Source organism: Podarcis vaucheri, assembly GCF_965113315.1.
Source record: "Podarcis vaucheri genome assembly, chromosome: 5".
In the NCBI taxonomy this organism is placed as follows: Eukaryota; Metazoa; Chordata; class Lepidosauria; order Squamata; family Lacertidae; genus Podarcis; species Podarcis vaucheri.
In genome coordinates this window covers 70,848,544-71,091,620 of record NC_138763.1, presented here as the reverse complement: position 1 = coordinate 71,091,620, position 243,077 = coordinate 70,848,544, and the positions used below count along the sequence as shown (strand labels likewise).

At 42.7% G+C, this 243,077-nt stretch overlaps 4 protein-coding genes and 1 long non-coding RNA gene across 14 annotated transcripts; 3 read left to right on the top strand and 2 right to left on the bottom strand.

Moving 5' to 3' along the window:
* Positions 1–53,062: 53,062 nt before the first annotated feature.
* Positions 53,063–142,966, top strand: MCU (mitochondrial calcium uniporter). 2 transcript variants are annotated; one of them, XM_082222203.1, is made up of 8 exons: positions 53,063–53,286; positions 125,914–125,983; positions 128,615–128,785; positions 130,203–130,307; positions 136,176–136,336; positions 137,796–137,999; positions 138,972–139,088; positions 141,000–142,966. In XM_082222203.1, exons 1-8 carry the CDS (start codon positions 53,134–53,136, stop codon positions 141,120–141,122), a joined length of 1,104 nt encoding a protein of 367 aa, XP_082078329.1. In that variant the 5' UTR covers positions 53,063–53,133; the 3' UTR covers positions 141,123–142,966. The 2 variants fall into 2 exon arrangements, with proteins under 2 accessions (XP_082078329.1, XP_082078330.1); XM_082222204.1 differs by having other exon boundaries at positions 53,066–53,286; positions 140,996–142,966.
* A 6,949-nt stretch (positions 142,967–149,915) lies between these two features.
* OIT3 (oncoprotein induced transcript 3) lies at positions 149,916–182,819 on the top strand. Of its 2 annotated transcripts, none has more exons than XM_082222086.1 (9): positions 149,916–150,177; positions 154,302–154,676; positions 157,588–157,698; positions 161,230–161,352; positions 163,720–163,842; positions 168,290–168,450; positions 170,882–171,297; positions 178,279–178,378; positions 180,271–182,819. In XM_082222086.1, exons 1-9 carry the CDS (start codon positions 150,108–150,110, stop codon positions 180,445–180,447), a joined length of 1,656 nt encoding a protein of 551 aa, XP_082078212.1. In that variant the 5' UTR covers positions 149,916–150,107; the 3' UTR covers positions 180,448–182,819. The 2 variants fall into 2 exon arrangements, with proteins under 2 accessions (XP_082078212.1, XP_082078213.1); XM_082222087.1 differs by lacking the exon at positions 149,916–150,177 and adding an exon at positions 152,083–152,115.
* Positions 174,123–193,936, bottom strand: PLA2G12B (phospholipase A2 group XIIB). Of its 5 annotated transcripts, none has more exons than XM_082222231.1 (5): positions 193,578–193,936; positions 189,284–189,372; positions 186,865–187,030; positions 183,491–183,610; positions 174,123–175,662 (listed from the first exon to the last, which is right to left on the bottom strand). In XM_082222231.1, the coding sequence occupies exons 1-4, from the start codon at positions 193,813–193,815 to the stop codon at positions 183,492–183,494; spliced, it is 612 nt and encodes a 203-aa protein (XP_082078357.1). In that variant the 5' UTR covers positions 193,816–193,936; the 3' UTR covers positions 174,123–175,662; position 183,491. The 5 variants fall into 5 exon arrangements, with proteins under 5 accessions (XP_082078357.1, XP_082078356.1, XP_082078358.1 ...); XM_082222230.1 differs by lacking the exon at positions 174,123–175,662 and adding an exon at positions 178,875–179,953; XM_082222232.1 differs by lacking the exon at positions 174,123–175,662 and adding an exon at positions 180,479–180,648.
* A 9,102-nt stretch (positions 193,937–203,038) lies between these two features.
* LOC309532217 lies at positions 203,039–207,478 on the top strand. Its single transcript, XR_014219662.1, has 2 exons — positions 203,039–205,286; positions 205,507–207,478. It is a non-coding gene; the product is annotated as an uncharacterized lncRNA (long non-coding RNA).
* Positions 207,479–207,600: 122 nt separating this feature from the next.
* Positions 207,601–238,250, bottom strand: P4HA1 (prolyl 4-hydroxylase subunit alpha 1). Of its 4 annotated transcripts, none has more exons than XM_082222062.1 (15): positions 237,982–238,250; positions 233,419–233,540; positions 231,832–231,928; positions 231,159–231,310; positions 229,795–229,932; positions 227,594–227,836; positions 224,917–225,125; positions 224,599–224,775; positions 222,418–222,488; positions 215,296–215,395; positions 213,893–213,946; positions 211,000–211,065; positions 210,120–210,188; positions 209,148–209,244; positions 207,601–208,683 (listed from the first exon to the last, which is right to left on the bottom strand). In XM_082222062.1, exons 1-15 carry the CDS (start codon positions 238,233–238,235, stop codon positions 208,613–208,615), a joined length of 1,920 nt encoding a protein of 639 aa, XP_082078188.1. In that variant the 5' UTR covers positions 238,236–238,250; the 3' UTR covers positions 207,601–208,612. The 4 variants fall into 4 exon arrangements, with proteins under 4 accessions (XP_082078188.1, XP_082078190.1, XP_082078189.1 ...); XM_082222064.1 differs by lacking the exon at positions 213,893–213,946 and adding an exon at positions 213,777–213,834 and having other exon boundaries at positions 211,000–211,061; XM_082222063.1 differs by lacking the exon at positions 222,418–222,488 and adding an exon at positions 221,006–221,076.
* Between the last annotated feature and the right edge of the window lie 4,827 nt (positions 238,251–243,077).

Sequence of the window (243,077 nt, the reverse complement as noted above, 5' to 3'; positions counted from 1 at the left end):
TACTTTTTGATAGATAAGAATAGAAGAACCAAAAAGTACCCCAAAATTTGGCACAAAATACTCTTTAAATGTTAATTTTTTGGGTGCAGTGAAAATTTTATGTTATAACTTTAACATCTCCATGTAGTAAACAGATATATTTTCAGCACTGCCACAAATTAATAATCCCCATGACACCTAGGAGATGGAAAGCCATGACGGTGAGATAGATTTCAAACTTGTACTGTATATCATTATAATATGCATGTGCTTTTAATGTTCCTACCTAAAAAGTATTAAATTGAGCTTTAGAATGTTTTCAAATCTTTCACATATGTGGTGTTTCAGTTTTGAACTCTTCACAATAATTTGATCCAAAACACACTTAACTAAAGGAAATAAAGGTCACATTGATATAACTGGAAATTATAAATAAACTAAGAATCATGGCCAAAATCTGCCTAACCCAAAATGTTTCTCTCTTCTACATAGCAGGCTGCTCAGTCCATACCAGTCCAACATCCCCATTTTCTAGATATGAATGCTATTTGTTAAAACAAAATGAATCAATTCTTTTAAGCAGATATTGAATCATGATGGCAGCCTTCAAAATGCCATTATAAATAGTATAGATTGTGGACTAATCTCTCCAGGAAAATCCAGAATCCTCCTCTGCTTACAGTTTCATGCAGCTAAGAACTTTCTGTTCCAGCAGACTTTTCATTTCTGATGTCTGCTCTGTCATATTTGTATTGCTTGTGTGATCTGTTTATATTTTGCTTTCATAGTTGTAATGCTCTATTTTTATTGATTTAAATCTGTTAATAACTTGGTATATAACATAGAAAGCTGTGCTATAAATACAGAAAACTGGAATTATTGTTAAAAGGATAGACCTTGAATACATCACATTGAAAAAGAAAATGGGAATTTTAATGAAGTTAACAAAGTCTTTAATCCAGTGTACATGGAATCACATATAACCAGACAGACAAGGCAAAAAAATTATTAATGGGGTGAGAATTCTATCATTTGTTTTCCACCGGAGCATGAAATTAACATTGCTTACCTTTCATTGTTGTTGTTTATAGAAAGACTAATGATCACCATACAAAGACTTTTGTAACCAAATGGTTCATTTACTAAGCAAGCAACAAGAAAATATAAGGGAAATGAATTTCCGTAGATATTTAGAATATTGCTTTATATGTCATTTGAAAAATCTGTTGAAGGAATGACATGAGGATACTTGAAGAAAAAAATAAGGTAGCATATTAGTTAAAGTGCATTTTGCTTCAACCCAGTTAAAATGACCCCATCCACTATTTCTCCCCTCTTCCAAAAAGCAAATCTGCTCTAAAAATCCACAAAAGAACATTTTACTGAAAGTCATATCTGGAGAACCTCAATGAAGGTTATTTTCTTCTTTTATTTTTTAGCCATAGCCAACAGCTGGTGTTTCTGCTGCAATGCCATTTTATCTAAGAATTAGTATACTAGCTCCTTCTTCCACATATTTGGGAATGGGAGGAGAGATGGGCAAAAAGGTGAGTTGGTTTGTTTGTTGTTGCATTTTTTAATAAAAGCATCTAAGATTATAAACCCAGGTAGACTGGTAGGAGATCTGGTCTACTTTACGGCAAAAATGTTTGTACTGTCACCACATTTTATAATTAGGTTATATTAGGTTATGTAAAAGTCTTTTCATAGCAACTATTCGGAGTTAAAATGATATAACACAGTCACTGAAAGCTATCCCACTAGTCAGCTTTGAAAGCGAAGTGTAAACTTCATTGTGCAGGGCCAACCCCTACACTGGATCAGAGGACATTTGGCCGTGGGGGCTGTTAAAATAGACTTCTAATGAAAATCCCTCCGTTCCTTCAGCAACTATCCTTGTATGCTTTAGCTATGAAGCATTCTACTCTGCAGCAAAATACATGAGGTAATAAATTATACATAAACACAGCTTCTTCCTGGTACATATGGCTCAGAGAGAGCACCTGTCCCTGTGTGTTACTGCAAAAAGCACAGGTGCTGGAGCTTATAAAAACAGGAAGCTAAAAATAGTGCATTTTCCCCCACCCTAATTTTTGTCTATAATAAGCCTAACTTTCTCTTACTAGCTAGGGCATAAAACCAGATTAAGGGTTTGATGAAGTAGACTTCTTCTTTGGAGTAAATGGTTTGCTTTCAAGTACGCGTTTCATGACTTTGCAATTGCAAAGTATTAATTTTTCTTAAGCACTTTACTCTTCAGTTCACTGTAACATGAAATAAGGTACAATTTACATATTTCACCAGTTTTAGTGTAAATAGATGCAGGGGGTTTGCCTTCATCAGGGTGAGAAACCTCAAGCCCTAAGGGGCTAAATGCAACCCTGAAGACCTTTCTGTGTGATCCTAGCCAAACTTAGGCCATAGCTAGCTCTGCTTCAGATCATCCCAAGGTACTTTTGCCTGGCAAAAATGGGTCCTTGAACTATGATCTTGCCTCCTCTTTACCTGGATGTGGGGTGGAGGAATGTGGGTAGAGGATGGAGAAACCTTTCCCTTAGGTAAGACTCTTAGGCTATAATTTCCTAAGCACTATGGGTAGAGTTTTTACAGCGCAATCACCGCACTGCTATCGGTCCACTTCCAGTATACCCAGTGGGCTTACTCCTCAGGAAGTGGGTGTTTGACTCCAGCCTCAGGTTGTGATTTTAAAGACTGTGACTTAAAAGTCCCAATGATTTTTAAGTGGATCTCCCAGCATTCCAATAGACCTTCTAGGCAATAGTTCTTAGAACTGGGATGTTAGTAAACTACCCAAACCCATGGATTCAAGTTACAAGAAAGGAGATTTCTTGGAGGTTTTTGAGCAGAGGTTGGATGGTCATCTGCCATGGATGCTTTAGTTGAGATTCCTGCTTTGCAGGGGGTTGAACTAGATCCCTTGAGGTCTCTTCCAGCTCCTCAATTCTATTATTGATGGCCCAAGTCATTTCAAGTCTGATCAGCGTTCCTCTGGCTAGCCCCTGTTCCTTTAGCAGGGATTTGATATGTAAATATAAGCAGTTGAAGCTTTTCATGACATCAGGTCTATAACATGAACAAGGAACATGTGACCCTCCATCTGTTGTTGGACTATAACTCCTATCAGCCCCAAGCCAGCATGGCCAGGGATGATGGGAGTTGTAGTCCAACAACTTCTGGAAGGTCACAGATTCCCCATACCTTATTTTCACAGGACTGCAGTGTGAGTTATTATGAGAGCAAGAGCACAGACCTGCACATCTGTGCTCAGATGTAAATACCACTAAGTTCAATGTGACTTACACTCAGGTAAGCAGCTAAAGGATCACAGCTTGATAGTGCAATCAGATGCATGCTTACTCAAAAGTAAGGCCTGTTGAGCTTAATGGTACTTTTGTTGTTTAGTCGTTTAGTCGTGTCCGACTCTTCGTGACCCCATGGACCAGAGCACGCCAGGCACTCCTGTCTTCCACTGCCTCCCGCAGTTTGGTCAAACTCATGCTGGTAGCTTTGAGAACACTATCCAACCATCTCGTCCTCTGTTGTCCCCAACTCCCGTGTAAATGTGCATATAATTTAATGTGGTGGCTGGTGCCTTCTTTCACCAAATAAGTGGGAAGCACATTTCCTCTACATGTGATCAAACTGACTGAAAAGAATCTGGGATACAGGTAGAAGCAGCTACAGAAGCAGATGCAATGGCAGCAAAGGTAAACAGGTGAGAATGAGGTGTCCCTGTGGCATCAGCAGCAAGAGCAAGCAAAGGATGTCTTTTGTGCACCACCTTTACGCCTGGAGCTTGGGACAGTTGTTCCGTATGCCCAAGGGCAGAGAACCCCTACCAGCACTGCTGTATTATTTTCAAAACCATGAAACATAATTAGCCCAAGAGGCTGTGTTAGTTCTTGTTTTTTTATTTTAATGGTGGTTTCCTTTTGTTTGAGACAATGAGACTATTATTTTATGCTCTGGGATACATTTTGATACAGCCTTTCAGTACTGAGTATACATACTACTCCCTTGGATACAATTGTCGCACAAAAGCCGCTCTTTAAAAGTCCTTTGAACTGTTGTATGAATTTATGAATTTAGAACAAAGGTAATGGTACCTAAGAAGAATTTCAAAAGAATATTGAGTGACTAAAGAACTGTAGGACAAATCTGACTATACTGCCTCCCAGGGAGTGATTCAGATGTAGAAGAAAACAAATAGGGCAAACTGACATGCTTCCTTGTGCTAAATATTTAGGTAACACTGTGGGCCTATTGCAGGCATAGCCAACGTGGTGCCCTCTATATGTGTTTGGACTACAGCTTCCATCAGTCCTAAACCATCACATCCAACTGTCATGGATGATGGTAGCTGCAGTTTAGCAACATCTGGCAGGCACAGTGTTGTCTATCCCAGGCCTACACCTTCGTTTATTTCAACAATTTATAATTCTCACAGTATGGTGAATTACCTTGGAGGCAAGATTTGGAATTGATTTTTCTCACCTTGTACAACTATACAGCTGAGACACATTCCTGAGAATATTTATGTAACCACTAAAGTTCTGCTAGATTCCGTTCCTAAATAGTATCACACATATATCATCCCAATTTTGATTGCACTTTTTGAGTAGGTTCAAGCCACATTTTATTGTTAACCTGTGCTGCTGTCTGAAATCCGGATAGGTGTAATCACAGGACCAATTTAGGGAGGGGACTTTTGCTTGCTTGGATGGAAATCCTATCTGCCGGTCTGGAAGTCCTTTTCCCTAATTCCAAGTTTTTGGTAGGTGGGGTATAGTCAGTTCAGTAACAGGCTTCGCTCTTTTCCTTATTGGTTCCCATATTCATACCTGGGCTGGTGCTCCCATTAGACAAAGTGAGAAGGGCCACTTCAGGAAGCAAGCTGTGATTATCATAAAAGAACAGATTATTGCTATATACCAAATGAAATCATATCTTTCCCTGCAGCCCAGGACCTGCTGTCTTTTTGGGACTCTGCTGTGGTGTTCAGAAGCTGATGCCATGATTTGCTAGCAGTTCTAGCAAGTTGATCCAACCCAGATTTTATTGAGTACTCAAGCTCTCTCTTTATTTAGTACTCAAACTTTCTCTCTCCTCCCACCCTCCTGCTTCAGCTTCTGCCTCGGATTCTGGACTTCTCTCTGCCACAGACTCTCCCAGCTCACTAAGCCCTGTTACCCTTCAGCTTCTGACACCTCCCTCCTCTTCTCCCTCTGACAGCGCACCACCAATCTCTGGGCCCTGAGCCTTCTTCCCTTGGGGTTTCCCCAGCTGGTCCCCCCCACCATTCCTCTGCATCCAGCAAGTCCATAGACATCTTTGGGCTAAACATATCCCTCAGCAGCAATGAGTGGGAATGGTCTGTATCCTCTAAGGAAGTGTCCTAACAAAGTGATGCTAACAAGGGCATCTGGCAAGTTTAACTGGATATTTATCTAAGAAAGGCTCAGAAGCCCCATATTTCAGCCCACCTGTGGGATGCAGCCTACGGAGCCTCGGTCATCATTGCCTTTCGTGAGATAAAGATTGATGCATGTAACCATGTTTAAGAGCCTGAAAGGCATGGAGCGGCTGGGAGCATTGTGACACTTTTGTTTGCCTGTGTAGATATTATGCGGCTCATCAGTTTATATGGTGAACAACTGTTTACGGTCTCGTTTTATGCATGGCACGCATTATTTTACTTTTCAACATCCCTGGCCTCATAAACAAGGCCTGCTTTTTCCTCTCTCCTTCATCCCATCCCCCCCCCCCCCGCTAAAGCAAATCTAGCATCTTTAAAGATCACTGGATAGCATTGCAGTAGCAGTCGATTCTAGATTGATTTTAAGTACAGTATACTGTATTTTGTTTCTGTTCTTTTGAATCTTGTTCTGATCTAAATAGATTTGTTTGGGCTCAATTTGCAGCCATTCCATAAAGAAATCACATGATGACCATCAGAAAAGCAACAACTTTTAACCACTTTATGTTGGATTAATACAGTAAAATAATCCCCGAGGATTTACTTGGATCTCATGGATAGTGTAAAGAAAGCTGCAGTTTGGTGAAAAATCTATCACCATGACTTTATTTGGAGTAGAGGTGTTTCTGCAAACCCTATACTGTATGAGTTTTGAAAGACAAGCATACTGGTAATAACCGAAGTCTTACCTATTTGACTGATCAGTTATCAACAATCCTCTATCAGCCTTCCCTTGATTTTTAGCTCAATATTTGATGTACCCTGTCATTTCTGGGGGGTTTTAAATTCTTTTCTCCCTTGGATTTCTGTATTATTCTCCATTTTAAGGCTCTATTTCTGAACGTTGGAACTCTCTGCAATCAACTCTGTTCACTGTACTCTGTTTGGTGCCTGCTAAAAACATTCTTGTTTAGACAAGCCTACTCAGATGCTTAGAAAGCTGAGGTAATTTCAATCTGCTTTAGTATGTTAACTTTAGTACGTTTTAAAGTAGGGTCGATTGCTTTTCTTGCTTTTCTCATTTTATCTTTTTGTAAACCATTTTTGAGGGGTTTTTTTGCAATAAAACAGTGCATAAATTTTATGAAATAAATAAAACAAAGTCATCCTGGAGTGATGACTTCCTGGGGATACTTATCCGCCCTGCCCCCCCCCTGAGGTTTCCTCTGGTCTGGACAGGGGTGGGGGAGTTTGAAGCCAGAAGACATTCTAGCCTTCGTTTCCAAGCACAATTCAAAGTGTTGTCCTAAACCCTAAATGGCCTTGGCCCAGTATACCTGAAGGAGCGTCTCCATCCCTATCATTCAACCTGGACACTGAGGTCCAGCTCCCAGGGCCTTCTGGCAGTTCTCTCACTTTGAGAAGCGAAGTTACAGGGAACAAGGCAGAGGGCCTTTTCGGTAGTGACGCCCGCCCTGTGGAACAACCTCCCATCAGATGTCAATGAAATAAACAACTACCTGACTTTTAGAAGACATCTGAAGGCAGCCCTGTTTAGGGAAGTTTTTAATGACTGATGTTTTAATGTATTTTTAATCTTTTGTTGGGAGCCTAACAAGTGTCTTGCCAAATGCAAGGTGGTTCTTTTAATGAGATTCAGAAGCAATACAAACACGAGTGAGTGAGATTAAAGATTTTATTCTAAACAGCAAGTGTTATATACATTACCAAGCAAGGACTTCGATTTGCCACTGGGAAGTCCTCAAGAAGCAGTGAAGTGACACCCCCAGGCAGTCTTCATATTTTGCACAACCTTCTGGCCATCAGTTTGTGCATGAGCTTCTACAAACTATACCCCCCAAACCATCTGATTTATAGATAGCTAACCTGTATGGTTTGCCTTACTGCCTACGTGCTACTAGCTACGTACAGATTATTCATTAGCCACTCTGTTCTGCACCAAAGAAGGTCAGAAGTTACCCATCACTATCGCTTCTTCCTTCCACCAGGTTACATTAAAGGCTGCTCTCAGCCATCAAAGCACTTTAACAAGAAATAGAGATGGGAATTAAACAGAGGCAGGAAGAGGGCAACCAAGTGAGATCGCCAAACTCCTCGAAATACAAATATCTTCTGGATAGGTTGCCCATACAACAAGCCAGAGCTTGAAGAACCAAAGCCAGGACTGCCGCAAGGAAATTTTCCTGAGTGCCTCTCACACTACCATGCCTGCCCAGTGCTTCAGGGAGCATGCTAGGCAGCAAATAGGAAAAGAAGCATGTGTCTGCAAACCAGGGGATGGACCATTAAGAATTTCCGCCCTTCAAGCAAGGGGGCAGAGGCTCAGAAGTCCACTATTTATGGTCAGTCTTTATCTAAGGAGGTTGCTCACTAGGAGATGACTTATGGGTACCAGACGGGTCGGTGCAGCAGGTTCACCAGGTCCCCCGCAATGACCATTGTCCTTGGTTCTCAGTGCTGCTGATGCAACAGTTCCATAGAATGCCACCAGGGAGACTCAGGGTTCAAATTCCTGTTCAGCCATGTGATCTTGGACTAGTTACTCGCAGACCAAAACTACCTTATATGGTTTATTTATTTTTATTTATTTCATAATTTTTATATAATGCTTGATTGTAGATTGAGGGTTCAAGGCAGTTATTTTTAGCACCACCTGATAGGGTGTTCTGCATTTACTCAGGAGTAATCCCCACTAAATTCAGTGAACGTTCCTTCCTAATGCTTGTTTTTGGTATGTTGCCTCACTTGAGCTAAAATCCTACCCAAACTTGCTTGGGAGTAAATGCTATTGAACTCAGTGGGATTTACTTCTGAGCAAATGTGCATACAATAAGGTTGTCACAGTGATTTTCAATTTCTTTCCCCCTCTGTTTTTTTTTAATTTCACTCCCGCCAGTTTCATTTAATTTTCTTGATCTATATTTAGGAAGGGAATTTGAGATTACAAAAGACTTTTCATCTGAGCTCATTTTCCGTAATAAAATCTGATTGGAAGTGCTTTTGATAATGCTGAATAAGGCTTTTAAAAATATATAATCTTCAAAACCATGGAATAAATGCTTTGTAGTTGAGCCCAAAACCCAGTTATGATATAATGCTTGTGTTAAAGCCAATTTAATTTTCATGACTCCAATGTCACTAAATAGGTTTAAATTTAAGCTTTCGTTGAGAACAGATCTTTCCAAATTGTGCAGTGCACCAAAAATGATGATTATGATGATAATAATTATAATAATATAACAAAATGTTAAAAGGTTTAAACATAATGTTAATACCAACTAGAGTGAGTTTAGATTGGCACAATATTTCCATTTAAATCCTCCACAAGTTATTTTACCCCACAGGGCAAAGCATACAAATACGACATGATTACCTGTATATTTTGCACTATAGAGCACAAAGCCTTAGGAGATATTCCCACAAATGTCTATTTCTATTTTCGAAAGTAGGAAACAATAAAACTGAACGTTACAAGATGAAATAAAGCAAGGTTAGGCACAACATAGAGAATTCCCCCCTTGAGAGGTAGTGGTCTTTCCTGAAGGTGAATAAGAAGGTCCTGACATATTGCCATCATCATAGAAACACAAGCATTTATACCAACTTAGAATCATAGAGTTGGAAGGGGACCCTCAGGGTCATCTAGTCCACCCCCTGCAATGCAGGCATCTCAACTAAAAGCATCAATGAATGGTGGTCATCCAACCTCTGCTTTAAAACCTCCAACGAAGGATAGGTCACCACCTCTCGTGGGAGTCTGTTTCACTGTTGAATAGCTCTTACTGTCAGAAAGTGTTTTTTCCATATGTTTAGTCGAAATCTCCTTTCTTGTAACTTGAAGCCATTGGTTCGAGTCCTACCCTACAGAGCTGGGTATCCTTCTATATCCTTCCAAGATGAGTCCTGCTGTGTAGCAGGACAAATGCCCTGCACAGCCATGTTTACAAAAGATATGAATGGGAACCAAACAGAGTCAAATGCATCAGGATTGGCTTTGTCCTCAGTATATACAGTGGTACCTCGGGTTACAGACGCTTCAGGTTACATACGCTTCAGGTTACAGACTCTGCTAACCCAGAAATAGTGCTTCAGGTTAAAAACTTTGCTTCAGGATGAGAACAGAAATCATGCTCCAGCGGTGTGGCGGCAGCAGGAGGCCCCATTAGCTAAAGTGGTGCTTCAGGTTAAGAACAGTTTCAGGTTAAGAACGGACCTCCGGAACAAATTAAGTACTTAACCTGAGGTACCACTGTATATATATATTATGTGTTAGTTTTCCAGCCAATGTAATGCACCATACTTGAGAATAGCAGCTGGAAATCTCCATTCTGAATGGGGAATTATAAATTCCTTGTACAGTTTCCCCTCCCAACACATCTGAAAATATAGATGCCAGTAAAGGTTTTTTTAGCTTGACCCATGATCATTGCTATTCCTCCCTCATACATTAAACATAATAGAAACACCACCACCTGACCCTACTCCTATCCATCTTCCCTCTCTCCACCCCCTTTCTTTTTTCTTTTTTCTTTTCTTCTCCCCCTAATGCCTCAACAAATGAAACGGATTTGTAAAAATGTTACATGAAGAAGAAAAAAATACGAGGCACTACACTTCTGTAAAACAAGAAAATCCTGAATAATATATATATATATGCTTTCGTAGATTTTCGTAGATGTGGTTGATTGGTGACGGCGTTCTGTGTGCCTCTGGTTCTGGTGTCGGTTTTTGTGGGGAGGGCTAATTTCCAGATGTCTGGCAGGCGGGACGTGTCGTCACGCTTGTTCATGTTGTGAGGGTGTTTCTCTATCTCGATGGCTTCCATGATTATTCTCTTGTGGTGATGTTCCATCAACCGCACCAGACCCAAACCCAGACCCTCTCCACAGACATATTACAGACTCCATCCAGTAGCCAAACTATAGTGGCACCTCCGGATGCTGCACCCCCCTGCAATCCCTACACAGATCTGGCGGGCACTAGGCACAAAATCACAGCTCGCCCCTATACACGAAGCCAAGCCAGAGCACAACTAAATGCAGCACAGCCATCTTCTCAGAAAAACTCTTCACAAGCTCAAGAGGTCAAGACACGAAAGCTTTAGCAACTAATCTACACTTAATGACCCACCCAGTGGTATTCAGAATATCCCTCATGAAATCACCCAAGATATCCCTCAAGTAATTAAGGAACAAAAGAAGAAAAGGCACACTAATCTAGGAACTTCCTCTCTGCCCAGAACGTTGGAGGCTATACACCACACCCCTCAACAGTATTTATAGGAACTCAAACACCAGACTCTGCTCTGTTCCAGTAACAAGAAGCCGAAAGCACCAGCCTGAAGATGACGAGTGAGACCTCGTCGAAACGTCGCACAGACACCCCGACTCTTACACGGGAAGACACCCGAAGACACCAAAACCTACATTCCTGTACCCGTGAAAATCTACGAAAGCATATATATATATATATATATATATATATATATATATATATATATATACTTGATTCCAGAACCCCGCAACCAAAGGACAGAACCAAAAGTGTATGTCACAAGCTGCAGGACCTCCAGCAGGTAGAATTCAATGTGTTGTGTATACCACTCAATTTGACAGGTGTCATATGCTACCAGTGTGGTGTAGTGGTTAAGAGCGGTAGTCACGTAATCTGGATAACCGGGTTCGCGTCTCCGCTCCTCCACATGCAGCTGCTGAGTGACCTTGGGCCAGTCACACTTCTCTGAAGTCTCTCAGCCCCACTCACCTCACCGAGTGTTTGTTGTGGGGGAGGAAGGGAAAGGAGATTGTTAGCCGCTTTGAGACTCCTGAAGGGGAGTGAAAGGCGGGATATCAAATCCAAACTCCTCCTCTTCTTCTTCTTCTTCTTCTTCTTCTTCTTCTTCTTCTTCTTCTTCTTCAGTATGCTAACTTGCATGCACAATTCTTTATGGAAACAAGCAGCATTCACCCCCATATTCTCTCCCGCTCTGAATCATCTATCGCAACACCTAGACCCACCTCTGAGGCTGCTTTCATTCCTTGACAGGTGCCATGGTGCATTTCAATTTCGGTGCTGCAAATCAGTCCTTCAGTCAGCTTGCTGTAGGCATTCAGACTCAGAAAGCAAGAGAAACACAAATTCCAACTATGCCGTGCAGAGCCCCTGACAGACTTTGAACCTGAAGCACCTGGATCCAATTTACTCTATGCAGTAAAGGGTAGCTATCTTTTCATCTGTGAGTGGCTTGCTTATTCTTCAAACTCCCATCTTCTTCCCATTCCCTCCATTTTACAAAGTCCTTTTCCCCTTCAAATTCTTGGTCATCCAGGAAAGGACCATCACCTCCTGCTGAGCATCGTATGAAATGAAGATCCAAATGACAAAGTCCCAGGTGAGATTAAACCCCATCTCCTAGTGCCACATTACTGAACTACCTGTTACACACCACCACCTCTCCATACAACTGCTATTAACCCTGGGAAGCTGCATTGTACTGAGTCAGACCAGCTAGCTCATGAGCTGAACCTGTGTCTTCTGAATGCAGGCAACATGCCCAACGACTGAGCTACAGCCCTTCTTCTAAGCTACAACACACAAGAAGTCCCACTCACCCATATCTCATGTCATGTTGACTTTGCTCCTTAGATGCTCATGTAAACACTGATATCTGACGCAACAAGATTAGGAACATTGTGACACGAAACAGCAATAAAATCAAATATTTATTTGAAAAAAGAGCCTGACCCCAGGATATTATTTCACAGCAGGCGTTCAGCCCAAGAACATATATGACATAATACCAACAAAAGCAATCTGTGTGCAGAATAATATCCTTCTCCACTAAAGAATGCTTCTTCTTCTTTATTAAATTTATAACCCACCCCCTTTCATCTGAAGATCACAGGGTGGTTTACAGTGGCAGAAGAATTTGGACATTTAGAGTTCAAATAATTGTCCAGTCACTAATCTTTTCAGTGGAAGTTGATCTCATGAACACCTTGACCCAAAACTCTGTGAAATCGAACAATGGAATATTTCCCACCAGCCTGGGCAGTTTTAAAAGGGATTAGACAAATCCATGGATGAGAACACTATCAATGGCTGCCAGTCATGATGGCTGTATATTACCTTCAGGATGAAAGGCAATATGGCCTCTGAACACCAGCTACTGGGGAGACTGTTGCACTCACGCCCTGTTTATGAGTTCCCCATGGGCATTTGGTTAGCCACAGTGATGACAGGATGCTGGACTAGATGGGCCTTTGGCCTGATCCAGCAGGACTCCTCTTATGTTCCCAGAATGCTCCTTAATTTATGCAGAACATTTTATGTCATTGGAATGATGGGGGGTGGTGGAATCTTCTTGAATCTGGAGTTCTATGTGCACTGTGCACATTTACAGTTGCAAGATCTATGTCAAACATTTTTATCTGGGCCATACTTTCAGAATAAAAATTGGCCAGATATTTTATTGATAAGAAATGCATTGGAAAACAAAAAGAAACAACTCTCATATGATCCTGGGACATCAAGAAAGTTTAAAACAATGCAGCTACATTATAACATGAATCGTTCCCACAATATAATTATAAACAAGCCTCTTACATACATCCCTTAAGTATATATACAAACTCAATGAGAGGGGTGAGCTTGCTTTTGCCAGGTAATCTCATTTATATTAGGTCAAATTTGAGACAAACAAACTTTCATGTCCTCATCAACACAAAGAAACCTTTCTCTTTTCTACCTTCCATATTTCTGAAAAGAGTTGAAAATCCCTGTTCATCACACAATACTGTATGTTATGGAAAATGGTAGAAGAGTAATCAATGCTCTTGGAGATTATTTTGGTACTCAGTGTGGCTTAATGATCAATCCCTCTTCCCAGGGAACTCTGGAAATGGTAGCTCTGGGAGGCGAATAGAGATTTTCTAACACCTCTCAGCACCCTTAATAAACCACAGTCCTTTAAAATATAGCGCAGGTGGGACCATTTGCTGAGGCCATCAAAAGATTTTTTTTAAAACAACCTGTATAACTATTAGTACAGCATCCATTAATTGGGAGGTGTTGGGTGAAACTTTTTTTCATGGTTAGCAACTGTTTTTCCGATTGTTTCGTGATTGGGATTTGTGATTGAAATATCCCACAGTACGCTGTTAAAAAAGCATTTGTTTCAAATCAAAGTGCAGTATATGTTTTATTGCTGTAGAAAAAGAAGGTGAGCAGCCTTCAAGAAAGTATCGTAAGTAGAATACACACACAACATTCCACTTCAAAAGCTGCTGTACCTTATTTTGTCTGTCTGCTACCTACTTTCTCTCCAGCCTTTTGATTCATTTTTCCTTTTGATTCATTTTTAAAAATTGCAAGCCTGTGGAAGGACGTAGAATTTTTTTATTTATTCAGTTTTTTAAAAAAATCTTTAGTGCACCTGATACATATTAGGCGTTTTATAATTATGATAAATATTGTACATTAAGAAATGATCAGTGGGGAGTCAGCTAGGGTGAAAGCAATTTGAAGCAGGGAAATGGCAGGCAGCAAAGGGTTAACTACCCTCCCTTACTTCTCTGCACCAGGTTGCCCCTTCCCAAGCTGCTTTTCCCTGTGAAAAGCTGCCTTTTGGAGCATCTGCATGCAATGTGTTGGTCCGCACTCTCATTGATCTCTGTTGTGTGTGTATAATTATGCACTGGATTGTGGCCAATGTCTTGTCAATCTTCCTGCAAATGGCAGTGCCAATTAACAACTGTAACTCTATGATCCTGAAGCAATAAATCAAAAGCTGCATCAATCCATTGAGGTGTTTTGCTGTTAAGTCATCCCCCCGCCCCCCCGGCAGGAAAGCTAAAGTAAAGGAAGTGTTTGTGTCTTGGCTGAGGTCACATAAGAAGGCAGAGATGGGGAATGGAGTGAAATGTAGGACTTCTTAGATGCCAGGCATCTGCTCTAACCATAAGTCAAGCACAAGACCTGGGCACTGAAAGCAGGCAGCCGCTGGAATAGAAAGAATGCTTATTAAAGGAGGCAGCGCACACATTTTCTGCTCCAGTGCTGCTTTGACAGCCCATCTCTCATTACAGTTATCACAGGCCTTCTCTCAATTTCTCTCCCTCCTCTTAAAGTCCCTGAATATGCGCCAGTTAAAAAGGAGAGCAGTCTAGAGGTGGAGAAATCAGTTGATTTCAAGAGCTCTTATATGCACTACCAGAATCTTGATCCGTATACGCTCAGAGTCGTTCCTGTGCAGTGAGCTCAATAGAATAATTAGCAGAGTTCTCTGCAGTTTCACTGACAGCCTGGGACACTCATAAGGCAAGAAGGCTATGGCGTTAAAATGGTAGCATTTTAATTCCGCCTGGCATGTTTAATCCTCACACAAGGTGCATCTGCAAGATTTTAGGGAGTTTCAACTGAGTGCAACAAGTAGGCACACAGACAGGATTGGGACTGATACCGCTTCAGCAAAGCAGGGATGAGCAGTCTGCAGCCTAACTGAGGAGTGAGGAATCTGTGGCCCTCTTGATGCTGCAAGATACACAATCCCTGACCATTACATACCCACCAACTGCTCTGTTTTAAGTGGAAGAAGAAGAAGAGGAGGAGGAGTTTGGATTTGATATCCAGCTTTATCACTACCCGAAGGAGTCTCAAAGCGGCTAAAATTCTCCTTTCCCTTCCTCCCCCACAACAAACACTCTGTGAGGTGAGTGGGGCTGAGAGACTTCAGAGAAGTGTGACTGGCCCAAGGTCACCCAGCAGCTGCATGTGGAGGAGCGGAGACATGAACCCGGTTCACCAGATTACGAGTCCACCGCTCTTAACCACTACACCACACTGGCTCTCACAATCCCGGCTTCTATTTAATTCCCAGATGGCCTGTTTTTTGGTCTGGCACTCTGGCACGACCCTCTGACTAGCCAAACATGCAAGTGCCATGCTCTCTCGCCCCTGCTCTTGCCACACTTTGGGGGAGAAGAGAGCGCCACAGACAAGTGATTCGCCTAGGAGTGACGCATGTCCCAATTTCAGGTTAGAAAAAGTTGGATGGTATGCCATTAATAATTCAAACTGGGGCTGATGAGATATTTTGAGTCCCCACCCCAAAATAGGGCCTAATTTCTAGGGACAGCCTAAGACATTTGGGCACCTGAGGCAAACCTCCTTCTTTCCCTTGGTATTAAAAAAAGGATGCAGCTAGAGACTTTTTAACTTCAACTCTCCATGTAAGTAATGGTCAGGCGTCCTATCAAAGCCATCCAGGAGAAAGGAAGACCAAGGTGAGAAATGGGGTTCCTATAGTTCACAGGATCTCAGGTAGTTTCTAGGCCTGTTTTCACATTTTACACTCAACACTATCACTTTGGCTGCATATACACCTTACATTTAAAGCACCTTCCCACCCAAAGAATCCCGAGAACTGTACTTTTTAAAAGGTGTTGGGAATTCTAGCTCTTTGAGGAGTGAACTACAGTTCCCACCTGCCTTTGGAGTAAAGCCATGTTGTTGGACCTGTTCCATATCTGCTATTTGGTCCCCGGAGCACAGATTCACACAAAGTGGCAAACGTCCTTGCAGGTTATAACAGGGTTTATTTGAAATGCATATGCAAAGCAAAGGTGCAGCGCAATAAGCTTGCAATCTGTACACCCAATTCTGAGCGTGCCAGCTTTTTATACAATACCACCTGATTTCTTCTAAGCCACCTGATTTCTGGGAAATCGAAAGTTATAGTAAGTTTCTATATCCTTACATGGGCATACCCCTGTAATGGCCCCACCACACCACAGCAGCGTGTATTCCTGAGTCTGCTTATCTCTTTACAACCTTGAATAATAAACATTTGAGAAGCCCATCAATGCCAGCCTTGTTCTCCTGAGGGACCTCTCCTTTCTCAAAAAGGCCAGGGTTTTTTTTTTTTTTGGGGGGTGCTTATGGCCCTACAATGTGCATTAATGTATGGTGTGCATTCAAAGAGCTTTTCACAATGAGACTTTCACCCAAAGCAGAGCCTCAAAATGGCTAGCTTCCTAGTCTGTAGCTTGCATAATGTGCTTTATTAATATAGTTCTTGGTTTTTTAAATCTGCAAACCGTAGTTTCTTCTGCTACCTAACAGCTTGATAGAGACACTCCTGAGGGGAAAGTGTGATTTATATGTACACAACCCCCGATAGATTGAAAAGTGTTTCCAGAACATGTGTGGAAATATCAAAATTATAAACAATACAATTGTCTGCTAAATGAAGGAGACATCTGAGTTTAAATATTGCCAAAGAGCAGTGCTGAGGCTCTTTAGAGAATCAAGGCCTCACTAATAAAATGTTATTTTCAATGTAGTGAGATTAATGGAGTTGGCATTTTTAGACAATTTGAAACATAATAACTTGTCATGAAATCTAGACTTTGTATCTATAAAATTACAAGTGGTTAAATATCTCTCTGTTTGCTTCAGCAGTTATTGGATTACTGCACTAATATGCTTGACTTTGCAATAAAAGTTTTATATACCCAGCAACCAGTGCAATCCTAATGTTGCAGTGGTGGAAGCAGAATGCACGTCCGATCTGCATGCATTAGGAAAGCCCTTCAACATGCAACTTAATATGTCTTGGACCAGCAGCCATAGGTAACGCAGGCTGTTCTTTCCAAGTACAGTACACTTTAGAAGGCCACATAGGGACAATTATCCAGCAGGCCTCTTTCTTCACCCCACATTCCCTCACACAAAACAACTATGTGCAGGGGATAGAAATGTACCGGGTTCCATAGCCAACGTAGGCCCAGATGGTCAGCTTTCATTAAAAAAAGAGACAAGTCTATAGTACTCCAAGAAAGAAAGTTACAAAGTAAAATGTGAGCCCCCCCCCGAATTTTTTGTGAGATAAATCAACCCAGCTGTTTTAGCCAATGAGTGAAGTCAGAGCTGTGATGAATGAGTGAGTCCCCTCCACTACACTTTGCTTTTCTGGCTCATGGTTCCTGCTCCTTGCAATCTCTGTTTCAGTTATTTTCCGCGTATTCTACTACATAGCAAGTGTGGCTGGGTGTTAAAGACTCTCACGGTATACTTGTCTACTCACAAGTAAGCCTCTTTGTGTTCAGTGGACATCTGAAGGCAGCCCTGTTTAGGGAAGCTTTTAATGTTTGATGTATTAGAGTACTTTAATATTTTTCTTTGGAAGCCACCCAGAGTGGCTGGGGAAGCCCAGCCAGGTGGGCGGGGTACAAATAAATTATTATTATTATTATTATTATTATTATTATTATTATTATTATTATTATTATTATTATATTTCTCCCAGGGTAAATGGGCACAGGATTGAACCAGAGGTGTTCTTTGAGGAAAGGTTTACGGTGAAGAGAGGCCATTGTACACTTGGTAGTAAGTTGACTTGAATAACACTGGCACCTAATTGCACAATAATCATACCAGATGAAGATTGGTTGAAGCCTTGGAGGTGTACTAATTTGGGTTTGCTGAGACAGAGCACAAAACATGCCCCTTTACAAACACTTGGGTTAATGGAAGCAAAATCTCCTGCTTATAATACAAGCAATAAATCCTCTTCTGCAGCCATTTTATCCCTCTTTCTGTATCTTCACAATAGCTGTGTGAGGTAAGTTCAGGTGACATTTTGTCATTTGCCCAAGGCAGGAAGTAAGCGAAATATTGATGAGTTATGTGAGTTCAAAATGTGAAAAGCGTACATTTTCAGAGTACCTCTTTGTATAAAGGTTGGCAAACTGGTTTTTGTTTGCTATAACAAATGCAATGCAGCAATTATAGGATGGAGGATGGGGAGGTGGAAATGTCTGCTTTCCTGGCTGTCTTATTTCTAGTGTCTTACCGCCTCTTTCTGCTAATATAGATTACACTATATGTATTAATTTTTTAATATATATCAAGTTGCCCATTGTTGCTGCTCTTTTTATGGCATGGAGTTGTGGAATGGTGGACTGGAGAGGAAAGTTCGTTCTGTGCTTCAAAACTGGAGTGTTGCTTCTTTGAATGTTGTCCCATCCCCTAATAATAATAATAATAATAATAATAATAATAATAATAATTTATTTATTTACATCCCGCACTCCCCAGCCAAAGCCGGGCTCAGAGCGGCTAACAACAATAAAAATAGCACAGTTTACATAAAATCACAGTCAATTAATTGAGTGTGAAATACAGTGAAATACAGCAGTGGTTGGGTGGTTCATTGTAGCAGCAATATTCAGAGAGGGGTGATTTGTTGCTTTCCCAGCCATGGGGGGAATGTGGGGTTATTTGGGGTGGGATGTTGCTGCTGGTGTAAACATTTAAATGGGTTGTTGTTATTCAAAGACCTCAAAGTGGAGTACAAGGGTCTCTCCCCATTTCCATTTCATCCTCACAACAGGCTGGTGAGTGATGTAGCTTAGGCTAAAACACAGAGACTGACCTAAGGTCATCAAGCCAGCTTCAGGGCTGAAGGGGAATTTAAAATCTGTTTTTTCTCAATAATGGAAAAAAAGCTGAGGTTATTAAAGTATTAATAAATAACAAATGAATACAGTGCTTGCATCTTAATTATTAAAATCTTGAATTTATCCAAGCCTGAGCGTCTGAACAGAACTGCTGTAAGTCTGTCCAAAATACTGCATGTGTCCAAAACAAAATACTGCACCATTAGGGCCGCCATGTTTCTAGAATTAAAATTCAGGACACAAACGTTGTTGAGCTTTTTCTGAGGAAATTAAACACTTAGTTGTTTAGGACATGAAACTCAAAGCTTTTTTTAGGCAATCAACATCAATTTTTCAAAATCCCCCCCCCCCGGCACTATTTTTGCCGGATAAATCCAGGACATATCCAGGAAATCCTGTTGACACCCCATAGGCTGCTGCAGAATTGCTCAGAGACTATTATTTGACCGGGTCAACCAGAAAAACAGGCAGCCAATGTTTTCAAGCCTGAAAAAGTAGTAAATGGTCAAAGTTAGCTAGGGTCACTGTATCCCGAATGTGCAACAGGTTCTGCTTCTGACCTTCCATGGCTTTCTCTTCAGGAGAAACAGGCAGCGGTGCAGCTAGAAACAGCACCTTCTTTGTATGCAGATAGTCCCACAGCATCTCCAGGTGGAGCTGGGAATATCCCTTGTCTGAAATGTTGGGGAGCTACCACCAGTGTCTATGGTCCTGTGCTAGATAGTCTGAAGCAGTGGCGTAGCGTGGGGGGTGCAGGGGGGGCCAGGCGCACCGGGCGCAACATCTGGGGGTTAGGGTTAGGGGCGCAAATCCACGGGTTAGGGGGCGCAAATCCACGGGTTAGGGGGGCACAAATCCACGGGTTAGGGGGAGCAAATTACTTGCCTTGCCCCGGGTGCCGACAACCCACGCTACGCCACTGGTCTGAAGGAAGACTGATTGGACTTACAAGGAGCCTCCTTTAGATATGTGCATCAATTGAGTTGTGAAGCACACAAATGAAGTTTCTATTCTCCCCACTCATGCTTTATATGCAACTGCACCTCCATTCCTGACATGTTAGAACAAACAAACCAAAAACAGCTTACCAACCTAACTAAACTAAACTAACTATATACATTTATGTTCACACCAAAATTATAAAGGAGAAAGGTAAGGATTTGGCTGTTTCTTCAGAGCAGAGGCAGCAAACTCTTACAAGCAGTAGGAACTATGCTAATTGTTGTGAATAAAGCCCCCAATTTGAAGGTTCCTGGATTTCCAACACCTGAAAGCATTCCAGTATTTTGTTGCTCCTTTTTAGGAATAGAGGGGCTTTTAAGGTTTACCTTAGCTTTGTTGCTCTTCCTGTATTTTAAAGCAAAATGTTTTCCCATACTTTGGTTTTGTGGGTAGAGGTCAAGGAAATCTCTCTTGCAGTTTGGACAGCTAAGCAACCAGGAAGAAAAAAACACCAGCTTGGCTAATTTATTTGCTTTTGAGTTAGCTGCCAGAAAACCAGAGGGTGAGGCTTTTCATTCACCCTTGGCTGTATTTTTTTTTATCTGTGTACATTAAATGAATACATGGCTTTGTGTTGACTTCCACACCCAGCTCTGACCAGACTGGGTTGCTGGGTTGGGGTTTCTGGCACTGCCATTCTAGCCCCAGAAGTCCCTCCCCACCAGCTGCCAAGGTTTTATTTTACATCTTCAGTTGGAAACACTATGGGCTCCTGGTCTGACAAAGCCTGAATTTCTTTTGGAAGGACTATACACTCTACAAAATATCAGTCACAATAATCAAACCCAAAAGCTACCAATAGCTTTTTAATATAAACCCTATTTGTATGTTCAAGAGAATATGGGGGTAGGGCTTAAATTGTGTTGTGCATAAGGGGAATGGATATGTAAATATTACCCTGAACATTCCCTTCCCTGTCCAATCCAGTTCTGACCTTCCTATACTGAGTTAGTAGATTTGAAGGAGGCTTCTAAATTAAGATTGCCAGATGTTTTTCAATAAATCCAGGGAACCCTTTTCAACTTCAATTGATTTTGTATGGGGACTGATTTGTAAATCCAGGGACTGTCCCCGGGAAACGGGGATGTCTGGTAACCTTATTCTAAGCGGATTCAACTAAAGAAGCCTCCTTGTGGATTGGGACTTTTAAGCGCACTCAACCTCACGAAGAGAGATTCATGATTAATCCCCACTATTGCTGCTTTTGAGAAGCTTTGTTTGAAATCTGAGCCAGAGAAGAATTTGGGGAGTAATGGAACTCAAACAGTAATGCAACTGAGAATAATGACTTTGACATATTCACGATCCAAGCCAGTCAAGAAAATAATTTTAGTAATAAATTGTGCATTAAAATACAATGAATGCACACTGAGTTATCTTTAATATGTATTTTTGAAGGTCCCCAAAACTATTGTGTGTTAATTTTTGTGTGTCTCCCCAAACGACAATATCTTTGCTGACCACGTTTAGGCTTTAATGTCCCCTATTACTTTCAATAAAATATCAGAATCCACAATGGGTTGAGGATAAGAGGAAAATGCTTCATCAACAGAAACTGTCTAAATCCGAATGATGGGGTTATTTGGTGGCAAGCTCACAGTATTATGTATTTATAATGCACCGTTTAGTTTTTAGACACCTTGGAATCGGGATGGGGGGATAGTTAAATATTCATTAAACAATGAATTCTGAAATCCTATTACTGAGTGAAGCTTGTGTGCCTATTTTCAGATTTAACACCACACTCTTACCTCCATCTCAATTGACTTTTGTGTGGGCTGCCTACGAAGAAAGGGCATGCAGTGTTAAAGCAGATAAAATGGGAACATCATGGAAGAGTTTGCAGATAAACCAGTCCCTTTGAGAATAAATCCAAAGCACATACCCACAGCTCGTAACACCACTAGAATAATATTTATATTTAATTTTATTTCTTGTTTGCTCTTCAACAGATTCTTCTCCCCTTTGACTCATGTGAATTTTAGCCTACATTTCTAAAAGCTGTTATTTAGGTTGTTGTTGGCAATGGAGGAGTGCACCTTTGGGGGTGAAGTCAAGCTGCTAGAAGGTTGTAGAGCCTATTGTGGCTGCAGACTGATGCGGAAGAGATGGGTTTTGTTGCAGCCGGGGCACATGAAGGTGTCTGGTTGTGCTGCTGCAGATGCACCATAGTGTTTCTTCTCTTTGCACTCCTCCCAGTGGTCTTGCACCTTATTTAGGTACAAGAAATCATTCATTCATTTTATTCATAAATTTAAAAATTCAAGAATATGCGGCCATTTAGAAAATGAGCATGTGTACAGGCTTTCATACAGACACTTGCATATGTATACACATAGGCGCCGACTCCATGGGGCCTGAGGGGGCCCGAGCCCCCTCAAAAATTCGTTTGGGGGGCTCCGCCCCCCCAATAATCTCGGGCGCCCCTCCAGCAGAGCGCCACCGCCACCCCTCCCCCAGCCCAAAATGCACAGGGTCGGGCTGCATGCCTCCTGCACTCCCTCCCGAGCAAAAGCTCCACCCAATTTCCTTCGGAGCTGATTAATAGGCGCAGCACGCTCTCCCCTATTCGCTCACGAGGAGGCGGCACCACTTTATCTGCATATTCATGAGCTTATTTATTATTCATGAGCTTTCGCGGGCTCCCCCAATATTTTTTATAAGTCGGCGCCCCTGTGTATACAGACATCCCTTATGAGTGTTCAGTGTAACACGTGAATAGCCCCTTTATGAAATAGTAAGATACTCAATACTTTTCCATTTCCCCCCAGTTCACTGATTTCCTTAAATCAGCTAACAGATGTTTGATTTAATCAGAAATGAGCCCAGCTGGGTTCAATGGCATTTTCTCAGAAATAAGTTATCTTAGAGCAGGTATCCCCAAACTCGGCCCTCCAACTGTTTTGGGACTACAACTCCCATGATCCCTAGCTAACATGTCCAGCTGTCAGGGATGATGGGAATTGTAGTCCCAAAACAGCTGGAGGGCCAAGTTTGGGGGTGCCTGTCTTAAAGCAAGAGTTTTAGTTCAGTTAGTGATTGTCTGAAATCCCATACCACGTACCTGGGAGTAGGCCCTGCTAAACTCAGTGGACCTTACCTTCAAGCAGGCATGTCTATGAAGCACTTTTCAGTCCAGTCATGTGTATGCTTACTCAGGGCCAAACTAGAGGACAGAACACGTTGAAATGTGTGAATACATTTCCCATATGTGGTTTGTTTTAAAAAGGTAGGAAGGGGTGTGCAGAACATGTGGAGAGGGATTTAACTCCCCCCCCCCAAAAAACACACCCATAGCGCTGTCCTGATGAAAATGCCCCCCGTCCAATACCCAAAGCTCTATTATCCCAGGAAAGAAGCTGCCATTGGTACTAATAATTAATTGTTTCCTAAATATGAATAATAAAACGAGGAACAACAAATATAATCTTTCTCTTCAGAATGACAGTGTCTCTAAAGGTTAATCAGCTGGTGCTTCTTTTGTTCCCTTAATAAACCTTTTTTTTCTGAACTGACACTATAGAATAGGGATTATCTAACTAAGCATTTCAAACTCCATTAAAATCACCTCTAAGGACAATTTCACCCTGACAAAACAATCCTATGCATGTCCTCTTGGAAGGAAGCCCCACTGAGTTCAATGGGTGTTATTCCCAGGTAAAGGTGTATAGATTGCAGCTAAGTGTAGCAATTCCGCCCCCCCCCCCACAGCAAAGACTTCAGGTTTCCTGTGTCCTTGACCCTATTGTTTTACTTTACTATTTAAAAACTATTTTATTCCTAAGAAAAAGTAGTAGTTCAAATTATTTATGAATTGTAACATAATATGGCAGAGATATTACAAAATGTCCAGGAGTGGGGTTTTTAGGTGTGGTAGTGGGGTATTCATATAGGGTGATAGCCAAAGTTAGTCATACACTGAAATCAGTGTGCTTAAGTAACAAGTTCATTCACTTTAGCAGGTATATTCTGATTATGAATTACTTGGGTAACACCTATAGATAAGACTGCCTCCATGTATTAAGGTCAATTGTTTTAAGTAATTAGTAATTGGTAGCAGTTTTAACTTTAGGCAACTTTTTATACAGGCAAGTCCACTTGTACTGGCATCTGTTGTCCCAGGGCCACCAGGACTCACCAGTCTTTTGCTGGCACCCGGTCCTTTTGAGTAGCCTTAACCCACACCAGGAGGCTCCAATCAGGCTGGCCTCAGATGCTTTCAAGGGGAACGCAAGACTGATAAGAGGTTGCCTGCAGAGTTCTGTTTCATGCAACAGATGGACCACATGAGGTACAAATTCCTGAAATCAAGTAGATGGGGGAGCTATGAGTAGCTGTCCTTGGCTCAATTCTTTGGGCACATGCAGTGGGCCTGTTGTATTGTTCTTCAGTGGTGAAGGAAAAGAACATGTTACCAAGAAGGGTCAATAAGTCACCAAGAAGTGAAGATACCATGGTGACAGCTTTGGCATAAAAATCAAAATAGAACAGAACAGCATGTCCTTGGAAAAGCATCCCTGGTGATAATTAGAAGATATGCTGGGGAAAGATTTGGGTTCATTGCGCTGCCCTCTGCTGCGAAATCCTAGGTGGGAAATATCTACCAGATCTGCAATATCAAGGGTATTTTTAGTACCGTGTGAATGTTTGAGCAAACAGGGTCTTTAGTACAAAACTGTGAGGAGAGCTGAGACCGTCCATCAAACGGGAACATAAGCTCAGCATTTGAGTCTAAGCATGCACATTTCTAAATGTTACCAAGTGACTTAGCTGGGGGAAAAACAAGGTGGGGGAGTGGGACTGGAAAATATAGCTTGAAATGCTCAACAAGTAACAATTTTGTCTGGCTGCATGGAACATAACACAGCCTGAAAAGATAGGGCTTTCCGAGAGAACAAGGGAGTGTTCGTATTTTTCAATAATAGCTGCAATAGATCGAAGAGGCAACATACAAGAGATGTTTATAAAATTAAGCAAAACATGGAAAAAGTGGATGGAGAAAAGGTTTTCTCCCTCTCTTATAGCACTAGAACTCATGGACTTTCAATGAAGCTGAATGTCGGAAGATTCAGGCCAGGTAGAAGAAAACATTTCTTCGCAGAATTCGCTCCCACAGGAGACAGGCAACTTGGGTGTCTTTCAAAGACGATTGGACAAATTCATGGAGGAGAGGGCTGTTGATGGCTACTAACCATGATGCCTATGCTGGGCCTCCATAGTCAGAGGCAGTAATGCTTTTGATTACAGTGGTGCCCCGCAAGACGAATGCCTCGCAAGACGAAAAACTCGCTAGACGAAAGAGTTTTCTGTTTTTTAGTTGCTTCGCAAGACAAAAACGTCTTGCAAGTTTGTTTCCTTTTTCTTAACACCGTTAATACAGTTGCGACTTGACTTCGAGGAGCAACTCATAGAACGCAGTGTACATAGTAGCCTTTTTTGAGGTTTTTAAAGACTTTGGTGATTTTTGAAGTTTTCCAAAACTTCTTTTGCAGCCATTTGGTAAGTTAAGCTTTTAAAACTTTTTTGGGGGGGTTTGGATTTTGGGTTGGGGTGTTTGGAATTCAAGGACTTGGTGTTGGGGAGGGGTTTGCAAGAATCTGGAAGCTTGTGTGTTTTTTTCTGCGTTTTTATGATTTTTTGTGACCATTGGGACACTCTGCTGTTTTTTTTTTTTTTTTAAATCTGGATTTAAATTTCTGTGTGCTGGGTGGCTGGGGGAAAAGTTGGGGAGGGGTTTGCAAGAATCTGGAAGCTTGTGTGTTTTTTTCTGGCATGGAGAGGCTGCCAGTTCTGATGTTTCTGCAGCTGAAGACTTTGCAGCGGAGTTCCTGGAGGTTGTGAAGACAGAGGGCTACGTTCCATAGCAGTGCTTCAACTGCGACGAGACTGGGCTGTTTTGGAAGAAGATGCCCAAAAGGACTTTCATCACACAGGAGGAGGCCAAGTTGCCTGGCCACAAGCCCATGAAGGACCGTCTGACCCTGCTCTTCTGTGCCAACACAAGCGGTGACCTGAAGATCAAGCCCCTGCTGGTGTACCACTCGGAGAACCCACGGGCCTTCAAGAAACACAAGGTCAACAAGGAGCGGCTGAGTGTCATGTGGCGATCCAACAGTAAGGCTTGGGTCACACGTGTGCTGTTTGTGGACTGGGTCAATCATGCTTTTGGCCCTGCTGTCAAACAGTACCTGCTGGACAACGACCTGCCGCTGAAGGCTTTGCTTCTGATGGACAATGCTCCTGCTCATCCTAAAGGCCTTGAGGAGGACTTGTTGGAGGAGTTCAGCTTCATCAGCATCATGTTCCTGCCGCCTAACACCATGCCACTGCTCTAGCTGATGGATCAGCAGCTCATCGCCAATTTCAAAAAACTCTACACCAAGGAGCTTTTCAGGCGATGCTTCGAGGTGGCTGATTGCACCACCATCACCCTGTGGGAATTCTGGAAGGACCACTTCGACATCGTCACCTGCTTGAAGATGATCACCACGGCCTGGAACGGGATCAGCCAGAGAAATTTGAATTGCGCTTGGCGCAGCCTGTGGCCGGACTGTGTGGCACCAAGTGACTCTGATGCACCAGAGTCAACAGTGGTGCAGGACATTGTTGCCTTGGGGAGGACCATGGGCCTGGAGGTCACAGAGGAGGACATCAGTGAGCTGGTGGAGGAGCACGATCACGAGCTGACCACCCAGGAGCTGGTCGAACTGCAGGCAGAGGCTGCGCAGGAGCAGGCCTCGCTGGAAGAGGAGGAAGCAACTGAGGAACGGCTGTCCTCCAAAGAACTGAGGGACAGTATGTGTGACTTTAAAGAGCACTTAATAAACTCTTGTTGTACCAAATTTGGCTTTGTTTGGACTTTTTTTGACCATAGGAACGCATTAATTGATTTTCAATGCATTCCTATGGGAATTCGTGATTCGCAAGACGAAAAATTCGCTAGACGAAAAAACTTGCGGAATGAATTAATTTCGTCTTGCGAGGCACCACTGTACTAGCTACTGGAAGCCACGGGATGGGAGAGTGCTCTTGAGCTTGGGGGTTTCCTGCAGTGATCTGGTTAGTCACTGTAGGAACGGGATTCTGGACCAGATGGACCAACAGACTCTTCTTATGTTCTTAAACTTAGAGAACCAAAACCAATAGTTTTCCACTCCTAGTGCCTGCACACAGAAAAGCAGAGCAACAAGGACTTTCTGGCTTATGGGGTACCTTGATGACTCAGTGTTTATCAGCATTGCATATTGGCTGGGAGAGGGAGGAGAGACCTCAAAATCACCCTGATTCACCTCTTTATTTGGCCCACACGCAGAGCTGATACATGCCTCCAATACACACTGATGCTTTTGAATCCACATTAAGGATAGATAGGGTATATTCTGGCTCTCCTATGATCTACCTCCATAGTCAGCAAGGATGTTGGACTAGATGGGCTATTGGCCAGACCCAGCATTTCTCATCTTATGTTCGTTCCTATAAAAAAGAGGAAAATAAAATGAAAGCTAAATTGGCCTTGCCAGGGACAGTGCAGATAGTTCTGCAGTTGCAAGAAATGGCGGTTGGTGGTGAAAAGTGAAGAACGCCTTGGATTCTGGCAGCACAGGAGGAAACATGACATTCACTGACAAAAAGACACATTAAAAAAAAATCTATTTAGCTTCCCACTGAACTTCCAGAATTTGGAAAATGATAGAATGGATGGTTCAATATGCTTGGAAGCACTGTGCTCAGTCATTATTAATTAGGATCCTAATTGCTGAGCTGTTGGTGTCTTTCACACAATTGGAGTCATCTATCTTTTCACAGCAGTCAGAAGGCAGATTAAAGCTGATGCCCTGATTTACTATTATTATTATGGTTTTTTAGAAAGAAAAGACAAGAAAAGAAAATCCTTGTAAAGTTGTAAGTGCTTTGTGTGGGAGGGAACCTAATGGCAGTTCTATAATCTGTGCTGTGATATATTACTCTTACAATATTTAGGGCATGTAAAGACATGGATATTATGAAAAGAAGTTTCTGGGAGGCAGGGGAAATAAGATTTTGTGGGGTTTTTTGGATGGGGTTGGGAAAACAAAAGACATCTATAATGTCATGACATATCTGTTGGAATACACAGATACCCATACATACATTCCTCTTCATTTTTGGAGGGCGAAAAGTGCATCCTATAGAGCGAAAAATACAGTACATACATACACTGCAGCAGAGTGCAGAAATACATTGTCTGTCAAACAGAAGCCATTGGCGAGTACAAGCTTACATGGGGGACACGCAGGGGTACGCATACCCCTAGACATTTTGTGAATCTTTGTACTTTTGTCCATTTGCTGTATTTATTTTTCCCAATTTGAACTATAAAATGGTGGTTTTCTTGGGTCAAAATGAGATTACCCCCATTTTTTAATAGAAAAAAAGCACTGGATATAAATATCTAATCTCCCATCAAATATCTTATATCCGCCACCCAGTACTTTTACTAACGCCTGTTACTATAGAAATCTGCTCTGAAGTTATTTTAACTGCCTAGGAAACAGGCACCATTGAAGCCTCTGAGAAGAGCAATCCAGCTGCTTCATTTTGCAGTAGCCCTCCTCTTTTCACTGTGCATGTGTCTTGTTGCCATGCATGAGATGCTTGAATTAGAGGTTTTTAGCCCCCTGCCGTTTCCTCTCTTAGCGCCTTTGGTGGGTTTTTTGCATTGGAAACGGATGGTGAGCACGACGAAGGAATAGAGCTCTAAGTAATCTCTGGCGGCTTGTGCTTTATGTCCTTACATAGTTCCTGCTAGTTGCCATTGTAATTCATTTTTCCACAGAATTTTAATGAAAAGATAACGATCCTATAAGCAGCTGGCTTTCCCACCTTCCTCCCAAGTCATTTTTTTTGCACACTGTGTTGAATACAAACCCTCCCACGGATACTCTTCTGTTGCTATTCGGGTTGCTAATAAACACTGGTCTGTTCCTTCTCTTCAAGCCTGGCCATTCTTGGGCGGGAGCAACAATTCTCTCACTGTCGTTTCAAAATGGCAGCAGCTGTGTCACTTACGACCTGCCGAAGTTAAAAGCAGCTCCTGGCCCAGTGAATCAGCGGGAGCTGCCTCCTGCACCAGCAGGTTTTTGATACCTGTTTACAGGGTGTGTGTTTAAAAGGTGTAGAGAGAATGGAGCAAAAACATCCGGCGTGTTCTCCACAGGCCAGAAAGGATAAACTGGTTTAACTAGAAGACTACATTCACTGTCAAACTATTTGGTTTGGTAGGGCAGTAAAGTAATTGGAACTCCTCTCAAATAGAAGTCTATAAGAGAGGTGAGGAATCCATGACCTTTCTGATGTTGCCAGGCTACAGATTCTATCATCCTTGGCAATTAGTCATGCTGGCCGAGGAGAGCTGGTATTCAACACTGTCTGGAGGGCCACAGTCTCTCCACCTCTTATGTAAGCCCTTGGCAGGTGTTCCATGCTTGTACACAGATAGGGTCACTTCCGACATCAAAATGAACGTGATTTGGAGAGGGTTGAGTCCCATTGTACTAGTGGAATACAGCACAAGGCTTCCCACTGATATGAGACTCTCCTCACACACCCTCCCCAGATCTGTCTGGAGGGTTGAAAGAACGCCCCAAACACCACACGGAGCAAGTTGGGGAGATTGTTCCATTTGGACATCAGCATTTCAGCTGGCCTGATGAAACGGTCTCTTTTAGCGCTACCACAAATAAGTTGTCAGTTGAGCAGAGAAGGAAATGACCTGTCCTGTTTTTCATAATCTGTACTAGTAGCTGCCAGGACTTTTGTAAAGTTGCTTCCAGACAACCTTGCTATTTATTGAGCGTTCATCGTGATTTGTTTGCGAGATTAGGCAACCTAGGCCATGGGTAGGCAAACTAAGGCCTAGGGGCCGGATCCAGCCCAATCGCCTTCTCAATCCGGCCCATGGACGGTCTGGGAATCAGCGTGTTGTTACATGAGTAGAATGTATGCTTTTATTTCAAATGCATCTCTGGGTTATTTGTGGGGCTTAGGAATTCATTCCCCCCCCAAAATATAGTCCGCCTCCCCAAGGTCTGAGGGACAGTGGACCGGCCCCCTCCTGAAAATGTTTGCTGACCCCTGACCTAGGCTATTTATTGGGCATTCATTTTGATTTGTTTGCCAGGAGTTTAGATGATACATCAAGCAGATGTTACCCCGTATTTTCCAGTGCACTTCCTACCAGAATTTGTGAAACCAAGAGGGAACAATCCTGCAAGTCTGTGTGATATGCGTAAGGAAAAAAAACCACCTGCTTTACAAAGAATATTGTGAAAAGAGGGTCAAGCATGACTTTGAGCAGGAAATAGTCTAGAAATGCATGGGCCCCAGGATAAGATGTGTTACAGTCCATTCTCTTGACCATTACTTCCATTTATGTGCTGCAATTAATTTTTTTTTTTACGCAGAAGCATTAAATACAGACTCTTTCTCATTGCAGTGACTCTTGGCTGCGCTCCAGGAACACAGATATAAACGGCTTCTTGACAAATGTTTGCTTCAGGTTTACAACCATGTTTTCCCTAGTAACGTCCACGCAACAGAACAGAAGGGTGTGATTCCACTTTGTGTGAACACACCCACCTCCCTGTTTAGACAGTTGCTGTGGAAAGAGAGAAAGGGTTGTGTGCTGCTTTGGGCCTGAGCTACCAAGGTTGCTGCTCACTTCTGTAGTTGGCAGCTGCTGTTTTGCAGAGACAGACAGAGGAACTAGCCTTATACGGAGTCAGTCCATTGGTCAATCTAGCTAACTATCATCTACACTGACTAGCAGCACTCTCCAGGGTTTCAGGCAGGGAACAGTCCCGGCTCTTCCGGAAAATGCCAAAAGTGGAACCTGTGGCCTTCTACTACCACGACTTCTCTGAGTAGAAAGGACCAATATGCTATTGAAAAGAGAAGAAGTCTCATTTCTGTGCCAGGTTTATAAGGGTAATTTGAAGCCTGTTGGCAACAATGAACATAAAGGCCACAGAAAAGCCTAGCCAGGAAGTAAATTTGGTGTGATTGAACAGGTATAAGGGAGAGAAGGAGGTGGCCAGGCAAGGACAGACCCTCCAAGTGTCCGTATTTTCCAGGGATGCCCCTCATTTGGAGAAGCCATCCTGGTTTCTGATTTCATCCTGGAATGTCCTACTTTTCCTTAAAGGTAAAGGGACCCCTGACCATTAGGTCCAGTCGTGGCCCACTCTGGGGTTGCGGCGCTCGTCTCACTTTATTGGCCAAGGGAGCCGGCGTACAGCTTCCAGGTCATGTGGCCAGCATGACTAAGCCGCTTCTGGAGAACCAGAGCAGCGCACGGAAACGCCCTTTACCTTCCCGCCGGAGCAGTACCTATTTCCTCCAACCTGCCCTACCAACTGGTCCCCCACCCTCATAAAGGTTCCTAGTGGCAACAGAAACATTAGCCTGGAAACTTTATGTGGGGCAAAAGTGGTTGTTTGGGTTGGAGTGAGGTGGATGAGGAAAGCAGTGGGCCCAGAAAAGATGACGGGTCTTCCAGCGATCACCTCTAATCATGTCTCCCTGGCCACCCATTGCTAAGGAGGAATAATAATCATATAATAATCATGGCTCTGAAAACACGCCGTGAAGCAGAGTTGCTTTCTGCCCTGGGCAGCTTGTAAGGATTATGCAAAGGTTTGGGTGGAATATCATATTACACACTAGAGTCACGAGCCGATCTGCATCTGTGATCCAGACTGATAATTCGTGGCTGATAAGTCTAATTTTAGCTTCGCTCTCCATAACAAAATCACTGTAAGACATTCTTTGTGCTTGCTTCAGTCTCTTTCCCCACCCCAAGACATGATTAAATTATGTGTTGACAATTTCACCACTTGAAACCAAAGTTTGATATGACTGCTTCTTTTTAAAAGAAGCGGCTGTCACATTCTTTTGATAAAATTTGCTTAAAAGACTTATGAAGACATGGTTCGCTTCCTAGGGTCCCAGGCCTTAAACATACAGAACTTAAGTTTGTACTGTCCTTATGACAAACCCGACATGCAGAGATGGTTAATAAAAGGCAGGTAACACCCAGAAACATCTGGGGATATGCCCATGAATTCGTAATGGATGTTAAGGAATGATTTTGTGCAGAAATGCCCACCCCGTTGAGATCCAGTTTTTAGATACTTTTGAGAGTAACCCAGACGTGGAACTAAGTGTGTGACTACAGAGCATTCTTCCCCATTTTATCTATGGGGAATTTCAGATTTCCTTCTGCAGCTACTTGCAGCGCTCGGAGAATGAGGTGGCATGTAACAATATGTTAATTTTAATTTCTTTCAGTTTCTCATTTTTCTACTCTTAAGTTCTGTTCTCCTCATTTCCACATCTATTTGCACCTTTTTTGGAAGGTGGGGGGTCAACATTTTTAGTGTAATTCTGCCTTGTGTACACATTTCACAAAGCAATTTCCCCTAATATAGTGCACTTGTGCGTCACTGGTCACTAACATATGCATTTACCATAGTAGTGTACTTTTCTGTGTGTAAGACTAGGTTTTTTTACTTTAAAATAAGGTTAAAATTCTGGGGGCATCTTATACACGGATAGTGCATATACCCATTTTCTAAATTTGGTGTCCCCAAAAGTAGGGGGCGACTTATACATGGGGGCATCTTATACATTGAAAAATACGGTATTTTGCACACATTACTTTGCTAGAGAACTGCATTCCAAAATTCGCAGAAGTGCAACTTTTGAAAGACGGCTGTGTTTCAGTTCACATTTTGTTTCTGAAAGTGCAAATTAGGTAGCAAAGTGCAAAGTTCATAGGAATTCTCCTCCCCAACCTTACCCTTGGGCTGAGCATGCACTGGTTAGGGTGATTGTTCCATTGACATAGCTGTGACATGTCACCAGCTGCAGTGCAATGTGAGGATAAGATTACTCTGCCCAGAAGTTGTTTTAAACAATGGTAGAAATTCTATCCTAACAGAGACATGAAGTCTGAGATAGATAAATACTGAGATCACCATAGGTCGCAGTCACGTATCTGAAAAGCTCCCAATGGGTCTTTGTCTTTCCCTTACAAATTACGAATGTGTAGAGAGGGCCCAATTATCCACAGATCACACCACTCATACTTGCTCATGCATATGAATGTCTCCATAGAGGCAGGATACTGAAAGTATCTGTCAGTACTCAGAGATCCTCAGCTTCAAAACTCACTCACACAGCATGAGCCCTTAGTCCTCAGCAAACAGAGGTCAGCTATTAACTCCAGCCCTCACTTCCATTTGAAAGCTCTGCACTCTCAGTTCCTTCCTTCAGATAGAACTTCAGACAAACCCAGGATAGCACAATGGCAGATTTCAGGGCCCGGAAGTTTATCTATTTATTTATTTTTTTAAAAAATTCCTACTAGTCTACCTAATCAGGCATCCAAGGCAGCTGACACTGACACCTAATAAACATAAGGCTATTGCTAAAAAGCATAGGTGACTTTTGAAGGTTTGAGGGGCAGGGTGGTAGTTGAAAATGTCTGCTCCTCCCCCTCCCCCTCAGGCTTTAGATGCTGCTGCTGCGGTTTCAGTGCCTAGCCTTTGTAAGTTGAAACTGTTTGCCCTAGAGTGGGCAAATGCCAAAGGGAAAAGGCCTTCTGTACCTTTAATAGTTGTGTAGAAGAGGAAATTTTAGCAGGTGCAGTTTGAGGGATAGTCAGTGCCGGATTTACAACTAAACAAGCTAAACAATGGGTGGTACTGTGATCTAAACCACTGAGCCTCTTGGGCATGCCGATCAGAAGGTCGGTGGTTCAAATCCCCACGACGGCGTGAGCTCCCGTTGCTTGGTCCCTGCTCCTGTCAACCTAGCAGTTCGAAAGCACGTCAAAGTGCAAGTAGATAAATAGGTACTGCTCTGGCGGGAAGGTAAACGGTGTTTCCGTGCGCTGCTCTGGTTCACCAGAAATGGCTTAGTCATGGTGGCCACATGACCTGGAAGCTGTATGCTGGCTCCCTCAGCCAGTAAATTGAGATGAGCGCCACAACCCTAGAGTTGTCTGCGACTGGACCTAACGGTCAGGGGTCCCTTTATCTTTACCTTTACCATTACTTGAATAAGAACTTATATTATCTGCTTTGTACTATGAGAACAAACAGTGCTATTGGATAATTAAAGAGTTTTATTTCACTGCTAATTGCCACAAATAGTGAAGTAAATGGCTTGTCGTCCGTACCCCCGCCACCAAATGAACTGCATACTTAAGAACTCTGTTCTGAAAGGCAATACTTTGATTTATTTGTCCCATCGTAGCACATGTTGAATGGGAGGCGTAGATGTGAATGCAAAGAGCACGGAAACAGCAGAAAGGTGTATGTCAAGGAAAAAGGAAACCTCCTTAGGTGTGGGATGAGGAGAGAGAAAGGGGGATGGGGAAAGAAAAAGGAAAGAAAACGAGATTCTCCAACCAAGCCTGCAATGTCTTCTTTGCAGGAGTGGGCATTTGGAGAGGATCCCAAACTGGACCTAGAGAGAGTAAGCATGCGGTTGTGTTTGTGTGTGTGTGTGTTGCACATTGCGCAGGAAGCAGAAGCAGCAAAGGATGACAGCATACCCTCCAACATTTCTCCAATGAAAATAGGGACGTCCTATTCCATATTGAAATATACTCAGAGTCGAGAGTGGATTTCATGCTCTTTATTCAGCTCATAGTGGTGGGGAGGAATGGAAGTCCCCCCACAATATCTGCTTTATATACATTATTTACACAATGGGCTGCATGCGATTGGCTAATTCCGGGATTCTCCTGTAGGCCAATCAGGTTGTGGATTCACTTCCACCTGGAGCTGGATTGGGTGGCTCCTGCGGACCAATCATGCTGCTGCATTGTTCTAGGACCAATCAGACTGCTGCATTCTGAATCCTATTGTTCTAGGACCAATCAGACTGCTGCATTTTGGATCCTATTGTTCTAGGACCAATCAGACTGCTGCATTTTGGATCCTATTCAACTCAGTACATAACACATATCCACCAACTTTTCTCCAGAGAAAATAGGGACATCCTAAGGAAAAGCAGGACATTCCGGGATCAAGTCAGAGACCAGGACAGCTTCCGTAAATCTGGGACTGTCCTGGGAAAATAGGGACACTTGGAGGGTCTGTGACAGAAAAGGGGGAAAGGTAAAAAAAGCACAGCAAAACTTCACTAATCTGCCCGGCAGCTGCACTCTCTATTCCTCTCTCTTTCCCACCCTACTGAAAGCCAGGAAGACCTCCCTTGCTTTCTCCCTCTCTCTTCCCTTTCCTGCCTGGAGTCCTGCCTGCATCCAGCAACTCCCAACTCTGTATTAAATCTATATTGCAAACATGGCTCCAACAAAGAGCAGGTCCCTCTGTCCTCCTGCCAATAACCCAAGGGTTCTTTCAGGGGTAATGGTGCATATCTAAAGCCATGCTATGCTCAAATGGCCCATGTTTCTTTTAGAAAAATCCTTTAGGGGATGCTACATCTAGATGGCTGCAGCCAACGGAGCAAACACGGAGCTTGCATCGTTGCTGTCGAGGCAATAAGGGAAGGCGGCAGAGCGGGGTGGCGAACAGTATGTTGAGGTAGTGAAAAGTGTGCTATTAAATACATAGATAGATAGACAAACAAACAAATACCGTATTGGCCTGAATATAAGCCGCACCCTAATATAAGCTGCACCTTTAAAATTGGAGGGGGGGGGAGAGAGAGAAAAAGAAACAATACCCGAATATAAGCTGCTCCCTTCCTCGCTGCTTCTGGCTGCATACTGGGGGGGGGGCATGCTGCGTTGCCTTCGGCTTTTCCCCTTCCTCGCTCTCTCCCTTCCCGGCCTTGGGAGAGAAGATGGGAAGCTACCCAGAGTGGCTGGGGAAGCCCAGCCAGATGGGCGGGGTATAAATAATAAATTATTATTATTATACACACGGGGTGGGCAACACTTTGCCATGCTCCTGCCGCTGTTGGCCCTGTGCCCCTGGCTGCATACCACAAGGTCACGAATATAAGCCACACTTTAACTTTTCACAGTTGGAATTTGGGGGGAAAGTGAGGCCTTATGTTCAGGCCAATACGGTATCTTGTTTGAATTAGGCCAGAGAACAGATTTGGACTGCATCCCAAGTATCAACAACTTGTTACAATATCAACTTGGTGACCATAGATACATTTTGTGACAATATATCATTGACTTGTGTTGAAAGATAAGGTTGTGTTATCTTGCAGGATACAGCGAAATAATCCCTGTTCGATGGAGATTGATGTTTGTGGGGATGTGGAAGGAACTTGATTAGGATTAGAACCTTCCAAAATACCATTAGAACTTGAACTTGTTGAGTGATTTGTTGCCAATAATATTTGTTGTCAATTTTTTACTGTCCTAATGATCTGCAAATATGCTTCCCCCTAGGATTCTGCCAGTTCTAATTATAACTACATTGGTTAAGACTCATTAGGTACATGACTGTTATTTTTATTAAGTGTTTAAAAATATATATATAGACATTTCTGTAGTCTCTGGGAATGGGATTCTTGCAGATGTTTTGCATTTGAATCCTCCCTTCAGTGTACTGATAGGTAGATTTCAAATGCATCCATGTATTTTATGGTGCATCTGCTGTTTCCTCATTATTCTTTTTTCCTGAGCAATCATTGCAGAGCCACAAACAAACAACTCTACACTTTGGCAGAGGGGTATTTGCAGAACAATAAAAGCAGAAAGGGATAACGCCATCTGTTTCTGTAGAGATGTATGAGCATTTATACTTTGAGAGAGGAAAAGCAAATTGTGGCATCATTTATGTGCTTTGATTTATTCCACAAGAGAAGGACAAAAGTGTTAAGGTTGGTCCATTAAGAGATGGGGGTGGGCAGAACACTCATTTGTATGCACCCCAAAAGCACTGAATCAAATTTTTCAATGAAATTATTTTATACATTTTTTTGATAGCATCATATGAATTTTTTATATCTTGTGTGTCTGTATATAGAAATAATGTAAGAATGTCGTCACCCAGTCCCCACTGGAGGATTTGTAGTGCCTCATCACAATCTTGGGTTTGCATGGTTGGGGCAAAAGTGAAGACAGGTTGCATAGCAGCAGAGGCTATGGCATGGGAATGAGAAGTGTGTGTGGGGGGGGAAAGTGGTGGTTTGAAACAATGCCATAAGTTTGAATACAGCAATGATGGAGGAAACTGACATGAGTTTTAAATGACAGCAGAGCTTTGATTAAAGCAAGAATGTAGGCATAATGAAAGGAAAAAGTGGCAATTTAAAACAATGGGACAGGTTTGGAAAGGCTCTGTTGTGTTAGCTTTTTGGTGTTACCTTCTTTATTGTACCCATCTCTGCTATTTCTGCTTGTTAAAATGGTGATTTGTTTTTTTAAAACAACAACAACAACAACCCAGCAACGCCTCAGTGTTTCTCCACTTACTCAAACCTCTGCTATTGTTTAAAAACCACATTTTCCCTCTCAGCATCACAGTATTACTCCACGCCCATTTTATTCAAACTTCTAAGGTACTCCTGACTGTTAGGTGCAGTCGCAGACGACTCTGGGGTTGCAGCGCTCATATCACCGTTGAGAGCCTGATGGATTCCAAAGATATGATGGGGAGGAGAGCTATTTCAGCTCGGTCGTACAGCAAGCCCTTGGCTCTGAGCGGGAAGCCCTAGGCTCTGTGGTTTAGACCACAGCGCCACCCACGTCAACACCAGCCACTGACACAGCAACCAATAACACACCCAATAGCCGCTGACAGCCGTGGCAGCAACCAATCTAACGTCCACCTTATGCACTATCTCTGTATAAGATGACCCCCACTTTTTAGAATTATTTTTGAAGAAAAAAACCTACTCTTATACACGGAAAAGTTTGGTAGACCCCTTAAGCCGGCCTATACTTGCTCTAGGGTTGTTTTTTTTTGCAAGAAAGTGAGGGAACAGAAATGGGGAAAGTGATGTTGCACTCATGTGATGGCTTTGCATAGGCATCTGGGTGGCCACCACGAGAGAAGAACAGTGGACCAGATAGGCATTTTGCCTGATCCTGATAGGCTCTTCTTATATGGTCTCATGATCTTGGGAAGCCAGTGTAACAGCTCATCTGAATGGTAAGGATGATTGGCTTTGAGGTCAGAGTTTGACATCAAGGACTATGGCTGCCAGAGCTTTTTCCTGCTCCCCTGCTCTGGCTCTCTGCTTGCAAGCCTTTAACAGCAGACCGACACATACGAGGCTTGTCCAACCGCTTATCAACACACCGGGGGGAAATGTCTCTTGCTAATCTTCTGTATGTCAGGCAAGTTGTTTAAGGCATTGAAACTGGGTCATAAGAGAAAGGCTATTCTCAGTCAGACCAGAAGCAGCTCAAGACATTTGCTGGCTGAGGTGGAGATATCTTCACCACCTGCCCCTCATTCCATGTAGAGAAGTGAACTAGACCAGAAGTTGAAGCTTACTCCAACACTGGCAATGGGAGAGACTCCATGACAGCTGGTGCATGTCAGTGTGTCCTCTAGCTAGGGGAGGGGAAGGTTTTTGACTGAGTTCGCATTTAAAGGTGAACCTACCTAATTCACATGGGACGCGGGTGGCACTGTGGGTTAAACCACAGAGCCTAGGACTTGCCAATCAGAAGGTCGGTGGTTCGAATCCCCACAATGGGGTGAGCTCCCATTGCTCGGTCCCTGCTCCTGCCAACCTAGCAGTTCAAAAACACATCAAAGTCCAAGTAGATAAATAGGTACCTCTCCGGCAGGAAGGTAAACGGTGTTTCTGTGCGCAGCTCTGGTTTGCCAGAAGCGGCTTTGTCATGCTGGCCACATGACCCAGAAGCTGTACACCGGTTCCCTTGGCCAATAAAGCGAGATGAGCGCCGCAACTCCAGAGTCGGCCATGACTGGACCTAATGGTCAGGGGTCCCTTTACCTTTTACCTAATTCACATTTTCCAAAATGATGTGCAAACCAAAAACCAGCTGCCATTTGAAATTTGCGCTTCTCTTAATTTTGCAGTGCAGTTCTCCAGCCAAGAAATGTGTACAAAATGCCTATGCTAGGGTAAATTGCGCATTAGAAAATGCACTTATGGGTGAATATGACATAGAAAAATGCATCATATTAGGCAAAAATGAATACAAAAATGTATACACTAGGAGAAAGACAAACTAAAATGTTGATGAATATTCATGATGACATTTTTTTAAAATGAAAAACTGATGTTGGAAATAAGACTGGAAAAAATGAGAAACTAAGAGGAACCAATATGGACAGATTTGCCCAAATCCTACTTCCAATACCTTGCCATTACTCCCTGCTGCTTCCACCAGCCCACCAACACACACTACCAGAGGTAGAAGCCTGAGGTAGCAGTTTGGGGAATGAGGGACCTTCAAACTTTCATCTTCTTGGCCTGATTTTTTATAATCTGAAGTCATTCTTTGGGGCTAAGGGTCATAGCATGATTACCCTAGAAACATGAGATCATAGCAATACAAGGCAGTACTTCTTTTGTGGTTCTAAAACTTGGTTTGAGACTGCTGTATATGTTGCCTCTAAGCCTGAAAGCAGGGAAGCCAGAAGTCTGACTGATGGATTTAGAGAAGGCAAAAAAGATCGTGGTGGTGGTATATGACTCATCAAATTGGCCTCGTTCTTATCCCCTTTCTCCAGCAGGGAGCCATAGAACAGATGGCAAAGGCAGAGGAAGTGAATAAAAGCAGATAGTGATTAAGCTTTTTAAAAAATGCAATAAATAAATACTTTCCATATTAACAGCAGCTAAATGTGTCACAAACTCTTCCTGCAACTGGGGGGCAATCTGGGGCTATGGACATCCATGGGATGTAGCTCCTTTCTTCTGTTGTTTTTGCAAGTACAAATGTGGCATTAAACATTTCTTGAAACAGTACATAATCACATTTGGATGGAGGTGATGGTTGTGTACATCCATTAGGGAAAGAGTAGGCTTTTATAGCTAATGACAGCAATCCACCACACCTCTCATGATGAACATGCCCATTCATGTTTCTGCCTGACCTTTCCATGAATGACTCTTAAGGTGTCTCACCACAACATGTGAAACAGTCGGCGAGTTGGAAATAAATAAAAAGCGTGGAATAGTCAGCATAAGAACAAACTCATCAGCGATCAAAAAACCTTGACAAAATACAATTAAGTCATCCCAAAGCCAAGTTCTGGCCATGCACCAGAAAGAGCAGGGGTCGGCAAACTTTTTCAGGTGGGGGCTGGTCCACTGTCCCTCAAACCTCATGGGGGGGGCAGACAATATTTTGAAGAAAAAAATGAATGAATTCTTATGCCCCACAAATAACCCAGAGATACATTTTAAATAAAAGCACACATTCTACTTATGTAAAAACACCAGGCAGGCCCCACAAGTCACCTAGAGATGCATTTTAAATAAAAACACACACTCTACTCATGTAAAAACACGCTGATTCCCAGACCGTCTGCGGGCCAGATTTAGAAGGCGATTGGGCTGGATCCGGCCCCCGGGCCTTAGTTTGCCTACCCATGAGAAAGAACATGCGACACAATTTGCGCTTTTATGCAATCTCACTTTCTTTCTTTCTTGCTTTTTTATATCATTTTTATTTATTTTTCCTTGCTTGTTACATAACCAAGAAAAATAATACAAAAAACAATACCGGAAAAGGGTACAACTTAGGAGGGGGAGGAAAAAGAAAAAGAAATAAAACTTACACAATCTGTTATTAAGATGAAAAGTATGACATAAATTTGTGATTGCAATTTCATGTTACAATAAAAATAAAAATCTCATTATCTTTTATACCTGACCTCCCATTTATTCCTTAATTCTTTTTACATATCTTTACTGCCATACCATAATACTATTTTTTGTGTTAATATTTTCACAGCTTATAAATATTTATGTTTATATAAGCAATTGCTAAAAACTACTGGGATGACTCAAAACCTCACCTCACTTTCAATACTATTTGTGCCTGCACATACTGCTTCCTTACCATTTGTTGCATGTCCTGTAACTTCCTCATGAAATCCTGCAACTTTTTATGCAACAGATATTCCAGGTGTTGTTGGGTTCTTTTAAACAGCAACAACAACCTTATTTTGTTGAGCTGTAGTGCAGCACTTCCCCTCCAGCCAGCGCTAACACCGAGGAAGCATTTGCAGAACACCTAATCCCCGCGATGGGGTGAGCTCCCATTGCTCGGTCCCTGCTCCTGCCAACCTAGCAGTTCGAAAGCACGTCAAAGTGCAAGTAGATAAATAGGTACCGCTCTGGCGGGAAGGTAAACAGCGTTTCCGTGTGCTGCTCTGGTTCACCAGAAGTGGCTTAGTCATGCTGGCCACTGTTGGAGGTTCCGTACGACCGAGCTGAAATAATCAAAAGGATTTTCCTTGTTGAACCAAGTTCAACTGCATTCCGAATTCAAATGCAGTGCTGGAGGTGGGAGTATTGAATAAACGGGATGGTTTGGTTGGGAGAACGAAGGGTGCAGGAGAGTTTACTTCCAGCTAGGCCAAACAACACCTGTTGAAAGAATTCAGGTTGCTTTAGGCCTCCCTAAAAAGAAGTGGGGTAGCTTTCAGCACAGTTCAGCTGACGGGCATGCACACATCCTGACGCCATTTGCTATGCAATGTCTCCTTAGAACCATCACAAAAGACAGATTCAGACTACAGCTGACCTTGTGATCCCAAGCCTTGTATTCCATCGACAGGGTTCCAGATCATTCACCACTCCATTGTTACCCTAATAAACCTTTCAGCCCCCATTGCTGTATTAGAAAATCTCCCTTAATGGAACGTGTTACTGGTGTCAGTTTTGGCAGCTTAATTTCCCATGATGTGCTCACGCAGTTGTCCTAATGCATTGAGTACAGTCGTAAAGAAACGGTTCGGCTCTTTATTCACGTCGTACTTTTCCTGCATGGGACTCTACGGATGTATACTTGTCTCCCAGTTCTGTTGCTGCTGTCAAATCCATCCTTCTGCGTGCTCTTCTGAGCCCTGGATTCCCTAACAATTGGTGAATCAGCTTACGTTTTGTTGTGAGGAAAATAAGACATCATTTAAAGTTTTGATTTTCTGTGAATTTGGCTGCGCCCTGCAGGAAGTGATACCACAGGAGTCCACAGACATAGCTGGAGGCAAAATAACCAGTTCCTGCGCCACAAGGCTCTGCTTTTGAGTGACTCTAATAAGGTATTAGGAAGCAGAACTAAACTCCAGTTTGCAGGTGCTTTTGGTTTTGTTTTAAACTGAATCAAGTATAATAATAATAATAATAATAATAATAATAATAATGTGAAAATATGTGCTGAGAAGATAACATGTTTTGTAAGCTACACACAAGTAGGCTTGCTATTCTGAGGCTGTCTTTGTGATAACGTTTCCCATCAAGGGTTCCAACTTGAATAAATTAGGGGGGGCAGGTAAGCCCTGCCCCACATCATTGATTGCATGATGGGGTGCACCCACACTATTTTAATAGCAATCACCTGGTCTCCTCAAATATTTTATTTCAAGGCAACAGCCCCTAGGAGTTGACTCCTATGGCTCCCGTTGTGAAAACTGTGCCCACTGAGCTCTCTTAAAGAGAGTTTGATTTTACCATGGAAAAGGGATCAGTGGCAATCCTGTCTATGGATAAAGAAATTCAATAAAAAAAACCTTTCTATACTGCAAAAGTGTTAGCGACACTGTTGAGAGTGCCCTGCTCTGCTCCTTCTAGATGATCGCTGCACTTCAAATGGAGTGGGAATGGAGATATCCAGCAAGGCGCGAGACTTAATTATTGAGGCGAAGCCTCAATGTCACTGGCACTTCAAAACGAGGAGAGAGGAAAAAATACTGGTAGGAAGAGACTTCTAAATATTCCGCAAACCACAACAGACTTTAAATACTGTGGGGTGTGTGAGAGTTTCAAATGAAATTGCTGAATCTCTGTTTAACCTTTGTCTTTCTCCGCTGAGGCAAACATGAAAGGGAATCAGCAGTTTTTGCCTTCACTTAAAATAATGCTGCAAATCATTTTAATTCTGATCTTCACTTTACCACCTTTCCGTTCACCTGGATGCCTACTGAGAATAGGATTTTAATAGTCCTGTCCTTCTATAAATTAGATAGATGTCATACTAGATTTACATACCAGACTGCTGATCAGCGTCTGCATAGCAGAGTTAAGAGAACTCTTACTTTTTGTAGGAGTGTAATGCTATGGCTATACTGTTCACGTTGGAGAACATGGCAGGGATCCAGAATGACAAGTTGTTCTGTTCCCCCGACTCACACACGTACTCATTATTAAAGAGTATAACCTGGTGCATATCAGTGTACCTCCTGATCCAGCAAGAGTGATCTCTTAAGCAGACCCAGGCATGGGCCACTCTTTTGGATCCGGTGCTCACATTTATTTCTCCTCCTCCTGAATGGCATCCTGTACAGATAACCTCCCCTCCCTTGGCCTAATGTGCATGTTCAGAAACACACAAGAATGGACAGGACCATGATCAGTTATCTAGTCATCAACAAGTCACAGTGAAGTCTAAGCCAGATAGCTGCATTACTAGCCATTGTTGGTGGGTTTGAAAATAAATAAATACAACTGTCATTCTGCCAAATGTGTAGATGAAACTCAAGGTGCCCAACCAGACTAATTTGAAATTAAACTTATGTGAAGAGTGATTTTATGTCCACAATAACATTAGGCTGTGTTCCTACAGCAAGAGAGAAACCCAGCAGAAATATAAAATAAAAACCAATTCTGCAGTAATAGGTTGTGGTTTTTTTTTAGTGGTCTAAATATTTTCACAGCTGGTTCCTTATTTCTGATGGGGATTTGGGATGTATCGTGTGTTCTTATCATCAAGGTTTATGGATTTGACCCTGTTTAGGGGTCACTTGTTTTTGAACTGTTCACAAGATTGCAGGCTATTCCTTCAAGCTCCTCTCTCTTGACTTTCCCAAAGGAAGGATATAAGAGCATTTTAGCCTTGATTCAATTTACTCCCTCCTGTGCCTGTAGGAACAGTTTGCTGCACCAAAGGACATAGTTGCTGGCACCAGAATGCCAGCTGCTGCTTTTGGCCTAAATTCTATCCCTGAAAGACACAACTCTTGAAGGTGTCCATCATTACACTATTAACAGCTAGATTGACTAACCTTTGTTATCTGTTGGTTAGATTAACCAAGGCTTCAGTTCCAAGCACCTTGATCTCAACACATTTATTTGGTAGCAAATCCTCTTCATTTCCTAGAGGAAGCAAGCTTCCACTAAAAGAGTTGGAAGTAAATTACAAGTACAACTGAAATAAATAGGACTTGTTTCTATACAAGGAGCCCTGTTGGATCAGACACGAACTCCCTCTCGCCCAGTATTCTGTTTCCTGCGGTGGCCAATCGCACGCATCAAAGAAGGCCATGAATGGTATGGTACATAATTCCTTTATATTAACAATAGTTACCTGTCAGACTTGGTATCTGTCCGTCTTTCAGGTGCCCAAACACTTGTTGCTTTTGCTGGCTCACCTTTGGACGATGAAAGAAAGAAAGAAAAACAAGTATTTCTTAGGCATACTTATTTGTCCTGAGCACACCCAGCCTAAGGAGGACAAATGGTTGGCCGTTTAATTCTTTATTGACAAAGCAAGAACTCACAGTAGTTCCTGAGGTGCACTAAACACACACACACACTTCTGGTAGCTAAGTAGCTGGCACCCCCTCAAGCTGGAGCAAGGGTGTGGCTACACCAAAAACTTAAGTCCATGCTCTGATGGCAAGAGCACAAGCAACCTGCAACTTCTCCTACATGTAGGTTGTTGCTGTGCCTGCCTCTTCAAACCCCTCCTGGTCCTAGGAGGCAGTGGGGATGGAGGGAGGCTGCCACCTGCCTCCCTCCTGTACCACCTTTCCCTCCGCTCTTGGGGTGCATCCTGTCCTTCCTCCATCTCCATCTCTTCCCTGTGTCCTGTACCTCCTCCCCCTTAGAGGACAGTAGGCGACTGATGGCCTTGTACTATCTGGGCTGGCCAGGTAGAAAGGGCATGATGAGTGGCACTTGCTGAAATTTCCCCTTCTTTCCACAAATATTCAAGGTACAGGATCCTGGGCATCCTACTGATGTCTGATGGTGTCTTCACCTGTCTCCCTCCTCCTGCTGCTTCTTAAAAGGGATTTACAGACTTTCGCAAGTCATTCTCCAATTGAAAGCCACGGCAATCAAGAAATGGTTTAAGTATGTGTTTCTGTGTCTGAAAATAAAGCCAGTGTACTAAGCTTTGCTGCCCCACTGGAAAGTACAGAGATACCTCGGGTTACAGACGCTTCAGGTTACAGATGCTTCAGGTTACAGACTCTGCTAACCCAGAAATAGTTCCTTGGGTTAAGAACTTTGCTTCAGGATGAGAACAGAAATTGCGTGGCAGCGGTGCGGCGGCAGTGGGAGGCCCCATTAGCTAAAGTGGTGCTTCAGGTTAAGAACAGGTTCAGGTTAAGAACGGACCTCCAGAACAAATTAAGTTCTTAACCCGAGGTACCACTGTAATGTTGAGTCAGTATTTTCAAGAGGCAAAAACTGTTCAGAGACAGACATGTAATAATCCCTTTCATATTTTTTTTTAGCCACAGGGATGATCGTAGGTAGGCGCACTCCTTTTGCTTGAAAGTACAATATGAGAAGGAGCGATGATGCTGTTTCAGGAATAGTTTACCTAGACACTGCATGCTAGAAAAGCTTGATAAAGATATATAGGAATGCGAGCAACAATTCAGGAGACAATAAACACTTTGGAAGCCAAATAACATTCAGGCGGCACTCGTTAATCAGAGGCTGATGCAAAGCAAAAGAAGAAGAATAGTTTATATTCTTTTTGCACTCCTACAGCAGTTACAGCTCTCTTTGTCTTAATCTGTAGTAGGATACAATCAAGATGACAAATGTTTATGTGATTGTTCTATATGATCTTTATCATTATTTCCATTTATTGGTTACTACAAAAGTTAAAAAGACACTTCCTGGCTCTGTCTTTTTTCAATGCTGTAGCAAATTTTGTTGGGTGAACACAGGAGCTAGAAGTGGTGACCCCTGGGAGTGGTAGAGCAGAAGGCAAATAAGAGCAGCAATGGGTGGATACAGAGCCAGTGACAAGCAGAGTCACCTGCCGACATGTTGTGATCATAAGGGAAGTGAAGCACTGCCTGAGGGGTGGGGCTGTGGCCCATTTGCCCAAATGGGTTTGATGATGCTATTGGTCCCTATAAAAGCTTGCTCATTGGTCTGATCCACAGAACTTGATTTGTTGTTGCTAACTATGGACCACCTTCAGGTTGCTCCCTCTCTGGGTTTCCCCCCCAACTTCCCATCAGCTTCATTCCTGGGCTTGTCAGCCAGAGATGCTGAAGCGATCTCAGGTAGACATTACACTGCACCAACCATCCAATATATATGCCAGTGTTTTTTGATAGCATGCTTGCCAGTGCTTTTAGGTAAGAAAGCCTTCTATGCTGCAAAGTATCTTACCAAGTGGATGGAAGCACAGAGAGGGATTACAGTATATTGTGAACCGCCCTAAGACCTGCGGGTAAAGGGTGGTATATAAATTTATATAAATAATAATAATAATGCTTTCCAGAACACATGACCAACTCCAAAACATACTAGCAAATTCTCCCTGAAGCAGAGATGGCTGAGGTCCTACCTTTTGTGTCTCGCAAAAGCAGGAAGTGAGTATTTCCTCCATTTTACAAGAAACCCTCCATGCAAAATGAACACTGCAATTCATCCTCATCAGGAAACCAATCATCTGGACTTCTCATTAAAAGCAGGGGGAAGGCATAAACCCAGCTGCTTCTCAGCCAAATATTTTATTTCATTCACAGCCATATTAGTACATGTGGGAACTGCTTGTACGTACACTGTTATGTACTGAGTTGGATTTCATACACGTTTCCTTTTCCTTTTTTTAAAATTAATTACTTTAATGTATCAACTCTGGGGTGAATTCCAAAAATAAAACGGATGTCCATGTTTCCAGATTGCATCATTTTTTGTTTTTTAAAAACTGCTGCAACCTAAAATGAGAAAGAATACCCTTCTAAGAAAAGTCAGCCAAATGAAAAGCCTTTCAAGGAATTGTTATGCACTTCAGATCACCCACCTAGCCTGCACACAGGGAGTGCTATACAAATATGGCACTGGTAAGGAAACTGAGGCCCTCCAAGCCTCTCTCTCTCTGTCAGCCCAGGAGGCTTTTCTGAATGGCTCTGCATTCAGCAGAAAAAGGGACAGATCAAAGAGGATAAAAGTGCTGTAAATCCTCTTGGCTCCATATCTGAGGCCTATGGGGAGACAGGACTACTGCAGAGAAGACCCAAGATCCTGAAGATGCATTTAATAAAATAATAATTATTTTTTATAAGGATTGCAATCTTAGCGATCGTGCTACGTTTAAGGTCTTTTTTTTTTTTTAATAAGAGGTTCTTAAAAAAAAAGCTAGCATGCTTTGCTTACTGCTCCTATAACCTGCTTGATTTTACAAACGATTGCCTAATTTTAGGTAGCAGTGGGTAGGATAGAGAAACGAATGCACTAAAGTGCTCTTAAATTTTCACGAGGACTTTTTGAAAAAATGGCAAACTGATGTGGAAATGTTTAGAACTGAAGGTTTGAAAAATAATAAAAAGAGAAACAGAAAGCGCCTATTTCACTCATCCCTAACTGCCTATCACATGCTGTTTTGTGATAATGGCAATCTTATAAAAATGTCCCCAAAAATTGAGGGTTGGCGGGGAGATAACTGCTTTGCAGTGTGTTTGGTTGTTTCGACAGTCAAGTGGTATATACATTTTAATTACATAAATCAATGAATGAAATAAATGAATTGTAATGACTCAACCTGGAAAATACCTCTCTGCTTACACATTGCAGTTGCTTGTCAAGCCCATACTGTGCTTGCGTACGGTAACTTATTCCTGCGAAACTTGAGTACAGGTATAATTTTGAAACTTCCCCTGAGCGCTTGCTTATTTATTGCACTTCCTCTTCCTCGGAATGAGCTTCTACTTCTGCAAATTCCATCTTCTAACCAACAAACCGCCTGGTTTCTGGAGGGCTTTTCATTGCGACTCTTTGTTTTCCGCTCATACCGCTGGTGACCCCATGCTCACACCCTTAGGCTTTGCAGTGCATTTATCTATTTCCTCTGTGCTGCAACCGCCTCCCAGCATGAGGTGCAACTGAGTCACTAAATTTGATGCACCAAGTAAGAAGTGACCCAGAATGCACCTCTGGCAGTGCAGCAGGAACAGCTTATAACAAAATTATGCTTCTTTAAGAGAGTTGCAATTACTGCAATTCTTGCACAGATGTTCCCCCCAAGTGGTCCCTGCAGCTGTTTGTGCATAGGACAGTCTTCCTCCACCAGGTATTTTGGACTACAACTCCCATCGGCCCCAGTCAGTATGGGGGAAAGAAATAGCATAAAGATGTGAGGGGCATGAGGTTTGTGCAAACCGCCTGCACACAACCTCTCTGTTGCTTTCCCTTAATACACAGTTTGAGTCCCCTCATACAGTGGTTCTCAAAAAGTGCAGTAGGCTTCTCTTGAAGTCCACTGTAGATTTCATACGTAGCTGCAAGCTAACTGGGTGCAAGGATCTCAGTATGCTTTGATGAGTTTGGCAGAACGGGTGGCAAAGTTTAAAACATTGGTTTAAAAGAAATGTATTAATGGGAAGACCCCATTAGCAGTGGTTAACATTCCATGACCAGGTCTTTAGCAGTTCCTGAATTACCTTTGGGGAATGAAATTCTAACCCAGCACCCCAGAAGGGATGTCCCATTAACACAAGGGGCCTGAGGGGAGGAAGAAAGCATGCACATTTCTTCATCTCAGGTAGAAAGCTGGAGAAGCAAGGACATCCCAAGTGCCAGAAAGCCTCAGGTTTGAAGTTAGGATCTACTCTTATGATGCTAAGAAGGTAACTGCTGCTTCCACAGGGGAAACAGACTTTTTACCCATTCTCCTTCTCCCGGAAAACCGAAGCACAAGCTATTTTCCTGATCCTTGTTTCTTTCTCAGGCTACAGAATAGTAACCAGCAGATGGAAAGCTGAATGCGCCCATAAGGCACAGCAGGATTTCTTCTAGGGTTTGTGTGGCTTTTAAAGGGCTGAATTACTCTAGCACAGGGGTAGTCAACGTAAGGCCCATGGTCCGAATGCAGCCCAATCGCCTTCTCGTCCGACCCATGGATGGTCCAGGAATCAGCGTGTTTTTGCATGAGTAGAATGTGTGCTTTTATTTAAAATGCATCTCTGGGTTATTTGTGGGGCATAGGGATTGGTTAATCCCCCCCCCAATATAGTCTGGCCCCCCACAGGGTCTGAGGGACGGTGGACTGGCCCACACTGAAAAAGGTTGCTGACTCCTGCTCTAACAGAAAGCTATTAGGGGCCACATTCCCGTAGGGGGTTGGGTTAGACGGTTTCCTATCAGAACAAATGCAAATATTTAATTCTTATAAACACCACTAAAATTTTATATTCCATTTTCTCCATTGATTCTTTCTCCATCTTCTTTGGTGTGTGGTCTAAACCACTGAGCCTCTTGGGCTTGTCAATTGGAAGGTCAGCGGTTAAAATCCCTGCGACAGAGTGAGCTCCTGTTGTTCTGTCCCAGCTCCCAGCAACCTAGCAGTTCAAAAGCATGCTAGTGCAAGCAGATAAATAGGTACCACTGGGGCAGGAAGGTAAACGGCATTTCCATGTGCTCTGGCTTCCATCACGGTGTTCCTTTGTGCCACAAACGGTTTAGTCATGCTGGCCACATGACTCAGAAAGCCGTCTGTGGACAAATGCCGGCTCCCTTGGCCTGAAAGCGAGATGAGCGCCGCAACCCCATAATCACTTTTGACTGGACTTTACCGTCCAGGAGTCCTTTACCTTTTTATCCCTCCCAGCTGCGCAAGAGGTGAACTCAGTAATCCCAGCAGAAGGAATTTTTAAAAGGTAAATGTAGGCAAGCCTTGGCTTGCAGCTTGTTAAAGCCCCAAACTTCAAAATAAGCAACTGTTTCTGTAAAACTGCAAGTATACAGTTGCAAAATGCATCCCCATTCATTGTTACATATTTGCAAGGAACACATATCTGTTGATACACAGTTACCCCTCTGCTTTGATTTTCTTGCACAAGGTACAAAAAGACCGGGAATGAGAATTTTATTCCAGAGTTGAAATACTTTATTCATATCCATTGCTATTATGGATTTTAAATTATTTTTTAATGCAGGGTTTTTATTTTTAATTGATGTTATTGCATGCTTATGACTGGGTTTTATGTTTACTCCTATATCTGTCTGCGTGGAGGTAAGTCATATTGAGCTAAATAGAGCTTAGGCCCACATAAGTGGATAGAGGATCACAGTTAAATTGTTGTTTGCCACATATTTTTAAAAGCCTCCAGGGTAGGGCTGACTATAAATTGAAATAAAAAGTTCAAAAAGAACTGAGAATAAACAGAGGATCTTCCTAGTGTTTCCCCCCAATGTCAATCAATCAATCAATGTTATAAAACCAGTGTTATAGAAATATTGCTGGAAGTATTCCCTTATGTGGGATAATTTTAGTAATAATGATAACAACAATAATTTTTACCCTGCTCATGTGGCTGGGTTGCCCCAGATACTCAGGGCAGCTTCCAACAGGTATAAAAACATAATAAAACAGCAAACATTAAAAACTTTCTGATACAGAGCTGTCTTCAGGTATTTATGCAAAGTTGTATAGTTGTTTGTCTCTTTGTTTATCTTTTTGACATCTGATGGGAGGGTGTTCTACAGGGCGGGTGCAACTACAGAAAAGGCCCTCTTGTCTGGTTCCCTGTAGCTTCACTTCTTGCAGTGAGGAACCTAGGGTTGCCATATTTAAAAAAGTAAAAACCAGGACACCCTGAAAGGTTCCCCCCTTACAAAAACGCCAAAAAACCCACAATTTTTTTATTGACTTGCTTAAGATCCAGGACAAAGTGCCACCTTTCGGAAATTTTCCCCAGACGTCAATTCCGCCTTTGAAATCCCAGTAATGTTTGGACGTATGTCAGCACTTGGAAACCGCCAGAAGGCCTTTAGAGTTGGATTTCAGTGTCCAGGCTGAAAAATGAGGGTGGAAATGTTCACTCAAGTAGACTTGTATTATCTAAAGGCTTAGGGCACAAAGCAACATCTCCAGGTGTCATTTTTTTTATTTTATATAATAATTCCTCCAAGTTGCTCAAAGTGGAGCACACAATTTTCTCCCACTCCATTTTACCTTCACAACCACCCTGTGAGGTAGGTTAGGCTGAAAGGTTACCCAGTGAACATGACACAGCTGAGCAGGGATTTGTACTCTGGTACTCCTAGGCCCTAGTCTGACCTTCTCACCATTACACCACATTGGTTCTCAGCATCAGGAACAGTGTTTTGAGTAGGGATAGTCTGCATGATGCCTGAGTCCCTTTTACTTTCTGGGGTCCTGGATCCAGCTAGGGTTAAAATCTAATGTGGGATTCCATTGTTGTACTGGTCAGGCAAGCTTATTTGTGAAATGTTGGCTATAGTTACTTCCATCAGTATAAGAGAAGTAGTGCTCTGGGTGAGAGCTGAGCCAAAGGCAGGCAGCAACTAGAGAGACAGAGTCATGCTTGATTCCAAGACTGTGACTCTGGGGGAAGCAAGTGCTAATGCTAAGAGCCTCTCAATTTTAGGCTCCTTAGTTTGCACATATGTGTAATATGTGCGTGTGTGAGTAAGTAAACAAACCATATGTCATAAAGACACCACAGTCTCTGCCATCCCACATTCCAAGGAAACCAGACCCTGGGCACATGCCTGGAATCCCTCACCTCTCAGAGTTTGGAATGGCATGCAGCAATATTTACATTTACGATCCTGGCCAAGTCAGTGGTGGCTAAGTCAATTGCCCTATGGCTGACTCAGTAAACAGTGACTTGCGCAGCAGGCCTGTTCTGTGAACTGACAAATGGACTAACGTTCTTATTCACCACACTTCTTGTCTACTTCTTCTAGAAGCCAAATTCCACAATGGCAGCCGCAAATTCTATTGCCACGAGGGGGTCAGTCCCATTGAACTCAATGGCCGGCAGTAAAATTGCACACTTTGATTAGAACCCATCTCTTAATCTGAAATTGAACAGGCATCACCCCAGCTCCTCCCTGCCAGATTCTAGATATTCTTAAGAGCTGCACTGTGTTAGGCTTCCCTTTTCTTGATTTTGCAGCTCATATGCAGAATTCTGGGAGACTGTGGACTTCAACTCCGTGGCGGCTCCTTTATATCTCTCACGAGGGGAGGTCCCCTCGGGGCAGAGCAACGCCTTTTCATTCTGCCGCCTGCCAACAAGCCTCCCTGCCTCCACAACCTCCAGGGATGGACGTGGCTCCCCTGCTCCTCCCGCCCTTGGCTGCTCGGAACTCTTCCGAGGAGAAAAGCGTGGGCGACACCTTCGAGGGAGCCAGGGAGCGGATCCGGCAAAACGAAGCATCTCGCGCATTCTGCACCAAAAGGGCGAGACCGAAATGCCTTCATGAGCAGCCTGACGTCGTTTGGGACAAAGTACAATCTCAGGCGGCAGGCTTCTTTCTGACTGCATTTACGCATTTGATCTTCGCGTTTGCCAAGCGCTTTCCCCAATAGCCAGGCATCGAACAGCAGCCAAGGGCGCAAGCTTCACCCCGTCTACTCAGAAGTAATTCCTACTGAATTCAATGGAGGGGGGGGGAGTTCAGGACTGCAGCCTAAACCCTTGAGGACTCGAGGCTGGGATCGCAACACCCACTTTTTACGCGTCTCCACAGGGCACCCCTAGGCGCGCCTCTGAATAAGTCGCCCGGTTCGCGCTCTCCCTCCCTGTTTCTCCCGCCCCTGCACCTCCTCCGTTGACGGACAGCTCCCGAGGCGCCTCGTCCCGCCCTCCCTTCCCAGCTCCTCGGCGGCGATTGGCGGCGGGCTTGGCCGGGGATTGACACGCCGTGCCCGCGCCCTCCAGCGAGGGCGGAGCCGCGCGATTGGCTGGTTCCGTGTGTGTGTGTGTATGCGCGCGCGCGCGCACGCGGGGAGTGGCGGCGGCGGCGGCGGCGGGGACTCTTCCCCGCCCCCTTCCAGCAACCCCGCAGCGCTGCCTGCCGGAGAGCGGGGCGGCTTCCAGTTGAGAGATGGCGGCCACCGCGGGCAGATCGCTGCTGCTCCTCCTCCTCTCGAGGACCCCCGGCGGAGGAGGAGCGGCGGCGGCGCTGACAGCCGCCGGCTGCTTCCCGGGGCTGGGGAGGCACCGTCAGCAGCAACAGCAGCAGCAGCGGCACCGGACGGTGAGTGTCCCCCTCCGGGCGGAGGCCGGGAGCGGGACGGCGGGACAGGTATTGCCAGGGCGAGCCAGGAGGAAGGGACTCCGCTGCCCTTCCTGCGAGGCGCTTGGGGGGTTGGGGGACGCGGGACGTGCCCGGTGCCGCCGCCGCCGCCGCCCGTCGGAGCCTCCTGGCTCTCCCCTCCTCCCGGGCAGCCCAGCCCTTTCCAGGGTCCGCCCCGCCGGCGGAGGGACCGCCCGCCCGGGAGCAAGGGAGGGCGACCCCTTCCTCCCTCCTCCCCGTTGGGTTTCCCTGGGCGCTTTCGTGCCTCTCCTGCTCCTCCTCAGCAGCGGCGCCTCGGACAGATCAATGCACCTCGCGCGGCTGGCTGGCTGGCTGGCTGGCAAGGGAGAGCGAGAAGGCGCTGCAGGCTGCGGCGTGCAGGGGCAAAGAGGCGGAGGAGGGAGACGCCGGCGCTGCTCCTGATGCAGCAGCAGCAGCAGGGACTTGGAGGAGTCTTTGCTTGCTTGCTTGCTTGCTCCCCCCTCTCCTTCCCTCCCCCTCTTCTCTATCCACCCCGGTGCTGCACCCCCTTTTTATCTTAGCACACCAGCCGTGCCCCTCCTTACGCGGGCCCGTCTTAACTTGATGACAGGCTGAAAAGGGGGTGGTGGTGGTTCACAAGTTGCTCGCGAAGGAGCGTTTTTGGATGGGGGGGGGAGGACATTGGCTTGGTTCCAATTTTTCATTCCAAAGGGACAGGGTCAGGAAGCCTGCTGGGCGATTTCCTTCTTAATTCACCCCTTCGTTCCAGGAAGGAAAAGTCAATGGGGAAATGGCACAGGGGTCTTTCCGCCTCCCTCCCTCTTCAGGCTTCTTAGAGCGACAGTATGTCGTGGCTGCATTCCAACCAGTGATTCCTCCCAGTTGTAGGAAGTCTTCTGTCCCCCTGCCCTTTCTCCTGAGAAAGTTATCTGTTAAGCTGAATCAATGCAGAACCAGGCTGAGCTGAATGCAAATCGCTGTGCAGCAGCGCTCCGTTGTCTGAGGCTTTTTGCCTGTAATGTTCCCGTTGTCGAATTACTGGAGTGCATTGGTCTGTCAGGATGGGTGAACTCAGGACTGGGATGGAATCCAGCTGATCTGAAAGTTCAGTTACCTCTGGCAGCAGGGAATCTGCACATGGCAGCCAAGAGTTCACAAGCGAAACTGTAAAGATGATACAAAGGTTGCATGTTTGTGTGTTGGCCTGTTGCTGAACTTTTGTGGAGTACTTCCCCATGGCTACTATGGAAGCTTTGGCGTCTTCCTAGTTAAGCCCCACTTCCTGGTCTTATGGTTGCATTCAATTAAACTATGTAGTGTGGATCGTATTTCAGCGTGTCTAGGGAAATTCAGTCAATGTAGACTTTTATGTAATGATAAATGTCAGAGCTGCTATGTTGCTCCCTCCACCCAAAGCTCTTTAAAGGATTCTCTGCAGCAGCCTGTTAGGAAGTCCTTGCTCTCCTGTGATCTAAAAGGCCAGCCAGCGTTTTAATTAAGTTGCTCAAATAAAACTGATGAAATGTACACTATAGAAGCAATTTTGATGGAACTAGAGAAGGCACAAGGCCCCATGTATGCGGTTCATCCAGATTTTACTACGCTATATTCTTTTGTTCTGTCAGGTTCATAAGCACTTTGTGTTGGTTTAACACTGAGTACAGGGAAATGACTTTCAACCACATATGCCAGAATAAGTTTGATATAGCCTACCATAATAGCTTTTTGTTTTGCAACAGTGAAACAGGTCAAAGCCGCTATGCAGAAATGAAATTTTCAACAAGATAGTAAATGGTAAAGTGGCTAGTAACGAAAACTTACTCACATCGAGTGATCTTAGTAATTTTCCCCCTTCAAAAGTTGTAAAACTTTGCAAATCTGGTATACCAAGATCTCAGGTAAATAGGTTCCTTGTTCTACTTGACATTTAATGCTTTTATATCTCATAACTTTTACTTTTTGCGACCTGCGGTTTTGGCATGTTAGGCCAAATGCAGAAGAATAAGTCATTCTAATGAAACAGGTGTCTTATTCAGGATCTGCTAGACTTCATTACTTTAGCTAAATGTTGATAACAGAATCTAACAGAAATATAGTGTTAGGCTTAAGTATAAAAAAGCTTCAAAAAGTAAACTATTGTGTTGTGTCCCCCCCCCCCCAATCTTAATGATATCGAAGGGAGAGATTTATTGATGTATTAATAGGTCACTGATCACAGTCAACCAATGGATCATCTTTGTTACTGGACTGTGTTGCTGGGAAATCATATTGCTTTTGATGAACATGGCTGCATGGGTTATTTACTGCTGGTGTAACAATAAAATCAGAAATGCATTCGAAACACAAAACAGCTTATTTCAATGCTCTTCTTTTCAGATTATTTTGTTTCATTTTCTCCATGTCACACTCAATCATTCTCAAGCCATAAAGTCTACATGATGTTTGAGAAAAACAGGCCAGTTGTGTCCACTTTGTTTCAAGGTTATATTAATTTTTTTCCATTGAGCAATCATCCTGTGTATGCAGTAGATGGCACTCTGCATTGTGCTGGTGGTTTGTACGAGACCAGGATAGTCTCTGACGACTTGGCTATTCTAGTATGCAGTGGGAAGGAATGCTGAAGTTGATCGACCTGTATCTGGCAGGTAGCTCATGGATCTCTATGGCCTCTATGGTCAGGTGGAAGAGCCTCCTCTAGTTGACCTGGCAGAGTACAGATTTTTAATCAGGTTGGGAAAGCCAGAGATAGGCAGCTGGGTCCTGTTTGTACTACTGATGACAGAAACCAGTATGCTCTCAAAAGCATTTGGTTATATGGGTTTGACCCTGTGAGTGAGATGGCTTGCCACTTGCTATCGACTTGGAGGGACAACTGTAAAGCCAGTGAACTTTACTTATTTATCCTCTTTCTAATGAGCAGCAGTCTGAGCTCTGGATAGGCAGATTTCTCATACGCATGCCTGCTCGTTCTTGAGCTCCTGCCCATCTTCTGCGTGCTGTTTTTTGCACTGCGTAAGGTATCCTTTTTTTATCCATATGGTTAAGGAATGTGGTTTCTGTAATGAATGATAAACAAATTGAGGGAACACCATGTGACTTCTTGGGAACTGGAAGAATTCCTTCAGTGCCTCTGCTTTCTGCAAACCATGCAAAACTAGTGCATCTGTTGTCAGCCTTGGAGTATAGAACTCCAACACGCTGCCTGTGTATGTAAGGGGTGGACTTTCTCCTTGCCCTGGCTTAGCACAACATCGAGGCTATGGTGTAGCTGCCCTGTAAACCTCAACTAGGCTAGCAGATGCATACTGGGATTTGCAGTTCACCAGGGAAATATCACCTCCTGGTGGATGGATTAAAGAGTACATAGTGATAACATTTGTCACAGTAGTGTGGCAACTGTTACAACTGACCAAAATGTCACAAAACAGGCAGCAAGTCCAAAGGTAGGCGTTACACAATTGCAGTAGTTCTCAAACTCTGCCCCCCCCCCGGGCCACTCTTTCAGAATAAAAAGCAACAAAAACACACCAAGGTTTTGGGTGATAACAATGGAAAACAAAACAAAAAACAATTCCTAGCAGGGCTTCATCTATAACATAGAACACAGCTATTTTATAATAAAACAATGCAGCTACATAAGAACAGGAATCATTCATCACAATATAATTATAAACAAGCCTCTTACATATGTACCTTAAGCATGTATACAAACTCAATGAGAGGTATAAGCTTTAAGTATCACTTGTCGCTCTAGCTCTGATTTTGCAAATAGAAAAATGTTTTTGATGGGCATGGTGTATTATACTATACTATACTAAAATGTCTCTTTTGATTGTCCTGGAATCTTCCTGCCGCACTTACCATCCTTTCCTGCCGCACCCTTTGAAAAACCACTGCAAAATTGTGACTGTTTGATTGAATCCATTTTTCTCCTTGGTATTTGTGCTCAAATAGATTCTGCGTCTATAGTTATAACTAAGGAAGCATATTCTCTGACAGTCCCCTGATTAGATCCATAGCTCCTTAGCTTCATTCAGAAAGTCTGCTGCATCGTGAATCTTCAGATCATGCCTGTGGGACATATTCAAAGTAAATCTTTGAAAACAGTACTTAACAAGGCCTAGTTAAAGAGCAGATTAAAAAAAAAACCAAAAAAACCAGACAGGCATATAGCATTCCTTTCCACACACAAAAAGATAAGATTTTTTATCTGAGAAGCACAGTCAAGGCTATGAAAAATGGGGGAAGGGTACATTCTGGGACGAGCTCTGCTATGTCCCCAGGTGAACTTTTGAATCTGCTCTAGGGTTAGTGATTTCACTCAAACTGAGCTGTAATTCCTAGTTTTCAAGTAAACTTGTGGAGATTTTCCAGTGTGGTGTAGTGGTTAAGAGCGGTGGACTCGGAATCTGGGGAACCGGGTTCGCTTCCCTCCTCCTCCACATGCAGCTGCTGGGTGACCTTGGGCCAGTCACACTTCTCTGAAGTCTCTCAGCCCCACTCACCTCACAGGGTGTTTGTTCTGGGGGAGGAAGGGAAAGGAGAATGTGAGCCGCTTTGAGACTCCTTCAGGTAGTGATAAAGCAGGATATCAAATCCAAACTCCTCTTCTTCTTCTACGCAAATAAGGGAAATGTGTGTGTGGTTTTGGGGGGAGCATTTTGCTATGGTGAATGATAAATGCGTTCCTGTCTGTTTTGCTGCATGCTGACCCAGCCCTTGCCAACCGGGTGCCCTCTAGATGCTGTTGGACTAAAACTCTCATCAATCAGTGTTAGAAACTCAGATATATAAGCCTGGTGCCAAATGGCTCCTTAAAACAAGGTCACAGTTTCCAAAGCGGAATGACTTGTTGCCATTTTGGGACAAGGCTGCTCTAAAGTCTTTATTTTTTCAAATGATGGGACTGACTGTGATTGATTATCAGCTGAACATCTGGCTAGTTCAGATGACACCCTTGAGCTAGGTGAAGAACCTTGAGAACTTAAAGAAGAAAAGTCACTTGATCCAGGGACAGTCCACATATATATTGGCCTGTCGCTACAGGATGTGGTGTTTAGTGTGTGAAAACAGTCAAGATCCAGTGATCCCCAGGTATTCACCTCCAGATGGTGGAGATGTCAGGCATTCTGGCATCTGGTTTACAGCCAGGTGCAAAAGGCACCTGGCTAGTTTTGAACGCTGCCCATCATCGCCAGCAAGCACAGCAAGCTGCTGTTGATTGGGGTTGATAGTAGCAATAATACAACTGGAGGGTGCTGGGTTGCTGAACACTGGACTAATGGAAAATAACTCACCTGCTAATTCAAAGGATGCTTATCTTAACCCATATTTCTTCTATGGACACAAATTCTATAAGAGCAGAATGGGGGCTGTCAAAACTACACGTAAGCAAAATCCATACATTTGTAGTCAACTGTGTGGCTTGAAGATTTGTGACTGTGCATATGCAGCTGCTATTTGTTATTGTCTGCTCGTATAACATATACACTTTTTACATTGGCTTTACCTGACTGACTGGTGAAGCTTTTCTAGATTTTCATTGAGTTCACCCCCCCCATTTGTAATTAAGGATTGTTTTCCTGCACGTGCATATTGATGGGGAGCTGGGATACAGGGAAGAAACAGCTGGCTGCTTTTTTGTGGAAAACTCAAAAAACAGAACCTGTAAATGAGACGCTTTGATTGGCTGAAAGCAGCGGGCACTGTGAAAAGTTATAATGGAACAACTTGGTGTAGTTAAAGGAGGGGGACATGAGAAACATAGATCTAAACAGAGGCTTGCAGCTCCTTTAAGAAATCTATTAAGGCATATCTTTCAGTGGACTGCAGTCAAGTTCTTCAGATGTTTGAAGCATTATCCTTCATTGGCAGGTGTAGAGATATGGAGGAAAAATTGTAAACAGTGAGGTCAGAGGGAGACGACATGCCCCCCCCCAAAAAAAAGGAAAAAAAGCAGATGGACAATTAAGTTAAAGTCTAAATGTACTTAAAATGTATCAACCAAATCTCACCTGTGATGAGGCTCTGTTACTTCTGTCCTATGCTACAAATTTATGTTTGCCAGCCATTCGTCTGACCCTTCATCTGCCTTGACAGCTTTAACTCATTTTGGTTTCTTTTTTACACAGTTAAACATGCCTTACTTAATAACATCTTGAACTTGGCTTCCTCACTTAACTTGTTCCACCCTTCATGTCCCTCCACCCATGGCAACAACCATCTGCTTGTGGTAGAGTGTGCTCAGAGCTTTGTGCACATAGCCTGCTGTTGCATTTGACATTTTGCAGAATGAGGCAAGAAGATATCAAACAACTCTTTGTTTGGTGGGGATCCTTCCTTTTCCTTTCACCCCCCCCCCCGCCCCCTGCCACACTTGCTTCAGAGGTGAATCTGACAGAAATTAGCAATTACATCTGGAAAGTGGTTAGCGTTCTCAAGAATCTGGTGGGTCAGAGGACCACAAGTCTCATTACACATGCAAGAGAGATGCCTGGGTGAGAGGCAGTAGTTTCTCTGGTGCTGTATCAGGGTTTTTTTGAGGCTCCACATGGCACTTCCTGACTCACTTCCACTTATTCCTGCCCTGTTTGTTGGAAATATGTGTGTGTGCTTTATGGGAATAATGTCTGCTTCAGAAATAACTATGAGTGAGAGAAGCCAAGCCAAGGCAAGGCTATTTCAGACGTATGTTTCCCCACACGAGAGCTGCTTACAAATGTTATTGCTCTGAGGAGCAGGGTGCTACATTCCTTAATAATCAGTACAATTTGAGGGCATAGTGTAGTAGTAGTAGTAGTAACACTTGGGTGATATTGGGAAATGAGTGAAGAGTGTGGGCAGGGAAACTATTTTAAATGCTTTCAAGTAACAGCCACTGCTCTTTTTAACAAAATGAACATTTCAAAGTTGAGGTCACCTGGGTGAACCAAGTGCCTAGGATTTTTCCAGTCCTTGTCTAGATGATATTGATGAAACACAGTCACAACAAAACACAAGCATCTTCTAGGTATGCTGCCACATATATGAAATAATGCATATTGTTTAAAAAACAAAAATCATACAACTGGATGCCTCACTCACTGCTAGGTGGTTTTATCTAATGCTAGTAAATATTAGCACCAACACTTTGTTACTTATCAGGATTTTGTAGCCCATGTGGTCATTCTCCTTGTGCAATAGACCTCTATTTGCCCAATGGAACACCCCCTCCTTTGCATCCCCTCTCACCTTCGAAACCTGTTCCAGAGGTGGGAAATCCTTGGAGTCAATTTTGGGGGTGCACAGGGAGAAGAGAGGAAGAAGAAGCATGAGTGGAACACTCTATCTGTGTGTGGTGTTGGATACAACCTTGAATCAAACCAATTAATTAAAAAAAGACAAAGAACCCTAAATACTGAATTACTTATTTATTCTTGGGATGTCTAAAAACTGAATCTCTTCCCAAGCTATTTTGGATCCAATTTTCTTTTTGTTTTGCCCTGGCATGACTAAGGATTAGGCAAATGTATTGCAAATGGAAACTTAAGCATCCCTGACCATCCATAATGGCAGCATTCAACACACAAACAAGTTAAAAGCAATCTCTCTGGAAAGTCTCTGTGGGCCTCATAAGCTCAGCTGTAATGCCCTATAATGGATCACCGTGAACTTGCTGTTGTCGAAATGCTAAGGTGGAATTGTTGAGTAGAGTTCACAGATAATAAACACAAAATCATAGAATTGTAAAGAAGTATTGAGACTTATTTTGGATGGTCCATTGCTTTAACGTAAGTTCCCAAGGCATCTCATTTGGCAAATATGCTGGTCCCTGGTGGTATGGAACTTCAAGGCAAGGCTTTGTTAAGGCTGTCTGGATGGCTGTTCATGCTGCCATGTGGTTGCAACTGCTCTGCAGCAGAAGGTAACTGTTCAATGAGGAACTAAAGGGTTCTGGACAACATAGTCTAACAGCATTTTGGTCACATTGCAGATGCTAATGTTGTAATTTCACCAGCAATGGTACCTATGCAAAACTGATTTCTAGAGAGGCGTGGTATTGCTGATATGCAACTGGTAATCAGAATAACACAATTATTTTAGTGTTGATTTAACTTTACAACCCACCTGTAGGAAAAGAAATACCTTTATACCTATTGAGCGCAAGGCTTTTGGTTATTAAAATGCAGACAACTCAATGGTATTGATAGAATAAACTTTGTGGCAGTTCCTGGAGAACAAACTTCCTAATGTGTTAATATATGGCATATTGGAATTATCAGGTGCAGTATCAAGAAAGCTTGAATCTTGAAGAACACTTTACAAAATGAAACAGAAGTATTCAGCTAGTTAGCAATTATGGCAAAGCCAAATTGTCCCTATCCTTCAATAGTATGATTTATCCAAAGTGTCATTTCCAAGTCCGGCTTCTGTTCCTGAAGTATGTTTTCAGCTTAATAGCAATAATACATTACTTCTATTTAATAAAGTATTGGACTGTGAACTCGCCAACTGATCCTTTTATAATTCTTGGCAGGAAAAGACAGAATGCTCCTATCAGACTGCTCTTGGAGTTGAAGTCCAAGAACTTATTCCATGCTCTAGCATTCTTAATGTCCATATTGATCCTTGATATATGACCCTTGTTATGTATTCTGATTTTAAGGTGGAGCTGTTTTCATAGTACATGTAAAAATGTCATGTACTACCTGCTGCTCTTGTGAACTTCTTTTGAAACATGTTCGTTGACTGCCAGATGTGGTGTAGTGGTTAAGAGCAGTAGTCTTGTAATCTGGTGAACCAGGTTCGCGTCTCCGCTCCTCCACATGCAGCTGCTGGGTGACCTTGGGCCAGTCACACTTCTCTGAAGTCTCTCAGCCCCACTCACCTCACAGACTGTTTGTTGTGGGGGAGGAAGGGAAAGGAGAATGTTACCTGCTTTGAGACTCCTTCGGGTAGTGATAAAACGGGATATCAAATCCAAACTCTTCTTCTTCAGATTACTTTTTATGTCCAATTCAAAGTGCTGGCCTTTTTAAAGCCATAAATGGTTTTGAGTAACTCGGAAAGCATCTTAATGAAGCTTGAGGGCTCTGAACTTTTCTTCTTTTTTAATGTGACTTCAGCTGTTAAATTAAGCAACTGTTTGCTTGTGTTCTTCAGTTGATTCTTCTTTCTAGCTGATTTACAACCTCAAAACCATGCCAAGAATCAGAATTTTTTTTTAAATTAGGTAGCCTAATTGAGATTATTTTTGTTGTATGAACAGTATTGTTAATAGAAGAAGAAGAAGAGTTTGGATTTGATATCCCGCCTTTCACTCCCCTTCAGGAGTCTCAAAGCGGCTAACATTCTCCTTTCCCTTCCTCCCCCACAACAAACACTCTGTGAGGTGAGTGGGGCTGAGAGACTTCAGAGAAGTGTGACTGGCCCAAGGTCACCCAGCAGCTGCATGTGGAGGAGCGGGGAAGCGAACCCGGTTACCCAGATTACGTTGACTACCGCTCTTAACCACTACACCACACTGGCTCTCTAGCTTTTGCAACTCACTTAGAGTTCTTCTGCATGAGTGTTAAGAGCAAATAATTGTCTGTTGTGGAGCTAATATTTAAAGAAAAAATGGTATTATGTTTTTAAGAGCCTTCTAGGACAGGGTTTCCCAAAGTTGGGTCTCTATCTGTTTTGGGGCTACAACTCCCATCATCCCTATCTTGCAGGACCAGTGGTCAGGGATGGTGGGAATTGTAATCCGAAAACAGCTGGACACCCAAGTTTGGGAAACCGTGTTCTAGGATCTAAGACAGGACACTCTACGTTTGTCCTCTTGTCCTTGAGCCAGTTTTCACACTATTCTGATTGGCCACCTGATAGAGAAAATAAAAATGACTGTATTGAGGAACTAGAACTTTTGGCTTTCTTACCAGAAAATTTGCATATGAAAATAGAAGTTTTGAAAATGGTGATATGCTGGGTTGAGTACCAAGCATCTTGATCAGGTAATAGATCTGTTGCTGGACTCTAGAACTTAATGTTGTTGTTTAGTCGTTTAGTCGTGTCCGACTCTTTGTGACTCCATGGACCAGAGCACGCCAGGCACTCCTGTCTTCCACTCCCTCCCACAGTTTGGTCAAACTCATGCTGGTAGCTTCGAGAACACTGTCCAACCATCTTGTCCTCTGTCGTCCCCTTCTCCGTGTGCCCTCCATCTTTCCCAACATCAGGGTCTTTTCCAGGGAGTCTTCTCTTCTCATGAGGTGGCCAAAGTATTGGAGCCTCAGCTTCACGATCTGTCCTTCCAGTGAGCACTCAGGGCTGATTTCCATAAGAATGGAGAGGTTTGATCTTCTTGCAGTCCATGGGACTCTCAAGAGTCTCCTCCAGCACCATAATTCAAAAGCATCAATTCTTCGGCGATCAGCCTTCTTTATGGTCCAGCTCTCACTTCCATACATCACTAAGAACTTAATGTGAGAGTGGGTAAAAATGGGAAAGAGCCCCCCACCCCGGGAATACTTCAGATCAGCAGTTTTCCCTTTTCTAATTTCTGAATATTTTGGAACAGTTAGTTTCACGATCTTAACGATGTCCAATAAATTCACTTTCTGATTACAATAATGACATTCCTCATATCTGTTCTTGGTCTCCCCCTTTCTTTCATTCCTTAGTATTTCATTAAGTGTACAGTTGAAGCTGGTCTATTCTTATTCTTCAATCTCATTTCTTGCTTGCTGATAGGTTTGGTCCCCACCCAGGCAAAATGCCTCCGCAGATGAGAGTTTTAAATTGATAATGAGTTGACTTCCCTTAATGACAAGCTTTTAAGAAACAATGACAGCAGAGGTATAGCAGGCTTTGTTTCTTGAGATTTACCTCTCAGTTAGTGTTGGAGAGCCAGCCAAAAGTTATGTAGTTATAAATCAAACCACAGGAGTTGAAGAATTGTTGGCTGTCAATAACAGAGAATGGATGCATAAAACACTATCCAAAATGATTGATCATGGTAACATTTTAAAGGTAATTTCCACAAAAACTTATTTCTAGGCATTTGGCAGAACTGAACTGCTTATGTAAAGCAAGTTATATAAATGTAATATAAATTAACATCAAGCAAATAATATAAATTAATCTAATTTAGTTGGCTGCATGCTGCTTACTTGAACAGACTCTGCTTTCAGAGAATATGCAGAGTTCCGTGCAGAAGAAAGGGTTTGAGAGAGAGCATATTTGAACTCCTGATTATACATTTCTAGGAAGACAAAACTGGAGTCTCATGTATTTATGGGAACCTGAGACCAGGAGAAGCTGGTCCTTTAGTGGAGACAGATAGTTGTTTGGAATGATGTTGGTAGTCTCTGGACAGTCAGAAGCTTGTATTGTATCTTAGTTCCAGCTTCATAACTTCTCTGCACTTACAGGGCAAAAGAGCTAATCAGTTCTGGTCAGGTAGTCTATGTGGAAGAAAGACTTAACTTGAGGATGAATATTCAGGAACAACACAGTAGACAGCTGTCCATTCAGGGTTCAGTCACTCAGGGTCCAGACACTCTAAAACAGATTATAGAGGTTGCACAACCAGAACCATATCTCGGCTTCTTATTCTGCTTTTGAAACTGACATTAGCCCATGTTTCCCTGGTTCAGATGTTATGGGGAACTCTGCCCTACTGAAAATCAGGGTCTTGGCACCAAAGCTAAGCACATGGCAAGATGGGTCCACTCATCCACAGCTTCATAAACTATGGGTGGTTTCCAAGCTAAGTCAATAAAGTTCAGGCCCCGTGGATTTAAATGGGATCTTAAGTTTAACTTAATTTGAAGCCAGCACAAAATTAGAACTCAAATCTTAAAACTTCAAGCTGATTTCTACCAGCCAGAATCTTTTTGTGAATGCATCAAAATGTTTTTTTTTAGCAAGTTAAAAGGTATAGAATTCTCCCTGCAAAAGGTCTGCCATCAGTTTGTTGCTGTGCTACAACTCCCATAATGCCCAACCATTTTAGTAAATGGTCAGGGATGATGGAAGTTGTAGTAGTTCAACATCTGGGAACCCAAGGTTGAAGAACGCTGAGTAATACATTCAAATTTTGTAAGACCACCTACAATGCACAGCTAATTCTGAAGAAAGCAGCCCTCCAATTGAAAGCTAACCAGTAGCTTCATAATACAAATCACAATGGGTAGAGCTTTGTTGATTTAATTGTGTAAATAACCTTTATCTTTTTATGCACAATGATCCTCTTGGATTTGGGTGCTGCGAAGGCAAGCATTAAACTGTTTCAAAGCAATCCATATCTGTGTAAAGATTTTACGTTGCCAAAATCAGCACAAATTGGAAAATAGAAGTGTTAGAAATACATCTCTGAATTAAAACATTAGTATGGATTAGCATTGCTTTCTACTGAAAAGTCGTTGTTGCTTTGAATGACTAGCTTGCCAGGGGAAAGACTGCTGCACTGATTGGCAGTCCTTGAGCTACTGTTATACATCTTCTAAAAATGCCGAAGCTGCAAAAGGAATGATGTTAAGGAAGCTCTTCAGGGTTTTGAGCTGAAAAAAGGGTGAAATAAAAGCTAGGCTATACAGTAATGTTTGGACATCCTCAGTGCTTTCCTGCTTTGGAGTGAATGTTGCCATTTCAGGTTGGGGTTACAAATGTAATTAACTTAATTGGATGTTGGATTAGATTGATCTAAGATGAAGCTGGCTCAGCAATAGTTTGACTTGTTAATGGAAAAATCTGAGGGCTCCCTTGGACAAAAAGTAAAGACACCAACCAGGATAACTTGGAGCAAAACAGCAGCCTGTAGGCTTGGCCTTTATTGAACTGTTGCAACAGGGTATTCCCTTCACTTGCAAGAGAGAGGAAAGACCCAGAAAGATGGTGTGCAAGACCTTATAAAAACTTTTGAAATTCCCCTCCTCTAGGTCAAGCCCACCCCCAGAAACATCATGCATACATTACAGAAAGGAGGGGTTGACATCATGCATACATTACAGAAGGGGTTGACATCATGCATACATTACAGAAAGGAGGGGTTGAGGGAGGAGTTGTGGTGGTAACCTGAGTGTCCTGTCACCTGGCTGGTTCCTCCTTTCCCCCTCCCCATGAGTACTTTCCAGGTGACAAAGGGGAGTTTGCAGTTTCCTGCCCCCAGAGGGAAAATCTGATTATTGTCCTTTGTTTCAGTCTGTGCTGAATCCACTCCCATATGCAAGTTCTTTGTCTTTTTGATTGTCTTCTGTCTGGGATTATCAGGACTGACATAGCAACTGGGCAGGGCTCCTGTGGATGTGCTGGTATGCTGAAGGGATTATGGCTGACCAGAACCAAGCCACCCCCCCTCTTTGATAGTCCTTGTCACATGGAGTAAAATAAAATGGAACAGTGCAAATCCGATGTATGGTTGATTTTCTATGAATTTATAACAGAAATGTGGTGTATGTAGTGTGTGAGTGTGAGTGTGTGTGAAGTTTGTGCAAACAGAATGATTGGGGTGGGGGGTTCCTGCTACAGACTTACTTGGCAAGTTGTAGCCAAAAAGCATTTCTTCATCCTTATGTTAAGAAGCTTGGAGCGGCAATATCCAGCACCAGTCGGCAGAAGATCAGTGTCAGGGAAAAGAAAAAGAAAAACATAGATAATGGAGCTGAAAGAGAATGAGAATCAAAACTTATTTGGATTAATTCCTTTTAAATTACAAGTAGAACTTATTTCTGTTAAGTTTGTTCTATACAGTGTATTTTAGGAGAGACTATTACTCTGTCATGAAGAACATGTTTTGCATGCTTAAGGTCCCTACATTAATCTATGGCCTCTCAATTTCAGTGATTTTGGGTAGTGGGGCTGTTCAAATCTGCACCTGGTTGCAGTTGGAGCAAGCAGTGACTGATCAATCTGACTCTGTATAAGCTAGTTAATACATTTAAGTGTAAAAGGAACAAAAGCTTCATTGGGTAACAATCAGTTGCTTGCCAAAGCAATCTATAAGAAATACACTAAAAAGACTTCTACAAACCTAGACAGTTTTTGAAGCAAGTTACTCAGATTCCCTGGAGGATGTGGGTGGTGCTGTGGGTTAAACCACAGAGCCTAGGACTTGCTGATCAGAAGGTCAGCGGTTCGAATCCCTGCAGCGGTTCGAATCCCTGCAACGGGGTGAGCTCCCGTTGCTCAGTCTCTGCTCCTGCCAACCTAGCAGTTCGAAATCATGAAGTGCAAGTAGATAAATAGGTACTGCTCCAGCGGGAAGGTAAACGGTGTTACTGTGCGCTGCTCTGGTTCGCCAGAAGCAGCTTAGTCATGCTGGCCACATGACCCGGAAGCTGTACACCGGCTCCCTCGGCCAGTAAAGCGAGATGAGTGCCGCAACCCCAGAGTCAGCCACAACTGGACCTAATGGTCAGGGGTCCCTTTACCTTTACCTTACTCAAATTCCCAAGTTTCAGCTAGTAATGATCTCATTGTTGAACAACGCATGCACTGGGAACTACTTTCTTTAAGAAGTGATACGGAACGGGGGGGGGGGCAATGTCTTCTTCACTACAATATATTTGCTCAATTTCTCTAGGACTCCATCACCCCTCCCCTGTCCTCCATAATCTCTCAAGTAATACTGTCAAAATCCTGTTACAATGTATCCACTCTGTTTTTGCTTTTGCTCTCTAGTACAGAGTGGCTTAGAAATCACTGAAATCTTCAAAAATTGATATAAAATCAGCCGTGGTTCTGATCTGCTCGTTCTCGGTGCCATTCAACTCAGTTCCCCTTGGACTCCATGATGCTATCCCCACTTCCATAATCCCCGAAGCGGCAGGTCACGTACACAGGAACTTCTTAATCCTGTCAGATAGTCTTGCAAAATCCTTCCTTCGGGCAATATTAGGTGGCAGACGATGCATATCTCTGACCCATTGTCTTGCCACCACCGGTACTCAATAAATGTGTATCTATGTATATTTCCCGCTCCGCATATCCCCCCTCCCTCATCCGAAAATGCTAATTAATGTAATCCCACCTTTTCATAATGTATTCATGACGTGTAAAGTATATTCATGATGTAACTTGTGAAACCCAACCTTCCCATAATGTATTCGTGACGTTTCATGCACTGTATTCTGGGATATGGAGGGAAATCTCAAAAGTTCATGTCACCCCTTTCTGGCTGTTCAATCTCGCCTTGAACCTGTTGCGCAATAAACTTGGACCTTCTGCAGTTGCTCCTGTGTCCGGCTGAGCTCATTTTCTTCCGCAGGGACCCACGGACTTAGTCCGATGAGCTGGGTGGCAGAGTAACCCCGCACCCAGATTTTAGCCGTAACAAGAAGATTCCTGTAGATTCTTCTCCTTAAGGAAAGCTGTATCCTTCTATCCTTTCACAGATAACCTTGGTCCAATCACCATCTCTCTATCTCAAACAACTGTGAGGAGAAAAACAGGAGGGTGGGAAGAATGTGTAATGTTCTAAGCTTATTGCAGGAAAGGTGGGATATAATCTCATAAATAAAAATCATTATTCCTGACCATCGTACAAAATTGGGGCCTATCCCTGCTGTCTTTTCCAGCTCCAGGGCTGAAGCTGCAAAGTGAGGGTAGAAGGTTGCCCCCCTGGCTTTGCTGGTCTTTATCTTCACATCTCTCCTCCCTGACATGAGAAGGGGAGCTGAGGGTTGTGTTCTAGCACTGGGCTGTTAGAAGGAAAGATTGATGCTTGGTTTTCGTGCTGGGTTGTACAGTGCTTGGAGGTTCCTCTGCAGTCCCCAGCCGGGGCCATAGCCTTTCCAAAGAGATTCCCTATAGTGCACTTTGTTTCCAAGCACAGTCCAGCTGTGGGATGATCCCCAGACACACACACACACACACACACACACACACACACACAGCTCCAAGCTGCAGTGAAAGACTGGGGATCCTCTCACCATGCTTGTCAGAAGGGGGAAGGAAGACTTGAGTGGAATAATGGACTCCTGATGAAAGCTGTCCTGGCTCCCACCCAACACATGACGGCACTGGCAGAGACTCTTGCTTGGAACGAAGGATGGCTTTATTGGAACAAAGCAACAGCACAGACTCGGTAGCAGGTAGAGAGCTATTGCAGCCTAAAACTCTTACCAGGCGAAGGGGCAGCAGGGCACAATGGGCTGAGAGTAAGAGCCAGAGTTCCTGAGTTCAAGAGCAGGGCAAGAAATTCAGGACCACACAGGAGCTATTAATTTCTTCCAATGGATTTCTCTGCCTTCTTGCCAGCTGAGCTTCTGAAGTTGTAGTGTACTCGCTCACAGGATTTCTGTGCCATGCAGGAATGTGGAGCTTGCAGGTGTTCACTACGTCTAGGTAGGTTCTTCAGAGGCACCTCCTTGTCCTGGGAGTCAAGGCTGAGCTTGTCTCCCCCTTCTGATTCCTGTTTTTCCCCCCAAGCCATAGGTTGGCATCTTCCCCAGACTCCCAAGATGTGCTCCCCCAGGAGGAGAAGGGAAAGCCAGAGAATCCAAGCTGGAGCCTGATGGCATCTTGGGGCGCACAATAAAAGCAGCCTTTGCTAGCAATATCATGTGAAACATTTTGTAAGGGTTTTGCTTCCCTGGTAAGTCTTGTAAAGCTCACATTCATTTCATTGGGGTTTGCACAACTTAACTTGCTGGTGGACAGTATCCTATATTTCTTGTTGATGATAAATTTTCAGATACTCAATTCCCTCAATTCAGATACTCATTCATCGTATAAAATGGTTGAAAAATAATGAAGGAAAATAAAGGTTTTGTGTACTGCAGTTAATACTTTTCCTCCTGTACTGGGGTTTTTCTTAATGAAATTTAACTCTTGCCAAGGTAGCTTCAGCTTTAGCTACATCTTGTTGCATGCAAGCACAACAGTATAGAACTCAATTCTTCTTGACATTTCATGTTCTGAATTCCTTGGGATCAAGAATGCAAACATACTCTGGAGCATCTTGAAAATTGGATTTTTCAGTTTAAGCGTTATGGCTGTCGTGAAGCAGAAACATAGGTTACATACAATGTACACACAGATACAAACACACACATTTGGCAAGCATGCACCCATGCGTAAAACTTCTAACAGCTTTTCCATAAAAGGGACAAAGCTAAAAAACCTTATTGTGCATAGGTTCATTTGAATTGCAGCAGACAACAATTATTCCAGACTGACTAAAACACTTAATGTACTGCTCAAAATGTTAAGGGTGATGAAGCATATTGTCTCCAAGGAATCAAAGAACTAATGATTTGTTAAGACTGTTCCTCTTCCATAACTGATGTGAATAATTCAAAATATTATTATTTTAACTACTTGATAGAAGTTGGCTTTCTTAGCAAATTTGTTTCTGTTAAAGCCCAATAGCAGTTAGTGTTTCATGCTGTCAATGCGTTGGAGATTGTATCAAAAGTATTATGGCTTTGGCATTGGTCAGTAAATTTCTGATACTGGCAGTAATTGTGGTACCACCTAGCCTTCTGGGTAGCCACATCATTTTACTATGGGATGGCCACACTGTTGCCTGGAGATAGCAGGTCAGATGATATGATGTCAGTTCTGTGCCATCTTTACTAGTAACCAAGTTATTTCTTGCTCAGTTCAGGATGCTTGGTTTGACCTTGCAAGTTCTCATCTAGGGACGCCAACTCCCTTAGGTAGCACAGCCAATGGTTAGGGCTGATGACCACTGTAGCCCAACACCACATGTCCTTCATTTCAGCCCTAAACTGTCTGAAAATAGGATATATGGAGAATCTTTCTTCCATACAAACCCATCCAGGAACTCTGCTTAGCTTCTGAAATTTTTCTTTTTCCCACCATCCAAATATCTGCCAGTGGAATAACTCTATTCTGGTGACAGTAACTGTTTTAATACTTAATTTTAAATTGTTGCAACCCACTCTGGGTCCTGCTGGTGAAGAGTGCATAATAAATGCAATATTATTAATTTAATATTTTATATTAATAGTAAAGAGGGTATTTTCAGTTGTGGCACCCAGGTTTTGGAATGATCTCACTAGTAATGTGTTTTTTGCCTTTTAAAAAACCTGACACTTAAGACACTCCAATAGTGGGATAGTTTTATTATTTCTGTCTGCTCTGTGTTTTAATTACCTGCTTTTTATAGTTATGCAGTTTTTATTGTTGTTGAAAGCTGACTTCTTTTTGCTTGCAGAGAAAATCAGCATATATGTTATAGGCAAATGAGCCTAAAACTGTTTATGTTGAAACAGTGCAGCTTGTTAGCATTCTCTCCCTCTGCACTTCCCGTAGGAAGGGCATAAACAGGGTTTCCCAAACGTGGGGCTCCAGTTGTTTTTGGACTACAACTCACATCATCCTTAGCTAGCAGGACCAGTGGTCAGGGATGATGGGAACTGTAGTCCAAAAACAGCTGGAGACCTACGTTTGGGAAACACTGGAAAAGACTTCCTACTCCATATTGTCATGGAACAGTCATCATGCTGTTGCTTAAAAACTTTTAAGCTTGTAACACTTCTTCATATACTCAAGACAAATAGTTAAAAGGTCTACTAATATTAAAAGTGGCGTTTCTGTAGTAATAACATTTAAATTCTTTGTATAGATAGATCGTTAAATCTTCAATGTAGATTAATAGCAATACCCAAAGTTAATTTAATATATTGGCATGTTTTCAAAGTGTTTTGCATCAAACCAAAAGCTATTGGAGCTTTCTAAACAAAGAGCTACAAAGAGTGTGCCCACTCAATCGCTTTGATTAACAGAATTTGCACTGCCACCGGTGCTACATAATAGCAGTTGCACATTTGTAAGAATTCAATCACTTAGCTACACTTAGGAACTCCTTGCCTATTGATATCAAGCAGGCACCTTTGCTTTATTCTTTTTGGTGCCTGCTGAAAACATTCCTGTTTCGGCAAGCCTACCCAGACGCTGGTGGGAATTTTAATCTGCTTTTAGTATTTTAAATTTTAGTATGTTTTAAAGTATTGCAATTTTTTCTTGAATTTATTGTTTTATCTTTTTGTAAACCACTTTGATGTGCGTGTTCTGAAGTCAAGCGGTGTATAAATTTTATTAAATAAATGCGTGTATAGGTATTTATTTTTCTAACAAGGGGAGGTCCAAGTATTCCCATGCAACATCTGCCCATAATGCCCCACCTCAGGCAAGAAATGCAAATGGTTTCATCCATTTACTTGTAATGCGAATCAGTGGTGGGTTGTTTTTTTAATGTTTTCAGAAGAATCAGATTATAAACAGCAAAGTAGATTGAACATGTCTGCCCAAACTATTTTAAGCATGGGTAGTGGAAAGGGTATTGTGGAATAAATTTAATTCAGATGTTACGGTATATCTCAAATCTTCCTTGTTTGTAGGTGTAGGCTGGGGATCTAATTAATGTTAAAGGAAGATTCATTCTTTCCAGATCGAAACCTTTGGCCCAGTAACTACAGATAAAAAACATATATACAAAAACACTTGTAGTGATGATAAAATACCTTGTTATCAGGGCTTCAGATGCATTGATACTGGTTCCAGAGTCCAATAGCAGGAAATGCTAACAATCATTTTCAGACACTATCATTTACTGACAGATTTCTTATACTTTGCCAATAGAGATGATCTCAGTAGACGAGGAACTAAATGCCGGCCCAAATTCAAATAATGTGAGGGAACCTCTGAAACTGATGATGAGAACTCAACAACGTGGTTTATTAAATACTTGAAGCGAAAGCGAGTATAAATCATGGCAAGGAACTCTTTAACCTGAACTTTACTTTCCTGTTCACCCTGAATATCTGAAAAGTAGCAATGTGGGCACTTCAAAATAAGCAGGCAAACGGAAACATTGTATGATTTTATAACTTGTAGTCCAGTTTTATAAGACTGTATCCTGTGAAAAACAAGAACTTCCTTGTTACAGTGTCCAGGCAGTTCTCTACAGAGCAGTCAGTTGGGCAGTGTGGGATTAATTCTACAACTGAATACAGTGGTACCTTGTTTTTAAAATGCCTTGGTATTCAAACGCCTTGGTTCCCAAATGCCGAAAACCCAGAAGTAAGTGTTCAGGTTTTCGAATTTTTTCGGAAACCGAACATGCGATGTGGCTGTCGACTATTGTTTCCGGGGCACTTGCACCAATCAGAAGCTGCGCCTTGGTTTTCAAACATTTCGGAAGTCAAACGGACTGCTAACAGACTGCATCTGCTAACCACCCATGAAACATCTATTATCATGTCAGGAACAGCTCAAGTGCTTGTCCTTGTCCTCTCCTCTCCTCTCAGATCTCGCCAAGCTGGCCACAACCCCAAATGGGATTCACTAATTTTGCTCAAGATCACAAACAGAAGACAACAGTTCCCTGTTTCTTGTTGAAGAAATGTAACTTTTTACCATATGATTTTCTGCTGCATATGCTGGATTAGTTCAATAGGTAGAAGGGATGAGAACTTTGAGTAGAGAAGGTTTTGATGCTCATTGTATGGATTGTTGCATGGATTTTGTAAATGGTTAGTCTGGGCCCCTTCAGTCTGGGCTCTTGTGTGTTCTCACTTGCTGCCTGAATAAAGCATATTATTCTTACTTCTGGGGACAATTTCCCCTGCCTGGAACTGTTTGCCTAATTATATCTATGGCAGCTCTTCCCACCTCTTCCATTGCTACTTGGAAAACATCTGCTTTCTAGTTGCTTTTTCTATTCTCAGCTTATCGTTCTGCTTTTTTTCATTGTGAGCTATGTTTTTTATCAGTGAACTGAGGAAATAATGAAATTACCTATCTGAAGGTCAAATATTAACCATTCTGGATAATATCCATCATTGTGGGTGTGTGGAAGACAAGCTTGTACAAGGGCTATGTCCCTCCCTCAAAGCTCCCAGTACCCCCCCCATCAATTCCAGAGAGTCAGGGGGACTTAACATTGTGCAATGACAGTTGTTTGGGATTCCAAGGGGAGAAGGATCACTTGAAATAGGGAAGAAGAAGATGAAGAAGAGTTTGGATTTGATATCCTGCTTTATCACTACCCTGAGGAGTCTCAAAGCGGCTAACATTCTCCTCTCCCTTCCTCCCCCACAACAAACACTCTGTGAGGTGAGTGGGGCTGAGAGACTTCAGAGAAGTGTGACTGGCCCAAGGTCACCCAGCAGCTGCATGTGGAGGAGTGGAGACGCGAACCCGGTTCCCCAGATTACGAGTCCACCGCTCTTAACCACTACACCACACTGGCTCTCAGAAAAACTCTGTGCTGCTGAGCACAATAACTCTCAACCTGACTTTGAGAGTCCTTCTCCTACAATCCAATGCAATGCTTTATTAGTTTTCAGGAAAAACAATCATCCATAGAAGCAAAAGAGGAATACATAACTCTAGCAGTAAATAAACCCTGGGTTGTGCTTCATTCTCTCAATTAGTGTTAATGCATATCTGGAGGTCACCAGTCAGGTTCTTTGTATCTGTATAATTGAGAAAACTGACCCAAAGAGCACAAAGGTGGTCTGCTGTAATTACTCCAATGAACTCGAGGGTCAATTTTTCCATTAAGGCCAAGTTTCAAGCTTACTGGTGCCAGGCTAGCATTAAACCTGCTTTCAGAATTTTCCGGTATGTGGCAGTGGTAAGTTTGGTCCCTGGAAGCAGAAATGTAATGAGTTCTTTATGTAGTAAATTCGTTGTGGAACCATCATAGATAGAGAGAAGAGCAAGCTTGGGATCCAGTGGAATAGTTTGTCCCACAATGTTGTTAAGTCTCCTAACCCACTGAAGATTATTTTCAGGCGGTACAGAGGCCTTCAAGGGGAGAGAGAAAGGTTGGTTGTGCAAGTTTGTATTTGACTTGGGCACTCTGCTTTTATTGCAAGTGAACTTTGCTTAGTTTCATGAAATGAATATTTAAGGATATCCACCATGTTCTTAGGAAGGGTGCTTAATTTTCAAGTTTCACTCAGTTTTATGATGTGTCAGCCAACCTTCTTAAACTGGTGCTGATTGTTGTGTGAAGAAAGAAATAAGGTAACCAAATGGGTAGTAAAGATAATGGACTGACTTTTTGGCTTCTAAAATGCATAACCCGGTGCTGCCTGCAGTTGCTTTCTATTTAGAGTCTTGAATTTTGGCTGTACCATTGGAGCGGTGTCCCTTTTTAATTACATTGTACAGGAAGAGACTAAAAATCCAGTGAAAAGAGCAGTGTCTGCTTGAAATCGGGTTAACTAATATAGCTTTCTTTGGTGGCTGTCCAAGCATTACAGTATTTACTATATTAGGACTGCTTCTGTTCCAAATGCTGTTTACTTTTTAGGTTTGGCCATTATTGGTTCAATGGAGTCGGTCACTAGGAGATGTTATGTAAACTCGGAGGAGAGTTTCCTGAAAGCAAACGAATAAGATGGTTATTTTGTAAAACCAGTCTCTGTGAAGCACAGTAATCCTAACTGCTGGCAAGTGATAACTGGTACACTATTCCCTAGATACTCAAACAAATAGGAGTTTCCTTTGTTTTATTCTGCAGATGCCTGCCTTGATTTAAAGGTTCGGGGAAACAGCCAAATTTAGAAAAATAATGTTTTCCCCATAGCTTTTCTAATGATCTTGTGCAAAAATTTACCCATCCATGTCCCTTTTTGAAAGGTATGCACATTTAATACCAGTTGGCAATCCACCGCTCATTTACATCAGCCAGTGATAGATTTTTCTGTGTTGTTCTATTTATCAAGGCAGCTTACATGGATTCCCTGCACTCCTTTTATCCTCACAACAATTCTGTTAGGGTAGTTTATATTACCTTATTTTATTGAAAATATTTTAGATGCGTACAAAAAACAACACGCAGTTCACATATGCATCCATGATTATACAGCAAGCTCTAGAATGCCTGAGCTTTTAAAATTTATCGGTTTATTGGATTTGTATTCCTCCAAAAACTTGCAATATTATAGATAGTGTCTCTCCTCCTCTAAGCCGAAGGATAGCAATTGGCCCAAGGTCACCCAGTGTGCTTCATGGGTTAGTTAGGGTTTAACCCCCTGTTTCCCCAATCCTGTGGCCTGCAAGGAGCCATACTTTGGTGGATTGTGTTGGGCGACTCCTTGTCATCTCGTATTAGAATTTTGCCCCTGACATACATGATCCTCACACAGAACCTTGGCATGGTAAACTGCTAAACAGGTGAATCCTGAGATAGCAACTTCAGCTTCACTTTCTCTCCTGGATTTGCTTTGTTGTCCTTTGGACCCCAGGGTTTCACCATAACATTCAAGATGGCTTTCAACAGATGCTGAGGTGCTATTTCATTAATCTTAACTTGTCAAGGTTACTGGGCGATAAATGCGCACAGATGGCTCTTGCGAAATAACCTGGGTTATAACAAGTTTGTTCTTATGAGCGTAAATGCTCCTATAGATAGTTGTTAGGTGGAATAGAAGTGTTAAGGGTGCAAGTGGGTTTCAATATGAGCATGAAGTCTTGAGGGAAATCTTTCCTGCAAAATGGGCAATTTATCCTTTTCCATCCTTCCTCTTAGTATGTCATTTGTGTTAATGCAGAAACTGGGCTTCAGTGAAGCCAGATTTGCAAATAGAGCTTTCTGTGAGAGAGTCACATTTATTTGAATCTGAAGTAAAACCAAATTTAAAGAGATGAAATCTCATAATATATTATTGAATAGTATTTACTGAGATGACAGAAGGTATCAAGGATGTGCAAAATGCTGCAAAATGTCTCATTTTAGTTCTAACCGCATTGGTTTACAACTGACAAAGTTACGAAAGAGAAGAAAAGTCAACTTCTGGTAGTATATGTGTATTGATGTCGCCCCCTGGTTCTAAGCTCTCAGTTTTGGCAGGAAAAAACAAAAGCTTTAATTCAAATATAGACATTACAAACCCAATGAAAAGCTCAACCTAGAATACATTTCACTCTACCCACTTCACCCTAGGCAAAGTGAATTCAATCAGAGACTTGGCAAAATGTTTCTTCATCAGCTCTATTCATTAACACAGAATAGCAACATGAGCTAAAATATTTGGAAATATGGAACTTGAGTAAATGTATCTGGATAATAATGATATGGACTGCTCTTTAGATTGTCCCCTTCACTTTCTCTAGAGAACTAAACAAATATGCAATCAGTTCTGTCCATGTGGCTTATTGCATATTTCAGAGGAGTCCATTTCTGTTAGGTGTATGTTGGTTGCCTTGCTCATAAAGGTTTCTCTGATAAGCATCTGCATAACTTTGGTTGTTTTGTTGTTGTTGTTGGGGGCTGTGTTCTTTGTGTTTTTATCTTTGGAAGAGGTGTAGCCGGTGGTCCTGTTTTGGGGGAAGGTAATGGTGAGCATCAGCAGTTTTCTGTGAAATGGGTATTTTGTGGTACTCGTGGCAGTTTCTTATGTTTTCCAATGTCCTTCCAGGCTGGAAGAGGCTGAGGATGCCTGTAGTAATCAATCCACCGACTAACTGTGGTTTTGAGAAAAAAATCGTGATAAAATTGCATCTGTCGTTTCGAAGCCCACAAAAATTGGCTACTTGTGGACAATCCCAAAATGGTGATCACCAGGATCCTGCCATTCCTCTAAATCAGACATGGCCAAACTTGGCCCAGATGTTTTGGGACTACAATTCCCATCATCCCTGACCACTGGTCCTGTTAGCTAGGGATGATGGGAGTTGTAGTTCCAAAACAGCTGGAGGGCCAAGCTTGGCCATGCCTGCTCTAAAGGATATGAAGTTCTTTCCTTTACTCTGGGTTTCAATTTATAGATGCAGTACAAGGTCAATGATAGTCTCCTGTTCCCCAATAAATCTCTATAAGCTTTGATCTGAAGAGGGTGGTAGTGATAGTTGCCACAATTGTGCTGGGTTTTTGAGGTTGTCTGAAGTATAGCACCTCTGCTGGAGCTTCTTTTTTTTGTTATGCATCCCAGAAATGCAGATGATGAAGAGAAGGCCTGGAGAAGGGAAATGGGGATTGTCTCTTTAGCTGTGCTGTGGTAGCCAATATTGGCCTATTGGTGAGAGGACACTTCTGTGGCTGGCTTCCATGCAGTTCCTTTGATCAGAGCTAGGTAGTAGCACACAGGCTTCATCCCTCCTAATATCTTTCAGGACATCAACTGAAGACCTACTGAGTTCTGTCTCTTTTGTAATGGTATTCTAAAGTACTTAGCTGCATTCCCACAAATGGCTGAGAGGCACTGGTGGTCTTGCTGTCCCCTGAGACTTCCAGGTATCTCCCCACTCCTTCCTCAAGTGCCACATGTGATTTCTTTTTGTTTAATTTTTTATTTTACTAAGCCCAAGTTTTCAGGTTATGTAAGAAGATTTGCAAGTGTAGGGAATGAAATGTTTACAAGGTATTAAATGTGCTTTTGCCAAAACATGCTGCTGTACATACCAATCCTGTACAACTATAAAGGCTTAAAGTAGAATGTTGTACCCTTCTGGCTTTATTTGAAACTTAACTCAGCTCAAAAAAGTGTCTCTTAAAATCTCAAGCCAACAATTAGCTCATGGTGATAGCATCCCTTAGGCTGCCCCTTACTGCCATTTTTAACAAGATAATAATCCTTTTGGTTCTGAGAACTGGTTTTCCCTGTTGATGCCTTGCACTGCAGTTGTGCAGACGGGCCTGAGTATACAGTCAATTGGTAGCTATTCTTCCACTGTCCTCACTTGAATTTAGGGATCTCGAGAGGCTTCCACATTGATAACTGAAGATGTCCTGGTTTGGAGAGGCTTTCTTCTGCAGAATCAACACTAAATGGAAGTCATTGGAAGAACGAAGTGATTCAGATTCAAGCACAATTTACGTAACCAGCAATCTTTGTTGGGGGGCAGGAGGAAGGAATTCTTCCTACTTATTTCCAATAGCTTTCATGATCTATTAGATGAAAGTCTTGTTCTTCTACTCCCCTATAAAGGGGTGCAAATCCTAAAGCCTATTATTCATCACCAGGGGTGCCAACTTGAGCGAAATATTTTTTTTTGGGGGGGGCAAGTAAGCCCTGCTCTGCAGAATCGAACACAAGACATGGTGTATGCACTGGGCAGTCCAGTCAGATGGACAGGGTACACATAATAAAGTTATTATTATGATTTTATTGGCAATGCCCATCAACTTTGTGGGTGTTCAGGCCCCTCGAATATTTTATGGGGTGTGTGCCACAGAGACCTTGACCCCTAGGAGCTGGCTCCTATGTTCCTCTTGCTTCTCTGCTTGTCCTCTTCTTTTGTTTCATCATCCCTTCATCCCTTCATCCACTTGTTCTTCATGGTGCAAAGAGAGGCAAGTGACTCAGAGAATGGTTTCTTCGATTTTTGTTAGCAGACTAACAAAAACAATTTTATTATTTATATGCCACCCATTCAACTGTGTTTCTCCAGCCACTCTGAGCGGCTCCCACTGGTTCTAAGTGGCTGTTTTATGCTTTATTTTCCGGCCACTTAGGGGCCAGCATTTTAGGGTTACTATTCATAAAGCTTCAGATGTTTCACATGAGTAATATTATGATTCTACAGACTCAATTACATCCTTAATTTGAACCATTAATCTTAAACTCTGTGCCTCCCTTTTATTTCAGAGAAAATAAATACAAGGAAGTAAAACAAGTCTTCAACGGTGTGATATCTTTTGTATAGATTACTGTAGGTAATATTGATTTTGGGTGAAAATACATCTATTTGTATTTTCCATGTGCTTGCTAGGAAGCCGCTAATGACTTCTTAGGGAATTCATCCAATAAAGTCAATGTTTCTTAGCTTCTGAAAGGGCACTTTGCTGTTCCCTGCTTTGGGTCTCAAGTCTTTCTCTGTGTTCCATATCTTAGTTGTCTATGTTTATTCCAAGACAGAACAGAAGTATTACTAATAGAGAAATAGTATTTCTGATATTTCCTGGCAAATTGTTTTGGGCTTTCTGATTTCTCTTCTTGATAGAATTCCCACCCCCCTCCTTGTATTTCCAACTTGTCTGCCAAACAGGTAGTAAAATAAGAACAGGAAAAGTTTTTAAAATGTCAATGCAGCAATTGGCTTTCTCTTCCTTGAATTTTTTTTTTTTTTTACTATTTCATGGTTATGTGGGACGCATGTTTCTTCTGTGTAACTTCTGTTGCTCTTAGACTGATTTTTAATTTGAAAAACATTTGTGTCCTGACTTTCTGTGCCTTTTAAAATATGCAAACTTTCCCTCAAGTTACTCGCCCAAGTGGCAAGAACTGTGGAAAATCCAGATCAACAATAAGCTTTGTGGATTGAAATCAGTACTTCCAGTAAGTTAAAATGTGTCATTAAAGTGGGGAACACAAAGTTCAGGTTTGGACACAATGCCTATCCATTGGTTTCTATTGTGAGCAGTAAGGTCCTACTCATGTTCATGTTTCGTAGCATTCCATTTACTATTAAAAATGCCGTTCCTGGAGTGTCCACCATTCTCAAATGTGTTTGCCATGCCTTTTTGTGTACCAAGTTCCCTGCTCTACCCTTAGGCCAGTTCTGGGTAATGCTGTTGATTTACAAGCTTTATTCAGGTTGTTGAGCTCTATTGGCTAGCTGTCTTCTTAAAGCTGTTTGAATTATTGGTAACAAATCAGTGATGAACTAATTATCCTACATTTGCAACAAGGGTAGAGTGCAATGCACTTTGGCCTAGCTGCTCCTGTGCCATAAAATTGAATATACCTACCTGCTTGCCTTCTGAAGAGGCTCACATCCTCAAAGTGGCCTGCGTGCTACATAAAACAGTAAGCAGCAAGTAGGGGGTGTTGCTTATCCCTCAAAATGAAACCGAGAGAATTAAAGAGGACATGGAAGGCATGCGATTGACAAGTCACCTGCCTGCTGGTGCTTTTGGTGTGCATGCACTTTCAGAGATGTTGTGGGACTAGATTACAAGAAACTGGCTCGTGCTAGGTCTCTGTGTTAAGGGGGCTTAGCAGTGCTTTTTTCCTGGGGGAAAAGGGGGAAGAACTCACCACAAAGTTTGTTTGTTCATTGCGGGCCCAGTCACAGCGCCACCCCACCCCACCCTGGGCAGTGGCTAAATGTAAGAGATAATTAATATACAGGTGGATTTTTGGCTCGGGCATTGGCTGTATATCCATTCCAGCCCCCCCCCCAGACATTTTTTTAAAATTTAATTTTTAAAAAGGCAAGTTCCCCTGAGTTCCTGCTAAAAAAAACCCCCAAATCCTGGGGCATAGTATGCTGCAGCAAGCATGTAGCACTTCAAAAACCAGCTAGTTAAGGCCCACAGAACTTGGGACACACAACTAGGACTCTAAGCTGCTGAATGCTGCAGTTTAAGTCACTTCACCTAGAGCTTGCTGCATGGCTTAGGCTGAAAAATACATGACTGGTGTTTTGGTGGACCCTGGTCAAGTCCAGCCCTTCCAGTGAAGACTCAGACCACCTAAAGCTAGGAGACCCTGCAGAGCAAACAGAGTCCTCCAAATCTGACCTTAGAGCCCAGAGGGAGAACTCATAACGATGGTCTCCAGAGGTTGGCCTGGAACAAGCCTTGAGGTGACTCCCCAGTTCACATGTAGCAGAGGAACTACCCTCCAAGTCAGAGAAGGAAGCTGAACTGCTTTCCAGCCACAGAAAGTGTAGTTTCTAGAGTCCAGGCCAGGGTGGCTGTGAGTGAAGGAACACAGGCTTTGGCATAAGGCTTTGGCTCCGGAGGCTTCGCGTTGCTTTCGCTGAAGCCTGGAGGGCGAGAGGGGTCAGGCAGCTATCCGCAAGCCTTCGGAGTGCAGCAGGAGTTCCTCCCGCGCTCCGGAGGCTTGCGGATAGCAGCCTGAAGCCCGGGGAGCGCAGTGCCAACTCCCGTTGCACTCCCCGGGTTTCAGGCAGCTATCTGCAATCCTTTGGAGTACCCCCCCCCCAGCCCCACAAGCTCCGGGAGCAAAGGACCTGTTTAGCCCCGTGGCTAAAAACGAAGCCAAGACAGTGAGCGGGATGGAACCCGCTCGCTATCTTGGCTTCTTTCCTCTTTGGGGCTGGGGGGGGAAAAATAATTTTTTTCTTTATCCCCCCCCCTAAAAACTAGGTGCGCCCTATAGTCCGGTGCGCCCTATGGAGCGAAAAATAAGGTATGTGAGACCTTAGTTGAGGTCTGGTAGCTGCTGGAACAACACATCTTTCAGCTTCCAGGCTCTTATGAGCCATCTTTACCTGTTCTGCCTCATCTTCATCTCCCATGCTGCCAATCTCTGGATGTCTACTTAAAAACCCTGCCTCTTGCACTATGCTTGCTTCTGGACTGCTTTTTTGACCTCAGCTACAGCTAGACCTGGCTACCTAAGTAATATTCACAATAACATATAATCTGCTTCATAATGGTGTGCATTTTGATAGGTTTAAATGAAGAAATGAACTGATTGTGGCAAAGAATTGAATTAGAAATCTGTGGAAATGAATACAGCAGACCTTAAAAATGCTCTTCTCTTTTAAAAAACAAAAAGAAACTGGTGACATTTATATTCAAGTGCTAGGTACTGCATTTGAGAGGACTGGATCATTCTTGGACTGCAATTGAAGACCATTTTACACACTGAAGCTTTTTTTAAAATAGACCATGTCTTTATTTGTCTAATGAAACATATTAATGGCTATAAAACTACTGAAGCTGTTTAACTAGCAGTTTTTTAAAAATAAATAAATTCAGAATAGTTATTTTACTTAATGGTTCTGATGAATCAGTCTCTTAAAACAGGCAACTAAAAAAATCTGAGATACATTATTTGTACATTTCTGTTCACTAAAATATGTAGTGGTATTGGGGAATATATTCCACTTGGTGGGTAGAGGTTTCTGGCCAATTTACCATTCCCTTTTACTTTTTATGAGTTTCCCAATAGCTTTTCTTTCACCTTCTGTGAATTCTACAAGCATTGCCTGACATAAGAGTCTGATAATATTTCTTTTTGATTTAAAGGAAGAACAGTATCATTCAAAACCATCGCTGCATCCTATTGTTGCCTGAAAATAATTCATATCTCCAACTCAGTCTGATGTCTATGAAACACCTGCCACCATATTTGTGTCTCATGGCACATTGTCTGAATGTGAATGACTCTGCACACAATATACAGGGTGTGTGTTTTTTGCTTTGTGAAGGCAAGTTGCATTTGTTCCCCAAAGAAGTTCTTTAAGCTATTTGTCATGGCTAATAGATTTAAAAGCTGCTTTCAGGCAACCTGTTAGGATCTTGCAGATGGGGAACTGAAGCAGAGAGCAAATGCGCTGTTGACCAAGTTTATATATGAACTAGGGCTGAATTTAATGGCTGCCCATTTTCATTGACACCCCCTTCCTGTTCACAAATTGGACTAGCTGTTTCAGTGGTTCTGAACCCCTTGCAGTTTGAGAGATATAGTTTATGTTTGCCAAAGTGGTGGCTGCTACTTGCTACGCATCCTGACCCACCCCCATAACAATTTAAAATGACTTTGTTTTGCCTGCAGCAGCAGAATGGAGCTCTGGCCACTGTTACCATATTTCCTCTCCTAATTCCTAAAGCATTTTGGAGAGAAAGCTGCAGCTACCATCCTAGTAGGCATTCCATTCTACACAAATAGTACAAACTGTTGTTGAATTCCCACCCCCAAAGGTGAACCAGGAGTTTGCTGCCACTGTAATTTGAGCCCAGATGTTTGAAATCGCATGCAGTTTTGTTTCCCACTTATATCTCTGTACTGAAACACATTTGCTATACTTTTGCTACATTCATTTAACCTTTCCACCTTCTCTCGTCTTCACTTTCCCATCCTGGTTGAGATTAGGTAATGTGGTTTGAAATATGCATGTATTCTACCAATCTTTTGGCCTTGTGACTGAGGCAATATGGCTCCTAACCAGTGTTAGAAACTGGGATAGAAAAGCCAGGAGCCAAATGGCTCCTGGGACCTGGGTTGTGGGCGCCAAAACACAATGCCTAGTCGCCATTGGGAAGGGGGGAGATCGGCAACACTTTTTATTCTTTCAATAAGCATGAACTAATACGCAGTTCACATAGGTGACACATTGTTAATACCACATTTTAAACAGAAATTATTAATACATGCTTAATTTGGTGTTTACAGTAAAAATATTGGTACCATACTTCAGTTTTCAAAACACTCTACTCTTTATTCTGAAACTCCTTAACATATACTTTGAGGCAGAAAGGAAATGCATTTCAGTAATCCTAGAGTGTCAGCCAGGTGCAGAAAATGGCACCCAGACTTTTTGAAGTGCTCGCAAATATGCCTGGCGCCCTGCTAATTTCGAACCCTGCTCCTAATATGTTAACATTTTTTGTATGGTGGTGGCGGTTTCTTCTTTTGTGGCATGGGGTAGTCTTGAATATTTTTCTGAAAAGTGGGGTATATATATATACCGTATTTTTCGCACTATTGGACGCACCGGTCCATAGGACGCACCTAGATTTGGGGGGGGGGGAATAAAGGCAAAAAAAATTATTCCCCCCCCGCCAGGCGTGGGGCTGGGGTGGGGGAAGCCTGAGCTTCCCCCTCCCCCAGAACGGGACCCAGAGCCATGCCGAAGCTGCGTGCAGCTTTGGCATCGCTCTGGGAGCTTGCGGGGCTGGGGGAGGAGGAAGCCCTCCGCCAGCCTCCAAACCATGTCGGGAGACAGCGGGATGGCGCGCTGCGCCTCTCCCGCTGTCCCCCGAGTTTGCGGGGCTGGGCCAGCCTTCTAACCAAGTCGGGGCACAGCAGGAAGGGCACGCTGCGCCCCTGCCGCTGTCTCCCGAGTTTGCGGGGCTGGCGACGGGGAGGAGCAGGCTTCTCCTCCCGCCAGCCTTCTAGCCAAGTCGGGGGACAGCGGCAAAGGCGCGCTGCGCCCCTGCCGCTGTCTCCCGAGTTTGCGGGGCTGGCGACTGGGAGGAGCAGGCTTCTTCCCCCGCCAGCCTTCTAGCCAAGTCGGGGGACAGCGGGAAGGGCACGCTGCGCCTCTCCCGCTGTCCCCCGAGCTTGTGGGGCTGGCGGTGGGGCTCTCCTGAAGCCTGGAGAGCGAGAGGGGTCGGTGCGCACTGACCCCTCTCGCTCTCCAGGTTTCAGCGAAAGCCTGCATTCGCCCCATAGGACGCACACACATTTCCCCTTCATTTTTGGAGGGGAAAAAGTGCGTCCTATAGTGCGAAAAATACGGTATATATAAAAGTCAAATCATGCATGGGCATAGCCATGGCAAGCAGGGGGGCAGCTGCCTCCTCCCCAGATCAAGTAAATAAATAAAAACTTAACTAGCTGACCATGTGTGTCACAGATGGCTTGGTTCTGCCCCTCCAACACAAATTCTCGAGAGGCGAAACAGAATGTGCCACCCCTGCCCAGACCTATTACACTTTCTCTAATCTGTTATTAAATATATAGTCTACGGCAAGGCAGCAGGACACTATACAGTGGTACCTGGGGTTAAGAACTTAATTCGTTCTGGAGGTTTGCTCTTAAACTGAAACTGTTCTTAACCTGAAGCACCACTTTAGCTAATGGGGCCTCCTTCTGCCGCTGCACTGCCGCTGCACGATTTCTCTTCTCATCCTGAAGCAAAGTTCTTAACCCAAGGTAACATTTCTGGGTTAGCAGAGTCTGTAACCTCAAGTGTATGTAACCTGAGGTACCACTGTATTAAAAGGACATCTGAATGATTGCTATGCGTAGAGGGATGCATGTGCTTTAAACAGCGACAGTGTACATAAAATGCTCCAATGGCACATTGTAGTGAGTCCAGAAATGTCCACAGAAGATATCTAAATGCAAAGAAGGCCAGCTCTCAGAAGATATCTCTTTACACCAGGAAACCCACATTCAGCTGCCAAGCATTCAGTTTGGTGAACGGTTTCTTTAATATAAGCAATGTCAGGGGAGAGCTGCGCACATGACTTTGCTGGAAATGCTCCAAGCCTCTCAGTACTGAAAAGGACTGCAGAACTGCCTTATGTTTCTAGGGCAGAGTGTGGGAGTTCCCTGCACCAAAAAGGTAGTTCCCAGGCATCCTGGGGAGAGGACGGAAGGAAAACAATATTTTAAAATAATGGTGTGCGCTGCACATTCTGACTCGCGTTAAGCATGGCTGAAATATGCGCCGAGGGAGGAGTTCTGTGAGTCAGGGGAGTGGGGATTCCAGCCGCTGCCGTGCTCCCCCTCTGCTTTGCCTGCTTAGTATGCAGAGGGAGTGTTGCCATCCAGCACAGAGTATCTCCCTGTCTCTCATACATCACACACTCAGCAAAGCAAGCAGCAGTGGATGCGGAGAACCCTGGCAGTACAACTGCTAGTGCTTTGCTCATAACCTTGGTGCTCCTCCTGCAAGGTTACCGGCTGTATTGACCGAAAGCTACAACTTTATTTCCATTATGAGATCCCTTATCATCATCATTATTTTTGCCTTCAAGCTTGTCATCCTCTCTATAAAAGGAGATAGTTTATTAAGAGTAACAGTAAAATATACATGTGGTATGCAGGCAAAATATCAGATCTGATAGAGGCTTCCTGCTACTGGTTACTTTCTTTTCTTTTTTAAAAAAAACAACCCCCAAGATATTAGAGTCATAAGAGGCTGCTGCTATGTAATATATTATAGAAATAGATTTTTTAAAGCTCACTCACAATTTGAATATGAAATGGGGTCCACGATGTACATTAGTTTATTAGGAAGTTCATTACCAGCATTTTTTTCATTGGCACTATTGTTGCAGAGATATTCTCCCAACTATATTCGGAAGGCTATTTTTTATTCTTATAAACATGCTGTTTTGCTTGACCTTGCATGTTTACTCTGGTCCAGAAATATATCTTCTCATCTTTCAAAACAGCTTGTTGCCTTGTACACACGGTTTTATGCTAGAAGTAGGCAACAGAAAAGTCATGGTCTGTATCTAGTCTACCAAAACATTTTCATGGTAATGAACCTTGCTTTTTTGTTTGAGCAGTTCCTAAAGTAGTTCAGCAATTCAGTTCAAACTAGTTGAACTGACCAGAGTCTTGTTGAAGCAATATATTGTGTTTAGATGATACCAAATACTAAATTGTTCTCCAAATAAATTGGTGCTTCAGAACAAATTTAGTAATGTGGACCAGATTGACCTGACACTCTAGAAAAGAGATGGGAAAATGAACTCTAAGTTTCAGAAATCCCTTCATAAATGTGGGTGTTTGCAGGAAAACTGTCTATTTCCTTCATATCATCTAAAGCAGTGTTTCCCAACCGGTGTTCCGCGGCACACTAGTGTGCCGCAAGATGTTGCCTGGTGTGCCGTGAGATGTTGCCTGGAGGGAGGCGGGCGAAAAGGAAACGTGGGTTAAAGCGGCGCCGCCGCCTCCCACTCACTTTCCTGCTCTGGCTTCCCTAACAGTTTTCCGAGTTGCGTCACTGGATCCAGCCCCCTTTTCCACAGGTGACACGGGGCTGGAGGGAGGGAAAGAGGGCTTTACGTCACGCACAAAGGCAGCCTCCTAGAAGCGCTCTGGGCTGGCGCCGTTTTGCCGAAGGCGCCGGAGGACCCCCACCCTCAGCTCCTTCAGAAAGGAAGCCCCGCCCCTCGGCTCCCTACACCGCCAGGCAGCTCAGCTGACTGACGAGGACGTTCTGCGGCGGCGGCCGCCGCACAACCACCGCAGTTGCTGGCAGCGTCCGCAGTGCAATAAGTAACAGCGCCTGGTGCTGCCAACTCTTTCTCTCTCTCTCCCGCCCCCCCGCCCCAAGCTCTCGCGTGCCCCGCGTCAACATCGCCGCGTGCAGCTTCCCGAGCTCGAGGCCAGCCGCTGCACGCACGCACCGGCTCGTCATCGGCTCCGGTTGTTGCCTTTCTCCGCCGAGGTCGGTGGACCCCGAGCCTAGGCTTCCTTCCCGCACCCCGCTTTCCGAAGACCGCACACCAGTTGGGCCAGTACATATTCCCCTCCCGTGACTGGAGCGGAATAGCCCTTGCTGCCTCCTCCCCCCCACCCCCAAAGCTTGGAGGTTCCCCGGCAAGGGGGAGGGAAAAAAATTGAAACTTACACTTTCGTGCGTCCCTCCCGGCGTGACGCTGCGCGCTGACGTCACGGGGCTGTAATGGTGGTGTGCCTCGAGATTTTTTTCATCAAACAAGTGTGCGTTTGCCCAAAAAAGGTTGGGAAACACTGATCTAAAGCTAAACGGTGGGATCTATAGGAGATAAGCCTCCTGAACGGGGGGGGGGGGGGAGAGAGAGAGAGAAGCCTCCTGAAAACTATATTTTCCTCAGGGGACTAAGTTTGGAGAAGAGATGATCGATCTTTTCTCATGCTGGCCAGTGACATTTCATTGCTTCCTGCAAGTTCCTGCATGAAATGAAACTGGTGACTTCCACTTCTCTCACAAACATGCAGTTTTGCTTGCTTAGTCACCTGAATACCAAACGTCATCTGAGAACTGAACTCAAATTTCCTCAGCTGTAACTAATGCTATTCCAACTTGTCAAGCTCAGAAACCAAATCTGATGGCACATACCTCTCCTTCCCTCCCCATTTTAAGGAAACATTTAAGAATAATAACTTCCGTTTCTTAAATATTTGTCACATGGTGTTTACATTTCCTAATTCCTATACTTAGCGTCATTAGCGTAAACCTGTTCATCTTTTCTGTTTGCTGTTTGGGGGATAGAATAATACCCATCCAGCATTTTGCTATTCAGTTGTTTAAGAGATAATTTGATGTGTCTCACCATCCTCTTTTCGAAGTGCTCCGAGGCAGAAATGAGTAATAGTCTCAAATTATTATAGGAATAACAACACAGAAGATTTTATCCCTTCTTAAAGGCCTTGCTGGTGAGGCTGCAAATTAGCATTCTGCTGCCTACAAGTTTAGATCTATAGATCACAAAGGAACATTTCTGCGACTCATCTTAGAATGGAATTGCTCATTCCTAGCAAGCTATTAGGTATATTACTTTGGCTACAGTAGGCAGATGTGGCTCCTTTGTTCCAGGTGCAGGTTCCAGTAGGCTTCTCTTCCTTTAGGATGGAGAACTGCTGAAGCATGAAGCTTCTGCCTTTATCTGCAGTTCTGTCACATTACCCTTCCTTCTTCAGAAAAAAATAAAACTTGCCTTTTCTTAAAGCTGTAGTGAGAGACTCTGTGTAACCATCAGTCATGCTCTGGTGCCCTAGTGGGTATGGCTGCTGCAGCGTCAAAGGTAGTGTTCAAATGGATTAGGACTGTGCAAGATGAGGCATTCACTCGAAATCTATGCTGCATCCTTTTATGGTCCATTCTCTCTTGACCGAGTGTATTTAAAGAATAAACCTATTTAGAAAGTGATGTGTATGCTGCAGTCTGCCGAAACAGGCTTTCAACAAAAAGTTTACAGCCAGCAGCATCACTAGAACCTGTTAAATACAGCAATTACTATGGATTTGCTTTTGTTGTGCTGTTGAGAGTAAATAGGTGTGCATTTTGCTAGGTCTGGTGTGTTTGAGTAGGTGTCCGCATGCTGATGTGCTTTTGCAACTTGATCAGCGGGAGTTACTATAATGAAAGAATCCAGTTAGCAGGTGGGGAAAAAATAGCAGTGTTCCTTTTAAAGTTGCTAAGCCATTCATGTATTCCTAGATGTGAAAGTATGCAATTCTGCAGTTTGTTCCTCTGGAAGCTGGTACATTAGCACACGGCTGCAAGTAAGACTAGCAGGCGTAAGTGATTTGATAAATTATGCACAAGTAGCAAGAAATGTGGCATTTGCAGAGCTTCTCCATCACTCCTTTCCCCAAGCACAGAAAGGGCATTTGAATGAAAGCAAGGAGTAGATGCATTTGCAGCTGGCATGGAACATTATTTCTTTTAGGACCTGGTCTGGTCTGGATAAAAGTAATAGCTTACATCGAGAACTTGTGAGTCCTGCAAATATTAGGAAGTGATAGGCCACAGTGATAGATCTGGATGTTGTAAGAGTGAGAGAGGTCAACGTTTTGCAGCTGAAAGTGGGGAAGTGGAGTCAGGAAACTGCAAGCTAAGTGTCAACAAGTAAACCGTGACAAGCTTACCCTGCCAGATAAAATCTTGGTTTAGGGGAACCAGCAAAAAGTCATTCATTTTCCCAGGTTCTGTTCTCCATGCAGAAGAAAAACTGAAATCATGTCTGCAAATTTTGCATAAATCTGCTCATCATGGAGGAGGGTAAAGAAACTGTGCAAGGTGTTAAATCTCTGCCCCCTGGTGAGTGAAAAAACTGCTGAGTCTCCATTTAGTTTAAAAGATCCCACCAGAGATTGACTGAGAACTTCAATTTTTTTCTTTTGGTATAAGGGCTAAAAGCTGCTTTAAAACCAAAATGTTGCAGTTGGTAAAAGTGCAATTATTCTGAGGTTATGAGATGGTTCATACGACTTCCTTTTTCTGTATTTACTACAAAACTGTCTACAACAATTAACACTCCATTTCAGTAATGATCCTTCTGACACTGGCAGCTACCGGATTCTACTGATCTGTTAAAACTGCTTCTTTCTTTATAATGGTGTTCTGCTGCTCTTTTCTGTTTCCTTTTCCTCCTTTGGTACATCTGCCCAAGTGCTGCATTTAAAACTGCTCAGATTTCATGTGACTCTCAAATCACTGTTCAGCTGACGTGTGTGCACACTTCTTGACTTTTGGGTGTATGATAGCAGTGAAGAAAGTCTGCCTTTAATTGTTCTTTTGCATGTCATATACAGTGCAAACACAATGCAGTTCTATAAAGGAGGAGAGGAGAGGAACTTTTACAAATAGTATGTGTCGTCTTACTGGCTTCATGTGTGAATTGATAAAATATTGCAACCCTAATCAGAGTACCATTTTCACCCTTTCAACAACTTGTAAAGTTGGTCATTTCAATAGTGTGCCCACTGAATGGGACTATGCGATGCTTTTCTCAAAGACACATTTTGAGCAGCAGTTGACACTGTCTGCGATACGTTTCTGGAGCCTGCTGTTTGGTGGGCATAATTAGTGACTGTCTGATAATGTCTGTGTAAAACCACCTTTAATGAAATTTAAAACAAATGTGGACATTCTCTACCATCAGCAAAGGCAATATATTTTAAGTAACTTTTATGTTGCTTTTCGAACTCCAAAGTGGCTCACAATCAGACTGCAACAGAGCTCTGTTTCATGGAATGAGATGTTCATGGCCATCAGTATAGAACGGTGTCCTAGCATATGACAGGACTTGAAATACATGCCTTCCTGGATAACCTTATCCTGCTGTTCCTTGAATACATCCCAGAGAAAGAACTTCTTGGTACTTCATTGGGTAATTTCTCACTGTAAAGCAGCGGACGTGATGGATGGAGTGTTACAGTCAACACAGCAAATACACTGGCAGATAGCCACTGGAGCAAACAGTTCAGGAGCTATGCTAGTGTAGTGCCAAAAAAATCTTTATCTTTCAAATTGCTCCCCCAGCAGGGAGGTGAAGTGTTTAAAGCTTTAGACTTCCTTTTGGACGGCAAGTTCAGTGTGATAGGTTGGGTTATGTTTCATCAGATGCAGGGGCTATACAAAACAGCAGTATTTATGCTTATAGAAACTCAGTTCCCAAATTACTAAACGTGTAACGTAGCTGGTTTGTGGCATGCATGTACTACGAGTGAACTTGGAGTGCAAGCAATTTGCCCTCCTCACAAGAGGCAGTTAAAAACTGACCACCTGCAAGTCCACACGACCCTGAGAGACCCTTAATTGCTAATCCTGTGTGGCCTCACTCACTGCTATGTAGCCTTAACTCATATGCAGTGTACTGAAGACCCAGTAGCTAAGGAGTGGAGAGGCGAGATGCAAAAAATAGGTCAGGTGTGTGTGCTGTACCAGGCTTCCAGAAGAGTAAAGCAGTATGAGGGAGCTACATTTCTTCCTTACTTTTCCCAAGTCTATGTGAAGAAGTGGGGGGAAGCTTTTCTTCTTGCTAAAATTCTGGAACTAAAGGAAGTGCTCATGATCTTATCTCACTCCATGCTGAGCTTTTCTAAGAAGCCCAAAGCAACATGAGTGTCTCTTGCTGCACCTGCCTTCAACAAAGACCTGAAAGTTAGGTTACAGATAGGTAGCCGTGTTGGTCTGCCATAGTCAAAATAAAAAAATTCCTTCCAGTAGCACCTTAAAGACCAACTAAGTTAGTTCTTGGTATGAGCTTTCGTGTGCATGCACACTTCTTCATACCAAGAACTAACTTAGTTGGTCTTTAAGGTGCTACTGGAAGGAATTTTTTTATTCTGAAAGTTAGGGGCAGTCTTTCCTCCCCACATTCCAAGCTCCACATTCTCTGCAGTTAGAGGTGTTTGGCAAGATAACATTTATTTCAGCACAGTCCTGTCCCATTGTTCTTTATAAGTACACCTTGTGTGAAAGGAATTGAGGCCTGGAGATTGAGCTTTGGATATAGCCACTTCCGGCTTGCCCAGGAGGTAGGGTTGCGGGCTTCACGCCCACCCCACGTGAGCGGGGGCTGGTCGCAGCCCCCGCGAGAGCAGGGGAATCCCGGCCGGGCCTGGCCCCCCCAGCCAGCCAATCAGCTGGCTGAGGAGGGCGTGGCCTGTCCTATTTAGGGCCGGCGCAGAGGGGGCTCACCCTCTTTTCGCTGGCTAGCCCTCACGTTTTCCCACCCTCCCTCCCTTTAAGTAGGCTTTAGGTAGGTCTTTGACTTTGCTATGGACTTCGGTCTGTCACCGCAAGGGGCATGGTAGGAATTTTTCCCAATTGGCAATTTCTAGCCTTTTGGTTTTTCGCCTACCTCGTAGCAACTCGTCACAACTTCTCGGCATTGGCGGTAGGCATTGGTAAGAAGGGGTTAAGAGGATGGGGGGGAGGAACGCCATCACCTCCCCCCATTGAGCGAAGGGTGGTCCGTTAAAGGACTCCGGGGGGCGTGGCCCTGTCCGAAGCCTATGGAGGTGAGGGCCAAAGGCACGCCCCAGAGCGGTGACCCAGAGGAGCTCCTAGTCGACATGCCTCGGCAGGAGACTCCCCCGATATAGTGTTAACCCTTCCCCGTGTCTCCAGCAAATGGGCTGGAGCCGGATAGTCGTTAGGACCAGTGCCTAAGCCAATGCCTCTCATTCCTGAATTCAATAAAGTTGTGGCCTAATTCGCCCAATTAACCTTAAATTATGGTGTCTCATGTCTTTATTTATCCTGGTGGGGGGCGGGAACTCGCCACGCAAAGCCTTGATTCTTTTCTTCATTGGCTTGTAAGAGGCCAATGTTTGTTCATTGGCTTGTAAGAGGCCAGGCTAGTGTTTAAAAGCTTGGAAGCTACTTGGGGCGCTCACCTCTTCAGTTTCAACTCAGCACTTGACCTAGCATATGCTTTCTGTGCTTATAATTAATGCCACTATTTTGCCATTTTGGTAAATAATCCATTTAAATTGCACTAAGACATGTTCAAAGCAGAAAGCATTGTGGGGGGAACCTGGTGCTTTTCTACAAGCAGCTTTTGCACAATTCTTTATTTTACACTGCAGATAGTTTTTTTTTTTTAAAAAAAAAAAACCAAACCCAACGCTGCAGCTTTTACGGGGCAACATTCACCCGTTTCTGTATTTGCGGATTATTACCTAGAGCTCTCTGAATAAGGTCACTGCTTTGTAGTTTGTTAAAATGGAAGCTTTATGAATGAAATCTGAGGAATGAGTCATGCCTTGAAAGAGACTTCGCTAGTAATTGGAATGCAAGCCCACTCACCCTGTGTTTGTGTTGCTTATTTTTGTCATTGCTGCGGCGGAGGTGGTGTGGGCACCAGACTGAATACAAACCTCCCATTGAACCTGTTTTTCTCGCAAGATAGAAATCATGCAAGTCTAAGCATTAATGGGATTCCTGACTGCTTGCTTATTTATAGTGCTCCATCCAAGCCCTGTTACTAAATAGTCACTCATCAATCTTTTTTTCAAAAGAGCAGTTGGAATAGTTGTGACATAAGCTGTCCTGCTCTGCTTCTCCCTATTTTCCAACACATCTTCTTGCATCCTGCAGGTGTCTTTGTTGTGCAATTGGTTAGTGTATTTTTTAGCTACTAGTCAGAAGGTTGATGGTTCAAGTCCACCTTGGCCGTGGTTGGTTTCATTTCATTCTGTTATCCATTATAATGACCCCTCATTTTATGTGTTTAGACTTTGTGGGGGAGGGAAGGAGTACAGCTTCATCATACATGTGGCCAACTAGGCAAGGAGATGGAGGCACTAAGAAATAAAAGCACTGCGACAAAGGAGAGCCAGAGTCCCGACATGATGGCTACAAAGGAAAACAAGAATTGGATGGTGAAAATCTGGTACAAATTGGAGACTGAAGAATGGAGAGATCTCTATATGTGGAGATCCGAAGACCTAAGGATTATAAATTTGATTAAGGTGAAAGCTAGAGCTTTGGGGACATTTGGACTTGAAAGGAGCAAGAAACAAGATTTGGGCTCCACTTTTAAGTATGGTGGTCTGGCTGGAGGAAACATTGTCCCCATTGGGTCAGAGCATCTCCGAGATCTGGTGTTTAATATTAAGGACTATCAAAAAAACCGGCAGAGAGGAACTGAGAGACAATTAAGGGCCTCGGACGTGAGATCTCCAGGCTGATAGCAGATTAAGACTGATGGACATTTGTTGGGGATTGAAACCGGGAAAGGGGATGGGGTGGGGTTTGGGGATCCAAAGGGTATTGTCAGAACTGCCCTAGGTCCCTGCTCACAAAGGACCAACGCCACTTCGTTGTTATATACAAAAGTCTTTATTGAAGTTCAGTTTGTCTTTCACATCAGTAGCGTGCAGCTCTACGTCTGAAACTCTAGACCGCTGAAGCTCCGTCTGAGTCTCCGCCCCCTGTACACCAGTTTAAGACTCTATCCTTGCTCCACCTCTTCCTTTGCTCTTTGCGCCGCTGGGTCCTCCTGTCAGCTGGCGTCTCCCCCTTTCTAGACTCTTCTGACGCTGAGTCCCCTGAGTCTTCCCCCTGCCTCCGGCGGGCTTTAGGACCTGGTTCCTCATCCGGGCTTTCTGCTGTCCTGCACGCCTGTACATTTGAACTTGGCGCGCGCGCCCAGCCGCCAACCTTTCTCCTGACCGTTTCACTGCTCCTGTCACTGCTTCCCCCTTCAGGGAGGCTAGCTGGACCTGACCTCCCCCCCATTCCCCCACTCTCCGACAGAGGCGTGGCCAGTTCCGACTCATCTTCTCTCCCTGCTGGAGGAGATGCTGCCCCTGATACCTGCGACTCTTCCCCCCCACTATGCTCTGGTGGGGAAGCTGGTCCTGATTTCCAGCTGCTGCTTTGGGAGTCCCCGCTGGCCCCCCGTTCTTGGTGTGTCCTCCCTGGGACCCCCCTTGCCCTGACCATTGGCGCCTCCTTCTGGGAATCTTCCGATTCGCTTGAGAAGCTCATGGAATCTCTCGGGTCACTGCCATACTCCCCTACGCTGCCCTCCGATTCTTCCCCTTCGCTCTCCATTTCCTCTCTCCCCTGTGCCTCTGCTCCTGAGCCCCTGACAGGTGTATAATTATAATTTGTCTTTTTCTTTTTATTCTGGTTTGTTATCAGTATGAAAAGTGGGGAATTCGTGGAAGGGAATTTGGGTCGACTTTAGAAAAAAGGATTTAAGAATGAGTACTGAGGTATAAATTTTGATGTTTATAAGGTAAAATTGGTTTTTTAAAATGAATTATATATAAAAAGGTTAAAAATTGGGGGTAAGAACTTGTTGAATTTACAATTTGAATTGGAATATAAGAAGGGGAAGTGTGGGGAAGTCAGGGAAATATGTTATAGAAAATAAGGACTGTAAAATGTATATGTTTTTAATTTTTCTTTTTCTTTTTTCTTTTTGGCTTTTTAAAATGGAAAATTCTCAATAAATATCTATTAAAAAAAAAGAAATAAATAAAAGCACTGCAAGTGCAGCAATTTAAAGTGCCCGATTCTCCCCACCTCCTGTCACTTGCATCATCCCTGTGCTGGAGGCAAATTACTCCTCTATGAAGCCCCAACTGCCCAAGAAGCAGAGCAAGCCACCATGGTAATGATGGCTCCTTCACCTTTTCAAAGCAGATCGTCAAGGAGGGGTCCTTGATTTTGCTTTTTCAAGAATCTTGCCACAACCACCTCCACCCCTTTTCTTTCCCCTCCTTTGTATCTTCCTTCTGCTCTAGGCACTTGAAGGGTGTCCATTTTGCGCAAGAGGGCTCTTGCTTTGCCTCAGTTGCCTTCCACTCAGGCCAAGCAGACTAGGCTGGAATCTACACAAATATAAAAAAAACGTTCTGAAAAAGCTTTTTTTAAAAAAGTGTTTTAAAAAATACATTGAATTTTCTAAATAAAAAAATTCCTTCCAGTAGCACCTTAAAGACCAACTAAGTTAGTTCTTGGTATGAGCTTTCGTGTGCATGCACACTTCTTCAGATACACTGAAACAGAAGTTGCCAGATCCTTCTATATAGTGAGAAGGTGGGGAGGGGTGTTACTCAGAAGGGTGGTGGGAATGGGAGATAGGCAGATAGCTGAGAGAGCCTGTTGACGACTCTTAACGACTGTAATAGGTCTTACAGGAAAAGGCAAGGGGTGAGAAGGTGAGAAATGGTTTAGTCATGTATAGTGAGATAAGAATCCAATGTCTTTGTTCAGACCAGGTCTCTCCATGGTTTTGAGTTTGGTAATGAGTTGTAATTCAGCAGCTTCTCTTTCCAGTCTATTTCTGAAATTCCTTTGTAGTAAAACAGCTACTTTGAGATCTTGTATAGAATGTCCTGGGAGATTGAAGTGTTCTCCTACTGGTTTCTCTGTTTTGTGATTCTTGATGTCAGATTTATGTCCGTTTATTCTTTGGCGTAAGGTTTGGCCTGTTTGTCCAATATAGAGAGCTGAAGGACACTGTTGGCATTTGATGGCATACACAATGTTAGACGATGAGCAATTAAATAGTCCCGAGATGGTATGTGTGATGTTGTTGGGGCCAGTAATGGTGTTGTCCGGGTGTATGTGGCAGCAAAGTTGGCATCTGGGTTTATTGCAGGCTCTGGTGCCAGTGTCTGTGTTAAGTCTGGCTGTAGTATTATTGTGGGTTAGGAGTTGTTTAAGATTGGGTGGTTGTCTGTAGGCAATGAAAGGTCTTCCTCCCAGAGCTTGAGAAAGAGAACTGTCATTGTCCAGGAGAGGTTGTAGATCTCTTGGACCTTGCCACCAAACTCTGCCAATTTGTCCTTACCCACAACAACTTCAAATTCGGTGATGACCTGTTCCTTCAGATCAGCGGCACAGCAATGGGCACCCGCATGGCCCCACAGTATGCCAACATCTTCATGGCAGATTTAGAACAACGTTTCCTGAACTCCTACCCACTCAAACCTCTCTTGTACCTGCGATACATTGACGATATTTTTATCATCTGGACACATGGTCAACAGACCCTGGACACCTTTCACCAGAAATTTAATTATTTTCACCCCACAATCAACCTTACAATGAATCAATCTATGCAAGAAATACATTTTTTGGACACTACTATAAAAATACAGGATGGGCGCATAGACACCACCTTATACCGCAAATCAACTGACCGACAAACATATCTACATGCCTCTAGCTACCATCCCAAACATACCAAACAGTCCATTGTATATAGCCAGGCACTACGTTACAGCCGCATCTGTTCCAATTCTACAGACAGAGACTCTCACCTAAGAGATCTACAGCAAACCTTCTCAGAACTAAAATACCCAGCAGATGAAGTTAGACAACAGATCAACAGAGCCAGACTGATACCCAGAGAGAACTTGCTGCAAGACAGACCCAAAAAAGAAAATAACAGAACACCTCTAGTCATCACATACAGCTCCCAAGTTAAAACAGTACAACGCATCATCAGAGATCTACAACCTCTCCTGGACAATGACAGTTCTCTTTCTCAAGCTCTGGGAGGAAGACCTTTCATTGCCTACAGACAACCACCCAATCTTAAACAACTCCTAACCCACAATAATACTACAGCCAGACTTAACACAGACACTGGCACCAGAGCCTGCAATAAACCCAGATGCCAACTTTGCTGCCACATACACCCGGACAACACCATTACTGGCCCCAACAACATCACACATACCATCTCGGGACTATTTAATTGCTCATCGTCTAACATTGTGTATGCCATCAAATGCCAACAGTGTCCTTCAGCTCTCTATATTGGACAAACAGGCCAAACCTTACGCCAAAGAATAAACGGACATAAATCTGACATCAAGAATCACAAAACAGAGAAACCAGTAGGAGAACACTTCAATCTCCCAGGACATTCTATACAAGATCTCAAAGTAGCTGTTTTACTACAAAGGAATTTCAGAAATAGACTAGAAAGAGAAGCTGCTGAATTACAACTCATTACCAAACTTAAAACCATGGAAAGACCTGGTCTGAACAAAGACATTGGATTCTTATCTCACTATACATGACTAAACCATTTCTCACCTTCTCACCCCTTGCCTTTTCCTGTAAGACCTATTACAGTCGTTAAGAGTCGTCAACAGGCTCTCTCAGCTATCTGCCTATCTCCCATTCCCACCACCCTTCTGAGTAACACCCCTCCCCACCTTCTCACTATATAGAAGGATCTGGCAACTTCTGTTTCAGTGTATCTGAAGAAGTGTGCATGCACACGAAAGCTCATACCAAGAACTAACTTAGTTGGTCTTTAAGGTGCTACTGGAAGGAATTTTTTTATTTTGACTATGGCAGACCAACACGGCTACCTATCTACTATTGAATTTTCTATAAGGCTCACTGTCGCCATCTAGTTTCACATTGTATATTGCACTTAAAACACACTTAAAACCTTTTATTTGCTGAGTCCTAAGAATGCAATCTTAGCCATAACTGCATTGCCATTTGATTCTGTGGGACTTATTCCCAGGTAAATAGACAGCATTCATGGCCCTGTGAAGTGTTGAATTCAGCATTCACACTTAGATATAACTGTAAAGTTTTCTTTGGCATTTTATGTGATTTGAGCTTCAGTATTATATATATACACACAGAGAGAGCGCGTTCAAATGCACCACTTACACTGTACTTTAAAAGCATCTATTCACCAGCAGAAAAAAACCCCAAAACATCTGGTAGAGTGTTTGTTTTGGAAAATGCAGCTGGCTAGATGAAGATAGACTCAACACTTTTATAACATGGCTCACTTAAATATTTATTAACTTTCCAATATCTGCTGGACACATTTTGTTTCTAAACTGGCTGTAAGTGATGGCTACTATTTTTGTACCCTATTTCTGATGAATTTTTTTACAATAATACACATGTCATGCAACAACAGTATTCGTTTTAAACATAAGAGTTAAGTGCAAGCTGCAGAACAGTATAGTGCAGTCTTTATGTCATGCTGGTCAGCCACTGGTTTCTTTTCAAGAAGCAAAACCTGTTCCATTTGCAGATAAGAAGTGTAGGATATTAAGGAGCTGGCACAAATGTTCCTAGTGTTGCAGAGCGGGGAGTTAACTTTTAATGAAAGGAGATCTTACATTGGCAGCCATTACTTCACTAATGCCGAAATCTTTGTTGTTTAGTTGTTGTGTCACCTATGCTGCCTGTAGAAAGCAATGACTGGAAATCATTACTTTTAACAAGTGTGATTGAAGTCTAGAAGAACCAGCTGTTAGAAGGGTTTGCACCCATTGGTTTGCCAGCAGTAGTATATTCCTGGACAGAGAGAGCCTGGCTCCAGTGACCCATGCACTGATAACCTCTCAGTTGGCTAAGCCAACTTGGCTAACTGTATTGTGTGCAGTGTGGAGCTGCCTCTGAAGGTGGTACGGAAGCTTTTGTTAGTGCAGAATGCTGTAGCTAAAGTTGCTCAGCATTGACTACCAATATAGCCCCCTTTATCAGCCTGCCTGTATTGCTAAGAACAACAGCAGAGGCCTTTCTTGGTTCCCCACCATTGTTGTGAGATGCATTATGTGTAGAGTTGTCATATTTCAGAAGTTCTTGAGCTTTTCCCCCATGAATTTGTTGAGTTTTTTTCAGTTTTGCAGAAAGTTGTTGAGCTCTTTTTGTAGAATCTCAAAAAATAATATAAGTTTAATGGAATCTGCCAAAATCTACACTTCTGACCATGGGTTGCCATGCGTCAGGATTTTCCCGGACATTTTAGCGATTTTTGCCCAGATGCTATTTCCAAAAACTGAATCCTGGCTATGATCAGGAAATTCCTGAGATTTGCCAACCCTGACTATGTCGTGACTTGGAGGAGGCTTTCTTTGCAGTGCTGCCCTGTTTGGAATTTCCTTCTTCTCAAAATACGGCTTGTGCCATCCCTTCTTGTGTTTTCTTGTTAGCTGAAGTCAAAGATGTCTGCTCAATAGTTTGCAGGATGTTTTTCCTGTATCTACTGATGGTGTCACTATAACTGCTCTTGTTTCGGGGTGGTATTGTTCTGATTGGTCCTATTATGAATTTATTGTTCCCACCTTAGTATTGTTTATGATGAAGGGCGAGCAAGAAATATGTTAAAGTAAGTTGAATTTCAACTCCATAGCTTGGTTTAGAAACCTAAAGAGTTCTGTAACTATTTATTTCTTAACGCTGGTTGATAAACTTTTTCCTAGTTTCTATAATGGTGCATTGAAGGGTTGAGAATGCCTTTTCCTGCACATTTATAATCTCAGAATACTGTGCATACAGGGTGCAATCTCACACCTGCCCAAGGCAATCATCTTCTTGAAGCAAAGTGAGTCTAGGTTTGATCAGGGACACCAGCCTGGAACCAGATAGGTACCACACCTCTGGTTCCATGATGGCAGAAAGATGGGTGTAAATTTAAGATAAAAGTCCTCTCTTAACTCCTGAACAGCACATATGTATATGACATTTCCAAAGCTTTGAATCCTCCTGCACCCTCATCCTCCCAAAAGGGATGGAAAAACTGCATGTATCAACAGCATTTTGTCTATATCCAGTTCATATAGTGGGCTTATTTTAATTATGCCATGTGCACATGTGAAATGGTCAGATTTCCACATTAGTTGACACTCAGCTGTGCAGTGAATTTCTTGCAAAAATTATGTTGTGGGAGCTTTGGAAGGTGAAATGATCTGTCTGTCTCTCATTTGAAAAGGAAACTGTCAGAATGTAAACTATTTAATGCTCGCTGTTGGTTTATGTGATAATTTAAAGAATCATAGGGTTTATGTTTGTTTTTATAATCTTATTTTTACTAATTCTAGCTAATGTGTAACATTTCCAAATGTGTTTAAGCCATTAATTATTTTAATTTAAACGTTTATACTTTCTCCACAGCCTCTCTTGAGCAAAACATTATTATTTATTTATGCATAAAACTTTATGCATTTAGAACTGGGAATACAAACAATGACATGACAAACCAGAAGTACCCAATTTAAGAAGTTCAATTTACTGACCACTGTGTTTATTCAACAGTTGTGTTACGTGTTGTGTTTTGTCAGAGTAATAGATGGCCTATAAGGGCGCAACCTCCTGTGACTAGATATACTTTTTACCACTGGGGGGACAAAATATTCAGTGAAGCACAATAGTTTTGGCAGTGGTCCAGGTTGAATGTACTGACTTACAGTCAGTTGTCATATTTCTATTTCTGGTTTGGCAGTTTAATAATTTGTTTTTCTGCGGCTGCTCATGGTGCTAAATGTGGCACATCACAGAAGGATCAAAGAGGAGCAAAATCCTGCTGGCTGAGCCAAGAAGCCACTGCTAGATTAATATTTTTAAAAGTTAACAATAAATATAGTTAATTGCAGTGCTTTTCAAAAATAGATAGATAGATAAGATGATAGATATAAAGAAATGCATTGCCAACTATTAGTCTGCCAATGTCCCTCAGATAGAAGTTGGACAGGAGTTACTTTTGAAACTTGTGGTTGGAAAGAGTCTATCATAAATCCTAAAAAGTGCACATCAAATTTCCAGTGACACTTCAAGACAGAGCTGTGCTCAATATTCTATGGATTTGATTTACAGATGGCAAGGGCACATTTCAGTGGAGTATATTTCCCCCCCCCTAAAACAAATAAATACCATATTTTTTGCTCTATAAGACTCACTTTTTCCCTCCTAAAAAGTAAGGGGAAATGTGTGTGCGTCTTATGGAGCAAATGCAGGCTGCGCAGCTATCCCAGAAGCCAGAACAGCAAGAGGGATTGCTGCTTTCACTGCGCAGCGATCCCTCTTGCTGTTCTGGCTTCTGAGATTCAGAATATTTTTTTTCTTGTTTTCCTCCTCCAAAAACTTGGTGTGTCTTGTGGTCTGGTGCGTCTTATAGAGTGAAAAATACAGTAAGTGAAATTAATATTCAGGTTTGGGGGGGTATAATTTGGGACTGTGTTTCTCTTGCTTGCTTGCAGCATCTTGCTTCCACATTAGAAGAATGAGGAAGAGGCTGTGACTGAAAGCAATAGCTGAAGCAGCAAAGCTAGTTTTCGGTTGTAATTTAAGGATTATTCTTTCCCCTTAAACATGGTAACTTTGTAAGCATTTGTCAAAAGGATAAACTGAAAGGAGATGAAGAGAAACTGTAGCTATGTTACAGTCCAGGATAATAATGATCTCTGTTTTTATATATGCCCCCAAAGCATCCTGTTCGGCCTATTTCTGCAGCTTTGTTATTAATCGGTCAGTTTTATTGTTTAGCCATAGGCTGTTACACAGCTTTCTGTTATGAAACCTTTAAAAGCCTTCAGGTTATATGAGGATTGAGGAGTGAGACAGTTTTTTTACAGTGAAGTGCATTCACAGAAACCTTCCTGCACTGAGGAGCCTATCTTATGAGAATCACGATGTACCAATTTCTCCTAGAATCTAATTATTTTAATCCTCTGTGGAAATACAAGCTTAAAATAGAAAGTTTCAGGCTCTTTAAATTCCTTTTTGGGATATGGAGGTTCCTAAGATTGGGATGGGTCACTAAAACACTATGCTAGCATCTCTAACAAAGCTAGATTTTTTGTTTTGTGGTTGATATCTGACCTGCCATGCACCTTTATTTTTATTAGATGGAATGGAAATCTTGATAGCAACAAGTTGTCTTTGTTTCGATCGTCATGTGCTAAGAGGTGGGGAATATGGAAAGGTCAGTTATTTAGAGATACGGACTGTGAGAAGGGTACCAAATCCAAAAGACTTTTAGAGGTCAGAGTTTCTAATGACATGGAGTAACGAGAGAATGTGTTGGCTAATTGTTAGTGTATGGAAATTTAATAGGGCTTTATGAATTTTCCTATTGGTCATGAATTCTGCCCAGTTAGGAAGGAGAACTATAACAAAGTTATAGTTTCAAATAAGATACATATTTGTTCTGCTCCATAGTCACTTGTAACTTCTTCCTCTGTATCTAGCCTTAATATGTAAGCAAATTTGCTGGCCCAGGGAAATCTTTTTCCTCCTTACCTCTTTTCCCCACCCCTCCTCAGTTTTTCTCAGATGTCTTTTTGTTGTTGTTGCCTTTTATGGGAAATAGTTCATTTTTATTTATTTTTAATAACACATTCTTCCGCATTTTCTTCAGTTGATTTTTTTAATAAGAGCAGCCTTATTGTACAGGCTTTTCTCTTTTCTTAGCTTCTTGTATATTTATTATACGGAGGAAATACTAGAAGAATGCACCTGACTCTTGTAATTCAGGGAAGGGCTAGCAATACTGCTCAGATGTTAACATGTTAGAGGATTTCTGTAGGGGACCGTAACAAATATAGCAAGGACGTCTTCTCCTTCCATGCATGAAAGATGTTCGTCCCTCATTAACAACACCTGACCAAACAGCTGCAAGCCCAGCAATGTCTCACTTCAATATTTTACGACTTGGTTTATCCTGATGAGTTTGTCAGGGGATATACATATTTCTAAAATGCCCTATTGTTTGGGGGGGGGGTTTGTTATAAAATTCCAATCTGCCCATTCTAGTTTTTGAGTGATTTAGCAAAGGGAGACAAACTACCCTGCCTTTTTGGAAAGTTAGTACACACGATTACCAGCTGGCCGGGAGCCATCATTTAATGTGGGCACATTAAAATTCTAACAATCTGCAGTGCTGCTTGAGTAGAAAGGATTGTATTCCTGACAGAGTCGGCTGTTCTTCTGCTTCTCACAGAGGTCAAGGCTTTGAGAAGATCCCAGGGGCTTCTTTCTTTTCCTTTACGTCTGGAAACGTAATGAAGAAGATTGCTTCCAATATAACACTTTTTGGTTTCAGTTCAGCGGCAGGTAGTGGTTATACTGTTGTTTCGTGCTCCAAGACAAAGGACCGAGTTAATTCTCTCCACATTCATGATGTCATGAGAGATAGTACCAGTTTGGCAAACTGAATGCTTTCCATTGCCCTTTAGGACAAAGATCACACGTTGGAACGTGCAAACATTTGTCTGTGGTGAACTCAAATGTTATCCAGAGAGAGCTTATATATGTCTGTGCATCACATAAGAAGGCATGCACATGCTCTTGGAGTTAAGAGATTGTTTGTCCAGTGGGAGACTGAGTGAAACAAAATACAAGCTTTCAGAAGCAGGCTGCGGAACCTTTTCCAACATTCCCTTCTCTCATTCCCTTCTCACCAACCTTTCTGGAGCCATGTGCCAGAGGTGGGTTTTTCCTGCCTAAGTGCAGAACCTTACATTTGTCCCTGTTGAAATTAAATTTTGTTAGTTTGGGCTTAGTTCTCCAATCTGTTAAGGTCATCCTGAATCCAGATTCTGTCTTCTGCTGCATTAACTATCCCTCTGAGTTTGGTGTCATCTGCGAATTTGATGAGCATCCTCCCAATTCCTTCAACAATTTTGTAAACGACTTGAACAACAACGGGCCCAGGACAGAACCCTGTGGCACCCCACTTGTCACTTTCCCCCAGAATGTTGAGGAATCATTAATGAGCACTCTTTGGGTTCAGTCAGTCAACCAGCTACAGTGGAACAGTCTTCCTCAGGAGGTTTTTAAGCAGAGTTGAGATTCCTGCATTGCAGGGGGTTGGACTAGATGACCCTTCCAGCTCTACAATTCTATGATTCTATAAAACAAGTCTTCTCACCCCACATGTGGCATAAATTTCAGCTCAGTTTCTGTTATTTTGGTTTTGAACAACCCTCAAGCATTCTGGAGAGATTTGACCCTCTTGACTTTTCCATTTCAACTTTCTTTTTACCAATTCCCTCATTTGGGGGAAGTTTCGTTTTGTTTGTTTTTTGAAGTTAAATTCCACTTCTATGACAAACTATGAAAGTGATTGACAGTGCCTATAACTGTGCGCATGGACATCCCAGTTGTACAAAGGCTTTCCTGTCTGACATAAAAATGAATTGGTCCTTGGAATGTTTGATTATATCAGGTAGGACATATTTTTTCAGCCAGAAATAAGCTTGCCAATTCTAAACTGGCAAGAAGTATGCTCCCAAAACCAAACAGCACACCCTCCAAATATGCACACCCATTACTCCTCCTCCTGCTCTCTGTCAGCACTAGTGTGGGTTGTGACTTACCAAAGTCACAACACACCCAAATACCTACTGAAAACAGATCTTTCATTAAATGAAAACTTTGATTCTCTTTTTCCAACCTCTGCTTGTGTGCAGCTACTTAAATATTTACAGTAGGCAAGTGTTTAGCTTGTTTCTTAGTGGCAAAGATGGACGCACATGAACATGTTTGGTAAAATCATGCAAAATGATTTTTGCAAGCAAGAATTCTGTGAATTAGGATTGTGTTTAATTGGACAGAAGATTTTCAAGTATGAAAATTATTTTAAGGTCATGGCTTATAGCTAAAATCAGGTATTTTTATTCTACATTTCCTTGAGTTTGCTCTTTGGCATTAAAACATTGCCAAATATAAAAATGCTGTTAAAGGCATGAGTATAAAAGGATGCTGCGTTCTATTAAACTGTTGTAGTAATGCTTTTATCATGCCTTCTATAGTTGCTAAAATTATTTCCATGACTCACCAGGTATTCTGGGCTGTAGTTCAAGAATAACTGAGTTTGGTCAGTGCCTTCAATCAAAGATAAAAGCTTGTTTCTCCATTGACAAAAGAGTATATCTTGATATCCTCACACATGCATTCACTAAAAAGGTAAAGGTAAAGGACCCCTGGATGGTTAAGTCCAATCAAAGGTGACTATGAGGTTGCAGTGCTCATCTCGCTTCAGGCTGAGCATGACTAAACTGCTTCTGGTGCAATGGAACACCGTGACAGAAACCAGAGTGCACAGAAACGCTGTTTAATGTCCCACCACAGCAATACCTATTTATCTACTTGCACTGGTGTGCTTTCAAACTTCTAGGTTGGTGGGAGCTGGGACAGAGCAATGGGAGCTCACCCTGCCTTGGGGGTCTGAACTGCCAGCCTTCCGATCGGCAAGCCCAAGAGGCTCAGTGGTTTAGACCATAGCGCCAGCCACCTGCTCCCCTTTGTGTTCACTATATAGCACATCTAAAACTTGTGTGAGTAAAATTTTGTTTAAGCTTTTGTCGAAATATTTTTTATCGGTGAGCTTTTGCATTGCTCAAGAAACAAACATTAAGCCTAAAAGTATTGCATGTAGTTGTAACACAGCTTTAGGGTTGAAGTCCCATACCTATACCAGAAAGTAAGTACCACTGGGGCTGATTTCTGAATAAGCATGTACAGCGGTACCTCGGGTTACATACGCTTCAGGTTACAGACTCCGCTAACCCAGAAATAATACCTCGGGTTAAGAACTTTGCTTCAGGATGAGAACAGAAATTGTGCTCTGGCGGCGCAGCAGCAGCAGGAGGCCCCATTAGCTAAAGTGGTGCTTCAGGTTAAGAACAGTTTCAGGTTAAGAACAGACCTCCGGAACAAATTAAGTACTTAACCCGAGGTACCACTGTAAGGTAAAGGTACCCCTGCCCGTACGGGCCAGTCTTGCCAGACTCTAGGGTTGTGCGCTCATCTCACTCTATAGGCCGGGAGACAGCGCTGTACTTAACCCAAGGTACCACTGTACATGTGTTAGTACAGCTGGCATATTTTACTCCAAAAAAGTGCTTTATTTTGTATTTATTTGGTGTATTCTACACAATATGGGAAAAAATTGTTTGGCATAATGGTTGGTCCTAATCTGGGGAGAGCAGGATTCGAATCCCCACTCAGCCATGAAGCTTAGTGGGTGACCTTGGGCCAGTCACCATCTCTTAGCCTAACCTACCTCACAGGGTTGTGGTGAGGGTGAAATGGGGAAGAGGAGAACCATGTATACCACTTTGAGACCCTTGGTGGATAAAAGTGGTATATAGATGTAAGAAATATGAACAAACAAACAAATGAATGAATGAATGTGCTGGCTTTCAAGTCTTTCCTTGTCAACTTTGCTTTTAAAAACCCTTTTATTACCTTGATTGGGAATATGAAGTGTGCTTAAAGGGTTTAATGAAGGGGTGGGGGTGGGGAACGTTGTTGGACTCCAACTCTCGCCTGGCCCAGCCGACATGGTCAGTAGCTTATGGAAGTTGTAGTCCACTGACTTCTAAAGTCATATAAGCATGAGTCAATGAGGCATGAAATAGGTTTGTGATTAATTGTGATTTAAAATTAATGTGTTTCACTTTGGAAAGATTGAATGACCCGCCTTATATCACTGTATATACCATGATGTTTGTTTGTTTGTTTTTAAATAAAATGGTGCCTAAAGAGCTACAGAACTGGAAAGGATATTTGCTGTTGTGGTTAAGAATGAAGATAGCTTGTGTGTGGTGGGGCAGCAAAAAGGTGAATGAACAAACAGATCATGTATCGATTGAAAGTGGATATGGAGAAAAATATATGAATGCATATTTCAGCATGTGCATGGTTGGGTAAGTTAAGGCTGATGTTAAAAGAATGGCTAAAAGGAAGATGTCATAGAAACATAGAACTTTACACCTCTCCTGTAACTTATTTTTCCCCCAAGGAGATGATTTCACCCTAAAATCATGGAAGACTGTGTATTTTGTTGACTTGCTGTGTACACACACACACACACACACACACACCGCCCTGTGCCCACAGGTCTCAGGGCAGTTCACAGAATAAAATCAAAATATAAAACCACAAAATATATAATCAAAATAAAAACATCAACCCAATTTTCTAGTACAGTCATACCTCGAGTTGAATGCGCTTCGGGTTGAGCGCGTTCGAGTTGTGCTCTGTGGCAACCCGGAAGTAACGGAGCGTGTTACTTCCGGGTTTCGCCGCTCGCACATGCGCAGACGCTAAAAATGACGTCACACGCATGCGAGGAAGCGGCGAAACGTGACCCGCACGTTCCACTCGTGATGTGACTGGGGCTCCGGAACGGATCCTGTTCGCATCCCAAGGTACCACTGTATCTCTTTTGAGTCACCTTAGCCTCTCAGTCCCCCTTTCTCTGTACTCACGTGTTGAAATGTTTTATCTCATGATCCTCCTTATCTGCATAAGGCCATTTTTTAGCTCAAGAAAAGGATGCGAAAACAGAATCATAGAGCTGAAAGGGACTTCACTTCAAAAGTCATATTCTGACTGATGCAAGAAACCTGCTGCTAAAGAATTCCTGGTGGGTAACTATCCAGCCTCTGTTTAAAAAAAAACTTAAAAACAAAGGAGAGTCCACTACCTTTTGAGGCAGTCTGAACATCTTGTGTCATCAGGAAGTCCCTATTTGAAATTCCTTTTCTTGTCATTTGAAACCATTGATTTTGATCCCACCCTCTCCCTCTGGAGAAAAAGAAAATAAATTTGCTCCATCATCTATGTGTCACCTCTTATTTGAATAGGGGTATCAAACTGCCTCTTAATTGTCTTACCTAATTCCTTCAACCTTTCCTCATAGGACTTGGTCTTTCTCACTCTCCCATGCGCACATTCCTTAAACTGCAGTACCCAGAATGGGGGAAGTTACTGCCGATGAGGTCTGACCAAAGAGAATAAAGTAGTACCGTTACTGTCTGATATTTGAATTCTTCTGTTCATGAAGCCTAGAATTGCATTAGCCTTTTTAGCTTCTGAATTCCACTGCTGTCAAGAGAACTAAAATCAGATTGGTAAAGGTCTTTTGTATATTGGCCATGGGACCAACAAATCACTCTCCCTGTTATTATTGTAACTAAATTATAACACAAAGAAGTATATATCAGAGTATGCCTCTGTATCAATAATAATTTCTATGATACCTTACAGACTAAACTCCTGTGTCACATTTGCTACTTTTCACAGATGGCTTTTTTTGTCAGTTTTCACATTACTAAGTAATGCACATGGAGTTGGTATGTTTTCAGAACAGCAGTGGACAGAATTTTAAGCAAAGAAGTAGCAGGTAGGGTGTGTTTTTAACTTTGTACAGTGCTTAAAATTCCTAGGTGCTGTACAAAAATAAATAAAACAAGCCCTGCCTGAAGGCTTTATGAACTAGCTTGTCCCTGCTACTCCCAGCTACATCTATGCAGCAATTTGGCTAAGTATGTAGTTCTGGTTTGATGTTAGCAGAATGTTAGATTGTTTTGAAGAGAAGCCACACCAGATCCTCAATTTGTTTTAGATTTCATGGCACTAAGTTCTAAATTATAGTGTTGTGCAGGGCAGAATAAACCCTAATCAAGCTTGAAAAAGCTGTCATCTTTTCATAAGCGCAGAGCCAATGAAAAGCTGCTCACAGTAACACCGCAAGCTGCTGTTGTTGTTTTTTTTAAAAAAACCCAAAGCCAAGGCTTGGTTTCTAGGATAAACATAACCGGTTATCACATCTGTCAAATGATGAATAAATGACTTCACGTTGGTATGTGTAGTGTAAGAAAGCATAATTTTATGTTCCATCCCGTATTTGTCACATGCAGCACTGCTTCTGTTCCCCTGCATCTTCTGTCAAATACTACATTATTAGTCTCCCTGCTTGCTGCGGCTAAATCACACAATTACCGGTACATTGTCATTAGATTATTCCACCCAATTCATTTCTATGCAATGCAAATGGTGGGGATGTAATCAATTAAATATAGTTTGTGGACCAAACAACAACAGTGAATACCAGTTGTATTTGCTGGAACAATTTATGTTAAAGACACGACGCAATTAAGCAAACACTGGCAGTTTATTCTCCTGTTGCTGTTTTTTATCAGAATTCTCTGATGTCACTAATAATGACTTCAACTTGAGGTGTGTTCCTTGCACACATTGAAATAGCTTCAGCTCTGTGGCAGCCTGTTGAAAGTCTAGCATAATAAAATATATAATACACAGTGTGCTGAAAATACGAGATTACTGAAATTGTTTGTTTGTTTTGCAATGAATGGGTCACCATGGCACATCAATAAAGTCCCCTGGTATTGAGACTTCTAAAGTCTTGCCCGAGTTAAAGAAAGTATAGTGACTCAGGGCCAAAGTGCACACAACCTGAACAATGTCATGCATGGGTTTCTCCACAGATTGTTAGACTCTGGGAAGCTTGTTCCAGATTTGGATTCTAACAGGGTTCTTTAAGTACTTTGCTCCCTCCTCTGCCCTGATTCAGACTGAAAACCCCATGTGTGCAATTTCCCTGAAGAAGGTCCTGCTGAAATTAATGAGATCTTTGTTTCAGTGCAAAATGCAGGTGTGAGAGAGTCGGATTAATATTGAGACCACAGGTGTGTGCTGGCTACACACACACACACACACACACACACGGGGGCTGATCAGGAATGATCCCCTGCATGTTGTGGTGGGAAAACTCAGGGGTAGAACTATATAGTTAAGGTCACATGTAGTTTGGCCTTTGGGTGAGCCATTAAATGAGGAGGGGAGGTTGCGTAAATTGTTGCTCTCGAGTAACAGCGTGCTCCAAAGAGGCATAAACCTTATTTTAAAAGGCTAAGAGGTATTTAGTGAGTAGTAGCAGTTAGGGTAGGGACGCGGGTGGCGCTGTGGGTAAAAGCCTCAGCGCCTAGGGCTTGCCGATCGAAAGGTCGGCGGTTCGAATCCCCGCGGCGGGGTGCGCTCCCGCTGCTCGGTCCCAGCGCCTGCCAACCTAGCAGTTTGAAAGCACCCCCGGGTGCAAGTAGATAAATAGGTACCGCTTACCAGCGGGAAGGTAAACGGCGTTCCGTGTGCTGCGCTGGCTCGCCAGATGCAGCTTTGTCACGCTGGCCACGTGACCCGGAAGTGTCTCCGGACAGCGCTGGCCCCCGGCCTCTTGAGTGAGATGGGCGCACAAACCCCAGAGTCTGTCAAGACTGGCCCGTTCGGGCAGGGGTACCTTTACCTTTACTTTAGCAGTTAGGGTAAAAAGTGCTCCCTATTATTTTGTCCTCGTAGTTGTTGAATATTTTGATCAAATTATTACACTTGGAGTTCAATATATAATTTGCAGCCTTTACTGATGAAAATTATCACTTACCAAACACCTACAGTGGTACCTCGCAAGACGAATGCCTCGCAAGACGAAAAACGCGCAAGACGAAAGAGTTTTCCGTTTTTTGAGTTGTTCCGCAAGACGAATTTCCCTATGGGCTTGCTTCGCAAGACGAAACGTCTTGCGGGTTGTTACAAGTTTGTTTCCTTTTTCTTAAAGCCGCTAAGCCGTTAATAGCCGCTAAGCCGCTACGCCGTTAATAGCCGCTAAGCCGCTAATAGCCGTGCTTCGCAAGACGAAAAAATCGCAAGACGAAGAGACTCACGGAACGGATTAATTTCGTCTTGCGAGGCACCACTGTATCTTATACCAAGGAATAGTTCTCTCTCCAAAGTACTTTGCAAGAAGCTGTGCCATCATCAATAACTGGAAATTATGCTACTTACTTTATATTAGCACAGTTTGAATATTTCATCTGTTGTTACTTTTCTTCTCAAATTAATGGTCTTTTTGGAACATTTATTCTGCTGAGTCTGACATTAATATTCTGCACGTTTTTTTTTTTAATAAAGCAAACATATTGTGCTGTTGGACCACAAGCAGCATTAGCAAAGAAATTGCACCAGCCCTTGTGTTTGCAGACCAAATAGTTTCTGAAGGCTTATGCAAAGCTGCAAATAAGGGGAGGCAAAAAAACAAAAAACAAAACTCTGTCTGCCTCCTGCTGGAATTTGTGCAAGGAAGAAACACAGGTCCCACAATATTCTTGGTGTTCTTTTTCCCTTCCTCTTTCACTATCAGAGTCTCTTGCTTCCTTCGTTTTTGTGTGTGGCCTTGCCCCCATCCCCTTTGTGCCACTTGGCCCCTACACCAAGCTTTTGTGCATGCTGCATCAAACCTACAGAAGGGTATATGGTTGCGGGACTGTGCAACTGTGAAAATTCCACATCTCCTTGATAAAGCTTGCTCCTGTGCAATTCTAGGAGTGTGACGACTACTGTTTCAGGCCCACCAGGAAATAGAAAATGAATTGCAACCAGCATGTTAAAGCAAATAGTTGTCTTGTAGCCCTTCACCCAATGTATCATTGCTTGGCGAAAAGGTTTCCTAAAGCTGGTAATTTGGCAATTAAAACAAGTGAAGGTCATGCTGTCTAAACCCATCAGTTTCTCCAGGAGCTAATATATTCATTGGTATGTGAATATTTTACTCCTTATTGGATCGAGTACATATTGCCTGGGAACAGAGCAGAGCACCTGTCACATAGTTCTGAATTTTCAAATATAAATCCTTCAACTTAATATACACTGGATATTGAAGCAAATATCTAGGACCATGCTCATTCTTTAAGCATACTACAGTTAGTAACTGGAATGCTCCAAGTTCACTCATGGCTTCCCTGCACTAGTTCATTTTCATATACAGAATAATAATAATAATAATAATAATAATAATAATAATAAGAAGAAGAAGAAGAAGAAGAAGAAGAAGATGATAGAGGTTTAAAATGTTTGGGTAAACATGATTATTTGTTATAATTATTTGTATGTATCAAGTGTAGTAACTTAGTGAATCATTTACAGGGCAGCCTAGAAAACAGACTTATTTCTTACCCTAGTTCATGTCAAAGTGCTGAATTAAGAAGAACACTGTAATCACTGAAGACAGGGATGCTCAATTTTGCACTGGCTCTTTAATGCTGTCTGATAATGTGTGTCTACGCATAGGTTTTTGTTTTGTTTTGAATTAAGTCCAGATACAGTATAGGGTTTCAGCTGAACTCTTGTTCTTCCTGTTTAGCAGAGGTTGAGGTGCTTTGTGAGCCTTGTAGAGGACTCTCTGTTATAGGTCAGTTATGGAAATGCAGGTAAATTATACCACCTGCAAGCAGATAGGTTTGGGGATGCAATAAAACAGTCACATTCTCCTGTTTTTTTGTGCCCCATACACTCTAGATCAAACTGCTGTTACGCTTCACAGGGATTTAAGAGCACAAAAGTCACTCAAGGTAGAAATTCTGTCTTATTTCAGTAGTTCTACTCTGTGAACTAGGAATTGGATCTGTCTGAAGATTCTGGGTGCTGAAATGGTCCGTATGCGGACTTGTGCAAATGTGGTAACAGACTGTTAGGCTCTGTAAGCTGTGGTTAAATTCTGTAGACTGTAATACAAAAATTCAATTACTTTGGGGAGGGCAAGTTCCACCCTCCCATATCAAGATTAATAGCTTCAACTTTGTCTCAGACTATCTTGTAATAACAGCATTTTGTTTTTCAAAGCTATCAATTTGGCATTCTAATTAGTTACAATCTCTCCACAGGCCAGTCTAGTAGCAGCTTTCTATCACGGCAAAACCGAAAGCTACATTATCTATCTAAAGGAAGGATTGTGTTCCTACTTAGATGTTAAACCATGCCACACAAGTATTATCTTATTTAACTTTTGTATTGTTTCACTTTAAAAAAACAACAACACCCCAAAGCTGACAGTGGTTGTAGGATACACCTATCCACTTGAGACAGTTTTCATCCCGGGTCTCACTATTAATTATCTGGGGAAGTAAAGATGGTCACTCTTCCTTCAGATCCCTATATATACTCAGTGTCTAGATGGTATTCTTGCCACCAAATGCCCTGTCTCCTAGACAACAGGTTTTTTGAGGCTGCAAGGTCATGGGGTGGAAGGTGAAAATGCTCACCCCTTTAAATGGTTGCCTCTCCATCAAGCACCTCTCTAGGGAGCACTGAAAATTTATGTCTGGGAATATCAAATCACATCATTTTAGATCTGAAAGTGATCTTGAAGGTCATCTGGCTCAACCTCCTAAATCAACACAGAACCTATAATACAGGATGCAATGACGATATCCCCAGCAGGTGCCCCAGTTGCTGCAAAGGAGAGCCCACCACTTTCCAATGTCATCTACACCACCATTGCACAGCTCTTACCGGTAGGAAGTTTCTCCCGTGGCAGCCATTGCTTCAGATACAGTGGTACCTCGGGTTACAGACGCTTCAGGTTACAGACTCCGCTAACCCAGAAATAGTACCTCAGGTTAAGAACTTTACCTCAGGATGAGAACAGAAATCATGTGGCGGCAGCAGGAGGCCCCATTAGCTAAAGTGGTACCTCAGGTTAAGAACAGTTTCAGGTTAAGAACGGACCTCCAGAATGAATTAAGTTCTTAACCCGAAGTACCACTGTATATGAGAGCATATTGGTCATCCACTCAGAGTAATACCATTGATCACACTGCCCAGTATGTCTGTCCTGATTGGCAGAGATGCTCCAAGGTCCTATGAGTCTTTGCAAGCCGTGCAACCTGAGGTATTTTTAAGCTGGAGATGAATCCAGCATCTTCTTCATGCAAAACATTTGTTCTACCACTGCCTTGGAGGGGGAAGTTATTCCCCATTCTCCCTCCCTGCCTCAGAAGGGATACTGTGCCTTGTTTATTCTGAGCAGCAGCAGGACAGGCACACAGAAGGGCCTGGAGTCCCAGGGCCACAGAAGCAGAGCCCTGAAACAATTGCTAGGCTACTACATGGCTCAGTATCGAGACCAAGTACAAAAAATGGTTATTTAGGAAAATAGAACTGGCTGTGTGAATAATAAGCATAACTGTAACAGAATAATGGCTTCCCCTTTTCTGGAAGATTGCATTCTCTGCCTCTTCCCTGCTTCTCCTGTAGATTATTCTAACCTATTTTTGACTTCTTTTACTAATGCAAGGCAAATGCACAGGCAGGGAAATGTTTGTGACAGCTTCCAGGTTTGAGTCAAGGAATAAGTGACACCAAGCCCCTTGCTGTTGAAAACAGAAGATAGCTTTGGGAAGACCAAAGAGCTGGAGCTGTACTTTCATGGTTCTTCCCCTTACAAAATTCTTCAAATTGCCCCCTATGAAGCACACTGTTGTAAATTAAGTTTTGGGAGAGGCACCCTTTCTGGTCACCAGCATAGCCTGTGATTCTAAGAGTTTTGTACTACTCCACCCTAATGTACCTCGGCTGCTTTGATTCACAATGAGGTACAACAAGAGGGCTTTTAGCCCTTTCTGGTGTTTTATACTGTAGTGCTGAACTCAGTTACTAGATTTGCTTTGGGGGATAATAATAATATAATAATTTATTATTTATACCCCACCCATCTGGCTGGGTTTCCCCGGCCACTCTGGAGATGGCTTGCACCAGTGCCAAGATAGATGGCAACATGTTCCACATAATCACAGGAATGATGGTTAAACCAGACTATATGAGGGCTTTCTTTTTCCACAAGCATCATGTTTCCACAGTGAGGGGTGTGTGTGTGTGTGTGTGTGTGTGTGTGTGTGTGAGAGAGAGAGAGAGAGAGAGAGAGAGAGAGAGAGAGAGGCAGGCAAAGAGCTCTTTAATGCCTGCCTCCCGAGAGTGAACATCAGCAGAGGTTGAGTCCAAATTCTCTGGCTTGTTTCCTTCTATTCTTTTACATGCAGACTAATCTGTGAGCACTTCCAGACTGTCCATATTTTGGTCTTGCACAACAACCCCACAACCCCCAAAGATCTAGCATTTTGAGATGAGGAAAATGCACCGGAAAGTGTATGATAACTCGTGCTTTGATGCAATGTCATCTAACTGCCCTGCAAACCAATCAGAATGAACCAAGGATTACAAATAGATAAGGAATCCCAGATACAGTTTCCGACCTCTGGGTCTCCCACCAGTCCATGAGCTCGACCTAAGTAGTGAACCATGCCTATAACTTTAACCAAAAGGATTGTTTGTTTGCTGTACTGTAAAGACACTGGTATGTCAAGAATGTTTTGCTATCTAAAATATATATGCCCCAGCTGCAGTAGACAGAGTTATGATGGCCAGGAAAAGGCGCAAGGCAGAGTCATTATTCAGACAGATTGCAAGCAAGGAAGATGCTAGGCTCCAGTGCACAGCTTGGGTAAGCTTGGGAAAAAGTTGTCACCCAAATTCGTATTGCTGCTGTTGTGTAGAAAGGAGAGTACTTGAAAACTAATGGGGATGGGGAAACCTGTGGCCCTGAGATGTTGTTGGGTGACAGTTCCAATTGTCCCTCATCATATTGGCTGGGAGTCCAGCAACATCTGGAAGGCCACAAGTTGCCCATGCTCACTTCAAATATATGTACACACACATATATACGCATGCCACAACACCCATATACAGTGGTACCTCGCAAGACGAATGCCTTGCAAGACGAAAGAGTTTTCCGTTTTTTGAGTCATTCCACAAGACGAATTTCCCTATGGGCTTGCTTCGCAAGACAAAACGTCCTGCGAGTTCTTGTGAGTTTGTTTCCTTTTTCTTAAAGCCGCTAAGCTGTTAATAGCCGCTAAGCCGCTAATAGCCGTGCTTCACAAGACGAAAAAACCGCAAGACGAAGAGACTCGCGGAACGGATTAATTTCGTCTTGCGAGGCACCACTGTAATGGAATTTATTGAATTAGTCTATTTTCCATAGTAAGGCAAAGGTCAACAAAATAAAATTTTGCATTATAAATTACCTAAATTAAAATAAAGAGAATAAATAGCACCTCAATAGGTTTATTCCCTCCCAATGTAGAATCTGCTCAGCAGATCATTGAAATGGACTCTAAATATATTTTTCTGAGACTGGAAGCCAAAAAAGGCCATCCTCCAAGCTGCATATTGATTAGTTCTTTGCAACAAAAAGCTTGATCTTTAAAAAGGACTGTAATTAATGTTCTTTAATACAGGAATAAAATTGATATTCAAGATTATAGTGGGACTAATTATCCAATGTTGCTTCCCTGGTACATAATCAGTCTTAGAGTGGTGTGCCCCAGTATTGGCATCTCTCTCTCTCTCTGAAAATATTTAGAGAGAGAGAGAGAGCGCACTTTTTTCAGCTGGGACTCAGTGGAACTCAGTTATGGCACCTCTGTTTCTAGTGTTATTTTTCTAGAAAAAGAGGTACTCACTATGAACACCTTCCTCATTCTCATAGAATGGCTTTGCTTGCATATATTTTCAATCTTTTCTTCCTTAGTAGCAAAGAACTTTCTGCATTCATGCTTTCTCAGGAAAGCTATTGCAGCTATCGGAGCAAATACATTGCTTCCTCATCAGAGCTCAAGGGGGCAAGAACTGCTTAAGTTTCTGATACCTGCTTATTCTCTCCTGTTGGTTATTTATATCCTGCAATACTGTATATGAGAAGTACCAGAAGATGTTGAAGGGGAACTATAGCTGCCTTGTCTTCAGACTTTGCTCCCATTCAAGCGAATATAGTTTCCTAGTAAATGTGTGGTTATCTTCACATTTCTGTAAACCTTCTAATTTGGCTATTCTGTAATTCTGTGATTTGCTGTAGAATATATGATTGCTTAAAGAGTGGGAAGGAGCACGGGTGGAGGAAAGCAGAGGCTGAGATGACATGCAGGTTTAGTCCATCACTAATTTGACAGCCAAAGGCTCTGAGATTGCTTTAGGAAAGCTTGCAGCACTCCTGTAATGTTACTGGGATTGTGGCCAACAGGTTTGGAGGTACTTGTATGTCAGAGCCAAAAATGGATTTTTATTTCACAGTGCAGAGCTGGAAGCAAGATTTGTCTTTTCAGCCATAGGCAGCTAATTGCCTTGACTCTGGTTCAGACGTGACTGGATTCGTTTTTGAGGGACCTGCAGCATAATGATGTAAAAAGCTTTTAATTTTCCCACACAGAAAATAGGAGCTGAACACCTAGCTCCAGAGCTTCAGTATTCAATTAATTAAGTGTCCCAGTGCTAGACTTTACCGTAAGACAGGAAATTAGAGGTGTGTAAGGTTGTGTCTGTATGGAATATTCTGTTAGCTTGAAGTGCAGAAATTTAATCTGTTATTTGGATTTCTTAATTCTGTGGGGGGAATGATTGTTGTTCCTGTTCTGTGTGTGTCTTCATGTGTTCACAAACACATCTGAGAAATTCTACGAATCTGTTTTCATTGAGGGACGCTGGTTGCGCTGTGGGTTAAACCACAGAGCCTAGGACTTGCTGATCAGAAGGTCGGCTGTTCGAATCTCTGCGACGGGGTGAGCTCCTGTTGTTCAATCCCTGCTCCTGCCAACCTAGCAGTTCGAAAGCACATCAAAGTGCAAGTAGATAAATAGGTACCGCTCTGGCGGGAAGGTAAACGGCATTTCCGTGCACTGCTCTGGTTCGCCAGAAGTGCCTTAGTCATGCTGGCCACATGACCCGGAAGCTGTACGCCGGCTCCCTCGGCCAATTAAGCGAGATGAGCGCAGCAACCCCAGAGTCGGTCATGACTGGACCTAATGGTCAGGGGTCCCTTTACCTTTACCCTTTATTACCATTGAACTTAGAAAGGTAGAACTTAGCTGACCAGAAATTATCTAGAATACGTAAATAATAGGTAGGCTACCTAAACTGGATAGAAGCGAATGTAATTGCCATATATTAGACCAGTACAAACATCATATGTAGCCATGTTTGGTAGCCTAAGCCCTTATTAAGAGCCTGAATGTGCAGAGAAACTATATAATGAGCTAAGAGTTAAACCCTACTAAGGGATTGTGTACTATGGAAATGCCCGTGAAAACTGCTTTTTATCATGCAAGCAGAGAGGTAAGGAAGGTAGGGAAATGATGTTTCACTCTGTATTGAAGCAAGATTTTGCTACGAATAATGCAAACAGGGGGTTGCAAACCCATTCAAAACAAAGGTTTCATATCCAGATTTGCACCCCATCCTTAACTATGCAGCAGCTATTCAAATGTTAACACTTCACTATGGTTAAGGGGGAACAAGCAATGGACAAAACATTATGTCAGAATGGAGTCGTTGATCAAAAAAGAAAAGACCGTGGTAATTAAATCAATACCAGCTACACTGGTAGTTGGTATCCTGTTTAAAATGCTGACCGATACATTCTATCTAGATTACAAACATTACTCTAGTCTATGGGGTGGAGGTTGATTTATGGAAGCTTCTTGTGTGCTCTGACTTTTAAAATGCCTATTGGCATTACCACTGTGACAGTGAGAGGTGAGGCAGGAGATAAGCTGTTTTTACCATTAGGATGAAACCCAGAGACCCTAGGTGGGACCATTGAGCTGTTAATGGGCCTCTGTGCATGAACCTTATCTGCCAAGTATCCATAATCAGATAGTGAGGGAATAAAACTTCCAAACTCTTACAGCTTCTGCATGTTCTCAAACTGATGAAACCCTCTTTATCCCTATGGATCTGTTACCAGATGCTCTTAAAGGTAAACACATGCCTTCAATTGAAATCTGGGTGTAATTATTTAGTATTGCTTCCTGAACTGATGCCAGAACATTCTGGCTATTAACTAAATGTCATCGAATGAATGGTTGTGAAACATAATCAATGAAGTCTGGAATGTGCGCTGAGTTTTATTTGGTCCAAAGCTTCATTATTCTGCTGAATTCTTGTTGGGTATCAGGTGTTACGTTCTGTTACCCTTAAGATCAGAAACTAAACTTGTTCAGCACTCTTTAGATGAGAGGGCACTGATGCTTTTATAAATTGGAGTCTGCTTTGTATGGCATAGTGGCCTGGGGAGACCAGGAGCAGCACTCAAGGGTTATGGATTCATTTAGCTCAGTGTTTATAGTTGCTGCACTATTAACTTATTTAATCAAATTTGCATTAGCCGTGGCTCACAAATATGCTACTAGGCTTGAATCCTAAGCTTCCTCTCATTCAGCATAGATGTCTGTTAAGCCCGTATTCTAGATGTTTCATGGCTGGAACTTTACCTGGAAGTCTTCTTGTACAACCCCTAGTACAACACTTTTTATCATTACACTTGGTCTTTAAAATAAAACAGCTGAGGAGAGAAATCTAGCAATCATGCTGCAAGAAAACTTGGTCAAACTTTCCTTGCTGTGTGCCACACATAGAGCCCTAATCCCATGTTCCTCTCATGTGCCAAAGGCAAAGGATTGATTTGGGGAGTCTGCTATACCCATGCTGCTGTTCCAGTCCTTCCACTTCCTTATTGCTTTGCATTCATGTGCAGTTATAAAATTGCTTGAAACCTTGCTACTTTAACATTTGGGACACAATCAAGGTTCTTCAGTGTTCATTCACGATAGCCGAGCGAAACCTCTGTTGTAAGTGGCAGCATGATTCCTAGATGCTTCTGTCTGCATAAGGCAGGGGTCAGCAACCTAAGGCCCTTGGGCTGGAAGCGGCCCGCAGAGGTCATTTGACCGGCCCATGAGCCGCCCCCGAACCCAGTTACCCGCTTGCGCACTGCACTAAACCAGCACAGTGCAGCGCGGGGACTCACTTCCACGGCACCAGAAATTGTGTCAGCGCACGCACAGACGCCAAAAAACACCGGGAGGGACACACTCAGGCACACACGCGATCTGGCCCACGGAGGGATCTCCGTGGGACCGATCTGGCACGGGCAAGATAAACCTTTCTGACCCCTGGCGTAAGGGAATGGCTTTGCCCAACACAAGATTGGTATACTGGCTGTGCCTGCTTTTAGACAAAATAGGTTTGATCAAGGTGTCGAATGACGTGGTTGTAGTTGTTTACCTTCACTTCTGACTACTATAAAGATCTCTCTACATGGGGCTGCTGCTAGGAAGCTACTTTGCTCAACTTGCTGCTGCTGCAGTTCTGCAGTAACTGTTACAGTAGCAACTGGTGTGACTCCATTTCCAGACTCAACTCAAGGTGCTGGTTGTTAACTTTTAAAGCCGCAAATTGTTTTGGATCCCTAAAGAGCTGTGTCCTCCCATAGGAACCCACACTTCTGTTAAGGATGCTCTTTTGTGTACCCCATCAGTTTCTGAGGCATCTCTAGTAATGAGGTGCAGGAGATAGCCTTCTCTGTTTGCTCCCAGGCTGTGAAACTCTTCCACAAGAGAGCTCTCTGCCATCCGCTAATGATTGTCCACTACCTTTTGAAAACTCATCTGTCCTGGCAGATGTTTTCAAATTTTATTTAATTAGTCTGCATTATATGCCTTTTCTGTCTGCATCTAGTTTTTGTTACTGTTGTCATTCGCTCTGCATTTGATTGTTTTTGATACTGTGTATTTTATTTCAGACACACTGGACATTTTTGTGTGGAAAGGCAGGGTGGACATTTGCTACAAAAAAAGATGGTGGGAATAAATGAGATGGCTTTATCTATCTTGATCTGCTTGTGGACTCTCTAGAGACACCTGACTGGCCACTGTGGAAGAATGATTAAACTAACCTGCACCTCTGTGTAAAGCTAGATTAAATAGACTTTTATGGTGACATCCTGCATGGAAATTCTGGCATTCTCATGTTCAGCAGCACCCTATCTGTGGATGGGGGAGATACCCCATTGTTTAGTGTTTGACATTTTAAGTATCTGTTCAGGATGCTCAGATCCTTTGGGATATAAGATAGATTTTTAAAAAATCCCTCGCTGTTCACCACACTTGTATCCCACTCCTCTTCCAAAGACCTCAGAGTGGATTTATTTATTCATTTTCTTATATTTATATTTCACCTTTCTTCCGCCATAGAACCCAAAGTGGCATTCATGTGCTTCCCAACTTCAGTAAGATGGTGGCCTCATATCATGCCCGGGTTACATATTGTTCCCAGGTGAATTCCCATCTTGATAGTATGGTGCCTTGTATACTGAGCCGCCATCAAAAGAACTTCCTCGTGTTTCTTTGAGTAACACTGTAGTGAAGAAACGTGCTGATTCTTCCAGGAAGTGGCCTTATTGCTGTTAAGTAAGAAAAGAAAAATGGAGATTGGATCATTTCTGTGAAGGTGTAGCATAAATTGACCTGATAACAGACATGCATTGCACCTCAAGTCCCTCGATTACATCCTACTGTACTACAGTGGTACCTTGGTTTACGAATTTCCGTTCTGGAAGTCCGTTCTTAAACCAAAGCGTTCTTAAACCAAGGCATGCTTTCCCATTGCAGCGGGGGACTCAATTTACAAATGGAACACACTCAACAGGAAGCAAAACATGTTCTCATTCCAAGGCAAAGTTCACAAACCAAAACTCCTACTTCCCGGTTTGCAGCGTTCTTAATCCAAGTTGTTCATAAACTAAGCTGTGCTTAAACCAAGGTACCACTGTACTGCTGTTTTCAAAACAGGACCTGTTGTATCACGTTGCAATAAGTGACCAACAGTTAGATATCAACAGCTATATATGCTGATCACATGGTTAGCTTCAATCTTTTCTCTTCTTAAGAACATTTTATAGGAAAGCAGGTGTCACAGCCTCAATCTAGTTTACGTGTATATGAACCCAGGTGGAGAGAGAATTAATGGTTCTGCCTCCCTGTTTCCATCAGGCAAGCATATGTACCTAAGCAGAGGCTCTAGGCTAGTTGGGATAACAGCTGCAAAACTGCATGAAGAGAGAAGAGCCCGTTCAGGCAGTTTCAGATAGTCCAACAGAGCAAATAAGTGTAGCAAGGAAGATTACTGGAAATAAGTAACAATAACTTTGTCGATTGAGAATGCATGTTAATCAAATGAAAGGGAGGTAGCAAGCTGGAGGGATCAACTTTTTGCCTTCACATAGGAGATTATTTCAGACCCGTGCTATTGAAGGAATAGGGGTGTATGTTATTTCTAGATCCACCTTGTACGAGCATCATATTTGCTATTGCATTACTATGACAGAAGCTGTAGCAGTGAATATACCGTAATATAAATCAAGCTGGATTGCAGTTGTGTAGTATGGACAAACTAGACATTTGAAAGTATTTATGGTTTGTTTGAGTAGTTATGAAATTTAGGACTGTATCCAACAGCTTTTAACATGATAGCCTTCAGTGGCCGATCTTGTACAGATACACACCCTTTTTTGTATTTAACCTTATAGGTCTTCTGGAAAATGGGCTGAAGCAAAATTTGGAGCAAAACCAAAAGGTTTAGTTCAAAGAAATTGAGATTTTATAAAATCAAGGCAGAGTGTGGTTCTATCAGTAGCCTGAATGCAATATTTCAGGGTGCCTCCCCTCATGGTTATAGAGCTTGCTTGGGATGTCTCCTACGCAGTGTGGGAAGTCAATTGTCAACAAACCAACCATCACGTATGAAAGTGTATCTACGGTTCCACTCATTCCAACAGCAAACAGTTGGTTGTGCCTTGAGGGATTGGAGACACAGCAATGAGTACCAACCAACTGTTTGGGGGGCAGGGCCATTACTCAGTGGTAGAGCACCCCGAAGGAGCCTGATTCAGTCCCCAGCATCTCCAGGAAGGGCTGGGAATGTGCCCTATCAGAGACCCTGAGAACTACTGTCAATCAGTGAATACACATTACTCTGCTAGAAAGGCCAATGGTCTGGCTCAGTATAAGGTAGCTTCCTATGTCCCCTACCCAGCAATAATAGCGAACTTATTGAAGGAAATATTCACATGTTTGCCAACCCATATATCTGCAGGTATGCTCATGCTGGTGTTAGTGGCAGTGGTCCATTAATAAAAAAGATTTAGAAAAACCAGCGCTGGAAAGTACAGCAATGCAGTGCAATATAGAACCACCCCCACTAGCACCCATTCTAAAATGTATGAGGCAGCCATAGCATGGCAGAAGAAAGGTTAACGTACAGGAAATGTGTCAGTTTGGGTAGTTCAGTGAAGCCATTTGATGTGTGGTAGCATGGTAATTACAGCATATTGGAGCAATCTCCTCTATATACAGCATTGTACTTAGGAAATGGAAGAGGGAAATTGTTCTTTCCAAGTAGCTAGTTGGTGTCCTCTGAATAAATTGATTCCTACCGTAATGCAGAGCAACAAGAGAATGTTCGCTGGCAACTCAAGTAATGAGCCATCCTTTTATCTTAAGGAGCTCCAGGCTGAGTCAGTGCAGATGTTGCTGCAGTCCCCTCTGTAGCAAGCTGCTCATCCGAGTGGTCTATTCAAGATTGCAAGGCTCTTTCTGAGATTAGGAAAACTGAATTCCCTTGCCCGCAGTTGTGGAAGCCCCATCTATTGCATGCCCTTACTTCAGAGAGAAGAACTTATCACAGATATTTGACAATGTACTGTTTCAAGGTAAACATCAGCTACCATATTCCAAGTCACCTTTTCTTTTTCACACTGAACAAGATGTTAGAGGTGCTATAGGTATGGGCTTAACACACTGCGAAGCTCCTGAAAACTAATGGCTTCTATTAATAATTTAATTTAGAAATTTAAAAGCCGTAGTCCTAAATATCCTTATTTGCAAGTAAGCACTTTTCAAAAGGAGCCTCGCTGCTGCATGGAGAAGTTTAAGACAAAAGTGCAGCTGTAAGCTTCATAGAATAGTTAGGCTTTTAAAATTTTATATGAAGATTTAGATTGCAATGGCTGAAGGTCAGGGTTTAGCAATATTGTCCATGCATTTTGCAGTAAGTAGATGGCCATGACCATAAAAAGATTTTAAAATTAATTTATTAACCGCCATTTGTGGGAGTATTCAGTAATTGTGCCATTATGGCTCCATCAGAATGAAATTCAGATTTCTTAATTAAATAAGTTAACCTGAAACCTGAAACAGATGAAGCAGGTTTTACGTGGAATTGTATGTGAATTCTGTTGTTGTATGGGGTTGTTTGAATAAGCAGTTCAAGACAGAAATGTGCAATTGGTGTGGATTAACCAATATTTCTAAGGAGTCCTGCTTAAGCATTCCCTAAGGTAGTTAGTCTTTCAGCCTGCAAACATTTTCCTTTGTCTCTGCTTCTGCCAGTTTGCTTGTATAAAATGTACCAAAATGTTTTTAGTTGTTTCTGCTGGGATTCCTAAAAGATGTACCGGTATCACTTTGATTCTGGGTGCTGGTGATTCACTCTTATTGCTGTGCTTCTTTCTTAGATAATGTTTTGCATTTTGAATCTTTTTGCAGCCTGTTAGCACATTCACGCCCTTGACTTAAAATGGAAATTAATTCCTATCAGGGCTATTTTTCTAGAAAAGGGGTTGCCAGAACTCACCATGAACGCCTCCCTTGTTCTCTTAGAATGGAAATGGCGCCCACCTGAGAGGTGCTGGAACTAAGTTCCAGCTGAAAAAAAAAACCTGCTTATAGTACTTTTTAAAGATTTTGTGACTTGCAAACAATTCCATTCTCTCCCTCCACCCCCTGGCTTTAAATTCAGAAGAGCAAAAAATTGTAAGGTATGGGAATTGGCTCATGAACTGTATCCATACTGAATGACAGATGGCAACAAGAAGTATATCTCCTGAAAGGTTCTACCAGTTCATTGTCTTCCCTACAGTAGGATGTTGCTAGATTGGTGTCCTGGCATGGGAAATAACCTGTCATCTGAAATAACCTAGCACTTGCTGTTTTCCTTAATAAATATTTCCTTCCTGTTTTCCTTTCCTAGGCACACCAAAGGCTTCCTCCTTGGCAGACCATGAGAGTGGTCTATTGCAGTACTGTAGTGCCCTCTGATGGTGAGTACAATAAATAAATTTGTTCAAGACAAGATTCCTACCCCAATGCTCAAAGATTGTGTGTCTGTATTGGTATTTTTTAAAATCAAGGGTGTGCCTCAGTATCTCCCCCCCCCCCCAATAGAAGTTGTGGCAAATGAGGTTCACTTGTAGGCAGATGCACTTGAAAATTTGATGAAATGGTTTGCTGGTTAAAATAAATACCTTTACCTACTCTAACTTGCAACACACTGCTTTGTTGCAAGAAGGCAGTAGTACGTGATTTTCTTTGCCACTTACCTTTTTCTCTTTTTGCCCATACTTAAATTAGAGGAGGATCTTTTCCCATTGTTTGTTTTGTTCTTTGTGACTTCATGTCACTTTACCAGCCTTGTTTAGGGCGACCTTTTCAAGGTCAACTCCATGCCTTGAAGGTCAGTCAGAATTCTTCTTGCAGAGATTCAGAATGACGCGTAGCTGCATTTGGACTTTTGCTTCAAAAACCAACTTGAAACATATCACTTCCATTTTCCTTTTATAAATTCATTTTTCTTCTTTGCTTTGCATATGTACCTTTCACAACTGATACTTATAAGAGCTTTAGCATTTCCTGCATCTTAGTTTGAGTTTGAAACCAATATGGCTAGTATGCATATGTGGTCTTACAGTGACAGGCTTTGGTTTTCTTTGCTGTGGGTTCGTGTCCTCTCCAAAAAGGTGTAAATTCCGGACTAAAGACATTCATGGCGGCTGTTGCCCCAGTTTCCTTAGCTTTATTTGCATAAGAGGAGTTGTGGCTGTAGTTGCTCAAAATTGCCTCTCCCAACTCTCTGGCTGAGGGACATCTGGTCCTGGGAATGTTGCAAAGGAGTTCTGAGGTCAATGTAGAGTCTACAGAAACATTGTGCATGGCAAAAAGCCAGTGAGATTTTCAGCTAGCCAGAACAATTCTTTTAAAAACAAAACACCTTCGCCCTCTCCCTTCACAGACCTCCAACAGAAGCTGCAGCCTCTGAATTATGTAGTCAAACCTCTGGCATCGCCCCATTGTTAAAATGTTACTGAATTATTAGAGCTGTTGTAAGATAGAGTCAGCTAGATGCTGTGTGTATTGAGTTTATATTTCCCCTTGTTTTTATCTAGTGTCACAGAATGTGTACCTGTCATACTGATGGGAAACCTGAAGTATCCTGCCCACAGTCCACTTGGGCACTTGAAACATGGCTGTTACCCCACCAAAAAATAGTTGAACCAGATCAGCAGTCAGAACTGTTCTGTATTTATTTTAAGTATGCTAATTTTTTTGAAATGATTTTCTACTTAGTAGTGAACTCGCATTTTTAAACTACAGAGAGAGGGAGAGGGAGGGAGTTTAAAAGGCTAACCAAAGAGAAAAGTATTTCAAAACCTTGGGGATACATTAAGCTATTTCCAATAGTACCATGTTAAAACTGAGTTCAAGAAAAAATCGGCCATTAAGAATGAATTGTGAGATTTCTATAATTTCATTAAAGTAAAGGGACCCCCGGCCATTAGGTACAGTCGTGGCCAACTCTGGGGTTGCGGGGCTCATCTCGCTTTATTGGCTGAGGGAGCCGGCGTACAGCTTCCGGGTCATGTGGCCAGCATGACTAAGCCACTTCTGGTGAACCAGAGCAGCGCACGGAAACGCAGTTTACCTTCCCGCCGGAGCGGTACCTACCGTATTTTTCGCTCTATAATACGCACCCGACCATAACACGCACGTAGTTTTTAGAGGAGGAAAATCTGTAGGCATGCCACCCGTAGGCATTCCCTCCATAACACACAGAGACATTTCCCCTTACTTTTTAGGAGGAAAAAAGTGAGTGTTATGGTGCAAAAAATATGGTATTTATCTACTTGCACTTTGATGTGCTTTCGAACTGCTAGGTTGGCAGGAGCTGGGACCGAGCAACGGGAGCTCACCCCTTCGTGGGGATTTGAACCGCTGACCTTCTGATTGGCAAGTCCTAGGCTCTGTGGTTTAACCCACAGCGCTACCCAAGTCCCTATAATTTCATTACTAACATTGTATTTTCAATAGAGAGATTTTTTTAAATGCAAAAAGAATCATTTCTTCACTTAGATGGCGGAAAGCTCCCGGCACTGAATGTTATTGTTATTTATTAAATTTATGCACCACCCTTCGTCTGAAGATCACAGGGCAGTTTACAGCATAAAAATACAAAATGAAGACACAAAATACCATCATAGCAACAACAACCAATAACCCCTCTCCTACAAACACATTTAAAAGACCATAGATGGTTTAATCAGCCAAAGACCAAGTTATAGATGAATGTTTATTATTGTTGTTGGGTGTCTTTTGTGTTGGTATTTTTTTAAAGAGAATTAAAAATTATTTGCCCAAATATTGAAGCATCTTACATGGGCCATTGAATAACAAGACACTGGTTGTTGTTTTCTGTAGATTGGAAAGTCTATGTGGCATTTTATTTTTTGCTTTTGAGGATGGCATTGCTGTTGCACACAAACTTTTAAGTTCCCCCAAATGAGTCCTAGAACCAGCTGCTGGAACCTCTGCTTTATGAATTTAGTAATAGTGTTTATTTTAAATTACATGATATACTTGAAGTAATCTGTTTTGAATGTCTGCTTCCCTGCCCCCAGACGTTACAGTGGTTTATCAAAACGGGTTACCTGTAATATCTGTGAATCTTCCATCCCGGCGTGAGCGGTGCCAGTTTACACTTAAGCCTATATCGGATTCTGTTGGGGTATTCTTACGGCAACTACAAGCAGAAGACCGGGGAATCGACCGGGTTGCCATTTACTCACCAGGTACCACTCAGCATTACTGAAGCAATTGGATGAACACCTACAATACAATGTTAGATTCTGCACTTGTTTTCTGTGCTTACAGTTCCTTTAGTTTGTTAAGGCATTTTCATCAAAACTTCTTGTAAAACTGATATGGATGTTATATCATATTAGCAGTATTTCACATGTCTTGTAAAACTGTTAAGTTGAGGATGGGGGTGAAGATAATCCCCACTCTAGAAAATGTTGTCTCTTTGATGTTTTCTTAGGCATACCTAAGATTCATAATGTATAAGCTCATTTAATAAAAAGGATACAGTGGTACCTCGGGTTAAGTACTTACTTTGTTCCAGAGGTCCGTTCTTAACCTGAAACTGTTCTTAACCTGAAGCACCACTTTAGATAATGGGGCCTCCTGCTGCCGCCACGCCTCCGGAGCCCGATTTCTGTTCTTATGCTGAAGCAAAGTTCTTAACCTGAAGCACTATTTCTGGGTTAGTGGAGTGTGTAACCTGAAGCGTATGTAACCTGAAGCATATGTAACCCGAGGTACCACTGTACTTGGTTTCTTGTGCCTACAATTAACTACGGTACTGGCCAGTGTGGTGTAGTGGTTAAGAGCGGTAGCCTCGTAATCTGGTGAACTGGGTTTGATTCCCTGCTCCCCCACATGCAGCTGCTGGGTGACCTTGGGCCAGTCACACTTCTCTGAAGTCTCTCAGCCCCACTCACCTCACAGAGTGTTTGTTGTGGGGGAGGAAGGGAGAGGAGAATGTTAGCCGCTTTGAGACTCCTTAAAGGGAGTGAAAGGCGGGATATCAAATCCAAACTCTTCTTCTTCTTCTTTGGAGTAGCAGGTCTTGTGATATAAACTGCTTTCTAGATGAGGTAGTTAGAACGTAAGCATTTAATTCTGTGCTGCCTACTATTAGGCCTGTAGAGTTTGGTTCTAGGTTCTAGGTTCTATCTTCTTTGATTATTGGAAAAAGGAGAGATGCAATGCAGGAAACTATACGATTTTGCCACAAACTATAGTTTACCAAGCGGATAACAAACGAATGGGCTAGCTTTACATAAGGATGGTGTTAACCTGTGTGCTAGAATACTGGTTGTGACAAAGACTTAGGCAGAGAGTGGGGTTCAACATCCCAAATTGCTGCTACTCCAGCTTAAATCCTACCCCACTTCAAACCATTTTGGGAACATTCTGACACATAGGCCTGCCATTACAATTCACACATATCAAGGACACCTCATATTTTGGGAAGCTTTCATTTTACAAATTTGAAGCTGCGGGTTGTACTCCTGGAAATGTGTTGTGAATTTAATATATATATATTTACAAAGTATTCTACACTGTTTTGCACTGGAATGCAGTACATTGATATTAATTTCTGGATCGTTCTTAATAAAATCTTTTCCCTCTTTCCCCTTTCAGATGGGACACGTGTTGCCTCTTCAACAGGCATAGATCTCCTACTCCTGGATGATTTCAAACTAGTAATTAATGACTTGACTTACCATGTTCGTCCACCAAAGAGAGGTAATGACTTCATGCAGCTGGGATGTATTTCCAGAAGTTATTTTTGGGAAAACCCTCCATCTAGCAATTTTTAAAAAGATCATTTCATCCATACTGAAAAAGACTAGTTGATGGTTCATCTTCCGCAAACTTATGCATTCAGAATTCTGAGCAGATCATTCTTTCCCTGACCGTCAGGATGTGAAGATAACTGTGAAAACATTCCAACAGCTTCTCCAGAATCTCTAAGGCAGAACTATTGTGACTTGCCTAGTTCTTTGCTCCACCACCCCCAAGTCTCCAGTCACGTCTCTGCCACCCCCACCCCTCCGCTACACACATCCATTCTTATGGCCTCCTCTCATTCATACTTCTCATCCTTAATTTTTTAAAAATCTCAGTTTCTATAAAAAGGACTTCAACTTAAAGAAATGACAGACAATCTGGTAGAGAAAATCCACGATCCAGGTGGCAAATTAATGTCCTCTCTTATAAGAGATTCCTCTAGGATAAAGTATGCTGGGGGGACGGGACACCCCATATAGATCACTGAATGTATGGCAGGTGTATTGATCACTTGACTTCCAGGTGTACACATTGTTGTTACTACCATGGAACCTCAGTTTTTGAGCGTTTCAGAAGTTGAACATTTCGGCTTTTGAATGCAGAAAACCCAAAAGTAACTGCTTTAGTTTTTGAACAATTTTCAGAAGCTGAACGTGCCGCCCGGCTTCCATTTTGAGTTTCCCTATTGTACTGAAGCTTCTGCTTTCAGTTTTCGAACATTTCAGAAGTTGAACAGTCTTCCGGAACAGATTACGTTCGAAAACCGAGGTTCCACTGTATAAGGCAGCTTGTTAGTCTACTGAGGATTCTTTGGGAAGTGCCAACGCAACACACATGAACTTCAATTCAAAGAACAGCAAGCAGTATTCTGCTAATGGAACAGGGTTTTTCCATCTCTTCCTACCTCCCCACTGCAGTCCCCCAGCACCTCCTGAGAAGCTGCTCCTGAAGGTCAGGGGAACCTCAAGAATGGTGTGTAATAGAACATGGGGAGATAGAGAGAAAGATGCTAATCAGTAGAAGCACCAACACTTCTCAGTTTGTGTGAACTGTAATTCCTCTCTGCTGTGGAACAAAAGTAGTGGTGAATTTTCAGTTCCAAAATGCAGCACATCACTAGAGCAAAAATCAGGAATATTAATAAAACTATGCTATCAGCCATGTGGCAACTGTGACTTTGAATATTTAAAAAGGCAGCAAAAATGATTAACTGGCAACTTCACCTACCATCTGCTGAAATCCTGGGTCTTGATTTGGCCTAGGAGTTTAAGCCAAGTGCTCTTCACAATGTCAAGCACTTCTGAGATTTTGGTTTTGCTGTTTGCTGGAACTTATCTGTGAAATTCTTAAAAAATGGAATGTCACCAAAAAAAATGATTGCATGGCTGTGCCCACAAATAACAGGGGAGGTCCTGTGTAATAATAAGGAGCGAAAGGTTCATCATACTTCTGAAAAGAGAAGCTGTTGCAAAATACTGATGAGACCAAAGAGGAACCTGATGAGACCAAAGAGGTCTTGGTTCAATTTCAGGGAACAATAAGACCATTAATAAAATGTTGTGTGGACTGTGAGGGCCCTTTGAATCTTCCAGCCTTCCCCAACCTCCTGCCCTCCAAATATTATGGACTTCTATCAGCCTCAGCCAGCATGGCCAATAGGAAGGGATAGTGAGAGTTTTAGTTCAAAACATCTGGAAGGCCCCAGGTCAAGGAAGACTGATTTAGTCTTTCACATGTTCTGTCATGGAGGAACTTCTCATTAGGTATAAAAAGTACCCATTTTTAGAACATTAATATGTAACTGTGACTGAGTTTCTAATGTAGGAGGCATAAGCTGGAATTTAGTTTTATTTAAATCCAGACATAAAAACTTTCTCAGAACATAGAGAAGCAATTTCTTCATGGTGCTAAATATTGTAGGAACAGCAGTAGTTTTAGGCCTGTAAACCTGAACATCAGATCTGTTTCTTAAGAAGTGTACTACTACCCGATTCTGTACCAGTTCCATCACTTTTCACTTGTGCATGGTTCATCATCATCACTTTTGATTTGTATACCATCTTTCTATCTTACAATACCCTAGATGGTTTACAAGCTGAAGAAACAAAGAATGTACACCTTATAACAATCTAATGCAATGCAAAAATGTGATAATAAAACATAACTTTAAAATAAGCAACCTACATCAAATAAAGTAACATCTAGCAATCATTAGAATAGTATAAAGGTAAAGGGACCCCTGACCATTAGGTCCAGTCATGACTGACTCTGGGGTTGCAGTGCTCATCTCACTTTATTGGCCAAGGGAGCCGGCGTACAGCTTCCGGGTCATGTGGCCAGCATGACTAAGCTGCTTCTGGCGAACCAGAGCAGCGCACGAAAAATGCCGTTTACCTTCCCGCCTATTTATCTACTTGCACTTTGACGTGCTTTCAAACTGCTAGGTTGGCAGGAGCTGGGTCCGAGCAACAGGAGCTCATCCCGTCACAGGGATTCGAACCACCAACCTTCTGATCAGCAAGTCCTAGGCTCTGTGGTTTAACCCACAGCGCCACCCGCGTCCCGTTAGAATAGTATAAAATAATATTAAATATCAACATATAAAAATTAAACAGAAACCTACTCTTAACAATTACAATAAATAATTTCTAAACTACAATCAATAAAACAACAGCAAGCCACAGTGCATAAAATAATACAATACAAATTGAGAAGCAGAGACTGGAGGGTGGGGCAAGGCAAGGAAAGGTGGAAGAAGACTTTGCCTAATGAAGTCTCTCCCCTCACGTGTCAAATTAGTTTGACATGCTTCTTGTTTAGATTAAAGCATATTAATATAAACACACATTGTAGTTAATAAAACCCTTGTATTTATACGTTTTGTGTGTACTGATAGAGAAGATTAGAGCTTGCAGGTATTGCTGTGGTTCAAATGTTGTGCTGCCTCCATCTCTGCTGAACTGATGTCTGTCAAACTTGGCTTGTTTTGTAGATTCACTGAGAATTAACAAAGGCAAGCTAAACCTGAAGACTGTGTGCTGAAATTTACTGCTTGCAAGGTTCTATATATTTTAGTTTGCGTTGTCTTTGACAAAATTTACAATATCTAATTGTTAGGTAGAAACTCAGCAAAGGTGTTTTCATTATCCTTAACAACATTAACATTAACCGTTTGATAAATGTACAAACTTGTAAACAGTAATATTGAAAGAATGTTGTTACAGTAGGCCGCTATGCAATATGAAATATCAGATAAGTGTCGATTTTGTTGCCCTCTCAGACTTGATTATCCTAATTAATTTGTGCATGAAGTACCAGTTCACTATAGCTTCCTTAAATTGATTTGCGTGTTCAGATCCCAAGACCTCGCCAATAAATAAAGACACATTTGACTCAAATTTTTGTTTTGGTTTTTGGCAGAATTTAGGCCACAACTTTATTGATTACAGATAAGTGAGTGGTTGGATAGGCTCTGTTTCAACTAGCTCCCTACGCCCACGGTAGGTAGTGCTGACCCAGGGTGCATCATAGGACAGCCAAGGGTAAACACCTGGGGAAGGTCAAGAGCCTGGGAGCAGACTCTGTCCCCTCCCCAGATGCTCCCCGGGACACAGGCATGGGCACAACCCCCTATCGGGGGTTGACCAAACCAATCTGAGTCCTTGGATTCCTTTAACGGAATACCCTTCACATAGGGATCGGCACAGCTCCACATTCCTATCCACCTTGAACCAGTGCCTATCCACAACCTTACAAGTTGTGACGATTTGCTATGCAGCAGGCAAAACCCAAATGGTCATGGCCAATCAGTCAAGTGGGGGAATTCCTACTGTGCCCCTGTCCCAACGACAGACGACACACAACATAGCAAGGTCAGTTGCTGAAAAAAACCCTAAATATAGGGAGAGGTGGGCAGGTGTTCCGATGCACGAGCGAAAAGAGGAAACTCTGCGACACGTGCATGGGTAGAAATAGGTCCCTCAAACCATCTGGCTTCTTTCCTATTGGCCAAATTGAACCCAGCAATGAGGGACCACCAATCAGGTGTTGTGGCTATCCAAATGATCCCACCCACAACCTTGGGTGAGTCACGTTGATCTCACTGCAACACATGCCCTCTGTGAGGAAGACCCGATTTAGACCAGTCTCTGATATTAATAAATATTGAGTACTAAATTCTGGCGCCTCCATTTGGCCTATTACATTTTCATTTCCCCTAGTAGTAATAATATGATAATAATTTATTATTTATACCCCGCCCATCTGGCTGGGTTTCCCCAGCCACTCTGGGCGGCTTCCAACAGAATATTAAAATACAATAGTCTATTAAACATTAAAAGCTTCCCTAAACAGGGCTGTCTTCAGATGTCTTCTTAAAGTCTGGTAGTTGTTGTTCTCTTTGACATCTGGTGGGAGGGCATTCCACAGGGCGCGTGCCACTACCGAGAAGGCCCTCTGCCCGGTTCCCTGTAACTTGGCTTCTCGCAATGAGGGAAACACCAGAAGGCCATTAGCGCAGGGCTTCAGTGTCCGGGCAGCACGATGGGGGTGGAGACGTTCCTAGGCTCTTCTTCAAAACCATTGTGCACCCTTGTTACTGGAACCCAGTTATTTGTATCAGTGGGTGATGCAGGTTACCTTAGGGAAGCAGAGGAGAACGCAGTGTGAGGTCATGGCCTTATAGTAAAATTAGACTTTGAAATATTAAAGTGAAGTACTTGGTAGAGATGTAAAGGTCCAGAAAACCATTGAAAAAATTCAGGGGTCCCCCCCCACTTCCCAGTGACACCTCCCCTTCCAGTTTTTCCAAAGACTTTGGGGGATCTTGGAATAACTTGCTCTCAAACATTTTCTCTTTTGGAAGGAGCGAACTACTTTTTAATACGAGTTTCTATTCACTCAAAATGTGCAGCATGAATATTTTTATGGAAGAGAATCTGCAACATTTGAGCAATAATTTCTGTGTATTGTGTAGACATATACATTCATATTAGCTCGTACAAAACTAACAGTGCAGTCCTATACATCCTTACTCTGAAGTAATTACCAGTGAGTTCAGTGGTTTCTGCCTAGTGAGTGGGTATAGGATTGCAACCTTATATATTTATATGTTTATAGATGCAAACCTGCGTGGAACTTAAGCAGAGTGGGTTCTTTTTTTATTATTGCTTAAATTCTTAATAAATATTTTATAAAAAAAAAAATAAGCAGAGTGGGTTCTGACTGAATCTGCATAGAATGCTTTGTAAACTTCAGGAATATGCCAAATAGTACGGTTTTATGTGTTAAATTACAAATGATGCATTTTATATCGTTTAAGCAGAAAAAACTATTTAATAAATTCAATATATTCAATAAAAACGTGGCATATTTTTCCATTTTCCCCCAGCTTTTCCTGGGAAGGTAAGGTCAGGAGGGATAGTTTTTTACATGGCTTCAAAATTTATGCTAATTTTTCATCAGTAGTCCTAGACCTTTCTCTTCCTCTTATTGCTGATGATGAAAAATGATCCAGTATATTTTTTCGATTACACACACACACACACACACACACACACACACACACACTTACAAGCAAAGTCCTAATTCCAGTGTTTGGAATTAACGAGCATAAAAGAACATGGTTATTCATATTTGGTGTGTATCTTTAAGCATTAGTCTCCGCTGAGCCTTTGTTTGAAGCAGGGTATCATTTTCTTATTTTATTTGGTTCTGTAAATGTCAGTGCAGTGAGAGCAGTTTTTCATTTCTGTTCTAGTAAGCTGTTAGAGGCGTAACCACTGTGAAAAACAGAACATTAAAAAGTCCTGTTTGCTTCTTTAGACCTCTTAAGCCACGAAGATGCAACCACGCTGAATGATGTGAAGACATTGGTTCAGCAGCTATATACCACACTGTGTATCGAGGAACACCAGCTGAATAAGGAGAAGGAGCTCGTTAGACGGCTAGAAGACCTCAAGCAGCAACTAGTGCCCCTGGAGAAGGTGAGCAACTCTCTTCATTGAGTGACACCCTAAGCTGCTTTGATGAGTGGCTCAGTCGATGGCATAGCACAAATTGCATTGTAAGCTAGCAATAAATGTAGCTGAAAAAGTAGAGCTTAATAGCTTTGTGTTGCTAGTTGGATTTGTAGCCTAAAGGGAAACCTACTTTATGCAATTCTTTCTGATCTTTGTCAGAGCACGGAAATAGTAAATGGGTTCCAAGTGAGTTATTTTTCATCTGCGAAATGAGTTTTTGGCACTAATATTAAGCATTTCAGGGTAAATCCACAATGCAGTTCAGATTTAAACATAAAGATCCTTGCCAATGGAAACATGCTATGCATATTGCACATGTCACAGCAGTCACCTGGGTCCTGTCCCCCAGACTTTGTTTACATAGAGCGATTCCTTTGGTGGTGCTATGAAGTTGAGAGAACTCTAAACTGCAGCCCTTTGGTACTCCCCTGTAATAAATTACTCTGAAACTGTGTGGGGTCCGTTTTTCAAGCTCCACCATCACAAACCACCAAGAAAGTACAGTGGATCAGCTCAGTTGCTGTCACATTAGTTTGTCCATCATGCTTGCTCTTTAACATTTATAGCCTATGCCTTAACACCAAGGCTACCTTCAGAATGTAAAACACCAAGGCCCCATTAGGAGGTAGCTCAGCTTGCTATCCATTAGCTATAACCAAGGTTTGTTATTGGCTATACTCTAGGTTAGTGAGGAGAAAGCTGAACCACAAGTCCCAGTTTGGACAACACACTAAGGCATACCTATGGGCAGTCCTTGTAAGCTATACCATCATACTTTGGTTCTCAAATTTAATCTGTCCCGAGAGTCCGTTCGACTCCCAAAAAGGTTCGAAAACCAAGGTACAGCTTCAGATTGGCTGCAGGAACTTCCTGCAGCCAATCGGAAGCTGCATAAGCCACGTCGGACTTTCAGCTTCCAAAAAACATGCGCAAACCGGAACACTCACTTCCGGGTTTGTGATGTTAGGGAGCCAATTTGTTCGACAACTAAGGTGTTTGACTACCAAGGTATGACTGTAGTTTGGTTTACTGTGTTGCATGAATCAGGTCAACGACAGCTTCTCTCCCCAAGACAGAGCTTATGTGATGGTCTTAAATAGTAAACAAAACGAAAAGGGATGCAGCAGGGGGTTGGTTGTCAACAGAAAGAAATGTTTCACAATAGGAATGGAAGCTCAGTTATTTTGAACTTGAAATGTCAGCCACTCAGTCGACTGTAAACATGTTCTCTCTCTCTCTCTCTCTCACACACACACACACACACACACATTTTATTGATTTCAAAGTTAAACAGCATTCTGTTTAAGGATTGTTATAATATCAGCATTGAAAACACCAATCCTACTGTATGTGTTTATTTCCATGTTTAACCTTCGTTGAGAAGCAACAGCTCAACGTAGTTCTGAATGTTTTTGTCCTGCAGGTTAGGATGGAAATCCGCCGGAAAGCAGAGAAGAGGACCACCTGGGTGCTCTGGGGTGGGCTAGCTTACATGGCCACGCAGTTTGGAATTCTGGCCCGGCTCACTTGGTGGGAATACTCTTGGGACATTATGGAGCCGGTGACCTACTTCATCACATATGGCAGCGCCATGGCAATGTACGCATACTTCGTAGTAACGCGTCAGGTGAGGCTTGCTTTTGGTTTTATTCCACTTCATAAGCAGGTGTCCAGAAAACCCTATTCTCATAAATATGACTTTTCCTCATCTGTGCTGTTCTTTTCTCGAAAACAAGGGTACCTACCCTGTGTACTTCTGAATCTTTGACTGGTTTATCCATATACCATCATAATGTGGCAAAAAATATGCAACATTAAGCGATGAGGTGTGTGTGTGTGTACATAACAGATACAGTGGAACCTTGGTTTTGGAGCATCTCGGAAGCTGAACATTTCAGAAGCCAAACACTGAAAACCCGGAAGTAATTGCTTCCATTTTTGAACGCACCTCTGAAGTCGAATGGCTTCTGAGGTGTGTTTCTCAGTTTTCACCATAGACTTTGCCAACAACCCTTTGCACCTCGGTTGTTGAATGTTTTGGAAGTCAAATGGTCTTCCAGAACGGATTACATTTGACAACCAGGGTTCCACTGCATAACATTCAATTTATAACAGATATAGCAACAGACATAACTCACTGAGCATTAGCTGAGATGAGCAAATTCCTCCATAAACCAAAGATATGTTTACTTCTGTTGCTCTGATGAACCACTGCACGGTTGTCGTTTTCAGAGTAGCAAAGGTGTCAAAACTTGCATGCTACTACATCCCAGAAGAGGCAAAAAGTTAAAAAACAAAACAAAACAAAACAAACCCCTTGCCATAGCTTAACTCCTTCACCTGAATCTAGCAATATGTAAAATGATAACTGGGTGATAGGCCAAAAAGACTTCACAGCTTATCACTCTTTAGCTGATAACCAGACTTGAGTTCATGGCTGTAGAAAAGCGTCAATATTCTGTTATGCATTTATTGCCCACTTCCTATATTTAGCCAATGCAAGTATTAATATTAATCAACAGTTTTATCCCCTTTCTTCAAAACCCTCATATATTAATGCCTTCCTTTTTTCTTTTTTATTCAATCTTTGATTGCACAGGAGTATGTATACCCAGATGCCAGAGACCGGCAGTACTTATTATTTTTCCATAAAGGAGCCAGAAAGACGCGCTTTGATCTAGAAAAATACAATCAACTCAAGGATGCTATTGCTCAGGTAATGAAAGTAATTTCAACTAACGGGGTTGGGGTGGGAAGATACCCTCCCATCCCATCCCAGTGTTGGATCTTGGTAACTGAGTGAGGCACTTTCCCACATTTTCTTATCACCATGTATTATGAAGCGCTGCGTATTATGGCAGGTGTTAATAATTCTGGCATAGATACTAAAGGTGGAATCCAACATTGTGCTCTTCCAGTCTGCCCTCTCCATCCCCCACACACCATTCTGAGGGTTCTCCCAACCCTTCCCCAAGCCAAATTAAGAGGCTGCAGAGGGCGGAAAGGGGGGAAATCCCTGCTGTACAAGTGGAAGTCTTTGGTCTCAAGGCTTCTGCTGAAAGTGCTGGTTAGGTGTATCCTGCCCTAGTTTAAATGACTTATTTGAACCTGCAACAGTGCAGGTGGGGAAATGGAAGTCCTAATTGTTGTCTTGCAGGGGCTGAAAGAGTAAATGTCTCTTGGGTGCCACGTTAAATGATTGAACACATCAAATCTCTCTTCTTCCCGGTGGATGATTATCAGTAGTTGCTACCAAACCTTAAACCTTTTGCCTACTGTTGGAGGCAGTTTCATGTAGCTGGCATGCCTCAGCTGAGAATCCAACATGTGCATCAATGTCATGTGATAGCTGAGTGACTAATGGCCATGTGAGGTGCCCATGGAATATGACCTAATCTTTCCATGGTTTATGGCTGTACAAATTACCTGCAGATGGTGAGTTTGTGGGACTCCCTTGGGTGGCTCACTGATGTTTATAGAAGAAGAGAACAAGAGTAGGGATGAGGAAATAGTCAGGGGCTGGCACTAGGATTGTATCTGATTTTTAGAGTTGCCAGGTGTCCATCATTTCCCCAGTCTAGTCAGTAAAACCACCTCTACCATGGTCTACAATTCCAACGAACTTTAGAATTGGCCCAATTGAGGGCTCTTCCTCTTAACACCATGGCTGCACATCTGGTACCTTGACCCTATTAGTGTTGGGCTTGCCAGCATTTTTTTAAACAGACTTGGCAAGCCTTCTTACATTTGTGAATGCTTTCTTTCTGCCCCTGACATTAATCTTGGATTCTATAGAATGCAGTGTTGTTCGTTGTATACAGGAAATAAGCATTATCTGGTGGGCGGTGCATGTGATCTCTAGGAGAGGGATAATCCATTTTTTCTGCCACTTTGGAAGTTACTGACTTCGCAATTGCTGCAACTGAAATTGCTAAGTCTTTGGGGTTAAGTGCTCAATCTACTTGGAGGGGGATTATTGCACTTAATTAGGGCTGGGTATTTTTTATTTCAGTTGGATATATGTAAATAATCATACAAATATTGTGCTTGTGTAATAATAATAATAATAATAATAAATTTTAATAAACCCATCTGGCTAGGTTTCTGGGCAGTTCCCAACCAAATATTAAAAACACGATAAAGCATCAAACATTAAAAACTTCCCTAAACAGGGCTGCCTTCAGATTTCTTCTAAAAGTCAGAACGTTGTTTATTTCCTTGAAATCTGATGGGAGGGCGTTCCGCAGAGCGGGCACCACCACTGAGAAGGCCCTCTGCCTGGTTCCCTGCAACCTCACTTCTCGCAGTGAGGGAACCGCCAGAAGGCCCTTGGAGCCAGACCTCAGTGTCCACGCTGAATGATGTTGGTTCAGATGGTATCATCTACTTATTTTTCATAACATTTCTATGAGTTATAACCTCAACAATAAAGAGATCACATTACCTTACAGCAGGAGTCGTTAACCTGTAACCCCCCAGATGTTACTGAGGGACAGAACCCATCATTCCTGACAACTGGCTGCGACTGATGGGACTTGTCATTCAGCAGCGTCTGGAGGGGTGTATTTCAGCACATTGTGGCGAAATGTGGTTCTTATAACTTTCTCCCCCCTTAATTTTCAGGCAGAATTGGATCTTAAGAGGCTTCGAGACCCCTTGCAGGTGCATTTGCCTGTCCGACAAATCAGCGATAAAGACTGACCAGCCCAGGTCCTCTGAACCCTGGCAGACTTGGCAAAACGGTTCATAGCTCTCGCCTCTTTAATTAAAGCATTGCTGGTGGAAGCTGGGAGGTCTTGCGGGGGTGGAGGGCTTTTTAATCATTCAAAGCAGAACAAGGACCATGGCTGGGGAGGGGTCAGTGTGTTCAACAAGAAGATCGGGCATTGTGGGATGTTAAGTCTTTTCAAAGGGCTTGACAAATACCATCACATTTAAACGTTCTTTCTTCCTGGATGAAAATATATATAAAAAAGTCGGCATTTCATAAACAGAATGTATAGGGGGCATATTTTTCCGGCTTTGCAGTGTCTGCCTCTTGATGATGCACCAGCAGCCTGCTCAGCTTTTTAAAAGACTTCTCCTCTTTCAAAATACCAATAATAAATAATAACAGTGCATCAAAAAAAGTGAAGAAGAAGGGAAAAAAGCACCATCTTATGAAACTATGGCTGCTGATCCAATTGGCCCTACATGAACATGCACTCTAGATTGGACCTAGTGTGTCTCTTTTGTAACCTTCATGTGAAACTGCTTTTTACTTTAAAAGAAAACGAAGCAGACTTTCTCCTTTATGGGACGATTACATCACTATAATCAGTTTTATCGATATCACAAGCGGAATAACCCTTGCCCTGAACGTTTGATAATTGACACTTTGAATGACTTCCTACATTCTTAAACTTGAACATGTCCCACTGCCCTGGATGTACTTCTAGATATAAATGGTGATATTGCATGAGAGAATTTTTCATATTCAGTCTTAAGGGAGGGAAGTCTCCCCCTACTCTTTCCACCCCAGAATCTGGTAGCGACCTGGATTAATCAAATCACAAAGGTTGGTTTAAACATATATCAAATTGGGTACTTGACTCAAAACCATGACTCTTTACAGAAAAAGCATTAGGACAGGTATAATTAAATGTGATGTTTGCATAGCAGAGTGAATGATGTGTCTTTCATGAAGTCACCTGGTCTGGAGACTTTGTCAAAGGCCTAGAGCAGAAGACCACAGAGTTCCACATTGGTTCACAAGCCCTCTCTTTCTTTGGTAGCTTTAAAAAGAACGCCCCGGTGCCTAGGAGCCAGGGCTTCTGCGGAGTAGCAGATTGCAAACTCCTTTTTTATTATTGTTGTTATTATTTTAAAAGTTGAGGAAATGGCACTCCATCACCCTCCACTTCTTGCAAACCAACTGGGCGGTTCCGCGCCCCCCCCCCTCCCCGCCGAGCGGATCTTGCATCCTGCATGGAGTGGAATCAGCCTTTTCTTATCATCCTGTGATAAATACTGTGGAGACAGGATGGAAGCTGCAGAAGGGCTCTAAGCTTAATTCGCAGAAAGGCCGGGTGTTTCCTTTCAGTTCACTACTTCTCACTGTGTCAAGGCAAGAGGCTCCCACTTTCTGGAGAAACCATGTTTTAAAGTGTACAAAATAAATATAAACCAGACGCCAGGTGCCTTGCAGATGTGGAAATGCAGACGGGACCGTTGCTGCCTCCTCTCACTCGATGGCATGTTGGACTGAATCGATGCATGTTCCAAGGTGTTTTTTCTTTCTTTCTCTCTCTCTCTCCCCCCACCTTTGTCTTTCTGTTCTCAATTACATTTTTGATTTTTGTTGGTTTTTTTAAAAAAAAACAAAAACAAACCTGTTTTATCCTCTTTGTACGCAGCATTTTAAAAAAGGAAGAAGATAAGCAGTCCTGTAGAGGAACATTTTATGTGTGTTTGGGGCGAGGGAGGGGCATGGAGAAAAAGTCCTTAAAAAATAAAGTAAAATACTGAACATGTGTAAAATCCTGTATCATTTATTAAATATGTATAAAAGAGCAATGTACTTCTGGAACAATAAATAACTATTCAGTTTTTGAACTGTTGTGTTGAAACTGATTTCTTCCCAGTTGAAAGGAGTGAATCGTTGTTTGCTAACTTTTGCCTGGCAGCCTGTATGGGCCTCTTTCATTTATGGATAAGCCCAAACCAAGATGTCTCATGCTTTACAAAAATCATACAGGGATGGTAGTTCTGTGTGGGAAACAACATTCATCCAATAGATCACAGTCCAATAGATCACATTCTCAGTGATTGTACCTCTTATGTACATGGAGTTGACGACCTGTATGCCAGTAATCATCACATAAGCACACAATTTCCTGTATGCAGTATAATCTCTGTTGTAACAGGCAGGCTTTTCCTCAACTGATAGATATCATTCTTGCCCTGGAATGGCAGTAAAGAAGAATGCCCTGCAATATAGCTTTGACCATAAACTTGAGATACAGAAGCTTAACTTAACCCATGGGTGAGGAATCTGTTGCTCTCCAGTTGTTGTTGGACTTAGAGTCATAGAATCGTAAGAGTTGGAAGGGACCTCGATGGTTTGATGTAGTCAAACCTTTGCAATGTAGGAATCACAACCGTTAAGGGATGATGGAAGTTGTGGCTCAGCAACACCTGAAGTTCCCCACCCCCTAACAGTGGAAGCGGGGACTTGTTCTATCAACCTGCACCTTCCTTATGCCTGCTGATCTCAGAGGAGGCTTCTGTACAGCTCTACGGTCAAAGGCAGATGGTGTGGTAGGATGTAGGTGCTGACCTGATGTCCTGACAGGTGAGTTGCTGCTACTTACCAGGAGAAGGAAGGAGGGTGGTGGCTGGTGCAGAAGGAGCACCAGATTGGCAGATGCATTTGCACCAGACTGACCTCGATAGTCCTTGCTCCTCCCAGGAAGCACCAGCCAACTCAACGGCTGAGAGGTCAAGAAAGTGTCTCCCACCGTACCAATCTGCAAATGACTACAATAAGATTGGATGTCAGGAAAACCCTTGCCCGTCATGTTGCAGTGCCAAATTCAAAACAAGTGAAAAATACTCGTTTATTACCTACACTATTGAGATTTCCACCGTGCTAGACATCTGGAGTTGTTTAGGAACCTGAGATGCTTTAGGGGGATAAAATAGACAAGGGAGCAATAAGATTAAGCACTGTCTTCCACCATAACACATCTTTCCTTCAAATTACACACTCCCAACACCTCTCTGCGACAGAAAGGATGTGTGAGCTAAGATTTGCGAGTTCAGTTGTTTAACTTGATCTTCCCTGGAAGTGGCTTTTAGAGGAAGGAAAAAGCACTGGCCCACAAATGCACTGAAAAATAAATGAATAAGCTGCCAAAACCTGCTCAAAACCAGTACATGACCTGCTGCCACATTACCAAGATACGCCTTTTGTTGTTGCCTCTTTTAAAATCTGTGAAGCAGGTGAAATGTTTTCAATAGTTGCTTTGACATTTTTCATTGTTGTTGTGAAGAAAAGCCTTGCTCTCTTTCCCTCCATTTTGCCAGAGCGCCTAGGCACCTATTTCCTAAATCTACAATCCCAGGATGGGTTCTGTCAAGCAGGAAGTCGAAGAAAAATGCAGTGGGGTTTTACATCAGCGAAAACCACCTTCACCTACCCCAGGGGGTGTCTACAGTCTCCCCAACTCTTAGCTAGTATCACACTACCTCAGGGGTCAGCAACCTTCTTCAGCCGTGGGCCGGTCCACTGTCCCTCAGACCATGTGGTGGGCCAGACTATATATTTTTTTTGGGGGGGGGGAATGAATAAATTCCTATGCCCCACAAATAACCCAGAGATGCATTTTAAATAAAAGCACACATTCTACTCATGTAAAAACACCAGGCAGGCTCCACAAATAACCCAGAGATGAATTTTAAATAAAAGGACACAGTCGACTCATGTAAAAACACGCTGATTCCCTGACCATCCGTGGGCCAGATTGAGAAGGCGATTGGGCTGCATCTGGCCCTCGGGCCTTAGGTTGCCCACCCCTGCACTACCTGGCCAAACGTGACCTGTGCTTTGATATTTAAAACCTCCAGCTGTCACTCAATCCATTGTTGGTGAGAAAGTCCTTAAAAACTGAGCTGCCTTTTGCCCTTTACATTCCATCGTAGGATCCATCTTCACTGACCATCAGAAAAACCTGCAACTGGCCACCTTTGCTGTGTTACTCATGAGGAGACCAGACACAGGTTTGTAACTAACTAGGTCAGCATTGGTCAGCTCCTTTTATTTTCAATCCGTTTTGTCCATTTGTCCTCTTCCTTTTTTGTTCTCAATAAAACGTCATATAATTTGGCTGCTGGGGTCTGACGTCAATGCCAAACTTTAGGATTCTGGTAATCACCCATGTGCCTAGGTTGTTTGGTTCATGCTACAGGCCATGGGAGTTGATAAGAGAGGCGCAGACTGCTCTGATTCCAGGGAGAGCTGGAGAGCCAGAAGCTGGTGCTACTCTCTGAGTAAACTGAGAGGGATCTGGCTGAGAAGTACCCACATTTTAGTACTTCCTTGGGTGCTCCAGAATTCTCTCCCATCCAGGGGCTTTCATATGGAAAGGTTGCAGGGCAGCAATAGCCGGATAGTTGAGGTGCAGCATGACTCCCCTACAAGGCAATTGTGCAACAGTTGTACCAACGCAGGCACTCCCCTCCTTCCCCTTATGTTACAAATTGCACCATCAAGCAGAATAATGCTAGGAAAAATGGCCACTGTTACATCTAAGGAGACCTCCATCTCCCAGTGTGCAACCTATCATGCCAGCTAGAGGTATAAGCAACAAACCAGCACTGCCCAGCTCACAGGAGGATTCCTTTAGCAGTACAGTAAGCCTCAAGTGCTTCATAATGCAATACAGGACCAGGATAGTGAGAGGTGTCGTCACTTGGTCCCAGGCATCCATCCTCCCCATTGAGATATGGGTTTAAAAGGCCAAGGAAATTTGTGGGTGTGCAACTAAGGTGTAGGCAACCCCAGTTTATGAAATTGCACATTACTGATCATGGACCACTGCTAAGGACTTGGCTTCCAGTTTCCTAGCACTGTGGAGCATGAGCCAACGTGTGAGAACCTTGACTCCAGTCTTAAACTGACATATTTATTATATGCATTTATGTATGTAGTAGCATTCTGTTACATGAGAACCATTTCCTGTTAAGTGTTCCAGCCGAAACACAGATTTCCACCTCAGTGAGAACTACGCCTTTGGTGAGATTACTTGCAGAGAGGTATGTACACAAATGTGTCAATGTGGCTGTTTCCCCATCTCCAGCAATCTTTCCCCCGACTTGGCTGTTGCCTACAATTAAAATCAGCAAAATGTTTCATTTCATGGCTGTAATCTGAAGATACCTGATTCCAGGATTTTTTATTATTATGTGGCATTGATCTAATACATTTGTGAATTATTAATATTCAGGCAAATATTCCATTTCAGGGTGTTTAAAGCTCTGTTGGAATTATAGCTTCCTGTCCACCTTTCCTTCTTTGCTCTGTGGTTGTGACAAAAAGTAACCTTTCAATAAATACCAAGGAAGACCTTCTCCTTTCCCAGGTACAGCCTTCTGCAAGAAATTATATATGCAGCCTGTTCTCTATTGGTGACTCCTATTGTGCTTGATAGGCAGTGCTATTTCTCTAGAAAAAGAGGTGCCAGAACTCACCATGAATGCCTCCCTTGTTCTCTTATAATGGCAATGGCGCCCACCTGAGATGTGCTGGAACTGAGTTCTGGTGAGTTCCAGCCGAAAAAAGCCTTGTTGATAGGCTGCGCTACTTTGACCTCCCTTTCTTCATCACTCCTTTTGCCTCTCATGCTATCTCTGTGTGGGCAGCCTACTGATGGGTACATCCCATAATATTAGTATTATTTAATAAATAATACCAATCACTTTATCTTGCCCAAGGCAGCTCAAAGCAAGCAAGCAACCAACCAACCAACGACATAAAAACCAATTGATGGGGGGTACATTTAAAACACGGGTGGCGCTGTGGGTTAAACCACAGAGCCTAGGACTTGCCGATCAGAAGGTCAGCAGTTCGAATCCCTGCGACGGGGTGAGCTCCCGTTGCTCAGTCCCAGCTCCTGCCAACCTAGCAGTTCGAAAGCACGTCAAAGTGCAAGCAGCTATATAGGTACTGCTCCGGCGGGAAGGTAAACGGTGTTTCCGTGCGCTGCTCTGGTTCGCCAGAAGCAGCTTAGTCATGCTGGCCACATGACCCGGAAGCTGTATGCTGGCTCCCTTGGCGAGATGAGCGCTGCAACCCCAGAGTCGGCCACAACTGGACGTAATGGTCAGGGGTCCCTTTACCTTTACCTTTACCCACATCCAGAAGACCACAGAAAGTTTAAGGCTAAAATGTTAGAGGTAAAACTGTGATGTATCCAGACCCTCCAAGTGTTCCTATTTTTCAGGGATGTCCCTGATTTGGAGAAGCCATCCTGGTTTCTGATTTGATCCCAGAATGTCCCACTTTTCCTTAGGATGTGCCTATTTTCATTGGAGAAATGTTGGAGGGAGGTATCCTACCTCTGAGCCATCTGAAGGCAATCCTGTATGGGGAAGTTTTTTTATATGTTTTATTTTTTTAAAAAAAATGTTAATGTTTTATTATTGTTCTTATATGTTGGAAGCTGCCAAGAATGGCTGGGGCAACCCAGTAAGATGTGTGGGGTATAAATAGTTAAATTATCATTATGAAATGGGGCGTCCCTATATTCATCGGAGAAATGTTGGAGGGTATGAATATATCCACAACCTCCACAATAAAGTATAAGGATGGGGCATTGAGGTGAGATTGTTAAGAGAGTTGAGTTTATTTCCCAATTCCATAACTTATCTGCTAATGGTTTCCCTTATTTTATCCATTTTTCTGCTTTGCTGCCTCAGCACTCCTTTGCTTTGGATTATTTTTTCCTTGTATCTATCTTTGGTTTTAGTAGTGTTTTAGTTAAAGGCAGGTGGTTTTATTCATGTATATTTTTAACTTTTGCCTGGATAGAATATGAGATCATAAATCCCCAGTGGAACTTGTTTACCAAAATAAGGTCTTCCTAGCTCCTTGACCCCCAGCAATCAATCTTAGAAGCATGTCCAAACTTATCTGGAATATGCAACCTTCAGTTGACTGGCGGCAAGGCCTTGCCATATGTGGCTGGTTCTTGGTGGCCTGAAATAGAGCTGCAGCAAAGTGCTGTTTCTCACATTTCCCTCTCCTGAACCAATGTGAAAGAATATTGTTTATGCAAAACGGGATAGCGAAAACGAGGCTGGCAAAGTTCCTTCAATTGGCTGTATAGATGCAGCAAATCAGGACAATTAAGATGGATGCCAGAAAATGGTTGTGCGTCTCTGGTAGAGAGGCACTGTGAAACTGCGGTTGTTTTTAATGTTCTGTTTTATGTATGTTTTAATGTGCTGTGGCACTATCTTGAACCAACAGGATATAAATGAATAAAGTGGATCCAAGGACAGTCTGAGGCACTGGCCAGTTTCAAGGAGGTGTGATAGAAGAGCTCTTGACAGAAGTACATTTGTGCTTATTCTGAAGCAAGTAACTGAACGGCCAATCCTTAAATCTGGCAGAGAAATCACTGGAGGCTAGGAATCTCACCATCAGCAGGTGATGGAGGGCAACGTTTCTGCACAGTTTTTGTCTTCGAGATTGGGCAAACGAGAGGCTGCTGACCCCTCTTATTCTAAGGGTTTCTCAATTGATCAACTACCCTGTAGTTACTACAGAGATACAACTAGTCAAAATGAATAATACCAGCCATCAAGCATGAGCTGGGGCAGGCAGTGAAGAGAAATAACATTTTATGTGTGTGCGTGCTTCAGATCAGAAATTCAGCTGAAAGTTGTCATTTTTTATTTTATTTGATCCTAAAACGAAGACTATATCAGCCTCCAACCACACATAACTTCCCTTGGCTGGCTGTACGGGTGCCCTTTCAATGGGAGTTTTATGTTTTGAACGCTGAAGTTCTTACTGCACACTCATTAGAGACCAAGGACACTTTCTAATGGTTGTGCCATAAGAACTTTGACCTTCCTTCTCACACCCCTTTTGCTAAATGGAGAAGACATTCGAATGAGAGCCACGAGTAACATTTTGATTTGCCCTTAGTGTACTCCATAAAATAGACAGACTGACCTTCCCCCGGTGTGGCTGAACAAGTAAACCTTGCTGAAGATGCTTCATTTGCTGCTGCTGCTGCTACATATATAATATGTCCAGCCACAAATTCATTTTGAGGTAAAAAAAATTATGAAACAATCTTTCAATTAAACAACAACAATGCACCCCTATTATGCTGTTTATGAACACCTGCTACCCCTGCCTCAGAAATTTATAACAGCAAATGAAGAAGAATACACAGCACTGAGTTAATAGCTGGAAGTGTAGAGGCTCGGAAAACAGAGCTGTGTCAACAAGGGCCCAAGAGTGTCTCTCCTTTCATTTGTGAAAGTGTGGGCGCCTCGCCCAGCTGTTCAGCCCTGAAGAGGGGCAAGGGACCTTAGTATGGCATCCCGCTAGCCTCCCTCAGTGGTAAGTTGGTCTCAGAGTATGGTCTGTTTTGCTCTATTTTGGCAGACGGGGGGGCGGGGGGGTTGAAGTCTCATTGTCTCTTGCTCTCCTATTTCCTCTGATTAAGACGCTTTGCTTGTCCTTTCCTCATGACAGGAAACAGAAAAAAAGGAGATAATAGCTAGGAGCCATCTTCCTTTCTTCCCACATCTCCACAGGATGCCTGGGTCTCCCTTCCTCAGTGGTCTTTCCAGATAAGATAGCAGGTGTGTCACTTTAGGGCACTTGGACAAGAAAACAATCAGAGGATGGGCTTGGAAACAAAATGAATGCATCTGCGTGTGGGGGAAATAACCCTCTTTGACTCTAAAAGGCAGAGCTGCTATGGGGCAGGTCAAGGCTGCCGTTGGGCTCTGCATTCCTTACAGCCTCTTCCTCTGATAAAACCTCCAGGACCCTTAACAGACTCTCTCTTCATGTGAGCTTGCTTCAGGACTCCAGAACCCATTTGGTGTGTCAAGGAGAGAGAGAGAGAGAGAGAGAGAGAGAGAGAGAGAGAGAGAGAATATACAGGTGAACCCAAGTTGCGTGCTTAAAAAGGATTATTTTGACAGAGCACGTGGTCTTGGTCCGAGGGGGATGTTCCTGTTTCTCATTTTGTCCTTGTACCTCCATGCTAAAGCACAGCCCTTGCAGGAGAACACAGTGGGTAAGTAGATGCAAAGCCATTTATTAGACACTTTGGCAGTCAGTGTTCTTGCAGTGACTTTGCCCTCCTTTTAGGTCTTTTTCCAGCCAAACTGAGCTGTAGTGAACATAGTCCAGAGTTAGTCCAAGGATCTTGCATTTCCTCTAACACTCGTTGCCCTGAATTTCTTACCGGTGGGAAAATGTGAGCCTTCCCCCAAATATTATGTTTGCCCTGTAAATCTCACAGGCACCTAAACCTAAATCCTAAATTTCTTTTTTTTTAAAGAGGCTATATTGGTTGACTTTACATGCTTTTGATCAGAATGATTATATTGTAGTTTTGTTTTTATATTTGATGTACCCTGTCCAAAGGGTGGGTTAAAAATGATACAGTTACTGCCTTGGATTCTAAGTTGCTTCTCTGTTTCATGCAAGGGAGAACCAACACCCCCTAAACAATATCCTACACCTTTCCCAAAGGACTACAAAAGTCCTAAGATGAAATGTATTTTGCTTGTGAGAAAGAAAATGAAATACGATTCTTTTCAAGAAATCGAAATATCCCCCCCCCAATCTAAACCGTCATGGCGTTGTCATAAAAACTTTGAGAGCTTCTCCTTCCTCTCCTCCACCTGCATCCCTGTGCCACCCCCCTCACAAATCTGATCTTGGGAATTTGGGGCTTAAGGATAGAGAAGAAGAACAGTTTCGCTGAGTCAGCAAATTATTCAAGTTGGCCAGCATCCTTGGATGTCACCCACTTTCTCAGCATCTGTAGAAGAGATTATCATGCTCCCATTCACCACTAAGACAGAATCTGCTCCGTGGTGGACTTTGAATCACAGGTATGCATGGGACACCAAATTCTTAATTTGGGTTCTGAGGCATAACTTCAAATGTGGTAGTGATGTTGAGAAATTCCTGTGGCAGGAGGTAAAATTCAAACAGATACTAACACCCCATTCTTGGATCCACCAAGAGGCTAACATTCAAACCATCACACAATGTTGGCTATATGATTGCATTGTGTATTTTCCCACCATGGAGCAAGAACTTCTGTGGATGGTGTGTTTGTGTGTATGTTGACTTTGATTAAGAAAATGTCATAAGCATAGACACAGAGAAATACATACACAGAGCTGCATTCCAAGGTGGATTTTTTTTTTTAAGCCAGGAGATCAATTGTGGATTCTCCTGTATAACGTGTCCATTAATTCTTATGAGTGTGAATTGCAGCCACTGCAATATCTATAATCAAGTGAAGCAAGAATAAACAGTCAGCAATCACATTTCGTCTGTGTCCAAGTTGTTTTCTCATTAGGTTAAAATGCATATTCTTATTTTCAAATGGTGCTACAGACATTGCAGAATTCCTAAAATTTGGGTTAAATAATGCAACAGTAGCAGGAGAAGCCCAGTGGGAAATAAAGCATCAAAAGGTAGAAAAACTCGATTTGTTCAGTTTTGCTGTGTGCCTAGCCAGAACAATTGCCTTCTTTAAGAGTGAGGATAGTGAAAAGTAATGGATTTGCCTAAGTCAGAAAAATATTAGCATAAATCCTGCTTTAATTGTGGACCTGACCAGTCATGGTTAACTGGTGCTTAATCAGGTGTTAAATATATGCAAAGATTTAAGCTGCAAACTTTCACTGCAGAAGCTGCTGGGGGAAGATTAAATACAGGCCTGATGAAAAGTGAAATGAATATTTTTATTACATTCTTCTCTCTGGTGGCTTCCACTTTAAATCTCTATGAAATCCTGCTTCTTAGGAACAGGTTGACTCAGATGCCCTTTGTACATACACAAAGCTCCCACTGCAGGCAACAGCACTTGTGTATGATCAATAAATAGATGGTGCTTAAATGAGATATCTCACCATCATCCAGTTAGAAGAACTTTATTACAACAGGAGATGCAAGCAGAGATGGAGGGCATGGAAAGAACCCGCCCTTGAAGGTAGTTCATCAGCTTTACCTGGTGCAGAACTGTGGTGCATTTACGAAGAAGGAAGGGTCACAAGGAAAGTAGCACCACTTTCGTCATATCTATTCTGTGCTGACTGTTTGTGGTTAGCTCTCAGGTTTGTACTGTGTATCACCTTTAAAACATCTGGGCTCTGCATCCTTAAGAAACTAGCCTCCCGTGAGGTCCTTTCCAGACCTGCAGATCAGAGGGAGAAGGAGGTTGCTTGGAACACGCAGGAGGTCCTTTTCTGTGATGGCATCCACACCCTCTAGGCTTTGATGCCTACTGAGATCCACCAAGTCACCATGTTATAGTCTTTCCACCGCTAGCTGAAAGCATTCCTATATGCAAGACCTTTCCTTGGCTATAAAAGGATTGGTGCTGTTGTATTCTGTTTTAGTTATTGCAGTTTTCATTTTTGGTTTTATATATATTTTATCATGTTTTGAATATCATTTTTTTGCTCTGTGTGTGTGTGTGTGTGTGTGTGTGTGTGTGAAACTCTAAGCAAATTATTAACATAATAAGGACCAGGGCTGGTCTTTAAGATCTATGAAGACCTTTAAATACTAGGGAACAGAAAGTATGTAGAAAATTGGTTTGCAAGGTGAGGGAGAACTCCAAGTCATTGGGCCCGATGGCAGCATGAGTCAAGTGTTCTGCTCTGAACTGGGGAGATCAAAGCCACTCTCATGAACCATTGTCAAGGAGAGCACCATTCTGCCTAGCAGAAAGCACAGACACAAAGAAACAGCAGCTTAGAGACCTATTTTAATCTCTTCTTACTGGCAGGAGGCAAGCCAGAGAATGAAGAGGAAGGGCCCAATGTATATGCCAGGGCAAGGAAAGGTGACAGAGAAGACAGCCTCCCAGGATGAGGCAGAGACATTGCAAGACAATTTCTAAGTGCAAGTTTACTGTGGGCCAGCACTATAAAGCCCCCTTTGTAAAATATGATAAGTTTTAAAATTAAAATATAGTGGTGAGTGGGTAGGGGATAATATTGCTTTGCTGGAAAATAGTCCCAGGTCACAAGAGTAGCCTTTGGTACCCAAAGGTATTATTTGATTAAAACGTTTAGGATGAAATACTGTGGTCCCTGGAAAGCCATCTCAGGTGCCATTGGAAAAGCACGCCCACTGCTGGGATTCCTCCCTAGGAACTTTCCACCGTCATGGGTGCTTCACAGGGGGTGGGATTTCAGCAGGGGTGTGTGCTGGCAATAGCCGCAAATCTGCAGGGTCCTAGGTTCCTTCATTGTTTCTCAACGTCCACTCCCCTAGCAGAGCCAGAAACTACATCAACCCAAGAGCAGACCATTGTAGGGAATTAAAAAAGGTGTTTGGTGAGGTATCCCTCTCCTTAAATGGGAAATAAGTCTAATGGCTAGATCCAGTACATGAGATCATTTTATGCAGCCCTCAGAGCCCCTACTAAATTTTAACCAAGTTCAATAAAATAATAAAATAATAATGGTTTGCTAAGGAAGGGGAGGGGGGAATGTGTGGCATTAAAGTATCTTGAAATGATTTAACAACAACAAAACCCTACAAAAACAATTACAGCAAATATATATATATATATATATAAGCCAATTGCAACATAAACACAGACTGGAACAAAAGGCTTGTTTAAAAAGAGAGACCTTCAGCAGGCACCAAAAGGACAAGAGATGTTTAACAGGAGGCACGTTTGAAGGGGAGGTGCTCTCATGATAAAGGCCCGATTCCTACATTGTACAGGATGGACCTCCTGATGAGATGTTATCTGCAGGGGGTTCTCTCTCCTGCAGAGCACAGCGATTGGCTGGGTATATAAAAGGAGAGAGGATTGCATCTCTTTTAATGGAATTGTCTGTAATGTGTAACTTAATGGGTGTTAGCTTGTAAATGGGAGGCTGCGCTGGAGTGCACATGCTCTGCAAGGGAGAAGAGCTTCCTGCTTTGTGGGTATCAGCTTTACAATGAGGTTGAGGGCAGTTTGTGACTCTGAATCAAAGGTCAGTCCTGGGTCTGAGTTGCTGTGTGGAGGATATAATGCGCTCCAAAATACAGAATTTGGCCCTCTCTGCCTTAGGCGACTGATTATTTGTCTTTTGCTAATCTTCGTTTCACAAGGCTTTCCCCACATATTCTTGGCCTGTACACTATTGTTCTTTTGCTCTTTCCATGTTGCAGCTCTTGATCCTTGCTCTGCCTACATCAGTCTGAATGAACCTTGGAGGAACACCGAACACCACTTCAACGGCTCTCACGACCAGCCCGAGTGTGACAGCCATGTGGACGGGGAATGGTACCGCTTCACTGGGATGGCTGGCGATGCCATGCCCACCTTCTGCATCCCGGAAAACCACTGTGGTACCCATGCTCCAATATGGCTAAATGGTAGCCACCCTCAGGAGTCAGACGGCATTGTCCAGAGGCAGGCCTGTGCAACCTTCAATGGAAACTGCTGCATGTGGAACACAACGGTGGAGGTCAAGGCCTGCCCAGGAGGCTATTACGTCTACCAGTTAACCAAGCCCAGTGTCTGCTTCCATGCCTACTGTGGGCGTAAGTGACCCCCAAAGCTTCTTTAGTTGTAAAGAGGGGTTCCCCTTGGGCATATAATGCCTACAATTTAAATAAAGTTCTACGGTACCTGTGTTGTCGTGTATGAAAAATCCCTTCGTTCAATTGTTGATTTCACCGTGGGGACTTCTCATATAAAGCTGTGTTCATTCATATATATAAAAAATATAGAACAAAGCTCCCCCTCCTTCCTCAAGCAATTTAAAGCTGGATTTCCAGTTCATCTCTGCATCCCCAGGCAATCTAGTTAATAGCTTCCTGTTGCGTTATTCATTGGTATTTATAGTTTATCACTGAGAAATCTATTTTAGTAATTTATTTCTTCTGGAAAACAATTCCCCCTTGTGCACTGCAATCAGCTGAGGAGGCCTCCTTTTTATGGTGGGACTAGAAAGGCCTTTCTGAAATGGCATCCTCTTGCTGGAACTCTTTCCTAGAGAAGGGCAGCTGGCTTCATCCCCTTGTGAACTTCTGGAGGTGTGGCCAAGACCTTCATTTTAAGGAAAGCTTTTGCATTGCTGGATTACTTCATGAGATAGTTTGCTTGTTTTTAGCTGTCTTGTGTGTTTTATACAGCTCTGTTGTTTTGGCTCTTTTTGTAAGTGTATAAGTTGCTGCACATTTGAGACACAAATCTGCTTTGTGTCTTGGGAATATGTCTGTTCCTATGAAATCTGATCATGGATCTCCAACATGCTATCAGTTTGCCCTTAAACTGGAGAAGACTTGGGTTCAAATTGATGCCCAACCATGAATCTCACTAAGTTATTTTCCTAGCTCTCAGTGAAATCTACCTCACCGTGTTTGTGTGTTTACAATTTGGATGGTAAGGGACCACATAACCTGTCCTGAATTCCTTAGGATGTTGCTGGACTACAATTCCGATCATCCCTGGTCATTGACTATGCTGGCTGGAACTGGTTAGAGTTCTGAATGAGTCTCATAACACTCAGAGGGCAATAGATTTCTCATCCCTGTTTCGAGAGCACCTAAAGTAACTTTTTAAATACTGGCCTATTTTCTAATCTGTATCACTGCTCTCAATTGACAGATGTTATTGCTGAACACATTTCTTGTACAACTGACTGAATTAAACTGACACTTTAAAAGAAAGGAGTTAATTTTCTTAAAAGCTGAATAAAACACTCCCTTCCTCCCAGATAATAAAAAATCATTTTTATTGCATTGACGACAAATCCAGCCTTCTGTTCTGGCTCTTACCTTGAAAGTGAAATACACACGGACTGGCTTTGATACAGTGATCATGTCAGTTTGATTTATTCAACGCACAAGGCCATACAACGTGCCCTCAGCCACCGCCTCCAATCATAAAATCTGCGAGTTGTTAAATAATCCCGAGGCACTGACAACTGGATTTCTATTGCAAATAAATGTTGGAGCTATTTGGGATTCCTGCAAATCAGGAATGCGAAAGATGCAAACTGTATGATGTCACCTTTAAAAAATGCCTCACCTTGGAAAATGTTTTCCTGAAGACAAATGTATTGATTTTCTCCTTTCATGCTCAAAACCTTTTCAAACTGAGGTTGCACAGATTAAGGGTTTTGCCAGTACTAGGATCAAATCAATACAGACTCCATGGCTCAGGGAGGGTCAGTATTTGGGCACCAGTGTTTTAATAGCCATACCAGTCAGAGAATTTCAGCTGGATGAGCTTTTCAGATCCAACTGCTTCAACTGATATTGAGGAATCATCCCTGCTGAAAACAAAACAACACAACCCAGAATAATCAGAATATATCCTCAGAAATATTCTTTTCAACGTGTTACAAAATTGTTCCCACCACAATTTAAGTAGGATATTGACAAGCTGGAACGTGAGCAAAGGAGGGTGACCAAGTTGATAAAGGAGCTGTAAACGAAGCCTTATGAGGAAAGGTTGAGGGAGTTGGGTATGCTTAGCCTGGATAAGAATAGACACAGAGGAGGTAAGGTAGCCATCTTCAAATATCTACTGCTGTAGTGCCTGATTCAGACATACAAGCATAGCACTGTTGCATCTAGTTCAGCCCTTCACTTGCACCCTATTAATGTAACTGTGAATATGGAAGGTAATTGCGTGTTCAGACCCAGAGACCTCCCCTCTAAATAAATTCACAGATGACTCAAATTTTAGTTTTGGTTTTTGGCAGAATTTAGGCCACAACTTTATTGATTACAGAAGGTGAGTGGTTGCATAAGCTCTGGTTCAACTAGTTCCCTGCACCCTTGCAGGCAGTGCTGACCCAGGGCACCAGCATAGGTCAGCTAAGGGTGAACACCTGGGAAGGCGAAAAGCCGGGTACAGACTCTGTTCACCACCCAGATGCCCCCCTGGACTCAGGTACGGGCACAACCCCCTCTCAGGGGTTGACCAAACCAATTGAGTTCCTGGATTCCTTTAACAGAATACCCTTCACATAGGGATGGTGAGACTGCTCCCCCATCCCTATCACCTGAATCAGTGCCTATCCGCAACCCTACAAATTGTGATGATTTGCTATGCAGCAGGCAAAACCAAATGGCAACAGCCAAGTGAGGAAATTCTTGCCGTGCTCCTGTCCCAACAACAGACAACACATGAAGGCATAGCAAGGTCAAAGCACAATGCCCTAAAAATAGGGAGAGGTGGGCGGGTGTTCTGAATGCATGAGCCATGCATGGGTCACGTGCATGGGTATAAATAGGTCCCTCGATCCATTTGGACTGCGCCCCATTGGTCAGATTGAACCCAACATCGAGTGACCTACCAATCGGGTGTTGTGGCTAACCAATCAAACCCACCCACAACACAGGGGGTCAGTCTCCAGGTCTCACCGCAACACCTGCCCTCTTTTAGGGAGGGCACGATTTACTCCTGTATCTTTAACAATCCTCTTTTGTAATTCTGCAGATTTCTACGACATCTGTGACATGATAGATTGCCGGGGCTCTTGTTTGGACACTGGAGACTGCACATGCTCTTTAGGAACAATATTGGGACCTGACGGACAGACCTGCCTTGGTAAGGAAAGACGCAGAAGAGGAGACAAAAGAAGCAAAAGGGAAGTATCAAGGCGGTGGAGAGAGAGAGAGAAGAAATGAGCAAGTAGCTGAAGGATTCCCCCTCTGCTGTTTTATAATTCTGTTCGTTTGCTAGTGGAAATACAAGCCATCGGGAATAATCAGTGTATGAGAATGGACTGGAAAACAACCACTACAGAAATAAAGAGGGAAAAGTTAGGAAACAAACAAGAACATAGGAGTAAAAAAAAGAAAACATCTTAAAAATGCACTGCGTCGTGAATCTTAGCTACCCATACTGTAAATCCTTTGTAAATAGACCTGTGCAAAATACAGAATAGGAACAGTTCAATAGTCAAAGGTTGGAATAAACCAATTTCTCTTAAGGTCTAGGTGCTTTCCCAGTAATCTGCCTTTCCTCTCTCTGGCACAGCATGGGCACAGGCATCCAGGAGATCTGCTCTAACCACAGAGCCAGTGTACTTACGTGGACAGTCCAAATATGTAAAGTCCTATGCGCATAGGGCACAAACAGATTGGCTGTCTCCATATGGGGAGTGGAGAGTGTGGCTGTGCTCCAGCGCTGGATCAGACTTTTCAAATACGGTCCATACTGGCCCAGAGCAAATACCAAAACTGAATTGCAGCAACCCCAACCCAATGAATGTGCAATCACTAAACTGGGTGTTGGGCCAGCACAAACTGTTTGCGTTTAAGTTTGTTGTTGCACCCTTGGAAAACCCGAAGAGATCTCAGCTTGCAGAGGGGAAAAGCGGACGAAGGCAATATTTTAGGAGGGCTGCGCATTGTTTCCATGCTGCCATGATTACATCCATGGCTTAATTATCCTGGTATCTTGGAAACTGTGCAGAAGCATCTAAAACCTCAGTGTCAGACAGTAAATGCTTAGAGCCAGTCAAAGGGCAGAAGCTTTGCTTGCAAAGACCAAATAACATCTCAAGGTTAGTGTAAAGCTAGTCTCATACATATTCACAATCCCAGCACACACCTGCCTCTCATTCGAGACTTTTCCTCTGCTGATCTGTTCAAGTCCTCTCTCACTCAGGGTCAGGTCGTCTCTTATGTGCCTGCAGCTACCAGGGCCGGCCCATTCATGAGGCAAGGTGAAGCAGTGGAAGCCAAAGAGGCAGTGCTCCCAAGAGTGCCCAGCTGGCCCGGCCTCCTTTGCAAGAAGCAGCAGTGCCTGTTTCATAATAATAATACCTAATTTGCACTTCATGAACCAGTCTGTGAACTGAAACACAGCTGCAATTTGAAATTGGCAACTTCTCCTTGTTTTGTGAGGCAGTTCTCCAGCAAATAAGCATGGATTAAAATGCATATATTAGGGAAACTCTATTAATGCAATCCTCTCATTCTTCTGCCTGAGATCTCTGAGGCTTACTCGCCTTCCTAATTATTTTCCTGAGTTCTGCATAATAACAACTTCAGGTATATTTCAAAAACCATTGCCTTCCTCCTTCCCACATTCTCAAGTTTTCCTTCTGCATTCCCTGTTTCCGAATTGAGGATCCTGGGGAATCTAGCCAGATTGGGGTCTGGCAATGCCACCACAGCATTGAGCACCATCATCTGAGAGGTCTTTCATCAATCAAGTTAACTGGTTTAGCTTTTCATTCAACATGCGGTTCCCTGGCTATATGCTATGAATCTTAATTCTCAGCAGCTCTTTCTGAAATTCTTTTCTTCAAGTTTCTTAAGTTACTGCAGCAATCTTCAAGCCTTTTATGGCTTGTAAAGTTTGGATCAATGCCACACTGCCTACTAGCGTGAGCTCTGGTAAATAGCAGCTCTTCTTTTAAAAAGCTTTTGAAGATCTGGGGTTGCTTTCAGATGAGCATTCGTCATTCTGATGTTTACTGAGCGTTCAACCTGATCTGTATATGCAAAGTTTGTGGGGAGGTTAGATGGTGCCAGCTATTTATTGAGCATTCACTCTCATTAGTTTCCATGGCGGGGGGACGCGAGTGGTGCTGTGGGTTAAACCACAGAGCCTAGGATTTGCCGATCAGAAGGTCGGTGGTTCGAATCCCTGCAACGGGGTGAGCTCCCATTGCTCGATCCCTGCTCCTGCCAACCTAGCAGTTTGAAAGCATGTCAAAGTGCAAGTAGATAAATAGGTACCACTCTGGCGGGAAGGAAAACGGTGTTGCTGCTCTGGTTCACCAGAAGCGGCTTAGTCATGCTGTCCACATGACCCAGAAGCTGTACACCGGCTCCCTTGGCCAATAAAGCGAGATGAGCGCCACAACCCCAGAGTCGGCCATGACTGGACCTAATGGTCAGGGACCCCTTTACCTTTACCTATTCTATATTTTTCTGCATCACATTCCTTCTCTCAAAAAATCCTTTTAAGGGAAAGGCCATTTGTCATGCAAGAACACCAAATGAACTTTAATTGAGCAACCTGAATTTGTGAATATGTAATGGAATTCCACCCAAGGATAGACACAAGTATAGAGGTTCTCTGGGTTTCATCATTGATTAACAGCGCAATCCTACGCAGAATTAATTCCTACTGATCTCAATGGGATTTACTGCCTAGTAAGCACTACTAATTAATAGAATGCTAATAATAGGGTACTAATGAATCTCTTGTCCTAATAACATCTCCGCCACTCACCCTATGAAATCTGGCCTAATTCCGAGTCTTTATGCACATTGCTGACAAATGGGATGGCAAAAATCCCCATTGAATTAAAATGCCCTGGAAAGGTTTCATTGAGCTATCTAACTAGAAAAAGATCACTTTCAAGAATATGATGAGTAGTTCCCTCTTCTCAGCCCTCTGGAATTTCATGGAAGTTGAAAAACTATAGCATATTCTCATCTAGGAATCAGTGGTCTGGTTTATCTTGATTTCCCCTTCATCTTTTCTAACATTAGTTTAATTGGGTACAGGGATTTCCAGCATTTGTTAAGCAGATTTTCCTCTATATTACTCTACAGAAAATGTAATATAGGGGTTGATCTACATACAGGAAAAAACCACTCTAAATAAGTCAGAAATTAAATCGTTATAACAAAAGGGGAAAAAAGCTATGGAAAATCACTTAGAATTCCCTCCCTCCACCGCCATCTGGTGTTGTGTGTTTATAATGCATTCAAAACACAGTTTTTTGACTAATGTAGCTGAGTCCAGATTCAATGAGATTCAAGCTGCACCCAAAGTACTCAGTATACTCCATGTGTGCTGTGTCATGTAGAAGATTCACCCAAAAACAACGGCACAGACATCTAGTTCATATAACTCTTCCGTTTATTTTTGTGTGCCCATGCCCATGTGTGTAATGCAAGTGAGAACACGGCTGTTTCTTTAGACTCAGAATCCTGGCTGTCTTTTCATAATATGTAAGATGATCCTTACTACTAGCCTGTGCCACCTAAAGGAAAAAAATGTTTCCCTGATTCAGATTTCATTAATGGAGCAATTGGCTTGCATATTATACTTCTTAATCACCAGCTTCATATTGTTAAGTTGTGGATTTGTGGCTCCTGTTTTTCTCCACAGATGAAAATGAATGTGAACAGAATAACGGAGGTTGTAGCGAGTTCTGTGTGAACCTCAAGAACTCCTACCGTTGTGAATGTGGAGTTGGGCGAATTCTAGGGAAGGATGGAAAGACCTGCCAGGGTGAGTAAGGATCCCTTGCTCCAGGTCTTGCAGGCCTTTTTACACCTGGGACTGACTCCAGCTACAAAAGCTGAGGCTGGTGAACAGACTCTTTGGCTGGGGTATTGTTTTGGGGTTTTCGCTGGGGTGGGTGTTGCTCTTACTGATGCTATTTATTTGTATATTTTTGTGTCTATAATCATGGTTTATGTGGAAATTGTTCAACTTGCTTGTGTACTTTTTGATGTTTTATTAATTACTTAATGACTAATTTTGTTATGTTTGTGTAATTCTTTTCATTTTGTAAGCAGCCTCGAGCATGGTTTTGGCTATGGAAAGCTGGCATACAAATAAAATGATGTATGTATGGCTCCAACAAAACATCTGAAAGGTCACATGTTTCCCATCCCTGTCTCACAGCATGAGTTGTCTTCCTTAAAAATAATAACTAGTGGAATGGGACAACGACAGAAATGTGAACTGCACAATAGGAACTAGAGTACCGTAGCAGAGCCCTGTATTGTTAAACACTTCCTCCATAGCCTCCCAGCTGGAAATCAATGTCATATGATGTTAAGTTCAACTTTACATTTTCTGTGCAGATTTTAAATAAATGCAACCAGCATCAGTTCTTTGGGACCGCAGCAGGCAGGAAAGTGGGATTTAATCTTTCCTCTCCCTAATTAAACTTCCAAGAAAAATATCTCTTCTGAAAGTGCTGTTTACCTTGGGTAAATTATTGGTGCTATGCCAGTAATTATTGGCCCTTTCCACCAATGCTGTTTCCACTATTTTAAAAAACTGGCACTTTTTTTTTCATTGGCAGATTTATATTTGGGTCTAGCTTGGCCCTGGGTTGTTGTCTGAGAATGAATGGTGGAGGGACCGCAGGTGAAACCAAGGAAGACACCCTCTTCACATCAGTAATATACTTGTATCTTCATAATCTAACATTCTGGCCTTTGGGGGGAAAGCACTGGTAGCATCCATTTTAATCATTATTTTTTTGTTTTGTTTTTACTAAGAAGAGTAATTGTTTCCTTTTCGGTAAACGTTGGGAAATTTGTGCTTGCTATATAGATAGTTTTAAGACTCTGAGGTAATAGGTGACATTTTTCATGCGTTCAATGCTCTCCAAGGAATTTATTGAGCAATATACAATCAAGTTGGTCGGTTTCATATTTACTGATATGCCATGTGGTTTATGAGCCATTCCAGGAAAGATATAATTCACTTTGCAACCACCCCAACATCCATTGCACAGCCACAAAATTTTCAAAGGATACCATCGGTTTTAATGGTCATAATCTCAGAGTGGTGGGGTTTCCTAGCCTAACACATGGGCACTGATTTAAAGCTCATTTGAACTGCCAAGAGCTTGTCAGTCTAAGAAATGCCTTGGATGTTTTAAAAACTACCTGGAAAATTTTTATTCTTTCCGTATGTACAGAGACTGCCCGAAGGCCCACTCTCCACTCCCATCCTGCTAGCCCAAACTAGCAGGAGGACACTAACTTGGAAAAGGCTGCCTTAAAATGGTAGCTGGTCTGTATTTGCTACCAACTGTAAACTTGGCAGGATCTCCTTTTTGCATGCATTTAACGGTTAACTGTACAGTGGTACCTCTGGTTAAGTACTTAATTCGTTCCAGAGGTCTGTACTTAACCTGAAACTGTGCTTAACCTGAAGCACCACTTTAGCTAATGGGGCCTCCTGCTGCTGCTGCACTGCCGGAGCCCGATTTCTGTTCTTATCCTGAAGCAAAGTTCTTAACCTGAAGCACTATTTCTGGGATAGCAGAGTATATAACCTGAAGCGTATGTAACCTGAAGTGTATGTAACCCAAGGTACCACTGTACACTTAAAAAGACAAGTTGTGAAGCCTAAGTTTTACACATTTTAAAATATTAAAAACTTTTTTTAAGAAAACACAAAAAACTGAGAAATTGTGGGTGTCTGCAGATTAGGACATTACATTGATTCACAGGGAGCAGGAGGTGTGTGTGCTGTTTGCTGCCTCTTCCTCCAAATTGCTGTAACATCCAACAGAGAAAGTCTCATGTACAAGTGCCATTTAAATTAATGAGAGCTGCACAAAAAGCACAACCTGCTTCCTAATGTTCTTCCACCATTCATATTCAGTTTCCCATTCATGTTCTATTCACAATTCCCATCCATGTTCTTCCACAGTTCCCATTCATATCAATGCGGCTTAGAAAAGATTTTGCCCAGAATGATTGCAAAAGTTAATGTATAACATATGAAGGTTTATACCACAGATAAAATTGCTATAAAATCCCCTTGTTATGGGCATATAGAGACTTTCATCTCAAGCAGATCTGGGTTGAGCAAAGATTTTTGTGTGTCTGACCGTTATCTCTATCCTAGAAATTGAAGGTTGCCACAACAACAATGGGGGCTGCAGCCATGTTTGCGTCACGGTAGAAGACACCTACCAGTGTGAGTGCCCACGCGGTCTTGTTTTGTCAGATGACAACCACACTTGTCAAGGTAGGACAATGGAGATCGCTAGCGACAAATAGTACATTGTGGCTGGTGCAGGAGAACGTTGCTGGGGAGCAAATGCACCACCTGTTCCCTTTGCCCCCACCCTATTAGAAATGAAGTATATTTTGAAGGAGATCCTCCTAAATGCTGAGGTCAGATCAACAGATCAACCCATTTCTTCTAGCCCTGTACATTGGGGAAGATCTCAGTTATGTTCCCTGACCTAGTTTTGGTTCCTCAACACTTGTCTTGGCTGTGTGTTCACCATGGATCCCTCTTCCCTTGTTCAGTGGTTCTTCTGCTACAGTTCAGTCCTGCTCGACCTCCCATTTTGATGGGCAAACACAGTATTCGACACCAGCCTGTCACAGCAAAATGCTGACCCACCTGTGAAATTATGCTGCCCCGCATTTGTCAGAGGCATTTGGCGGGTTCATCCTGCAGTAGTTTCTTCTGCAAGGACAATACGTGGGTCAAATGTCTCATATGCCCAATAGTGGGCTCATCAGCTTGAGTATCTAGTGCTATGGCAAGACTCTCACATGCTGTGCTCTGGAACAAATGTGTTTAAGGAGCAGCCACTGCACTTTATTAAGCAAAACACATTTATGACCACACATACAATAGTTTATGGGAACATAAAATGTAGACCCTGCCTCCAACTGCATAAATACAGCTTTTTATTAATTCTAATTAGGTGCATGGTGATATAGTTGGTAACAAGGCCAGCAGTTATCCAAAGCAGTTTGGAAATTAATGTTTCACTTTACACTCTTCCTGTAAATTAGTAGTCAACATTACCCTCAATCCTGCTGAAGAGAGAGTTATTATATTCCTTGATCAGCTAGGAATTGTTTACGTTTGAGGAAGCACCAAAAGAAATGTATGTTTCTGGGACAGCAGATATGGAGAGGGGAGGGGACACAAAGACAGTGCTTGTGAATGTTGGCAAGAGTGTGCCTTCAGGGGTAAAGTCAAACCGTTGGGAGAGTTACAGTGCCTTCTATGGCTATGGAGAACAGTATGGGAGAGACATGTTTTATTGGAGGTGGGGCAGATGAAGGCATCCGGTTTTGCTGCTACAAGTGCAACACAGTCTTTCTTCTCTCATACCTTGGATGGTCATCGGTCATGGATGCTTTAGTTGAGATGACTCTTAGGGTCCCTTCCAATTCTAAGACTCTGCCATTCTATGATTTGCCTCAGAAACATAAGTTGGCCTTCATCTGTAAGGCTGGATGAGGGGAAAAAGAGGTCTGGATAGTACACTTTCTTATGTCCCCCCCCCCACTTTAATAATTGCTTCCAAGAAGAAATACATATTTTCTGCCCTTGCCTTACTTGATTAATGAGAGACAGGCCCTCAAACTGGGATCCAAACAGCAGAAAAGCACCAAGCATACTCATTTATCAAAGAGTTCATTGAGTGACTTAATAAATGTCCTAAATCAGGTCTGTGAGCTGATCAATTCATCTATGCAAAGTTATCCATCTGCCAGGCATTACTGGAAATGGTTTCCAAATTGTCCCTCAGAAGCTTGAAAGTAATGTTTGCCTCTCCCTTCACCGCCCCCCCCCCAGCAACCTCCTGCTTTCTGGTTTGTTCTCTGGTATTTGGGATACATAGATTCCTCTTCATTCTTGTGTATCTACCAGAGCAGTTGCTGGCAGACAGAGAACCTTTGCCTTTTCATTTTCTGTTTCTTGGATTGTGGTGTTGTTGCTGCGGGGTGGGTTGTGGTGGGTATTCTTGCTGTTGCTGCTGTTGGTTTTTTAACTTTATTTTAGATTTATATGGAAATGGTGATTTTTGTGGAAATTGTTCAGTCCGGTTGTCCATTTTCTGATGTTTTATTTATTATTTATGGCTACTTTTGTAATGTAGCATTTACATATTTTTTTTCCATGTTGTAAGCCACCTTGAGCATGAACAAATAAAATTATGTATGCTTCAGTCACAACAGCACCCTTGATGAAGCCAGGAGGGAAATGCAGGAATATTACTTTTCTGCATACATGTGTACACACTTCAGTATATTGTTTTCTTATCAAAACTATTTCCTGGACTGGGCAGATGGTTTAAAAAGTTTTGAACAGTAACATTTGAGGAAAAAGAAAACTGTATTTTATCCAAGATACCAGGAGTCAGAAATCAATACATCAGCTTTAAATGGGGGCAGCACCTGTTTTCATGATTCTGAAAAACCTGGCAAAATCAATGCCTGCTAACTGTTACATTAGCAGGATTCATAAATCTGTACCTTTCCACACTAAAAATAATTTATAGTCTGTTCATCGCTCTAGCTTGAAAATTATGTGTCAGTGAAACAGTGAAGATTGTGTTTCAGAAAATTCCCTAAATATGGATGACAGTGTGTTTGTTTTCCTTCAAATGTTTCCTCACAGAATGTATAGTGATGGCAACAAAGAACACAAACTAGTTAAACTCAAATGGATAAATATGAAGTGAGTTTTCTGCCTCAGTCAGTAGTAAACTGGAACTTTTACCCATCAGGATATTTGTGAGGATGGGGCAACATTCCTTGAAAATGTTCCTTCATTGTGTATAGGCTGATGGGCAACTTTTGATTCTTAGAGGACACTTTATTAAAGGACAGGCAGCCCTGTTTATGGAAGCTTTTAATGTTTGATGTATCACAGTATTTTAATATTCTTTTGGAAGCCGCCCAGAGTGGCTGGGGAAACCCAGCCAGATGGGCGGGGTATAAATAAATTATTATTATTATTATTATTATTATTATTATTATTATTATTATTATTATTATTATTTTTCTCCAGACACCACTCTAAGGGCAAGAATAATCCAACACCCTCATGGATAGTTAGACTTGATGATAAGTGGTATTGCCTAGTAGTAAAATGTTCACATATATAACTAAGGTCAGCAATATGGGGTGAGGCAGGCTGAATAATCAATGTACTCCCAGAGCAATCCTTTCAGGAGACAAATTGGCCAGTGGCTCTTTGCCTGTCCAGAATACTCATGAGATAGAAAGATAATGTAACCTTATGCAAAATTGACACAGACACTGGCCTACATCCAAAAAGCTGCTTAGGCTCACACAAGGGGCTTGTGCTATCCAAATATAGTTTTTTTGCTTGACCTTTTAAATTTTAAAAAGGTAAAGGTACAAGGACCCTGTTAAGTCCAGTTGCAGACGACTCTGGGGTTGCTGCGCTCATCTCGCTTTACTGGCCGAGGGAGCTGACGTTTGTCCGCGGACAGTTTTTCCAGGTCATGTGGCCAGCATGACTAAGCCGCTTCTGGCAAAACCAGAGCAGTGCATGGAAATGCCTTTTACCTTCCCGCCGGAGTGGTACCTATTTATCTACTTGTACTTTGATGTGCTTTCGAACTGCTAGGTTGGCAGGAGCAAGGACTGAACAATGGGAGCTCACTCTGTTGTGAACAGCTGGCTAGGCTATGTCACAGAATTCTCCTCCTTTCCTTAAGTAGTTTGTCACATCGCATGGAAAGGTGCCGTTAGTCTTTTGTCAAACTTTCTGTTTTACTCATTTCACAGTGCCTTAAAACAAACAAGCATTTTTTTCCAGTTTTTAAAATGAGAATGACTTTTAAAAAACAAAATACAACAATACAATGCAGATCAGTCAAGTTCATGTCAAGATTAATAAACATTTCATCTGTCTAATTATATAACAAAATAAGTGCCAAGTGTAAGATACATACATTAAAGTAAACGTGTGTGTGTGTGTGTGTGTGTGTGTGTGTGTGTGTGTGTGTGTGTAGGAATCCATCAAATACAGTTTACCCCAAGGGATCTCTCCAGAATGTTCTATGTGTTGTCAGTGAATTCCAGACATGTTCTCTCTGAGGTAAATATGGAATAAAACTGTGCCATTGGTTTCACAGTTCTTGGCCAATGATATATTTATTTTTCATTATTCATATATGCAATAATATATCTTCTTGCCTTCATGCTACAATGGTAGTCTGGCAATTTCTTAATCTGTGAAGATCAGGTTATTGGTGCCAATGCAATGCTAGCCATATGCAGCATCGCCACAAATGGAGGAGAGTTTCCTATCTGGAAGCGATCTTGATTTGTGGAAGATTAGGATAAAAATAAAATACCTCCCTCTAATACTGAATCATCACAAAAGTGCACATGACACTACTAGATCTCAGAAATACAACGTAAGCACAGTTAAGCTCTCATCCTGAGGGGTGAGGATGTCACAGTAGAGAAGACAGACAGGTCTCTGGGGGATTAAAGAAGCTGAATCTAAAGCTTAAAATAATCATCACATTTTACAAGCCGGCAGATCAAAGCCAGGTTTCCACCAGGCAAGATGAACCCATATCAGGGAGCATTTGCTGCAGATAAAAGAGGCATCAAAGGAGGACTCAGGCAGCTTCTCTAAGTTTCATTTCCAGCTCACTCACTAGATTTGCTCTTTCTTACAGTCCCTGTCCTATGCAGATCTACCTCCATAGAGGTGAACATCCCTAAGGATCTAGTTGGAGGGATGGACCTCTCACTCATCAATGGTTCCTGCAAAGGAGTATCCAATGGAACACATGTCAACATCATCTTCTCCCTGAAATCCTGTGGCACCACTATAGATGTACGTATGAATATTAGCTTTTTCCTGTTGGCTGGAAGGATGTATCTCCATCAGAGACTATCGATCCTATAACATTGAATCTGTGCAATTCTGGTGTATGTAAGAATATTCTCAAGAGCACATTGACACTGCAAATCTACATTGGTTTTACTTCAACCTTTCCAGAACAATTCCAGGAATGAGTGTTTCTTTGATATTAGATTTCAGTATTAGCCACACACTTACACCCAACAGCATAGTAAATAAGCAAAAGAACAAGAAACACCTCTGTTAAAATTAGTTTTTAAGAAAATATAGTTTATTCGCCTGGCAACAGAGGAGACTGAAGCTGCCCTTTGTTGGCTGGCAGAATAATGACACCAGCTCTCAGCTTCCTCAGTCGCTCCTGATCCATCTTATAGCTATTTAATTGGGTTTCCACTCTCTTTTCTGTGTTTAAAGTACATTTAAAGTAATATTCTTATGTATTTTTAAAGTACATAAGAAGAGCCCTGCTGGATCACTCAGACACCCGTCAAATCCAGCATCCTGTTCTCAGCATTGTGCCTCTCACAAGCTTTTTAATGAAAATTATCACAGCTGGAGTGATTACTCTCTTTTTTTTCCTTATAGCTATTAACACACATTCAATTCTGAAATTTGGGAGAAATTTCTATTTCCCTTATATTCCATATTCCATACCTGTTTCACTAACCATCCACCAACCACTGGAAATCTTATTTGGCCATCCCTAACATTTCAGCATGCCCACACACTTTCCCTCTTATCTTGGTTAGCATACAGACTAGAAACATGTTTTTTTCTAGCAGGTTCATAGCTTGGGGGCACTCCTGGATCCTTTGCTGCCACTCAAGGCTCGGGTGGCCTCTGTTAGGGTGTGAAACCTAAGACGCTGGCAAGTTAGCAGTGTCATGTAACTTTAAGTAGTCAAGCTCGTTAAGTTGTTAAGTTGCTCAGTATATAAAGAGTGTTTGTTTTCTCTGTCTGTGGGGCGTGGAGCAAAAATGTCCGAAAGCTCCGGAGGTGTTTCTGTTATCTTTCTGTGTCGTCATTTCTTTGCTGCTGAGACTTTGAAGCTTGTACTGCAACAAGAATCTCTGCACTGGACTTAATTAATGCTCTGCAAAGAGAGCTGTTGCTGGTGGCGCAGCGGAAGCATTTACTGGACCAGTACACAAACTCTCTTAGCCTCAGTGGCCTGGAGTGCCTTCCATCAGCTTTGGCTGGTGGCCCAGCTACACCCCTATCTGGACAGGGATAGCCTAATTACTGTTGTCTATGCTCTGGTTAGGACGCGGGTGGCACTGTGGGTTAAACCACAGCGCCTAGGACTTGGCAATCAGAAGGTCAGCGGTTCGAATCCCCATAACGGGGTGAGCTCCTGTTGTTCGGTCCCTGCTCCTGCCAACCTAGCAGTTCAAAAGCACATCAAAGTGCAAATAGATAAATAGGTACCGCTATGGCGTGCTCTGGTCCATGGGGTCACGAAGAGTCGGACACAACTAAACGACTAAACAACAACAACAATGGCGGTAAGGTAAACTGTGTTTCCGTGGTTCGCCAGAAGTGGCTTAGTCATGCTAGCCACATGACCTGGAAGCTGTATGCCGGCTCCCTCGGCCAATAAAGCGAGATGAGGGCTGCAACCCCAGAGTCAGCCACGACTGGACGTGATGGTCAGGGTTCCCTTTACCTTTACCTTATGCTCTGGTTAGATTACTGCAATACGTTATACATAGGACTGCCTCTGAAGACACTTTGGAAACTTCAGCTAGTGTAGAATTCAGTGGCCAGATTGCTCACTGGAGCAAGATGGTTTGAGCATATTATACTGATCCTGGTCCAAGTGCAAAGTGATGGTTTTGACCTATAAACTTTAAATGGCTCAGGACCACAATACCTCAAGGACCGCCTCTTTCCAAATGAACCTACCCAGACCCTGAGATCACCTTCTGAGGACCTCCTCGAGAGGTCTGGTGGGTGGCAACATGAGAACGGGCCTTCTCTGCAGTGGCTCCCTATCTGTGGAATGCTCTCCCCAGGGAAGTTTGCCTGGTGCCTTCATTATACACCTTTAGGTGCCAGGCAAAAACATTCCTTTTTAACCAGGCCTTTCGTTGATCTGATTGACATCCTATGCCCTTTTAAAATGTCGCTGGGCTGAAACCTCTGGGTAAAGGGGGGTATATAAATTCAATAAAATAAAATAATAATAATAATTTTTAAAAGCAAATTTTGACAGTACTGTAGAGTTTCTTGTTCCTAGGAAGCTGTCTTCTGCTCCCACAGAAGCTGACTTCTGTCCCTCTCCCCCTGCACTCTTGCAGATTCGCTCACACAGACCCAGTCATAATAGAATTGTTCCTCTTCACATATTTCCTCGTCTATGTCCATCTGGCTTCACAACGTTCTCTTTCCTTCTCTGCCCCAGGTGGTAAATGACAAAATCATCGCTACCAATATGGTGACTGGCTTGCCCAAGCAAACCCCTGGCAGCAATGGCGACATCATTGTCCGCACAGGGAAGCTGTTGATCCCTGTGACTTGTGAATTCCCTCGCCACTACACCATGTCAGAGGGCTACGTCCCCAATGTGAAGAACTCGCCGCTTGAGATCGTGAGCCGCAACCGGGGGGTCTTCCCCTTTACCCTCGAGATATTCAAAGACAACGAGTTTGAAGAGGCCTACGGAGATGCTCGCCCCACCCTTAAACTCCGAGATTCTCTGTATTTTGGAATTGAGCCCTTGGTGCACGTGAGGGGTCTTGAGACATTAGTGGAGAGCTGTTTCGCCACCCCTACCTCCAAGACTGATGAGATCCTGAAGTACTATTTGATTCGAGATGGGTGAGTGTTGGCGCTGCTTCTTTCATTTCCCTGATGTTTCAAAAACCCCTGTTCTCATTGCTGTTTTGGGTCTCTCAGAGCATGGAGGATAACAGAAAGTGCCACCCCTTTCTCAAGGCAAAATGTTTTTTTTTTCTCTGCTGCCCATCAGAACAGTCGCCAGCTGTCATGGCTACCCAGGCAAAGCTACCCACTACATAAAAAGGAACCAGAGGGAGCCGTTGGGTGAGCAAATGGATGTCTTACAACTGCAGTTACAGGAGCCAACTCTCCCTGTGATTGTAATGACTGGTAATTAATTTGGTGCCAAGAGTTAAAGCCATTTGCCCTTCTTTGTAGGCCATCTGGTGACCCACCATTAGAGCATATTTAACCAATTAGCAGAATTGTGATCTTCAGTGATTGGATTACTTCAGTGGGAAGCCTGCTTAAGGCCCTCAATGAGGCATGGGACTTTTTCCCCTTGCAAAATATTCCTTTATAAAATAAGTCCCCCTGGACTGGAGATGTACATACAGTAAGTACTCTGGACTTCTTTCACATCTTACCGTCATTATTTGAAGAGGCCATTTTACACATTCTATTCCCCACCCCCAGTAGCGACAATCCCCACCATAGCAATTGCTGGGGCATAGGACTCTTCAGATATAAGTCAGCAGAAAGGATTTGACCAAGTGCTATAATATATGCATAGTTCCATGCTCTCCATCTTCCCAAGAATGAGTTCCTGGGTAGACTCTTGCAGGGTCAGTTTTCTTGTGAGGAAAGCTTTCTGGAGACTTGGGTGACATGTTTCTACACATATAGACCAACCAGAGTGTGAAACAGAAATGCTTTCATTCTCCAATCATGAACTCTATCCTTCCCACTTAAATGTGCTTCTCCTGCAGATGGGGACAAGGATAAATTGCAATGGCCAGGCATAGCCCTCAAAGGCCTTCAAGCCTATTCTTCACCATCAAGTGTGAAGTCATATGCAAGCCTAGAGAGTTTTGGGGGGGCGGTACAGTCATTCTGCAAAAGCAAAGAGCATGTTCGCACCAACATGTGTAGTGGCTTTTAATTGAATTGTTCCTCAAGCAGTTAGCAGTCTGTCAGTATCATTACATCAAGACTTATTACTGTTTGGCCCAAGGACTTCTGTGTTTTCTATACAGTTGGCTCATTAAATCTACCAGGATCCCTTCGGGCACTCCAAAACCTCAGGCTCCAAACATCCACTCGCTGCCTGCAACTTGGAACATTGTGAATGGTTTGTATGTATTTTTAACGGCAGCAGCAAGGAGAAAAAGAGGAACAACAAATGCATAGGAGAAGACAGGAGGCCGAGCTCTGGGGCTTCCAGTACTCCATGTTAATCATGATGAGCAGCTCCTCCTGTTAAAAGGCTCTTGTATATTTATGGCATGTGTGCCCTGCAACCCCACTGCTGCCTTTATCCTCTAGAGGGCATCTCGAGACAGCAAAATGGAGGCTGGGTGTGATGGAACAGGCATAAGGCTGGCTTCAACATACCTTTTATTTTTATTTTTGCCAGTGTCACAAAGTTGGAAATAATTTTCTGAGCTTCAACGAACAATTTTTGCCAGCTAATGGCCAAAACCAGGATTCAGTTTCACAGATTTAATGCATGGGAGAGAGGGGGACGATCAGACATGTTTCAGTGTTAGGAAGGAGAGTGCTTAAATCTTTGGGCACTTATACCAGCTGTTGCTTCGATCTGTCCCAAAATTTATAAGGAAACAGGTGAAATCTGTGCCTAGTCCCAGATTGTCTGTCAGAGAAAAAAGGTGGGGTTCATGTGGAAATAAGTTACAGTAAGAGCTGTTTGCCAGTAGAAAAGACTCCCATGATAGGTGGTGGACTCGCCTTCAATGGCCACCTGTCGTGTATGATCTGGTTGAGATTCCTGCATGGCAGGACAAGGTGACTCGGGGTCCCTTCCAACTATACAAGACTAACCAAGAGAGAGACCCCTTCCTGGCTAAGAGTTGAAAGTGCCTCTCGCTTCAGTTGCCATTGGAAAGAAGTGTTCAAAAGCTCTGTGAAGTGCAATCAAAGACACACACATACACAGTCCTGCTTGCAGGATTAAGTACCCTCCCAAGCTACGCATTTGGGAGCCTTGTGAGGTATTTCTGTTGCTAGCCTGCTGCTACACTATAGACGGCAAGCAAGTCAGATTGGCTGGATGTTTCCTCACATAAAACACCTCTCTTTGCACATAACAGACCAGCAAGTCAGGCCGGAGGACTAACTTCTCTTGCTGGTATCTATGTGCAGACTATCTTGTGCTTTAGACAAAGCTAACTACAGTACTTGCACCACCACCAATATTTTTTTTTACTCTGGTTTCTCCTCAGATCGCTTTTTCACCCCAATTTCTTTTTTCCAAAAACATGCCTTTGTATGGATTGCTTCAGAAATGTTAAAAAGTATTCAGAATATGAAGTAAAAGTAAAATATTATCAGAAATTTATAAGAGATATCAAAAACTAATTTGTATAAAACTGTGCCCCTCAAAGGTCAGTACTACAGCATGCCTCTGAGGGCGGCTACCTAGTTGGCCTAATGACAGTACTGGTTCTGTCTATGTCAGGGGAGTCTTTAAAATGGAGGAACATTGTATTTGGGGTGCAATCCTAAACATGTTTACTAGTGATAAGCCTCATAATGGGACTTCCTTCTGATTAAACCGGCACACGATTGCGCTGCCAATCCCCCACCTTCAGTCTGAAGTGTTCCAGAGCAGCAATAGATACTGATCATGCATTCCCTCTGTTGTCAAATGAACACACAATCACTAGGCAGTGACTCTGAGACATTTATTTTCATGTTCTTCACTTGCTGTTTAAAGCAAAGCAAAGCAAAAAGCATCCATACCCCCAAACAGTATAATCAAAACTGATTGTTATACTGCTGTACCCTTGGGGTTTAAAGTTGTATAAAATACAAGTTCCCCAGGGGGAGCAAGGCTAAAATCTGTCGCAGCAAAAACAACAGAAAGTCCTGAAGCACTGTGAAGACTAATAATGTTATATTGTGGCATATTTCATGACTTAGTCTCCACTTCATCACATGCAAGGCCTATTTATTTATTTAAAGCATTTTTATCACACGCTTTGGTCAGAAAACAACTCTCAGGGCAGGTTACAAAGATCAGTAGTAAAACAGACCTGGTGTGCTATTTGACAGACATGACACATAAGCAGAAGGAATGGGAAGAGAGGAGGAGAAAAGCAAGCTTGTGCATTACTTCTTAAAGTTTCAATTCTTATAACACTAAGCTGGGATAGAAACAATTCAAGGAGACTGATGGAATGGCTGCAGTTGAGAGAGAGAGCATAGGTGGCTGGTCTCCCAGCAAAGATGATGAAGTACCGTAGTTTTGATTTTCTTCTTTCCCTCTGCTCCTCAGTCTGATATACAGGTACTTTCATTCCAAACAATTAATGAAATTTCCTTTCAAGATTGTTCTTTTAAACGGTACACTTTTGTAATCAATTAAGAACCAACCATGCCTTCAAGGGCACCCTTATTGATGAACACTTCGGTAGCATCTGGTGTTTACCTTGTCTTCTAAGATATGTGGGTATTTGTCTTTTCTAGATGCATCTCATAAATTTTATAAATTCCCTCTAGAGATCCATCTTTGTACCCGCTGCCTTTGGAGCAATTTTAAAACTGCTAACCCTAAACTCATTTTTTAAATTGAAAATTTGCCAGGCACGTAGCCTGTGGTCTGTGAATAACTGCTTGATACCGACTTCATAATTCTTTATTAGATTGCATGTAAACAACCCTCAAATATGTAGGCTATTTCCACGCACAAAAAACCTGCAAAGGAACTTTTTTCCTGCTTTGCTGGATTTAAGCAGAATTCGCTGTTTTAACATCTATTTTTAGGCACTGATAGGGTCAACATCCTAGGGAGTCTGAAAAATAAACACTCTGATAAAGAATTTATACACCATCTTCAGGCTGCATCTGGAGAACTGAGGGAGAAATTCAGTGTCGCCCAATGTTAAGCCTTCCATCAGGGCATTTCAGCTTGCCAGATGGAACATCCTTTTCAGTGGGGTGGGGGGCGTGGGCTGCCAGCCCACCTAGAGCCAATTTCATAGGGGGGACCCTGATGTACAGACAGAAATCCCTGCACGTGTCTTCTGCCTTCGGCAACTGTTCGGTGAATTCCACCCAAATAACAATGCTCACTTCTGGACACCACATATTGTAAATAATAATAATAATAACAACAACCCATTGACAAAATGGAGCTTTTTCAGAGAGTGGTTACTGGGATGGTGAGGGGTTTTGGAAATTGAGTCTGAGGAAAACCAGTTGGAAGAACTGGGAATGCTTAGCCTGGAGAAGAGGAGATGAAAGAGCGTTATGATAATAGACTTCAGTTACTCTCTTATTTTAGGGTAATCTTCCTATTGGTAAGCGTCAGTTAGAGGAGAACACACTGGAAACTTCAGTTTTATTCACAAGTTCACTGAACAGGTATCATGGAGGTGCAGAAGCCAGGTGTTCTAGTCCTAAAGAAACATTGGTAGTCCTCCACAATCCAAATGAGGTCCCTGTGAACTGCTGCCACTCAGTCTTCCTCACACAACTCATTCATACACTTGCCTATTCAGGCAAAACTTGTAGTTGTGATCTACATTCCAGGTGTCCAGTTCCTTGATGTCTCTCTCATATATCTCTAAACACCCCACCCATCTGGCTGCTTTGCCCCAGCCACTCTTCAAATGGCACATCATGTCCCAGAGGTGTTAGCTTGTTGTAATATGGCATAAGCTTTGAATAACAGAGGAACATAAATCACAACAGTACATTAATTTTCTCTACATATACGGTATGTTAACCTTTAGACAGCGAGTGCCTGGGATGTGTATCTGCAACAACAACAAGGTTTAGAGCATGCTTCATATGTCAACTAAAACATTTCCTCCTTTTTGGTGATAATGTAAGGAGCTGCATTCAAGTGGCAATCATTATGACTAAAAATGTAATTAAATCCTGCCCAATGAGCCCTTTCTTTCCCACCCCTGGATAAGTAGTTAATTAGCTATTTATGCCATAAGTCCAAGTATTAAATATCATTATACCCAGGGGAAGAGCATAATAGTTCAAGTCTGTTTCTTTCCTCTTCCTATCTACAGCGTTTAGAACATTCAAAGTCCACATTCCTGAGATTAGGTTGCTGGAAGGAAAAATGCCATGTTGTCTTATATTGCAAAACCAGATGGCTTCTTTCTTTCTTTTTTCTTTTTGAAAGGACAGGTTACTGAAAAATAACATCTATCAATTAATTTTTTTAAAAAATCCCCTTCCAGAAAAGATCCTGCTCCTGTAATAAGAAAACACCAGATACAATACATCACATAATTTTGGATTGCCCTCTTCTCAATTAATTCATAGCTGGGGCATTTTCCGTAGTATTATGTCATACTTTTGAAGGGAATGACATTTACAGTGCATACTTCATCTACTTCCTCTGAATTAATCCCACTAGTTTCAATTCTGGATTAACTGGGTTGAGAATAAGATGCCGTGTCATGTTCAGATGAAAACCTACTAAGATAACTGTATGACTCATCTGTTTTTTGGTATCACAGACCCCCAAACCTCAGTGGTATAATCATCCCTAAAAATCTCTGATTGGAGAGAGACAAATAGTTCTTGTGGGAGCCAAATACAACTTTAAATAGGCATTGCCTTGCAAAGTATGCATCTGACTGATTCATTGGCATCTCTGGTCAACTAGATTTGGCAGGCCTGTGTGGAATAAGTGTAGAGCAAGGACTTGAAGTCAAAATGTGGTCCTACAGACCTCTTTATCTGTCTCATGGGACTCTCCCCCTCTTCCTGGCTAGAATTTGCCTTGAACTCTGATAATGTTTCTTGCTTAACTGGATGTTACCTGGATGGAGGCCATAGAGAGGTGTGCAGGTTTGAATATAGAAACTAGCCTGCTCTACAAAGGTAACATTCTTTCTTTCTTTCTTTCTTTTTGAAAGGACAGGTTACTGAAAAATAACATCTAGCAATTAATTTTTTAAAAAATCCCCTTCCAGAAAAGATTCTGCTCCTCAAATAAGAAAACACCAGATACACCCCTGTACCCTGTAATAAGAAAACACCCCTGGGAAGTTGTCCAGAAGGAAATCATGGAATCACAGAAATGTAGAGTTGAAATGGAACCATGGGGGACATCTAGTCCAAGAATAGTTTCTAACCCATGACCCTGAGATTAACAGTCTCATGCTCTATCTACTGAGCTATCCCAGGTTCAAATGCAGCCCTTGGGCTGAAAAATGATCCTCAACCTTGATGTAGACCTTCAAGATTTGTGCATCTATTTCTTTCAAGCCACCTTTAACTATGGTTTGTTTCCTGCCTTAGTACCTACAATCCAAGCTGCAAAGCTGTTACAAGACCCAATGAATCAACAGGATAAAGTAAAAGGCTGCTGTGAAAAGTTACTTTATTTTTGTGATAATTTGGTGTTTTTGAGAATCAGAAAGGGAAGGAAAAGATGATGATGTTTCCAGAGTGCCTTTAGTTCTAAAACTATATTCTTTGAACTAAATGCTAATGTCTGCTTGAGCCAGCTCTTTATTTTCTGTGTATCTCTGGTCAAAAAGGTGAACTGAGGATAATCTTGATTGCAATACATTGGCAAATTACTCGGCTTTCAGGAGGGGGGAGGGGGGGAGAGCATGCTCAGAGATTCACTGTGCATTCTGACAATTTTGCTGGCTGCTCCCCCCCCCCCAATTTCTGGCAGTGCTATTGATTCTCACTTCTGTTTTTCCATCCACTCTTCATTTTTGGATGTTATGCCACTAACACATCTATTAAGCAAGGAGAGTCAGCTTCTCTACCCTGCTGCCTCTGTTCTTGGAGGAACGTGCTGCTGCGATTTCCCCACCCACGTCTGTGAAAACCATTAACATTTTTCTCTTTCTTCAGCTGTGTTTCTGATGACTCTGTGAAGCAATACACATCTAAAGATCATCTGGCCAAGCACTTCCAAGTCCCAGTGTTCAAATTTGTGGGTAAGGACAACAAGGTGAGTGAAAATGCGTAGCAGCTGCTCCTTTAGCAGTTTTCTAGCAAAACATCTGACACAATGCATGGACAATAGATGCAGGAGGTGCCCTTGAAGGATGCAAATCAGAGATGCATTGCCTTCTTCCAGTTCTTCATAAGGGATTTCACTTTAGGAAGCGGGTAAGGATAACAGTTTGCTGGAGATGCTTTTCCTAACGCTGGTTCCCTGTCTTCTGCTTTTATTTCATACTTTCATACTGACAGTGTAGGAATGACAAAGAGGGTGATTGAGAATATATATGTGTGTGTGTGTGTGTGTGTGTGTGTGTGTGTGTGTGTGTATACAATGCACACACACATATAATGCAATAAAGGTAAAGGTAAAGGTACCCCTGCCCGTACAGGCCAGTCGTGTCCGACTCTAGGGTTGTGCGCCCATCTCACTTAAGAGGCCGGGGGCCAGTGCTGTCCGGAGACACTTTTGGGTCATGTGGCCAGCGTGACAAAACTGCTCTGGCGAGCCAGTACCAGCACAGCACACGGAAACGCCGTTTACCTTCCCACTATAAAGTGGTACCTATTTATCTACTTGCACTTAGGGGTGCTTTCGAACTGCTAGGTGGGCAGGAGCTGGGACCGAAAGACGGGAGCTCACCCCGCCGCGGGGATTCGAACCGCCGACCATGCGATCGGCAAGTCCTAGGCACTGAGGTTTTACCCACAGCACCACCCGCGTCCCATATAATGCAATAGGATGATGCAATATTGTCGTGGGCAGCACTGGCCTCTGTCCCTCTTTCCTTCACTCCCTCCTCTGATGCCCTCTCACGTCTCTGTCTCCCAAAGGCTTCCACAGCTATTTGTTGCAGCAGCCCTGGTTACAAGCTCCTCAGGCGATTAGTGCCTCTGGGGCTGGCCAAGGGGTACTTCCCTAGCCCCTGTGGGGCAGTGTGAGGAGGCACCTCTCTTTGGAGGTGGAGCTCAGAGAGCAGGGGTGGCAGCTGTGGCTGTCCGGAGGACTCCCAAGGAGAGGGGAGAGGAGAGGAGGCTGAGGAAACACTCCACAAGGGATGGTATTTGCAAAAGGGTGAGATGCTCTGCCAGCTCTGCAGGCAAGGGGTGACATAACTGGGTTCCTGAGCCCCATGGGCTGCTGCAGAAAGAATGTAGTTGGTCAAGGGAGACGTGGATTCAAAAAGATTGAAAACCACTGGTGTAGATATTCCCTCTACTTGGAAAAGAGACAGAAAAGAGTGCAGCAGAAGCTGAAACTATGTTATCTGTCTAGCTTGTTGACACCACTTTCAACTCCTGTTCAGGAATTGAATACTGTTGCAACCTAAAATTACGTACAACCTGTCTGGTTTTAAGATCACCATCCTGATCAAAACTTTGTGACCGATCTGTTATGATTTTCTTTCTTTCTTATTTAAGCTCATTTTCAATGCAAATAATATGCAAAACATGTACGCAAAAGTCTGGCGGTTTGGAGTGGAGGTGTCTGCTGGATCAATACTTGACCTGCTTTGTTTTGTGGCATAAAATCCCAGTGCAGCCTTTTCAGTCGATTTCTTCTTCTCAGGAGCAGACTACACTGAAGATAGAATGAATACTAAGCCCCAGGCAGAATCATTTGTAAGCCTCATAGCCTCAAAAGCTCCAAGCCTAGCAGGTTGCTCCTCTGAACTTCTGTTTCAGACACGCCACTGCAGAAGCCTATAGGTTGCATGTGATTGAGAGGCAAAACAGGATGTTTTCTGAGTTTCTGGCTTCTGTACAAATACTGCTAGCGCCCACCAATCTGAATTGTTTCCTTTACCTAGCAAATCCCTGGATTCTGCAGACGTGCGTGACAGATTCCCCCAGGCCATTTGGGATGCTTCATATTTGTTTATCTCCTTTTGTATTCAGGAAGTGTTCCTGCACTGCCGTGTCCTTGTGTGTGGAGTGACGGATGAGAGGTCTCGCTGTGCCCAGGGCTGCCGCAGACGGATGCGCAGATGGGCAGAGTCAGAGGAAGAGGAAGCCAGTCACATGGCTAATCGCATCCTCACAGGTGGTCCCATTAGAATTGATGTGGAGAAGTAGATCTATCTCAGCCTTCACCAACCTAGATCCCACCAGACTACGACCCCCGTTTTGGGCCTACAGCCTCCATGCTGGTTGAGGCTGATGGGAGTTGTAGTCCAAAGCATCCGGAGGCACCAGGTTGGCAAAGGCTGTCTTATCTTGTGAACATGCTGTCTCACTGATGCTTTCTCCTATGTACCTTCGATAGTGAGCAATCATCTGTGTTTGGCAAGAAAATAAAGGCAACATACAAAACAAAACAAAACCATGTGATTTCCTCTTTCCCCAGTGAAAGCCTATGATCTTTGCTAAGGTCAGATTAGATGCAATCTCATCCAAATGCTGTTTGATGTCTGATAATGGATGGCTGGAGCAAAATTAAATGGGCCATTCAAATCACAGGGATGACAATGGTACCAGTTTTTGTTAGAAATCATTAGTTCAAAGAGCATGTAAAATGCCCAGATCTATAACATTTTCATGAATAGGAATTTGGGTTTTTTACAAGGCTACACTGACATAGAGGAGGGGGACACTGTCTGCAACACACCAACAACTTAACTAGCACACTTGATCATTTTTTGGTGCTGAAATCAACACAAACTAAGGGGTGCAGAGGGTGCAGAGTGGTTCAAAATCTAGGAGTTTTGAACCACTTTATTGTATTTAAGTGGTGAGATCCTATATCATCATGACCTAGAAAAATCTTTCCTAAAGCTAGATGAGCCAGTGGCATAGTAATTTGCAGTCTGGAAAGGTGTTGAAGCTCTTCACAGCGACAGATTCATGAACACCAATCCAAATGTCAGTGTGATAGATCTCACCCAGTAAAAGATGGCTGCATGACCACTGAAGCTCATAGGATTAATTCAAGTTACTGGATTCAGTGAAAAGAAATGCAATGCAACTCTATTACTGTCTGCTCAGAAGTAAGTACCACCTTGTCCAATAGTGCTTACTCCAGTGTAAGTGTGAATAGGGTTACCAACTTAGCCTCTATTTCCTATTCAATAAATTTTGTGGACTTCAGTGATACTGTTGGGGAACATCTTTCTCTATAGTACACAAAGTACTTATGCTAGAATCAGGGCCAGTCCTACCATTAGGCAGAAGGGGGTAGCTGCCTCATGCAGCAGATGCTGGGGAATGGGCAGCTGTTGCCTTCAGGTGAGATGCTGCCTTCAGGTGTAGTAAAATTAAACTTCCAGTCAATATATAGAATGGGGGTGGGGGGGGTGGGGAAGGCTCCCTTTTGTCCTTCAATATAAGCAGGAAAATGCCTTTGGCAAGCCCTGGCCAGGAAAGTCCAGAATTCGTGTTGTTCCCCTTTAAAGCCTTTGCACTGTCCTCTACCTGCATCTTCTCTCTACTTTTTGTAAGGATTATTAAGAAATATTTCGTTGGTTATAGCCAATTGCCTTGCATAGACTCACTGTCAGCACCGATGTAAGATATATGCACCATGTGTTCAAACTATATAATCTACACTTAAAAAAAAAAAAAAGCTTCGGAACTAGGTGCTGAAAATTCTATGTTTTAACTTGCTAACTGTGTATTACTAGGAAGTTCATTAATTGTAGCATTCTTATAGTGTAAATCTCCATTCTCCATCCCAAATAACAGAGCATTTATGTTTTGTAATGTTTTGATCATATTGCTCTCATCATGCACACCTCTTGTTAGGAATTTAAAATATAATGATAAAAGGCAGTATAGGAAACTGATGTAGGGCTGCCATTACCGGGATTTCAGAGGTAGAATTGACGTCTGGGGGGAATTTCTGCAAAGCTCAACAACTAACTGATGGACCTACCAAACATCAACCCAGATGGAGGAATGAAATATTGGGAGACAACACACTTATCACAGGATAGCCTAAATAGGGAGGGGGGGTTTATTTAGTTATGGGATCATGGAAAAGAGTAAATACTGTACTGAAAAGAGTAAATTCTGTAAGCCGTTCATAATGTAAATGGATGGACAAGTTCAACAGTGTTAAAAACAGCTCCAAGAGTTTCAGATAATCAAGAACCAGAGAACATAAGTTTAGGTGCAGCAGGATATGTTTAGAAAAGGAATCCTGATGTTATTTTATCAGAGGGCAACAGGCAAAATATCAAAAACGTTCAAATTTGGGACAAGTGGCAATTTGTGTTTACAGAGAAATAACCCAGAGGGTCTAAGAGTTATATTTTGGAAGAATAAGGATGGTTCTAAAAATATATATAGTTGTGCCACCCGAAGTTGTAAAATAATAGTAATCCTTTGTAGCTAGAAGAGTGCATCATAAATGTTACTGGCAAGCTCTGATGTTATTTTGAACTATATATGTTATTTAATAAAAGTTAGTTTTACAATGGCCTACCATAACAAACTTTTCAAATACTCAATATACCTTTGTTTCTTGTTATTAAGCAATATGTATGTTGCTTCTCTTTAAGTGGAGCAATGCCTTAATGGAAATAAAATTAAGAGTAACTTCAAAACCCACACTGTGATCTTGTCATTCTTCCCTTTTTTTGTCTTTTGGGGAATCTCTAGAACCAGCCATTCTGTGTGCTGTTGAGTAGTCCATGATCCAGGACTACTGGTGCAACCCTGCACCTTTCAATAGAATGGGATTCTCATGGCCCTTGACTAGCTCTACACCACTATGGTAGCATTAAATGTCTGGTGATAACAGCCAGTCAGCTGTGTGAATATTTGCTGCAGAAATGTACTATAGCCAATGTCAAGTTTTCTCTGTATCCTTTGTCACATCTGGAATGCTCACACACACACATCGCAGTTGGTCTTCACTGAGGTTTGTCGTTATGCCAAACAGATGCTTTGGGAAGGCGAAAGAAGTTGTCAGATGGAACAGACGAGAGTGCCGGGCCAAGGCAATCGGTTCCACTCTTCAAGCTGCAATTAAGGCATTTGCAGTGATCGAAATGATCTGCTCCCCTAATGTAACCGCTGCCAAAAATGGCACCTGTGTAGGGAGTAGAGACCGGACCCGCTTCTAAGCAAGGGGGCGCATGAATCCAGAGCCATCGCTGTCAGGCAGTTTGACGCTCACCTCACAACTCTTCCCGTTCTTCCTCCTGACAAATGCAAGCACTTCTTTGGCTGTCCATGAAAGGACGGCAGCCCAGAGTCCTGACTGTTTTAAATACGGCGTCGGCTACTGATTCACATGCTGGAACAGAGGACAAAGAGGAGCATGTCAGGACCAATCACCAATTTCCACTGTGTGCCTACTGAGGTTTGGTCTGCTTCTCTATAGGCAGCTGCTTGTCATACAGACAGCTTCATGATCCATCATACCAAGGGGAGCTGGTTTAGCTTAATTGGAACTGCCAGCTGAGAAGTGATAGGCTATGGAGACATCCCTTACATCTAAAGTGCATGGTTTCCCCTAAAGAATCCCCAGGAATGGTGCTGGGAACTGTAGCTCTGTGGGAGTAAGCTACAGTTCCCAGGTTCCTGTGTCTGGTGTAGCTGATAAGCAGTTCTGTCATTTGCATTGCAAATTTCTTTGTTTATTGCTAGGATTTCTACCTCACCTTTCCATAAAATGTTGTCATGTTTGTGCTCAGCCAAAGACTATTTTGTGGATGCTCACTAGAATATCACACTAGAGTCCAGGGGTGGGAAAACCTTCGGCCCAGAAGGCCATATCTTTATCTCCCCTGAACCTCTTGGGCCAACTTTGCCAGGTGGTGGTGGGGAACCACCCACTTGTCAATCATCTGAATTCATGATGATATTGGGTTATTGACGCCTGTCACTGTTGATCCATGACGATGGAGGCAAGGTCGTTCAAAGGGCTTGCACAGCCCAGTTCTTCCCAAACACCCAACAACCACCTGATAGCTGGGTGCTGTGCCTAGGACTGAGTAAGTTTTGAAAGCCCAGTGCTTGGGAAGCAGGTTGTCAGGCTGGTTGGGAAGTGCTGCACAAAGCATTCTGCAAGTTCTCCCCTCAGCGCTTGCCAAGCATTAATCATAGGGTTTGCAAAGCGCTTTGCGTAGCGTTTCTGAAGCGCTCAACATCTGGTTGTGTATTTGGCCTCAAAATTTGGCCTGTAGGAGAAAGGTTCCATACCCCTACTATACTTGACTATTCCCTTTCTCATTAACCTTTAAACAAGATATTACATTTATAACCAGACTCTCTCACCCTTCTTCTTTTTAAGTAAATAGCAGGTTTGTGTGCATGTGCTGCCTCCTCAAGAGGTCCAGAGGGTGGCAACACGAGAATGGGCCTTCTCTGCAGTGGCTTCCCGTCTGAGGAATGCTCTTCCCAGGGAAGTTCACCTGGCGCCTTCATTATACACCAGGCAAATACGTTCCTTTTTAACCAGGCCTTTGGTTGATTTGATTGACATTCTATGCCCTTTTAAACTGGGGGGGGGGGGTTATTGGGTTGTTGTTTTGATTATGTATTTTGCGGTTTTATATTTCACTTTTATTCTGTGAACTGCCCTGAGACCTCCAGGTATAGGGTGGTATATAAATTCTAATAATAATAATAAAGGTTCCTGCATTCCTGGCAAAAATGGGATCTAGGGGTGCAAGGGGAAGACCCATAATTAAGTGGGGAGTTTCATTACTTCAATTTAATATAAGTTTTGATCCTCATGGTGCAGAGGAAATCTAGGAAAATGGGAAGGTGGTATATCTGAAAGGTTTGAATGGCCAATGGGGAAAATGGTCAAGGATGGTTGAAGCTGAGCAACACCTGCAGATTCCCCATCCCCGATGCAAGTGATGAATCGCTAAGATGCTCACAGCATATAATCTTTACAAGGCAACTGGCATGATTTTTTTCTTCGGTTTTTAGTAGGTTGTGTACACCTATAAGTACTAAAACCACACACGTTCCATCATCCTAATGAGACAGGAAGCCAATGATGAGGGGAAATGTCTTAGAGAATCTGCTGAGAGTCTGCATCAGCAGCTCTGAACTTCCCCATTTATCTTAATTGTTACACTTGGAAAATAAATTAGTGACCCCTTTGCCATCTAATTGCTGGAAGCTGAACTAGAGAGGGGTAAATGGTGGGGTGGGGGGTGGGGAGAAAGGCTAGACACTGTGGGAACAATATTTTTCAAAGCAGCACACATTAGGCAGTATACTCCTCCCCCTCCCCTACCCACGTATTAAGATTCCTAGGGAATCTTTCTGAAAATCTGCTCATCTACACAGGAGGAGTGAAGGGGGAGAAATTGATTTCGTTTGCATTTTAACGCTAAACCCCCACATTCTCCCACTACAATACTGAAATGCTTCTTGGAAATTGGCCCGTCTCCAGATTTTGCACTGCATTTCTCCAGCCAAAGAATATGTACAAAAATGTAATATTAATGAAAGCTGCGCATAAAAACTCACAGTGAAGGTAACATGCCTTCTGTTGGGGGAAATTGCTCTCAAAAATGAATAAACTCAAAAAAAAAGTTGACTGCGACAAGGTGTGCATCAGGAGTACCGCTTCTTTTTTAAAAACTTTTTTTTTTTTTAAGAAAGGATTGAAAACATATGTAGAAATACGAGTAACCCAATTTAAGACTGGAGAAATGGGAAAAAACAACCAACATGGACATATCTTCCTATCCTTACACTGAAGGTAGCTAATTGGCAGCTCATGAACCCAACATTTGCCTGGGGCCAGACACAGACTACATGTTTATGGCCACATCACAACATACATTTAAAGCACTACACTCCTACTTTAATCATCCATGGCTTCCCCCAAAAGAATTCTGGGAGCTGTGGTTTGTTAAGGGTACTGAGAGTTGTTACAGGACCTCATAGAGCTACTGTTCACAAAGTGGTTTAACCATCAACACCTCTTCCTAGGCAACTCTGAGAATTGTAGCTCTGCGAGGGGAACTGGGGTCTCCTAACAACTCTCAGCACCCTTAACAAATGACAGCTCCCAGAGTTCTTTGGGGGAAGCCATGGCTGTTTAAAATGGTAGCATACTGCTCTAAATGTATGTTATGCAGCTTATGTTTGCCTGGTCCACTTTCCATTTGTAACAGCTCCTGCTGCTGCTGTGTAAAAGTGTGTGCCATTTTTGCCTGGCTGTGGTGTCCGAAGTGTTAGCAAGTATCTTTGGTGCTTATTAAAATATAATTTGAAATACCATTACCTGGCATTTTCAGAAGGTAAAATTAAAATTATTTGGCTTTCCGAAAGCAGTTTATGTTCTTCTTCATCAAGCGTAGACTTACCAAGCTAAAGGTTGTCCAATCACAAAAATAATAGCCAATTTGAATTCCTCACACCCAAAAACATGTTTTTGAGACTGAAGAAACTTGAAAAAATTAAGTTTCACCCCTTCAAAGGACACTCCCTACTGACTCATTCCCACAAACTGCTTAGGAAGTCAGCCGTCACTGAGTTACACTTCCTTCCACTTAATGCATCCCTGGGTGGAAAACTCACCTGCCACCTTGGAGACGAAGCCAAGGCTGCGCTTGAGGTCGGAGCAGATGGACTGCAAACACCAGCGAAACTTGGCATCGCAGCGGTATTTGTTGGCCCCGCAGGTATCATAGCATATATCCAGCTGGTTGCAACACTTAGTCATGGCAGGGATACCCATATCCAGCTGTACATGAAAGGAGAGGGAAGAAAAGATTCTCTGACACACAACATTGCTTCCCCCCCTCGACTCATATTTCTTCTCTGAATGCTGTTTATAAAATTTTATTTTGCATGGGTTAGCTGCAACGGATTGAACAGCCTGATACTGACGGTTCTTAGGAGACCAGCAGGATGAGAAAAACAGGCTGCAGTGAGATTAAACAATACCTAAACCACAGAGCCTAGGACTTGCCAATCAGAAGGTCGACAGTTCGAATCCCCGCGACGGGGTGAGCTCTCGTTACTCGGTCCCTGCTGCTGCCAACCTAGCAGTTCAAAAGCACGTCAAAGTGCAAGTAGATAAATAGGTACCGCTCCAGCAGGAAGGTAAACGGCATTTCCGTGCTCTGCTCTGGTTCACCAGAAGCGACTTAGTCATGCTGGCCACATGACCCGGAAGCTGTACGCCGGCTCCCTCGGCCAATAAAGCAAGATGAGTGCCGCAACCCCAGAGTCGGTCGAGAGTGGACCTAATGGTCAGGGGTCCCTTTACATTTACGCCTATCAAATAGCCATGTCACTTGTCTTGGGAAACAATGCCATAGTTCCTTGTGCAGAGCTAACATGGTGTCCTTCAGATTTTGTAGGCTCCCAATTCCCCTCAAAGGAGTAACATTGGAAGTCACCTCATACCGAATCAGACCATTGGTCCACTAAGCTAAGCAGTGCCCACAATGACCGTAAGGAGCTCTCCAAGGTTTCAGGAAGGGGTCTCTCCCAGACGTAGCAGGAGATGCCGGGGATTGAACCTGGCACCTTGTTGGTTACCATTGTCTTAAATCAGCCTCTGGTCAAGGCTGATGGGAGCTGTGGTCCAAATCATCTGGAGGGCACCAGCTTGGGGAAGGCTGTCCTAACATGTGGTTGCCCATGGCTTTTGACTACAGAGATGGCAGTTAATACAAGAACAGGCTTGTCATCACCCACCTTCGCCACAGATGACCTGAATATGTCAATGAACCACACATATTTCTTTTCTCGGTCAGATAACACCCTGAACACAGTGAAATATATTTCATTTGCTGACCAGCATCAAAGAAGGACAAATCTTCTCCAAGGAAACATCAAGCCACGTATGGCGAGGCTTCCACTGACAAGGAGCAACTCACGTTTACAGAACAGAGGAACACTGTAATTTATATATGATTCTTTAACATCAACTTTGTTGGACTGGTCATGTTGTGCGGATGCCTGATTATCATCTTCCAAAGCAACTACTCTATTCCAAACATAAAAATGGAAAGCTTAATGCTGGTGGTCAATAAAAGAGGTTTAAAGACTCTCTCAAGGCAAATCTTTAAAAATGTGGTAGAAAAACTGACAACTGGGAAACACTGGCCTGCGAGTGCTCCAATTGGAGAACAGTCTTTACCAAAAGTGCCATGGGCTTTGGAGACAATCAAACTCAGGATGAAAGGGAGAAACATGCTAAGAGGAAGGCATGTTTGGCAAACCCTCACCATGACCAACTCCCACCTGGAAGCCTATGTCCCCACTGTGGAAGGACGTGTGGATCCAGAATTGGCCTCCACAGTCACTTACGAACCCACTGTTAAAACTGTGTTTATGGAAGACAATCTTAATCGCCTACGAGTGATTGCCAAAGAAGAAGAAAAGAAGAAGATATTGCCCATCAGCCTCAAACTGCCAGATGCTGAGTCCCTCTGAGGTGATGGTGCCAGTTGGCATTTAGGACCAAAGCCCATCAGTTACAACTCATGCATTCCAATCTGGTCCATATCCAGGTACCATGTCAGCTCTTTGGAGTGCTTTTCCACTCGTTTTTATTACAGATCCCGCTTTCTTTCATTTTTGCCTTTCTGTAATTATGAAGATAATTGGAGTTGTGAATCCTGCATCCATTTATGCAGTCCCCATCCCGAGGATTTATTTGCTCACCACAGCAGCCACCAACAGTTGGAAGCTAAATGCTCGGGTGACTGGCCAATCAAACAGTAAATTATACGGGTAGCAGTCAGTTGAGACGTGATCGCTTTGTTTGCCACTAGCAGCCAGCCGTCACCTCTGGCACACACAAGGCAGACAGCTTGCACTTGACATCAGGATGAGAGTGGCGGTCTGGGCAAACATTGAGTGGGACGCTCTTCCCATTTGGAGAGCCTGGACAAAAAGCACCAAGCAATCACAACCCTGCCTGAAAAGGCAAGTGTGGTTAGTAAATCATTTCACTGGGTAATGAGATGTTAGCAGTACATACACTTTCGGGTACCTTGAGACCCAGGAAATAGGAGCTGCAGCCATTGGGTTCTGGAGACTTGTAATCTGGCCTGGCCATTGGTGCTTTGCCTGTAAAACAAGTGGAAAACACACCCAAAGAAAGCATTAATAGTTGTAGATGTGACAGGCTTGGAAAGGAGGACTTTGTACAAAGCTTATTGCAGGGCTGGTGACTGGCTTGGCTTTGCCAAAGAGCAAGGAATCAATTTAGTTGGGCATCCTTGGGAACAGGACTAGAAGCAACAGCTGAAGGCCCCAGGGGGCTGGAAGGGCCCTTTAGCACCAGGCGGTGGTGAAACTTGAATCCATCCATGGTAGCCACCTGATCTTTTAAGTGGCCCAAGATGTAAGTCCCTGGCCCATAGGTCAATGAAACCTCTAGTTTTCATTGATCTAATGGCCAGGGCATTGCATCTGGGTGATGTAAGATGGCAGGCGGCCACCATAAATAGGAGTCAAGCTTTGCCTCTGCACAAAAGTGCTGCTGCACAGTAGAGGGTACTGAGTGATGTCACTGCTACAACAAGCAGGATTGGGCCCTGCCCTCGTTGATGGATACTGGAGTCCCATGACTGGCACTGTTCCAAGTGTCCCCCATAGTCTGTTGCCAAACAAGTTTCATAATATAAAGTTGAAGTCATTCATATTGATACATATCCATATCCTTTATTTCATGCTATTTACAACAGACTAGAATTGCAATTAAAATTTAATTTTGCAAAGGTGTTTTAAAAAATCTAGCAAAGTGGTTAATTTCAACACTCAACATGTAAAACATCCATTTCACATTCGGAATTTAAATACTCATTTTGAAAGGGCGTTTCCTGTCAAAATTCAAGTGCTGACATCTTGTTTTTTTTATTTTATCTGATGTAAAATGTAGTATTTCAAAAGATGTCAACAGTCAATGAGCAAATATGTGTCTCCCATAAGTAACATTGCATGCCAACAACCCAACACTGTGGGTTCTTTGTTCTCTGTATGATCCAGTTCATGTATACAATGGAAATGCAACTAGGCCAAGAAACACAATGCATTTCCATCTCAGGGTTTTTGTACCTTCTAAAAACTTGGGACTCCCCCAAACTTGTAAATATTCCCCTCGTGTGTGTGTCTGTGTGTGATGCCTTTTGGTTGCATAGAGCAATGACACTCATACCCTGAAAATATAGGAATTATTCTCTCTTTGTTGCCCGTCAGAGTGGTGGGGGGTGGAAGAGTGGTCTGAGGTACTGCATTATTTACTCTCCAGGAGCCAAATAGTCTGTGGAAGTCCCTGTACTTCAGATACGGACAGAAAGTTCTTCAAACTTTCGCTGGTTGCCAACCTAGCTGTCAGAAGTCCAAGAACAAATGAATGGCAAGATGCCCTAACCCTCGATGACATGTCAGATGCCATATCATAACAGGATAAATCCACCCCTTCTTTTACTGGCACCGGTCCCCCATCCCCTTGGTGGAAGAGCCAAGGGAGAGCATTGTGTGATCCTGTCTTGGGGGCACCTGGTTGGCCACTGTGAGAACAGGAGGCTGGACTAGATGGGCCTGGGGCCTCATCCAGCAGGCCTCTTCTTGCGTTCTTCAAGGATGTCCCATACATGACATGGCTGTTAACCCAGGTTTGCAGTTGAATGTACACCTGACGAACAGCTGAATCTTTGATGAGCGTACTTGTTTGCATTGCATTAAAATGTACAGTGGTACCTCGGATTTCGAACAGCTTAGTTCACGAACAACTTGGAACCCAAACACTGCAAAACCGGAAGTAGGTATTCTGGTTTTCAAACTTTTTTCAGAAGCCGAACGTGCTCCGTTTTGAGTCCCCCTGTGTTCCCTGTTGCGCTGCTAATTTTTCCCCCCCCCATTGTAATTCAAGCCTCCCAGGCTTGATTGCAGTGTTCTAAGGTGATATTAGGAGCTTATATTTGGTGCTTTTGTTTTTGCTATTTATTTTGCCTTTTTGTTTTTGAGGTTTTTTCAGTTAATCTGTTTTTGTGACTGTGTGGATCCCAGTTCAGCTACTGATTGATTGATTGATTGATTGATTGATTGTGTGACTGCAGAAATGGATAAAAGCCCCCTATGCAAACAAAGACTATCATCTGTGCAGGTAAGAAAGAAAATTAATTTTAATTTTTATCATCTACAATACTGTTTTATTTATTTTATAGTACAGTACATTGATTATTGCTTTCATTTTGTGGATCAATGGTCTCATTAGATAGTAAAATTCATGTTAAATTGCTGTTTTAGGGGTTGTTTTTAAAAGTCTGGGACGGATTAATCTGTTTTGCATTACTTTCTATGGGGAAGCATGCCTTGGTTTTGGAACACTTTGGTTTTGGAACAGACTTCTGGAACAGATTAAGTTTGAGAACCAAGGTACCACTGTAATGTGTGAATTGAACCCAAACCATCGGTAGCACTGGGCAGCTGCACATATTACAGAAATACTGAGTCTGCTTGTTGTTGTTTTTTAAGATGCAAAGCCTTGAGGAGTTTTTGTGACCCAGAAAAGAAAAATCAAGGTGAATAACAACCGTCCACTCTGGGGAAAGAAATGAGCAGCGAATTGATTAACAGCTCCTGGGGACTCCATTGGTACCAATTTCAGAGGTTAATGGAGTGTGGGAGGCACCGTAAAAGCAAACTGTATGGTTGTAACTTGTTAGTCTCAACAAAACAAGAAAAAACACAAAGTTTTTGGCCTCCAAAGAGATTGTGGATGTTCTTCACTTTCCCCAAACCATTCTAGACAGCAAATATTTAGTGTTTCTACTCCTAAAGAAGAAATCCGAGCTGGCCAAAGCAGCAGTCTTGACTGTTTTGCTTAAGGCTTCCTATCTCGTGACACAAACCACATGCACAGTTCCAGAAGCTGCATGCAGATGGAAACTGCCCATGTAGCACTAGCTGGTGCAAGTGATTTCTAACCCAGCACCTGAAAGCCTGATTCTCGAAGTCCAGTCTTCATCAACCTGTTGCCCTTCAGATATTTTGGATGGATGGGGATGATGGCATATCCTCCAACATATACCCCACACATCTGGTTGCCCCAGCCACTCTGAGCAGCTTCCAACAGATATAAAAACATAAGAAAACATTAAACATTAAAAAAAAAACCTTCCCAATACAGGATTGCCTTCAGACACCTTGGGGGTTGGATGACTCCATACCCCCATTTCTCCAATGAAAATAGGGACATTGTAAGGAAAAGCAGGACATTCTAGGATCAAATAAGAAAGTGGGATGGATTCTCTAAATCAGGGGCATCCCTGGAAATTAAGGACACTTGGAGGGTCTGTGATGGAAGTTGTTATCCTAAATATCTGAAGGACAGCAGATTGGCAAAGGCTGCCCTAGTCCATTGAACTGGAGCAGGCAGGTCTGAATTTTGAAGTATCTGTTGCCTGGTTCAGGGAAAAGTAAAAGGATATATTTATCCATTCTAAATAGGTGAAATGAGGATTACATAAACTATGTTAAAATAAAAAAAAATCCTTCCAATAGCACCTTAAAGACCAACTAAGTTAGTTCTTGGTACGAGCTTTCGTGTGCATGCACACTTCTTCAGATACACACAAACTATGTTAACGATGATGGCTTGGAAACTTCAAGCAGTATGTAGCCCAGAATAACAAATACGCCTAGCCAAAGTGTGCAAGTTCATCAACCATAATAAAAACATGACAAGAAGATGGCCGTGCTCTACCTCCAAGTATACCAGCCACAAGAGTTGCTGTGCTCAGGTCCTGCTTGCTGGGTTGCCACAGGCATCTGGTTGGTCACTGTGAGAACAGGGTGCAGGACATTTGGGGAGCTCTGAAACTTGAATTGTTATGGGGGGGCCCTTTGCAACCAGCAATGAACTAACCACTGTTGCGTTCTTCAGCGGGGCTGTTCACCTTTACAACATCTGTGCTATTGCCTCTCAAACTTTGGGGTTATTGAAATACATGCAGCAACAACAAAATAATCAATCTGAGTCATGCGACTCAGTTTGCATCTACTAGAAACATTTTTTTAAAAAAGCATTGTGGACTAAAGTCACTTCTGGGGCCAGTCCAGGATTATGGGCCCTGAAGCTTAATCTTCATTACTTTCAGAGCAGATCCACCCCTGGCTGGACTTATGGATTCATCCAGCAGGCCTCTTATACAGAAAGCAATATTCTGGTCAACTATTGAGAAGCTGATATAGGTTTGAATTTGCCCAGGCTATCACTAACTGGAATGAAACAAGTGCTAAATAGAAGTGAAAGAAGAGGAACTTACCATATCTACACCGGTACTGGCAGACACCGTTCTTCCCTCCTAGCAGCTCTGATACGTAGTCTAAATAGGCATTCACAGTCTCAAAGCCATCTCGGATGGTCCCAATACCCCAATCTGAAAAAGAGGCTTCCTCGGGCACTGCTGATGGATGGGCTGCGTTGTCCTGAACTGTCTCTTCACTGCCTGTCCCCATGGCCAGAGACATGCAGAGAATCAACAAGCCGCTGAACAGTTTCATTTTGAAGCAGGGCGAAGCAAATCCAGGCACAGGAGAAGTTTAGCAAGACAGTGAGGGGTTAGTGAAAAATGACAACTGAGCTGCTCCGAAAGTTTTACACGGCCTGTGTGTACACCCTTCTCCGGTGGACTTTAAACACTGCTGCTGGGGCAGCAGGATGAGGTCACCACAGTTAAGAGAGAGCACAAAGTTCAGATACTTTGGTCGAAGCATAACTCAGTGCAATGGGTCTGTTGCCCAATATTTAAGGCTGTTTTATTTGCTCCCAGGATCACCCTGGCTCAGAAGATGGCACGGGCCAGGTCCTGTAACCCCAGAAGAACTCCAACAGCATAAAACACATCTGCTTCCAAAGCTCCTTGAGCATCTCCCATCAACCCACCCCACTACCCCTCTGTTGTTGTTTCTTTTCCCTTACTCCGGCACTTCTCAAGTAAAATATGAAGCCGAGAGATGAGGTTGTGATCAGTGGAGCCTAGTCTACCTTCAGTTGCCTTACCTGCAACCATTCTAGTGGTGGTACTGCTTGCCAACTTCCTTCTCCTCAGCCTCAGGCCACATTCACACATTCACATTTAAAGAGCTATGATACTGCTTGGTGATGGTTCCCCCCAAAAATTATGGGACATGTAAGGGTTAAGGGAGCTGAGAATTGTTAGGAGGTCCTTCTTCCACTCACAGAGTTACAATTCCCAGAGTTCCATGAGGAGAGGTGTTGATTGCTAAATCACCTCGGGAACGGTAGCTCTGCTATGTGCAGGTATTTCAAGTTACGGTAATTACAGACGCATGTGCGCGCTCGTAATGCTGACATACACCAGTCAAAGGGACAAGGAAATGGAAGGGGTGTGACTACAGTCACAGAACTGTCCTCAGTCTGAACAGTTGTATGTGGATGGGGAAAGCATGATAACATCAACATGCAACCGGTGGTGTGAAGAGCCTGCTACAATTTTGCTTCAAAAAGGGTTGGAACGAACAGCAGCTATAGCATCATAAACGGCACAGCTGCAAGAGTCTTCTGTCTCCTGTACCTGAGTTCAATGGGACTTACTCACAGGGAAGCGCATATAGGATTGTAGCCCAACAGATTTGCTGCAGCATAAGGCAGTATGTAAAGTTAGTGTAGGTTAGAATTTAAAGCTTATGCCACAATACGTCTGTTAGTGTTTGAAGCTGACTCTTACCGCTCTCCTTGCTCAGGACTGGTTAGGAAGGAAACAAAATCAGTCTTATCTCTCTCTCTCTCTCTCTCTCTCTCTCTCTCTCTCTCTCTGTAAGGCATGGGCAACCCAGATACATATCAGTGAACTTCATCAGCCTTGGGTCATAATAGCTGCTGGCTGATACCAGGTTTATTCAGAGAGTTCCTGACCCAGCACTGACTTTATTTTCTGTTTTAAAGACGCAAAAGGGAGAATTAGCACACATAGATGATGATGGTGATGATGATGATGATGCCTTTTCCACCAACTGGGACTCATGGAGGCTTATAGCTAAAATAGAAACAGCTAAAAACATAAGGGAGGGGAAGCAATAATTTAAAAGTCAAATAAACATTAGATAGATGATAGATAGATAGATAGATAGATAGATAGATAGATAGATAGATAGATAGATGATAGATAGATGCTACATAGATAGAAGATAGAAGATAGATAGAGATAGATCGATAGATAGATGATAGATAGATAGATAGATAGATAGATAGATAGATGCTACATAGATAGAAGATAGAAGATAGAAGATAGAAGATAGATAGAGATAGATAGATAGATGATAGATAGATAGATAGATAGATAGATAGATAGATATAGATAAGATAGATAGATGATAGATATAGATGATAGATGATAGATGTTAGATAGATAATAGATAGATAGATGATAGATAGATAGATAGATAGATGATAGATAGATAGATAGATAGATAGATAGATAGATAGATAGATAGATATCGCTAGATAGCTTGACAGATGATAGCTGGTAGATACAATATATTAAAACAGACATATAATTGCAATATAAACATCACAACACCAGCCCTTTCCTTTAAAAGAGTCCATTCCCAAAAGGCTATTTTAACATGAAAATCTTCACCTGCCAGCAGAAGGACAACAAGGAGAGCCAGTCTAACTTCTCTTGGGAGGGACAAGTGTCTGGGAGCAGCCAACAAGAAGGCAGCAGTTTGAGAAAATATGATGTGAAACAACACATCTTTTTACTGTGAAAGGAGTCTGGGTGAGTCTGGCAAACGGCATTATATGGAAAACTTGCCCAATACCACAGAGTCAGCAGAAGCCCCAAAAATCAGGGACAAATTTGCTGCTAAGTGGATACCTTCATTCTACATACCAGCCAAGGAAGGCCTGTGATCCCTCAGTCTGCCTAGCGCTAAGGAGACACACTGCTGCTGTGCTTCTCCCTTGTCTCCAGGATGAAGGCAAGAAAAAAAGATGGTATCTTTTAATGGACTGACCCAAGCTTCCAATTTTCTGCAAAGTCACGCATTTAGATCTCGTCATGAAAGCTTGCAAAAAGTGTAACATTAGAGGTGGCATGATAAAAAAAAAAGCCATCTTATATTCTGTGAAGAACCTCTTCGTATCTCCTGCTTATTCACATATATTTTCCAGTTAAAGCAGTTATCAGATTGACGTGACCTATCCAGAGCAGATTATGAATGCCCTCTGGTTTTCCTTTTTTTTATTTTGAGTATCTGTTATCAGGAAGTGCTGAGGCAGAGGAAAAGAGCAGGTTCAAGAGTCATGTTGCCTGCTTCATTCGAAGGAGCAATTAAAGTACCTCTGAGCTGAATCATCTCTCTGCATTCAGGAGGGAGCTACAACAGAATCCTTATATACAGGTTGACACTTTTGCTTTATATGGATCTGCCTGTAAGCCCCAAATATCAAATGTGTATCTATTTAACACAATTTAATATATTCAATGCATATCTAACATATCTCTTTGCATGGCTCTCCTCTTAACACTAAACCATGATTAGAACAGGGCTTGCTCGCTCTTTTCTCCCATTAAATGAGAACAGTACAGAGTCTTGCAATCCATCACCAGCCATGCCTTTCTGCTGCTTCCTTTAAAGCACACATTTAAAGTACATTCTGTGCACATTTAAAGCCCTCGGCTTCCCCTAGAGAATCCTGGGAGATGTAGTTTCCCCCTCAAAGACCTACAATCCCCAGCATCTTTTAACAGTCTATAGTTCCCAGGATTCTTTGGGGGGGAAGACACGTGTGTTGAAAGTGCTTTAAATGCAAGGGGTGGTACTTTGTTGTGTTAATAATAGCACTACAGTTACTCTTCTGTTCAGCCTTACGAAGAATGATGGAGAATCACATAACTGGTGTTTGTATCATGCCCTTCCTCTGGAGAGTGAAGCCAATGTTAAGGCCCTCCATGTTGTGCTTACAACAATCCTGTAAGGTAAGATTAGGAACTGTGGACAGCCCATGATCCCCTAGCATGCTGCTTTTTTTGAGGCCATGGTGGGATCTGAACGCCAATTTTCCAGTTTAGGTTTTTGTGAAGACTCTTGATTCAAGAGTGCCTGTGGCACCAGGCAGTGGCCAAATTGCGGATGAGCTATGTGGCCCATTTCACAGAGCGAAGCACTTCCTGCAAAGTGTTGGCATAGCCTCGTGTCTGAAATCCTGACAGCTGCTGGCTTCCTGCATTGACAGCACCAAGCTAAATGGACCAATGACTTGACTTTGTGGAAGGCAACTTCCTGCGTTCCTATAAACAGCTGCACCTCAGTCATATCTTCAGTACTACATGAGTGTGGGTATCCTGCTCGAAGATGCATCCACTGTATGGATTTAAAAACAACACCACATCTGTATGATTACTCTAAAAGAGAAGTGTGTTTCTAACTTAGAGAAGAAATGAGATGGAGTGGTAGCCAACTACGCATTACTCAGAGTATACCCATTGACATGAACAAACATGGCTAAGTCAGTTCCATTGATTACGGCAGGTATTCTCTGAGTAAAGCTTAGTTGAACACCACCAAATATAGGACAAAATGAATTATCCCAATTGGATTCCTAGAAGACAAATTTGCCTTTGCAGTCTTTGCAGAGTAAGTGGGAGCCAGGAATAAGACATGCAGATAAGCTTCAGCTTTGTAGTTTCACAGGCAACTGGTTTCATTTGGCAGCAGGAAGAAAACGCAGGTTTAGAGAAACGGGTGGGTCAATTGGCCAATCCTCATTATCAAATGATGACCTGAGCAATATTATTTTGTTCACAATTTTTGCTCCTTTAAACCATCTTTTAAAAAATAACAGCGGGAAGCGAAATGATGATAAACTGGTTCAAAAAGTTCCAGCTGTATTGCCACGTCTGTAATGTTTATATAGTTAACACTTGTGGGCCCAAATTCAATTAAAGAAATATTCAGATATCACATCTAGCAGTTCAGTTCCAGCTACGAACGCAACTAATAAAATGATTTGTGCAGTCGTGTTTAACAAGTTAATCCAGTATGGTTTTTAATAAAGAGTGTGCTGTACCATAATGATTGCTTCCAATTAAAAGCTTTCCTCCTTACATTGGGATGAACCATGAGTGCCGGAGAGATAAACATTCAATGCTGTGAGGCATCCTCTGAGAAGGGGGTGCAGGCAGAAACAATGGCAACAACCTGTCAGCTTTCCATATCCAGAATACAGATTTGTCAAAACTGGAACAAGTCTGGCTCATGAAAGCTTCACATCTCAATTTTATGCATTGCAGTGCCAAATGCAGACCTGTGTAGTGTGTTATCAGTGGCTGGATAGCCTTGTCCCTGAATTAACACCTCTGCATGGACCCGATCCTAAACTTCTGCCTTCTTGTGGCTGTACTTGTTACGTACTGAAGTTCTCACCCTGGGCCAGCAGGGGGATACTGTAGATAGTTATGCAAATAAAGGATCGAAAGTGACGTTCAGTGATTGGATAGTTTTAGAAAGTTGCTACAGTAACGTTGTACTCTATATAAGCAGGCTGACTGAGCCCTTCAGTTCTGTTCTGTTCTGGCCTCTGAATAAACAAGAGCTGTTTGAAGAATCGCTGTGTCGTCTGATATGTTCACCCACAACTTAACAGTACTCATTTGTGAGAAAGGTTTGGGGAGTAAACCCTGAGGGAAAAATCTGGATCCGCTGCCTTGTGGGACATCTTTGGGAGAAGAAAAGGCTAAGGAGTCAACCCTACACAAATCCAGAGTGGACTCCCTAAGAAGGTAGGATGGTGCCTTCTTTGACTACTTCCAACAACTCCTTCAGCCAAGTAAGTGCCAAACATATTCTGCTTTCCTTTGGATTACATCAGCAAGGCTCAGAGGAGTGTTGTGTCACCTGGGCAGCCCACGAGTTCCACATAAACTGCCCTGAAGAAGTCACTTTGGTGTTGTTAATGCAGCAGAAATGATACAGGAGGCAGAAGTTCTGTGTTCCTGGTCTCTGCAGCCATAGCAGGTGCTGTGATTCTCCAGAAGTTCAACATGAGGTGCACTTCATTCTCTCTCAGGACAGATGAATGTCAACAGAACGTGAACTGAAGCTTGGGAAATTCCCTGCCAGCTCTGCGAGCTCCTCTGCTTTTCTCTGCAGGTGTCACCTGTGGCTATTGTGGTCTCACAGGGAATGCCACAGTGCAGCCTGCGCTTTTAAAAAACAGACTGGCTGTTGTGTGAGCCCGTGGCTGTTGTGATAAAGCTTAAATGATGCAAGATGGTTGTCGTAGACCAAAGACAGGCAGCTCATTACCACCTGCCCCTATGGCCACTAACTAAATACACCATGGTGTATTTACTACTTGCTTTAGATTGTCGCAGCCTAATCCGGATACTTTCAGTTCAAATCTATGTTTAAGTGGGGGCAAATCAACTGATTTCAAAGGAATTCCTTTCCAGGTTTCTGTGTGTTTTGGAGTTTCAGCAGCACAGCCTGATCAAAATAATCTTTACCCAGAGATTTCAATGAGATTTTCTCTTAGCTAAATATGTATGGGAATATAGCATATGCATAGGATCAGGCTGTTTTATCACACACACACCCTTGACATTTTATCAAATCTGGTATCAGATTGGCAAAGTGCTCCCTTTTGCGGTACTCCCTGACCCAGTGCCAAGGGCTTATTGGTCACCCTTCCTGGACAGCTCTGCTTTTCTCCTCTCCCCTTCAATGTCAGCAAAGACACAAAATACCCCACCACAGCTTTTTCCTTCTCTCTCATCCCCTCCAGGCCAGCAACATACCTGCCCCTCACTGCCCATTTGAACAACAAACTGAACTCACAAAGACATACAGTGGTACCTCGGGTTACAGACGCTTCAGGTTACAGACTCCGCTAATACCTCGGGTTAAGAACTTTGCTTCAGGATGAGAACAGAAATCGCACGGCGGCAGCGGGAGGCCCCATTAGCTAAAGTGGTACCTCAGGTTAAGAACAGTTTCAGGTTAAGAACGGACCTCCAGAACGAATTAAGTTCTTAACCCGAGGTACCACTGTATTGCTATGGTTTTCAATGGCTGGCAGGCTGGCTTCAGAGAAGATAGTGCTTCAAGGTGCTTTAGCCTGCTGCTCACAAAAGTGAGAAGATGGAAACGTAAACTGTGGGGTTGGGGGGAAGCAAGAACAGATTGCAAATGCATACTTCAGATTGGCTCAGACTGAAATGCTTGCATCTGATCGGTTGCAGAAGCTCTTCCTAAGCACTGCCATAATTATCTGGAACTTTCAACGGCATTTCCGAGGGACTCCTGATCAATCCCCTGGGGAAAGTGGGGGACATAATCAAAATGGAGGCCCAAAGGGGTCCCCTGTTATTATTTAAAATCCCCTGGGGACAGGGGCGACAGCATAGGGATGATTGTGATTGGCTGTGCTGCCCAGAGATGATTGGCCAATAGAAGAGATGGACAGAAACAAGTCAGCATGTCTCTAAATGTTAAGTAATGTATTGAATATGAATGTAAGGAAACGAGAAGTGACTGCAGTATAGCTTGGGGAGGGTTAGGGTGGGGCAAGTGCCCCATTTGGCCTAAGGCACCAGCTTCTGCTAGAAGGTAAGTTTTGCTGATATGCTCTAGGATAGGCAAAAGGCACAGATATTCAGCTTGCTCTAGAACCAAGATGACTGATATAGTTCCTTTGGAGGAATTCAAAGGCTTGTAATTTGCAGCTCCATTGCTGATAAATATAGAGAGAGTGAGCGAAGAGACTAGCAGACATGAAAATCTCAGTCCACCAGCTCCCTCACCTGGCCATGCACCCACAATTGCATGGAGAATCTCTTTCATGCGTCCTTGAATTAGTCAGGCTCTGTCATTTCTAAACATGTTGATACAAAAGCTCTTTAGGTGCGCAGCAGCACAAGGAACGATCTCACTGCTGAATACATCATATGAAAGCAGAGGGGGAGGAAAGTGCCTGAGGCCTTATAGATTTGCAAAACCAGGTAACTGTTATTGATACCATATAGCCTAAAGAAGCGGTTGCTACAGAAATTTGGGCTTCACGGCGATAACATTTGCAAACGAACTGTTCGAGATCTCTAGATGACTTTTGAGCAGCTGGCCACCGGAGCTCAAGCTTGGCTCTGAAGATAACTTGCAAAAAAAATTAAATTCACAGAATAAGAGTTGTGTGTCCCTTCTGCCTCCAGCAGATCACTAGACATCTACCCCCCCCCCAATAAAAAGCTTATGTGGATGATCTGGGAGGCCTTCCTGAACAATGTAAGATGGGTGAAGGGGTGGGAGGAATCATCCCAAATAAGGTTTGGATCCAAATATAAATTACAGAAGCTAACAGAAGGAAAGTTTACCACCTCTTACCCCAGCATTGTCTCACAACCACAACCCAGAGGGCTTCCCCAACTTTCCAGAGTAAAGGGAAGTCTTCTGGAGAATGCAAGTAGCTGAAGGTGGAAGGAATGGTAACTTTTCTTCCATGACGTTGCTTTAATTAAACTGAATTTTAGGAAGTTTTTGATATTGAAATCTGATTGATAAAAGGCCTATATAAGATGCAACTTGTAACTTGAGTTCATAGGATCAGGACCTAACTACCCTCTGCCCAGAAGCTACACTTACATAAACATCTCTCTTTGAACGTGGCAGTTCCAAAAACTGGGTAACAGAACATACAGGAAAGTCTTCACTTTTATTGAGAATCCAGACAAACCACTTCACCACAGCTTCATGCCACTTGACTGAAGAACTTTTTAAGTACCAGCCAACACTTAAAATAGGTTTTCGAGTGAGAAGTAGAAACTTCCAGGGGATTCGGCTGCCTCCCATCTTATGCTTTTCCTTAATGCAGCTGCCTCCACTCTCACAACATTGCAGAATGGAAGGATTGACGCCTATATTCATTGTATATGTGTTCAGAATCTAGGTTATAGGGACGTATTTATAGAAGCAATTTTAACCACAGGCTTGCAGCAGCATCCCTATGTGCCATGAGAAACAGGATAGGGTCAGTTGTAAAGATCAAAACGAACTAAGCCAGACCAAGGTTAGCTGTATATTTAGGGCGCTCTTGGCACCTTTTTTTTTTCTTTTTGCAGGAGTTGATGTCACAGATCTAGTTTCTAACATTGAACTAAATTTGCTTGTACCCATTGCAACCTGCAGGTGGATGCTCAGGAGTTTAAATCTCTGGGCATGCTAACTACTGAGCTGGCCAGCTTAGAAACAGGTCTGATGCTTCATCTTATGCTTAAGTCTTCCTTCAGGCCACAGAAAAGTTAATGGCAGCCCATTTTTAAATTTTCAGCTTCCTCCCCAGTTCAGTTTGAAATGAAGTAGTGAAGCAACTTCCCGTTCAAAGGCAACAAGCCATTTTTGCTCAGACGTAGCTCTTATCTAACCAACCAGAACGCTTCATTTGTCTCAATGGCAAGAGCAGCTCTCCATTTGCTTTCGAGCCACTCCAAAATCACAGGGCAACAGGCTTGTGTAACATGTTAAAACTCTCTTACTCAAAGATCCCATCTCTGGTCCATTTCACTGAAAAATCCTGTGAATTAAACAGAGGCCCTCTTTCCTGCAAGCCGTATCAAGTTCATTGCTCTGAACCTGTGGGAAGTAGCCAAAACTATTTAACTATCTGGCATTGTCCATAATTTAAGTCATGAGACACTAAAGAACTGGATTCTGTGGATGAAATGCAGTGGAAAGCAAAGTCACACCACACTTCAATGTGAAGGATTGATTGTCCCTATTAATGGCAGAGGTTTTTAATTTAGAGCCTGGTATTTTCCATACACACACACACAATAATACAGTAAGGCAATTTCTCAAAATATCATCGTTGTAAGCCAAAACAGTTGTCATTCATACTCCACACAGAAGTGCATTCACATAAGCTCAGTCTAGTCATGGAAGTGAAAAGTAGGTTTAGTACTTGTTCTTCTTCCACCATGAGGAATGATCCTATCCATTTGCAAAAGTGAAGTGTTTCCCCCCTCTTAGGAAAGGGGAGGCATAAAAGCAAACTTTTTCCAGAAAAAGAAGTACTCTTTTACATTTCACTTATTCAAACATTGTGGTGATTCACTTTGTAAGAAGTGAGCTGATAAACCAGTAAGAACCAAAACGCAAACCTCCTAAGTGTCTAGCCTCCTAAAATCTTACGCGACCGCCTAGAAATCCAAAATATTAGGGTAGATTGCAAAAACAAACCGCATGGATGAAGCAACATTTATTATCCAAACACCCAAAAATCTTTAGATGTTTCCGTGATGCATGTTAAGTGTGTGGCATAGAAATACAGCCTTATATAATTTTTAAAAAACTAACGTTACTTTAAGTACAAACTCCAGAAAAAACACTTTTAACACAAATGGATTTCCTTATGTATCACACCTCTAGTTAATCAACAAGAGATCTCTATTGTTTTGGCATGTTCTCCATCTTATATGGCTCGTTTTGCTTTAGCAAAATCCAAACCAAGATTTTAAGCTTCCATCCACTATCAAGATGCCCCACTGCTTAGCTCTCGAGATTTCTCTGCAGTTCATAGTCAATCACACTGTGCAGTAACTCTTGCTTCTTTTAAATGAAAATAAAGAAATGGATTCTTACTTGTTTGGGGAATGGAGTACTACTATGTAGTTTAAACTTGATAGGAGCAGTGCTCCTAAACCCAGTGTTCCTTTGTATTCCCCATGACCGTTTACAATTCATGGGTTGGTTTTTTTAGGGAAAGTGCATTACTTTTGCACACAAAGAAGAGTGTTCTGTATTCTAAGGGCTATGTTCACTGTGCCAAGAAAGTGGAGAGTGTTTGAATATAGTGTTCAAACAAACACCTATCCTGTTTTGAACAAACATATGGGACCAATGTTAATTTCTCCCCCAGGCTAAGAGGGTTCAGCTTTGATTGGCGGCCTTTAAACAGTCATATAAAAGTAATGAGAGACAGAACACCCTTTGGTGAAATCGGGTGTTCCACATTTCCCTCACCCCAGTAAGTTTTGAAATCCAAAACTCCCCAAAACTAGTGGTTTTCCAACTTCACTGTTGGAAAATGTGCCAAATGAAGGTAAATCACTGAAGACCCCTTTTCAGTGGAAGTCCAAGTGTATCCAGACTCATTTGGCAGAGCATTTAGGAATGGAGTGCCAACTGATTGGCAGTGCTACTGTTTCTCTACCATAGAGAGAAAAGCCAAGGATAAGAACTGCTGTTGAATTTTAACTTGCCAAGAGGAAGAAATGGTTGAACTTCTGTATCAGAGCAGCTCTAACATAGAACATTTTAAATACCTAAAAGGATTAATGAAGTTGGCACCATCAGCCCATCAACATTTTCCTCAAGGATAAAAGTATCCTGATCGAACGTGAATTCATGTCTACAGCATCTTCCAAGAGGCTCATTGTCACAATCATCCCTTCTGCGATACTTCTCAATTTATGCATGCCCTTTTGGCAGTGCACTCCACAATATAATTAAGCTGATGTATTTTACACTTGGAAGTAATAGGCACTAAAAGCAATGAGAGCAAAATAAGTGCTTCAGTTTGAAGTACATTGCAATGTTTACTGCTTTACCTTAAAATTGTCACTGTCACACGCTGCTTACAGATGTGCTTAAATTAAATCAATTGATTCTTTTAAAGTAACCTGAGGCACCCTGAGACAGCTACAACAAGGAATTTGGGGTGTTTTGCTAATCATTCCAATTAGCTGCAGTTTACCGTAACATATAGACTCGGACAAACTGTGGTTACTCTTAACTGTGGTTAAAGGAAAAAACCAACTTCAAACCATGGTTTACAAGGTTGGCACGCTCACTAAACCGTAGTTGAGACTAACTACAGTTTGTCTGGGTTTGGGTGTAAATGGTAAACTGCAGTTGGTTGTAAACAGAAATAAAAACAAACATGAAAGTGTGCCATCTCCTCCTTATGGCTGTGCTGTGGTCTTGGTGGTGGGGAGGAAGTTTTCGAAACTGAGGTTCGTGTACATTAACACTGTACTATATACAGACAGGTAGCCGTGTTGGTCTGCCATAGTCAAAATAAAAAAATTCCTTCCAGTAGCACCTTAAAGACCAACTAAGTTAGTTCTTGGTATGAGCTTTCGTGTGCATGCACACTTCTTCAGATACACTGGAGTGCACACAAAAGCTCATACCAAGAACTAACTTAGTTGGTCTTTAAGGTGCTACTGGAAGGAATTTTTTTATTTTCACTGTACTATAGTTAGAGTTACATCCAAATCGAGTGGCAAGAGTTCAACAGGAGTTACCATAAAGTAAATGGGCATGGAACTACAGCCTTTACATAATCAAAGGACTGGCCTTTGCTATGACAGTTTAAACGAACTAATTAAAGTTATTCTCATATATGTGGATTCCGTCTTTAGATTATTACAGTTCACCCAGGCAATGTGTGTAATCTCCAATTCAAGGTTTCCAAACAGCAATATTTTCTGACTTAGTACATAGCAGCTTCATGTTTTCAACACTGGAGCTCTCTTCATTCTGGATTGTGTCTGCAGTTACAGCTTCACTCCAAAGGCTTGTTGTTTTTAACTGCAAGCTGCAGAGCCTATCCACAGGCAAACCTATTTCTGAATAGGTGGCATGGTACAGTGGTACCTCAGGTTAAGAACTTAATTCGTTCTGGAGGTCCGTTCTTAACCTGAAACTGTTCTTAACCTGAGGTACCACTTTAGCTAATGGGGCCTTCCGCTGCCGCCACACGATTTCTGTTCTCATCCTGAGGCAAAGTTCTTAACCCGAGGTACTATTTCTGGGTTAGCAGAGTCTGTAACCTGAAGCATCTGTAACCTGAAGCGTCTGTAACCCGAGGTACCACTGTACTATGTTTCAGGTAGACTCCCATTTTAACTCAAGTTCCTCATTATTCCTGTAATGATCTTTGTACTTATGCACCACAGAAAGGCACAAATAAGGCACAATGAGGAACTTGGAATGGAAGAGGCATACTTTCCCAATGAAACAAAATGCACCAAGGAGCTATGGTGCAAAATTAACTTTTGTTTAAAATCAGACAAACCCCAAACCCCCTGTGCACTCAAAATCTTCCACCAAAATTTGTGAAGACAGGCACTAACATTTTAAGGCAGTGGGGCCATTTTAGAAATAGCTGCACTGCAGTCAGAGTAACATACCTACTGCTCTCCAGGGCTGAGTTCTTAATAAAACTAGTTTTGCATGTTTGTCGCAGAAGTGAGCTGTACATTGTGCTAGTTGTCTTTCCTTTGCCCCTGCACCCTGTCACTAAAGCATCCCCTCCTCTAATTCCTAGAGCAAGATTTGCTTTTGCTTTTTTATTATAAGGGAAAGAGTTTTTCTAGCTAACATTCGATACACTATTATGAACATCAGTTATTTTGACAGTAACGCTCGTAGGACTTGCTCCATCACTGAGGTACAAGCTTTGAGCTCTCTCTTTGTATTACAGTGGTATCTTGGTTTTCAAACGTAATCTGTTCTGGAAGACCGTTCGAGTTCCAAAATGTTCAAAAACTCAATACGGAAAACTCAGTAGAGAAGCTGTGTGGCATGTTCGACTTCTGAGGCGTGTTTGAAAACCAAAGCATTTACTTCTGGGTTTACGGCGTTCGAGTTCCGAAACGTTTGTCAACAGAGAGGTTCAAAAACCGAGGTACCACTGTACGTCTGTCTTCACTACAAAACCTGGCCAGTATTAAAGTGTGAAAGTACGGGACTAAATGGTTCTCTTTGCTTCAGATTTAGCATACCATTTATATACTCTGTCTCTCCACAGCTTGCAGCAATTTTGGAAAGCCAGCGTCTGTTTATGACATCACAGAGTCAAGATGTCATTTACTGGTACCACAGGAATTTTAAGCTGAAGCAAGGTCTTTCGATTAGTAGGTTCAGTTGCATCTTACCTACCTTGTCAGAAGAGATTCTGTACAGGAACCAGCCATTTCTGTCCCAAAATACTGATCCAACTATTGCCAGGAGTAAATGTGTACACAGTGGATTCCAAATCATCCATCTTTGTTCAAGCACAACTTTGGCTGTATTTGACAGCAAGCATCAAAGATACACCAGGCATGCTAAAAGGCTCTGATCAGAGACTTGTCTATAATAATGAAAACCCTTACTCAGAAGAATAAGGAAGACGGCTATGACTAACCTCTTCCGAACTGTGTATGATGCAGAGTTCAAATTAACATCCTGTGTAAACGCAGCCCGAGTTTAGGTAAAAGGCGAATAAACTGAAACAGAACACATTCAGGGTCCACAACATATCAAAGTACACAAAACAAAAAGCTTTCAAAAGGATTTAGTATTATAAATATATCATCTTTGTCACAAAACACCTCGGCTGGGGGGAAAGTTTGGCATTTTGGGAATGGAAGTGTGCGTCTTCTCATCATACAAATTGTTTTTATACAAATCAAACTCCGAGACTAAGGCACAATGCTGTGTTTTAAGCCCACAATGTTCTTGTCTCTATGGATCCATAGTGTTTTTTCGCTAGTTACAAAATGATAAAAGCAGCAATCGATTTTTAAAAGGAAGAAGCTGAATCGTGATATGGTTCAGAAAAAGATTCATACTTGGAAAGCAAGTCCTGCCCCTCCCACAAAACTGTTCTTGGAAAGTTGCAAAAAGTACAGAACTGCTTGAGCAACTATATAGTTATGTGCATAACCGCTGGCTCATTTGTTTTAGGATCACCGGCCAGGTTCATCCAAGAGGCATTTTTTTAAATATAAAAAAGGAAGACTTTCTGTGTTTGAACTTTCACAACGCTGGAAAAGTCACCCAGAAAGTTAAGGCTCATGGACACAGCCCTTGATCTTTTGCATTCGGTGGGGGAGTTTTGCTACGGATGTCAATGGGCTGCAGCTCACAGCCCTTGTCTACAGTTCTATAGCCATGGTCAGGCATTCTTAAAAACAAGGAACAGAAGTGGAAGACATGTATAGCATCTTACCCTCCAAGCAAACAAAGTCATTGTCTGAGGACAGACTGTCCATATCCATTCTACCCTCAGCAGAATGTAGTTTATAGTGTCTCTGGCAGAAGTTATTTTGGCCATGGAAACTCAAAACATTCAAAATCAATTACACTCTCTCTATAAAAAATTTAAAACAGTATATTAGCAAAGACATTTGTCCTTATGTAAAAGAAGGTCCAGAGATGAAGAACTGGTTGGCACTGGAGACAAAAGTTGTAGGGGAGTGTTAGTGTAAAACTATCAGTGTTAATCAAGGAAAACGTGGGAGGAAGTTGCAATTTGCACAAAAAGGAAGAGAAAAGGGAGAGGCTTGGATCAGTCCGACTCTGATAAACTACACGGTCTTCGAAATTCTTGCCCACGTTCATGGATCCACTTATTGGATACTACAGGAAAAGGAAGAGAGAAGAGGCACATTTACATACGGTTACTCACACCTGGCTAAACTCAGTGAATACATATTAGTCTGTAAAAGACTGCTCTGGTTACAGAATGGCAACTTCCCAAAGTCTAACTAAAAACATGGCATGACAAATGACTTCCTATTTATTGTTGAACAATGAGATTATTATTTTTTACCATTACTAACAACCCTGTGAGGTGATTTAACACCTGGTAATATTGATCTGAAAAGATCAATACTGAACTTGCTGTGGAAAACCCCACCTACCTACAATGAATTATACAGTAGCTGGCAAACTGGAATTACTTAGGTTTCATCTCCTTACCCATCGCTTTCACATTTCATTTAAAAATTGTATTTTTGTTGTTCTTATCTTTTGGCTATGTGCATATGTTTTAAAATGCGGCGGCTATGATGTCTGTGCAAATTCTCTGGTTTCATACTTACCCCATTTGTTTCCAACTAATACTGGACAGGCAGCATGCCTTGTGCTGTAGTCCCCTTCACCACTTGGAAAAAGATTGTACCAAAAGACAGCTGTCCCCTGGGAAGATATAAAGCGGAGCTGACTCATTAAACTGTCTTCAGTTTAACTTCTGGAAAGTGAAAAGCTAAGGCAGGCTAAAAACAGGGGAAACCACAAGCAACAGTAAAAGTGTGGGAAATGTACTGTTCATTACTCCCCCCTGCGATTTCTAAGTGCTCCTCAGTGCTATGCTCACACATCACCTATTGAGCCCCTGGCAGCGATGCGAGTTTTCCATAAAATTTTGAATTAACCTGCACAGGGTGTTTCACATCGAAAAATTTTCAGTTTGCATCAGGAAATTTTTCTAGTAATCATAATCATAATGTTTTATTATTTATACCCGGCCCATCTGGCTGGGCTACCCCAGCCACTCTGGGCGGCTTCCAACAAATATTAAAATACAGTAATGCATCAAACATTAAAAGCTTCCCTAAACAGGGCTGCCTTAAGATGTCTTCTAAAAGTCTGGTAGTTGTTCTTCTCTTTGACATCTGGTGGGAGGGAGTTCCACAGGGCGGGTGCCACTACTGAGAATGCCCTCCACCTGGTTCCCTGTAACTTGGCTTCTCGCAATGAGGGAAACACCAGAAGGCCCTCAGGGCTGGACCTCAGTGTCCGGGCAGAACGATGGGGATGGAGATGCTCCTTCAGATATACTGGACCGAGACCGTTTAGGGCTTTAAAGGTCAGCACCAACACTTTGAATTGTGCTCGGAAACGTACTGGGAGCCTAATGCACACTTTACCTCTAAGCCAGGATATGTGTAAGTACCAATCTTCTCGTCCAGAACATTTCACACAGCTTCATTATATGATGCAGCATAGATGGCTTTTAAGTGGAAGGAATAGTATGGAGACTGTCAGCTATGATATACAGGTATTTCACCTACCTTTCTAGGCCAAACGCTAGCTCCTACTTCAGGAAATACTGTCGCTCCTCCTGCTGCCACATCACTCATCTGACAAAAGAAATGGGGTGAGCCATTAAGCTAGCCACTCCAAAAAGTAATCCCACAGATTTCACTACTGATCTGATCTCAAGGGTACTGCAGCACTTTGTAGGGGTTTTTTGCCATTGACGTTTTGAACAATAAGGCAGATTGATTTTTTTAAAAAAGGGGTATGCCTGTACCACACGGATATCTAAAGTACTCCACTAGAAGCACACAGTACTACATTCTAGTACAGGAAGCACCAACCTGTACATGAAAGGAAACCCCATCATCTATGGGAATACGATGCGGATGCTGGAATGATACCTGGGCAGGTACAGATTGCATTAAAAGCCTTAAGAGACAGAGGATATTTGTGACAAAGGTACCTAGCTAGACACAGACATTTCATTCATTTAGCTTTGTGACCCTTTCTTTCAATTCTCAAGATGTGGTACACTGTAGTTTTCTATTTTAAAAACAAAACAATTGAAGAACTATAGTCCCTGGCAGCAGGCAATCCAGTGATGCTCGCCTGACCTCCCGTGGCCCACATTACTGCTGGGTACCGGGAGATAAAGGTGAGGTTGGTGCAAGGAAAATGCACCATGGTGACCTCACTGTCACTCTCCTCCCTCCTTCCCCACCTGCTAGGAAGCAGCATCAACATGGGAAACATGTGATCAGGTGAGCGTTGATGCACAGCTACTGGCTATGCTGCCATAACACAAACAGAAGAATTATGAAAAGAACCACACATTTCCTCATAATTTTCACTGCGTGAGAGAAGCTCTTTTGGTGACATGGTTGAATCTTGCCTCCAAAGTATCTTACTTACATAGAATAACCATGTTGCAATTCGGTTGCCTGTACCAAGTTCTTTAAAGGCATCCGGCTCATCTTTCTGTGTAGAAAAACATGCAGTACAAGGTCTTACTGTACAAGTGAAACCCAACAACGGCAGACAGCGTTAGCACTAGGGTAGACATTTACAAATATTAATTTTTAGAATGCATGATGTAAGTAAGGGAAAATTAGTAGTAGTTACCTGAAAAATTATCAAGCATTTCACCCAGAAGTTAAAGGTATCCATTCAAATAAGCTGTCATTTCAGCATTTGAGTTTTACACTATCAGCATACAAAGTTCTTAAAGCATAAGGTATGCTTCTGGTGTCCTGGGACCTGGTCAGACTTTACTTACTAGGTTATCCTAACATGGCATCTCTCTGATGCTGTGACTGAGAACTCTTAACTCCTTCCAGTGATGGATAACAGAGAGAGAGAATGGAATGAGCCAACAGGAATGAGATTTGGACACTGTAAGTTATTGTTGATGTATTGCTGATGCTTAAGATATCACTGACAGTTGTATAATTTCATTAGGCTGCAGAGCAAAGGGAGAGAAGGGAAGCAGAGCTATTCCATTTGTTCTGCTATGAGTTCAGCTGCTCTCCCTCAACTGTCACCTAGAAAGCAGCCCTTCTATCAGGCTATCTGAACAGTTCTGATCTCAGCTGATCAATATAAGAACTGTAACTTTAAGGACGGATGCCTAAGCTTACATGTTTCCTCCTCCCTCCCCATTCGTTTTTCGTTGTGTGTCATGACTTTTTGGTTGTAAGCCTGAGGGCAAGGGCTATCTTTTTTAAAAAATTGATCTGTAAGCTGCTCTGTGAGCCTTTTTGGATGAAAAGCAGTGTAATTCCAATACAATCCAAATAACTTTAATGTGGTAGCGGCCATGACAAATCTGAATCAAAAATAAATACATACAAGCAAAAGGCACATCGTGCCACAAATAATGGTCTCTATTTAGATCTCTGCGTCTCCCTTACAGTTCACTGCCTGTCCAGGGTCTTCTTTCTGATCTTTTTGGCTGCTAAAGGAAAAAAAGGGTGACTTTATGAGTCACTGAAATGTTTACATTGCTAAGAACCTTCTCTGCTGGGAAGAGACATCTTTCCTGTAAGGTTAGAAATTGCCTCCTGGGTCCAATGTATAGTGGGCAATATAGTAAATAGTGTAAGACAGGCATGGGCAACCTTTGGCCCTCCAGATGTTTTGGCCTACAATTCCCATGATCCCTAGCTAACAGGACCAGTGGTCAGGGATGATGGGAATTGTAGTCCAAAACATCTGGAGGGCCGAAGGTTGCCTATGCCTGGTGTAAGATGTCTTCCACCTGCAGTTGCACGCATATACAGAGTAAGTATGCTTTTTAAAAATAAATACATGACGTTCTGGGGAACATGGTCTTTGGGTACCTCTCAGAAATCCCATGAAGATAGCCATCACAATCTAGAAAAGTAACATGACTTTTGAAGGTACATAATCTTTTTAGGCTGAACAAGTTTCCATTGCTCTCTCCTACATCTGCAGATTAGAGGAATTGGTCTAAAAATCACATAGAACAACCAGGCAACAAGAAATTGTATGCTGACCACCAACTGCAGCTCAAGGCAACCAGAAGTTTAAAATATACTTGGCAATTTAAATGATTTATGTCAAAGCAAACAATGTGCTTTTCACCCCTAGAATTAGAAGGGATTTTTTTCCCCACTGCTCAACCCTAATTGCTTTCACATGTACATGCTTGGGAAGAATCCAGTGTTTCCCACACATTATATTATTGGATGCTATTTTAGTATATTAAGGTGGCACTCTTATGCACACTTACTTTAAGTCAATGGGTTTTACTTCTGCAAATATGCTGGAAGGGTGCATTATTTATTAGACATATGTATCTGGGAGGAAGCTTCATTTAGTAAAGTGAGATTTACTGAACAGGATTGCACAGCAAAGATATTCTTTCAAAAGCAGGTTTTTTTTCTAAACGCATGCATGGGAGGAAAAAACGATTAACAGCATGCATCATATAAGCCAATATAGACTTACTGTATATAATTTTTTAAGGGGGAGGGAAGATTTATGTTAAGGCAATAATTTTAATAAATGTGTGGTGGGCTCAAACAAAAATGTTAATTGACGGTGTTATTTAACACATAAATGCCCTGTAAACCTCCATTTGAGATCATTTGTCCTATTTCTTGCAGCCTTGTCCCAATATAAAATAAAAGATAGTATTAAAAAAAATAAAAATCTGGCAGCCCACCCAGAAGTAAATATAAGCTAACATTAAGAGAAACAGAGATGTTATCCCATCAAGATCACTTGGTTCCTCTAATTTGTGCAACAACTTAAAACAGGTGTATAAACCTGTTAACAGTTTCAGTGATCTGAAACCCATAAATATCCAAGCCTGCCTAAACCCATTTGGATTTTTTTTAAAAAGCCCTTCACCCTATGGTTGGTTGCAGATATATCACTAAGACATAAGAGCTCTGGGGTTTTTTTTAATACCATCACCTTAAATGTACCAGCCACCATTTCCTGCAGTTTCCCCCTTTAATCCTTTCATTCACTTAACAACATTTCACTTTAACATTTTGGTAATATTTGTTATTCTCTGTTGTTCAAATGGTGGTTTAGAGGACTTTAATCATTTCACACGGATTAGAAGACTTGAATGTAACACAAACACGCAATTAAACATTTGTGCCACAGGCCGAAAGGCCTAGGCTTCAGACTATTTCATTTTTCACCCATCTCTTTACTTGCCCGAGCAAAGTCATAGTGGGGCTCATATTGTCCTCCCACTCCATAATTTGCTACCTGGAAGAAAGAAACACAGTGCGTGTAAAGCACAAAGGCAGGACAGAGAAAGACTTACCCTTCCAAAATCAAAATGAGGCTCGTACTGGCCTCCTACGCCGTAGTTGGCGACCTAGAGCAGAAGAAGAACAAACAACCAATGAACTACCCAGGGTGAGAGATGAAGTATCTGCTTCATACATACATTGATGCTTTGCTAACAAGGAGTGTCATAAAATCAGGCCCAGGAGCAATGTGTGTGGTGGGGCACAGCTTCCCTCCCAGCACTGGCACCGATTCTGCAAGGCAGTGGCAAGGCTGGCGCTATGAAGGTGCACCATCAGGAACACCTGACTGGCAGGTCCCACCCACTGCAATCACATGGTCCCAACCTCACTGCCACCCTGCCATCTGGTGATGGACAGGTTGTAAGTACAGTGGAACCTTGGTTCCTGAACTTAATTTGTTCCAGGAGTCCGTTTGATGGTTCGGGAACCAAGGCACAGCTTCTGATTGGCTGCAGGAGCTTCCTGCAGTCAATGAGAAGCCATGTCAAACGTTTGGCTTCCAAACAACGTTCAAAAACCGGAACAATCACTTCCAGTTTTTGATCGTTTGGGAGCCTGAACGTTCTGGCTCCCAAGGCATTCGGGAGCCGAGGTTCCACTGTACAAATAATTAACAAACCAATAAAGGCTGAACTATGCCCTCTTTAGTAGTGCCACCAACTTGAGTCTACTCTCCCAAATAAGGAACTAAATTAAGCAACAGCCTGAGGTTTCCCTTTCATTTGCCTTTACTGAAGATTCACCAACTTCATTTTCCATTAAAAAATGATTTTCAAATTATTAAAACAATGTATGTCAACAATGTAGCTCCCACCCTAATATAACATTTTTCTTCTCCTTTAAAAAAATCTTTTCCCTGTTTTGCTCAACTGAACTCACCCAAGAAAATTCTGAACTGGAGTTTGCATTTTTAAATTTTCCACCGTACACTTAAATATTGTGGCTACCTGCATTCTGCACAAAAACACAGGTAACAGAGCTCAATTTTTTTTTTCAATGAAAAGCCATGACTTTAGAGTGAAACAGAGTTGCATGAGCCACACTGCCCCCTCCCACCCTTCCGAAACGGAGTGAGAGCTAAGCAAACATGCAGACAGAATTGCTTTTCTCCTCTAAATTTGCTTCTCTGAAAGCGGGCTTTTGGGGTTCAGTTACATGTTTGCCACTTTATAATCTGCTAACACAGCAGACAATATCAAAACAAGCAAAACTCAAATGTGAAGAAGAAAATTTGAACCAACGCTCTTGAAGTCTTCTCCTTTTTTTAAGAAATGGGGAGGGTAACACGAACAACATATTCGAATATTTTATTTAAACCAGTACGAGATGAGTTGATGCCAGCAAGATTCTTAATACTGAAGTAGCGTGGGGTTTGGGGGTGGCATTTGGGTTTTTCAATATCTCCTCAGCTCACCTGGAGCTCCTCTGCTGTGGAAACATCCAGTCCTGTAAGATCTTGTATTCTTGCATTAATACGTGCTACTACAGGGTTTTCATATCCAGACAGCCAGGCACTAAACATGGAAACAGATATTATTCCTGACCAGTACGATCAGAGCATCACTTTTCAAGACTAGTAAGAAACAACTTTTTAACTGCGCAAAAATGCCTACAGGCAAATGCCGACACTAAATGTGATAGCTGACAACTCAGTAACTCCACTTAATGAACAACTTTAGCCCTATTTGCATATATTGAAGCTCTGCTGTATTTCTTCAAAGCAATCCCCTTTGGTTGGCCACAATCAAGTGAAGTAAGTTGTGACCCAAAAGACCACTTGGGAGAGCATGATATACACAGTATTGCAATGTATGACAGGCCCTCTTTGATTCACCACGACTGCGAAGGAAATGCTGCAGTGGTGCACTGCAGTTCACATAATAAAACCGTGGAAATTAACTCGCATAATAAACCCACTGAAAATAATACAGGTCCATTGGTTAATAAGTTAGGTCCAATGATATCAATGGGTTTCCTCTTAGTTAAACTTAAATACCACCCACTCTCTCCTGTCAAACCAGAGAGCCTGACTGTGAAAAAAGCTCTATCTTGCTTTCTTATATATGCATATACATCATGGTGTATACTTGAACCCTACCTACACCAATTCAGCTGTTGATGTTGATATATGTGAAAAACAGGAAGCCTCTCCATGCCAGAACTGCACTCAAAATTCCCACCTCTCCACTAAAGAGCTGGTGGAAACAGTTGCCCTAGAAGCTGTCCAACAAACAGCTAAGGATGAATGGACTAAACCCTGTATTGTCCATCTGTATTTTAATAAGCAAATGGTGGCTTAACAAGATTACTTTCCACTCTCGCCCCAAATATAGCAAAAATTCCACCTGCCCCGCCCCCTGCTCCACATGGGGTACGGGCTCTCCTGTAAATATTACTAATTATCCTGAAAACCATTTTACTGAGCTAGCAGAAGGATCACCAATAAGTGGTGTTTAGGATTGTGACCACTGCACAAGGTTACAATTCACTGTACGAGACTAGTTTCCAGAGGGCTAGCCATGTTTTTGCAACAAAAAACCAACAATGAGTCTTGTGGCACCTTTACAGGCAAACACATTTTATTGTGGAATAAAGACTAGAGTTGGATTCAAGACTAGATTAGTCACAAGAACTTATTTCCATTCCTACCAGGGACTGTAATGATGGGGTGGACTGTTTGAAGTAGTAAAGTACATGGACTACTCCCAAGTAAAAAGTAGTGTCCAGAAGAAGCGTTCATTTAAATGTGGGCTGAGGGCTGGGGGCAGAGGAATAGCACAATCTTATCTGAAACTGGAGAAGCTGTTAAGTGTTTGGCTCTCTTCCTGCCAAAATTCTTTGCCCTACCAGACACACACAGGTTTTTTTAAAGTGTCCACTCAGCTTCTGCCTCTTTCTATTCAAACCTGAATTTTCTGTTAAGGTGTCTACTCCCCACATATTCTAGAAGCTTGGACAACATTAAAGACCATAGTTTCACGGTTTGTACACCTTAAAAACCAAACAGTAATCAAAAGCTAGTTGTTCAATTAGCAAACGTGATTTTTATGCACCATCGATGGTCAAAGATCCCTTGCAGAAACACATCGTGTATATATACCAGTTTGAAAGGATTAAACTGTATTTTCACTAGCACTCGAGTTTGTTTAGTACCCTCCTTTTCAAAAGGATCACAGCAAATCTCTAATCAAGAGCGGTAAAATATGACACCACACAGGTTACAGAATCTCAAAGGGTACGGAGAAGGGAGAGCTGAATGTTTGTCTGAAGTTAGTAGGCAAGGAAATTTAGGGGGGAAACTATAAGAACGACTGTTAGCATACAGAGCAATTGCAAGGATAAGAAATATAGACAGAGAATATATTTCTTATAACGAAAAACAATGTCATGTCACATAAAGCATTACCCATAGCGAGACTTATTTCCTAAAGAAGAAAATCCGTATTACAGCAAGCAAAGTTAGTTACAATGAAAAACTAGCATTTGCACCACTTAATAACCCCTCTTTCATTACCCCTACATTAACCCGCTGGCTTCCCCCTCTCATCCCATGCAGCTACTTTCTGAAGCGATTTCTCTTTTCTGCTCTGCAGCCCAGCTTTGTAGCTGTTTTCACCTTCACCCTTATGACCATGTCTCCTCCTACCTCCGTTTGTGCAACACCCCGCCCGGTTGCACACAAACCACCCCCACAGTAACTTCTTGCATCTTCCTCCTTCCACACATTGCAGCCACTAAGCTTGCTTCTCCCCTTCTGCCCGATTATGAAGCCACCATTGTAGTGGCAGTCAGTTGTTCCAGGACTCAATTGAAGGTGCTGGTTTTTACTTGCAAAGCCGTCTGTGGCCTAGCCCAGCATTTCTTATGGAACACCTCATCTCCTGTTACTTGTTCCAGCGACTATACAAAGCTGCTCTGGAACTCTTCCGGGTAGGCAGGGTTGATGGGCATACATTATTCCGTGGTTTTCGATTGGGGACAGTTGCCTCAGCTTCTGTCAGGCCCAGCCAGAATGGAGAGCTGTTAGGTATGAGGCAAGCTCTAAATCGCGTTTTAGATTCTGAATGAAAGCCTGGCAGAATAAGGTTGTTCAGCTCCTTCTTTTTAACAGCAATTTTATATTGTGTTCTAATTCTTATATTCTGCTGTAATGTAGACCACCCTGAGTTTTCTTTCAGTAAGGATGAAGCTAAATAAACACAGTACATTTTAGCTCCCGAACGCCGCAAACCTGGAAGTGTTCCAGTTTGCGAACTTTTTTTGGAAGCTGAACATCCGACGCAGCTTCCGATTAAGTACAGGAAGCTCCTGCAGCCAATCGGAAGCCGTGCTTTGGTTTTTGAACCATTCTGGGAGTCAAACGGACTTGCAGAAGGGGTTCCAATGCTGCTTCTCTATTACTGTGCCTGCTGTAATGTTTCAGCCTTCTCCTCCTGTAGCCTAATTCGTAAAAATGTCAACTTTCAATTGTTTCAATGCCTTTTTTCTACTTCAACTCAGTCAACATATACCCATCAATTGCATATCCATCAGAAATGGAGTGGGGGGCAGAGAGAGAGACGTTATCTTGCAAGAGGAACAAGCATATCCTCCCATTTCCTTTTCCAGGAAGATCACTTGTCAACACTTTTCATTTCAGCTCACAGTCATGTGGAAGCTAAAATAATCCTGCAATGCCTCTGTATCATTTGTGAGGGAAACTGTGCTCTCTGAACACTGCAATATGCTCTTATTGCTCTCGACAGCATCAAAAAAGCTTTTTCATGTTGAATGTTGTTAAAAGTTAAATTTAGTGGGCATAACAATATTTCTGAGGTTCTCTCCTTTTGAAATAAACTAATACTCAAGAAAGGTACCTTCACTTCCATCAACATTTACTTTCATTCCTTAAAAGATTCAGCATCTTTCCACTGAAGTTTTTAAAAACGGCACTACTAGGAAGGACTGGTCCTAAAACTTTAAAAAAGTAATGTCGAAAGGCATGCATTTGTCTGGTGGAGACTCCACTATCATGGGCTAAATAAATTCCTTTAAAGAAGTCCCCCCCCACACACACTTTCTTTCTAGAGAGGAAACTATATCGTAGAGTAATTGGCTATTTCACAGGCATACATCACGACCAGCAGTTTCCTGAAAGTCAGACTGGCCAAAATATTATGGTACTACATTCACATGGCTTGGCTCTAAATGCTGCTTTCCACTGCTGGCAAAATGCCACCGTCATGCACCCTGCCACGTACTTCAGCACAAACAGTAGTCCTGTCATAAGCAGAGGCATGCCGTTAATATAGAAATGTGTTAGCTAGGAAAGAGTGCTTGGAATGTTTGGGAGGAGGAAGCAAACTTCTATTAAAAATACACGAGAGAGTTTTTGGGTTCCCTGTAAATGTGGCTTTACTAGTTTGTTGTTTTTTTATTAAAAAATACTAATATCCTTGACAGGAACGAAAACCTACTCCTTCGGCAATACAGATTTCGGTTTTGGAAAAAATCTGTCTTCTTAATATTGCCTGGTGTGTGAAACTTTTCACAGAACTGCACAAGGCAAAAACAGATTCAAACTGGATAGTCAGAATGCACAGCCCACTGGCGGATATTAACTGCAGCTGACGTAAATATTTTGAATGTCCACAATAGGTTCTACTGTGATTTAAACCACCAGGAGAAGAACAGCTATAAAAGGAGGTTACAGAGGCACAAATTATACCTAACAACTCACACATTAGTTCCTACACTTTATCACTACTAAAACCACACACATGAAGCAGCAGACGTAACAATTAATTACTAAAGGAAAGCAGTCTGCATTTTTGCCTGCTCCTGAATTGCGGCTTTTAATGTAACAAATCCCTGAACGTCAAGGCAGCTTCTCTTTCCTCGAATCAACACACACGATGCAAGATTCAAGAAGGTGTTTAATATTAACGAGTGGCCTTTGCTTTAGAAATCAGCTTGGCTCTTGTACAAAAGCGTTGGATAGCACCTTAACAGGAGACATTCATTTCCTCTGAACAACTATTCCCCATGTTTTGCAACAGGTGTATATGAGGGTCAACTACTGATCCATTAAACAGCTCAAGACCACTTTCTCCACTAAATTTGCGACACAAGCGTGCTCTTGCATGCTAGTTCCCATCTTGAAAATCTCATGTTTTCAGGAAGTACTGGACATATTGCACAAATCCTGATTTACACACATTTGATGTAAAAGCTAGATTTCCCCCCCCCCCTGGGCATATTTTGTGGACAGGCATATTATAATAGCAAATAATTTTTGAGGCTGCTTATGCCATACTTTTATTATAAGAAGAAAAAGCCATGAAATTGAATGATTTACAAACTATTAACAGTATTTATAAGCGCCTCACTGAAATATCCCCTTAAGCCAGTAAGGATTTATTTATTTTTGCCATAAACAGTAACTTTAAATCATACACATTTAAAAGGATGGGAAAAGACAACTACTATATTTAGTACACTAACTATTTAAAAATAGAATCCGAACTAGGAATCTCAAGCTACCATTAACATAGAATGTGTTTCCTGTTTACCATGTGCCTCCTAGGAAGTGCTTAAGATTAACACAGGCATCCTGACATAGAAGTAAAAGCAAGCAGATGCTATATAGCATGTCGTTTACAAGGATTCTTTCTAAAATAAAACAATGTTGTGTTAATTCTGGTGGGATCATGCAGGTAAGAAAGTAAGGTTCATGCATCGACACATATACAGAAGTGTTTAACAAAGCAATCCTATACATGTCTACCCAGAAGTAAGCTCACTGACTTAAAACAGGATTTATTCCAGGTAAGCATGTATGGGATTGCAACCTAAGACTCACTGATTTGAGCGTGGGAGAAACAAGGACATTCCTGAAGTGTTTAACTTTGACTGGTTCTTTACCCACAGAGTTTAAATTTGAGGATTTTCCCCTTTAAGCCTTCCAAACTTCCAGAGCCACAGAGGTTAGTGTTCTATTTTAAGGCTCCATCCTTTTCATCTAGTTAGCAATTAGTTGAAGTTGGGGGGGGGGGGGGAGGTAAAGAATCCCACACCAAGTTTGACACATGCCACTGCGAAGAGAATTCCTGTAGCAACTTATCGACATACCAGCGTCCCCTTACCTCTTAGAGACTCTGTAATGTGCTGTGGTCAGTTTCCCAGTCTGGGGGTCATGCACAGTAGCTCGGCTCAGCTACAAAAAGAGAAAGGACAAGGGGCTTACTCTAGTAGCAAGCTTCTTCTGGGCCAAGCCACAGGCAATTAGAAGGGTTCCGATTGGTCTGGATGGAATGTAATGCTCAGATCAGCAAGAACATTTAAAAGGATTACAGTAGCTGCTGCTACCGTTACACCCCAATTAATCTCAATTGGTTCAGTAAATTTGGTTAGATTGTCCTTTCACTTTTTCCCTCCAAATGGAAAGTTTATGCAAGCCAATTGTTTGCAGAGTTTCACAGAGAACTTCTCGGTACCCAGAAGTTTATTGTTTTGAATTGCTGCCTCAGTTTTGCTTTTTGAGAAAAGACAAAGCTTTTGCACGAGACTCAGGAGATATACATAGATATTTAAAGATGTCATTAAACTCACTGTAGCAACCCTGGGCCATTCACCATCTAACTATTTCAGTTAACTGTTGCATGAACTGCCCAGAGTATAAATATTGTAATTCATAATTTTTTGTAGTGGTTAGTGAATGATCTGGGAGCAGCTGAAGTTAAACAGAAGAGGAACTGATCACTGCCATGCACAAGATCTTTACATAAGAGCTAGGTGTAAATAAATATTAAGCTGGGATTAATTACTATTAATATTGTGTCACGATACATGGGGAAACCCCACAGCTTTTTTAGTAAGTGTGAGCAATTGCCAAGAGAAAACTCGTTTAAAATTTATCAAGCCAGTAGTTTAGGTTAATTAAGTCTGTTAATCACTTCCCGCAACTAGTAGAAGTCTCTCTGGGAATGTGTCACCTGGCTCTAGCAAAACAAAACTGGAATTAGCCATCATGCAAGATAAAATGATAGCCTCTGTTACAATGGATGTGCAGAAGTGCTTCTATATCCCTAAATACAAATAGCTGAAGAGCCGTCTTGCCAAGATCACTTCTCTGCAGATTTCACAGACAGGAAGCAGAGAGCTCATTTTACTAGTGAACTTAATAACTCTGCACGCCTCTTTGACAGTTCTGTGGGAGGCTATCCCTTGAAAACCAAGACATGGAAGACTTTGATGGAGAAAATGACGCTCTGTATTGCAGAAGGAAAAACTGAAATCTCTACCCAAGAAAACACTGAGGCAGATTGGAACAAACTAGGAATACATCCTAAATAGGCATACAAGGACAGAACTTCTGGTTAGAGGAAGAATCTGAGAAACTCAGCAGTAACAGTTTGTTACAGTATCTGCAGAGAGCAAAGAAATGGACCAGAAAAATAATAATCAAACTCTTGTGTTTTCTGGTCATTTTCTCCCCTAATGAGCACCGCAGAGGCACTCATTAAAGAGAAAGAATATACGGCAAGTGAAATCTTACCTTTTGCTAATTCTGTAATGTGCAGTCTCCAAAACGCCTGTTATGGGGTTTGAAATGGTGGCTCGCCTCAGCTGTGAAGCGAACCAATCAGAACAGTTGCATTACAATGTATATTATCGCATCACATCAATCCGACCATTCAGAACCCAATTATGGAGCACAGGCTAAAGTGGGTTGGTTCTCATAGCTATGTATAGCAACAGTATAATATCATGCACAATACTGTATGGAGGAGACCCATTACCAAGCAGGTACTTCTCTTTTTGTAACGTGTAAGAACGCGACTCACCTTCAACTAGCTTGGAGCAACAGGGCACTCCCAATAGCCTTATACCCAGCTTTTTACTTTGGTTTCAGTAATTTATCAGCTTGGCTTGTACAATTACGACTGAACAGGATAGCTTACTGTAGGTATTTGAGATACCTACAGGGATGGGGAACCTGTGGTCCTCCAGATGTTGCCGGACTCCCAAGTCTCATCAGCCGCAGCCAGCATGGCCAGTGATCATGGATGATGGGAGTTGTAGTCAAGCAACCTATGTGCGCCATAGTTATGCATCTCTATGAAGTTTTTTTGTTGGATCAGGTATACTGAACCGAGCTGGTCTACGAACAACTCACATCTGGCTTCACTCTAGACTGTTTCCCAGGGGCTGATACAGCTTTGAAATGTAAGATGTGACCACGCCTTCTTACCAGACAGGCACCTCTTGAATAATCATTTTGTTAAAAGAAGGAATACCCACCTGCGTGGGAAGAAGCAGTGATGGGTACCGGTACTCCTAATCTGAAGTGGGGAAGAGTTACAGAGCGCTGGCGTGTGCCACTTACCTCTTAAGCACCCCTCTGATCAAGGCAACAAGGAACAACCTCTCCTTTCCCAAAGAGACGGTGCGAGTTAGGTTAAAAAAAAGCTTGCAACTCACATGCTTCTACCAGCAGCACCTATTCACAAATTGTTGATGGACTGGTGCTGACGAGGCAAAAGCAGCGCGTGAGAGACGCACATGCTCTTTCAACACAGCAGGCATCTCCTTCTTTAGAAGATGAGAGGCCACCCCTGAAGGCACTTGCATCTAATAGCTAGCTCTTTAGTGCAACTTCTCATTTCTCAGATGGGGTGCCTGAAATCAATCTTTTGACCAAGGGGACAGACACACCCTGGTGAATAGGCCTGGGGGGGGAGTTTGTGCCACGGCTGAGAAAATCTTTTGCCAAACTATTTGACCTGGGGGAATAAGTCATCTTTTCCTAAAAACCAAACCAAATAATTAATCGTGTCCACATACAAAGTATAAACAAGATTTTACAAATAGGTCTAAAATGGATCAGTCATAAGTTTTCTATTTTTCCAAGGAAAGGCTATCGTTGGGGCCATTTTTAAAAGAATGAAAATCTGCACTGGGTGGCCGGTTGAGAAACTATGCCCAGCACTCAATCCTACGCTTAAAACTCTTATCTTCCCTTAAGTTTACTTGGGAGTCCAGACTATGTGCAAAATGGCCATGTGCAAACTTGGGCCAAGTGAAACTCCATTCGGCTTACGCACTATATTGTAACTTCATAATTGCAGAGTAACAAGAAAGCCCGTGATCTACCATCGTAGGAATTGTTACTTACAACTGCAGCTGAATCAATGCTTCTAATGTGCTTTACAAACAGAATTAAAACAATTAAAAGAGTAGTGGTAGTAGTATATTAATCCAAAGGAGTTATTTCTATCCAGAGGCAGTTCATGCATGCTGCAAAGATTGTCAAGTCCCGCACTATAGTTTTTCAGGATTGTTTTTCACAGCCAGCCACAAAAAGTCCTCCCCAGCTTAATTGCTAAGACCTGCAGAGGAAGTTAGGTCAGACTGTTTGTCAACCTAACCCAGTACTGCCAACTTTAGATAGCCAGTGGCTCACCTTTTCTTTATTTTAAATGAACTTTTAAAAACAATCCTTTTTAAAAGCCTTAAAATGCCAGGGATCGAACAAGGAATTCTGTATGTTGCAGCATGTGCTCTAACATGGAATTATTCTAAAGTGTCAGTTCTTAATGCAATTACAGAGGGAACATTTTATTACAGACTTATCCAAAGCAAAGCGTGCCATCATGAAAACAAGGCTGGCCGGGAGAGCTCATGCATTTGTAGTATCGTTTAAGTTATCATGGACAGATTGAGATTCTTTATTTACCCTCGGTTTTGCAAGCTCTTTGACAGTTTCTATTTCTTCGTCAGAGATTATTTCAACAAAGCGAACAATCCGAGGGCGGTCCCATTCATCCTCTTGTTTAACAGGGCCCAGTATGTACCTGGGATTCCCATTCCCATCGTAATAGCGGCAAAAAAGCTTCTTTTGTCTTCTTGGGGTCTGCAAGAAGCAAAATGTTCCAAAAAAGTTTGTAAACAAATGCATAAATATCTGAAACGATATAGCTATCTAGCTGAACCAGCAGATTTTCACCATCTATTTTAAAGTCATGTTTATAAACTGTACATAAAAGATATTTACCATTTTGAGACCCTCCCCACGGCACAGCATTTCATACTTCTGTCTCTCTGGAAGATAATCTTTGGCAGGTCCCCTTTTCTGAGTTTTGTTTTCCTTTTCAGTCTGTCCATCAGTTTGGGCAATAGACTTGTTTGCTTCTTTTTCTTTTTCTTTTTCCATGATGTACTCGAAGTATTTCATATTGCCATTAGCTCTCTGGTGTTCTGAATCTATTGGAAAAGAAATGAGCCCCTTTGTGAAAGACTAAGCATTCAACAAACTTGCTTTTCATGGTTAACATTTTCTTTTTAAGCATACGCTTAAATCTGAATATTGCCAACATCTAACTCACTCGTATTCTGCCAGCTGTTTTAGTTGCATACTCTCATTAAAGAGATAAGTTCCTAAGTCAAACAAACAAATGATTGACAGAGTGGTATTTTCACAGCAGTTGTGAATCTTTCCATGAAACAACTCAGAACGAATGAACGTTTCTTTAAATCGCTCCAATCCTTGTAAACTAGGGCTGTATTACAGCTATGCTCACAGAAATTTTAAACTACTAGGAAAAATGTTTGTTGAGCTCTAGATGTTTGCAAGAAACACTCTTCCAGCAGATATGCTTTTTGTGAAACTGTAACACTACACTAGCACAGACAAGGCTAGAAATGTAGTTGATGTGCTACCCTCTATTTGTTGTTGGATACAAGAATTGCCAATGGCCAGGGGTAATGGGAGTCCAACAGCGATTGGACGTCACCACATATGCTACCTCTGAAAGTTTACAACAACAACAAAAAGGACCAAAGCAGACATGAAGACTGAGGTGAAAATCTCAATAGAAAACACTTGGTGCACTATCATATTGTTTAAGACCCCTCTGGTAGTTTAACTCTGTAATAAAAAAGTAAAACTATTACAATTGACAAAAACAAAAAACAAACAAAACACCACTAACACATTGAACAGAAGGTCATTATGCACCAAGCAGCAGTAAAGACCTGATTCTACTCATAAAGCACGATGCAATAGCAGATATACATTTATAAAGCCTTGCATGAATTAACACACTATTTCCAACAAGTATTTTATGATAGCATAACAAGAATGTATTGCAGGCCAATGTGACAATCTGGGTGTTTTAGGAAAAGATGCTAGAAAAACAGAAGTTGCTACTATCAGAATGAACGTTAAGAGATGTGTCACTTTGGTTTGGTTTTGTTTTTTTACAATCCCAAGCAAAGAATAAAGTATTATTATTATTTATTCAGTTTATATACCACCTTTTATCAAAAGATCTCAGGACAGTGTACAACATTAAGAACACATTACAGAGCATTAATAATAAAAACGTAATAAAAATCATAGTATCAGACAACATAATAAAATAATCGTAACAACAGAGTCCCACCCCACCCCAGCTTTAGCAAGCCATAGATTAATTAATGGCTAAACACCTGGGTAAATAAGTCTTTGCGCATATAAACCAATAGTAGCAATATAAATTAAAATAGAAGATGTGGAATCTAAAACTTGTGCTTGAGCAGGAACTGACATGGGGTGATTGGCTTTTGGAATCACTCCCCACATCTGAATCAGATTCCAATGAGAATACATTAGTCCCTTCCAGAATCGCAATGACAATCTGAAATGGGTCTTTTGGGGTCTGCAGCCTAAATGGGGAGAGCAAACAGGAGCAGCAGGCTACAGGGAGGCGTCTAAGCCCTGCTGCATTCCCGTTTATGCCATCAGGAGCATACAGACGCATACAATCCTCACCTATTCAGAACTGATCTGATTTATGTTCAGACTTGTTTTGAATGCACAAAAGCTATCAGCTAATGGAAGCAGAGCCAGATTATCTTGCTCCCGGCTGCCCGGGAGCCACTGCTGTTGGCACTAGGAAAAACTATTGTTTTGAAGACAACTACTATTTAAGAGGAGACGCGGGTGGGGCTGTGGGTTAAACCACAGAGCCTAGGACTTGCTGATCAGAAGGCCGGCGGTTCGAATCCCTGCGATGGGGTGAACTCCTGTTGTTCGGTCCCTGCTCCTGCCAACCCAGCAGTTCGAAAGCACGTCAAAATGCAAGTAGATAAATAGGTACCGCTCCGGCGGGAAGGTAAACGGCATTTCCGTGCGCTGCTCTGGTTCGCCAGCAGCGGCTTAGTCATGCTGGCCACATGACCCGGAAGCTGTACGCCGGCTCCCTCGGCCAATAAAGCAAGATGAGCACCGCAACCCCAGAGTCGGCCACGACTGGACCTAATGGTCAGGGGCCCCTTTACCTTTACCTTACTATTTAAGAAGTTCACAACAATGCCTTTAACCCCGAGATAAATTAACTTTTAAAAAAGGAAGGCAAGTTTCCCACTCCCCACCTGCAGCCATTTGTACCTCTTCAAAACTTCACTGGAGAGACAAGAGGGAATGGGAAATCCTTCCATGGACTTCCTTAAGTTAACGAATTACAGGGACCAAGCTTGTTTTGGTAGTAATTCCTCTCTCCTTCAGAAGCCCCCTCCCATCCCACACTGCTCAGGAAGATCTCCAAACCATCCAAGAGAAAAGGGGGGGGGGGAGGAGACAGGAAGCAAAAATAGCACTAATCAGCAAACAGATCTTCGGTGCACAGTAAAATTAGTGCACAACATTAGTTACTGCAACCCACAGGAAAAACACAAGTTCTTTAACCTACCCAACTCAAGAAGACGCTTGGTAAGCATCACGGCTTTCTCGAGATCTCCCTGCTGGTACACAGCATAACTCAAGTAGTCTAGGACAGAGACCTTGCCAATGGAAGGAGAAACCTCTCCATCATCCAGCTGTTTCAGAGCTTGCTCCATCCACAGTTCAGTGTGGTAGTAGTCTGCTTCTGTGTATGCAATCTTGCCCAGCTCAAAGCAATCCTCAGCTGTTAGAAATGTCTTATGTTTCACTCCTGTAGGAAACAAGAAGCCAATAATGTTGAATCAAGGTTGCATTTCTGAATCATTTGCACTGGTTTTCTTCTTCTTCTGAAGCTGCATTTTTCTATTTTTATTATGTGATTAATGACACCTTACAAAGCCTATAACGGAAAAAACAAAAGTTGCGCAAAATTCGTGCTAACTATAGCTACTTAATTTTTACATTTTTGTATAGGCTGCAATTTACTGTAAATTAGTGCACTTACCACTTAATGTAGAAAAGCAATGACAAACCTAGACAGCATCTTAAAAAGCAGAGACATCACCTTGCCAGCAAAGGTCCGTATAGTTAAAGCTATGGTTTCCCCAGTAGTGATGTATGGAAGTGAGAGCTGGACCATAAAGAAGGCTGATCGCCGAAGAATTGATGCTTTTGAATTATGATGCTGGAGGAGACTCTTGAGAGTCCCATGGACTGCAAGAAGATCAAATCAATCCATTCTTAAGGAAATCAGCCCTGAGTGCTCACTGGAAGGACAGATCGTGAAGCTGAGGCGCCAGTACTTTGGCCACCTCATGAGAAGAGAAGACTCCCTGGAAAAGACCCTGATGTTGGGAAAGATGGAGGGCACAAGGAGAAGGGGACGACAGAGGACGAGATGGTTGGATAGTGTTCTTGAAGCTACCAGCATGAGTTTGACCAAACTGCAGGAGGCAGTGGAAGACAGGAGTGCCTTGCATGCTCTGGTCCATGGGGTCACGAAGAGTTGGACACAACTAAACAACCACCACCACCACTTAATGTTATAATGATAGCGGTTTTTAGATAGGGATCCTAAAGACCACCAAGACAATCAGTCCAAAGAGTGTGCCCTACTAAACTGTTGTGTTTCCTAAGTCCTAGGATGTGGAATCTGCCTCCCCTTGCCCTGAGAGGGGCACATTCCCTCAAGGGTAATGTGCAGGGGAAAAGAGCCAAACACAGGTGGGGCAACTCACACTTTCAGTCAACAACAAACACACTATTGCTATTTGTACTGTGCAGCGGCGCCGACTTATAAAAAATATTGGGGGAGCCCATGAATAATAAATAATGAATAATAAATGAAAGCTCATGAATAATAAATAAGCTCATGAATATGCAAATAAAGTGGCGCCTCCTCCTCGTGAGCGAATAGGGGAGAGCGTGCTGCGCCTATTAATCAGCTCCGAAGGAAATTGGGTGGAGCTTTTGCTCGGGAGGGAGGGCAGGAGGCATGCAGCCCGACCCTGTGCATTTTAGGCTGGGGGAGGGGCGGCGATGGCGCTCTGCTGGAGGGGCGCCCGAGATTATTGGGGGGGCGGAGCCCCCCAAACGAATTTTTGAGGGGGCTCGGGCCCCCTCAGGCCCCATGGAGTCGGCGCCTATGGTACTGTGGGAAACTAATCCCAATTGCTCCAATAGGAGTGTTTGCCACAGTCCAATGCAAAAAACAGGCACTAAGGGCCAAATCTGGGTCTGGACCCTAGAAGGGGGTTAAAGAAGGGCTGTAACGTTTTTGTCTCCTACTGTTTCACAATCCAGAACCTGCAATATGCATTGCCTAAACAATTTTAATGGACCCTTTTTTGACAACACAAATTGCAGGGGACCTAATCTAGATTGGGTTCCTAGCATGGGAGTAATATAGACTTTAACTGCCTGCCCTCTGCAGTGATTTGGAAGTTGAACACAAATCATAGCTATGGTTTGAGCGAAAGAGTAAGCCAGTAATTAAAACACACACACACAAAAAAAAACAAAAACATGCAAGCAAAGGGAGGGGAAGAGGAAGGAAAATAGTGGTACAGGTGGACGTAAGGTTCAGTCTATTAGCAACAAACCATGGTTTAATACGGTATGTGAAAAAAACTCTCCCTCCCTAATCACCCACACCCTCATTTGGTTTCTGCAAAGTCATTTTCTTAAAAGTCTTTCCCCATATACTTACAAAAATTACCAAAATTTTACCTGGGAGATTTCCCCTTGATATAGTGTCTGTATCCAAATTATACGTATCCTGGAGCCGTAAGAGAGCTTTGGCAGCACCAGTCTGATCTTCATCATTTGGGAAATACTGGCGTTGAATAGTCATGTTAGAAATGAACCCTAAAGAAAGAAAGAAGCTTAGAATAATAGAATTCTTAAGTATGGCGAGGGATGCTTGAAATCAGGGTGTGTGTGTGTGTCTGAAGGAAGGAGCAGGGAAATAGAGCATGTGGTGAAGGATGCTTGAAATCAGGGTGTGTGTGAAGGAGCAGGGAGAATTGGGTGTGTGGTGAAGGATGCTTGAAATTAGGGTGTGTGTATGTGTGAAGGAAGGAGCAGGGAGAATAAGGCATGAGGTGAAGGACCAGGGTGAAATCTGGCATCTCCTTGATTATTTTTGTTGTGCCAATTTTTTTCATCGATTTTCCAAATTATTACAAATCTTGCCGAATTAATTCAATTTAATACGATTTTCCAAAACCAGCTTCCCACTCCCCTTATAAGATATGTTCAAGATGAACCCATTGCTGCTTATGTTCTCAATTAATCTCTAGATAACAAGCCTCAATAACCGAAAATATTACCCATCAGCTGCCCCTTTACATCTCTGAATACAGCAAAAAAATCAAGTAAACCTTCGTGTGTGCGTGTGTGTGTATGCGTGACATTTGAGACCAAATGGCCTGGGCGTATTTGGTCACTCCAAGGTGATTGCAGGTCAAAGACACCAATATGAAGCCATGTGTATTTTACATACCATGACCTGTAACCTTTCTTGATGTATGTAGGAGGATGTTTAAAGATGCTTTGATGACTCTGTGTGCTGTGTGTTAGTAGCCTATATAAGCTTTGCTCTGATATACCATAGGGCAGTCCTTCCAACTTGCAAGGCAATAGTTTTAATAAATGCTGGGTCTCTCCTGGATACTGGTCTTGAATTAGTTTCCTCGGTTCCGTGGTTTATTTAAAAGGTGACCCCCTCACTTGGGTAACTAACAAGGTGGTGCAGAAGTGAATCACACCTGAATTTTTGATTTCCCCCTCCTCTCACTCATGTCATAAAAACACACAGCACAGTGTTGAAACTCTATTCCTATCCACCACAAAGACTTCTGGCTTCTAGCAGGTACCACAACACTAAGATGAGTTACTGCTGACACAAAATCCCAAATCTCACTGAGATTTCAGGTCTCCTCAGTATGAAATTATTGACCTTTTAGGAGACGAAAGTGGCTAAAGAGAACGGAAACCAGGGATTTTCTGGCCCACCGCTCCCTGAATTATCCACTACCCACACAGCTCTCAGCATGCAAGCTAGCCTTTATAACGGCTTTTTAAAAGCCTACCATCAGACATATCCTTCAGGACTAGGTTCTCCAGCTCACTCCACTCTGTGTTAAGTCGCTTCATCAATTTGAATGCATTCACAGGATGCCCCAAGAATCCCTCTGGGTCTTTCGTTGCAGTGTCTGTCAGCTTATCCAGTTTCTCTGCCCACCTAGAGAGACAAAAGGCAACCTAAATATTTTTACTAAGTCACTTTCCGTGTGCCAACATTAATGTTGTGAATTGACATCGGATACCTTGTATTGTTTCATGATCTAAAAGATAAATAAATTGCACGGTCTAAAGATAAATAAAAAGCACAGATTTTCAAAGCTAGCTCATAATGCGACTAGTTTGTAATAGTTTCTTCTCTACATTCTAAATGCTGCAAGTCACTTGGAGATTCCCTGTGTATCAAGCGACTAATAAACAGAATAATGTACATTTATTTATTTATTCATACATACATACATACATGTATACATACATTTCTGTACTTTTCCCAAAGGTTTGTAGTAAAGGAAGTAAAGTTCTTTTTATTATCCACAGCCCATATTTAAACTCTGGATGGCTTACAGCCAACATTTTGCAGAATTAGCAAATATTCCTCCGCCCACAAAAAGCCATATATTATTTGGCCTGGGGCAAATTTTTTGTCACCCACTAAATATTAATATTAAAGCCTGTACATACTTCTTAATCTGTTCCAGCTTGCTCTCTTCTGCCTTGATATAGTCTTTTAGCGAAGTCACCAGGTCTTTCTCCGTATTAATTAAGTCTGTCATGTGACCTAAAAAGATAGTTTAATTCACTCATTATGTCTATGATCAATTACAAAATCTTAACAATATGCTTTAAAAAACAACAACAACAAAACCAACAAACCCAAATGCACAAGGAGTTTGCAATTACTTTACACTTTCTAATTCTTACAAAAAAGGTGCAACGGAAATATTTCTCCTTGCTATTCTTAATTAGTTTTGCCATGTAATCAAAATATATTGTCAGTAAGTTAACCAATATGTCTCAAGTAGAATGTAAGCTGCGAGGCAGCAGTCTGTTTCTCTGAACTAATGTCTTGCAAATATTGCAAAACCACTCCATACTCTCCCTGTGGATTGTGATTTTTCCACATTAGAGAGTTTCTCAGTGGCAGTTTTACAACACATTAAGAATTACTGGTAAGTTTATGCTATCAAGGATTCCCTTCCTCCCCAAATCGCTTTCTGTAACACACAATATTGATATGAATAGCCAAGGAAAAGGGAATTCAGAAGTGGATACTGAGATGGTAAGAAGACTCATACCCTTTCCCACTCTTCTGGAAAAGCAAGTCACCTCCCCACTTTGAAACCCAAGTTGTCCCCCCAACTGATAAAACATCAAATCATGAATATAACACCATAAACCAAACATCCAACTAAAATATCCTTGCCATTTACTAGTTTCACATAGGCTTAGGAAACTGAGAAGGGTTGGGTTTGGAATTATGTTTTCAAGCGTCAAATATTTGTCACATTCCATTTATTAGCTATTATGCCAAAAATCTTCCTTTCAATTATATTATACAAACAGTGCAAGTTACCTTTCCCTAGGGCAACTTTGCCTTTTGAAAAGTCAGTAGAACTGCTATTCGAAGTCAACAGGACTACTAATTTCTAAGAGCAACCGTAGAGTTGGCCATTTGCCCACAGTGGCTGGGGAAACCCAGCCAGATGGGCGGGGTATAATTAAATTATTATTATTATTATTAGGAATTATTCCTCTCTTCAGGCTAGAATTGTGACCCAAGTAAACTTGTAACAATTGCCACATGCAAAAGGGTTTCCCCCCCCCCAATTTATTGGCAATGTTAAGTTAGGTGAGATATACAACCATATTACATGTTTAACCGATTTGAGTGCATGACCAGCAGATCTGAATACCCAAGTCTGTATTATTAAGAGTTTCATAAATAAAACACAAATATTATGCTCCTAAATGTTCAGTGCTACTAACTTCTTTTGCCAAGCACAGAACTGTTTCAGTGCTTTCCAATACCTATTTACTGATACTTTTTGCTGCCATGTTTCAAAGTTATCTGTGGGCATTTTTCTGATTTTTATTAAATTTTCAGACTTTATTGTTGGCCATATTTTAGCTCCATTGTCTTCACTAGATCTTGGAAGGGCAACTCATATATGATATAAACGAACAACGCAACTCAATGAACCACTTCTGCATCACGATTGCTGAATCATTTAAAAAATGCTTGACAGTTGTGCTCAAAAGTATTCTCACCAATGGAAGTGAAGAAATCTGTATGGGCATATGAAGAGGGAAGCACAACACAGAGGACTAGAAGGCAACATGATTTTGTGGGCATCATTTTTCTACTGCTCTGCTCTTGCCTTAACAAACGCCTGAAAGAGAAATAAAACAGCACTTTAAAAAATACGGCATAGTTTTAACAATTACGAGGCTCTTGAGAACAAACCAAAGGAGCCATTTACATGCTTCTAACAGAACCATGCACGCAAGAAACCACCTGGGCAGCCAAGTCTCTTGGCAGATGTGCAAACAGCACCTCTGGATTGTCGCCAAGCAAACTGGGCTTGTAACACGTCAAGCATAAATGAGCGTCATCTCCCCTGCAGGACTTAACGCACATGAGTACCAACTGTTTCCCAGAGCTACTGATTGTACCGGCTGTGCTTGCACTACTTCTGTAAATCAAGAGGAAAGCAATGGAGGTTGTTTCCAAAGCATCCTGGAGTTTAATCTCAGGAGTGCTAAAGGTAAAAGCAACTTACTGCCTCTGTCCTTTTTAAAGTCAAGTTCAATCTCAGCACTGTAGTGTTGCTTATTTATTACAAACAGGTGGTAAATAAATGTTGTGAAATAACCAGACAAGGACCCTGGTGTCTGGGTTCAACTAAGTAGTTCCACTAGCAGGAGCCAGCTTATTCCCTCTCCCATGCCCCCCCCTCCTTGAAATCGGTTCTGTGGCATAAGCAGAACCCCCAGAACAGTGCACAGCAGGCAGAGAAGAGAGGTCACTCTGTTGCCGCAACTGAATGTCTATTTGTCAGGGCGTTGGGACAAGATGACCTCCAGTGCAACAATAGCATTGCATTAAATGGTACAATTGAACTGTGTTAAATGTACAATTCAAGACCAGAAGGGTGCTGCTATACTTTCCCACCCATGGAAAGCCATTCCTGAAAATTTTCTTTTAGGTGCCGACAGAATAAAAACAACATGTCAGTGTCTGGAGGAAAGGAGATGTTGAGTTCTACCAACTAATATGAAAGATAGAATGAGAAAGTCTCTTAATTAGAATACATATCTGTCTGGAACTTTAGGGCCAGATAGCTTCCTGTCAACCACATCCATATTCCCATCCAACTGCTTTTGTCAATGTCTCCTGGTTTACCTTTATCCTCTCTACCTGGACCTCTTTATGAGTGAGTGTTGCTCATCCACATCCTTGCCTGGTTAATATTAGTGAGCCCTTGCTTGGTTCAGGCAATTAGCTCTCTACTGCCTACTATCCCCGCCTTAATATACCCCTTCTGAGCTTGTGCATCAAGACAAAGCTAAGAGATCATTTTTCTTCCATCCACAGAGGCACAGAAGGGTAGCTGACAACCAGCTGGCAAGCCAGCCTCAACCCCAGAGTACATGTTTTACTCAAGTCTGTGAGTTTATAATCCCCAAATGGTTTGAAAATCACATGGACACATAATGTGGCCTTTCAAGGTAAGGTGGCATTACTGCCATGCCAGTAAACAAACAGAAAATAGCTTTCTAATGTATTACCAAGGCTTTTGGAGAGTAATTTCACAAAACTGGGATTCATGCGAATCTCAACCACATAACCCATTGCGAAAATTCACCTCACAAGTAAGAATAAAACTCACAAATACATTAGTGTATTTGTGAGAGGCATTAAGTAGGCTGATAATTTGTCAGGCAGCAGAGTTTCAGGGTAATACAACTTCCCAGTAGTATTTTATATTTAGAAGAAGGCCTCAGTTATGTTGAAGTTGGAAGCTGACGTTGCCGTTAACTATCCAACTCTTAGAGGTGAAATAATTTCAGGAATGTCAGGGCACTGGAAGCTTCCCTTTAAAATAACAGGGAGAAACATTTGTGCATTCATAGTAATGGGCTATCAGTCAAAATGTCTATTATATTGTTTGGTCTCAGATATACCGTAAATCCCATCTGAATCTGCATCACACTTATACAACGGATACTCACGTTTTTAAGAATAGCACAGGCATACAGTATTAAACAGCTGGGCAATGAAGCACATGGAATGTTCCCAATCATTTCCATTATTGCTACTGGACAATTAGTAGCTGGACACACCTCCCATGCATTAGCAGAGAATATAACATACAGGGTTTGTGGCCAATGATAGTCCTACTCAGAGTAGTAGACCCACTGAAGTTACTAGACATGATGAACCTTGGTCCTTTAATTTCAGTAATCTACTCTGAATCGAACTTAGCTGGATAAAACACATAGTAGTTGTAAAACAGCACATGAGGGTTACGTAGGGTTTTTATTTTTATTTTCTGGGCCTCCCAAATAGATTAAGCCCCTGTTGTAAACAGAAATTGCAACATTGCTTGTTTACTTTAAGGGTACAAATCCTTTCAAAGCTCTTACAAGGGAAATCAAAATACATTAATGTAATCACAATAAATCAGGTATGGGGGAACAACTAAAACTCCCGTAATCCCTTTGGCCATTGGCCATGTTTGCTGGGGCAAATGGGAGCTGTAGCTCAGGGACATCTGGAGGGCTCAAGGTTCTCCACACCTGCAATAAGTAAATACCAAAATGCAGCAAGCGATTAGGACCCTTCCAACATAGGGCCTGTGGGAGAGTAGAAGAGAGTTCAGATGAAGCAGTCACTGATGTTTTCTTCACATGCTTCCTTCATTCTCGTGAAACTTCTCCCAGGACAGTTCAACTAGAGAAGACATGGAGTGTCTTTTTCACCTACCTACCTTTGTATTCTAAAACTGTTTCAAGAGTTGCACCCCGTTCCAGTATGGAAGTGATTTGGTGGCATGAGCATAGCACAGCCTTTGCTAGGTGGTCTTTTTAGATTATTTTATGCAAGGAAAAAAAGTTATACAGCTTGCCTCTAGCAATTTAAATCAGCTTGGCTACTAAGAGAATACAGTATTATGTAAGTCGATGCGGGATCTCTTGTCCATAAAGCCTCTTACACCACACGAGTTTCAGGAAACCCACGTTTACTTCACTGCTGAAGTCTCATATTTAGACTTCGAGTAAGTTCGACAAACTTTTGAATGACCCAAGTGTGATGCAATATTCCTCAGACACTCAAAAACATTTGAATGCTGATCAAATAGCACAGTCCCTGATAAAATTAGCCAAAAAACCCCTGACTCTGCATATCCCCTACATCGAAGCTCAGATTTTTTCATGTCTGTGTGAGCTGCTTAGAAATGCATTCTGTTCATACTTAGCAAGCAGGAGCAACCAGTCAGCGTAAATAGCTTCTCTCCAAAAGTTTGTGAAGCGAGCAAAAGGTTGATGAAAAAAATGCCACTGCCACGTATTTCACCCTCCCCCACTCACGTAACGGACACTCAAAAATCTTCCCAAGCGAAGTCTAACAGAAAGTACCAGAGCCTTATCGAAACAGTCAACTTTCTGTGTAAACAGCCCTCTTTCTTATTGGCTCTTCAGTCCCTTCTTGCAGTTTTGTATCCTATTATTTGCAGAGAGATCAATTTACAAAGGGGAAGGGAGAGAGGTAACCATTGCTTGCTTAGGAATTTCCGCACAAACCAATCCTGCTCCACAAGTTGTATAACACGCTTAAGAAATAACTGGAAACTAAGGCATGTTTGGCTAAGTAAAACTTATTCTCTGGTTAAGTCGTGTATTTTGTTTTTTAAAAAGTTTCGACTCTTAGGCCTTGCATGAATACCGATATCAGGAGAAGCAGCACCGCAGGCAAACTTGGATGAATATCATCCGCTCAATGAGTAACAGCCAGAGATGGAGATTCTAGAAGGAAGGAAGGAATCAAGTTTCTCTCATATACAGTACTACTCTCAGGATATGCTACTGATTAAAGAAACTCAAGCCACTTATTACAGGGCAAAATGAACAGCCTCTGAAGCTCAATTGCTGAAGAGGCTTAGGAACAATCTTGAGGGTGAAGAGGGAGAGGGGGGGAAGACCCGCATCCACGTCAGCCCCAAATCCATTTTTCCCTTGGGGCACAGACATGGGCGGATCAGTGCAAGAATTTTGACAAGACTGGGCTGCCCTGGGCGAGTTGCTACTAGGCAAATATTTCCAGGGACTTTTTAAATTTTATTTTTTTTTGGGGGGGGGAGAGGGGCAGAGAGCGCTGTGCCAAGTCCATCGCACTCAGTCCATCGCGCATCAGCAGCGTAAAAGAAAGGGAAGAGAAAGTGCCTGGTGGAAAGAGAGCCGGGCGGATTCCCCAGCAAGAGGGCGAAAGGGGACTTATCCAGGCAACATGCCTTTGGTGGTGGTGGTGGGGGAAGCAAAGAGGGGAGCCCAGCAAAGCAGCCACACAGGAGGACTGTTTGTTTAAAAGCACACTTGTGTGGATTGTGTGCTTTGTTTAAAAAAAAATCAGTGTCTAAAATAAAATAAAAAGTACGACATACTTTATGGGGAAGTTAGCTGCTGCGGTTGCTGCTGCTGCTGCTGCAAAGCCAGGCATGCCAGCTATTTCCCTTCCCGTGGGAAAAGGAATGGGAAAAGATCCTTCCATGCACGCGACCAGGAGTTGGGGGGAAGTGGGTGGGAAATGGGAAGAAAAGCCCCTGCACGCACCTCGGAGGAAAGCCGCCCAAGCTGCTGCTCCTGCTGCCGCTGCTGAGCCCTGTCCGCCTCTCCGCCCGGTCCGGGACTGCACGCAGCAAGGCCCCTTTCGGAATGCTTATGCGGGCCGGGATCCCGCCCACCGCCGGCCCTGGGAGGCGGCCCCTTCGGAGTGCGGCCAGGGAAGCGGCCGCCCGAGCTGTACGTGAGGCCGGGCACAGCAGCAGCGCCCCCGGCGAATGCGCAGGCGCGAGACCTGCCTCCATCCCCTCCTCTCTCCTCTTCTCGTGGGGGACAATTAGCGCCTTGAATTAATTGGGAAATGTGTTTTTTTTCCGAGGGGGGCGCGCGCGGCGGAATTGCCCATCGAACACAGCGGGGCTCCTTATGCAGGCGGAAACATGCCTAGGGGGTGTGCCGCTACGTAACGGGGCGAAAAGAGTGGGGGAAAGAGCTTTAATTTTTAAAGGCTTCTGCAGACAAGAAAGTGTTTTGTAGGGCATAATGGGTAGCTCAAAACGGACTGATTATTTCATGGTTTCATGGATTGCTCTAGGGGTGAAGGGTTGCTCAAGATTAATACCGTAAGCGTAAGTGGGTTGTTCAGATACTGCCAATCATGGGTTATTGGCAACAGGGTTTTGTTTTGGAATCCCCCCCCCCCCGAAAAGTTCAGTCTGGATGAACTAGACCAGTGTTTCCCAACCACTGTTCCGCGGCACACTAGTGTGCCGCGAGATGTTGCCTGGTGTGCCGCGGGAAAAATTAAAAAAATTGAAAGATTTTTTTTTTAAAAAAGTCAAATTTTCGATTGGGGCGCCGTCACTAGATGACCCCTGGGGTTCCCTCCCTCCCTCCCTCTCTGCGCCTCCCTCCTCCTCCTCCTCCTCCGGGGAGGCCCTTCCTGGCTCTCGGCCAAGGCTTGGCGGCTGCCACTCACTCGCTCGCCCACCCGTCCTTCCATCCCTGCACCCGGCCTCTCCCCCTCCGTCCCTGGCGCGGGGGCTGCCGGGATCCGTAGTCCCCTCGCCCTTGGGCTCTGCGCCTGCGCGGGGTGCGCAAACTACTTTTCCCAGCGTGGCCTGGCGGGCCGGGCGTTTTGTTTGAAGCGCTCTTCTCCCGGCCATGGAATGAGCGCGGCGGCGGCCGGGCGGGCAGGGGCTCTTCCGCGCAGACCCCGCGCAGCCTGCCTGCGCCCCCGCGGAGATCGGGCGGCAGGATGGAGCCCGGGGATCCCCGCGGAGGCGGAGCGACGGAGGCCGAGGCTGCCCCCCAGGTAGGGCTGCATCGGGGGTGTGTGTTATTTTTGCAATGCTGCATCCGCACTGGAGGGGACGCATCGGACCGCGGGGAGACCCCTTGGCGGGCGGTCAAGGCAATGCATGCGTGCATGCAGGCGTTGCATGGAGTGCAGTGCAATGCAATGGCAACGCGGCGCCCTGCATGCATACATGCAACTTCCACCGGCGCTCCGGACTTGGCAGGTGAGGGGGGTCCCCAGTGGGCGGCAGAGAGAGCCGGGAGGGCGAAGGGGAGCCGGGGGGGAGCAGCGCTGCTCCCCGAGCCGAGCCCGGGGGGAAACTTCGGTGTCGTTGCGCCGGGTGTTGGAAGCGGAGGCTGGCGGGGGCCCCTCACCTGCAAAACCTGGTCGCCTCTCATATATTTCGTGCATTGCATTCATCGCCCGCTTTCTCCTCCAAGGAGCTCCCGGGGGCGCGCGTGGTTCTCCCCGTGTTATCCTCGCAACAACAGCCCTGCGAGGTGGGTCAGGCGAGTGGCCCAAGGGAGCACCCAGGGATTGTCCTGGCCAGGTGGGGTGATTTGAACCCTGCTCTCTGCCCGGTCTTCGTCCTCATTTAGCCCCCACATGTGCATGACTGTGCATGACTGAGGTTTCCCCCCCTCGTCTTGGCTATGGTGTGAGTCTGTGCTGTTAATTAATGGGGTTCTGCCTTCGGAGAAGATGAGCCAGCCCTCAAGGAGGTGATTATGTAATTTGCTAGCAATTCATGTCCCTCCCGACGTGACGCTGCGCGCTGACGTCACGGGGCTGTAATGGTGGTGTGCCTCGAGATTTTTTTCATGAAACAAGTGTGCCTTTGCCCAAAAAAGGTTGGGAAACACTGAACTAGAATTAATCTGGAATAAGGGGCTGGCTTTCTGATGCTGAAGCTTGCAGGCATGAGGAGTACCCACCCCACAATCAGCGCCCATCAATAATAATAATAATAATAATAATAATAATAATAATAATAATGGTGTGCTGGTATCTTAATGCCTGTTTTGTATATTCAGGACATTACATTGGGACCGACTCCAGCAGTAACTGCTGCCTTGTGAGATTTGCTTCCATGGTTGTGTTAGTAGTAGTACAGTAGTACCTCTGGTTAAGAACTTAATTCGTTTTGGAGGTCCGTTCTTAACCTGAAACTGTTCTTAACCTGAAGCACCACTTTAGCTAATGGTGCTGCTGCTGTGCCACCGCCGCACGATTTCCTGAAACAAAGTTCTTAACCCGAGGTACTATTTCTGGGTTAGCGGAGTCTGTAACCTGAATAGTATGTAACCCGAGATACCACTGTAACAACAACAGTAAGAACCATGTAATTTGCTCAGTCCATATAAATCCTTCCTTCTGGGGTCACCAGTGTGGTGTGGGACTTAACTACACAGAAGCAACTCTTACTTTGGGTTTTTTTCTAATAATTTGTTTTTCCTTTAGGAGGATGCTCCATGCGGGATGTTCCCCATAGTATGACGGTATTCATTAACATTCTTAGACCAGGACCCACCTTTAGCCCAACAGTAGCTACTTCAGATATTAGATGTGCACACATGGTCCACACTCTGGAAGTGGCAGTGGAGCTGCACAGCTGGCCCTGTCCTCAGGGTTCTCACACTGAGCATGGGACATCTCAGCAATGACTGGGGTCACAGTTCCCATGGACCCCTACGTGCATAGGCTTCCCCTGCTCAGAGAGCCACACTCAACAGGTGGATGTTATGGTGCAGCAGGTGGGAAATCACATGTTGTTGGGGTCAGGACCATCTGCGGGGGGAACAGCTTCACACATATAGTCCACATCTGCACTATATTTTAAGGCCCTATGATACCACTTGGTTTCCCCCAAAGAATCGTGAGAACTGAAGTTTAAGGTTTATAAGCAGTGCTAGGAGACTGCTGTTCTCCTCACAGAGCTACAATGGTCTGAGGGGAATAGAGGTCATGTAACTGATAAATCACAGGACGCAGGTGGCGCTGTGGGTAAAAGCCTCAGCGCCTAGGGCTTGCCGATCGAAAGGTCGGCGGTTCGAATCCCCGCGGCGGGGTGCGCTCCCGTCGTCCGGTCCCAGCGCCTGCCAACCTAGCAGTTCGAAAGCACCCCCGGGTGCAAGTAGATAAATAGGGACCGCTTACAAGCGGGAAGGTAAACGGCGTTTCCGTGTGCGGCTCTGGTTCGCCAGAGCAGCGATGTCACGCTGGCCACGTGACCCGGAAGTGTCTTCGGACAGCGCTGGCCCCCGGCCTCTTGAGTGAGATGGGCGCACAACCCTAGAGTCTGGCAAGACTGGCCCGTACGGGCAGGGGTACCTTTACCTAACTGATAAATCAGCCTCATATAACCAGTATGCTTAACTCTTAATTAATGCACTAAGGAGTTAAAGCCATAGAGTAGCCTGTCCTTTGTTCTCCCACTTGCACCAAGTGATGAGGTCAAAGCTGGATGCTCCAAGCTTAGACCGCTTGGTTTAAGCAAACCATCTTTGTGTTTCTATACAAATAATTTACCTCTTTTTGGAACCTCAGTTAAACTGCCTGTGTTTTGTAGTGCTGTATGGGAAAGCACATGAATATGACCTTTGGAGAGTTTGTAAGTAAAGCATTTTTTAACTTCCCAAATGTGTAGTCTCTTTCTATGCTAAGGGAAGTGGGGAACTCTGGAAGCAACTTGTAAGGGTTAAAGGTCTAACAACCTATATTTCCAAACTTTACTTTGGTGCATTTTTGTGATTTTAAATCTCTGTTGGGGCTTCCTCACCAAAGAGTACTTACCCAAAAAACTGGATCTTAGGCAGCCAGGGAATTCTCTTTTTTTATCTTAATATATTTTATTTTTTTCTTTTACCAGACTAACACCAACAACCACCAACACCCTTAAAAAATTATAGTTCCAGAATTCTTTAGTGAAAGCTATGACTGTTAATGGGGCATCATACTGAGTTAAATGCATAATGCCAATGTGACCATAATGGCTTATAAAATCAGTCTCCTTACCCACAGCATAGCACAGTAAGTAATTTTTCAAGTAAACTGTGTTAGAAGCATTATATGTTAATAGACGAAAGTTCCATCTATCTTTCTGCCAAGCAAGCTAGACATTTCCTTTATCATAGGCACTACTCTAGTCTTGCTTGTTATAAAGAGATTTATGTGAGCTGTTTTCTCAGTTAATCCTATTAGCCTTGTGGATTAACTGGATAGTGTTTGCTATGTTCAAGAAGCTCGTGAGAAACACTCAAGCATAACTCGGCAGTGCTGTATATCATTTGAAGAACAAGTGTGCCATATCCCCGTAACGGCTCATTTTTTAAATTGTGTATGGATATATATCTTCCAGTTAAATGCCTGGCAACCTTTATTACTGTCTTTGAGAACAAAACAAAAAGGATGGCACTATCAATATACTTTGTAAATACTCCCATTTATTTATTTTTATTTTCAGTTTAAGAATTCATCAGCCAGAGTGCCTTAAGCATACAAATGGCATCCTCAAAGTGGTTGTTTTAATCTACACAGCTTCAGAGACTTTGTTTAACTTTCCCCCTCTATAGATTGAATATTGTTACTGACTCATTCAGTAAGATCAGTGTTAGCTGCAGTACTCAAACAACTCCGGGCTCTGAGGAGTTCTGGCTGAAAAAAAGCCCTGGGTAGAACTGAGGAAATTCTCTGTCTGAAATTCTGGAGAGCTGCTGCCGGCCATAGCTGCTCTCCAACACTGAGGTAGAAAGACCAATTACCTGGCTTGGTGCAAAGCAGGTACATTTGTTCCTGTGAATGTGATTTTGCTGCTGGGCCAGTTGCCAGAGAAGCAAGAGGCAGTTAA

Coding starts and splice junctions, on each gene's coding strand:
- PLA2G12B (XM_082222231.1), bottom strand. CDS start 193,815: ATGAAACTGTTCAGCGGCTTGTTGATTCTCTGCATGTCTCTGGCCATG. Junction 189,373..193,577: donor CCAGTACCGGTGTAGATATG/GTAAGTTCCTCT, acceptor CTTGTTTTACAG/GCAAAGCACCAATGGCCAGG. Junction 183,611..186,864: donor CTTCGTCTCCAAGGTGGCAG/GTGAGTTTTCCA, acceptor CCTCTGTTCCAG/CATGTGAATCAGTAGCCGAC.
- MCU (XM_082222203.1), top strand. CDS start 53,134: ATGGCGGCCACCGCGGGCAGATCGCTGCTGCTCCTCCTCCTCTCGAGG. Junction 53,287..125,913: donor AGCAGCAGCGGCACCGGACG/GTGAGTGTCCCC, acceptor TTCCTTTCCTAG/GCACACCAAAGGCTTCCTCC. Junction 130,308..136,175: donor TGTTCGTCCACCAAAGAGAG/GTAATGACTTCA, acceptor TTGCTTCTTTAG/ACCTCTTAAGCCACGAAGAT.
- P4HA1 (XM_082222062.1), bottom strand. CDS start 238,235: ATGGAGGCAGGTCTCGCGCCTGCGCATTCGCCGGGGGCGCTGCTGCTG. Junction 227,837..229,794: donor ATCAAGGGGAAATCTCCCAG/GTAAAATTTTGG, acceptor TGTTTCCTACAG/GAGTGAAACATAAGACATTT. Junction 225,126..227,593: donor CAAGCGTCTTCTTGAGTTGG/GTAGGTTAAAGA, acceptor CTTTTCCAATAG/ATTCAGAACACCAGAGAGCT.
- OIT3 (XM_082222086.1), top strand. CDS start 150,108: ATGTTCCTGTTTCTCATTTTGTCCTTGTACCTCCATGCTAAAGCACAG. Junction 157,699..161,229: donor TGACGGACAGACCTGCCTTG/GTAAGGAAAGAC, acceptor TTTTCTCCACAG/ATGAAAATGAATGTGAACAG. Junction 171,298..178,278: donor TACTATTTGATTCGAGATGG/GTGAGTGTTGGC, acceptor CTCTTTCTTCAG/CTGTGTTTCTGATGACTCTG.